This window comes from Amphiura filiformis, chromosome 16 (assembly GCF_039555335.1).
Source record: "Amphiura filiformis chromosome 16, Afil_fr2py, whole genome shotgun sequence".
Lineage (NCBI taxonomy): Eukaryota > Metazoa > Echinodermata > Ophiuroidea > Amphilepidida > Amphiuridae > Amphiura > Amphiura filiformis.
Genome location: NC_092643.1, coordinates 29,606,235 through 29,894,592, shown reverse-complemented (window position 1 = coordinate 29,894,592; position 288,358 = coordinate 29,606,235). Strand labels below are relative to the sequence as shown.

Sequence of the window (288,358 nt, the reverse complement as noted above, 5' to 3'; positions counted from 1 at the left end):
ATGATAAAATCAAAAAGAGAACACTGTCCTTGAATTATTGATAAAACGGGAACAGCCCAAGTCCGAAGGGTAATTAGTCCGAAAAAGGGTTAGTACGAAGGGTCGTTAGTCTAAAAAGGGTTAAAGTTAGGATTTAGGTCAGAATTAGGGTAAGGGATAAGGTTAGGGTTAGGTTTAGGTGTAGCGTTATGGTTAGGGTTAGTGCTACAGAGAGGAATAGTGTAAGTGTTAGGATTAGGATTAGAGTTGTGGTTTAGTGTGGGTTAGGGTTAAAGCTAGCGTTATTTTTAAGGAATGAATAGGCCATAGATTATAGGTTATGATTAGGGTGAAGTTTAGGGTTATGGTTTATAAGTTATTGGTATTTCGGACTAATGCCCCTACGTAGTATCAACCTGTTACCGGCACAACTCCGACTGGCGTGGGCAATGCATTCGAGCTATTGTTTTATTCATTTAATTATCGCCTAGGGCTGCTTAATCAAGTTTTTGTCATTCAAAAAATCTTACCCGATCCCGATATTGTGGTCTTCCAACGACAGAAGGAAATATGGCCCTCGGTTTGTCGGCTCCTGCAAACCCGGCTTTGAGTTCACTGGAACCATTATCTAGGACAACAGTTTCAGATTCGTCGTCGCACATGATGATAACTACATCAAAAGATAATAAACACGCCTGAATTGACAAACACAATTTTATATTGTTTTCTGACATACTATATGATTCTGAATAAAGGGAAGTTTTTTGTGGGAACATCATAAGTACCGCGTGTTCTCCCAAATCATAACAAAATATTTAAAAATAAAATCATTAGTGTTTTGAATTTTAATACCAGAAATATAATGGAATAATAAAAACTATTTATTCTGTTAATGTTATTGAGATATTTGCATTTTGTTTTGATGTGACATACTATTGGAAATCAATGGAACCTTGTTTTTATTATTGACAGCCCAAAAGATTATTTATAATCACATTTAATGTCCATCAAAGATAAATTATCTTTGTACCTTTATATCTATGTTTCATACTGCTTCATACACTTCTAGATAGTGAGAACCAATCGGATCAAACGTTAGTAAATTACTAGCCGTGCGGGTTGATGCATTTATATTTGCTTGTATTTCCAACATTTTTAGTGACAATTTTGTTATAGAAATAGCAAAAATCAAGAGATTTTTTTTCGTGTATGAAATAGTTTAATAAATGCGTATCACTTGTTGCTCGAGAAATTGTACAAAATAATGCACTTGTACTGAGAATTTGATGCGTCTAATGCACTCCCCCACGGGCTCGTGAACTAGACGTATCAACATCTCAGTGCGCGTGCATTATTTGTACAATTTCACTCTGAACCCATAAAAAGCGCCTTGTGATCCTTGGATGTATTGTGCTTTAAATAAATAAATACTTGAATTATTATTATAATAGCACTATATAAATTTGCCAAATTAATAATTAAAAACCTCACTTAAATTTGTAATTTTCTTTGCTTTGTTGTTTTCTTATGATTATCCTGGACCATATTTTTTTGGTGATTTTCACTTGGAGATAAAAAAAGTGTAAAATCATAAAAATTATCAACGGCTGATTGGCAATAAGTAAGCTTTTTAACGGGTTCGCCGTTGGACAAGTTTGGAACTGTCAAGCTTTCGTCAGGAGCAGCTCTGACTTCTTCTTCAGGACAAAGTACCTAAGAATGTGACATGTAGACCGCCCTTGCCTACTGATGACTTTGAAAAGAGTTGTTCACTGAATACAGCTCGGCATTGGCTGAACACGCTTGCAAGTGTAAAGAAAGCTAATGTAAAAGTTTTGGTGTCTCTGAAAAGGTCATTCACTGAAGACTGCCCCCTGTCAACAGAGAACAAGCAGACCTCGCCTATTTGCTAATGTAAGAGGTTTTGATGGCTCTGAAAAGAGCCGTTCACTGAAGACTGAAGTTGTTTGAAAATAATGATACGTCTGATGTCTTTGCCGTAATTTCTATTGATGTTAGAAGTTCCATTGACTCTGATTTCTAATGCTTCACGGGTCAACCTCATCCCGAAGTGGGAAACTTGTTCTAGTTTGGTGGTTTCATCCCAAAGAGGTTCATGGCCTTCTTTACAGACGTGTTCAGCTAATGCCGAGCTGTCTTCAGTGAACGGCTCTTTTCAGAGCCATCAGTAGGCAAGGGGTGGTCTACATGTCTCATTCTCAGGTACTTTGTCCTGAAGAAGTCAGAGCTACTCCTGACGTAAGCTTGACAGTATCAAACTTGTCCGACCGCAAACCTGCTAAAAACCTTTCTAATTGTTTTGAACTTCCGTCGTAAAAGCCTATCCCACAATTTGGCAAACACTAGAATGGAAAATATGGCTACTGCCTATGTTCAAACCATTTTTTGTGACCAACTATTACCTTTTCCACCAATAATCACACTCAAACAACGGCGTAGGAGCGTGTCCAAAGCGTTTGATAATGAATACTGATGGATGCTCTACCTATACTAGGCCTATAATATTACTAATAATTAGTATTATTTTGGTGAATGGATAAATGTCGTTGGCCTTCCTTCCGTTCGTGTATTAATTCCATAATAATTAGCATGAGGTTTTTAATCTTTATAATCTTTAATTATTAATTGTGTTTAAAAGTTAAATATTTTACCTTTGAGTTGAGAAGTAACTGCAAAAAGAAAATCCGAAAAAGAGTCTTGTTAAACGTCTAAGTCCAAACTTCCAAACTCGATTCAATATCACACCTATAGAGTCGTTGAACTGCACTTGCAAAGTAAAGGTGGTGGTCATATATTAATAAACTAATTGCACCAAAGGACTGGTATTTATAAGCAAAAATTACCTTTCACTTTCTATTTCTACTTTTTTTTCTTTCTCAGAAACTCCTTTTTAAAGCATGCTTACAAGCGTGACAAGCCAACTATAGTATTATCTGTTTTTGATTATTAATATGGTTATAATGCCGTTAGGTACTTTGTTACTCTCTAAATGTAAAGGAGTGAAATTTCACTACAAGGATCCAGGCTTATTATTAGATGGACAGAATGTCACTCTATAATCTACCGTAGAATTCCGTCTAGAAGCATATATGCCTCTAAACGAGGGTTTTTTAAACAAAATATATGAAAGGCCAATACCCTTCTCAAAAACATTGCAATATATTTGTCTTACAAATATACATGTTTGTTCAGCCGCCTTTATCAGTAATATAGTTGTTCAAACTCCAAATAACGTTTTTGCTGAGAGTGTCTGCCTCTTGTCTCTTGTGTCAAAAAAACCTCGTTTAGAGGCATATATAGCTTTACGGTATTTGTATTGAAGTAATCACTGCAGGCAATTTGCAAAGAGTAAATTTCACTTATTTATTGGAGTGATCAGCAATCCACATTTGTATACGTATTTATTTTTTATTACATGTAATCATGGTAATGTTCCCTGTATTGTATTGCATATTCCTTCCCTATTCCATATTCATTTCTCCCCTTGGTAGGCCTACTATATTTATCTCTGATATTATCACCTGCATCAATTGTCTTTTTTTCACACTTATCTGCTTATCTTAATACTAATTACGGCGTGTCCGTCCTCTGTCCGCGCGCTATCGCGTTCGCGTCCGAGCGGTTCGCGTTCACGCGGTGCACTATCGCGTGCTCGCGGTGCGTTATCGCGGAGTATCCACGGGAGTGTGTGCGGAGTACAGTGCGCGCAACGGAAAAGCATTACAGTGTGACTAACAGGTGCATCTCATCGGACCAATAATTATAGGCCTAATTTTCAACACATATTTCAATACCAAACACGTGCACACACCAAACACGTAATCAGCAGAACATGACTATTTCCTGAATCTTCCAGAATGGTTAACCTAAAAATTATCCGTTGTGGCAAGGCCTATAACCGTTTTTGCGTTCACGTTTCTCGCGATTGATTTCATTAGTTTAGTAACGGCCTATATCCACTTCCAGATACTAATTTCGGTTTCTCTAAATGTGGTAACAGGGCAGGGCTTGGAAGAGGCGAATGATGGGTTTACAGATTATGGGTAGGCCTACCGAATTACCGAAGTAAGCATCACACCTATAAAATTGTGTCAAGTTGGGTCTTGATCATTGAGAGACGCATTTCATAGTAGTTTAAAAAGTCAGGGTAGGTATATGGGTAACGGGTTTGGGTAATTAGAAATAGGCCTATCATATCACGAGAAGCGCCCGACCCGAGAACCGCGAAATCTAGTATATTATACGATCGTAGTATTAGGTTGTGGTAATTATCATATTATTTGATTAAAGAGTTTAACTTCAACACTACACTATTTTTCGCTCACCTCGTATATCATATTATTTGTTTATATAATTTATACATTCCCATCAATGTTAGTTTTGATTACTACTGTATTACCATGAATACTACTGTAATATTAGTATGATTGTTATAATAGTCTACCTATGTAATTTATTCTAGTTATTACATTTCCATGTACAATCCATCCATATCAACGACTTCAATATTAACAACAAATACTATTTTTAAAGAAAAATATCCGAATTCAGAAGTCGCAGTTTACAGCGATCAATGGTTACTCAAGCATTGTGGCATGTAAAACTTACCATTATTTTCGCGCTGAATTCAAAATCAATACAAGTAACTTATATATAACTATGTCACTAAGCCAATAACAGAAACAAAGCGGAAGAGTTTCCTGACATTCCTTTTAATATAAATATGGACAAAACGAAGTACACGAACATATAATGCACAATTTTTAAAGATATCATTTCAACAATAATTTCAGATGTGAAATAATTAGAAAAATCACCAGGGCATGACATTTAGCATCTTAATATAATTTGCAGGCTAATGTTGTGTGCAATATCCCTCATTTTGGAGTGCAAAAAGGTAAATTAATAAGAAGTTTACCTGCTTTACATGTATGCAACTGTGTTCCTTTTTTCTATCATGGCTTCCAATGGCATACACAACATATACGGAATACGTAATAAAGCACAATGTGGTTGATTGGATTTTTCTACACACCGATGAATCCCAGTGCAAAAGATTGTATTTCATTAATATGTAAAGGTCAGGGTCAGGTTCAGAGTGAAACTGGTGATCTCTACCATTTCTTTATGAATCATGGAATTACGAAATAGACATTACTGCAACGCAATGTGTATAAACCCGATTAAACCTCATTCCAGAAAAATACAGCACTAATTTTTTTTTGGATTAAAGAAATATTATCCTGTTTTGCCAAATGAAACATAGCTAAATGTTAATCCTTTAGTTAGTTCTAACTGGCAATAAAAGTTCTAACTGCCGCCCCTGTTTTTGCCGCCCTTCATTTTTGCCGCCCCTGCTTTTACCCCGGGGCTGGCGCCCCAAAGCCCCCAAAAAAAAAATACGCGCATGAGGAGACGAGCATATTTTCAGGCTATTTGATTGGGTCAGTTTTGCGTGCAAAATTTTACACTTTTACCTATTTGGGCCAGGACGATGAACAGGGCAATTATATTGCTTTACTTTTTCCTATTATTTTGTACCTGCATGGAATAAATTGCATAATTCTATAAATATCACAAAGATGGAAATGTTAAAATTGACGAGTATAATTTTGACGAATTGTATTGAACCCTAATAATTGCCTTATGGCGAATCTTAAAGGGGGCCCATCAAGATCTGGTACTGGACAAAACCGCTTTTGTGTTTAGTTTCGTTAATTAAGTAGTGAATATAATTGAGAATACACTGCACTTAATTAGAGTTACATGTTTGTTTGTTTTTTCTCTCTCTTTTCCCCTTATTTCATTTTTGCTTTTGCTCGGGGCCCCTAAACCCTCGGGGCCCATGGATTTCGTCCACCCTGTCCTCCCGCTTACTACGCCCCTGCTTGGCACAAGTCAAAGCATTAAAAATCTTGAGTATTCGCTGCCGTAGTGCACGTTAGTAACCATGGGTTACTGGTTCAAGCCTGGGCTCATACACCTGTTCCGAATTTTGATATACCATAGGCTTTGTGTTGTGATTATTTTGATCAGTGGTTCGTAACAAAGAAAGCGTGAGCCAGTTGACCTAGCAACGGTCATATTCTAACGTGCACTACGATAGCGAATAGGGTAAGAGTATAGAGGCCCTGCATTCTTTTATCGCTTGGCTCCAAACAAAGAATTTGAACCGGTGTCCTTCACCACCGTAATTATGGCGGAGTGCAGTCCATTCAAACAAATGTTGTCATCAACCTATTTGATCGTAGTGCAGGGTTATGTGTGTGAGACGTAACGCTCAGTCGCTTAACAACAAATTCGATGAATTCAGATCCATAACCATGATAACTCTTGATCACGGATTTGAAATTGCCGCTTTGTCTGAGACTTGGTTCTCCCCCGAGAAACCACGTGATTACTATGAAATTGAGGGCTACAATCTTTTCTCTCGAGCGCGTCCAAATCGCGGAGGGGGCGGAGTCGCTATGTACATCAAAGAAAATTTAAATGCCACTGTCATGTCAATTGACAATCCAGACAATTTAGAAGTACTTTGGATTGAAGTCAAACCAACAAGACTTCCACGCGAAGTATCTACATTGATATACTGTTGTGCATATTTTCCGGATAAAAAGCAAGCTTCCCAAATGCTTGATCATCTTCAGGCAGGACTAGATCAAACACGCATTAAACACCCTGATGCAGGTTTCTGCATTTTAGGAGATCTTAACCGCTTAGACATAAGTGCTTTTTGCAAGAACAATGATCTGAAACAAATTGTGGAGGTACCCACCAGAGGTCGTGCTACCCTTGATAAAATTCTGACTAATTTTTCGATTCACTATCGGAAACCTGCCGCCATTTCACCGCTTGGAAAGAGTGATCACTCAGGTGTTGTTTGGCCTCCCTTGCAAGTTCCAAATCTAGTCCCAACGCAACATCTAGACGCTGTGTTAGACCCATCAAGGACTCAGGAATTCGCGAGTTTTGACGTTGGGTTTCTAATCACTCGTGGACAGAGGTTACGGAGCCTGAAGGAACAGTTGAGAAGTGTAATGCTTTTTACAAGACTCTTCAGAAAGCATTAGATGAGTACTTTCCAACCAAAGTGATCAAACTTCACGTCAAGGATAAGCCTTGGATGACCCCCGCTGTTCAAGACCTCATTCGGAAGCGACAAGCAGCTTTTAACCCCAATAAACCCCCGCTGTGGAGATTCTACCGCAATAAAGTGACGAGAGCAATAATTAAGGCAAAACAAGAGTTCTATCATGGCCGAGTCCAAAGACTCAAGAAGTCAAATCCCTCTGCATGGTATCGTCAAATCAAAATCATGACTACACACAATAAGAATCAGCCAATGATTCAACCTCCCCCTGGTGTTGACGCGTCAAAACCTAAAATGGTTGCTGACAGTATTAATAGCCACTTTGTGTCGATAGGCAAGGATTTGACTCCTTTACAGTTTGAGACTCTTCCATCCTTCAGACCCACACCTCTATTGCCTACAATCAGTGAATGGGATGTGTTTAACAAGTTGCGTAAGATTGGTGCCAAGAAAGCTAGTGGTCCCGATGGTATACCGGCATCCATTATACGTGAATTCGCTTATGAGTTGAGCTCGCCCTTGGCCATCATCTTGAACTCCTCTTTTAAGTGCGGTATTGTGCCCCACCAGTGGAAGAAAGCTATAGTAGTCCCGATACCCAAGACTGCGCATCCAATCTGGGATAAACTGCGGCCAGTCTCGCTCACGGATCATTTTGCGAAAACCGCTGAATCATTCATAACTGACTGGCTCATGCAAGACATTGAGCCAATTCTTGACAGTAACCAGTTTGGCAACAGGAAAGGGCGCTCCACAACACATTATCTAGCAAAGTTACTTGATAACCTTCACAAACATGCAGATAAGCCCAAGAATTTGAGCCGAATTGTGATCACTGACTTCAGTAAGGCTTATGATAGGGTGGACCATAACGTTGTCAAAAAAAAAATGCTCCAAATGGGTGCGAGATCTGAACTGATTCCTTGGATTTGTGATTTTCTATCTTGTAGATCTCAATGTGTGAGGTACAAAATGTCACATCTGACTGGAAGCAATTAAACGGAGGTGTCCCACAGGGTACCCTTGTGGGTCCTGCAGCATTTCTATGTCTGGTAAATGATGCAGTTAATGCACAGGACTCTCATGTTACGGCGCTGAAATATGTTGATGACCTCACCATTGTAGAAAATTCACAAATAGGCAAAGAAAGTGTCATACAGGAGGACTTACACAGGTTTGTTACTTGGTCAGACAACAACAACATGTCTCTTAATGCAAAAAAATTTGTATGTCAATGACTGTTTGTTTTTCACAACAACAAGAGAGCCCATCTCCTCTTACTATAGCCAACCAACAACTGGCTGAAGTCAATGTTGTCAAAATCTTAGGTATCCAGATCAGCTCTGATCTCAAATGGGACACATACATAAGAGATGTAATAAAACGAGCATCTAGCAGGTTATATATGCTCACTACGCTTAAACGGTTCAACCTTCCCGTTAGAGACATGATTTCTGTTTATGTAGGTTATGTTAGGCCACTGTTGGAGTACGTCGTGCCAATATGGCACGGTGGTATCACAAGGGAGCAATCTCTTGCAATTGAACGCATCCAAAAACGAGCGTGTAGATTTTATTTTAGGTCTGACCAGACAGTCATCTTATGAGGAGGAGCTCCAAACTTGCGCACTTGAGAGACTTGCACAAAGAAGAGAAAAAAATTGTCTTGAATTTGCTCAAAAACTCATGGAATCCGATTATTTTCGTGAATGGCTCCCTGAAGAAAGGGTGAAAATGCATGGCCGTGAGCTTAGAAATGGACACAAACTTACTCTTCCTAGGTGGCGCACAAGTAGATACCGTGACAGCCCAATTCCTTACATGGTCAACCTGTTAAATAATGCTTAATAATTATATGCTATGGTATATGTCATTTGAACAATGTAATTTTAACTTATGTGCAATATTGCTCTTGTGTTTATTTATGCTTTAGATTGTATTAACAGCTCATTGGTTATGTTTTTTGTCCGGGGACTAGGCCCCTCTTTGCAAACCTTTCCTGGGGTCTTTTGTCCTCTCTTTTATAAGACTATGTGCTCTATTCCAGCTCCTCATATGGTCGGGGGGGCGGAGTTTGGCCCATTCGGTCTAATGTGTGTTATAATTTTGTTCTTTAATATCATATTTATTGCATGTTGTATATTGTATATTTTTATATGTGAGCAGCAATTCAGCTTTTAGCTGCGAGTGTGTTTGAATAAACCATGAATAATAATAATAACTGTCACGGTAGATTGCAATCATGCTTTTGTTGAATGCATTTGAGCAGTCCGCCATATTTACGGGATGATACGTCACATGCAAGGCCTTGCTGCACTCGGACTACTGCACTCCGCCATAACTACGGTGAAGGACACCGGTTCAAATCCTTTGTTTGGAGCCAATCGATAAAATAATGCAGGGCCTCTATAAGAATGCCGTATAAGAAAGATTGTGGCAAAACTACCATGGCTACAGTGTTGCCAGAACATGGCAAAGAAATCCCCAAGCCTGATAATGACATTGACCATGTTCATCACGTGAATGATAACTATTCATTTCATCATCACCGTAGGCCTAATCATCGGACCAATGTGTTCAAATTTGCCTCTCCTGAAAACTTTGCCCAACGGTTGGGAAAAAACCCAACAATCTTACACCCAATTGGGCAATATTTTAAACAAAACATTACACTGTAGAACTATGTTTTATCAAGCAAACTGTTTTGAACTCACTTCCAAATAACCTTCGTATCCTCAGACTTTTGTTATTTAAACGCCAGCTTAAAACCCATCTCTGTAAATTGATTGTTATTATATTTGTTTGTCATTTTCGTGTTTTTGTGGGTGAGGTGCCATTTGTTTTTGTCTGTTTGAAACTGCTTTTGAAAACCCACCGAAAGTCATGATGAAGCAGTCAAAACAATACAAGGTTTTTAAACATGGAAGTTTATAAAAAACCCTTAAACATGTGCTTGTTAAATAACCTAAAAGAAAAAACATTTGTGACAACAATGAGCCTTGCATTGAAAGACATGGTTAAAATGTGTTGAGTACCACCCCAAAGTTTCCCTGCATACACACCCCACTACCACCCCACACACCCCTGCACACCACCCGCACCCCAATAGGCGTATATATTTCATACCGATACATAATTATTAAATATTTATATGGCGCTAAATGATGACAAATGGGCCTACATGTCAAATTAAAAAAACAAACGAACACAAGTACCAAATCTGAATGGTGTAAGGAAAATGCCAACCTGCGATGTGGGGGTGGGGGTGGTCATACAAAATTCACCTGGAAAATTACAAAAAAATCCCAAATAATAACACGCTAATCTTGCTTTAGGTCTGGATCGTGGATTTTTCCATGGACCTCGTGCGACGTCTCTTACTAAAGACCGACCTAGGTAAACAAACAAACAAACAAACAAACAAACAAACAAACAAACAAACAAACAAACAAACAGACAAATGGTTGACATAATCATAGAAACCATATATTTTGCCATTGCATTCTATCACGGGAGCAGATATCCAAAATTCACCGAATTTTCCAGAGCACCCAAATGGGAGATTTGGGCTACAAAATCGCTGGTCGAGTAATCCTTGCTTTCAATGCAAAAGGGACCTGGATTACAACAATGGAATTATCGACTATTTCTGCTGCTTGCTTTCGAGATAAAGTACTGAGTTTGACATGTTAGGAGCATGATGTGAAAAACGGTAAAATCAAAACAGAAATTCTGACAAAACTATAATAGACAGACCCGCACGATGTGCCTTACAGAGGTGGGAAATATCTTTCTTTAGCGAACTATATTAGTTTGAAACGCTAAAAAAAGAATTCCGAAAAAACCTCGTGGACGAAGATCTTACACTAAAAGACACAATTTCATGCCTAATTTTAGCACCAGGATTAAAAATGTATATCCAAGTACTATGTTTTTAACTGACATTACTGAAGGAAAAAAATGTTGCTTTATATTTGACCGAGAAAATTAATTTTATAGCAAAAAGGTGTATCTCTGAATTGTGCTGATTTTAACATGTATCGATCGACCTTAAGCGCGACTATGCATAACAAACGAATTTTTGACCAGCGTTCAGAGTGATATAGGCAAACGTTCCTTAATCTATGTAGCTTTTTTATGAAGTTATTTGATCCATTAACCCAGAGGAATTGTTCATTTAATCCATTTATTTGGTTACATTTACCAACAAATTAATTTAACAAATTATGGACTTAAGCTTCATCTGTACAAGCTTCAGATACTATTTCTTCAATATAAATATTAGATTTGCAACATTATTTGCGGTTAAAATTGATATCAAACCCTCATTTGCTAGAATTCCAATCTTTAGTGGAGGATAAAATAACTGTAACATGTGCCTTTAGTCTTCAGTGAGTAACAAGATGCAAAAATGAAAGCTTGATGCTGATTTGAAAACACACCATGCAATTTATATACGCCCCAAAATGATTAAAATTGTTAAAAGCACTTCTTATGAACAATGTATGGACCATTTTCATCATATTCTTGCTTACTGATCCACATTTGCGGGAAAGTGGAGAGTGAAGCCATTGCAGACCCTCCGATCCACGCTGAATATTTACGCTCTGGTGGTGCAATTACTTTGATGCTGCTTATTGAGGTTGGCGCTAATGAAGTTATTTCTTTCTGCATTCGATCGGCCATTCCAGGGAACATAGTTGACCCTCCAGACATAATAATGTTCGCATATAAGTCATTGTGAAGATCAACATCGCATTTGTTGATACTTTCGTAAGTGATTTCATGAATACCGGTGGTGTATTTAGTTCCAACCAAAGATGGCTGAAACAAGGCTTCCGGGCAGCGAAATCTCTCATTATTCGCCTGGCGCTCTTTTTCAAAATCGAGAGAGACAAAGCAGAACTCCTCCTTCATTTCACGTAGCTGTATTTTTTCACCTGAAAAATGTAAAGTTATAAATAAACGTTTGAAGAAAAAGGATATTGAAATATAACACAATTCAATTGCAGAAGCCAAAGACCATTTTAATTACTTCTCCAGGCATTATAAGCACTTTACTTCAATCAACCCCTGCTATTTGTAGTTTCAATAGATATAGGTCTACTCTTTCCAAAAACTTTCCAAAAACCAAAAACAGGTACAAACATTTACAAATTGGCGTCACAAGGGCCTTTAATCGACCGAAACCTCGAAAATCAAATTTGCCCCCACATTAAATTTAAAAATCACGTAAACTACACCTTTTGTAGTATTTAAGAAATGTTAGGTAAATGTAGCCTACTTCATCCTACAAACCCTTTGACCTATCAATAAAAATGCATAATATATAATATACATGACAACTCGGGTCCCATTAAATTCACCATACTAACCTGCTGTTCTAAAATAGCGTCCTTGTTCCGTAAGAATTCTTTCGAGATATTCAGTTAAGTCACGACCAGCAAGTTCAATTTTAGTTGCTGCGTGAGGTAAAGAATATCCTTCGTAGACCGGAACAGCAGAAGTAGCCCCATCACCTGAGCTAACAACAATACCTGTTGAACGACCACCTGCGTAAAGTGACAGCACGGCTTCATTTGCGACGTAAACAGCTGGGCAGTTAAATGTTTCGAACATGGTCTGAAATTATTGAAAGAAAAGTTGCACTTAAAAGAACCACACAACCATGTTTGTCCATGAATTATTACATAGGCAAAGGACACAAGATGTTGCAAGTATACCTACTTCGACTTTTAATTAAATTTACAAAGTTTTGTTACTATGAAATGACCGTCATGTAAAAGCATCTATGCAATTGACGCTAATCTGGGAAATGGTGTCATTAGTATACTCAACAAAATAACTGGAAGTACTAGACACAATATCTGTGGCCTAAGCAACATCAATTTCCTTTTCATCACATAATCTATGTACCCTGTGAATGTCAGGCCCACAAATTTCGTACCCGAATTCCACGTATTCCTGAGCAATCTGCTGTGACATAACTCAACAGGTGGTACATTACCACCAGTGGCGGCAGAGGCATTACAATTTAGGAAATATATTTTTTGTTGGTATATAAGGAAAATTGCGCGAAAAAAACAAACAATTTCAGACTATTTTATACTGTAATATTATTGTATTTGTTTTTAAAGATTTGAACCATAGATGACATTTCATCGCGGATGATCCTCTGTGAAGCTTTGACATGCTACCCTCATATTGAGGATTATTTTTAAGTCAAATCAGCACCAACGTTAAAGTTTGACCCCTAAATCAGTTTTGACCTCGGATGACAATAAATTTTATTCTTTTCATGTTACCCTCATATCGAAGATTATTTTCTCCAAGTATTATAATTATAAGCCCGATCAGGCAAACTTGAATGTTTTGAAAAAATATTTTATGCTTCGGGTTTAATCGGAATGAATCATTAAATGTCGGTTTGAAAAGGTCTATAGACTAGGTTTAATAATCTTAACAAATGTACTTCCTTCAACAAACTTAACACTTTGATGAATCAATAAAGATGTATATAGTATACAATTCTGACAAATCGGGTCCCATTAAAATCAGATATTATTTTTTTCATGTTCCCCTTATTTTCACCATGTATTATAAGCCCAATCGGGCAAACTTTGTCCTCGGTTTGATATTTACAAATATTATTGTATTGTACAAACTGGACATTCCGAATTTAAGTAATATATATTATTAAAAAAGATTTTAACAACATTTGCCTCATTATTAATGATTTTAACTACATTTGCCTCGTTGCAATACCATTAGCTTTGAGGGTTTCAGCAGATATCTTGTCCATATACGTATTGTAAATGGCTGGCTGGCTGGACCTGCACTACCTTGAAGATGGGATATTGAATATGGAACAAATAAATCTCTTGGGAACTCAGTTTTCAGATATTTTGTCTAAATAGTCGTGCCAGCAATTCATGACACCTTTGGTGATGTAGTCTTTGTCAAAGACTACTCACGATCGAGGGGGTAAGCGGCGAAGCCCCGAGTTTTGATCGAGTGGGACAAGCGGTGAGGCCGCGAGTGGAGCGCCGATGACGCAACATAGCGCCGAAGCCGCGACAGAGGCGAGTATATCTCCCCTCCCCATGGGTAACATACAGTGTACTTCGGTTATATTTATAAATGCGCTTTTATAAATACGCACGGGACTCATGGGCAAGACATACCAAGACCAGCAAGCGTGACTTAATTCTCATGCATTGACCACTATACAGAAAAGGATAGGAACTCTTTAGATAAATATCATCAAATTTAAGTATAGAATAGCTAAATTATTACACATGGAGGAATTCAGAATCAAAAACAACATTTTGAAAGTATTTGACGATGGACAAAAATATTCAACGACAGAAACGTTTACAATATAAGCACAAAGTTGAACAAAACAGACAATTTTGCTGCATGTTGTCCCGCCTTTGCATTCAAATGGATAGAAAGAACATCCGCTATGTATATAGAAGGTCACTTTGAGACGTACTCCTCAAGCTGTTATAGCAGCGCGGAGGTGGTCACGTGCGAATTTATAAAAGCGCATTTATAAATATAACCGAAGTACACTGATATAGGTTACTGGGGATGGGGTTGTTTTGATAGTAGCGAGTTTGTCTTTGGAAGTAGATGGAATTCTCTTCTTATCATCGCCTAGTTTTTATTCTTTTAAAAAATCATGCAGGGGCAAATTTTGATGTATAATTGATATAATATTAGTTATTATGATTGGAGCTATCTGGATTGTAATATTAATTTTAAATATTGTTTAATATTCCTTACTCTTGTCATTTTTTCTCTATTATATTTAGGATTCTGTGGAATCTCTGTCAGCAATACAGGATGCTCTTCTGGAGCCACCCGGAGCTCGTTATAGAATGTGTGATGCCAGATTGTTTCCATGTCGTCCCAGTTGGTGACAATACCGTGTTCAATTGGGTACTTTAGAGTGACATGGACTCTACTGTTCTGAGCCGCATTCCCAACGTATACAAAATTATCTTGCCATTCATTTGATTTCTGTATCAAGGAAGACAAAAGAAGTAGAAGATAATTATTATTGCGAATAAGACCCACGTGAAATACTACGGTGACGCTTATATTGTAGGCCCTATCCATTAAAGAGTAAATATGGTAAGCATACACTTTTCTTATTATTGATATCAGGCTCATAGGTAGTCTTATGACTTATATTTACTAGTTATAGGAACTGCTAAATAACTATATTATTAAAAAATAATCTTACCCGGTGTCGGGGTTTTCCACTGACGACAGAAGGAAATACGGCCTTCGGATTCTTGTCTCCTGCAAACCCGGATTTTACCATACTGGAACCATTGTCTATTACAATAGCTTGAACTTCGTCGTCGCACATGATAATTACTGCAGTATAAATTAAACACAACAAAATGGATCCCAGCAAACACAAAACGTTTTCGACATCATTCGCAAAAGGTTATAAAAGGTTGTCAGAAAACGTTTAAATGTCGGGTTATATAAAGGGTATAAAAACGTTTTAATAACATTCCAAAAACATTTTTGAAAACTTGATACAAAACATTCTAAACAGAATGTTATTTTCGGTTGAAAAACATTTTGCGAAAAATGTTTGCCCAAAATATTTGCAATAACGTTTTAAAAACGTTTTCATGACCTTTATATAACCTGACATTTAAATGTTATTAAAACGTTTTGAAAAAACATTTTAAGAACATTTCTGTGTTTGCTGGGTGCAAATATTTTAACATAATGTTATTTAAGTGTTGACAAAATATTTGGCAAAAAATGTTTGCAAAAATAGTTTACAATAACATTTTTGAAACATTTTAAAAATATTGTTGTAGTGTGTTTTCATACAAAACGTTTTAAAACGTTTTCATGACCTTTATATAACCCGACATTTTAATGTTATTAAAACGTTTTTATGTAAACCAAAAGCCAAAATATAACTTATTAAAAACGTTTTTAAAACGTTTTTGTGTTTGCTGGGATGTTATATATTTTGTTTTGAATATGATATGATATGATATGATATGATATATATGATATCACATCATATCATATCATATCATTTCATACATAATCTGCCTATGAGTGATATTAGAAGTATAATCACGAGGTGAAAGATGAATTGCTCCATTCTATACCAGCCAGGACGGCGAGTGGAATACACCAATCTAAAACAGTAAATAAGTGTTTTAGAGCACAATTCAATAACATTTCAAAAATATTTAATTTTTACCACACAACGCCAAGTTCTGCCATGGCTTATTTAAATTTATCCAAATATACCCGTAACTTAATCGGCGAGCATGAGGTAACGTACGCACAAATAGCATCCCCAACCTTAACCATCGTCTGACTGAACTATTTTTTGTAACAATACATTTTCTTTAATGAACGTTTTAATACTAATGATTATACTTGGTAACAATGAATAGTAATGGGTCCCCTCTGTCCAGAACAAGTATAAACATTCATCATACGTCACTATGACGTCACAATGGGAGCGCGCCACCAGGGAAGTCGAAAGGAAATGATCAAACCAAAATACCAAGTTTTTGGTCCATGTAGTTTTTTTTTATAAGAACTTCAAACCCCCTAATCTCGACGTTCAATATGCCCTGCCTTACACAGGGATAAGATTTGTTTTCTCTAAAATTAGTCCAATATGGTGGCGGGTGGGACTCTATTAGTTTGCAAGTCTTTACTATCAAGGCCGCAATCCAGGCAGGATTGAGACTCGAGACTTTCATAGTAAAGACTTGCAACTAATGGAGTTCGAATTAGAAGAGCTCTGCAGGGCATGAAAGCAAGGTGAATCGTTGCAGCAGACAAGCAAGCGTGAGGAAGCGACAGCGATTAACATTATACTGATAGTATAGTATAGCTCTCTCTATATACGTGTATTATACTTTTTACCCCTGTACCTTTGTATATTGTGTACACATAATATTGATAGGAGACAGGGGTAAAAAATGGTAATATAGTATACTACCAACTTTCCCCCCTATTTTATCAAATTCGCTTCCCTCTTTTAAAAATACCCCTTTCTTTATAACTATGTATTCACTCCAAACCACTTCTATACCCCTTATAGCAAAAGTGACTGAATTGAGTTGAATAATGAACCATTTGGTCGGTGCTATTAACATGGGTAATTTTAAACAATGGGGCATTTGAAGTTTTATTGTAATTTATTTATTCTGAAATCTTTCATGATAGGCATAAAAGTTAATTTTATGCAGTACAAACTTGATGTGTGCGAACATGGCAAAAAGTGGCCTAACTCGGGCGATAAAGTAGATTCGGGCATAGCGTTTGAACCTGATCTAGTAAAGAAACCAAGTCAAGTTTTTCTGTTAGCTACGATGTTACTGAATCTACTACGTATAACATTGTTGCCATGATTTCTGTTATTTTTTTAAAGCGAAATTGCAATTGTATAATTTTTATTGTTGAAGTCTGTATAATGTTGGCAGGATCAGGCAGAATTCATGTAGAGGTATGCTTTTTGTTGAACTGTCAACACTTACATTATTTTTTTACCACACAGTGGTTAAAAGTGACAGATTGCCACATGTTGGAAGTAAAACATGGCAGATTTTCCCTGCGATGGACCTACTTTCTTTATATTCGAGAAAGTTCGGCTTAAGTTCATATTTTACGGTTTGTTAGGTTTTAGGGACGCACCATTAGATATTATCGGGGGGGATAGGGAGTTTTTTAAAAAAAAAAGTTTTGCATCAATGATGAGTAAAAAAAAATTTGCCTCACTGATGAGTAAAAAAAAAAAAATTTTGCCTCACTGATGAGCAAAAAAGAAAAATTTCCCTACCCAGCTCTGTATAAAGGTATACATAAAAATCGAAAAAAGACAACTTCGCCGCCAAAGGCGGCGAAAAAAAAATTTTTGCCTCCAAAGGCAGCGAAAAAAAAAAATTTCTCCAACTTCGGCGGCAAAAAAAAAAAAAATTCTGCCTGACCAAAACTCCCTAGCCCCCCCGATAATATCTAATGGTGCGTCCCTTAGATATTTTGCGTTGGTGTAAAATTCCATTGTTGTGTTTCAGTGGCACGTGCCAGAATAATATAACATTTACATATACCAGTATACAAGTCTCAGCACAAATTTAGAAGATAGAAATATCCCATTGACACAATAATGGAATGAAAATGACATGGATTGGTTTCAATTTCCATGCATAGGAATTTAAGTAATTTGATTGTGACTTTATATACATTTTATGTGTTTTTTTATGTCTTTTGATTTAATTAAATGTAAATGTACTATATGTCATGTAATTTGCACTACGGGCCAGGAATTGAAATAAATTAAATCTGAATCTGAAATCTGAATGAAACATACTTAACTGGTTTCTGAAGTTTCGCGCTATTTGGGAAAACAACAAATTCAAATTTTAAAATTGACGAAAATAACAGTAGTTTGAGTTATATATATTTATTGAGCCTCTTAATGAATAAAATAAAGCAACAGATTCAATACCCAGCCAAAGTCAAAAACGTTTTCATAATATTTTTTAAATGCGCGCACATGTTTCTCGAGTTATGTTAAGGTTATACATTTTTTTTTCATTTTTTCAAACAAACTTAGTTGTACCCTAACTGACAATAAAAGTCCAATGTTTATAAGTAAAAAGAATCTAACCTTTGAGTCCAACAAGAAGTAAGTGAAAAGTACGCACAGGAGATTTGGTAAACGTCTGATTCCAAACTTTCAAATTCGATTCAAAATCACGGAGTATCTGGACTGCACTTGTAAAGTAGACGCGATGCTCAACATAATGAACCAATTTTGCCAAAGGTCTGATATTTATAGGCAAAATTATCTTTCATTTTCCATATTAAAGTTTTTCTTTCTCAGAAACTCCTTTCAAAACATTCTTGCACGTAGACCATTGTCTTTACCAGTGAATGAATGCTTAACCTAGGTAGATGTCAGCCTCATCCCCACCTCATCCCTAGTTGCCTATTGTTAATGTTGATATTCACCCATCAATATTATTATCGGATTCTATATACATTTCGCATAATCATCATCACAATAATAGGTTAGAATAAAGATACTAATGGAAAAAATTCCTTTGTTGTTGCATCTCGCCTTTGGAATAGTCTCCCAAATGTGTGTGTGTGTGTGTGTGCATGTCTCAAGTTGATAAAACAGGCTTTAGCTGTCGATGTACACTTCTTTATCACCCACCTGACTTTAGGCGCTTCATTTAAATAAGTTGAATGCCCTTGCTGATTGAGTCTCCAATTTTGAAACCTTGTTTCATTCAGAATGGTTCCGCAATATTTTGTAAATAGGGAAAAATATCAGTTCAAACGTACAGTAAATTAGCAACAGATTTGATGAAAAATAGTATTCTCCTTTAAAAAGAAAGTAAATGTACTTCCTTCCATTACATTAGGTTACAATTACACTCGTAGATCTGGAAGTTACTTTCAATCAATACCGTAGAATTCCGTCTAGAAGCATATATGCCTCTAAACGAGGGTTTTTTTAAACGAAAGATATATGAAAGGCCAATACCCTTCTCAAAAACATTGCAATAGATTGGTCTTACAAATATACATGTGTGTACAGCCACCTTTATCAGTAGTATAGTTGTTCAAACTCCAAATAACGTTTTTGTTGAGAGTGTCTGCCTCTTGTCTCTTGTGTCAAAAAACCTCGTTTAGAGACATATATGTGACCCGGCAGCACAAACGAGCCGTAAATTCCCTAAATTGTATTCTGTGTTACGGTGTAAAATGTGTACGAAAGTCGTATTCATCGATAACTTAAGTTGGCCCGACATCCGTCTTATTTTGATAGTCAAAAACTAATCAATAATCCTATTTTTGAAGTGGATAATAAGCTTCTACCTTAGATGGCCGGCTATAGAACTTTTAATAGCTCTGGTCTTTGTTTGCTTTTGCTAAATCCTGTTCAAGTGGTGGGTTACCAGGCATTGTATTTTGTACAGGTATGCATAACCAACAATTAACAATGAGAGAACTTTCTTAAACCTCGTTGACTTGGGGATGATTTGAAATGACCGCCAATTATGACTGTTTGATATATATTGCCAGCAATGTGGAAAAAGAGACACATGTAAAAACGTAAAAGCTATAATTTTGTTGAAGGAGCAAAGTTTAACAAACCATAACCCCGCTTCTGGATATCGTTTGAAGTCAAATGATATACCATTTTTAAGTTTATGATGTTTATTTTTAAACACGAAATAAAACAAAATTGACCGGGGAGGAATTTACGGCTCATTCGCCGTGGACGGTCACATATATGCTTGTAGACGGAATTTTACGGTATAATGGGCTTAGCCTGTTACACTATTGAAGCAGTGCGCATGTATATTGTTCGCAATATTTTTGATGAAAGTGACTTTTTCAGTTATACAGGCAGCAGCCCTGATACTAGTAATTGAAAATGAAAGTTCTTCCCGACACTCCTTTCTACTTCTGTACACAAATATTCATGGAAATAATAATGTAGAGATTTCACAACATTACGCGATCATCTTGGCATCATGTCAAAAATATAAATGCTAATAATCAACTTAAAGTACTGCTCGACATTCCTCAATATGGACAGAACAAAGTGCATTTCAAGAAATCAGCATTCATTACTGATGTGAAATAATTAGAAACATCATATGTGGATTGTGAACTTTAACATTGTTGGCAGGTACCATACTTTTCAATTATGAAAAACAAGTTAATCATGCTCTGTTAAGTATTATAATTCTTATAATTACTAGTCTATACATTTCACATTAAATCTCGGTATTTAAAGCCATATTATAACATTTCTGTAAAAATAGATTAGTATTTATTTTCCATAAAATGTTAGCTTTTACTGTCAGATGTCCACTTTTAAATTTGAGCCGAACAAGTGAGGTAAAGCATAGAAAATTGGAATTTTCTACTAGCGCCAATGCAGGTTACTCCCGCGGTACAATCCTCGGGGTGTGTGTGTATGTGTATCCCGTACGCCGTGTACGTACTGTGCATACGTGTTCGACTAATATTTCCATCGTAATAATAAACCGCCGGTTCCATCGTTTTATTCAAAATCTTGGATTTTGACAAAACTACAGTACCTAAAGTCTTGATTTTTGCAGAGTATCTTTATTGACTAAAGTACATTACAATCGTGTAAAACCAGAATTTAAAATTTTTTGGGGCGTTCTCCTCAGCAAATGTTATAATATGGCTTTAAATGTTGATATGATATGAGGTGGTATAGAATGTATTATCTTTATCTTTTCAGATGTTTTCAGTGAGTACCAGAACGCATCCTATTCGCCGTAGAAGTAGTGATGTAACAGGATTAATTACAGCGATAGGTGAAAACAATTTTGAATGTATTGCCTTGCACTATAAGTAGGCTGCACTCATCACCTGCCATGTATGTGTATGTGTGCGATCACAGATTGAATACAATACCGCTCTTTTCAAAGACACTAATCGTACAGGTGCAAGTGCATGAAACATACATGTACATATTTGTACAGGCACATAATAACTCTTTGTTTTCAACCTTATTTGGTGTATGTTACAATGTATTATGCCTAGCTGCAAAGGCCATTTTGAAAAAGGTCAGGCCATTACTTTTGCGTGCACTCTCCATTTAGAGTGCATATCATAGAGCTTGTATGGAATTACGAAATTAAAAAGTGTCGACTTTCATTTTGGTTTCAAAGTATTTGGAAATTCTATTTCATCTGTGTTTGTGTCTTTTTTTTTCATTCATAAAGGAATTTAATTTAAATACGTGCATTTTTAAGGTATCCACGATACAAGTCGTAAGTCTAATTCGAAAGTGTGTTGCTTGGTATTAATAGAGAGCATAATAATTGCGTCAGATTTCGTAGCCATTTAAAGAACAACAACAACAACAAACAATAATCTAAATATTTTTCCTATTCACTAATGTCCTTCAAGTTTCCTTCGTAAAGAAGAAAGTGAATATAATCTACTTTGCTTACATACCATTGAACACAGGCGTGAATTTCATGAAAGGTCTCTTCGAAGAAGTAATTTGTGGAATGTTATCTTTCTGTTTTGCGAACTTTTTTTATTGCTAATTGAATACTTTTGGATAGTTTGACAAGAAAAATACGAAAATCACCTTTTTCACGGGAGACGAATAATCCCTTTGTGTAAATCGAAGAGCATTACAGAGTGGTAAGATACTCGTTAGCATGGTTCATGATGTCCAAGTTTAATTCCCGGCAGTACCGGCAAGAGAGTTCCTCAAAATAAAAGCATTTTGATACTAGGTGTTGTGTGACCTTATTATGTGACATGCGTTTTAAGATTTGACATGCGTTTTAAGATTTGGTGTATGGGTAATATGATGGGTGAGATACGATAAAAAGTCTTTACTCAACAATGAGTACTTTTTACTCTTTTTTTATTTGGAGTGTATAATGCAGCAGCGTGTTTGAGGTGTTTTAACAGATCCAATAGCCCACGTTACGCATATGTTATACGGTATGTAATAAATAGTAGTTCTTTACATGAATATACTGTATACCTTTCAAACTAATTGATAAATCTAGAAATGAAAAGGTGACTTGAACAGGAAACAGAATGAATTCATCTAATTAAGAGACGGTGATATGTAATCGCTTCTGCCTTAGTAACATACAGCTTCATATAATGGGCTAATCCAGAAAATATATGCACACCCCCTATAATATAGTTACTTCACTATAATAGTGAAGTAACTTTTCAATAAAAGCAATGTATGGATTCCCAAGTTTGTTTTCTGAAAACGGTCGGAATTCCAGTTACTAATGTTACTGGAAAAAGCTTGGAAATGCAATTAAATGAATGAAAAATCACGAAATTTTCAAAATTAACCAATTTAATTAATGCAGAGTTTTGCCGAAATTATCATTAAACTGTGAAGTAACCACGAATAGCCCTATGTATAACTTAGACGAAACTCAAGGCCAAACACAATTAAGTAAACTTCATGGTTGATTTACTTATTGTATTCAATTTTTATTTTATTTTTAGCACACAACCTGTATGGTGTGTAATTATTGGAGTCATTCCAGGTAAGCTGTTGATTTCGTTTTAGTTTAAAGGAATTGTTGCCGTTTGCAAGTTTTAATTTGTTTATAAACTTATAAATATCTTCAATCTTTTTACGAAAATGAATATAATATTTAAGAAGTGAAATACGATTTTGTTTTCAATGAAATTAATATGGCATAGCTATTCGACCTTCTGGCCATTCAGTTTTACGGAATATCATGAAAATATCAAAGTATAAAGATTATGAATATGAAAATGACTTGTATTTGGGCAACTTTAGACATTGACAAACACACGTTTCTTGTATGTACGTGTCTAGTAAAGCATTTGGTATGGTAAAAACACGAAAAGAGATGCAATGACTAAATTAACTAAATGTATGTTTCTATTCTAAGACCTAATGGATACGACTTAATAGTACAGACTTGACATTTAATATGGAATAATTTTTTGCAATTTTCCAAGACTGGTCTGGTAGAGGTCTGCATAACCGGCACGGGCTAAATATTAATTGGGGTGTGTCGGGAGATGGTGTAAAATAATTGTATGACAGAAAATGTGCTTTCCATTAGTTTACATTATGGCGCTCATAATGTAGTGAATTAGCCTAAAATGGCGGATTTAAGGAGACTGAATTTGTTTTTTGTGGGGGTAAAATTTCTGAATTTGAGCAACATTATTCTGATATTATCAAATTCATTGAGGTTTGAGGCGATTTTACTGAACCTGAATACCAATAAGTGTTCGTCGGAACTGAAATGCACCTGTGATCTACCAGTTTTGAAAGTGGGAGGAGCTTTAAGAAATACAGCTCTCAAAAGTTATATGCACTCAGAAAGTTTGAATGGTCCCCTGGGGCCAAATGTTATAAACTTACTGTACAAAAAGAAACAGCGTGAGTTCATTGGTCAACCAGGAATCCATACAGTTGTTTTTAGTACCGTATGTTTATGACATTTGACCCAAGGGGGCCATTCAAACTTTCTGAGTACGTACAGCTTCTAAGAGCCCCATTTTATGCTCCTCCCCTGTTCAAAAATTTGGTACATTGTAAGTGTATTTCAGCTGTGATGAATGCCAGTTGCTGACGAAGTTTAAGAAATATCACCTCAAACCCCTATAAATTTGACAATAACAGAACCATGTTGCATAAAGTCTGAAATTGTGTCCCCCACAAAGCTCAAATGCAGCCTCCCTAAATCCGCCATATTAGGCAAATTCGCTACATTATGAGCACCATAATGTAAACATATGGAAAGCACGTTTTCTATCAAATAATTATTTTACACCATCCCCCAAAACACCCCAATTAATATTTAGCCAGTGTGGTCTATGCAGACTCCGTCCAAACCAGTCTTGGAATTTTGCGAAAAATATTCCATATTAAATGTCAAGTCTGGTAATAGCATAATGGTTACCAATAGTGCTAGGATATCGTAGAAGACTCTCAGAATGACCACCTGAGTATGAGGCAAATTAAGGGTGCTCCAATTGCTCTCTAGACTGTCCCCACAGTCTCGGTTTGGTCCGGCCTGGATAATGGAACGATACATAATTACATAATAGCCTATCAAAATATGCCATAGTCCTTCCGCCCCCCGATTCTAAATACACAGCGCCCAAAACCAATTACCAGCGCCCAAAACCAATTCCTCTTTCTACACAAATAGATGCCACTACACTAATCACACCTCCTATATTGAACGCTAAAATTTAGTGACCGCTCCTTTTTAATGCTATGTAATCTACATTACCAGTCGTTCTCCATGGACCCGAGGGAGGGTCTAATTTCTCTCATAATTCGACACTAATCAACGCGTATGCCAGGTAAAGCAAATCAAATCAAGACCACTCTACAGAGACTGCAAAAATAAACGATTGCGTAAGATATCGCAACCTCCCCATTGTGTCCATTGTCTCCTCAGACATATCGATGCCATTTCATGATTTGCGTGTATACTGATCACAGGTTAATATACACAGGAGTTCGACTGCACTTTTCTCTCAAGAGGTTTCAGTGCCCAAACAGTGACCGTTTGTGAATTGTTCTGGCAAGTACTGTGCGAGTGTTAATCCAAGTAAAATGATTATCATATTGCTTATGACTTAGTTGGGATCCTCAACATTATTTTCTTTTATGGTTGCATGTTTCTGAAATTTGATGGATCAATCCAATAGCATCTGTAGCATCATCAAAATTGTTGGCAATAGTTCCATTATAAATACAGGTGTTTGTCATTTGTGCGTCATTTTGGTTAGTTTGATATTAAAGTATAAATTGCACTTTGGTGAACTTCTATATATCTGCTTGCTTTGCACTGAAATTCATATTAGAGATATTTAGAGGCCAGCCCTCCAAATGTGAATTTGGTTTGAATAATTCTGAGGACGCTGTTTATACAGATAGCTACTTTATGTACGCAGACTAAGAAAGAGAAAAGTCCGAAGCTTTACGTTGTGACTGTGTCCTCTAAGGTATTCCTCAAGCAGTTTCGATCTAAAGATAAGTTTTTCTTCAAAAGCTTAATTCAAATCAACTGAAAATCATTTGAGACCCCTTATAACTTATTGATTTGATGTTGCTTCAGAACGAAATGTTGCCTCTTCTTTTCCTGCGAGGTAATTATTGTAATGTATGATAGGTGTCGACAGGAACCGATAAACATCACGTCCTTTACATTTCACAGTCCACAGGTGTATTGTACAGTACAACAATTCTGAAAGTGCTTTTATGGCGAATGGTATCTCCGATTCATTCCAAGTTTCTATGGGTATTAAGAGATGTTTTAGTTCCCCTTTTATTGATTGTATTCTTTGACTACCTGATGATGAATGCTACGCGACCGATTGTGAAGTTATAACACAGCATCGTCAGTCCCGACTGCATCCTACCAATCATATCCCAGCAAACACAAAACGTTTTCGACATCATTCGCAAAAGGTTATAAAAGGTTGTCAGAAAACGTTTAAATGTCGGGTTATATAAAGGGTATATTAACAGTATAAAACGTTTTCATAACCTTAAAAAAAAATTGATAATCTACTGCTCAGCAAACAAAAATGTTTTACAGAAAACGTTTAAATGTCGGGTTATATAAAGGGTATAAAAACGTTTTAATAACATTCCAAAAACATTCTTGAAAACTTGATACAAAACATTCCAAACAGAATGTTATTTTGGGGTTGAAAAAATATTTTGCGAAAAAGTTTGCCCAAAATATTTTCAATAACGTTTTAAAAACGTTTTCATGACCTTTATATAATCCGACATTTAAATGTTATTAAAAGGTTTTGAAAAAAACATTTCAAGAACATTTCTGTGTTTGCTGGGTTCAAATATTTTAGCATAATGTTATTTAAGTATTGACACAATATTTGGCAAAAATGTTTGCAAAAATAGTTTACAATAACATTTTTTGAAAACATTTAAAAATATTGTTGTAGTGTGTTTTCATACAAAACGTTTTAAAACGTTATCATGACCTTTATGTAACCCGACATTTTAATGTTATTAAAACGTTTTTGCCTAAACCAAAAGCCAAAATTTAACTTATTTAAAAAGTTTTTAAAACGTTTTTGTGTTTGCTGGGATATTATTATTCATTTTAACTTTGGTCGCTTAACCAATGCAATGAGTAATTAACCAAATGTAAGTTTCTATTCGGAGAGTTAATGAACACGACTTAATAGTAATAGCCTAATTGTTGAGTTACCATTAAGTGCTAGGATATCGTACAGGACTCTCAGAATGACCAGCTAAGTATGCGACAAATTGAGGGGTGCTCCGGTTTATCTCATATTTCGACGGTAACTTTTTATACTCATATGCCAGGTAAAAATAAATCAAAATTACTCTATTGTGACTATAGCAGTAAACGATTACGATCTCCTCAGACATATCATTCCATTTACGTGTACATGTAATGGTCACGGGTTAATGTAAACAGAAGTTTGACTACACTTTTTTCTCAAGAGGTTTGCCCAAGCAGGGACCAAGTGCTTGGCCGTTTGTGAATTGTTTACGCAATTAATGATGTAGGCCATACCTGCGGTAATTAATGGCATGGTTTTATTTTAACTCTGTATGTGCGATTGTTAAACCAACTTCCAATTTCCATGTTGATGGCAAGCATCCGTAGCATTGTCAAATTAATTGGCAATAGTTTCATATTTAAACAAAGGCGCTTTTAATTTGTGCGTCAGTTTGGTTACAGTAGTTTGTTGTTGCACTTTGGTGAACTTCTATTATGACTGCTTGCTTTGTACCAAGCTTCATATCAGGCGGTATAGGACACGAGGCACGTGACGTACGAGGCTGACGAAGATACAGGCTGACAGACAGCCCATAGCACGGCCCTACACTTCTTATATCGCCTTGATAAGAGTTCGAAGCCCTGTCAACAACAGGGGGCAGTAATCCCGCGGTAAAGATGTTTGATGGACTTCGTTAATGAGCTGGTCAGTAACCGTAGAAAAGGCTTGTTTCCGGTAAAAATTTACAAGTAATTTTCACAAATTTGTAGATACAGTTACTAGAAGGTCGTGCGATGCCAATCCAATCATTTGTTAACCATTTTGTTCTTGAGGGAGCAATAATTACTCCTCATGAATATTACTGTCATGTTGATGACATCATAGTTACTAGCATTTTGTTCATTTTGAAATTTTGAAACATTTAATGATCAAAAAGCACACAAAGTCAATCAGAAATATATTTCTTCATTTCACCTAAGTTTCCTTGCCGAAATTCTAGCATCAGAGCAATTTCCTTTTCAAGATACAGCTTTTATAAGTGTTATATGTCACATCTGTATAATTCTTATAATAATTTGTATTATGCACACAAATAGTGATGTCCGTTTGTGCTGTATTTTTGATAGTTTTCCATATCCGATTTTAATGATAAAACATATTCCCTACAGAAAAAACCAAATAGCAAAACATACAGCAGTTTGTAACATTCGCCATGAATCTGACCATCTATTGTTTGGATTGTGATGTAATTAACGCGTCTAATGAAATTCTCTCTTTCTGAATGTGACTGGTAAAATATTATTTTTCATCACGATTGCGCATCAAATTCATACATTTCTGGGTCAAAGAGCATATAAAATATTTTGAAATATTGAAATATGGTTTATAAATAACGCTAATAAAATCATTTGAGTTCATCAACCAATTTCTTTTTATGATTTTCAAGGCAATATGCATAAATGATGATACTGCATGTACAAAATTTTTCACTTCAGTAAGCTCGTCTTTTGACCAGCGTTCATTATTGATCAAGGTTTCTATTGTTTGCAATTGACATCAAGAACCACATGTGTATGAGTTTGTGCATTGAATTGGATTACACATGGCCATGCGTTTTGAGTTGGGCCAGTAAATAGGTGGAGATGTTACATGCGCGCGACATTTTAGGGTTCATCTTTTTATTTTTCTCAGTTAATATGCAGCATATGTAGTTAAATTTGGTGTCAAATTAAAGCTTGTGATGAGACCAATACAGTAAACCTTAAAAAAGTTGTACAAAGTTATTAACATTTGAATAATTTGCATCTAATTAGCATAATATGCGGGGTGGAGGAGGATCAGGAGGAGGAGGATCAGGAGGAGCAAATTTAATAAAAGTGACCCCCAGGGGTCATATGATGCAAGAGGTCCATTTCTTTTTTCACATTTTTACAATTCACTTTAAACTGCATACTATAACACCATACAATCATATTCCAGGTAATTTAATTTGCTTTGAGAAGCAATTTTGCATATTATATTTTCCGTTCGGGTTACACATTGAAGTCAATGAGAAAATATGCCTTGAAAGAGGCTGGCGCAAAATCATTTTAATCTTATTGAACCCTATGATGTTATGTATTTAAAGCTCTGACTGAGAGGAATTCAAATATGGAACTTTTAAATATGTGGGGTGAAGCTAACTTTTTTTTTTAATTTGTAAAATTTTACCTTTTTTCCCTAAAATATTTGGTATTTTCAGTTTCATACCTCCTTAGTGTTACACCCTATGTCATTTTAAAGTGCATTTTTGGATTCCTTGGTTCATTTGCAGCCAGAAAATGTATACTTTTATTTATGTTAGGTATAATATGTGAAAGATATTCATATCTAAACGAAAAAACATGCAATTTTCATCTCGCGAAAACATGTAACGCATTACCGGCCCAACTCAAAACGCATGGCCACATGCGTTATTCAGCTTATTGATCGCTAGATGGGCGCGAACATGATACATATTACGTAGGATTCCATGCCTGCATGCGGGGAATTGAACCCAAGCGACCAGAACTATGAACACTTTGAAGTGTTAGCACCTTGCAGGGCCGTGATAGACGGTTAGCAGTTACAAATTGAAAAACAACTTACTAAGAGTGGGATACTTTGTCCTGCCCCAACGGTTTTAGAATAATATAATTTTTCTTTGACACCACATAACACATTTAGAATTGTTTGTGAAGAGTTCATGTTTATGTGTTAATCAAATGGCGACGTCAAAAATGACGATATCGCATCCGCCACTACATGCTTCATAATAGAGACAATTGGTGTTGTGCCCTCAATCTAAACAAATGTGAATTATGGTTTTAATAATTTTGAGGACGCTGCTTATAGTATTAGATACTTGCTAAAATTGTACGTGTAAATAATTATATACGCAAACTATAAGAAAGATAAAGAGAAATGTCAGGAGCTTTACGTTGTTGTGACTGTGGCTTGTAACGTATTGCTCAAACAGTTTCGATCTTCCGTTAAGTTTTTAGTGCCATGATATGGATACTGTAACCTTTTAAAAAAAGAACATTACTTCAATCATTTGAGACCCCTTATTATTTATTGATTTGTTTTTGAATCAGAACCTGCCGCTCCTTTTCCTTTAAATGTATTATTGCTGATTGTAATATATGGTAGTTATCGATGGGACTTGTTCTTTACCTATTGTAGTTCATAGGTGTACAGTACAATAATTCCAAAAGTACTTTAATGGCGAATGGTATCTTCGATTCATTCCAAGTGTCTACTGAAAAAGTGCAAGGAGATGTTTTAGCTCCCCTTTTATTGATTGTATTTATTGACTACCTAATGAAGAATGCCACTAAAGGGACTGATTGTGGAGATGTAACCACAACATCGGTAGAGTCCCAACTTTCGTTTTAACTTTTCAATGTATTGTTTCTATTTTGAGAGTGTTAGCTTAATGGTTGAGTCTGAGAGTACTAAAATAAGAGAGGCGTTACTTTGATCGCAAAAGTGAGGACAGTGTGAGCTCGGGACCTTGTGTAAGAGCTAGATGACTCTTGGCCTACGGCATTGATCTTGATCCATATTTGCACTCATTGCAGATGACGTCATTCACTCTTACGCTGCCTTTAGTTGGCAGACGACACCGATATAAAAAGTCTTTTCTTACCTTTTCTGAAGTTGTAAGTAATTATCTCTTTAATAGATTATCTACCTTTTAAAACAAAATGTATTGTATATTTACCTATTTAGAATTGTTTTATAATTTTATTACCGATTTAACCCAGTAATTCTCACTCGTTGTGTATGATGATTGACAGCTGCATATCGGTGGTACAAAAAGATGATTCTCAGACCTTTTTTTAACGAAGAGAAGAGGGCAGTGCATAGCCAACTGTCCTCCGACCCTGACTGAACTGCACTGTTTGTCACGTAGACAGACCGTAGCCTGGTCGCTGCGTACAAAGCAGGGGATCGCGACTATTATAAACACAGTTCTTGTTCCCAGATTCGTTATACGGTCAGTCCATGTCAAAACAGACTGAGTGTACACCCACCCTCTTGGATTTTGCTCTCCTTTGGCTCAGGGGTACCTTTCATGGACCCCTAGGTGAGGTCACAAGAACAAAATTCAAATTCAGTTTCGTTTCCGAATGGCGGGCCATCTAAGTTTGGCGACCTTGACCAAAATTGGGAATTTAAGGTGTCCAAATGACAAAGCGCTCTCTTTGAGAGGCATTTTCTTCTTAATTAAATCAGTTGTGACCCATGATAATGTCACAGTGCACTTATAAGTCCTAATTATGTTCAGAATGGATTAACCATGTGCCAATGTCTATGAGCAATTAAAAAAAAGAGAAATTTCTAGACCCCCTACAGAATTTTAGGCCCCCCTAAAGTGGTTCAGCCACAAATGGCGCTTAAAACTGGAGTTTGACTACACTTTTCTCTCATGAGGTTTCAGTGCCCAACCAGGGAGCAAGTGATTGACCGTTTGAGAATTGCTCAAGTAATTATTGAAATAGGCACTGTCTATGGTATGTATTTGCATGGTTTTATTCTACACTGCATCTTCGAGTATTAAACCGAGTGCAGTAGAACGTTCATCGTATTGTCCATGATTTAGTTAGGATCCTGGTCCGCAACATTTTTTTCTTTTATGGTGTTTCCGAAAGCTGATGGGTCAACTGATGTAGCATAGTCAAAAATGCTGCAATGAATAAAGGTGTTTTCTTTTGGTTAGTTTTTATCTTGGTCGTTACACTTGAAGGTTATTCTGTGACTGCTTGTTTATACCAAACTTCATATTAGAGACATTTGGAAATGTATACGTGTAATAATACAGTATACGCAAATTAAGAAAGAGAAATGTCCTGATACGTTGTGAATGTGGCTTGTGACGTATTGCTCAAACAGTTTCGATCTGGTAAGTTTTTAGGGCCGTGTTAAGGGCTGGGGTATGAGCGACCTTGAAGTACAGGTATCTGGAGAAGGGAAGCAACGAGTTACCCCAAATCACAGCGACAGGTAGTGACTGGGCCGCCGAGTGCTAATATATATTTATTTTGGAAGGTTCGTGTTTGTTTTAAATTTTGGGGCGTTTTTCCAAAATTTCATATTTTTGGCGATATTTCAAAAGGCGACATGCCAAAGACAAATCTTTTTGCACATACTTTGTTATTGCTAATACAACTCTTTTCTGCATACCTACGTTACAATTCGTTGTGGTGATTTAGTAATATTATAAATTTTGTAACTGCATTTTTGCGTTTTCGATGCGATTTTAGGCTTACCGTGATTTAACGTTGATATCTGGTCTTGCTCCTTTTATAATTTTACTTTGACCGTCGACGTTTGTAAATAACAGAATGTAGATTGGCTCTGAATAAGTATCGTAGTCCTCTTGGTGGGTTTTTTCATGATATAATTAGTTTGTATTTGCATGTAACAACCCAAAATCGACCTCTGAATTCGGGGTTGAATGCTGTTTCCGGAATACCTGTGGACTCAAACAAGTGCACGAGTGGCGACTATGGTTTTATACTTCCCGCATTCATGATTGCGTCAACGCCTAATAATATACTTCTTTGTATAGGTTGAGTGTAGCTGGTATACAAAAAAATTGGTTACATGTCAATGACCATTAACTTCAGGGATAGATCCTTTGCACGCCTTTCTATCATGCAGTATTTTTACCCACAGACATGTGCCCGTGTCATGTGCCAATATTGCGCAACGTTAAAGGTTAATATATATTTTTTGACATGGAGCAGACTGTGTGCTTCTATGGCCGAGTGGTCTAAGGCATTGTGGTTTCTTAGTTGCTGTTCTACATGTCGCTTGTTCGAATCCGAGCGTCTGTTTCTTTTTCTTATGCGCTGATTTATTTTTCCAGCGTAGGTCCTAGAAAAACTAATTTATAATTTCTTTTTGTATTATTTATTTATTTATTTATTTATTTATTTATTTATTTATTTATTTATTTATTTATTTATATTATATATTTATTTAATGATGTTTTGGGGCTCGAGAGAACGGACACATTAATTAATTAATTAATTAATTTATTTATTAATTTATTTATTTATTTGTTTATTTGTTTTATTTATTTATTTATTTATTTATTTATTTATTTATTTATTTATTTATTTATTTATTTATTTATTTACTTATTTATTTCTTTTATTTTATTTATTTATTTAATGACGTTTTGGGGCTCGAGGAACGGACACATTTATTTATTTATTTATTTATTTATTTATTTATTTATTTATTTATTTATTTATTTATTTATTTATTTATTTATTTATTTATTTATTTATCGATTGATTATTTGATGATTGAGTGAGCAGATTTATCGATTGCTACTTTAGTTGTGGGACTTCTACAGGGTGTCCCAGAATTTTTTTGTACCGTGTTTGCAAAAATAACTAAAAATAGAAGACGGGCAGTGTATCTATTTTTGATACCAGCATTATAATGTTGGGCATGTCTCCTACTTATTCTGTTAATTTCAGCACGCTACCTTTATTTGTTTTGGCGTGGCATGCAATAATGTAAAATCTATGAAAAACGACTCGCATACCTTTGAAAAATGGCACGATACGATTAAATGAAGAACGTGGGATGTTTGGCACAGCATTTCGACGACAACTATACTGTTGGGGTTGCGCTAAAGCTTGCCGGACAGCTGCAATGTTCGCTCTAGTTCTTACAGTCTTACGAGCACCTGAAGCTTCACTCTGCCGTTTCCTGGCAGTTTTAGTGCTCGTCAAACTTCTTTACGTTATACACTATCGTCTAATGAATCTTCTTTGAGTCTCAACATAGCTGCCGGTTTGCCAGTAAGTTTTTGAAAGAAATCCACGCTGTTGTACAGTAAATTGAGGGGCTGTGAGGAACCGTCTTTTCTATACCACAACCAGTTCGATCTCTGCAAGCATTTCAAATGACATGGACCTCACACCACAATAACTATATTTAAAACTACCGCCAAAGAGAGAATGGGATTAGGCCACAAATCCTTAATTCCATATAATGATTGCTTCGTAACGTCATAAATAATAGATAGATATCGGCTATTTAGTGGAAATATGAACAGGGCACAACTAAAATACCCGCATAACCTTTTCCAAATAACTTTGTGCTGAACGGTTAGTAATGTTACAGATTTTCAAAATAGGTTGCGTTGTCAAAACTTAGAATTCACCATTTTTACGCAATCTTCTATAACTTCTACTAGAAACGTCCAATTTTTAAAATCTAAAAAATCTGATCAAGCTAAATATATGTAGACCTTAAAATACAAAACAATATGACAATTTAACATGCCCTTCATACCTAAAAAATTCCATCTTTCCCGGTACAGATCATTCTGGGACACCCTGTATTAGAGTTTGTATGTCATCGTACATTAGTATTGATTTTTCCGTTAAACATTATCAAGAATTAATATCACAGGTTTTATTGCAGATAGGAAGTTGGCTTAGTGATACTATCTGTTGATTCAGAACCAGAAGGTGCCGGGTTCGATTCCCACCTATGTCTATTTTTTTAAAGACTTGGAAAATTACTGCAGTAAGTTTATTTGGCGCGCGATCTCAGTTATTCATTTTCTGATGGCTGTGCCTGTTACAGGCACCCTCCCTCTGGAATCCAAACCACGGTTCGCTCATAACACCTCCCTTAATGGTGTGTATACTGTTACCTGAAAACGAAACGCACTCCAAATCAACTGAAAATCATATAACAGCTCAATTATTGATTGATTTTAGTTTTGATTCAGAACCGAAAACATTATGAATGTTGCCTCCCCTTTTTCTGCGAAGTATCGTTTCCGATTGTAATGTATGGTAGCTGCTCGTTGTTAGATTTATTGACTCCAAGAAGGCCTTTGATTATATCAACAGGAAGGTCGTGTTCTTTTAGCTGGTATAATATGTCTTTGGTGTAGACATGATAGTTACACGCTCAATTATTGTCATCCCCTTGTGAAATATAAACGATTTCCCAAAATAGCGACAATATAATTCTGATTGGGGTAACCAGCAGGGGTGGGGAGACACCCCTGATTGGAACCATTGCTCTTGTTATGTCAGTATTCTTGTATACTCATAAATTGACCTTTGAATGAGTTAAGGGATGTGTAATGGGCAGGAAGCTGGTTTAGATTCTAGAGGGAGTGAGCCTGCAAGAGACACAGCCATCAGAAAAGGAATAGCTCAGATCGCGCGCCAAATAAGCAGTTCGAAATTGATATTTTCCCAGCCTTGAAAAAAAAAAAAGTAGGCAGAGCTGGGAATTAAACCCGGGACCGGTTCAAAAACTCAATGCATTACTTCTAAGCCAACTACTATTTGCTGCGAGAAGTTTGATAGTAGTCCTTGATATTGCTGAATAGAATAAATCAATACTGATATCTAATGTACGATGTTATTCAAATCTGGACGTTCTACATAAAACTTGAAATAATGTGAAATGGCTATCAATCGATCAATCAATCAAGTTTTCAGTTTTCAAGTTATCAACAATCAATAATAAACCGATGAATTGTGGAATATTACTAGTTACTTACTAATCTTCCAAATAAATAAATAAACAAATAAATAAACAAGTAAATAAACAAATAAATAAATAGGCATAGGACCCGTAAATAAAAAAAATAATGCAGAATGCAGTTAGTATTTTATTTACTAAATTCCAAACATTCTATTATTTATAATATCCGCGCCTAATCAATAATGTGTATTTCACTACATAATCAAACTGCTGTGTGCCCTGACGGATAATGTACTGACCAGCTGCTAAACCAATCAGTCTTTTATCAGTATGCCTTATAACCATGATAACAGATTAAGAGTCTGTAAGAGGCTTGCTGATAGGTTCTGGCATTATACAAAGAGATATCTCAAGCAGCGCCAAACACAGCTCATGTTTGATAATGGGCAACCAACGTATCCATATTAGTATAGTATAGGTGCTGTCGCAAGATTTCATGCGGGAAATATGAAGACACTCTCGCCAGTCGTGCCCTTGATACGGCGCTAAAGGCTACAGCTTTTCCAGACACAGCGACGAACCCTGTATACAGAGGTAAGTTATCATTTTGTTACAAGGAATTCGAAGTAATTGTAATATCAATAGACCCACATAGAGGAATTTGCATTCTGTTGCCTGCAAAAGCCGACGATCAGATCAAAAGTCTAAAAGGAGCATGACCAGAAATCCGTCTTAAAGACCGGGTAAGCTTAAAACGCATTGAAAACACCAAATTGCAGTCACAAAATATATAATATTAGTAAAATCATCAAAGCGCATGTTAACGTTGGTATGTGGAAAAGAACAGCATTAACTATAACAAAGTATGTGCCCAAAGATTTGTCTTTGGCATGTCGCTTTTTTGAAATGTCACCAAAAAATATCAAATTTTGGAAAAACGTCCCAAAATTTAAAACAAACACGAACCTTCCAAACTAAATACATATTCGCACTCGGCGACCCAGTCACTACCTGCCGCTGTGATTTGGGGTAACTCGTCGCTCCCCCTCTCTAGATACCTGTACTTCAAGTTCGCCCATACCCCATGGCTTAAGTACAAAGTCATACTCAACACCTTGAGGTGAACTTTTGTACTGAACTATGCCATTGGAAATCTCATAATGCTGACTCATTGTGTAGGCCTATAGTGATACATAGCAAAAGATCGTGGGTGGTCTAGTGCAAAAGAATGTATCATCATACCAGTCACATGTGGTCACTTCAATGTTCCCCCGAATGTTCCTATGGTAGGTAAAATGACTTCTGGAAAAGCGAGATGGCACAGCGGTTGTTCGCTCGCCTTGCACCACAGAGGTCCCAGGTTCAAGACCCAGCCGTGCCAAAGACCTGTACATGTATGTGCACTTGGTTTATCCCGATCCATGCTCGCTCTCGCAGGTTTTCTCCAGGATCTCCGGTTTCCTCCTGGTTTCAAAATCGGTGATTATTTGTTTGGTTAACAAAACTTCCTTCACCCAATGGAATTTGGGGATAACTGCAGAAAATGGGTAGATGTTACAATCTAAGTGCGGATAGGTTAGTTGATGCGATCTGATTGTGATGATTCACCACGCAGCGAAATTACAGCGCTTTGAATCCTCTGGAAGAATGCGCTATATAAAAGTCGAAATTCATTTATTTTATTTTATCTATTTATATTTTATTTATTTTATTTTGAATAATGAATACACCGGTAATCTCAGTGAGAGGAGATCATCATGAAATGGGCTTGGGGCAGGGCTGCCCAAAGTTTGGGTCACGACCCAAAAGTGGGGCGCGAGCACTTCATCAGTGTGTCTTAGTATAGACTTTTATTGAAAAGAAAACAAAAAAGTAATGAAAATAAATAAAAGAAGACAATTGACCGTTTCTAAGTATACAAAAATAGGTATTATTTCAAATTTTTCGAAACAAATACCCTAATTTCACCTAACTAGGACCCAAATTTCAAAATTCTTTCGGAATTTTATAAAACTTTCCCGAAATTGTGTTGGCCAAAAATCTGGGCATCAGGTGAAAATTGATCAAATTTTTTTGGAATATGGGTGCACATTCAGAATCAGATTCTCGGAAGCACTCAAAAAGAGGTACACATATCGCATTATAATGAAAGACAGAGATATCATGAAAAGACTAGTTCGCGTCTGAAATTCTGACAACTAGACAGAAAATGCCGTACTGCGCAGGTCGGCAACCAATCACGGCGCGCCTTTGCCCTGACGTCAGACGCGAAGTTTCACCAATCGCATGTTATCACACCCCATCACATTTTTATGCTATTCACCCACAGGGTCACACACCACGTCATAATCATCAGTCATTACACAACGGCATTACATCAAGACATACATCACATTATGAGCCTACTGCTGGTTTATCAGATTCATCACATAGAGGTTTATCACAGGCCACTTCAGTATCTATGCACAGTTACACAGTGTCATCGCCCCGATATATTCATGGCAGAAATCGCCATGATAGGTTGAATCCACAGCCACGCATGGCCATTTTGTTCCGACCTTTGAGACGCATAATGAGCCGAGGGACATCCGACTAAGGCTACTGACAATAGCCTGGTAATCGACCTCTCTGTGGGCGAGTGAGCATGTATACGCCATGATGAGGTCAATGGTCATCTGCTTTTAGACTGCTTCCACGAGTGAGTGGAGCTAGCCTATACGCTGCGCTACAGTTCGGCATATATAAAATCAGAATTTGTGTAAGTTTTTGAGTTCAAGACGCAAGCTTCTTTCTCAAGACGCAAGACCGGGCGATGTCGGTGTGAGTCACTACCTAGTGATCCTGTCAGTATACTTCAAAGTGCATTTTCCCTATATCCCATTTCCTGGGGAACTTCACTTGCTACATTCAACCTTGTGATTTAGTATGTCATGCCCTGGAATTGTACATAATGGGATATATAGGGGAAAATATCAATTGCCACCATTGACGGTGTAGCTTTGCTCTCTTGCTATTCGATTCCTATGCTAATTGGGTACATGCAGTCTGTATGATTAAAGTTTTGGCTTTGGTGCTTGATGATAAGCCAAAATCTAAGAGGGCCATTCAGGCCCTCAAGATTGAAATTTATTGGCCCTCATCAATTTTCATGGACCGAACTAAAATGGTAAAATTTGACTGTTACCACTGGCGGCGCTAGGGGTGCAAGGGGTGCCCACCAAATATTTAATTTTTCTTTCCCCCAGTTTGCCCTCCCCCGCACTTTTGAGGGGAAAATCACACAAATTTCCACTTTTGTGCAAAATTGGTTGATTTTGCCCCCCCCCCCCCGACGAAATTTCCTGACCCCTTCTATGGAGTATAATGGAGGTCCCAGCAGATCAGTGATAACCAGAGAGGATATCTTACACTTCCCATAATGCATTTCTTCCATTTCAATTTCCTGTACTGATTTGCTATCTAGTGCAGCTTGGGTCGATAGTGGTGAAATGTACCTCAATGAACAGAGCACATCCAGAGCTTCCAAAATATGTTTATTTCTTGACTATCGACCAATGTTTAACCAGTCTCTTCTCAAATTGATGAAACAAAGGGAACCTGTACAAAGTAATGGGAGTGTCATTTGATGAAATTCTGGGAAAGTTAAATATCTTCTATGATATGGAGAAGAAAGTTGTATCTTTTAGCAGCTTTGAATGTACATTAGCCAAATATTTCAAGACTGTTTAAAAGTACCCCAATTAAAATTGTTTTACTTTACACCCTTCAAATTTTTGTCAAGACCTCATTTGGCTCTTCCATTCAAAATCCACAATCCCCTGTTAGAGTATTTTGGAAATATCTTCCACAATCCACAGGAGTATGAATTTGAAATGGAATGAACACATCAGGCAGTTACATTTGAATTTCATACTCCCTCTGAAAAAGAGGTAAGATGAATGTCAATAGAGTTAATTCCATTTGAAATTAATACTTCCCCTGTGGCAAGATATTTCCAAAATCTTCCACAGGGGGAGTGTTGATTTTATATGGAATAAAGCTTTAGTCTTAACTGTATAAACATTGTCTTATAATTGAAGACAGAATTAAAAAGACTAGTTTGCGTATGACGTCCTGTCAACCAGACCAAAAATGCCGTACTACGCATGTCAGTAACCAATCACATCGCGCCTTTGCCATGACGTCAGACGCAAACTAGTCTTTTAATTCGGTCTTCAATTAAAATACTACTTACATTGCAGAAAAATACAGCACAATTATTTTCTATTAAAAAAACAAGGATTTTCTGGGGGTTCTCCCTACTCAATGCGCAACAAGAAAAAACATAATACATACAAAGCAAGAACATTAATATGGATAATAATGAGATTTTAGCATGTGTTTGAAAACAGCAACAGATGAAGCCACTCTCATGTGACAAGGAAGTTTGTTTTCCCACAAAACTGAACCGGCAATAGTGAGTGATTTTCCCCAATGTGGTTTTTTGGTATAATAAATGAGAAGAAGCGAAGTGTCATTTGCAGGACGATGTTAGTTCGGTGGAGGGTTTCTATTTCATGATTATGTCATTGCTCAGATACTGCAGTCCCACAATATGAAAGCATTTGTAGACATAAAGACAGATATCTGCGTTCTCTAACGGGCAACCAGTGCATACTATGTACGAGTGGAGATGCACTGTCATGTTTCAAAGCAGAAAAGGTCAGCTTGACATCCTGAACCAAGTCCCTCTGACTTGCTTCAGGCCTCTGTCCTGGACCACCAACAAGAGTCCTAAAGTGACTCCCATGGACTTCCACTTTATTAGTCAAAATCATTTCCAGGAATCAGCGCCTGTACGTGGGTTCTTATTCATGGACTTGCCTTGACATTATGATGCCTAACTAATTAATCCTTTGTTGAAGCTATGCCCTTGCATACAATGAAACAAAACAATGGACCTCCATTAGTCGGCGCTTGTACGCGGGTTCTTATTCATGGAATTGCCTGGACTTAATGATGCCTAATTAATTAAAACTTTGTTGAAGCTATGTTCATGCATACAATGAAACTAAACAATAGACCTCCATTAGTCGGCGCTTGTACGTGGCCTTGCCTTGACTTTATGATGCCTAATTAATTAAACCATTGTTGAAGCTATGTTCATGTATACAATGAATTAAAGCAACTACCACATAATGCCTTAAGGGCTGGGGTATGAACGTTTGGACAGTATTTATTTTGGGACATCAGAGCACATCAGACATATCGAATTGCATTCTGAATACGAAGAATGTCATTCTGATATCAAATAATTTTGATTTTTGAAATTCGCAATTTAATACACATTTTATGGCAAATCATTAAAATTGATATTTTTGATATTGAACAGTACTTGAAGTAAACTTTATAAATCTGATGATTTATACTTAAAGTGTATGTAGGTGGGATGAAAAGCCGACGATCAATTGAAAATTTTGACCTTTCGTATTGAAGATATGGATTTTTTCCCCCCAAAACACCAAAAAAAAAAAAAAAAGGTCTTTTTGGGAAAAAAATCCATATCTTCAATATGAAAGGTCAAAATTTTCAATTGACCGTCGGCTTTTCCTCCCTGCTACATACACTTTAAAAATATATCATTAGATTTATATAATTTACTTCGAGGACTGTTATATATCAAAATTTGAAAAATATCAAATTTTTATAATTTGTCATAAAATTTGTATTATATTGTGATTTTCAAAAATGAAAATTATTTGATATCAGAAAGACATGCTTCGTATTCAGAATGCAATTCGATAGGTCTGAGGTGCTCTCATGTCCTACAAAAAATACTGTCGAAACGCAATAAACGCTCATTTTAGATCCCTTAAATTATTTAAACCTTGACTCAACCTACATGTCCACGTCCATGTATGTAATAAATGTAATGAAACAAAGCAACTATCAACAATTAATCTGGGTAATGACAGAAGTAGGATGTCAAGCCTTGCTAACATGAAGCCTAATTACTGAAACCTTTGTTGAAGCTATATCCAATATACAGGCTTGACATTTAATATGGAATATTTCTCAGTTCACGAAGTGCCATGACTAATCTGAAAGGTGTCTGCACAAACCGCAGGGGTTAAATATTTATTGGGGTGTTTCGGGAGATGGTGTCAAATAATTTTTGAGAGAAAATGTGCTTTTCATGAGTTTTATACATTATGGTGCTCATAATGTAGTGCATTTGCCTAAAATGACGGTTTTAAGGAGGCTGAACTTAAGCTTCGTGGGGACCTGATTGCACCAAAGAAGCGCACACACTTAACATATTCAAAGGTCATCTGAAAGACATGAGCATAGCTACGCTTATTAGGGACTCCCATTATGACTATAGCTGCTGCTGTGAATTTCGTCCCTTTGCATAATAGCCTATGGAAGCGGTTGTAGAGAAACTTACCAGAACCAGAACCAGACACAATTTTGGGCTTTATGTGAAATTGTTCTGTTATTATCAAATTTATTGGGGTTTCAGGCTCATTGAGCGTGTTTATAGTGGGAGCAGATGTGCGGTACATTGCGGTACAATTTCTACCCGGTGAGAGATTATCCGGATACTTGCCCACTATAAACACTAGCAGTATAGATGAGGTGACATGTGTTTACATTTGATACGCCCTCTGTTGGTCTGTGATCAAAATTGTCAGGCAAAAAACACTATAGTTTACATGGAAGAAGTTGAGTTATATTCATTAACTTTGGTTTCAAAGCAAATAATACAAATAATGGTATCAATCTTGTTTATAAATGCATCAAGCTATGTACATAATATCACACAAAACTTCAAAGATATTTAAAAGTTGAGTTTTAAAGAGATTTATGTAGTCTGTCATAGACACTTCTGTGTTATTTTGCCTGCTTTGAAACAACAGAGGGCGGTCTGAATGTAAACATGTGACATCACAGGTCACCTCATCTATATGTATGTACGGTACATCGATATCCTTTTCAACCGAAGGATATTGTGGCGAGATATTCCCACTATGACTATAAACACACCAGTATAAATTGTGTGCGGTATTACCGGAATTAGGAGCTTTTTCATGATGCCTAGGATGCGCGCAGGACATTCGGAACGATTCTTACCCCAAGAGTTATCAAAACAGAAGCTACATGTTCACCGCCATGATCATATTGTTGAATGGGCTGTTTATAGCTCGCGCCACAGTCACCACACTCCCTCTGTTTGTTAGCTTCCCAAGTGGACTACTGACTTTGCCTTGCGGTTAAGATTTTTAACACGGGACTCTATGGAGAGTTAGGCCAATTTCTGGCGTAAGCCTTGTGATTGGTCGCCCATATCTCGCTATTGTTTAAATCTTCCGGGCCCGCGCCATTAACATTAACTACACCGTACACAACTATCTGTGGTATTTGCGGCGCTTTTGTGTTGACGCGAAAGTTAATCTCTCATCAAACATCTAGCGCGTCTTGTGGTTAATGGACTGTATAAACAAGTATAAACAAGTATGCTTGACTGTGTGTGTTTTTTTCTGCTTAAAATTGAAAGTCCATAGTCGGATTTTCGTGGTTCGCTATCAATAAACTGGTAGATTCCAAAATCAGAATTGTTCAGTATTAAAGTGAGCCATTATAATTATGCAAGATAATGTTGCATTCAATTACTTTTATTGTCACTAATCATCTGATATTCTTAATTCTTTATGACCATTTTACTATTGAATACTTTAATTTTAATAAACATCGGTATAATTTTGAGTTCAACGAAATGGGTTCATCATGACTAATAATAACATATATTTTAAATAAAATTCGACTATGGCATAGTCTACTACTTCGTGGTCTGATAGTTATATGATCAATGGTCTGATCTACTTGGGTTCGATCCTTTTAAGAAAAGAAAAAATAGCTGGTCATTTATAATGCATAAATGAATAAAGTAATGTAGTTACACAATTTGAAACATTGAGCGTGTTTATATAGTGGGAGCAGATGTGCGGTACATTGCGGTATAATTTCTATCCGGTCAGAAATTATCCTGATACTTGCCCACTATAAACACTAGCAGTATATGTATGTACGGTACATTGATATCCTACTAAACCGAAGGATATCATTGCGAGATATTTGCACTATAAACACATCAGTATAAATTGTGTGCGGTATTACCGGAAGTAGAAGCTTTTTTATGATGCGTAGGATGCGCGCAGGGCATTCGGAACGATTCTCACCCCAAGAGTTATTAAAACAGAAGCTACATGTTCACCGCCATGATCATATTATTGAATGGGCTGTTTATAGCTCGCGCCACAATATTTACACATTCCCCGTGTGACCTCGGGGTCATTGCAAATGTACGATAATGCTAGTTGGTTTATAATTTCTGCGGTAACTGTGTCTCACTATAAACAACAAGGGTATTGGTATATATACAAGGATTATCGTGTACGGTATACTCAAAATGCGGTATATTCACTATAAACACGCTCATTGAGGCCGTTCTATTTTTCAAAGGTCATTTAACTGTTAAATGTAGTGGAATATATCACGCATTGATAGGTAGCAGGTGGAGCAAATTTTGTCAGCGGTTTTTGTTGCCGTTTGTTCGCAGTGCCTATTTATCTAAAAAAAAAAGAAAATTAAAATTAAATTTAAAAAAAATCACAATATTCTTTCGTAAAATGGGGACAAAATCCAAAAACATTTCTTGGCCCTTCTTCACATAAAATTGGGGGCAGAAATCAAGATTCGAACAAGTACCATTCACCATTCAAGGAGCACCCTCTACCGACTGAGCTAACGGGTCAGACAATAGAAGGGTGTAATTTTGAACTGAAGAATATTAAAAAAATATGAAGAAATTACAATGTTATAAAAAGACTTACCAAAATGAGTTAGGTATAACGTATGAAGCGATTTACAAATTAAGTCCAATGGCACTTTGAGAAACAATACCTGAAGAAACCCCAAAACATTTGCTGCTCTAGCAACTAACCTAGTGACCTAAAGTATTGGGTCATGTCACGATATTTTTTTCTGAGGCATTATGTCCAGGTTGCTCAATTTAACATACACGTATCCTTAATGCTGTTGAGATTTTACAAGGATGGCGCTCTCACATTTCTAAGAATCCAAAAGCGCCATTAGGCGAACGTTTACGGTATTTGGCAAAACATGTTTGCAAAATACGCTTTGACAACTAGTGTGTTTTCAAGACGTTTTAAAAACGTTTTCATGATCTTTATATAACCTGACATTTAATGTTATTAAAACGTTTTTACCAAAACCAATACCAAAATATGACCCGTTTAAACCGTTTTAAAAATGTTTTGTATTTGCTGGGAATCTGTGTACTACTCCCCATTCCAGAAAAATACAGCACTAATTTTTTGGAATTAAAAAATATTATCAAATTCTGCCAAATAAAACATAGCTCAATCCTAATCATTCATTTAGTCTTAACTGGAGATAAAAGAAAAAAAATCACTATTTTACTAATTTCTTGAAAAAAGAGCCAAAAACATAACATGCATTTTCCGACAATCGAATCACAAAAATCACAGACTTGGAACAAGTCTAAGCATTCAAAATATTGAGTATATGCCGACATTTTGCTCTAATTTTCACTTTTTTGTGTTACTTTAATTAAATGGTTGGTTATAAGAATGAAACATGTCTTTTCCAAAAATTAAAATGCATGAACTGAAATTAGTCTTAGTAGGGCCTACGAGTCTTTGTTCTTGACTGTCACAGCATACGAAAAACACCCTAAAATCGCATGTTTTTGGAAAAAAAAAAAAAAAATTGGCCAAATATTAATATTTGACTTTTATTGCTAGTTTTTAGGACTAACTAAAGGATTAGGATTTAACTATGTTTCATTTGGCAAAACAGGATAATATTTTTTTAATCCAAAAAAAATTAGTGCTGTATTTTTCTGGAATGGGGAGTAGACACTAAAACAAGGCAAAACGTGAGAGAGATGTGCACCGGTTTGTAGAGACCGGCATGAACCTTTAAAATAGCGTTAATCATGTTAACAGATAATTGAAATTAATTACTTCGAACCACCTGTTCATATTTTCAAGCTTCGTGTTAAAGACCTCAATACATCAATTAACTGATTGTCCGTGCATAACTAAATAATTGGTGTTTATCTCCGATAGTCCGCTCCGAATCAGCAAAAAATTACACGATCTCCATAAAAGTATGAATGGTCTCATCAGTTGTTGTTTTTGTTTTTTGTTAAGTGTTGTTTTTTTCTATTTACCTTGACCTATCCCCGATTCCAGGAAAATACTAATCCTCTTACGCCGTCTCGGTAATGGATGCCTGGATCAGAGTGCAGAATTCTGATCGATTGGTTGTCAAGATTTATATTTAGAGGCCACCATTTTGTTAGTTTAGCCTATAAGGCCTAATTATTTACAGTTATTTTATAATTTTCAGTGGAGAAATATTTATTTCATTAAATTACTATTATTTAATGTCAAATATTATTTTATTATTATTAGTGTTATTATTATTATTTAAATTATTATTATTATAAATATTATTATATACTATTTATTATTAATATTAATTATCATTATTTTATTAGTTATTTATAAATTTGTACTTATACGATTAAAAAGTAGGCCTACACTGAATTCATTTTAGATTTTTTCTTTATCTCTTTTCTTTTTGTAGGCCTGTTCATTTATTTGTAGGCCTATAGATATATATTATTTGTTTACATTATTTTTTGATTTCTTCACTTAAACTTTCATTTAGTTTATATCATTCTTAGGGGCTGTGCAATATTTATGGTGATGAATTCTCACAATTCTTTGCCCCCCCCCCCAATTTTGACTTGTCAACAAACATTTGCTCCCCCCTAGTGACGTGCCAAAAATGAAAGATTCCATATTTTTGGGAACCCAAATTTAAAACCTTAAATTGTCTTATCATAATGCGAGCACAACAGCCCAAAACATATGAGCTAAAAATCGCTTGTCCACCTTTCGGCCTGCCAAACATCGCTCCCCCTTTCTACCTGCCAAAAAAACCCTTGCCCCCACCCTATAATTCTCATAGGAATGGTCTATCATAGTATACATTTCCACGTTTGGATGTTCAATCCAACCCCAAATGCGATGCCTTCTGAAAAGCATTTTGAAAAAGAGGACGCCGCCGTATAATGAAAATGACACCATTTTCACCACGTGGTGAGCTGAGACCCCGGGGATTTAGTTTCGCATTTCTTGTATAAGAGCTTATGAGACAGATAGAGAAACACACGAAGAAAATTCCTTCATATACGACGTACATCACGTTTGAAATTATCATTTTCTTACTGAATTCACCAGATATAAAAGATCTTTAAAACAATAAGTGTATAGCTTTCAGTAACTTACACTTTGCGCATGTTCGCAGTCTTTGTGCACATGTGCAAGATCGAGAATATGCTATTTATGCGTAGGCTGTACACAAGAATAACCTCACTGAATATTTGATTGATACGTAGCCTACTAAACAAAAGTGTGCACTTGGACGAACGTACTAACTTGCTTCTATTCGTCTCCCGGATTCGTCAGAACTGTAAGTAAAAGTATATTGTTGATTGAATTTAAATGTTCATTGAATTTATGTAAAGGTAGCCTATGTGAAAGAAGAATCTATCAATGTTTCATTCTCGCCTTCTTGGCTGCCCCCATCCCTGATTGCTTAATATTTAAATCAAGTATTGTTCTTATGTGCATATTTATATAAAATAACATCAATAAAATTAAAAAATCCGAAATATAATTCATATATTTAGCAATTTTTTAATTTGTATCAGCTTCTTCATTGTAACATTTCGTTATCCGGAATATTGAACATTTTTTTTTTTTTCTGAACTCGCGTCCAGCTAGAACGGGTGTTAGGCAATGTTTCTTTTTGGAATATTTTTATTTTTCCTTTTTTTTTTATTTTTTATTTTTTTTTTACATTGCTATCTTCTGAAGATAGCATAATTAGTGCCTAAGAAGAAAATGATTAATATCTTCAGGAGAAGTTGTTTACAGACTCTTTTGGTATATTTTTTTTCTTGCAGTCAGACAACAATTAAGGCGGGTTTATGCGATACAAAAGATAATTCATACATTTAGTATTTTGACAGGGCAATTATTATAGCCCCGAAGCGTTCAGAATCCTCATTTTTTAATATATCAGCCACGTTTCGCAATTTGGTTTCATTTTTTTCCCATAACGTTTTTGGTCTTCTGTGCAATATATAAGTCCCGTTTTTATTCTTTTGTTGATAAGTTTCGTCATTGTAGCATTTCTTTATTGCTTTGTATTTGGACTCTGAAATCGCGTACAGCTGACAAGTTAGTCCAGCTGTGTGTTTTTTGGAATATTTTCATTTCTCATGTGTTTTGCTTTTCTATCTTCTGAAGATTAGGGTATTCGAAGAAAAAATACCTTCAGCAGAAGCTGTTAAGAAACTATTTTGTTACATTTTTATGTTTGATGATATGTGTTTTCTTTCTGCTTAAAAGGGCATTTCGTGATCCACAGCCTCATCCCCCCACTTTTCTCAAAAAAATTTAGATTTTTAAACCTCTGGCTACATAATGTTTATGTGCCAAAAATTTCTTGCAGATTCGTTTAGCAAATATATCGTCATATTTGAATTTCATTCTGGTTTACCAGAATGAAATTACAAAAGTGGCCTATGGAGCAGTGTAATACACATAATCATACATACCTCACAACGCAAAATCGGAATCGACTGACATTTTGGAAATAAGCTTTTTTCGTGGACACCTACTGAAAAATAAAAATTCTCCTTTAAGATAGCAATTAAGCCTATAAAGACGGGTTTATAATTATAATACAAAAGATAATTCATACATTTAGTATTTTGAGTGCCTAATTATTATAGCCCGAAGCGTTCTGAATCATCATCTCTTTTTAGGATATCAGTCACGTTTTGCATTTTTGTTTCTATATTTTATTCCCATCACGTTCCTGTTTGCTGTAACGACGCTGATATTCTGATTAGGCTTTACAATACATTACGCCGCCCATTCTTGAATACGGGGCCAGCTTCAGTGGCGTACCGTGGCCGCCCCAACCCCGGGGGCTGAAGAAAATTCAATTTTGCCGCCCCTTCCTCAACAGCCCGAAAAGGTTGACCCAATTTTTTTCTCGGTCGTTTGAAAAAGTGAAGAGCAAAAAAACAAAAAACAAAAAACAAAAGGGTTTCAGGCGCTAGCGCCCTAAAAGCAGCACATTTTGATGTATAGTACCCATTTTTTCAAAAACATTTATGCTTTATCAAATTTTGTCCGCCCTTTTTTATTTACTAATTCATTTTTGCCGCCCCTTCGTTTTTGCCGCCCCTGTTTTTGCCGCCCCTTCTTCTTCCGCCGCCCTTCATTTTGGCCGCCCCGGCCCAAAGCTCTCCCCAAAAAAAAACGCGCATGAGCTTGGATTCGCATCAGTCTGGTCATCTTAAAAAACTTGAAAATATATACAGAAACGCTTAGCGCGCACTTGTATCCCTGCACATAGGGGCGAGTTGCTTTATAATGAGCGCCTCCAAAGAATTAGTCTCACCCCACTGGAGAACAGATATTAGTAGGCATGTCCACTAAAAATTGAAGTACTTTTAAACTGATTCAGACCTAACTTATTGGCTGGGAATCGATGAAAGAAACATTTTGGCGTTTAAATAATCTTAATCGGACGTTTCATTCCAGAGATATGGCCTTTTGAGTGTTACGGTTTTATATAGGGCTGCTAGAACATGTTAAAAAGTTAAACAGTCAGCTACCTGCACAACCGATTCTTTTGTTCTGCAAGGCTCACTCAGTCATTTAATGAGGCAATACAAACGATCGAAATTGGTGTTGAAATGAGCAAAATTTTGAGTTACACCTTTTCAGTGTAAAAATTTTTTTCTCAGCCAAATGAAAAGCAATAATTTTCATTTTTTCAGTAAATGGCTGGAAAAACTATAATGCTTGATACTGATTTTTTTTATAATCCTGGTGTTAAACTTAGGCCTGAAATTCAGTCATTTAGTGTAAGATATTCGATTTTTATAGGCTTCAGCTCGGCCCGCGAGCTTTTTCTTGATCAACCTTTTAGCTTTTCAAAGTAATATAGTTCGCTAATGAAGGATTTTCCCCAACTTTCTAAAGCACATCACCGTGAGCTATATATCATAGTTTTGTCAGAATTTCCGTTTTGATTTCACCATCTTTCACTGTCGGCTGAAAAACACGTGAAATCTAAAGGCAATAGCATTGTGGAATATCCCTGGGTTTAATAGGAATACCGGCATGGCTATAGTGTTGCCAGAACTTCAATATAGCAAAGAAATTCCCAGACCTATAGCGCTCCTACTGATCATGTTTAACCAGAACACCCAATTGGGGATTTAATCGCTGGTCGGGCAATTTGCTTTCAATGAAAAATTGACCTGGATAACAACAAAGGAAATATCGACTATTTCCGCTGGTTGCTCTCGAGATAAAAGTACTCACCATTGCCTACTTTTACTTAGTTTGACATTTTCGGATCATGAATGGAAAAAGGGTAAAACAAAAACGGAAATTCTGACAAAACTATAACATATAGACCCACACGATGTGCTTTACAGAGGTGGGAAATATCTTTCTTTAGCAAACTATGTTAGTTTGAGACGCTAAAACATGAATTCCGTAAAAAGCTCGCAGGCGAATTCAAGGCCTATAAAAATCAAAAATATCACACTAAAAGACACAATTTGATGCTTAATTTTAACACCAGGATTTTAAAAAAAATGTATATCCAAGCACCAAGTTTTTAACTGACATTACTGAAGAAAAAAAAAATATTGCTTTATATTTGACCGAGAAAATTAATTTCATAGCAAAAAGGTGTATCTCTGAATTGTGCTGATTTTTACATGTATCGATCGACTTTTAGCGCGACTAAGCATTTCTAAAGAATTGGTTGTCCAGGCGGCAGACTGTAAAGTCCAAAAAGGATTACTAACAGAAAGTGCAATTTTAAGGTAATTTTTCTTAATGTATTTATTAACTAGCGTTATCTGGAACATTATATTTGCTTATAACAACATGAAAATAAGATCATCCTGAAAATTTAATCGATTTTGTTGACATACAACAAAAAATATAAGACCTCAAAACCCATGGTTTGTTTGGTGAAACCGCAAGCATGATCATAGATGGCCGCCATGGAAAATATCTCCATGTAGAGGAGATGAACAATAAGTGCATTATTTCAAATGAATGGCGGTAGTCTTAAACATTGTTCAATCTTTTACGGTCAGCACATTTTATCTTCAAAAATTATTATATTTCATCATGACATAAGTTTGGTAATATTAATCACTACCAATTTTGAGAAATTTGCTCCAACTCAAAGGTTATCTTTAATACATTGAGCAATACACTGTGGAAGCCATGATCCCGGGGCCATGATGGATAGCATATGAAATGGACATGGTAGTGAGAAGTGCATGATTTGAGATGGGCCGCGGTAGGCTTAAACATTCTTAAATTTCTTAACATCCTGTACATTTTGTCTTCAAAAATAGTTACATTTTATGACTATGTAAGTTTGCTTGTCTGATTCACTCCAAATTCGGAAATAATTGCGTTTGAACACGTGATGCACGGAATGGTGTCACTTCAACCTGTTGTAGTTCTCATCTCATTAAATTTTTCATTAAAAAAAGTTGATCTCTGCATGGAGGAAGGTCCTCTCTATTTACTGACCAATCAGGAAAAAGTTTGGTTAATGTTTTCCGGTGGAATCAGGAATTTCTTGAAACACCCTGATATGGCCTACATTTGGATCAAAAACAAGTATGTACGCCATTTAACAGGCCTGGGATTTCTTGTATCGATCGGTTTCTCCATAGACAATACGTGTGTGAGTGCACGCACACAGTAAATGAAAAATCGTTCTAGTGGAAACTGTATGGACAGTGGGCATCCCTAATATTAGCAACTTGCACCGACCAAGTTCTGCCGTATATGTCCGACTATGAGCGCGTTTATAGTGAATATACCGCATTTTGAGTATACCGTACACGATAATCCTTGTATATGTACCGATACTCTTGCTGTTTATAGTGGACACAGTTACCGCACAAATTATATACCAACTAACATTATCGTACATTTGCAATGACCCCGAGGTCACACGGGGAATGTGTAAATATTGTGGCGCGAGCTATAAAGCTCTATAAACAGACCATTAAACAATATGATCATGGCGGTGAACATGTAGCTTCTGTTTTGATAACTATTGGGGTGAGAATCGTTCCGAATGTCCTGCGTGCATCCTACGCATCATGAAGAAGCTCCTACTTCCGGTAATACCGCACACAATTTATACTGGTGTGTTTATAGTGGGAATATCTCGCCACAATATCCTTCGGTTGAGAAGGATATCGATGTACCGTACATACATATACTGCTAGTGTTTATAGTGAGCAAGTATCCGGATAATCTCTAACCGGGTAGAAATTGTACCGCAATGTACCGCACATCTGCTCCCACTATAAACACGCTCTATGTGAATACAACTTGTTTATCTTGCATTGCATATGTTACCAAGTGTCTGTGTAGTGTGTATGATGTTGATCCTTTCAAATATATCAAGATTAATGTACGCCATGCAGACACTCTTAAAATTCACCATTCATATGCCAGAACTGACAGTTTTAAATTCACAGTTTTCAATAGATTTCCCGTTTATCTTGTTTATTTTGACAATTTACCATCTAGGACACCCTGGAGAAATTGATGAATAAATGCTATTATATTCTTGGATGTTCTATAAATAATATTTTTCTTGTTGTTCTTGTTGCAGATAAATTCCAGGATCGCGAGAGTTATACGACGTTCAAGCACATTAACGTTGTGCTGTCATGGCTGTGCAGACCGGTCATATTCAGTTATATCCAGTTTGATGCGAAGATGAGCAGAGCACGAAGCAGAGCAGTGTTATCTTCAACAAATAATGAACAAGAAGCTAGTATAGGGCTTTATACTATGAACAAGCACATGTTGGTTCAGAAAGAGAAGGCGCGTGTATTACATGCACGGAATGTTTGTTATGACTGCTAAAATAACGTCTCATCCTGTCAAAAAACGTTTAACGACAATAACTCGTGTAATGGACATAGACATTCATGATATAATGATCAAAATTCTCCTCAAAGTTTCAAAATTCTATATTTTCCATACATTGTAGCTATCGATGAATCTAAATGGATGCGAACATGCCAAGAATTGGCTCAGATGTTCTCGAGAAAGTACAAGTCACGTTGAGGGAAAAACAAACAAACTACTGATTTTAGACACATGCTATAGACTGTATTACTTTCACGTAGTTTCTTCTTTGGCTCTATGTTATCTAATATATCGATGTGACCACATGAACAGGTCCTCTCACGGGGCTCTCTGATGATAAATAGCGCCCGCATACAGCTTAGACTGCCAATTACGGAAAGAGTCTATAGGGTATAGACAGAGGAGTACATGGCCCAGATAGGTCAATGAGTTATATAATAACATTGTGCAGCAATGTTACTGCTAGGACGTATACCCGTCACCTGAAGTTGGTTGAGTTCATTACGTGGGGTACGCTAAATGCACTGTTTGACTAAATGAGTTATTGCCATCGATTTGACCAAAAAAACGACGGTGAAATACTATAAACAGATAGCGGGTTTTGTAACCTAATGAAAAATGCGCCTTAATCCACACGAAACCGTGTTTCTTGTCTACGATGCTTTGCTACTTACATTGGGAGTAGTAGGTAACACAATCGTCATACTCACGTTCGGCAGAAAGTCAGTACCCAAACCTCCTGCTGTCATCTTGGTTTTAGTCCTCGCTTTAGGTGATGTTTTAGCTTGTTTATTTGCCAGCCCGCTGGACGCAGCAACTATTATCTACTCAACAAATCTAAACTTCACCAATGATTCATCATTACCTGTACCTCCGTTCAACAACTTGTTGTGTAAATCAACATTAGGGACTTTGTTTTCTACCCAGTATTTGACGGTAATACTCCATGGCCTTATCGCTATTAATCGATACATCGCGGTTTCCAGACCGCCTGCGCGTCGAATGTCAAGGCGGGTAACACTAGGACTAGCTGTGGCAATGTTCGCCCTTAGTCTATGTATTGGTATTTCAATTGCATTTGTGAGTACGTTTACCAATGAAAGCACAACGGACCCTTGTGTGATACTTCATTGGATGCTCGGATTCAAGATTCTATGGTTGGTGTCCGTCCTAACCGTGCTCTTGCTAATAATCTGTTCTGGTATTTTGATGGTGTTGAGTGTCCGCAAACAACAAAACGCCGTTTTTGAGATGCCTGGTGTCCAACGGCAGCAGACAGAAGATTCCATGGTTACTTCCGATAAGTACACACAATCCATATCAGCTTCTTGTCCATGGGGACAACCATCTTCAACTGATCTCCAGCATCATGACGATATCGCGGTACGCATAGCAGATTCGTCCAGAGTATTTTACAGCAGACACGAAGATGGAAACTACCAGTTGCAGTTTGTAAGAGCAACAGGAGCATCTTACCATGGAAACGAGCCTATCTGGTACTGCTCCACTGGCGGATCTGCTGACCGGGCAAGAAATCTCCAACCATATGACCAACATTCTCTGTCTGTTCCTGCTTCTGCAAGTCGTGTGTCTTCAGAAACAGACAAATTACCAGCTCGTCCCTCAACAATGGTTCTACCACCTCGTCTCATAGGAAACAACGGCATCGATCATGTTGAAAACCAAAGCCAGTCACCTCCTCCACCATCTTCTGCAAACTACGACGCAACAAATTCTAGAGCATTGCACTCGCCCTATGAACATTCACAAGAAAATTACAATAGATTAGCGAGAGACCGTCCGCAAAACTTCCCAAACCACAAGCGAACAAAGGACCGCATGTCAAAGATCTTGCTCTTTACCATCGCTATCTTCGCATTGACTTGGATACCAGTTTTTGTCGTATTAATGATACCTCAAAGTGTCATTCAAGACCTCTCTGAAGACAATCCACGTCTCGTTGCATTCGTCATATTTATGAGAGACCTACCACGATTTAACCACATAATTAATCCAGTGATTTACGCATTTATGAGCTCAAAGTTTCGGAAGGAATTCATGAAACTGATAAGAAGAGACTAGATTGTAGATATAAACATCTCAAAAAAAGTACATTTAAATAATTGCCATTATTCAAAAACGAGCTATTGTGTTACAAATCTGAAAAATGCGTTTGATACAATAGCCCTAAAAATAATAAAACACCGGTCAATTTAATGCAGTAAGGTCCATATTTGAAAGTTGCACTTATATACAACAATACAAAAACACTCAGATATCATTGCACATATTTCCTTCCATTGTACTGAATACAAAATCAATACAATTGATTGCAACTTTCAAATATTGGGTTACATTGATTTAAATGTACGCTGTGACGTCAATGTTTAGTCATTTGCTACAAATGAGGTGTCAAAATGTGCGGAAATAAATTCTGCTTCTAACGCATTTTACAGAATGATTTGTAATACAATCGCCTGTTTTTGAATAATGGTCATTATTTAAGGAGGGTTAGTTACTTTTTTTGAAATGTTTACATAAACAACATTTAATAAGGTGCCTCTCCAACTTGATCAAAGCGCTATAAAAACAAATCAAAAGCAAAGACAGAGTCAAAAGGATGGAAAGGATACATGCGTCCCTGACGATTCTTGGGAAGCTGTTCCACGGTGTGGGAGCAGAAACATAAAACGAATTATCTTCAACGCGATTTTTCCCGACATGAGCAGTGAGAAGAACAAGTATCAGAAGATGAACCTGTCATGATTTACTTCAAATTGCTATTTAAATGCCATAATATGGGATTTTAAGGCATTTTGGCGGCCATTTTGAAGAAAAAGGCGCCCTCTATCATTGTTTTTAGTTTACAAAAGTAGGCTGAAGTCAATATTACACCATATTTGCAAATAAAATAAAATAAAAAAGCTCACAATGACTTCAAATTGCTATTAAAATGCCATTATATGGGATTCTGGCGGCCATTTTGAAAAAAGCGTCCTCACCGCTTAACCCAGGGTCGACAGTTTTGCAGACAACATGACCTCAATTCCCATATGGGTACGGTTTCCAAAAAAGTTGTCTCCAAGGGCCTACTAGTGTCTATTCAAGATAATGCTTTTGTAGGTATTTTTATACAGTACGCCAGGATTACTATTGTGTCGTATATTATCATGTATGTAGGAAGTATTTAAGGTGGTACTACACCCCTTGACAAATTTGTGACTATTTTTGCATTTTTCTCAAAAATTAATAAAACACTGGTAACAAAAGTTATGTATATTATAGGGGCAAGGAATCCAGTTACTATACTGGAATTTCAGTGACTCAAGACAAGTAGTTATTGATTTATTGATCAAATATTGGGTTTCCCTCATTTTTGACTGTAACTCCACAACTCTGTCGCGTTGGTTACCAAGTCATGGCTTTCATTTACTTGCAATGAGCAAACCTTTAAATCATGTGATATTTATATCCAAGAACACAAATGTGATGTGATCAAGCAAAATCAGTCGGAACTCGGAAATATTGATTTTGATATATAGCCAAACAAAGGCAATATTTCCTTTTGTTTCCTGTTGTTTTGGAAACTCTTTAATTGCTCATATCTTTGGAACTGGTTGTTCAATTTCAATAGAGTTTTATGCAAAATGCAGCTTTGTAAATGCCTTTTACTTTCCGATAAGAAACTGAAAATTTAATATTTTCGAGTTCCGACTGATTTTGCTTGATCGCATCACAAATGGTTAAGTTTCATCAGCTCATCAGGTTTATTGTTCTTGGAACAAAAACAGCAACATATGCAAACCTTACACAGCCGTTTCGCGCATCCAGTTGCCCACCGGATGTCACGACATCCGGTGGGCAACTAGGTGCACCACTAGATGCCCACCGGTTGTGGCAACATCTAGTGGGCAACTGGATGCAGCTGCACCAGGTGGACATGAGGATGTGGTGACATCTGGTGGCCTACCTGATGTGGACAACAGGTATGCTGAAAGATGTTTACACCTAGTTAGAATTCAGATGTAGACATCTGTTAGCATTATGATTGCATACATGCTATTGCACTGCAGATGTAGACATACATGTACCATGCACATCTACATGCAGTCATCAACACAATATTTTTGGCATGATTTTTATTTTTTCAGTTTTTGGCCGATTTAATTTCCAGATGGCTCCTGTGGTGGTTCCCATTTTCTTTTCTTTTCTAACTCTGTGTTGTTTGGATAGTACGTATATGCGTTGGTTGATCTTTGTTTTCATGGGTTTTGTTATTTTGAATTTTACCAATTATTTTTATAACAAAAACCTACTTTTTGATGGTTTCCACTTTCCATTCGTGGTTCGCGGTTTTATTGGCTCCAAGTTGTTTAGCTATTTACTAATGCATTGCTTGATCTTTGTTTTCATGGATTTTTGTTATTTTGGATGCTGCAAATTTTTTTTTGATCAAAAATTATACTTTTTGACGGTTTCCACGTTTCAGTAGCGGTTCCCGGTGTTATTGGCTCCGTGTTGTTTAGCTGGTACTAATGCGTTTCTCAAGATCTTTTTTCATGAATTTTGTTATTTTTGATGTTGCAACTTATTTTTGGAACAAAATCTACTTTTTGATGGTTTCCACTTTCCAGTGGTGGTTCCCGGTGTTATTGGCTCAAAGTTTTTATGTTGTTTAGCTGCTACTAATGCTTTGCTTGATCTTTGTTTTAATGGATTTTGTTATTTTGGATGTTGCAAATTATTTTTGGAACCAAAATCTTCTTTTGATGGTTTCCACGTTTCAGTAGCGGTTCCCAGTGTTATTGGCTCCATGTTGTTTAGCTGGTAGGCCTACTAATGCGTTGCTTCAAGATCTTTTTTCATGAATTTTGTTATTTTTGACGTTGCAACTTAATTTTGGAACAAAAATCTTCTTTTTGATGGTTTCCACGTTCCAATGGTGGTTCCCGGTGTTATTGGCTCCAAGTTGTCATGTTGTTTAGCTGGTCAGTACTAATGCTTTGCTTGATCTTTGTTTTCATGGATTTTGTTCATTTTGGATGTTGCAAATTATTTTTTGAACAAATAATGATAATTTTTTATGGTTTCCACTCTCCAGAGGTGGTTCCCAGTGTTATTGGCTCCATTTTTTTCAGCTGGTAGGCCTACTAATACATTGATTGATCATTGTTTTCATGGCTTTTGTTATTTTGGATGTTGCAAATTATTGTTTGAATTGTAAATAATTTTTTATTGTTTCCACTCTCCAGATTGGCTCCATGTTTTTCAGCTGGTACTAAATGCATTGATTAATTGATCTTTGTTTTCATGGATTGTTATTTTGGATGTTGCAAATTATTTTTGTGAACAAATATTACAGGTAATAATATTTGATGGTTTCCGCTCTCTAGGTTATAAAAGCTACATGTTGTTTAGCTAGTACTACTTGGGGGCTATCATTTTCTTCGAAAGGAGGTCCCAAATATAGGGGTCATACATTTTTGGAAAGAAAAATAGGGGCGTCATAAAATTTTTAATGACCAAAATGTAGGGAGTCACAAAATAACTACAGATAGTTTACATGCATAGGCTTATCAGGGGCGTCGCCAGACCTATTTCATTAAGGGGGTAAGAGTCAATGATTGCAGGCGAGCCATCTGTGTGCCGACATACCAAATACTAGAGCGGTTATCGCATGATAACTGAACCATGTGATCAGCCGGGGGGGGACTTTGTTATATTTCATTTGACACCTTGGGGATCATAGGTATACCTTCTTGGCATTTCGAAATGGACCAAAATATGAATACTGATCCAGCTTGTGAGGAGTGTCACCCCGGTAGGAAATAAATTTTAATATATTATGGGCCATTTATTTACTTTTACAAAGATTTGCAGATATGATTATTAGGGGCGTGATTATTAATTGATTAATAATTAATTAGTTAATTAAGTTCAAACAGGCAGTTATTGTATCTAAAAAGTTACCAAACCTGTGTTAGGAGCCCAATTGTGCGACTTCAGATTTAATAATTATATGCCTAGTAATTGCCTACAATTTAACCCATAAAACTATATAACAAGACAAAGAAAATAGCTGAATAAAACAGTATAATGTGGTCAAATCGGTATACATATGAATACATACTACAATGTGTACCAAGAAATTTTATCTATAGCCTATATACGATTAGAAACGTACGGAGCCCCTGAAGTGACATGGTAAAAATATTTTTTGGGATGTTAAAATATTTTTCGGAAATTATCTCGATAATTTTATTATCTCGAGATAATTTCCAAAAAAAATATTTTAACATCAAAAAAAAATTTTTAACATGTCACTTCAGGGGCTCTGTAGAAACGTCCGTTAAATGGGAAAATCATTATAAAATTAGGTTAAAAAATCGCATCGCGCTTGCGCGACAAGGGGGGTCTTTGAATTTTGTGGACAAGTTTTCCCTATTATCGTAGCCCTATAAATTGTGTTACACATAAATATTATTGAGAAATGTCGAAAGCAGAAGCAAAATGGCCATTTGTTTGACCACAACGCATGGGGGGGTCTGAAGTTTGAAGGAAGACCTAATTGAAGCGATTTAGTGGACCATTTTGACACTATTAGAGTGAAAATTTGTGAAATGAGCGGTCCATGAAACCTTTCGCACGAATTTCGTGGACAAGTTTTCCTATTATTGTAGGCCTATAAATTGTGTTTAACATAAATTGGCAAATGTCGAAAGCAGAAGCGAAAATGGCTACTCGTTTGTGCACTACGCAGGAAACTTGCAAAATGAAGACCTAATTGAAGCGATTTGGTGGACCATTTTGGCACTATTAGTGTGTAAAATGTTAGTTTGAAGCCTTTCGTGGACAAGCTTTCCCTATTATTGTAAGTGTATAAATTCTGTCACACATAAGGCCTAAACTGCCAAATTTTGAAAGCAGAAGCAAAAATGGCCATTTGTTTATGTGCATCATTTTTACAGTATTTAAATCATTGTTTTACAACTGAGACTTGAGACTCACAATTAAAGCATGCATGTATCGATGTTGAAGTCAGCACGGAGTCCCTCTTTACACAGCCGTGACGTTAGTCACGGCTGTGTCTTTTTTCTTACAGGTTCTTTCTTCTTTCTTTCTTCTTTCTTTCTTCTTTCTTTCTTCTTTCTGCCGACCACTTCATTTGCTCTAGCACTTACATGCTTACACCGATTTTGACCTAACTTGGTCACAACCATCATTGACCATGCCCCTACATGTCATATGAAACTCGTGGGGTCAAAGGTCAAGCAGGGGTCATAGGGGTCAAAAACGTGATTTCAACTAAAATGCTTCTTCTCTCACAGATTACGTAGGACAGTGACACCACTGGCACACATGCATTGTTATTATCCAGTGTCTATGGGGTCCTCACAGATTTGGGGTCAAAGGTCATTAAGGGGTCACTTCCGGTATAAAACGAAAAACTTTCAAATTTTTTTATTTGCTAAGACAAACATAGGACAGTAACGGTATGTTCACACATAAATTGTAGTTATCCTGTGTATATGTGGTATTTTTATATTTAGGGTCAAAGGTCATTAAGGGGCCACTTCCGGTATAATACGAAATACGTTTAAAATGCTTCTTCTCCCACAAATTACGTAGGACAGTGACACCACTTGCACACATGCATTGTTATTACCCAGTGTCTATGGGGTCCTCACAGATTTGGGATCAAAGGTCATTAAGGGGTCACTTCCGGTATAAAACGAAAAACCTTCAAATTTTTTTTTATTTGCTAAGAAAAACATAGGACAGTAACGGTATGTTCACACATGAATTGTGGGTACCCAATTCATATGTGGTATTTTTTATTTGGGGTCAAATGTCATTAAGGGGTCACTTCCGGTATAAAACGAAAAACCGTCAAATTTTTTTATTTGCTAAGAAAACATTGGACAGTAACGAGTATGTTCACACATGAATTGTGGGTACCCAATTCATATGTGGTATTTTTTTATTTAGGGTCAAATGTCATTAAGGGGTCACTTCCGGTCTGAGACGAAAAACCTTCAAAATGCCCCTTCTGCCACAAGTAACATAGCAAAGTGGTGCCACATGCACCCATGCATTGACATTAGCCAATGTCTATGGCCGTTTTCATATATTTTGGGGTCAAAGGTCATCAGGGGTAACAACACGGCTGTGTTCGTGGGTTAGACCACAGCTTAGTCTAGTTAATACTCTCCTCTCATCCTCTCCCCTCTCCTCTCCTCTCATACCCTCCCCTCCCCTACCCTCCCTCTCCTCTCCTCTTCTCTCCTCTCCTCTCCTCTCACCCCCTCCCATATCCCCCACCCCTCCCATATCCCCCCTCTAGCTGCGGCCCTGAGGCCTATTGTTAAACAATTTTAGTTTTAGTAAATTAATTATTTCTAATCCTCGAAAAGCTACACAGAGTGCATAATGTGGCTTAATGCATGGATGCTGTTGCCCTGTTCCCTCAAAATGAGAATGCTGCTATGTGTATCATGTTGAAAATAGGTCAAGATTGGAAATGTCACACTTTTAACTCACATTCCACGACAATAATAATGTACACTTTACTACACTTTTCTACCCAATTTCATAGGTTGATTTCTCTGAAAAAATCTGTTTCAAGTTTTTGCTGTGTTATATCTAGGTAACAAAGCATCCTATCCTTATTCTAAGCTCCCTTGGCCCAGTGGTTAAGGCACAGGTCCCATAAACCTAAGGTCGTGGGTTCGATCCCGGCCGGTATCACTTTTTCTATATACCTGGTCAAAAATTACGTTTATTTTATGAATCGGGCATTCTCATCAAAATTACCAGGGGGGGGGGGGACATAACAGAATCTTGGAAAATTGAAATCTCGTCAAGTAATAATCTTGTTAATTTGAATATTACTTGTTGAAATAAAACGGACATTATAATAAGATTGTTTTTTGGTTTTTTTTGTTGGCATCCGTCAGTCTTCGCAGACTATAGAGTAGCGCTGTCTGAGGTGGTTGAAAAGCATCGTCTTGTGTGGCTGAATAGACCAATGCGAGACTTGCAGATTTTATTGCAGACCTGCGCTGCATAGGCGTAGATCGGGGGGGGGGGGGGAAAATCCCCAATATTTTACCAGGGGGATGGTGAATACAATCATCCCCCCTAATGTTGACTCCTGATAATGAGTTTCGTGACCAAATTAACCTCATATTTGCCCATTTTAGCCCCAAAAGTGCAAATTTTCGCGCGCTTCGCACGCATTTACATATTCTATTTTTACACCATATTTCATCAGTTTAGCTTCAAAATAGTAAAATTGCACAATTGAACCATAAATACTTATTCTGTCGCCAAAAGGTGCTGGATTGACTATACTTGAAGAATTTTTTTTCCAACTCCATCCCCCAATGTCAAAAAGAAATCTACGCCACTGCAGACCTGGCATTTGAAGACTGGTGCAACTGGTAGGGTTGGTTTGAATGTTCTCACTGACTGGCTTTGCGCCTTGCTCATTTGTCATCAGCAGCATTCTGGATGAGGTCTTCTCCCTTTTCAGGCCATCAGAGAGATGTTGCTTCAAAGTTTTTCCGTCACTAGCAGTAGATTCTCAGGTGCCCCAGATCATGTCAAGTGCTTTCATGTCACGCTTACAGACATCCTTGACGCCGAGTAGCGGTCGACCCTTTCTTCTGTGTCCTGATGGCACTTCTCTGCAGAGGAGATCCTTGGAATTGCGACCATCTTCCATTCGACTCGCATGTCCTATGTCCTAGCCATCGAAGGCGACGTTGACGTAGTAGCGAAGATGGGATACCCGCATTGATGGGACACCCGCCTTGGACATGACTTCATTGTTTGTGACATTGTCTTTCCAGGAGATTCCAAGAATGCGGCGTATAGGGACATCTCAAGTGAAATACTTGCAGCTTCCGTTCTTCTAAGTCGTCCATGATTCACTACCATAGATGAGCATGCTGATTACACTTACCTTGTAGATCGCCAGTTTTGTTGTATTGGTGAGCTGCTTACAAGTTCTCCTATACTTTCTTAGATAAGCTGGAGAGAGTAGAGGCCGCCTTGCCGATCCTTTCGTTGAGCTCAGCATCCAGAGATAGATTGTCTGTGGCAGTAGAGGTGAATTGATTAACTACCTCAAGTTATACTGATCACTGATGATGTGCATGGATTGATGGTGGAGCTATTATAGTGCCCTGTCCCATGACTTAAGTCTTCTTTAGACTCAAGATTAGGCTGAAGAGGTCGCAGGCTGATGCGAAATAATAATCCATCAGTTTCTGTAGCTCAACGTCAAGAGTGGAAAGCTATCGCAGCATCATCAGCGTATAGCATGTCTCTAATCAGCACTCCCTTATTTTGGTCTTGGCCTTCAGGCGTGCAATGTTAAAGTGTTTACCGTCAGATCGTGAGTGAAGGTACACTCCTCTGTGCATGACTTGAAGGCGTGCTTGAGTAGTTGGAAAGAAATTGCCAAACAGTATTGGTGCGAGTACGCAGCCTTGCTTTACTCCATTTTTGACACCAAATTCTTCAGACATTGAGCCATCAAACTGGACAGTATACTCTAACTCATCATCCCATCATGGAAAGAACGAGTTATGCTGAGTAGTTTGGGTGGACAGCCAATCTGAGGAAGCATCTTGAAAAGACCGACCCTGCTAACTAGAACAAACGCTTAAGTCAAATCAATGAATGCCAAATGGGTTGTTGCTGCTCTCTGCATTTTTCTTGCAGTTGCCGTAGCGAGAAGATCATGTCAATTGTTGATCTCTTGGAGCGGAACCCGCACTGTGATTGTTGGTTCACAGCAAAATTCCAATTGAGGAAATATGATGCAAAGAGCCACCAAATGTTCATTTAGGGAGCGGTAAAGTCCAATTTTTACACCGAATTTGAGCTGTTTTTTGTTGTTTTGTTTTGGGTTTTTTTTGTCACGTACATGACTGTATTTGGGGGGGCTTTAGGGGCGCGAGCAGGGGCGGTAAAAAGAAGGGGCGTCGAAAGAAGAAGCGGTAAATAGGAATCATTAAACAAAACAAGATGTAGAAATTTTGAAAAATGTTTTAAAAGTTTGAACTATACATACAATTTTGTGGTTTTTTTTTTGCTTGTCAATTTTTCAAACCATCGAAAAAAATGGGTCAATCTTTTCGGGCTGTTGATGACGGGGCGGCAAAGTTTACCTTTTCCGCAGCCCCCTGGATATGAGCGGCCGCGGAACGCCACTGCATTACTCGTTGACTGCCGATAAAACACCCAATAAAGACTTAGTCACCGGACCGCGCCGGCCAGTTAAAGTACATGCCCTATCACACCACTCCACACCATACATATATTCTCCCAGTCACATTTCCCAGATATGAAATTAAAAAAAGTCAAATTTTAATTTATTTCTTTTAAAGTTCGGCAGAGGCGGGGTTCGAACTCACGGCGCAACGCTTAGTACTCTATGAGCCTAGCGCCTTAGACCACTCGGCCAGTCGGCCACTTGTCTTGTTGTTATTCATTTGAAACTTATTTAAAAATATAATCGCTACCACGTGACAAGCAAAGACAGAAAACGTATTATATTTTGGAATTTTATCATTAATGTGTATTATAATAGAGCTACCATTATTTATATTGTTGAATTCTCAAGCGCATCATTTCTAATTGGGTTTTATTCCTAAAGCCCGATACTGACTCCACCTGTACATTTTAATTTCATCGCGGGATGCTGAGATGTTTGAAAAGCATCGCAGCATCGCATACCGCTGCGAAGTGGAGTCAGGATCGGGCTTAATTCGAACCACCAGCATCCATGGTTCGATGTAGAGAGTCTTTCCTATTCAGCATCGAAGTGGTTACGTAATTCTCTTGGTTACCGGATCACGCTACTTTGGTATGCCTTCGTGTGCCATATACTTTATGTGGTGATCATTTCGATCGTGGTTCATTACTCTAGCGCGTGATCCCGTTGACATAGTAACATTACGTAACTTCGATACTGAATTCAGAGGAAATATTGCAATTACACACCTTATTGCCTTTTAACAATAACCAATGACACTAGCACGTAATTCCAGTCAAGCACCAATCTTTAATCCTATTGTTGAAGAGGATAATAAGCTTATACTTATGTATAGCATTCGTAAAAAGCTTAAGTCTTTGTTTGCTTTGGTTAAGTCCTGTTCAAGTGGTGGATTAACCAACAATTAACAATGAGAGTACATTCCTGAACCTCGTTCAGTTGGCGATGATTTGAAGTGACCGCCAATTATGACCATTTGATATTTAATAGGGCCTACCAGCAATGTGGAAAAAGAAATAATGTAGTGCCAAAATAATGTACCCTTTTACGGAAGGAGCAAAGTTTAACAAGTTAAAACTCCGCTTCTGCAGTACGAATGTCAGCGGCGAATGTCAGGTTATTATTTCCCAGTCTTGAAAAAAATTGCAGGCAGAGGTGGGAATCGATCTCGGTACCTCCCGGTTAAAAAAGCACTGTGCAAAACCACTAAGCCAACTAAATATCTGTCGTGAGATGCTTGACATTAATCTTTGAGATTGCTGAATGGAACAAATCGCGGAATTAAATCAGTAATAAAAGAAGTAGATTCGTATTTAGCGGCCAAATTGGATAAAAGGGGAAATATTTGTCCCTGCTCTAAAGAAAATATAGGTTAGAAAATTATCAAATAAATTTAAATTAAAAATTGAGACTTTATATTTATTTATTTCACAAGGCGGCATTTTCACAGACAAACACTGTATACGCTAAAAACTTGACCCTCATTACTAGATGATGGCATAGCTCAGTGTTAGAGCATCAGACTGGTAATGTCAATATCGTTGGTTCGAATCCGCCTGCCAGCAAAGGTTATTATGATTTTAATGCTACGCTACAATTTGTTCAATTTTTTTTCATTTATTTATTTATTTATTTATTCATTCATTCATTCATTCATTCATTCATTCATTCATTCATTCATTCATTCATTCATTCATTCATTCATTCATTCATTCATTCATTCATTTATTTATTTATTTAAATAATTTGATATATTTGAAAGGGGTATTTGAGCAATTTGAAATTTTTACCCCGTATAATCCTATGGGGTCATTTTGAACCCACCCTCCCAAATTGCCAAAACCTATGAGTTTAAATCATACATAATGATCAGTACGTCAATCATGAGTGAACACCACCGGTTGGTCACTGCATTTATTTGGGAATGGGTAGGCACTGCAGCTTGATTCACCATCCACAACATGATAATGTGTGCACATGCTACCAGGGCCATGACACTCTATTCACGTGGTTTCTTTTCCAACGCTAAAAGATTACGAATTTTGGTGGTTTGTAAATGAAAAGTGTCCGCACTATCGATTGATTACGTAACTGTTATGAATAATTTATTAGTTTTTCAATGCAATCGCCTCGACCCATTAATACATATTATCTGTATTTATCAAAGTACTTGGAATAGCAATCTGGTGAGTTCACTGAACTACGCCCAAATACTGATGGAGTTGTAATGGCGCTAATCCTCTCCATACACAGATGAACAAATACAATAGGAGAAGGTCAACACATATGACCTCCTATATGACATGTTATATGAGATGTACAACAACCTGAATATCATAAAGATCAGTGTTCGTTTGTGCATATGAACTGCATATTTACAATACTAAATATTACTCGTTATATATTATGTCAAATATTGGTATTATGACAACACGGTATATACATTGTATATAAAACGACTAATAGATCCTACTATCATGGCGTCAGGTCATTGGTTCATCATATCCCGTATGTTTCTTAAAATTCATTCATATTTGAGACAAATTTCTGTGCCCATTTTATAGGCGTATAGGTGGATCCGGTTTTTTTTTCATTTTTTATTTCTTTTTGATGAAAGAATTAAGGTTTTCCACTGCACGGAGGCCACTATGTGATACTAATTTAATGCTATTTGTAAATGAATGCGGATTCCCGGTTGTTGTTTTTCCACAGTGTGACAACTGTCCACCCATCCAGACAACATCATCACATAATAAAACGTCTGTATTTGTACGATGAGTAAATATTAAACTGAACTTTGCCTTGGAACATTGTGTAAGACGGTGTAAGATTTTGTGGGCGCCCTCAACATTATTATCCTCTTTGTATCCGTAAATGACATGGCATAGACTGTGTGAATTCTATGAAGACTACTTATACATGGGGTCATATCCATGGATACAAGTAACGATAATTGACAACACGATACGCGACTGTATTTAGGGAGGCTAATCACTAATAATTAATAATGCCGGGTAGGGCCTACTCCTGGGCGACTCGTGTGGGCAAGGACGCTTAGGACGGTGACCAAATGAGTCTCAAATTTCACCGGGTAGGGGGGGGGGGCACTCAAGTATGATAATGTAGGCCTATACGCATGTGTGGCCAACTTTTTTAAACACCCCCCTAAAACGAGTTTTACCCTACCAGAAAATGAGAAAACGGACATTTTGATGAGAAACGGCCAAAATGATGAGAATTTAAATTTTCTCATTCTTTGGATGAGAAACTTCCTGGTGTGTGTGTCAATCATTATTGTCTTATTAAAATCCGGGACTTTGGTTGACCTGTGCTAGACTCCAGCACATGTTAATGACGCAAAGACAGTTGTGGTAACACCATGGTCGCAGACCTGCAAAAAAGCTCAAAAACAGATAGTAATGAAACCAGTTTTTATTTTCCTTGCTCTAGCGAGTTCACAGAGAAGGTGTTTCTAGTACAATGCAGCGTCGGACTCTAGCTGAGAGCGTAGCCTGAGTCCAAACGGACTCCAAGAAGGGCTCTCCATACACAAATGAACAAACACAAGGAAAGTAGTCTCCTCCGTGACCAGCTTGATTTCGATGGAGCGAAACCAAATTGGCTGCAGAGGAGACGGGTAATTTTGCCATGCAAATGAGGTGAGTGCCCTCTCAAGAATAACTACTCTCTGATGCTACATTATATACACTTGTAGGCCTATGTTGTTGTTGGTGTATAAGTAATGGGCCTTGCAATTGAAATGCCTCAAGCTTTTAATCCGATATGCAGATTATCTATTTGTTTTCATGAATTGGAAGACATTCTTTGATGTATTAATGTACTGAGCTCAATGATCTGAAATTACTGGAGTGTGAGGTCAGCATAGTATTTTATTAACAGAAAGTATAGAGGCCCTGCATGAAATTATCGATTGGCTCCAAACAAAGGATTTGAGCCGGTGTCCTTCACCGTAGTTATGGCGGAGTGCAGTCCATTCAATCAAATGTTGTCATCAACCTATTTGATTGCAATCATGCTTTTGTTGAATGCATTTGAGTAGTCCGCCATATTTACGGGATGATATGTCAGATCACATGCAAGGCCTTTATTCTCCAAATTCATTTCCTAATGTATGTGAGAATGATACAATAATGACATGATGAACATAGTCATTGATGCATCAGTTTTAAAATAGACTAGGCGGTTACCATATTTGGCGGTTCTCGGCTGGGCGCGATTACCAGGCTGATGGTGACATGTCCATATGTCAGTTTTTTTTATTTTGACCTCAGATGACCCCTGGCGACCCCAAAATGACCTTCCAAAAATTTGGCTCTAAATGTTGACTGTACCCACCAAGTTTCATGCCCATACGACAGTTTTGAGTAATTTGACCTCAGATGACCCCTGGGTGACCTTGGATGACCCCAAAATGATCTAAACTTATAACTCTAAATGTTGACTGTACCCACCAAGTTTCATGCCCATATATGAGTTTTTACTTATTTGACTTCAGATGACCTGTGGTGACCTTGGATGACCCCAAAATGACCTTCAAAAATGTTGTTTTAAATGTTGACTGTACCTACCAAGTTTCATGCCCATACGACACTTTTTAGTAATTTGACCTCAGATGACCCCTGGGAGCTGACCCCGGTGTCAGATTACTTTAAAACGAACATAAACATCTTCTTGACAGGACAGAACTACACCCACCCACCGAGTTTGAGCCCCGTACGACCTACTTTCATGCCCATATGACAGTCTTTAGTCATTTTACCTCAAATGACCCCTTGGAGGGGGCCCCGGGGTCGGATGACTTAACGAACATAAACTTCTTCTTGCCAGGACAGAACTACACCCACCCACCGAGTTTGAGCCCCGTACGACCTACGACGGCCTCACATCAGTCACAGACAAAACCTAAATCTACAGAATACATCCATTACTCGTCTCGAAAGAGCTCAAAATAAATAACTTAGAAAATTTTCTTGATGTCCTTTAACATGTTTCCATAGTTAACCATCGTTAGCCATGGATATCTATGCTGTAGAACTGACCGGTGACTAAGTCCGATTTATTGGGACGTTTATCGACCATCAACGAGTAATGGAATAGGCCTACGTCTATATTTCCGAAAATTCAAACGTATGGATGCCATTAATTACAGCTGCTCACCCAGCAAATTCTTTTCCCTGACTTGAGGGCAAAAATAACAAAAATCGCCCACCCAATAAATTATCCTTACTTACCTATTTACCTCCCTGCTTGCCCCCCCCCCCCGCCCCTTTAACCTGCTAAAAATCGCTTGTCCCTCCATCTGTACCTACCGACCGGCCAAAAATGCTGCCCCCCCCCCCATTTGGCCTGCCAAAATATCTTGACCCCTCCCATAGTTCACCACCCCGGGGTAGGCCTACACATGATTATTGCACTAATACATGCATTTAATACTTAAAGGCCCATTCAGTGATTTGCTCATCCGGACGATCGTAAAAATGATCAAAATTCAAATCTTGGTATATACCTTTGTCATTGCCATATAGATGTACTAACATAGCCTGCTAGTGGTTCAGCCGAAAGCCGTGTAGGCCTATTTAAAAAATATAGCTACATGTATTTGAATGAGGCTTCAATTTCGTCAATCACTACTGGTCGATAATGATAAGATTTCGGTTCTAAGAACTTGGAAGCTTTTCTGATGAGCGTTTTAGCTTGTTTGAGCCCTCTCTTTTAGACTTATTTTTTACCAAATCTGGATTTTAAACACGTTACCATGGCATCAGAAGGTAGCGAAAATATATGTTTCACTATATTTTTAACTATATATGTATAGCTTTTATCAACCTAATTGCACCTGCAAGGTTTCAGGTTCGAATTCCGAGTTAAACTCGTTTTTTACCAAATCTGTGGATTTTAAACACGTTTCCATGGCAACAGAAGATCACGAAAACATGTGTTTCACTTTATTCTACTGTTTATAGTTAGCTTTTATCAACCTTGACATATTTGCAAACTTTCAGGTTCGAGTTTCTAAATAACGGAGTTAGACTAATTTTTTACCAAATCTGTGGATTTGAAACATGTTACCATGGTAACAGAAGGTAGCGAAAATATATGTTTCATTTTATTCTACTGTTGATGGTTAGCATTTATTAACCTTGACATATCTGCAAAGTTTCAGGTTCGAATTCATAAAAATAACGGAGTTAGACTCATTTTTACCAAATCTGTGGATTTTAAACACGTTACCATGGCAACAGAAGATAGCGAAAATATATGTTTCACATTATCTTACTATATATGGTTAGCTTTATCAACCTTGACACACCTGCAAAGTTTCAGGTTCGAGTTTCTTAAAATAACGAAGTTAGACTCATTTTTTACCAAATCTGTGGATTTTAAACACGTTACCATGGCAACAGAAGATCACGAAAACATGTGTTTCACTTTATTCTACTGTTTATGGTTAGATTTTATCAGCCTTGACATATTTGCAAACTTTCAGATTTGAATTCCTAAAAATAACGGAGTTAGACTAATTTTTTACCAAATATGTGGATTTTAAACACGTTACCATGGCAACAGAAGATCACGAAAACATGTGTTCCACTTTATTCTACTGTTTATGGTTAGATTTTATCAACCTTGACATATTTGCAAACTTTCAGGTTCGAGTTTCTAAAAATAATGGAGTTAGACTCATTTTTTACCAAATCTGTGGATTTGAAACATGTTACCATGGCAACAGAAGGTAGCGAAAATATATGTTTCATTTTATTCTACTGTTGATGGTTAGCATTTATTAACCTTGACATATCTGCAAAGTTTCAGGTTCGAATTCATAAAAATAACGGAGTTAGACTCATTTTTTACCAAATCTGTGGATTTTAAACACGTTACCATGGCAACAGAAGATAGCGAAAATATATGTTTCACATTATCTTACTATATATGGTTAGCTTTATCAACCTTGACACACCTGCAAAGTTTCAGGTTCGAGTTTCTTAAAATAACGAAGTTAGACTCATTTTTTACCAAATCTGTGGATTTTAAACACGTTACCATGGCAACAGAAGATCACGAAAACATGTGTTTCACTTTATTCTACTGTTTATGGTTAGATTTTATCAGCCTTGACATATTTGCAAACTTTCAGATTTGAATTCCTAAAAATAACGGAGTTAGACTAATTTTTACCAAATATGTGGATTTTAAACACGTTACCATGGCAACAGAAGATCACGAAAACATGTGTTCCACTTTATTCTACTGTTTATGGTTAGATTTTATCAACCTTGACATATTTGCAAACTTTCAGGTTCGAGTTTCTAAAAATAATGGAGTTAGACTCATTTTTTACCAAATCTGTGGATTTGAAACATGTTACCATGGCAACAGAAGGTAGCGAAAATATATGTTTCATTTTATTCTACTGTTGATGGTTAGCATTTATTAACCTTGACATATCTGCAAAGTTTCAGGTTCGAATTCATAAAAATAACGGAGTTAGACTCATTTTTACCAAATCTGTGGATTTTAAACACGTTACCATGGCAACAGAAGATAGCGAAAATATATGTTTCACATTATCTTACTATATATGGTTAGCTTTATCAACCTTGACACACCTGCAAAGTTTCAGGTTCGAGTTTCTTAAAATAACGAAGTTAGACTCATTTTTTACCAAATCTGTGGATTTTAAACACGTTACCATGGCAACAGAAGATCACGAAAACATGTGTTTCACTTTATTCTACTGTTTATGGTTAGATTTTATCAGCCTTGACATATTTGCAAACTTTCAGATTTGAATTCCTAAAAATAACGGAGTTAGACTAATTTTTTACCAAATATGTGGATTTTAAACACGTTACCATGGCAACAGAAGATCACGAAAACATGTGTTCCACTTTATTCTACTGTTTATGGTTAGATTTTATCAACCTTGACATATTTGCAAACTTTCAGGTTCGAGTTTCTAAAAATAATGGAGTTAGACTCATTTTTTACCAAATCTGTGGATTTGAAACATGTTACCATGGCAACAGAAGGTAGCGAAAATATATGTTTCATTTTATTCTACTGTTGATGGTTAGCATTTATTAACCTTGACATATCTGCAAAGTTTCAGGTTCGAATTCATAAAAATAACGGAGTTAGACTCATTTTTTACCAAATCTGTGGATTTTAAACATGTTACCATGGCAACAGAAGGTAACGAAAACATATGTTTCATTTTATTCTACTGTTGATGGTTAGCTTTTATCAACCTTGGCACACCTGCAAAGATTCAGATTTGAATTCCTAAAAATAACGGAGTTAGACTAATTTTTTACCAAATCTGTGGCTTTTAAACGCGTTACCATGACAACAGAAGATAGTGAAAATATAATATTCACTTTATGTTACTATATATGGGAAGTTTTTATCAACCTTAACATATTTGCAAAGTTTCAGATCAAGATTCAAAAAGTAACGGAGTTAGCTCATTTAAAACCTTTTTTCCCTTGATTTTCATCAAAATCACAAAAATCATGTTTTTGACGTTTTAGCTAAGATTTTGGTGACTTGTACTTGTAAATGACTTGTAAATGAGAATTGGTATGCCCAAATATGGAATCATTATTGTGTTAGCTTTCCAAATAACCACAACAAGTAGGCCGCCTAATGTATGCAAACAGCAGACAACATGATGCACACTTTTGGTGGTCCGCTTGATTTCCAATACTAGCAGTCCACCACATATTGACATCCAGTGTCACACCAGATGTCAACATCTGGTTGTCAACTGGATGTGCCTAAACCGGAGTGACACTGGATGTCACATCCAGTGGACCACCAGTGGGCACCCGGTGTCCACCGGATGCGCGAAATGCCTGTGTACGCCAATACAATCTACCAAAACACGTTTCAAAACGTAAAAAGGGGCCAAGTTTAAAAAATCTTTCCTGTGTGGCTTTTCACCCTTTTTTAAACTTGGTCCCATTCAGTAAAGTGGTACCGTAATAACATGAAGAATGAGTCCTAATTTCTACATGCAACAATTAGGTTTAAGACAGTTCGAAAGCGGTGCAATATGACGTAGGCTATGTATTATCATAAACATTTGAAGGTTTATGTTTCATTATATTGCGTGTTCATAAAGAGTAGTAGAGTATTATATATACTTAGCAAATTGACTGTCTGTCAACCTGTTACATATTATAGGCCCTACATTTGTACATAAGGCGCAGGATCGCACAAGACGATGAAGAATTTAACAAAGTGAGTATTTGCTACTTTTGCTTAAATCAAAATACATTATAACGTCTTTACGGAAAAACTTCAATCAAGCACGAACATTAATTAATTTACTCTACAAAATGAACACTGACAACTAAGAAAACAAACAAGTAGCCTAAAGATGACTTCGTATGGGTCTTTAGAAACTTTCATAAATGGGACCAAGTTTAAAAAGGGTGAAAAGCCACACAGGAAAGATTTTTAAACTTGGCCCCTTTTTACGTTTTGAAACGTGTTTTGGTAGATATTAATTCTTTTTTTGTTGTAAAAAGATATTGCGCGGTAAGTGGTTCTTTGTAGCCATGCGAGGCGAAGTAGTTGGATATCCATATTTCGCGGTTAATGGTTCTTTGTAGCCCTGCGGGGCAAACTAGTTGGATATCCATATTTCGCGATGAGTGGTTTTTTGAAGCTTCGAGGGGCAAACTAGTTGGATATCCATATTTCGCGGTTAGCAGTTCTTTGTAGCCCTGCGGGGCAAACTTGTTGGATATCCATATTTCGCGGTTTGTGGTTCTTTGTAGCCCTGCGGGGTAAACTAGTTGGATATCCATATTTCGCGATGAGTGGTTTTTTACAGCTTCGAGGGGCAAACTAGTTGGATATCCATATTTTGCGGTTAGCAGTTTTTGTAGATTTGCGGGGCCTATGTTCGATATCCTCATTTCGCGGTTAGTGGTTTTTAAACGACCCGTAACCACCCCAATCAGCTGCATGGGGTAAAAGAATTATTAAAAAAATAATAGATGAACCCTATAGTTTATATATGTATTTTCCTGTCATTTCCTGCAAACCTAATAAAGATATTTTGATAATTGAAAATAGTCTTTATCATAAATCGTATTGAAAGAGTCAACAAGCGTCAGAAATTATAATTTGCCATGGAACTTCGGTCATATTTTATTTGAAATATAACTGGATGTTAGGGTCTGCATGCATGGTATGCATAGTATGATGATATACAGACACTGACCTTTCCCTAAAACTATTAAGCAGCAAGTTGTGTATCACACTCATCATGGGTTCGAACCCCTTTATTGTATTTTATTGTTAAACCTGAATAGCGTGATTACTTTTGAATGAGCGGCAGCACACATATTTTGTTTGAGGATAGCTGGATCTATCTCCTTTTCCTCACATCTTCTCTGTAGTACAAAGCTGTCTTTTTATCTAGTGTTTAGACAATGTTTACTCAACCATTGCTATCAATGGATGTTGCCATTTTTGACGACTTCTAACTTTTGAAATGCCCAAAATGAATCAATAAAACCGTGTATAAGATATTTGCGGGGATATTTGGGCGCGATTACAAAAAATTAGAAAATAAATGGGCACTTCTGGGTTGGGTATCTATAGATGCCCTGCATGAAATTATTGATTGGCTCCAAACAAAGAATTTGAACCGGTGTCCTTCACCGTAGTTATGGCGGAGTACAGTCCATTCAATCAAATGTTGTCATCAACCTATTTGATCGTAGTGCAGGGTTATGTGTGTGAGACGAACTGTCACGGTAGATTGCAATCATGCTTTTGTTGAATGCATTTGAGTAGTCTGCCATATTTACGGGATGATACGTCACATGCAATGCCTCTATAGATTCTATAGAATTTAAGTATGATATATTTTCGATGGTAATATATTTTCACTTTCAAAGTTTGTAGTTTTCATAATTGCAATTTCTGAATATTATATAAAAGGTGGGAATAAGTCTATAAATGAAAGAGTATCTGATCATTTTGAATGTTAATAAATACGAAACGCCGGCGGTAGACACCAGCAATATCAGGGATTGCCGCGATTCTTGCAGTAGCTTTTATGAATAGAATACAATAGTGGATACAATAGCGGATACAATAGCGGAACAATAGAGCTCTCTTACGGGCAAATAAACCTCGTCGCGTTTTGCTAAATTTCACTTCTTCTTTTTCATGAACTAACCGTTATTTCATTAAGTAACCGTTATTTTTAAAACTTGGCAAAACCTCGACGCGAGGTTTTTAATATTTTTTAGAACTTGATGTGATTGTGATGAGATCTATATATATAGCAAAATTATTTTCTTCTTCCAATGAATAACCTGACCTGATCCAGCATAGCTTGGAAAGTGTATCGAGGTGAAAATCGAAGGACTAGACATTGTAAAGCAGATAACATAAAAATCCTAAACAATTTTGAGACATACATTGGCTTAGGAAAATGTTCAACATATGGGTGGGGGAGGGGGCGCTGACAATTAATTAACAAAAAAATGGTGGGCCACCCTGGGGGTGGGGCTTTCCCCATTGGAGTCAGAAAATTTGTTCATTATTATGGTTTCAGAATTTTGCTTCCTATACCTCTCCACACAGTTTAAAATGCCAAAAAAATACCATCTTGGACGCATTTTACATCCAATTTTTCTAATCCAATTTTGCCGCCAATTTTAACGTATTGTAAATCGACCGATCGTATGTGATTAAGAGGGAACATAAACGAACTGTATGAGACTGTGCATTGCATGAACTCGATTTTGCTGTCAACCGGGAGATTTTGATTTCCCTTCGGGGCTCGTGCATTAGACCAGAGAAAATTATCTTCTCTGATTAGACGCATCAACATCTCAGTACGCATACATTATTTTGTACAATTTCACTCCCAACAAATGAAACGTATTCATTAAGGGAAGGGGTATGAACGTTTGGACAGTATTAATTGTGGGACATTAGAGCACATCAGACATATCGAATTGCATTCTGAATACGAAGAATGTCCTTCTGATGTCAAATAATTTTGATTTTTTAAAATTCGCAATGTAATACACATTTTTATGGCAAATCATTAAAATTGATATTTTTGATATTTAACAGTACTTGAAGTAAACTTTATAAATCTGATGATTTATACTTAAAGTGTGTGTAGGTGGGATGAAAAGCCGACGATCAATTGAAAATTTTGACCTTTCGTATTGAAGATATGGATATTTTTCCCAAAACACCAAAAAAATAGGTCTTTTGGGAAAAAAATCCATATCTTCAATATAAAAGGTCAAAATTTTCAATTGAATGTCGGCTTTTACTCCCAGCTACATACACTTTCAGAATATATCATTAGATTTATAAAATTTAGTTCAAGGACTGTTATATATCAAAAATATCAAATCTTAATAATTTGTCATAAATTTTGTATTATATCGTGAATTTCAAAAAATGAACATTATTTGATATCAGAAAGACATGCTTCGTATTCAGAATGCAATTCGATACGTCTGAGGTGCTCTCATGTCCCACAAAAAATACTGTCGAAACGCCATAAACGCTCATTCTAGATCCCTTAACCTGAATGGTTTTATATATATTTTAACACTGCATCTGTGAGTAGTAAACCGAGTGCAGTAGAACGTTCATCGTATTGTTCATAATTTAGTTAGGATCCTGTGACTTAAAGTATTTTCTTTAATGGTGCATGTTTCCGAAAGTTGATGGGTCAACTGTAGTGTTGTGACGATAATTCAGTCAATAATTGATTATTAATCATAGTGCAGAAAACCCATGTTAACCATTCATCAAGTGAACGTTTTATATAGGTAATACGTGCATCAATTGCACTGAGTGAAGCGATGATTTGTTTCTCCGTTAATAAATTCGTCACTCCTTGCTAGCCCTGCGACTGATGCAAATCTACTCAACTTTGGTTCATGATGAATAGTTAGACTGGTAACATGATGACGATTATAATGTCATCATGTCTTGCACGTGAATCATATTCAATTATACTTATGCGATGTAACTCTGGTAAGACTCATTATTAAAACACACACACCTTGTATTTTGATCAGTTTAACGTAATTCATAATAAATTGTTATACTTAATTTCTGTTTCATCTTGTTTATTTCGAGATAGTCATTCCCGTTCCCGTTCATTCCCTCATCCCTTGGGACTCAAAATCTGGTACCTCGCTCTTCTTCCCCATGACTAATTCCCCAATTAAAATTCATACTAGTAGCATCGTCAAAAATGTCGCAATGAATAAAGGCGTTTATCATTGGTATTTTTTTTTATCTTGGTCGTTACACTTTGAAGGTGAACTTCTATGACTGCTTGTTTATTCCAAACGTCATATTAGAGACATTTGGAGGTGCGCCCTCCAAATGTGACTTTGGTTTTTATAATTCTGAGGACGCTGCTTACACAGATAGATAGTTGCTAAATGTATACGGTGTGATAATACGGTATACGCAAATTAAGAAAGAGAAAATGTCCGGAGCTTTACCATGTTTACGTTATGACTGTGGCTTGTGACGTATTGCTTAAACAGTTTTGATCTGATAAGTTTTAAGTGCCGTTATACTGTTACCTGAAACAGTTAGCAACCTGGACAACCGATTCTTTTGTTAAGCAAGGCTCACTCAGTCATTTAATGTGGCAATACAAACGATCGAATTTGGTGTTGAAACGAGCTAAATTTTGAGTTACACCTTTTCAATGTAAAATTAATTTTCTCGGCCAAATGAAATGCAATCATTTTCATTTTTTCAGTAAATGTCAGGTCAAATTGTAGTGCTTGATACTTATTTTTTTTTAAATCCTAGTGTTAAACTTAGGCGTGAAATTCAGTCATTTCGTGTAAGATTTTCGATTTTGATAGGCTTAAACTCTGCCCGCGAGCCTTTTCTTGGATCAACCTTTTAGCTTTTCAAAGTAATATAGTTCGCTAATGAAGGATTTTTCCCAACTTTCTAACGCACATCACCGTGAGCGATATATCATAGTTTTGTCAGAATTTACGTTTTGATTTCACCATTTTTTCACCGGCTGAAATTTTTTCAAAATCAACGCGTGAAATATAAGGCATTGTGGATCGATATCCCTGGGTTTAATAGGAATACCGGCATGATACAGTGTTGCCAGAACTTCAATATAGCAACGAAATTCCCTGGGCTAATAGCGCTCCTATACTGATCATGTTTATAGCACGATGAGGATATTTCATCATCACGTGAGTGATTCGGACCAATGTGTTGAAATTTGCTTCTCCTCAAAACAACTTTGCCCGAAGGCTTACATGCAATTGGGCAATATTTTAAACAAAACTTTCTATTACAAAACATTATATTACGCTGTATGTTTTTTATGATCAAGCAAACTGTTTGGAACACACTTCCAAAGAAATAACCTTCGTAACGCCCCGTAACACCGCACACACCTCTGCACCCACCCCACCCTATAGGCCTACATGTACTTGATATTACATAATAATATATAGCATAGCTATACATTTAGGTATAGCGCTTAATTATGACAAATATGGTTAGGCCTATATATAGGCCTACATGTCAGATTAAAAACAAACCCGAACACTGATGAATCTCTACAGAAACCCGAACACAAGTCTGAAGGGTGTAATGAAAATGGCAACCCGCGATGGGGGGGGGGGTAGGTCATACAAAATTCACATGGAGATAGGAGGGACAGAAGATTAACATCCCCTATAATAACACGCTAATTTTTCTAGGTTTGGACCGTGGATTTTCATGAACCTCAAGCGTGCGTCTCTTAATACGGACTAACCTAGGTAAACAAACACACAGACAGACAAAATGGTTTTCATAATCATGGAATCCATATAAATTGAAATTGCAGGCTATCACGGGAGCAAATTTTTAAAATTCACCTCATTTACCAGAAAACCCAATTGGGGATTTGGGCTACCAAATCGCTAGTCGGGCAATCTTCATGATCTTTGCTTTTCTATGGAAAATTGCCCTGGATGACAACAATGAAAATATCGACTATTTCTGCTGGTTACGCACGAGATAAAAGCACCGAGTTTGACATTTTCAGAGCATGAAGGGAAAAAGGGTAAAATAAAAACGGAAATTCTGACAAAACTATAATATATAGACCCACACGATGTGCTTTACAGAGGTGGGAAATATCTTTCTTTAGCAAACTATATTAGTTTGAGACGCTAAAAATCAATTCCGTAAAAAGCTCGCAGGCGAACTGAAGGCCTATAAAAATCAAAAATATCACACTAAGATACAATTTGATGCTTAATTTTAACACCAGGATTTAAAAAAAAATGTATATCCAAGCACCAAGTTTTTAACTGACATTACTGAAAAAAAAAAAAATTGCTTTATATTTGACCGAGAAAATCAATTTCATAGCAAAAAGGTGTATCTCTGAATTGTGCTGATTTTAACATGTATCGATCGACTTTTAGCGCGACTAAGCATTTCTAAAGAATCGGTTGTCCAGGTAGGTGACTGGAAAACGAAACGCACTCCAAATCAACTGAAAATCATTTAACAGCCCAATTATTGATTGATTTTAACTTTGGTTTAGAAACGAAAACATAATGAATGTTGCCTCCCATTTTCCTGCGAAGTATCGTTTCCGATTGTAATGTATGGTAGCTGCTCGTTGTTAGATTTATTGACTCCAAGAAGGCCTTTGATTATATCAACAGGAAGGTCGTGTTCTTTTAGCTGGTATCTCATTGCAGTACAGTAGAACAATGCTGTTATATGAAGAATGGCAACATATGCGATCTATTCCATGTATATACTGGGGTATTGCAAGGAGATGTTTTAGCTCCCCTTTTATTGATTGTATTCATTGACTATCTGATGAAGAATGCTATTAAGGGACGGACTGCTGATGGAATTGCTCCGCTCGAATCGTCCATCTCATGGACATAGGCACAGTTGATTGGAGCAGCAGGTGCAGCAGAAGGTCTTGGTCTTATCATCGGTGTACCTACATACGAGTACTTGACAACCTACAGCGACGACTCCAAGTGTATGGAGATAACATCAATCATGTAACCCGTGTCTTCAATACGTTGGTTCAATGCTGGCTTCCAATATTAGTATTCTAATCAGAAAGAATCAGAGAGTGTCAACTCACTGTTACCTAGGATTCCCATCTCAAACGTTATAATGGTTATAGAAAAATTAGACAACATCGAACAAAACAACCTTGTTTAAGCCGTTTTCTTAATTACTTTGATATACGGTGCCACGTGGGAAAAAATACTATTAACCGAAAGGAAGACACTTAATTGTGTGTCTGTAGTTTGTGTATTTTGGGAAATTGGAACAAATACAGAGAAGTCCAACAACCTGTATTAAAGCAAATTAAGTAGGCCACAATACCTTTTCAACAAAGACTGTGCTAAATAGTATAAGGCTGTGGAATATATGTGATATGATATCTAGTGATATAAACTGAGCTCAAAAAGAAACTTTTTTTTTTTACAACTTGTGAATCACAAGGCACATTCTCCGATAAAGTGTCCAAAAAGCCAAATCTGTGTCGCCCATAGTTACAAGTCGTATTCAGACTTGTTTCGTCAGAAAGAAATGACTTTTATTAATATAACTGATACTTAGGAGTTGCTTTCTAAAGTGTGTGGGGCTAGAGGTTGTAACATGCCTAGAAAGTATAAAACAATAAAGCTGATTATACATATCCATTGTTTTCCTCCATGTCGCCAGCCAAGGTGCGTTCCGTATAATGTGTCCCTGTTCGCTATACATGCGCGCATAATAATGGATTATATGTACTTTTCATTAGCTGGTATCATGCCCTAATTATAAAGTATAAAACACCACAACGCAGGTTATTAAATTTTTCCAACAGGGCTTTGAGACTATGTCGCCAATATTGTTCACATATACGTTACCATATTTCTAATGGATAGCAATCTGTCAAAATAACTAGCTATATGAATGTTTTCATGTCTGATGGATCAAGCAGGCTCCATAGTTATATTATATATGTGGTACATAACACAATGGTTTCAAAGTAAAACAAATCAGGTCTATTAATGGCAAAAAATCCTGACGTTACGTTCATGTCGTCACAGATACGTTACCTAAATTCTACTCCCCTCGGAAAAAACGCTGTGATAAATGAAGCCAAATACCATACCAGACTTTAGTACATTGGGTGATGACTGATCAAGTATTAGTATTAAGTCGGTAAGTTTTTACACTTGCACGATTAAGACAAAAGTGTGAAAGGGCTTCACAGATACGTTACCACTGATACGTTACCACCAATGCGTACAAGTAATATTGCTCAAAAATGAAGTATTGTTGAAAAATCACCCATGCATTGTTTTGTGCTCTGAAACTATTAAAGTTTACGATTCTGAATGATTTTCATGAATTCTTCGTGGTTGGAATTTTGCAATTACCGAGACCAAACTTGGACGCTTTATCGGAGAATGAGCCACAAGGTCATATCTTAAAATACTGTCCATCAAAATGAACCAAAATTACACACAGGATTACTTCAATACTCTACTCAAAACACATGTCAATGACCAAGCAATTGTCCAACTGACACAACAGCAAACTGCACTGACATGGGACAGCTTCCTGGTTCACCTTCCCATCCCATCTTGGCACCCAGCACAAAACTGTGAGAATGCACAAAAGATCCACAGATGATAAAGCGGTGCTGCTTTCTGCTTTTCATGCACCTTTTTCATGAAACAGGTCTTGTTCCACACTAGTCCACTTTAATACTCTATGGTGTTATCATGTGTGCAATGATCTTGTAATCATTCTCACATATTTCTTGTGCTGGGTGCCAATTATTGGGCTGTAAATGTGGTCCAGGAAGCTGTTCCACGTCAGTGCAGTTTGCTGTTATGTCAGTTGGATAACTGCTTGGTTACTGACATGTGTTAAGAGTAGAGTATTGAAGTGAACGTGTGTGTAATTTTGGTCCATTTTGATGGACAGGATTTTAAGATATGACCTTGTGAAAAATTATAAGTTTCTTTTTGAGCTCAGTTTAGAATATAATGAAGCCAATGTTTACCTTGAATTCCTTTATAATGAGCATGTGGGACTCCTCATCACTGCATGTGTTGTTTGGAGTTGCCATGCCAAGTTCAAGACATCCACAATATCAAATCTAGATGCCATCTCAATATGCTCTTTGTAACAACTGTAAAAGAAATATATACAATCATCTAAGACCTGTTGTGACATTAGCCTGTAATCCTAAGCAATAGCAAAAACAGCAAACCAACGTCATGGGGATTGCTTCGCTGTGCTACCCTTCTCGACCAATGATATACAAGCCTGGGAACATGCGTGCTCAGCATAGATTGGTAGAGCAGTAGGAGCTTCTAATCCATAGGATGTTCTATAACGAAGCACCTTACCGGATCTGTTATGCCAGCTAGTCCCAGCGTCGCCTGTTGTTGATGCACACTTTTGGCGCTCCGTCAGATCACATGACTCTGCTGTGAAAGTTCCCAGATCTAACTTGGTCAGCCACAAAAGAAAATTCTTCCCCTTTCACCCTGCGTATGGAATGTCTTTCCTAAGCATATTGCATCTAACCAGGAAATGCAGACCTTCAAATGTGAGGTAAATTGCTATCATGGCGCCAATCCGTCGACACTACCTAACTGCTGTTTATGCCTTGACATGTAAAAAAATTGATAATAAGCATATGTGCCTATTAACGAGTTGCTCCGACAAGGACAAATTTTAGGCTAGTTTGAAAAATTATTTTGCTTTTAATTGACAAATATCTGTGTTACAGATATTTTAGTGCAGGGCGATCTATTCAAAGTATAGCAATAGATGAATACAAACTTTATATAGCTCGCCCTGCACACTACAACATTCACGTGGTACCTATGCATTGAACCATAACTGACCCATTCCATGTCAACTCCAGGGATGTGCACCGCAGCACCTCTTCAATGTTCAATTTTTTTTGCTGTGTAGTGGTAGATATTGATGAGAAAGTAAAATCCTGAAAATTTGAGCTTCATACTCCATTTCGTTTTCCCGTGGCATCAATTTGAAACGCGAAAGACGACGTTTGGAGGTCCATAAATGTATAAAGGGAACCCCCTACCACTTTGAAAAGTATGTATCCTGTGGTACTTTTTTGTGTATAATTCAAATCTGGCATCAGAAAACTTGTAACTCCTTTATTTTAAAAGATATAGGGCCCTCAAAATGCAACTTCGTCCATCCAGGACCAACTTCGGGGGGTCAGAACTCCAAAAGTAAAAATAATTTTATTGTCCATTTTTTGCCAGTCATAGCCGTTTGGTAGGATACTCTTATCCAATATTGAGCCTATTAGAATACTTAGAACTAGCTGAGATATTACCCATGCAAAACCCCAATTGTACATTTTTGTACATTTTGACCCCCCCCCCTGAAAACCAATGTCAGACATTTTGACCCACCGTCAACTTCAGGTATGTTGAAAATATGTCCTTGGACAACATTTCTGAGAGATATTGGCTTGGGGTCTTGATGGCATCAACACATCAGTTAGGTTTTATCTCACCTAAAAGAGGTGCTGCGGTGCACACACATCCCCGGAGTTGACATAAAATGGGTCAACTGATTATGATGATATTTTAGTGCAGGGCGATCTATTCAAAGTATAGCAATGATGAATACAAACTTTGAATAGATGGCCCTGCACTACAATATTCACGTGGTACCTATGCATTGAACCATAGATCTCAAAGAACTACTAATCACTCGCAGCTGTAAGATTAGTATCATTGAAAAGAGCGGTATTGTGTTCAATCTATGATTGCCGACATACACAGGTGATGAGTGCATCCTGCTTTTAGTGCAGGGCGATCTATTCAAAAATTGTACTCATCTATTTCTATGGTAGTTAATCCGATTATTACAAAACTGATTATGATGATTGTTGCTGAGATTTTGTATATTATTTTGTCTCAGTAAGCGTTATGTTATTGGACATTCTATTTGTTTGTGACTATAATTATATAAATACTAGCGAAATATTAATAATATTTAAACTAATATGAAATAAGTAATATCAAGATTTCTATATAAGAGGACCCATTTGAGGATTCCCAAATATTGGATTGTCAATTTGAAACGCCTTTAAACAAAGCATGTCCAGCCCTTGCTGCGAGGGACACCTATAAAATAATTTCACTACGCCTCCAGCGTTTGGCTTTCAACGTCCTTTGCTGCGACCTGTTAGCTCTAAATTTATCGCAATCAGTCAAGCCAACTAAGCAACGCAATCTACGCCTGCGCAGAGATAATTGCATTTTATTTTTACCAGGCCAATGAGTAATATTGGTGAGCACCTTGCGCAGTATATCATCAATTCATTGATATACACAACCTTACTGGATAAATACATACTCGTTTTATACTGCACTAGATATCTGTCCACAACAGCCTCGTTTTATATATTTTGTTTCTGTGTTGTTGCTAAGAACCACATCACCAGAATGTCTTCTTTGTTTCATAAAGTCGGATCAGGATCGCGAAAGGGACGCAGAAAAAGCTCATATGATAATTTTTTGGAGAAATACCCGTCGACAAATAAGCTTACAGCTGATGCCTTTGCCAAGATCTGGGGCAACTACGATACAAACGGTAAGGCATTGTGTGCATGAAATTGTTATGATGTTTAACGTGGTGGTGTTTTTGTTTGATTTTCATGCTGTTACTTAATGTTAGAGTATTTTACAAATATTGTACTTGTAAAATACTGTATGACACCATGTTCCTTCGAATAATGTGTTATTTCAAAACAAATTTGACACCATATCATCCTTTTCATATTTGAATCCTCAGAAAAATATAAAAAATAAATATAATGACACTGCAGCATATGCAAACACTTCATACATACAGATATTCAATTTGCAATTATACCGATACAATTAACGGCGGGATTATTAATTTCTAATTTAGTCCCTTGATTACGTAATCAAAGTAATTGGTACATCTTTTAAATTACCATCTTTATGAATAACGATGGTCAATAAGCAATTTAAAGTTAAGATGTCTGACAAATTAATTAGATCAACTGCATCAACGTTGTATCATAATAAAGTAATAATTCTCTAAAGGTACTCAAGTCCGTGTATGTAAACACGAATGACAACGTTGTAAGGCAGATTGGTAAGGCAGTAACATACCTTTTCAGTTAATAATGTTAGTGTCCATGTTCACTTTGCCTTCATATGGCCTAATAAATCATAGGAACATTTTTGCATGTTTCAACACGCGAAATTCAAAATTGCACAGTTCTCTGCATGCGATATACTGATGAATACTATACCTTGATATTCAAACTACTGAATTCTTAGGCAATTATCTTGTAAACACAAGAATATAGAACAATAATAAGTCCCTTATACATAAAACATTACTGACGTTTACTTGATTAACTATATACAGTATCAGATCATCCGCATGATTGAGTTTGTTTGATATGATATACTACACAGTTGTTTATGTTGTTGAATAGTCTAGGTCATTCACGTAGTTTATCAACAGCATCCGGATTCGTGTGTAAAACGCTATACACAATTCTCGTCAGTAGAAGCTTATAGCGATACACGTCTTTATACATTACATTACAAGCGCATGTACATACATTGGAAATTCACGAATGTACCATATTTTAAAGAAAAAATTTAATTCATGATTATTACTATTTTCATACATTTATTTACTATCGTTGTTATTGTTGTTCATGGTTTTTGTTTTGAAAGTGTGCTGGTTATTGCTTCGTTTAGTTTTAATTGATGTTTGTTTCGAATTGTTTTTATTACTTTTCATTCTGGATATAAACCCAGTGCAAACAAAGACAAGAGATTCGCGACTTTCACATGTTTGTTTATTTATTTATTTATTTATTTATTTATTTATTTATTTATTTATTTATTTATTTATTTATTTATTTATTTATTTATTTATTTATTTATTTATTTATTTATTTATTTATTTATTTATTATTTATTTAACCTGGGGTGACAATCAATGTACTGGTACTGTTCTCGCTTGGTTCTAAGACAGGAGTATGGACGGAAGTGTTCCAAACTAGCAATTTATAATGTTTTATATCAAGAGTCAATATTTTTGTATATAATTAAAATATTCTCGGAATTGAATGGACATGGTAATGAACAATAACAATAGCCAGGCCATTAAAAGCCACGAATTTATTGTACACAGAAGCCAAGTTATTAATTAGTATCCAAGAAAACAATGATTTCTCCATTAACATCTACGGATCAGTGATCTGCAAGACAACAGGTGAATACGGTATTGGTTTTATTATATTAATTAAGGGTAATAATTTAAGTTAAGTATTAATCTAGAGGAAGGCAGTATATTATTACAATGTGTATCAAAATAATATGATCATATCAGTCTTGATTCTTATTGCAAAATTGCTTCTTCCAAATTTAAAATTGGGATCCTCTGGAAATTTCCTGAGATTGACCAGATATTTTTAACATTAAGCAATGCAATAAATAAGCTTGATCTTATGTTGCATTTTGAATCATTTTATGTTGGATAAGCAGTACCAAAATGATACTTTCAATAGCCAAGCCTCTTGGCTTTCTGGTTAACACAGCTTTAACACAAATAGATGTATATAGTTGGAAGTTGCATAATCTCTACCAAAATGATCCTTTCAATACAGCTTATCTCATGACTTTCTGGTTAACATAGCTCAAACACAAACATAAATATATATCTATGATTTTAGATCTAGTAAGGAAAATAATTATAAATATACACAGATACGACTTCAAAAACCGAAATATTTCAATAGAAGTTGCATAATCACTACCAAAATGATCCTTTCAATATAGCTTATCTCACGGCTTTCTGGTTAACATAGCTCAAATACAAACAGAAAATATGTATTTATGATGTTAGATCTAGTAAGAAAAATGATTATAAATATACACATATACGATTTCAATAACCGAAATATTATTTACTGTTAACACTGTGGTCATAATTCAGTACTGAATAAACTATAGCAAAAGTGTATTATTATTATTAGTCCAGCAAATGTAATAGATCGTGACCAGCAAGCACGTGAGCCCAATATAGCTGATTATTTTTTTTTTTTTTTTATCAATTTATGTGATTAATAAAGATAGGCAGCGCTTTATCTATCCCACATGCCTAAGTTATTTTACTTAATTTTCTGTTTTCCTGTTTTCGCATTTCAAAGGTCATTACTACTAGCTTACATCTTACCTATTTGTAGAATAGCCAAATCTATATTTTGAACTGGTACTATTTTCTATTAATATGGGATTTTATGAGAGGATTCAAAAAATAATGTTGTTGAAAATATCAACATCTCGAAGTTCTTGAATTTGCAAACAAAATACATTTGACTCTGCAAAAAAGAAATTGTATACACAATTGCTGTTCAGCCATTTTGTTGTCGAACGTTGCTATATAAATAATAGGAAATTTGGCTACAATGGTCTATTTCGTTTTAAATCCACACTCCCTCTGTGGAGGGTTTAGTAACAGTCTTTAGCTGGGGGAATATGGTTTTCAAATTATGGAAATACTCACTTCAGTTTTGGAAGATATAAATTTAGGTAAAGTCATGAACAAGGAAAGTATGAGTTTCAAAATTATTTACCGTAGCCAATTCCATTTGAAACACATACTCCTATAGAAGATTTCAAATGGAATAATGCAATTAGGAGCCGATTATTATTATAGGGCAGAAACCATTACACACATGTTCCAAATACATGAAAACAGGGACATTTTAGGCATATACCAAGTGAGGAGATAAGACCATGCACATTTTGAGCTCCTAATTACAATTATAATGTACTCTCTTACACCGAGTGGTACATAGATTATTAAAATAAGAAGCACCATTCCATTACTTGTTGTGAACAGGTAGTTCATCAATTGCTCGAGATTCAACGCACAAACTGTCATTGACAATACTCGTCAGATAGACGTTAGTCCGGTGCAAACAATAATTGGACCCAATGGTGTCCTGTCAAATGGTCTGAGGTTAGAGTGTTTATGCCTGCGTAGTGCACTATAAATCATTGCGCTTTTTTTTAAAAATATATATAATAATTTTGTTTTACATACACTGAGTAAAGTCTTTCTTCCTTGTTGATGAAGGTGTTAAGGAAAGAATGGATTTCAAACGCTTCGGATGTACTTGTGAATTAATTCTTGAAATCATATTCGAATTGTTGGGAAAATCACAATATTTTGTTGGAACGCTATAATTTGGATTTTAGATAGTAAATACTCATTATGCATATGAATCATAAAAAAGTTTCAAAATGCATTTATGAATTCAATTTTGTAACAAACAGAAAATGAAATTATGCATAGTTAAGTGGTAAATGTCTGTGATACAGCATCAAAGTCGATTATTATTCTAGGCGTTCATAAATTGACCGTAGAAATTAATTCCAATGAGACGCAAATTGCCTCGTACTCACACAGAGACACGTTTTTGCTTTACTCCATAAATAGAAACACGTATTTGAGCGTATACGTGAGTATAAATAAGGGATAGTCTTATCTCCGAATATTTTACGTACATGTTCTCCAAAGTACGGTGATGTACATGTACATCACATCACATGGGAGTATTTGGCGTATATATGATGTATTATGTGGAATTAATAATGTTTAGTTATGTAAATACGACGTGTTATCTTATCGCTCTAACGGTACCTGTTTACACACCTAGATATAGAGAGACAACATGCTTAAGTGTGCACTGACAGGGATCGAACCCGAAACCCTGCAAGCATCATCAGTCAGATCCCGATCCGCTAGCACCACTGTGTCACCGCACGTACCCTCGTTTTAGAGATGTTCATAGAATTCATTTTGTATACAGCTCAACTTACCGTACTTTTCCTGACCAGACAGTCCATGCCAAAATTGTTACTACACCTTTACATTTCATCGAATCTCTTTTTGATGTCTGTCATTTTGAACATCACACTTGAAAGATGTATGCTATGTAGAAACTTTATTTTGCAATTTCATAATTTGCATATTATTAGCATATTTGCAAGAAAAAACATGAAAATCAATAAATACCTATATTTTTCACAATTTCAATATTTTATTAGAAATTAAGCATGTAGGCCGTTTGTTATGACTTGATGAATGAAGCTGTTAAACAGATTTTGAAATTTTTGCTTATTTTTCCTTTTTTGCCCCAAAATGTGTAAAAATCACAATTTTTGGATGACCTATATTTTCTTTGAATATTTATAAAAATTCTTAATTTAGGTATAATACAGTGCAGAAAAGATGTCAAAATCTGTTAAACAGATTTCCAATAAATTGTTCCATTTTCCATTTTGGGTTAAATACTCAATTTTCATGCGCGGGATATTTGAAACATAAAATGAAAACATGTCCATTGCACTTTTTCCTCGAGATATACTATAATATCAAGGTTACAGATATATTATAATCCCTTCTTATCTTCACTGATCCATCAGATACCTATTGTTATGAATGATCAATGTAAAGGTTCAGAACTGGGCTACTAATGGTCTGTCAAGTATCTATAGTTATTTTCATGACTGTGTCAACTCAAAAATCATGAAAGGTCGAATGTAGGAAAAGTATGATCAGTTGAGCTGTACCACCCAAATAAAAACATGGTACACTTTGGTCACAAATAAATTGAATGTATGGTATGTGTAACACTACATTTTGATGCATCATTGATGCAACCTACTTGTTGTTATTAACATAAAATAGAAGTACATCAATAATGCATCATGTCAAGATCTATAAAATGAAGGTTAGGTTAATGATACGGCAATAATCCGGTATAATTATTATCATTGGTCTTTCGAGACAACCTCGTCAGATAAGCATAATAAATGGCTTCACTCTAATGACATTGCCCGGTAAATTGTCTATCATATCGAAGTATTATATCGATTGCACTTTTTCATTTACCAAACGCTGCTATAGAGACATCCACCTGCTTAAAGTCAGGTGTTTGACATAAATGATTGACCCGCATGCATTTATAATTAATTAAAGGCCATTGGTTACCTGCCTATAATTGTGTGGTATTATTTTGATATATGCAGTTTATTTTTGTGGGCTGGCAATGCAAGTACGTGGGTTTGTCCAATGGAAATAATCACTGTAAATGGAAAACGAATTGGAAAATATTTGACAATAAGACAAATCAAACCAAACAGAAATATGGTATGGTATAGATTACGATGATGAACGGCGTTTATCAACTTGCTTTCATTTAGAAACTACACTTTTAATAAACTATATACCGCTGCTTAAAACCTCAGTTTGCTACGGTGAAATTAACATAATATATTTAAAATATTCTGTAAAAATTATCATTTAATATTGAATTCATCACAACCCATAATGTTTAGTGCATCTCTATTGCTAATGCAATATATTACGTAAAGTTGACCTAATACCGCAAACCTAGGTCACCCATCGCTTTGTTATTACATACATTGGATTAGACAGCTGTGGTAGAATGGGCTATTCCAGTTGAAATCCACACTACCCCTGTGGAAGATTTAGCAAATGTCTTCCGCAAAGGGAGTATTAGTTTTGAATAGAATAGATAATTGGGTAACTTCCATTTGAAATACTCACTCCAGTTATGGAATAGGTAAAGCCATAATACAGGGGGAGTATGATTGACTCTGGCCAATTACATTTGAAAAACATACTCCCCCTGCGGAAGATATTTCCAAAATCTTTCACAGGGTTAGTGTGGATTTCAACTGGAATAGCCCAATACTCGATTATACAAAAAAAACATCGTGTTCGTATTTCACTCCAATGTTCAGCACAATTACATTCTACTCTAGCTATTTACCTTCAACCGAGAACCGGTAAAATAATAACAATGTAAATTTTCAATTTAATTAGTAATATTATTTTAATAATATAAATTTTCAATTTCAGTAACATTTTCCTTATTGTAACCAAAAAAGCAAGAATTCTTTATTAATAAAGTCTACAAGTTTAAATCTTCAGTCTTAAATGAAGGTAATAGTCCGGTTTGTCGTAGCACCTTTTGTTTTGCTGTCACCATCGCCTCTCAAAATAAATGGCAGTTATTGGGTTATAGTTTGAAAATAGGTTAAAACAAACGATTAGCACAGAATTTGATCATAAAATATATTTGTACGATATCCTAAATGGCAAAGTTTCAATGCACCTGCTAGCTGCTACACTCAGTGATATATATATAATATCAAAATCATAAACACTTCAACGTTTCCGCTCTAATTTATTCTCCCTGTTGCTCGTACATGTAGCATATCCTTTCCCTTATTGAAGTTATACTTTAAATAGTTTTTCTATTAACTTAATTGTTTGAAGGTTTTAACAAAAAACTCCGTAATGTGATATTATAATCACAAGAAGTCGTTGACCCCCGTAAAGGAGATGCGTAATGATATGATATATAAATAGTATTGTTGAAAATATCAGCATCTCGAAGTTCTTGAATTTGCAAACAAAATATATTTGACTATGCAAAAAGAGATTGTATTCACAATTGGTGTTCAGCCATTTTGTTGTCGCACGTTGCTCTGTAAATAATAGGAAATTTGGCTACAATGGTCTATTTCGTTTGAAATTCACACTCCCCCTGTGAAGGGTTTAGCTAACTTTAAGGTCTTCAACAGGGAGGATATGGTTTTCAAATGACATAGAAATATGGAAATACTCACTTCAGTTTAGGAAGATATAGGTTAAGTCATGTACAATGGGAATATGGGTTTCACAATTATTAACCGTAGCCAATTTCATTTGAAACACATACTCCTACTATTGGAGTATTATCAGATTTCAAATGGAATAACCCAATTAGGAGCAGATTATTATTATAGGACAGTACCCTACACACACTGTCATATTTCAATACATGAAAAAAACATTTTTAGGCACATACCAAAATAACCAATAGGGAGATATAAGAACTGCCAAGCACATTTTGAGCTCCCAATTACAACTATATTGTACTCTCTACACCGAGTGGTACATAGATTATTAAAATAACATTACTTGTTGTGAAAAGGTAGTTCATCAATTGCTCGAGATTCAACGCACAAACTGTCATTCCCTCATTTCAAATATATAGTTTTGGTTTCTCTTTTGTTCAGAAACCAAAAATCAAGGGATTAAAAAGTAGAGCTGATCTGATCTGCAATCATAACACTATTATGCTGGGAGGACACAGTATAGGGTATATAACCAGAAGTATACAATAGCCTATTGTGCTAACATAATTATTATCATGATTGATATCGGAAATCTATCCCGCGGACGACAGTTGATGCTCTCTGTCGAAGGTAGGTGGCATATTACACTCACGAGTTATAGGCCTAGAAATCATATACATGCGCGTATACTGAAGGATGGGGTGGGGTGAGGGAATTTGTTTGTTTGTATGAAACATAAACGATGCATGGAGATGATTTGATTATGAATTAGTTTATTATCCCCGGGAAGCACAACCCATACCTCTTTAAGAGGGGGCTCCCCTCCCTATATAACCACCTCTTTCCTAAATTACCCCTTCCCCCCTCCTCCCTTACATTCGATATCTTCATCTCGAGCTCTCCTCCCCCTTCTCTTTCACTTCCAATGCTCTCTCTCTCATATGTTTCTCTCTCTCCCGGCCCATATCCCCCTCCCCCCACACACACACCAATCTTCTCCCCTCTATCTTCTACTTTTTGCAGTAAAAATTGCTTCAGTAAACTAAAAGTCATTAGGTTATTAGAGGTCATATAATGGCCTTCCATCGATTCTGGTATGGATTAAGGACATGAATCGATTTTGTAAGGACATGAATCGATTTTGTTTATAGCACCTATACAATTACAGTAGTTGCCCTTTTGTAATGTCGAATGCAAATATTTCGATGGTCTATATATTTTCACAGTGAAATCAGCTTAGGCTATTTCGTAGTCTCAAGCCAATGCTTTCAAACTAAATCAATGCTTTCAAATGTAGACTGTTTTGTTCGACTTCTCTGCTCGTGAATATTGCACTGCGAAATTTAAACATTTCTTTTGTATACTTAGATCAGGGAACTCGAAAATCCTGTAATTTTATTCGTCACACCACTTATAAGAAACTGAAACCAAAACCGAAACTACCTGTCACAAATGTTTAGTTTTAAACAAAAGGTAGAAACAAAGAGTCCGATATCTTGTGATTCAAGTGGTTAGGCAGGACAATAGGAAACCACGTGACCAAAACCAAAACCAAAACTAAAACTATATATTTGAAATGAGGCATTGACAATACTCGTCATATAGACGATAGTCCGGTGCAAACAATAATTGGACAAGACGGTGCCCTGTCAAGTGATCTGAGGTTAGAGTGTTTATGCCTGCGTAGTGCACTATAAATCATTGCGCTTTAAAAAAATATATATATAATAATTTTGTTTTACATACACTGAGTAGAGGGTTTCACTTGGCTGATTTGTTGCTCTTTCTTTCTTGTTGATGAAGGTGTTAAGAACAGAATGGATTTCAAACGCTTCGGTTGTACTTGTAAATTAATTCATATTCGAATTGTTGGGAAATCACAATATTTTGTTGGACCGCTATAATTTGGATTTTAGATAGCAAATGTTCATCATGCTCATTATCCATATGCATCCTGAAAAAGTTTCAAATTACATTTACGAATTCATTTTTGTAACAATCAGAAAACGAAATTATCCATAGTTAAGTGGCAAATGTCTGTGATACAGCATCAAAGTCGATTATTATTCTAGGCGTTCATAAATTGACCGTAGAAATTAATTCCAATGAGACGCAAATTGCCTCGTACTCACACACAGACACGTTTTTGCTTTGCTCCATAAATAGAAACACGTATTTGAGCGCATACGTGAGTATAAATAAGGGATAGTCTTCTCTCCGAATATGTTATGTACATGTTCCCCGTAGTACGGTGATGTACATGTACATCACATCACATCATGCGATCATGGGAGTATTTGGCGTATATATGATGTATTATGTGAAATTAATGTTGAGCTATGTTAACACAACGTGTTGTCTTATCGCTCTAACGGTACCTATTTATACACCTGGATAGACAATAGCTTAAGTGTGCACTGACAGGGTTCGAACCCCCAACCCTGGGATCATCAGTCAAATCCCGATCCGCTAGCGCCACTGATAAGTGCATAGAATACATTTTATATACCACCAAAATACCAGCACGGTACAATCTGGTCACAAATAAATTGAATGGTATGTGTAGCACTACATTTTGATGCATCATTGATGCAGCCTATTTGTTGTTATTAACATAAAATAGAACTACATCAATAATGCATCATGTCATGATCTATCAAATGAAGGTTAGGTTAATGATACGGCAATAATCCGGTATAATTATTATCATTGGTCCTGCGAGACAACCTCGTCAGATAAGCATAATAAATGGCTTCACTCTAATGACATTGCCCGGTAAATTGTCTATCATATCGAAGTAATATATTGATTGCACTTTTTCATTTACCAAACGCTGCCATAGAGATACCCACCTGCTTAAAGTCAGGTGTTTGACATAAATGATTGACCCGCATGCATTTATAATTAATTAAAGGCCATCGGCTACCTGCCTATAATTGTGTGCTATTATTTGATATATACAGTTTATGTTTGTGGGCTGGCAGTGTAAGTACGTGGGGTTGTACAATGGAAATATTCACTATGGAATACGAATTAGAAACTATCTGACAATCTAACAATAAGACAGATCAAACCAAACGGAAAAATGATATGGTATTGATTATGATGAGGAACACCTGTAATCAACTTGCTTTCATTTAGAAACTACACTTTTAACTAAAGCTATATACTGCTGCCTAAAACCTCAGTTTGCGACGGTGAAATTAACATGATATATTTAAAATGGTCTGTAAACATTATGTATGGGATAATGGCCAAGATTAGAACGTGAGTGGATAAGAATGGCTGAGCCGCGGAGCGGCGAAGCCATTCTTATCCACTCACGTTCTAACCGCGGCCATAACCGACTTAATACACACCTATGACGTCGCGCTATTGTTTTACCGCTCCATTATTTTTCACGAATGGAGTGTTATTGAAATAGGCTGCTCTTTACAAATTGATCAATTACTCATTGATGCCGGACGATACACTAATATAATGATCGTACTAAATTTTAGGTGCGAGTGCAAAAATAGTCCAACTCAGCTTTATGTAAAATTTCTATAGAAATACCCATCATATCACGATCCAGGTGTTTAGTTCAAATCATCCGTAACCACCTTCTTGAATTATAAAGATTTAAAATGTTTGTTACACAAATTGAATAAACGTAGATTCGTAAAATCATCCAAGTGTAAGACAATCAATAGTTCTTTATGCCCACTTCTAATGCGTTAACTGTTGAAGTAGTTGCGTTTAGGTCTCTATTTTGCATAATAAGGAAAATGGGCAAAAAGGTCATATAGGTTCATATGAAATGGTCATTACAGTTGTGTACATCAAGAAAGCTACACCTATCGCTATACCTGAGCAATGATACTCTTCTCTGTGAATCGAGTGTTCGATTTTGGAACAACCATGCAATTATGGACACTATTGTTTATCTTGGATAATATTGTGATGGAATCATTCCGAGGATATATATCGTTGATTCGCGGCAGAAGGACCAAAATCAGGTACGAAAAGGTACGACAATTTTAAATGTACTACAACACATTTTACCTAGGCCTATTATGTCCCTGAACTTTGTCGGCAAAAAACATAACAAACTTCGCCGCCTTCGACGCGAAATAAAAGCCACCTCAACTTCCAGTCCCCCTTTCGAAATCAAATGGATCGTCCCTAACATTGTAACATTTAATTACCGTTAAATGGGGGTAACTTCGGTAAGCGGGGTAACTTTGGTCGTTCAAATATATTTTTTCCGTGCAGCAATATTGTTTTTAGTCGTATTTGGTCTCAATTTGTTAAGAAATATATTTGGAAGAAATAAAACTCGCTCATGTCCAATTTCGTTGAAAGTTACGAAAATATTGGCAATAATGAAAAAAAATGAGCATTTGTTTACATTTTTTCAGACAAAATAAAAATCGATATTTGTGAGCAAGGATGCGTGCTTGCTTAATTTTGCAAGGGGTCAAATGTCACAAAAAACAAAACCTTGCCCATATACAGCGAAGATCAATTTTTTTCATTTTTTTTTCTTCATGGAATGTAATAGTCTGACCAAAGTTGCCCCAAATGCGGGGTAACTTTGGTCAGGCTATTTTCAACCCCTAGGGCACCCTTTCAAAATTATTCAAAATCTTTTTCAACTTCAAGGTGTAGAAGGAACCCTAATGTCATAAAAAGAGATAATTAGAAATATATTTGGTTTTGTTTGGAAGCAGTGGTTTAAAAACTCTGAAAAGTGCCCAAAGTTACCCCATTTTACGGTATCGGATAGGCCTACTGATCGATGTATGTAAATATTCAAGCATGCCAAAATACCATCAGATGAAACATCAGATATACTAATGACAAATAAAAATTATACAGAAAATAGACCTACTGTGGCTTTTATCATTATTAAAAATAAACAGATTCATAGGCCTAAATACATTGATACAGAATGTGTATTACGTATATGTAGCAATGTTGCCCAAAATATGACAAATTATACGTAGGGCCTAAGCCACTGAAAACGTATAAAAATATAAAGAAGAAAAAAAAATGTTATAAAAACAGTAAGCGTAGAAAGAAAGGTCCAAATAAATAAATAAAGGGCCTACGAAGTAAAGCCTAAATAAGCATTTTCCAAAGTGAGGGTAAAAATACATCTTGCATAATAACAACTTAGCCAACAATTTAACCTGTCCGTTTTGATCTTGACTTGCTTTTCACAGATTGCATTGTAAGGGCTCGGATAGCGACGTTTTTACGTATTTTTTTTGTGGCACCTGAGAGCAAATCAGACACATCCTTCTGATATCAAATAATTTAGATTTTTATTAAATTCGCGATACTATACACATTTTATGGCAAATTATTAAAAATTGATATTTTTGAAATTTAACAGTCCTCAAAGTAAATTGTATAAATCTAACGATATGCAGTAAAAAGTAGGAAGTTGGGTTGAACAGCCGTCAATCATATGAAAATTGTGACCTTCCTTATTAAAGATATAGATTTTTTCCTCAAAACACTAAAAAATGTAGGTCTTTTTGGAAAAAAATGTTTAAGTTCAATATGAAAGGTCAAATTTTCAATTGAGTCGGCTTTTCATCCCAGCTACATAGGCCTATAGTTTAATTACATATCATTAGATTTATAAAGTTTACTTCGAGGACTGTTAAATTTGGAAAAATATAAAAAATATGAAATTTTAATAATTTGTATTATATCGCGAATTTCACAAAATCAAAATTATTATTATTATTAGATATAGGGACAATCCTCGTATTCAGCATGTAATTCGATATGTCTGATGTGCTCTCAGGTCCCATAACAATACTGTGCAAATGTTGCTATCCGCTTCCTCAATTTATTGTATTAATGAAAATCATTTTCTTCTTGTTTTTTCGTATCATTGTTTTGCATGAATGAAGTGATGATAACAATACCGCACTTTTCGCAAATACTTGCTTTTCAAAAGTGCAATTGATATTAACACTACATTCGTAAATGCCAGTACTTTTTCCCTGAAAAGTATTTGCTTTTCAGAGAAAAGAGAAAGGCATTTACGAATGGCGTGTTATTGTGATCATCGCTCCATTCGTGGAAAATAATGGAGCGGTAAAACAATAGCGCGACGTCATAGGTGTGTATTAACATTTAATATTGAATTCATCACAACCCATAACGTTTAGTGCATCTCTATTGCTAATGCAATATATTACGTGAAGTTGACCTCATCCGTAAACCTAGGTCACCTTGAGTATCGTTTTGTTATTACATAAATTGGATGAGACAGCTGTTGTAAAATACTTAATTATACAAAAAACATCGTGTTCGTATTTCACTGCAATGTTCAGCACAATTACATTCTACCTTCAACCGACAACTAATCAAATAATAAATAATGTAAATTTTCAATTTAGTAATATGTTTTAATAGTATAAATTTAAAATTTTTGATTTTTAAGTTTAAATCTTCAATCTTTAAATGAAGGTAATAGTCCGCTTTGTAGTAGCACCTTTTTTCGCTGTCACTATCGCCTCTTTTTAACTGCCATTTTGTGAAATTTAAAAATTTCACAAAATGGCAGTTATTGGGCTACAGTCTGAAAATAGGTTAAAACAAACGATTAGCACAGAATTTGATCATAAAATATATTTGTACGACATCCTAAATGGCAAAACTTCAATGCACCTGCTACACTAAGTGATATATATAATATCAAAATCATAAACACTGCTCCGTTTCCGCTCGAATTTATTCTCCCTGTTGCCCATGGCATATCCTTTCCCTTTTTAACGTTACACTTTTTAGTTTTTCATTAATTTAATTGTTTGCAGGATTTTTTACACAAATCTATTAAATATTACTTAACTTGGTAAAGTGATATTAAAATATTTTATAAGGTGACTTTATAATATACCGGTGTATATATCTATCTATATATATATCACTAGAAGTCGTTGACCCTTGTACAGTAGATGTGTAACGATAGGGGTGGTTTGCCTTCAGCAATGGAAACCGAGTAACAATATTATAGATATTGACGATAAAATTTTGATATTATTCTCTACTACTAAAAATGCTAAGACACAATTAAATTCATAGTTCCCTTTGTTATTACTTTTAAAAATGTTTGAATATGTTTCAAATGAAAAAAATTATATAGATCAGAGGTCAAATTATTTGTCGATTCGCAAATCTATTCTAGAATAACAAAATTGTGATATACACCACTGGACACTTAATTTTCATTTAGAAATTATTATGCTTTTAACATTTTGACAATCACATATTTACAAATATGTTTGGCTAAATTCGGACATAAGACGTGAAACTCATTCTGTTAAAATAATATTATGAGCTACCCAAGAGTGACCGAATAGTGCTAGTGTTTGATCACAAACCCTAAATCTAGGGTTTGTGGTTTGAATATAGTTTTGCTTTTCCTGTCTTTGATTTGACGTGGATTATTCATACTAACATCGATATCTTTAAACATTACAAGTCTGTTTGACAACTTTGCTTTGTCCGGAACCTATACAAACATCTTAAAAATGGCTAAAATTTTCAGGTCATTGTGCAAACTGAAGAGAATGCAGGAGCATTTGGACTGCCGCATCCTCATGCCCAGCCCAAACACGGGAAGCGAGAAAGGCCCCACCCCCTAAAAAGAGTTACATCAAGATGTTGGAAGAGGATACAGGACTAACAGGACCCGACATCTAGAAATTATATGCTTAATAGAGCTGCTTGGAGATTACAGAGTCCGACTATAAGAGTCGACATTGAGTGCTTGTGAATCCTCTTTGGATCGAGTATAAATTAGATTAGATTTTGTAACGAATAATTTATAGGCTTGTAATTATCGCACCCTTCGTAACAACTCGGAACCATGATGATCCATATTTTACCTGCTTAAGTGGATGTGGTACAGAGTGATAATTATCTTCACGCAAATCTGCGGGGCCTTCTAAAGCATATTTGGATTTATTATATTGCATATTCAAAGAGAAGCAACAAGCAGGAATAGACGTGCATTTTGACCCTCCTTTTGTAGAGAAGGATAAAATAATAATACTTGATGCTTAAACTCTAATGAACGCGGTGTCGTCTTTCCTACTCGTACTCAATCACGGAGAATAAAGTGATAAGCAATATTGTTGTCTAGGACATCACATGACTAATTCATATATAGTCTTTTGGTTGTTTTCCTTTGAAGCAGAAATGCATCGACTGCATTTTAAAGATGATGTTTGATTGATCAAGTCGAATCTTTAAATGGTTGATTATTTATTTCATCTTTTATACACTCCTAGATAGCGAGAACCAATTAGAGCAAATGTTAGTAAAATGGAACTTACCACTACAAAATGAAGTCTATTAATCCATTATATTGTTGTCATCTTATTATTATGTTCACCAATATTGTCAATGACTTGACCTTGTCGATAATTAGTACGTACTTGTCGACAATCAGAAAATTGTTTCGTTTTATCGGCAATATTGTCGACAACAGCCCTAATTAATTCTGTATAATGCAAGTGCTCATTATTTTGTACAATAATAATAAAAATAGCAAAAATCATGGGATTTTTTTTCTCGTGTATTTATTGCGAAGAAAATTTGTACAAAATAATACACTTGTATTGAGATGTTGGTGAGTCCAATCCACTCCCCCTGTGGAGCTCGTACATCAACATCTTAGTACGCCTGCATTATTTTGTACAATTTCACTCCCAATAAGTGATTAGGCATTCATTTACCAATAATACATATACCATTCTTCTACTTGTCATGATTTTGTCGTAGATGGGGCAAATATAGTTTTGAAATCTACAATTATGTAAAAAATGGTAAAATAAAAACGAAACGGATGATAATATTTCATAATTACGTGATAAAATATTAATTTCGAGTTCGTTTTTATAATTATTATTGATGTCGAGACTATTTACTGCATCTACGGCTGAATGGTGCCAATTAGAATAATAGTCTATAGAGTATTGGGATTTGAAACTAAGGGAAATACACCCACCTAATATGAAACGTTGATACTATATTTTTTCTCTTAATTTTGTTACTATATGCTGGTATGAATCATACATGAGAAATTGTCAAATATATATTTCTATAGGTATAATCACGTGAGTTTGTGTGATTGCATCGCCATATGTGACCATGCCATATCATTTTGAACATAATAAATTTGGTATGCTTCAATTGCAATAATAAGAAATGCGTGTATATATACGCTCGTATGTCCAGAATGATAATTATGTATATGCGAGCACTGCAAGACTGTATATTGCGCTATGTAAACTAGGTCGAAAGTTGCTTGAAGAACACGTATCATGTCACAGCCAAATCGATGGAAATAACTAATTTGTTGCCTGTATGTAGCACACCACATGAGGCGTCCTCAGGCGTACGTCACTTCCTCGAATGACATGACTACACAAGGTTATCTGATCTGGGTCAAGAAGGATTAGTATATATGACAACCTGGTTTTCCGATCACATCAATAACTGATTGTGATGTGAAACTGCAAACTTTGTTAAGGCAGAAACAACGTAAAATGTGCGTGTTTGGAAAAATAATGAAATCAAGCGAATTACTTTATTGTGTTTACGCCGTTTGAACGTTGTAAGAGTAATATACTTAAAATATACTTAAGAATATTACATAGTAATATATTATTTTGACCACTTGTTGAATTGCACTTTTGATAATAAGAGGGTATCTTAGTACACGATCAAACATATTGCAAGATAGTAGCTTTCACCGCAATCTATTAGTTATGTTGTCGGTATCCCTATCACTACCAATGTTGATCACATATAACTCCCTACTGTATGTGCTTTATTTCCACTCGCATTACAGTTCCAATTGTTTCCATAAAGTCTCATTATATGCATCGTTGCCTGAGGCTTACACAAAAAATGGAAATAATGAATTTTTGAAGAGCATAATAAGTGTAACCTGTAATTATTAATGGACGAGATATAATACATATTTTGCTGCCACATAATGCCTAATCTATAAACAAAGAGTGTGCTACTTCTAGCTGTGATTATCATTTATTCAAAAAGCCCTAGAGGATGATTACACAAAACATGAAAGTATATGAAAACATCATTAGATCTATTACGTTAAAGCTACACCACATTTCGCCATAATATATTCTAGAAACGCTTGCTGTTAGAATAAGAAAAATTTTAATTGTAATTATTGCACAGGTCACGGCGACCTTGTGACCTTTCCGGAAAAAGCCGAGTGGCAGGTTTTTCAAATAAATATTTTCTGTGTAAAAAAACTGTACCATCAGATAGGTAATGGATAATATGAATATTAACTGTACATCTATCACAACAATTTTTGATAACAACTTGCGTTACAATTGATCTAGTATAGAAGGTAGAGAATTTATTTCAATCTTATATACGCCATTTTTTTATGGAATTAAGTGAAAATTAATTCTGTAAAAACTGCATTTTTTTAATGTAATTTTCACATTAGACCCGACAAAAGATTACCGTTTTGTTGTTATGATAATCTAATCTTTTGATTTTGTAAATAAAATTAGGGGTCTAATGTGGATTTAGGATGCAAACTGGAACAATCCAATGCCTTGTCAAAATCATTTGCTTCAAAATGGAGTTCGGATGCACTTCGTAATACAACTTCCGCCACTGCGGGAAACCACATGCACAGCATGCAGAGCACATGGCCGATATCAAAATCGATTTTATGTATTGTGTATGTAGGCCTATTCATAGGACCCTCGTATTAATTGTCTCTATGCGCTTGAGAATTCAACAATATAAATAATGGTAGCTTTATTATAATACACATTAATGTTTTAAGCAGATAAAATTCCAAAATATGATGCAGTAATGAAGTTGCGATTTATTAATATTATATAGGTATAAATTTTCACGATGACACTATCAAGTTCTTCGTGGTCGAGCGGTCTAAGGCGCTGGACGTATGGTATACGTGATACTAGCCAAAGCGGTGAGCCGTGAGTTCGAACCCCGCCTCTGCCAAACTTTAAAAGAATTAAAATTAAAATTAAAATTTTACTTTTTAAAAATTTCATATTGGGGAAATGTGACTGGGAGAATTTATGTATGGCGTGGAGTGGTGTGCGTTAAAGCGAATCATAATATAAAGGTGAGACCAGTCAGCTTAATGTAAATCTTGGTTATTAGTTTAACTGGTGATAGTACATTAGCCTCCATTAGACTAATCCCTCTCTTTTTACTTGATGAGTTAGTCATTTTAGCCTCCCAATAGAGGTTATCCGTGTTCTATAAGCTGCATATCCTATCAGCGACTGCTATACCTTGTTTAGTACTTTCAAAAGAAGTGCCTGCATCTGCAACCATGACTGTTTCAAAATAGCCCGCCAAAGTCATGCAGGTAACTCCGAGGTTGTGCATTGAATACGCGGATTTAGGGGTTCTCTACCGGAAGTCAATCTGTGCCGAAATTCCTTCCGAACTGTATCTATTGTTATGCAAAACGCTTATTGCATTGTGGGAAGCAAATTTCGGCACAAATTGACTTCCGGTAGAGAAACCCTAAATCCACGTATTGGTTTGAATGAGGAATACTACGGGAACCTGCGCCTTTTGTTAGAAGTCACGCATGAGTAAAGTGGATATATCTTTACTGTCAGTGTATTTTTGTGTTACTTTTGAATTCAAACACTCCGCATTCCTTTTAGTTCCCTGGGAAATATATTAATGACAATGGGGATGATTTCATCTGTGATCTTGAAACAATGACAAAACCTATATTTCTAATTGTTATTCACCTATGGATAGTGCAAATATTATTTCATATTTTAGAGGCGTGTTTTGGGTGTGTTTTATGGTCTGCGATTGAAGTGCATGTGTCATGGCGTCATTCTAATTACCTTATCTAAGCTGTCCTTCACAACGGTAAAGCGGGAAATGGATAACCACATTGTGTATATATTTTTGAATCATTTTGTAGTTTCTTTTTGGTTCGGGTGGTTTCGTGGGTATGGGATATGAGGATTTTTAGTTGCATATTAGTATCATGTACTGTTTCATGATTTGTTGGCTGCTTGCCTGCATACTTGGTTCGGTTGATTATGTGTGTGTATGTTTGCCTTTTGGGGTGTCTGTGTGGCGTGTGCTGCTGACATAACAATAATGGCGGCTTAAAACTCTTAGTGGAGGTATTAATTATTTGATACACTATAAATACTTACAATGGAAAACCTTCCGGTACTGAAACTAATTTCAAGACAAGACCAAATCACGAGGGCTTTAATAAACTGTATCAATTACCATGAGAGTCACGAATCAATCAAGTCATTCGAATAAATCTTAAAAGCAGAAGACAGGCGATGCATTTATGTTCAGTCATGCTTAGTTTTTAGTCATATTTCCACTTAATGTTAAACAGGCATTTGACAAGTTATGCCAAAAATTGTATCCGAAGTTGAGGATGAGATCTATAACCAATAATATTCGTCCTTTCATTTTACGTTGAAATTACCGCTTCATTTCATAAGGTAATATAAATCGCTTCAATCGCTGTATGAAGTATAAACACAGCTGTATTTATGACGAATGGAACAATTTTCAAGAGAATATTCAAAGCAGATGGTTTTGTTATATTATCAAAATACTCAGAATGTTACATTTGGTATTATTAGCATTTCCATTTAAAAAAGTACATTAGCCTGGGTTTGAGATTCAAAGTGGTGTTGTGCTATACATATATGGTAGGGAGTAGTTAAAGTTGTATACTCGGATTTTATAATGGGTTTTAGATTAGCGTATCTAGGAAACAATTCGTGAGTCAAAGCACTATTGTTACACTAAAGCAGATACCATTGTAAACGAGCTTTGTATTGAATAAAATATTCACACTTGAGAATTTATCATCTATTTAAGCTTTTACCAAAGTGTGTTGTGTCATGAAAATATGCCAATAATTTCAAAAATGTTGTACACACCTGGGCATTCTGTGAGATTTTCTGCCCTCGTCCCACGATGATATGCTCCTACAGTAAATATTTATTACTTCCGTGGTCAAATGTCAATTTGTACTGTATCCAATGCTTATAAAGGGCAGTCCTACAATTACTTAGAAGCCTTTGGTAACTTTCGTTTTACTGCAACAGGGGTTGAACCGCTGGCTGTATGACGTTGTATAAAGAGCAGTGCGTTGTCTAACCGGAACGAGTTCATAAAGATGAAATGATAAATGATATACAGTAGGTCGAAACCCATTAAATACTTTTTGAAACATCAAATTAATAAATGCGTCGCAGTTTAAGTGAATGTGGAAATTAATAAATGTTTTGTTATTTCCTGATTCTTATTATTAATTCATGTGCGGACTATGTGACATTCTGTTACTGTGACAAAATGGCATGCATAAGTACCATATTTGAATTGGGTCAATTATCTGTATTTGTTAAATGTTTACAAATGCTGACGTAATTCATTTCACCAAGTTAATTAGCTTCCTTCAGATTTGCAATAGCTGCCTTCAGTGATTTGTATTATCTTTGTTGTATTTTACATATTGTTACTTAATATTTCACCATCTTTCTATCTTTATGAATGCACAAGCGATTGTAATATTGTGACAAGACTTTAACAGTAATATTCAACATTTACAGTGTTTCTCATCACAATATTAGATGACAATAATAAAAGGCTACACAAGGCAGCCATTGCAAATACGTCAGTATGTGATACAGGCGACGCGTCAACTAATTTCCATGTACCATTACAGTTTTTTTAAATTTAGATGTCTCCTTCCAAGTGTTCCGTTCCAAAATGAGCGTCATATTTTACGAAGATTTGGTAAACCGCCTCGGAAATAACTACCACGCATATTCTTTGAAAGCGACACTTTAGCATGCTTGGGTTAGAAACTACTTACTTTTACCAAATGTCACCATGTCAGCCTAAGAAAATAGCATTTTATGCTCTGATACGTTTCTGATCTCTATGCCCCAGCTTGTCCAGAATATTGCCAAATCGCAGACACGAGCTCTCCTTAAAGTCGCATTATTATTTCATACTTTTCCTCAGTTTAAAGCAACTCAGGATGATAATTGAGGGGCTCAATATAAAAACGGCCTATCCCACATTTGGGTAAAAATAGAGAGCGATGCTGAAAAATGTAAAGGTCACCAAAGGTCATTATTACAAACATGAAAGTAACTTTGTAAAATCAACGTTTTAAGATATGAAATTGTTATGTATTGTATTGAAAATTCGCACACAAAAGTCCAGTTTTCTCAAAATAACATAAATGTGGGATAGGCCGTTTTTATATTGAGCCCCTTAATTAGATTCTATGAACGTGATGTGCAAGAGCAGTACGAATCAGTATCTCAAGAACCACACATTCCAACTTTATAAACAAGTCTCTTTGTGTTCATAAAAATGTATGGACACACCTGTAATGAATGTTGAAATTATTGTTTTTGAGTTTTTGAATGTAATATTAAGAGCACATGTGGTTTTGTTATAATGTTAAAAAACGCTACACTTATAGCGAATTAGTCAATGTAATAATGTGTGTTCGGATTCTATTGCTATACATAATGTGTGAAAGCATTAATGCTGCACATAGCATTTAGTGTTTGTGGCTCAAGGTTGAAAAGTTGGTAAATTGTATCAAAAGCTATACAATTGTTTATTCCAACTCCCGTCACACCTCATAAATTTCTCTGGACCTTTGAATGTATTGAAATAGGTATTACCATTTTGCTTTTTTGAAATTTTGGATTAAAAAAATATTTACCGCCACTTTTCATGTCGTATATATATTCTCATTTGGAAAACTTTCCAAGAATGTGTTCCTCAATTACGCAATTTTCCAGGCATGTGCGTATAAATCGATTATTGACAAATCTACATTTTTAACAATCTTGTCAACGAGGCACTGTAAGGTATAAGGACTTATTTATATGCGCTCTGTAAAATATGAAACTAAATATGCTTAAGGAATACTCTCGTGTCAGATTCAAAGTGTTTATTCTGTTCTTCTCATAACAGAGCATCCATAATATACACTCACAAGTGGGTTCATAAAGCACAGCTGATAACAGAATGATCCGTAGTGTAGTTGGAGATGGATCACTGATCTGAATGGGAAGGACGTTATTCTTATGGAGGACCCCGCACAAGAAAAAATACACTATCTAGTAGTGTTTACTTTCACTTTTTTTAAAACAAAATTCTCAGTAGCAGAGAAACGTGTAGTGTGCTGTATTCCACTTTGAGTTGTATAATCTGGTTTGTTTAGAAAAAAATGGTAAGACTTTTACCTTAAATTAATCCTTATAATCAAAGTAGTTCAATGTCACTGATTATTGGATAGAGAAGAGACTGTCATTCTAAATTACTCAGAACTCTTCTGGGCGTTTATCATTTTGTATTACGTTGTATTTGTTTTTTATCCTTCTGATAGAATCCAATATCCAATGGTACTTTTAATGTTAGACGCTAACATCTGTTTTAAGGTAATTTATACTCAGCCGCAGACAATAGGTAACTTAATTCTGATCATTTACTATACTGACCCACTTTGTATGTTGATTTCATGTAGTTAACCCATCAGACCTTGCACTTGGTGGTGCATGGTCCTTAAACTCAATATTTCTCATTATTTTGAAACGGCAAAATTTTTTATAGCGTTGACCACGTGGGACTTTAGTTGGTTTGGTTATAGTGTAATGGTTTACTTATTTTCATGTGCATTATACAATAGTTATAATAGCTTAATTGCGTTCATTATTTCATTTTCAAAAACGAAGTTTTTACGGCCAGTTGGAGTAGCTAGCTGTTGTGAATGGATCAATTGTGGTATCCTGTGAAAAGCTTTGTACGAGAGTAGCAATTTTGCTGCCACAGAATGCCTAATCTGTAAGCAAAGGGTATGCTACTTCAAGCTTTGTTTACCATTAATTAATGAAGTCCTAGAGCATTATTATACTGAACATGAAAGTATATGAAAATCTCATTAGATCTATCATAATATATAGGTGATGCTTAGTTTTAAGTCATGTTTCCACTTTATTTCATATTCGTATTTGACGAGTTATACCAAAATTGCATCTAAAGTTGTGACTGAGAGAGATCGTTACCGCTCCGGTTCATTAATTTAAATTAAGTAATATAAATCGCTTCACTCTGTATGAAGTATAAATACAGCATTGCATGACAAAGCTGTATTTATAACGAATTGAACAATTTTCAGAGAATATTCAAAGCAGATGGTTTATTATTAGAATTCCCATTAAAAAAGTGCAGCAGCCTGTGGTTTGAGTTTCAAAGTGGTGTTGTGCTACACATATATGGTAGGTAGTAGTTAAGGTTGTATACTCCGATTTTATAATGGGTTTTGGATTAGCGTATCTAGGAAACAATTCGTGATACCGGAGTTAATGCACTATTGTTACACTAAAGCAGATATCATTGTAACCATCTTTGTATTGCATGAAATATTCACACTTGAGCATTTTTATATTTTCTATTTAAGCTTTAACCAAATAAGTTGTGTCATGATAAATAATGCTTATATTTTCAAAATATAATGTCGTACACACCTGAGCATTTTGTGATGTTAAGAATAGGACAATTCTTGATGGAATTATTGCCAACTCGCAGACCTGAGTACTTCCAAATGTCGCATTATTATTTCATACTTTTCCTCCGTTTAAAGCAACTAAGGCTGGTTCTATAAGAATGTGATGCAGTACCATTTAGTATCTCAAAAACCACAAAACCCAAAATGAATGTTGAAAATATTGTTTTTGAGACTGTGAATGTAATATTAAGAGCACATGTGTTGTTCTTTACAATGTAAAACAATGCTACACTTAAAGTCAATCAGTGAATGTAATAGTGTGTTCGGATTCTATTGCTATATCAAATGTGTGAAAACATTAATGTTGCACATGTTAGCATATGGCGTTTGTGACTCAAGGTTGAATGTAAAGTTGCAGGTGGTAATTTTGATTAAAAGCTATACTAATTATCATTAATAACAAAAAAATGACTTAAACTCAATAATTTAACGTCATATCATAGATGCAGCGTACGTAATAATAAATACGTAAAAAACAAGAGGTCCGGCTGCAGAAAAAGAATAATTTCACTTATGCTTTGTAAATATTGTGTTTCAAGCAGATCAATATTTACTTCTAAATGGCCGTTGATTTTAATTCGTCATTTTAATCGATTTATTGCGGGTTGTGTATTGCTTAATTAATAAAACTAAATAGACAATTTTAGTAAATCACAAAAGATTTGCGATTTGATTCGAACTTTACGTCATAGTCAATGCGCACATCGGTACTGCGCACATTCAACTGCGCAATAATCACCATTCAACGATGTGCGCATGACGTAGTTAAGGATAGATCGCAAACGATTCGGGATGACCAAAATGATCTATTACAATACAGGCTTTTATCTCCACAGTTGAAGCAATCAATTAATGCTTGACGTTCTCAGTCAGTGTCCCAGGACAGGTGTGAATACCAATTCATCAATTTGTATTATTGTTTCATTTTGCTTATCTATTTGAAATCAAATTTGGTTTTTAAATGAAATTGATTTCTATTCATTTCTCCATATTAGGTCACCTTTTTTCATTTATTATTTCTAATTAATTGTCCTTGACTGCGACACTCTATTGTAAGCTGAAATAACTATCCGAGTTTAATGACCAGATATAGTATTTAATGGTTTTAGAAACGTCTGCAAAAAGTCAATTAACCCTCTGAGCACTACCTGCCGATCTAACATTGCCTCTGATTGGTCAATTGCATGATATAATCTCCAATCAGAATGGAGCTTTGCAAATAAACAGGTAGTTCTCACGGGGTTTTATTCTTTTTGTACGTTTGCAATCTATAGGTATTCATACTGATGAAATCAATAATTACATTTGCTGATGCCTTAATGTCAGAGTATATTTATGCTCCAAAGTTAAACAAACATATTTGCAGTCATCGTCTTGATATTATTGTCATTTGAAACCAACTTAAGAAGAAGGGGTTTTGTAAAAACAAGCAAATGCAAAATAGCAACGTGGCAACGTTTCCTAACCTTGAATATTATGTCACATGGGACCTTTTAAAGCAATAATATTGATCAATCAGATGAAGACAGAACCAAAGCATCTTAAGAGAATTAATAAAGCAATACTTACAATAAATTACTGCTTAAGTTGAAACAAATATGTTTACTTTTAACCAATTTGAATTTGATTGCGTGATCATTAATGTGAATTACTTTGGTACTTTTCGTGCACTTATCATGATTCGCAAGTTTTCTCCGCGAGCTCCGGATTCCTCTTGCTTTCAAAATCGGTGATGGTTGTTTGGTTAACTAACTTCACCCAATGGAATTTTGAAAGCTAAGATAATAATGGTGGATGTTACAATCTGCAACAGGCTGCAACCGACCTAGTTGATGCGATGTGATTATGATGATTCACCAGTGGCAGTGAAATTACATCGTTTTGAATCCTCTGGGAAAATACGCTATATAAATCCAAAATTTATCTTATTTATTTATAATGAATGAATTGTTAATTATTAGCGACATAGATTATGACAAAGATAATCTAATTTTTAAGATCTTTACCTGATGCTTTGTGAAGGCTTCTTGGAAATACTTTGCAATAACTCTGGTTATATAAAATGCATTATACATGGGATAAAAACCCAGTTATATTACGGTCAAAGTTCAATTCACAAATTACAGAATGGGCCAGTTGCGTTACCTGATTGACCAGTAAAATTATTACACATCTTGACCCAATTTAATTAGCCAATCACAGCCCACAGGCCATTTATCGGCAAAGCAGTGAATCATTGATACCTCGCTCTAATTAGCGAGTGGTGCTTAATAAGCATCGTAATCAAAACAATAATTAACTAGCGTTGACTTTAATTAAGCATTACATGGTAGTAATCACTTTAATCATACGTGTTATTACATTGCCTTAGTAAAAACCGATTTGAATGACAGTTTGATAATTTCTAATACTTGAACATTGCAATAGAATGTTCATACTTGAACATTGCAATTGGATTTTCATTATGAACAAACTAATAAAGTTAATTTACTTTAAGGCAAGATTTAACTATATATAGCAAACTATAACGTACTCATGAAGTAACTCTGTAGTGTAATTAGTTTCCATTTTTCAGTAACAAGATATATACAGTAAGCCAAAGAATTAAGGTACCAGTTATGTTGGCCACCTGTATATCCTAACCAATGACAAATATGTCAGAATTTGGAACCAGAAGCCAACAGCTGAATCTTTTAGCTCGAATTTAAGACCGCATTTCTTGATTCTTGAAATTGTTCACAAAATAAAGACACGACGATCCAAATACCCAAGGAAGATTCTAATTTAAAAGTTGCAGTTTACTCCACTGCATGCTAAATTGATTTGTACACAACGCGTTCGCTAACAAGAGAACTAGCGCCGCTTTCATTGATTAGCACGATAAAACTAGCGTCGTGCTTTCATTGATTAGAACTTTTGATTTCGTTTCTTCATTAAGTTTTAGATCACCGTTTCTTTCATTCTCAACCAATTTCAACAAATAAGGTCTTAAACCAGAGCTAACGAGTACAGGTATTGGCTGTTTGTTTTAACTTTGGCATATTTGTCTTTATTTAGGATATACAGGGGTAAATATACGTATACATTACGGTATTTATATAACGCCTTACCACAGATCGCGGAGTGTTCAAAGCGCTGTAATTTGATTTGGGTAAACACAACTGATACCTTAATATTTTTTGGCGTCCTGTATTTCCCGCATCAAATGTATCTTTTCATTTGGATATTCAAATCGTCCAAGAATAATGTTCCTCAATTACTCAATTTTCCAGGCACGTGCGCGTAAATCGTAAGGTATGTAGACTTATTTGTATGCGCTCTGTAAAATATGAAACTAAAAGAACACTCTCGTGGCACATTCAAAGTGTTTATTCTGCTCTTCTCATAACAGAACACCCATAATATACACACAAGTGGGTTCGTGAAGCACAGGTATTAATAGAACATCCGTAGTGTAGTTTAGTATGGATCTGAATGGGAAGGAAGTTATTCTCCATGGAGGACCCCGCGCAGGAAAAACGACACAAGCTTTTAAGCAGTGTTTTCTTTTACTTTAAAAAATCAAAAATTTTACTAGTAGCAAAACGTGTAGTGTGCTGCATTCCACTTTAATGTGTATGATTGGGCTTGTTTAGTTTTTCACCGAAAGGGGAAATATTTGATAAAATAAAAAAAGGAAATGTAGGAGGCATACATATAGTGCCTTTTACTTATAATTACCTATAATTCAAGACCTGAGCGCAAGAAGACCGTAAGTCCACTTGGCCCCTCAAAATCAATACACTAAAGTTACGTATAGTTTCGTAGTTTCTTAGGGTTTTATAATGTAAAATACATGTTCCAGGGTGAAAACATCATGAAAGGTTGAGAAAGATTTGTTTTGGCCCCTGAACATGTATTCAAAACTATGCGAAACTATACGCAACTTTAGTGTATACAAAGTCATGTTGAGGGGCCAAGTGGACTTGACGGTCTTCTTGCGCTCAGGTCTTTAATTTGATACTCAAAGTTTGCATATAAATGCAATTTCAAACTTCAACTTCTGTTTTGAGCTAAATTTATACGCAGTCGCAGGTAATGAGTCATTTATTTCCCGCCATTTACCGATATACCACTGGTATAATCATGCTGCGCTTATCGGTCCATCGCGTGTCGTAAGTGTACAAGTAAACACCCCTGCTTTACATTAAAATAATCATTGCCGAGCTAATAACCAAAATGTCATTGCCGATTAGGCACAACATGTTTTTTGGTCCAAAAGCGCTATCGGTACCCGAAGAGGTACCGATGGCATTTTTTTATCGTACCCTGAACATTTGTACAGTGCATTCGTTTGTTATTTAAATGAAAAACAATAACACTATGCAAATGTTCATTATTATATTTGATACAATATATTACATCCCCAGGGAGCGATGTTAACTAACTTCAGGGAGCGATGTTAACTAACTCCAGGGAGCGATGGTACCTAACCGGGCACCGATAGTTCTATAGGACCAAATTGGATGTGGTGCCTTACCAGCAATATAACCTATAGAGATTGACAAACTGATGTTGATATTTAATGTTGCAATAATTGATTTCGTGGTACTTCTCTTATGAAGACTACCTTTTGCCTTTCGGCATTGCTCTTAAATTGGCTATGATCCTCATGATATGTGCAAATCAAGGAACTAGTATCAAAGAAGTAAAAAATACCCAGGGTTGAAGCATCGAATCTAACTCTCAAGAGCGAGAACATGGGCATTAAAGAGAGCAGCATTATATTTACTTATCGGCAATGCTCTATAGACCAAAAGTGGCTACGTGCAAATCACACCCGGGCTACCAGGTTATAATGTGTGTGTGAAGACAACCGACACAATATGTCATTATCAATAAAGTGACGAAGTCATAAGCTATCACAAGTGCACACAAAACTATTTACTGGAAATTTTGTTTCCTTGTTACCAAGAAGAAGCTCCCTTACAGCTATTATAATCATTTTGGAAAGTGTTATTTTAGTCACGCTTTTAAAAACTCAATATTTTAATGCAATGGTAAATTATTAACCAGAATTTTCCAAATTGATTTCATATACTTATCCCATCAGACCTTGGTGGTGCATATTCCTTAAATTCAATATTTCCCATTATTTTCAAACGGTAACAAATATCTATAGCATTGAACATATTTGGGAATTAGTTGGTTTGGGTAGTTCACTTAATATTATGTACATTAAACAATTATATAATTGTATTCTTTATTTCATTTTCAAAATGTGGGTTTTAGGGCCAGTTGTAGTAGCTAGCTGTTGTGAATTGGTGAATCGTGGTATCAAGTAAATAGCAATGATCTCCGGCGAAAAAATAGAGTTATTATATAAAGAGTGTCAAAACGAAAAATCTTCATAACACATATCTCAAGAACCACTATACATTAAAGCAATATTTGAAAATGGATGGCTTGCATTCCGTACTCATTCAACTTTTCAAGGGGTAACATTTCTTAATCCCCTAATCCAGACTATGAAAATTGATTTGATTTTGTGGAATTGAACGATCATGCATATTGCATTATGGCCCTTGTGTTGGACATGTTTACAATCAAAAGAGTAATAATTTACTCCAAACATCTTCCTGTGATTTAGGTGATAGATCGACCTCCCTGCAGTGGCGTAGCGTCATAGGGGTACGGGGATAGCAAAATTTAGAAATTTCCATTGGAAAATTGCCGAAAATAGCCTGTGCCCCCCGCCCCCATAAGATCCAGTTCCCCATCATGGTTGGCGCCCGCAACTGCCTCCTTGCAAGGAAGAAAACTTCATATAACACCATCGGTTCATCCAATATAGGTAATATCACATAATGGGGTGATGGTTATTCTGTCTTATGGAATGCAACTTCCGATGCCGACAAGGCTGCTTATTCCGTCGAGAATACGATATCTCGCATGATTCTAAACAGTGTACTTCGGTTATATCTGTAAATGCGTTTTTATAAATACGCACGTGACCCATGGGCACAACATACCAAGACCAGCAGGCGTGACCAAATTCTCATGCATTGAACACCATACAGAAAGGATAGGAACTCTGAAGATAAATATCATCAAATTTAAGTATTAATTGAATTGCAAATTTTTTACACATTTTGCGATTCCGAATTAATTGTATTATGTTATCAAAAACAACATTTTGAAAGTATTTGACGACGGAAAAAAATATTCAACGACGGAAACGTTTACAATATAATCACAAAGTTGAACAAAATAGACAATTTTGCTGCACAGCAGTCTCATGTTGTTCCGCCTTTGCATTCAAATGTATAGAAAGACCACTCGCTATGTAGAAGGTCACTTCGAGACTTACTGTCTATAAGTTGTTATGGCAGCGTGGCGGTGGTCACGTGCGCATTTATAAAAGCGCATATAACCGAAGTACACTGCTAAAGATGAGATGCTCTAAGAACAAACTAATCAATCTACTCCCTATACATTTTGCTTGATAGGTCTCCTAATTGAATAAAGTATATGAACAGCATTAACCAAGCCCGGCCTGTCTCAAGTGTGTTCCCTCTAACCTGGGCAAGAACATACATGTATATTAATTCTCACGAATAGAAACAGCCTCGAGTATACTCTTGTCATAGTGTAGTTCAATGATTGATGCTTTTGACACGACTATATAAAAAGCTATCAGTTTCTATAGACGTAAGATGGCCGTGTTACTGTTATTGTATTTGCATCTGCCGACAAGTTAGGATCCTTGTTATCTGGTTACAAATAGTGCTATTAGATACATGTGGTAAATACATTGGTATTGTATTAGTCTTGTTAGCATGTTGCAATAACGGTAGATTTGTAGACAACGCCCATTTTCTACAGCCTGCAACTTGCACAAGGAATTTTTTATTGTGCTCATTTGGTGTTTTCTTTTGCAAATTAACCACCAGCATGCCTGCTATTTCAAATGTAAGGTGTAAACCAGTGAATTGGCAGCATTTCAGTTCTTCTACCAAACTAATTTAAACACGATTTCATTTTCCGTCCCCTTCAAATGTTTCGTTTAACAGTTTAATCGAGTTCAAACCTGGTAAGAACGTACAGTATTTAGGCATACGGGGATGTATTAGGCACCTACATTTATAACACTTTACCAGAAATGACCTAATCAAACAATCTTGGCAAAAATGCAATACATAAGAGGCCAGTTTGAGGGATAAAAACGATATTTATACGCGCCACCAATCAAATGCCGCCACCAGCATATTTCGTTAGATCAAGTTACATTATTTAATATACTATAGGCCCTATGTTTTAACACTTTACTGGAACTGACCTTATGAAAACAATCTAGGAAAAGATGATATACACAAGAGATTTGGCCAAATTGTCCCGGGGTTACAGTCACTATTGCGGGGCCGTTTGGGAGTCGAATCTCTTGTATAGAAAATAGTCCACTGAAATATAAAGTTGTCAAATGGTTTTGTGGAACGTCATTAACTATGGCACTTTGACTAAATGACTTTGATTATATAATTCATGTCTACAAATTAGGTTATTTTACACAAAGAGAGAGAAATATATAGCATATTCCAAAAAGCTTTAAAAGTTCTTTGATTTTTTAAGGCTAAATAAACAGCTATTGCTCTAAGCAGACGTTTCTAAAACAACATATGCGACCTAAGCTGAACGCTATTGTGGCAACTAGCAGGAAATCCAACTTGAATCTAATGTGGTTATTAATGAAAGACCTAATCACAAAGATGAACAATAATGTTTTATAATTAGCAATGCAACACCGACAACGATAGCACTGCATCGTTCGTATTGATATCCAATAGCCAATAGTTGATTAGTGCAGCACATGTACTTCCATTGTGTAAAATATTTAGTTAGCTTTCTAATGACATGGAGACAGTGGTCACAACAGCTGCAAAAAGCATTATACAGACTCACTTAAAAGCCACGAGATGTGTTTGAATGCTGCATATCGAGGGTTGAGAGCCAGAAAGCCTCAACTCACAATCAACTACACCCACAAAATGAGCATAAAGTCGCCAGAGCACTATAGAAGATACAGTCTATTAACCATGGCAAAATTCAATAGAAAACAAAAGACATAGAGAAAATGTTGATTTTTGAAGATCAAAACTAGTCATAGTGACTTACGGCTTTGTGTCTGGTGTTGAATCCTCGATATGTTGTGTTCTTGTTAACTTCACATGGAAATTGTCCTCTGAAGCATCGATATCGATTCTCATCTATGTCGTATCAATGGACGTCAACATTCAAACATGGCGTTGTTGCTCATTGACATAAAAATGCTCTGTTAAATACACAGCATCGTAGCTCTATGAGTTTTTGCAATAACACTCAATTCAGTGAGTACCAAAACATATTTGGAGTGTTCGGTGTTTTGTGAGACTTTGAATATGTGCAATATACTCAAGTGCATTCAGTACAAATACATTTTAACTATACATAGTAGTTCAATGGTTCTTGAAAAAGACGCGGTGCGATAAATACACAGTAAAACATACAAGTCTCGAAGTTGGTCAGTTGTTCTTGAGAATTCTTGAGACTCGAATACAAAGCAATACATTAACAACATTAACAACGATATCACAGGGTTTGACGAAACTATATAGCTTTTAAACAAGTCGTAAAACAATTCTATAATTCATGACCATGTTCTTCATTCCGTACAGATGTAATTGCAAATGTTTCGCAATAGCAAAACTGCATGTCAACATATGATTTACAACCAGATTTGATATGGGATTTATAGGTGAATGACTGGATTGAAACAATATTATTGTAATGCACACTTTCCCCTCCACGGATACAGGTGTGCCAAAAAACCAGAAGCCATACACGTATTCTTGTTACATATAAATCATAACAACGCTTTCAGAATCAAAGTTTAATTGTGCACAAAATACCAAGAGCACTCTAAAAATCTCAAAATTTCAAATTTTAAAACAATTAGCCCACAATCATACAACAAAACACAGACAATAGAAATCTATCATGGTTGCATTCTCTATTTGCTCTCGCAAACTAAATAAATGTCTTATTTATATCTTCTTCTTTGTGGTCAACATCTGCCGAAATGTGATATGCTTCTTTTAAAGCCGGAACCCGATGCTCCGTAACATTATCTTTTCTCATCACAAAGATTGAGCAAAGGCTGTTAAATTTTTAATTGAAATATAGCCAAACAAAACAAAAATGTTCATCTTGATGTCTGCAATGCCGCTTACAGATATTTGATATTGTAAGAATTATTTGCACAAACTGAGTCTTGAAATTTTGCGATGCTATTGTATAATGTCTGTTTTACCGACACTTTGTGCACATTCATGTCTTTAGCCTGTAGTGACAAGCGCATGAATAGGGTTACAGATTAAAGATGTAGCATACATTTCGTTACTCAACAACCAGAGGAGCCATTGATCATCGTATCAAATTGACATGAAAAACACATCACATTATCTTTATTATAAATCGGTCACAGGGTTCACGGTCGCTGACATAAATAGCTGCTTCGTTATAAACGTCGCGCACACTGTACTTACAGTATGTCCAGCACCTCCTGTGAGATACTGATGGGATGCTGTCCAGCCAAACAAACTGGTTTCGCTTGCCCAAGATCACAATAGTTCGAGAATGCTTGTACTCGCAGCCGATGATGATGACGTTATAAACTAAACTTGAGAACAAAACGATATTTACAAACAAGTATTAGTCAAAGAAAATTGTAAAAGATACATTTGTCCACCAATATACATTACATTATGTTACATTATGATACATTATGAATACGTTTGGCTTCCTCGAGAGAAACACGTTGAATGTACAGATTTACCGCATTTGATCGGGCGTGTGAACACTCCAGTTCCTCGAGTCAATGCGGGCGATTTAATTCTACACGCACTGGAGCACACACTGAAGTCATTCCCTAGAGGAGGCGAAAATGTAACAAAAAAGACATAGTTCTTGAAACGCTGGTTATTTTTTCCTCTGGAGTACTGCATCCCATGATAGAAACTGAGACGATCATCTACGTACTCTATTGAACACATTGGTTGGTTTATGAATGCCACTTTTCTATGCGTCGTTTGCCAGTATGTATATTAATATTTGTCCATGTTCTCAAAGTGTCTTCCAGATTAATGGTGTAAGAGAAAACGGTGCTAAATTGCAATTTATTAATGCGAGTTTTAACACTTAACCGTTCTATTGTAGTGACTGTTAGGGTTTCGTCTTTTTATTAGGATCTTGTAATCGTTTCACCCCCCTTGTTTTGTGGTTTAGACAGTAAGCTCTAACCCTTCGCATTTGGATATAAAAGTACATAATCTACCGAATAACAAGCGATGGACCAATAAACAATAATTGTATTTCATTTCGAACCTGCATTTCCCTTTTAAGATCAACCACGTTTCTAACCAAAAGCTGTAAAAACACGGTTTAGATAAGCATGATAAGAGACGTTGGTTTCAAGGGAGCTATAAAGATGATTAAAAGAAAATACAGGTGAATGAAATGAACCTGCAACATACTAGACAGTATCCATCCATCAATGGATGGTCGCTGTATACCAGCTACATCCAGCATTGATAACGTTAACGTGGTGATGTGGATTATGCACATTTTTTGAAAAGGTTATTTTTTGTGTAAATTTAAATTTTGCAAATATAATTCAAAGTTATCAAGGCCATGACAAACGGATGAAAAGAAAACTACAAAAACAGTGATTTATAGTGCGATATACATAATGCATAACCCACAAGCCTCAGCACACTTTACAGGAATTCGGAGATATCGCCGTTAAAAGTGACAATATTTTGTTGATCAGTTCTGATATTGTCATTTCTATGTATAGATCACGTGATTACACAATATCCTGAGTTGTGAATACTCTCAATTATCTGGGAATCGTATTTACGAGAGATAAGCTTCAATCTAGTCAACCAGATTTTCCAACATACCTTGGAGCAACCAACGTTGCGGCCAGTACCACTGACACATACTGGTAAGGTGTCTGACATCACAACCCAGCTGAAGGTCAGTGGTACACTGGTACTGGCCGCAACGTTGGTTGCTCTAAGGTATGTTGGAAAATCTGGTTGACTAGATTGATTCTTTTCTCTCGACAATATCCTGAACTTATCTTTCCCTTTATTTAGTGAATGTTGAGAATGTGATGGCATTTGAAATCGCAAAAAATTAGATGGTATTTGAAATCACAAAGAAAACTTGATGGCATTTGTAATCACAAATACAATTTGATGGATTTTTATATCGCCGAAGAGAATTCAAACAACGGACCAAAGGAATATCTCCAACGCAAATGTGCACCTTCTCGTGTTGAGTACAAGTATGCATTGCTCTTGTTGCATTTGTACGAGTAATTGCTACATTTTATATTTAGCTCTACTGCTACAACTGCCAGTAGCTCTTATTTGTTTTGTTAATTATTACTATATCACTTTACTTAGATTTCAAAATCTTATTTTAGCAAATACTTTTCAAATCACCTTAAAAAATAAATTGCTTAATCTTGTTAAAGAACTGATCGTTCTGACCATTGTAGCAAATATGTAGTAAAACGGAATTACTAGTAATGTTTCTCAGTGTACGTACGCTCATTAAGTTAAATTAAAGACATTTTGGGTCTGTTTTGTTCAGGAAACTTCAATCACTTCATTTCCTAACATTTTAGCACTGTCCTATACATTGATCACCCTTATTAGTTAAAAAGGCCTCGGAAATGTCAAGGAATCTATAGTCATTGTAATTTAATCACATACTTCTTTTTATATCGATTTATAGAGAGCAATAACGGTTGATATGTGAAGTCGTATGCTGCTAAAAGTAACACAACAGGCGAAGATAATTGGAAAGACATTCTGTAGGTGTTGTGTAAACACCGCTATATATTCCTTCCAATACAACGTCTACGTTATATGCGCTTTAGGTCTAGTTTTCATGTTGGTACTTGTTCTGAGTACAGAAAACTGCATGTTCATGCTATTGGTATATAGTAATAGTATACACATCAGGAGTTTGAGTGTGTGGGTGTGTCTAAGTTAACTGTCATGACGAGCCGCGCGTGTTAATATCATTTTCAGCATCAAAACCATTATATGTCTCGAAATGAATGCGGTTGTCAACACTTATATTGACTATAATATCCTAAAAGGGGTTAATTTGTCTTTAGTTTTGGGGACCTGGGGTCAACACCAGACAAGTGAAAAATACGCAAGTGCGTCAATACGAAGTTGATCGTGGGGGGGCATGTTCCATCTGTGTAGACGTGTATGGTATATATGCCACAAAGGTGGTAAGATATACAATGGTATTGCAAGAAATGGTACATTGCTCGTACTTTTGTTGTACCAGAGGAGATAATTACGGTATATAATATAGCTTATAACTAGCTATTAGTTATTGTCCATGTCAGAATTGACTATGTACAACGTATTGGCGGTGGATAGTGGGATGAAAATGATTGTATGACGTTCAATGCGATTGGCCTCGACTCTTGGGAAGGGCTTATATATCAATGCGATTGGCTCCGGCTCTCGGAAGGGCTCAAATTGTTCAACATTTGGTATTCAGTAACATATCGCCTAACGTAAACATAGTTCTTATTATTAATACAACAGCTCATAGCGCTAATTACCAGTCGCAGGCAATGAGTTATATATTTCTGACCACTGATCAATGACCCACTTTGTGTGCTGTTGTTACAGAAACAGTATGATCATGCTTAAATAAGTTATTGGTCTATCGCTTGTCGTGAGTGTTCAAGTAAAAAGCCCTGCTTTATATTCAGCCATCATTGCCGAGCCGATAACCAAAGTGTCATGCCCGATTACCAGACTAAGTAATAAAATATACAATGATTGATAAACGGATGATGATATTATATGATACAATCGTTGTAGTCGCGGTACTCCGACTACTTTTTGCTATAGGCATTGCATAGATTAGTACTGATTCAGGCACATCACTGAACTGGAGTCCTAAATGACTGGTAGGAAATAGAAAAGATTGGATAAGCGCTATATCAAATACATTATCTTGAAGCAGCGTGCTCGTATTATTTTGCAACGATATTAGCATGTCGATTTGCTCAGGTATCTGGCTATTGTCCCAACCATCATTAGTTTCCCATCTTGTATATGTTTTCTTCATCTTTAATTATTGCATTATTCAGCTCCGCTTGTATTATATGTGTTGTATAATACAGTGGTTATTTATGCAATAAAAGATATGAATATGTATGTATCCTCGAGATATGAGAAAATCAGGAAACTATATAGTATCAAAGAAAATGCAATAGCAAGCGTCGACGTATCGAATGTAACTCTCAAGAGCGAGAACATTGAGATTGAAGAGAGCAGATTTTTAGATCTATTATTGGTGACTGCAATAATCTTATAAACAAAAGTATCTACGTCGCGCCCGGGACATCACATGTATATCAAGGGTTCAGAACCAGAAAGTCTTAACTCACTATGACCAGCTCTCACAAAATGAGCATCAAGTTGGCTCCTTGCTTTATTCTTCAAAATCAATATTTCCTCCACAATGTCTTTTGTTTTCTATTGAAGTTTGTCATGATTAATGGACTGTATCTTCTATAGTGCCCTGGCGAATTTATGCTCATTTTGTGGGAGCGGGTGATTGTGAGTTGAGGCTTTCTGGCTCTCAACCCTCGCTATAATAAGTAAAACGACAGCTGACACAATGTGGCATTCTCTATAAAGTCATGTAAAACAAAAGATTAACGTTCTTATTAACGCACTCTTTGTTTTTATTTAGGAATATAAAACATTTTAAACGACACAACTATTTCCAAAGTTGTAAATTATTGATGACATCTGAAATCCATGTAGATTTGTTTTGATTGAATAAATGCTAGTTCAGTATATTTGCACATAAGTACTTATCTACCTGTTGCCAAACTATACCCTGGAGCGGGTAATACCGATGATAACGAAAATTGGCCTATTGTATCTGATCAGCTTTTGGGAGAAGCTCCTGGAGATTTGTTTGAACTGCTCTAGCTTATGTTTAAGCTTTTCAGTGTGATGTTTAACTCACTACCGACATCGATACTTTATAACGTAGGCGTGAATTTTATATGTTACGATTGTAAATGAGTTATTTCTTGTCGTATGATAGAAGTATTTAAAAATTCACGCTTAAGGTGGTACTACACCCCTTGATAAATGTGTGACTATTTTTGCATTTTCTCATAAAATAAAAACACACTGGTAACAAAAGTTATGTATATTATAGGGGCAAGGAATCCAGTTATTACACTGGAATTTCAGCGACTCAAGATAAGCGGTACGTTATTTATGAAAAGAAAAGAGATACCGCTAGAATGTACCTCATTTCTTTACATATAGGCTATAATGAACCACTTGTCTTGAATCACCGAACTTTCAGTGAAGTAATTGTATTCCAAGCCCCTATAATATACATAACTTTTGTTACCAGTGCGTAGTTATTTTTTGAGAAAAATGCAAAATTAGTCAAAAAATTTATCAGGGGTGTAGTACCACCTTAACGCGGATGAGAAGATTAATCTACAATTCAAATATGTACACAATAATCCGCTCTACTTAATACATTTTGAATAAACATCACTGGATTAAGTATCTTCCTTCACCGGTACAAGGATTTTATACCCTTTATGGTCATGTTTTTTGAGGTGGGACCCAATTGCGTCACATCTTGCAATTTGCCAAAAATCAACTTCTTTTTTGTATTTCTTATTATATTTTAAAAAGTTTTCACCCAAACTATGTAAAATTATACATTTTTAGAAAGCATATATTGTCAGGATTGCAAATCTGTAAAGTTTGAGTGGATATACAGGGTGTGCCAAAAAATATACAGGGTGATTCCACTGAAAAATACATACAAAATTACATTTCTTTACCACTCCAATATTTCTACATGGTATATTAAATTTGAAAATAAACTTGATATTTGGAATGAACACAATTAGTGTTTTCATTAAATATAAAGTTTGCACTAATTTTGTTAAGCCCATTGTGTAATACAGGGTGTGAAAAAAGTTAAATTTTAAATTGTTTAATTTAATGAAAAATTTCACTAAGTGCCATTAATTTGGAAAATATATTCAAAATAGTTTAAAGAATTGCTATAATATCACATAAATATTCAATTCCCATATAGGGTGTTCCAAAAATCAATATACAGTGAATAATTTGTAACAATGGTACATGTACAATAGGCATATAGGCCTACATGCACAATTAGCCTACATCAATAAACTATTTAACAATAGCCAGAGATCAATATGTCATCAGATTAAATCCTTAACTGTAATAATCTCCTTTGAGAAGATTTATTTTATAGATATTTCAAAGATAAAACAATTTAAAAGATCTATTTATGACAGATGAAATGCATGCAAAATTTAAAGCCCATTATATTGCATGACACACATTCCACTGCATTAATTAAAAGCTTGTTAAATCCTTAATTACTAAATTTATTAAGATTAACTAGCTAATTATAGTTATAGAAAGTTAAATAATAAAATTAACATCATGCAAATGCATTTTTACTCCTACTGAGGCAACAAAAGTGCATAAATTTTAAAATGAACACCAACTTCCCATTGGAATTACACAGAGCTCCTCCGCTTCCGGCTCCTCCGCTTCCGGCTCCACCCCTGACTAATTAACTTAATTAAGCTGTTGAAATTAATTAATTGATTTGTTCAACTGTATTTGTTATTATTTCATTTAATTAATAATTTATCTTCAAAATAAGACCAAAACCATTTCTTCATGATGGATTTTAGCAAAAATATAAGAATAAGAAGAGAAAATAGTTTGGAAAATGTGACAGCTCCACCTTTTTTGGGTGCCCACCTCAAAAAACATGACCTTATGCGATATCGTGTGTGATGTTATCTCAATAATCCGTGAGGAAAATTCTAGAGTGCGTATTTAACTAAGGCATGAAAATATTGTCACACGTGCACAGAAAACATTTACTGTAAATATTTTGCTTCATTTCATTTCCTTTTTACCCAGAGGAAGCTTCCTTGCAGTTATTTACCTTTTTCAATACAAAATCAATCGAATCAATTTACAAAGCTAAATTATTAACCAAAATTGGCAAAATTGATTTCAAAGAGTCATATGAAATCCAGCAGACCTTGAACTTGGTGATGCATATTCAGGAATTCAATATTTTCTATTATCTTTCAATGGCAAAATATATCCATAGTATTGATCGTAATTTAGACTTCATCAGTTTTGTTGTAGTGTTATGTATTAGTTTACTTACTAATTAACACAAAGTTGTGCTGAATTCAAATCTTACTTCTTGTTAACAGGAGTTCGTGTTATCTAGTTCTAATAACATGTGAAATGTATGCTTGGGAATGTAAAACCACCCATAGTGGGTAGGAGAACATGAAAACTAATATGAGATACTGTATTAGGATCACATATTAAGTATCATGTGAGAGTATACTCTTGTACTCCAGAAGACAGGATCACATATTAAAGAAAAAGCGCCCTCTGTTGTTATTAATCGTATTTGATGCGTATTTACAACGTTTTGAATAAAAATTTGACACCATAGAATATAAAAACTAGTAATTTGATAAGTTAAAAATTGAAATGAGGTATGGGGCTGGCTGGGGGTGGCTACGGGGTGTTATCTCAAGGACAATATTACAAAGGCTTACAAAGAAACAATAGCAATCAAGCTTAAACTTTAAATTAGCACCCGATAGAGGGCAGGGCCTGAAGAATGAGGGAAATTATGGGGTAAATATTTAACGGAATAAACTGCATAATCATATTATTTAGATTTATTCCGTTAAAAATCTTATTTTAACTTATCAAATTACTAGTTTTTATATTCTATGGTGTCAAATTTTTATTTAATATGTGATCCTGTCTTCTGGAGTACAAGAGTATACTCTCACATGATACTTAATATGTGATCCTAATACAGTATCTCATATTAGTTTTCATGTTCTCCTACCCACTATGGGTGGTAAAACATACTTCTTGTTATCAGGAACTTCATGTTAAGAGGGTTCGTGTTAACGAGTTGCCACTGTAATTAGTTAGTTAAAGGGGGGTAACCCTATCGGTTTAGGATATGGATTCTCTTCAAACTTACATACAATGTCAAATATTGTCCCCTTTATCAATCTATGTAAGAAAACGGGAACAATTTCAGCATAAATGTGAATAATTAGCATATTAGCAAGCCAATACACTGGTACGCGTGAATTGCATTCTGGTCAGGCATCCCGAAACAACGGCCGAGCGCATGTCCCGGTGGAAACAGGAAGTGTTCGCCTTGGCACTGAAAACCGGCTCGCCCTGTACACTTTTATACCCTCTATTCATACTGATTAATCTTAAAAACATTACATATCACTGCGCTCATTATCATTCTTGACAAGATAGCCCATGCTGTATTTACTTCGCTTAATTATTTCTTTATTTTTAGCTATATGATGCACATTTTCACATATTTATGATTTTTATTTGTTTTATTTTTTAAGTAATTTTTTAATTGGGGGGGGGGGGTGCTCTCATAATTTTTCTCATATTCCTCGTATCATGCTTGACAATATAGGTCATGTTTCCTTATTTATTTCGCCTCTTATGTATTTCTTTATTTTTGTTTTTGTTTTATATCATTATAGCGCCATCTATAGTTTGACATTAGGGGCCTATTTGATGTATTTTGCTGACGAATTGGTACTGGGGTGAAGTCTTCCGAATCTATTCCGATTTCATTCTATGACTACCCAAAACTCCCGTGTCGTGTAAAATGCGAACAACTGGTAACCTGTAAAACCGCTGTGTTTCATGATTTCTCCGGAAATACATCGACTTGGAGCGTCAAATTTCAGGATAGTAATGAGAAAAATAGTATCTATTATGTGATACCAAAACCTCATCAACAATGAAAAAAAATCGGGGGATGATGCTATCGATCGGGTTACGGACCTTTAATGGAACAAAACTACGATAGATGTAATTACGTTTTTATTTTATATTCAGAAAACAAAGTTTTTAAAACGAATTATGAGGAATTTCCTGTTGTCCCCTATGTGCCATAAGCCTTTTTAAAAATATGGCAGGCACAAAAGGAGTGGGCGTACTTTGAAGTGAGTAATCTTTTGTGTGCTTCTCGGCTGACAAAAGATTACTCATTTCAAAGTACGCCCTCTCCTTCTGTGCCCGCCATATTTAAAAAAGGTTTATTGTGTTACACGTGGTGTTTTTACCCAAAATATGCACTATGTGCACATTAACTTTAAAACTTGTAGTAAAAGTGTTAAGGTGATGACCTCCCTGCAAGTACTAAATTTTATATGACAATATCGGACCACCAAATTTAGGTAATATCACATAATAGTAACATGATTATTCTGTCTTATGGTGTACAGCATCCGATGCCAACAATACTGTTTATTTCGTGGAGAATACGAGATCTCACGAGATGCTCTAAGCAAAAAATGATTAATATGCCACCTACATGTGTATGGCTTGATAGCTGTACTAATTAAAAACATATTACTGCTGAAGAACCTATTTAAATGAATAACATTTAAACCAAGTCTGATCGACGTGTCACAGGTGTGCTCCTTCAATCCTGGATAACATATCATATATCATTTTCAAGAACAGAAACAGTCTCGAGTATACTCTTGTCATAATGTAGTTCAATGATTGATGCTTTTGACACGACTATATAAAAAGCTATCAGTTGCTATAGACAGGAAAATGTCCGTGTTTACTGTTATTGAATTTGCATCTGTCGCTGAGTTTATATCCTTGTTCTCTGGTTACAAATAAAGCTTTCAGGTTCATGTGGTAAAGACATTGGTGTTGTATCTTAGTATTGTACAATAAGGGTGGATTTCAAGACAACGCCCATTTTCTACGGCCTGCAATTTGCAAAAGGAATATTTATTGTGCTCATTTGAGCGGTTTTTTTAGTGCAAATTAATCATCAAAACCTATTTCCTTTAAGAAAATAGTCGGTCCATTTTGAATGCACTGTATCCCATACCATATGTATAGCAATTGAAATTGAATTGTAAGATGTAAACAAGTGAATTGTCACCATTCCAGATCTTCTAACAAACGATACTTACACACGTCGCCATTCAAATTCCGGCATATATAAATGATTCGTTTGATCGAGTTACATTATTCATATAAGGGCCCCTATGTTTAAACACTTAACCAGAACTGACCCCGAAAGCTGACCTAATCAAAACAATCTTGGCAAAAATGCAATACGCAAGAGATTTGGCCAAATTGGCCCGGGGTTGACTGTCGCTATTATTTATATTGCAGAGCCGTTTGGGAAAAATCTCTTGTACTAGTAGCGAAAAAAGTTCACTGAAATATTAAGTGGTCAAATTGTTTCGTAAAGACGCAATTAACAATTTAATAAACTATGCCCTACACATTATCTTTTACATTTACTTTCTGTCTTTATGGCTTTCTGTTTCGTAAACAAATGCACAAAAGCTATAATTATTCTAACAAAACTCGTGTTTGATGTCTTCATAAAGTTGCAGGAGTATATCACGCAAAATCATTATGCTATTACCGTGACAATATTAGCAACACATATAATATGGCAATTTTCAGTAAATCCATAATCACAAACATGAAGGATTATTCTTTATAATTGGCAATACAACACCGACAATAGTTAACGATATAGCACAGTATCGTTCGTATTGATATCAAATAGCTAATAGTTGATTAGTGCAGCACATGTACATCGATTTTTAAAGAATATTTAGTTGTCCTTCTAACGGTATGGCGACGATGGTCATAACAGCTGCAAAAAGCATTACACCGAGAAAGATTCGCGTAAAAGCCACGGAATGTGCTCAGATGCTGCTTGTGTTGTGTTCTTTTCCCTCTGAAGCATCTTTGAGATCTACCCCTTCTGTTGTATCAAGGGAAATCGACATTCAACAATTTTAAACAAGACATTAATACTCTGCATGCTCGCCATATGTTTCAACATAAAAAGTCCAAGTTTTGAGATATTTTCTCAAAATATCACATGCTGTCTTCAGAACCACTGAACCAATACTAGGCTTGTTTGTACTCATTGTAATGCATTTTTCATGCTGATTTCAAATTTGGTCATGAACGTTTACAATTCTGAAATTTTGATTTTTTTAAAAAGTTGTCGTCTGCAGTCGACAACCGTATGGAGAGAGTTAAACATTAATTAAAATTCTAGATTTCATGACATGATAACCAGCCCATATTTATCATTCCCTGAAGAAGAGCCTGTAATTATTTGCAAGATAATATACATGTACTTTAATCGTAGGTTTCAAGATCATATAATTTTGGGTGATTATTTCCTTTTAGAGCAATTGTATCACTGGTAATCAATACACGTTGTGCATCTAAGTTGTGCTCAAACTACAATACTTGGGTCAATTTCACTAACCCTTCGTAACTTAATTCACCATTCGTAAAGTTACGAATACCCAATACTAGACGTAACTTTACGAAGGGTCCCTGTAGTAAATCCCTATTACTTACTATGGGTACAGTTCATAAGTAAGTTTAGTGAACTGGAACTTACGACGAGATGTAATTTGCGAACGATTTACAGACACAGAAGAAGCTTCCTTGCAGTTATTTACCATTTTCAATATAAAATCAATCGAATCATTTTACAAAGCTAAATTATTAACCAGAATTGGTAAAATTGATTTCAAAGAGTCATATGAAATCCAGCAGACCTTCGTTAAGTTTAGTGAAATTACAAACTTCAAAACAATGCCGGATGAATGGCCCACAACGTATCAGATAACAAAACACAGACAATCAAAACCCACTTAACCTATCATGATCGCATCTCTGGGTTTTTTTTCGCTAACTAAGTGAATGCCTTATTATTTTATCTTCTTTGTGGTCAACATCTGCCGAAATGTGATATGTTTCTATTACAGACGGAACCAGATGCTCCGTAACATTATCATTCCTCGTAACACATTTTGAGCAAATGTTTTTTTTAAATGAAATATAGCTCCGTGTCAATGTCCATCTTCATATCTGTAATGCTGGTTTACAGAAATTTAATATTTTAAAGGCCCATTCAGTGATTTGCTCATCCGGACGATCGTAAAAATCATCAAAATTCAGATTTTGGTACCTTTGTAATTGGCATAGCTGTGCTAACATAGCCTGCTAGTGGTTCGGTCGAAAGCCGTGTATTTTAGACAAAATGAAGCATTTGCATGATTCTGGACTTTTGATACTGACAGTACAAAAAGTCCGACTCGAGATCGAGAAGCTCACTCTCCACCGTACCAACACGCGTTGCGTATTGTTTCTACTACTTATTACATCAGTCGCTGCTATTTTAAACAAAATACACAATTTTAACTGTTTTTCATATTTGAATTGACCGTTAGTTTGCCTCGGTGACCTTTAATTGCTTATTTTGTTTTCTACTACAAAATTAAGCGTCTGTTTTAAATCAATTTAGAGTCTACTTCCCCCGTGTTAGGAACACTGGACTAGGAAGTTTTTCCAGTCGATTGGTGGCGCACTGTACGACAATCTCGATTTTCTCGAGTCGATCTGAGTTGAAGTAGAAAACCTTTCTAAAACTTCTGTTTTTTGACTAATTTGTCGATGTATTCAGGGAAAAGTGGTTTAATGAAATTCTGTAGACTTATTCTTTATTTCTAAGCAACTCTGACAAATTTCCATTTTTTTAATGTTCCTGTGAAATCACTGAAAGGGCCTTTAATCTTACATGGGACAAATTGAGCCTCGAAATGCTGCGATGTTGTATGTATTTTTCACCACAGTCTACATATTTACAGTTTTTGCCTGTAGTGATACATGCATGAAGCTGTCTAAACGTTAGGATGAGCACGATCAGTTGGTTTTAAGGGAGCTATATGAAGATGATAACGAACATACATGTGAATGATATGAACCTGCAACATTCTAGACAGCATCCATCTATCAACGAATGCATGGCCGCTGTATATCAGATCAAGTATTGATAGCGTCATGAGGAATATGTACATTTCTTTGAAAGGCAAATGTTGGTGTAAAATTTCAAACATTCCTGATCCGAAATAATATTGAATTTAACAACGCCATAAAACAGTTACAAAAACAGTGATTTTTAGTGCGATATGAACAGGCATTAATCCACAACCATCAGGAAGTACCCATAACCATCAATCAGGTTTTAGACCATTTCACTCCACTGAAACTTCTCTCACTGATATGATTGATGGTTGGCTTGATAATATGAACTCAGGTAAACTGACTGGAGTCGCCTTTATAGATCTTCGTAAGGCTTTCGACACGGTCAATCACGATATTTTGTTAAATAAATTCCACGGCATTGGTTCTACCGAGAACACTGTTAAGTGGTTTAGGTCCTATTTAACGGATAGGACGCAACAAGTTTCTTCTTAAAGGGTCCATTTCTGAGTCACTCGCTGTCAATACTGGTGTTCCTCAGGGCAGTACACTCGGTCCTTTGTTGTCTATAATTTTTATCAATAATATGTGTGATGTAATTAAGCATGTTAGCATTTCTATGTACGCTGATGACACCACTTTGTCTGTTGATGGTGATAATGTCAGTGACATTTCTAACAAATTAAGTTCTGATGTTGACGCCCTTATGGTGTGGTTGCACAATAATAAATTAATTCTCAACACTGACAAAACTAAGATTATGTTACTCGGTACAGGTGCTAAACTTAAGAATGTGCAAAGAAATGATCTTTCTGTTATGATTAATGGTTGTGAACTTGAAAGTGTACATAATATGAAATGTTTGGGTGTTTTAATTGACAAAGAATTGAATTGGCATAAGCAAGTTAAGAACGTTATCCAAAAGGTTTTTTGTAAGATTGCTCTTTTACGTCGTGTAAAACCTTACTTGGATGTAAACACTCTTAATGTTCTTTACAAAGCTTTAGTCCAGCCACATTTTGATTACTGTAACATAGCTTGGTATGGTCGCTTTAAAAATGACACTGCTAAACTTGATATATTACAGAAACGGTGTGCGCGAATTATTTTAGGTGTTGACTTTTCACTCCTTCGGATTACATGTTTAATGAACTTAGATGGGAGCGGCTTTCAGTCCGCAATCAGTATTTTAAAGCACTTATGGTATATAAATCTCTGCATAATCTAGCACCGCAGTACTTATCTAAGAAGTTCAATTTTGTAAGTGATAACCATGATCGTAATACTAGACAAGCTACTTCTGGTCAGCTAGCTCTTCCACCACTCAATAATGGTTATGATATCGAGTGTTTTAAACATTCTTTTAGTTATAGTAGTGTTAAAGTATGGAACCATATTGATCTATATGTTAGAAATTCTCTAAATTTGCTTTCTTTTAAGGAGATGTATAAGAGACATCACTTTAAACAGCACTAATTAATATTTTGTGTGGTGCTTATGCAGGTTGCCTCACTGTATTGAGTTTATTATATTGTTGTTATAATATGAGTTGATATGTTATGTTGATATGGTGGTTGAAGTTAAATATTTTATGCTACGTTGTTTTAAATTTGTATATATGTATTATTGCAGGGCCCCGGTAAGACCAGCGGTTAGCTGATTCGGGCCTACCCTGAATAAAGATTATAAGTAATAAAGTAATAACGAACATTTCAAACCCTCATAATGCACGTTGTAATATGATTTTCGTGTTTACTACGAGTAGGCATTGTATTCGAATAAAATTTAAGGGTAATTGCCGCAAAAAGGTTATGACGACAACGAGTAGAATACATTTTATATTCACCTCTGCTGCCACAACTACCAGTAGCTCCTATTTGTTTTGTTAATACCACTTAACTTTAATGGTTTGGGTATCTAATTGAAGCAATTACTTTTCAAATCAAGTTAAATTTGGAAAGAACTTAATCGTATTAAAAGAACTGATCTGTCTGGCTAATGTAGCAGTTTAGGTTGCACTCGACAGATTGTCAAAGGAACATAATATTTATCATTGTATAATACAAAATGTATGACATCCATCAAGCTTTTGGTTCAAATTAATTTTCAAACACATTGGGAATGTTTTGTTCAGAAGCTCCAATCACCTCATTTCCTGACATTTCAGCACTGTCCAAATACGGTCACTTAATTACTCTCATTATGCAACCAATGTTATAATGTTACCGTCATTAGCTAAAAAGGCTACAGAAATGTCAAGAAAATGCAGAGTCATTGCAGTTGAATCGCATACCTCTTTTAATATCGATTTATATAGCAATAAAGATTGAAATATGTTGTTCTACGTTGTTTAAAGTAAACAATGATATAAATAGGACTACATTAAGCTCAGATAATTTCGAAAGACATTCGGTAGGGGTTGAGTAAAATGGTTCCTTCCAATAAAACGTCTATGTTATAATGTGCTTTAGGTCTAGTTTTCATGTTGGTACTTGTTCTGAACACAACATGTCATGCTATTGGTATATATAGTCATATTTTATACGTCAGGAGTGGGAGTAGCTGGGTGTGTCTTCAGTTAACTGTCATGACGAATCGTCTATGTCATTTTCAGCTTGTAAATCATTATCTGTCCCACAATGTAATGTGTTTCGCAATGCAACTTGGACTGTATCGTAATGATGGGGTCTCCTATTTTTAGGGTTTGGGTTAGGGTTCGGGTTAGGTGTAGGGCTAGGGTTAGGTTTAGGGTTAGGGTTAGGGTTAGGTATAGGTTAAGGTTTAAGGTTAGGTATAGGTTAAGGTTTAGGGTTAGTGTTATGTAAGCTTAAAATTCGGGCTAGCGGTGGTTCGGACTGACGGGGTTTCTGACTGACGGGGTGTACCCCAACACACCCCAACAGGTCTCGTCCCACCCAAGCACCCCCACATGTCATGCATAATAGCTGCGTGGTTATAGATACAAATACCTACAGAATTGGCATTTTGATTCTCATTCTACGTATGTCACACACTTCAAAACGTATGCTTTTCTGGTGATGACCCCGGTATGGTCACCATTACGGGTACTTGTGTGGATCGAGACATGTTTGGGTGTGGGGTATGGGGGTGTGTGTGGGAGTGTGCGTCGTCTGTTTAGGATGTATAGGTATGTACGCAAAAGTGAGGAGATACAATGGTGATGCGAGAATTGGTAAGAGTACATTGCTCGTATGTTTATTATTCCAGAGAGATATTAAATCGCTTTAAAGTTTATTGTACATTGTCTGAGTTGTCTTTCGACAACAAAAATATGGATCTTGTGACAGACATAGGTGGGTGGTCGTGGTTATATTGTGTTAAGTATGTTCTTGTGTGTAGGCAGTCTTCGCCATGATATGACTGTGTCTAGACTATGACCTATGTAAGTGCAGTGTGAATGGCTCTTGCTCTAGGGACAGGCTCACATTGTTCAACATTACGTGATGTTATTAGTTATCCCCTGTTTGTTCATGCAATACGACAGCATTAATCTACACACATTGTGTGGGAGATTAAGGTCATGTCTTCCATAGGGAGTGTAATTTCAACTAGAAGAGCCTATTCAATTCGTATCTTGTTCAGTCCAGGAATGAAGTAGGCCCTTATGTAAAAGCAACCACCGTAAACATGGTTATGTTATTAATATGGATGTGCCTGCCATAAGCTAAATCCATTATAGAATAATATATGCATTATCCATCATCAATAATAACACTTGGTTAAACATGATACACTGCTGTGGCATATCAATGTACCACATTTAATAATGTCCGTGTTTTGTTGAACTGTACAGGTAGGGAAAACTCAAAAATGCAATTATATATATTCACACAAATATTTCTAAATCCTATTATGTTATTACATTTTTGGTATTATTATTATTATTATTATTATTATTATTATTATTATTATTATTATTATTATTATTATTATTATTATTATAAGTGTTATTATTATTATTATGATTTGATTAGGAGGAATCTATACTGACCAAGTACCATTGTAAGAGTATGCTACGCACCAAATAATATCGTATCATGACTTGTTTTGTTCGTCATATAGATAAACTCAATTCTACAAGACTAGTAATCATCACTTTTGGCTTATGAGGAGTTGTCGGCTCTCTCATAATACTTACACCGCCATATTACGAATAACAACAGGTTGCCATTTACTGCTATTACATCAGCTTTAAGCTAAGATGTATGTTACAGCCAATATTAGAATATTTGAAAATTAATCAAACTATGCAGTTGTCTATGCTTAGCAACTTGAAATTATAGGGATAGCATACTCAATATGTGTTGCCCTTTAAGGGTATCAAACTCATGAAAATGTCATTATTCCCGTCAGCATAACGACTTGTATTCTCTAAATGTAAAAAAGTGAAAAAGTCACTCCCAAAAGAGTGATTCAAGGAGTTAGATGAGCGACAACACGTTTTTAGAGTTGTCCTTTATTTAACTCCTTGAAATAATTAAAATCCACTTTTTAGAGTGATTTTCACTCTTTGTTAGTGGTTTTAAAGTTAAAAACACATTTCACTCTTTTATGAGTGATTTTATAAGTGAATCACTCTTTTGGGAGGGGGATTTCACGCTTAACATTTAGAGAGTAGGTTTTGAACAAAATCAGAATAAAAAAATCTCATTTTAGAAATACCTTTCTAGCAATGACGTAATGAAAATGCAACACTTAAAGATTAAGGTTTTTTAATGTCAACTATGAAATGTGGACTAATCGTTATGAACACCGCAAATTGCCGATTAGGGATACCCCGAATCGCTTTGTATTATTATGTTTATAGGGGGCGACGTTACCAATTTTTCAGTGAAAAACCGTTTTAGCCTTAGTAGCATATCACGTGTTAGATAAATGAACCCTTCACTCTTGTTGTTCCTAAGCTGCTGAACCACTGATTGGCCCATTTGGTTGTCTTTAATAGTGCCTAGGTGCCTATACCGTAAAACCCCTTCTACAAGCATATAGTGTGTTTCTGACCAAAGCTACATTAATCCAGTCGCCATTATGGAGTTTGAGCAAATAAATTACGGATCCAAGCATATACAAACAAGTATTATTTTAAGACCGATCAATTGTATTGGTATATTAACGCTTGCTTCGAATTAATTAAGCTTTTATAAAAAGCACTATATATGCTTGTAGACGGGGTTTTACGGTATAAGTTCTTGACTTGTGTCACTCCACATGGGCTATTATTCACTCTAGCAATTTATAAAAAAGAAAAAAAGATAGGAGCGGTTATTCTCGCAAAATTCACGATGTTTAGTAAACCACAGATCATCGATGTGTTTCGATAGACCATCGATATCTTTCGATGTTATATGATGTGATAAGTAAATATGGTAAAGTTTCCTACACCCAGTGAACGACCTTCCAAGACCATTGATCGTTCATGCCTCAAAGAGGCTCAAATAAAGTAATTCCAGCGTCTATAGTAAAGAGAATTGATAAAAATAGCTTCAAGAAGGCTTGAGTTGAATGTGGTAAAAGTAAAATAAGGAAAATGCCAGAGACAGTATTGATTACGGTAGAGCAGCAAAAGCTGGCAGAAATCGTGGATTCTATGAAGGGAAAGCATCGACGTTTCAGAATTTGAAAGACATTTGACGTGTTCGATAATGTGCCTGAGGAAATATTGTTGGCGTCTGTGAGCTGTGTTGCCTTCGGTTTCATGGATGTAATGATATTATAATGGAGTGCATTAAACTTCTGTATGGCTATAATATTTTATTTTTTATCCAAAATCTTCTAAATTTTACAATACTTTGTGAGGAAAAAGCCATAAACCCTGGAAGCAAGTAAAGAATTGATTTGGGCTTTTTGTATGTCACCTTCAAACAAATTCCTGAGTGAGCTATAAAGAATTAACCTAAGTTAGACATGATCTCAAACATGTAACTCGAGTAAAGGATTAACCTAAGTTAGACATGTTCTCAAACATGTAACTCGAGTAAAGGATTAACCTAAGTTAGACATGATCTCAAACATGTAACTCGAGTAAAGGATTAACCTAAGTTAGACATGATCTCAAACATGCTCATCTGTCCAGCCACAGTTTTGTAACCTCAATAAGTTTGTACGCTTAAAGAATGACCTTTGAATAAGTTGGGTTTACAAACTCACGCTCTATTTATCTACAAGTTGCAGAGGTCAACTATGAAATATGACTGTGTAGGGGTTGTTGAACTATGAAAGGTGCAAAAAACTTTGTGGCAACTCAGCAGCCATATACGTATTGACACCCGTAAAATGAAATTCCCTAGGAGACCGTCATATAATGCGTTAAGATCGACATCTGACTGGCGAAAACTGTACGTGAAGTAGCCACTAAAGACGTGAAATGCCAGGACGAGTTTGTATCAATCCAACCTACCTAGCGAAAGAAGCATTATGAAACTCCAGCTACTGGAGATAAAGTTGCGCACAAAACTTTGGGGGCATGTAACTACTATTTGAGTAATATTTATTCGGCACAAAGATACTATATATTATCTAAAAAATATGATATGAGTATAATACTTAGGATGCATAGATTATTGGACGTTGTTGGGTCCTATAGAAATTATTATTAACTAAATTAGAATACTAAGGGATGAGGATTCTATTTATTTTACTTTTATTTATTTAACTAATTACTTATTTACTTTATCAACTAAATTAGAACATTGAAGGTGCTATTTATTTTACAAATAATTATTTACATGATTAACTAAATTAGAACATTGAGGGTGCTATTTATTTTACGACTAATTATATATTTACATTATTAACTAAAATTAGAACATTGAGGGTGCTATTTATTTTACAAATAATTGCACATCGACATTGCCTGGCGAAAACTATACGTGAAGTAGCCACTAAAGACGTTCTATTTATTTTACAACTGATTGCATATCTACATTATTTACAAAATTAGAACATTGAGGGTGCTATTTATTTTACAAATAATTGCATATTTACATTATTAACTAAATTAGAACATTGATGGTGCTATTTATTTTACACCTACAATTGCATATTTACATTATTAACTAAATTAGAACAGTGAATGTGTTATTTATTTTATTAATTGCATTTTTACAGATGATAAAGACTTATAAACTTTCCATTTACTAATGAACAGGATCATTAATGAGATGAAGAACACAAACAATTGGGTGAATCAATTGAACAACAATAATAACAATTCATGTTTTAATCAAAATAATTAGCGCCCTCAATTTCTACATAATGTGTGAATAAATATATAAATAAGTAGCTTAATATGTAAATGGAGCAAAATTAGCACCATAAATATTTCAAAAATATCAGATGACATGAATTTGATAACTATTTATAATCACCTAAGACTGGCATTTTAAATTAAACAGTGTTTTGCTTGTCAAATTAGATAGGCAAATTAGAAGCAGACAACTATCTGAACATTGTCCGATCATACCAGAATATCAAAATACAGTTGTCAACAGTGTCCATCATCTAGTTAAGAAGAATGTTCCTTGTATCAATCAGGTAATATACCCTATAGCGATTTCCTTGACAGTTTGATTGTACAGCACTTTCTGTGTACACTAAGTTTGGTCCTATCCTATTGGGTCTTATGTCAATTTGCAGCATTAGGACATGGAATGGTGTTCCAATCATACGATGATTAACATCCATTTTTTTTTTCGACAAAAATTATTGTTCACACGGGATGCTATACTCCATAGTATGGAATATCCTACCTAAGTATTTGAATTTACTCAATAGAAAAACACCAATTCAGGTATTATTTACTTCTTGGCATGTCTTGTATTCGAAAAGTAAATTAAAAACAAAACGTAATAGCATGCATGGCAGTGTTTTGAACACTAGTGAAGATATAGAGCATAGGATAATGTCAAACATGACGTCCTTCGAAGTAACAAGAATATGAAATTTGATATGTAATGGATTTGATAAAACCATCACACGTGACATGCTACCAATGCAAAGATTCAGTGATCAATTCATGTGCAAATTAAGAGATGAGTTACTTGTTGATTCTGTGTTCTCTCTATGATATTAAATCGTCAGCAAATACAATTTCCTGTGGAAAACAAGAAAGGGAGTGAAGCGTACACCGTTAATATCGTCATGAAGATTTTTTTCACAGTCCATATTAACGATTTCATAATGGACCAAGATATGAAAGATAATGAACAACACGTTGTAATGCTTAATTCAATATCAAGATAATAACAATAGCATGCGGCATATTTCTAACATAATACAATGCCTTGCGTGTGTGTTTTAATTTGTTTGTTTTCCCTATTTTCATCTTCACAAAACCCGACTCAACATCCTTTTCATAGCCAGACTAAAATTTAGACAATTTTCATGTCAGAAATTAACATAACTCAACAAACCGAAAACAAAAATTAAGTTCCATTAAGGGATCCAAAATGAGCGTTTATTGCGTTTCGGCAGTATTTTTTGTGGGACATGAGAGCACCTCAGACCTATCGAATTGCATTCTGAATACGAAGCATGTCTTTCTGATATAAAATAATTTTCATTTTTTTTAAATCACAATATAATACAAATTTTATGACAAATTATAATTTTTTTTGGTGTTTTGGGAAAAAAATCCATATCTTTAATACGAAAGGTCAAAATTTTCAATTGATCGTCGGCTTTTCATCCCATCTACATACACTTTAAGTATAAATCATCAGATTTATAAAGTTTACTTCAAGTACTGTTAAATATCAAAATATCAATTTTAATGATTTGCCATAAAATGTGTATTAAATTGCGAATTTCAAAAATCAAAATTATTTGATATCGGAATGACATTCTTCATATTCAGAATGCAATTCGATATGTCTGATTTGCTCCACTGTCCCAAAATAAATACTGTCCAAACGTTCATACCCCAGCCCTTAACTTTTTAGTGAGCAACAAAGTACTAGAATAAAAGGATTGTTCACACGTATCATGCTAACACTTGAAAATAAGAATGACATCTGAAACAGAGAACGAAAACTTAAAAGATAAAAAAAAAAACCCTTATTAGTATTGAAGTTCAGGGTTCAGTGGCGCTTTATTTAATTTTAAGAAATTAAATATCACACATGTTCGACGCAGATGCAAAATTATAGGTGTAGTATCATAATATGAAATCGCTAAAAAGTCGAATTAGATGTGGTCAATATAATCATAACTTAAAATTGCATATTTAATATACATAAATACGTAGCGGTAAATCATAAAAGCAACTTATCGGCAAATCATAAAAGCAACTTAGCCTCGTATGATTCCAATATTAGATTATTAATCAGGAGTACCTTTTCTACCCTAAGGCGTCAAAAGCTGTTGGTCTTTTTACACTGACCCATATTCTCCATGTTCTTGTGTCTACTTTGCTGTTGCTGATAGCGTCACGTAACCAGAAAATGTTTTATGGGACGATACTTGTGAACAGGAAATTCATAGCAGAAGAAAGTTTTTTTCTAGGCTGCATTTTAAAATAGAACGTCTTTCCATAAGCCTCAGCTGTCCGCGTCTCATCTGGTTCTCATTGTGTTGTAGCTATATTAAACAATCATGTTAAAGTGCGCTCGACAAAAGTTTGCACAGTATTGTTTGTAGGGCATTAGACTGTCCCACAGTCTCGGTTCCATCTCTGGGTAAATAATTATTATTTTAATTATTTATTATTATTTATTATTAATTAGAGCTAAAACCACCTTCTCCTTTACTCCAAAGATTAAAACCAACACACCACTAAGCTCTAATGGCAACAAAGTTATAGTGCTCCTGGAGCACTGTGCGTCGACGAAAATGCAATTAATCTACAAACCAACTTGTTTATTTTTTTTTATAATAGCTCTCCTAATCCAAGACTGTTCCGCTTTGATAGTAAACTGACTTCCAAATAATTATCAAGCTATGTAACGTGATTGTGGCGTCAATTATGATTATGCATCACCCAGTTCTATTGTCATTTTGCTCGCGCGTTGGTTATGATCAACAGACTATCAATGAAAACTCATTTCAAATATCGCCTTGCTTGCTGAGCTCTACATTGATTGGGTAGGCTGAGTAGCCGCTTACACAAGTCTTACACAAACGGCAAGACAGTGAGACCACGGACGTGATATATATAGAAAACTCGTCTGACCCAGGATGTAAAAGTGAATTCCCACGAAATGCTGGGAGCTGGAAGTTAATTTGCCTACAGATTGGAAGGGTCCATGTATCAGGTTTATTTAATGTTATATAATCTACATTACCAGTCGTTCTCCATGGACCCGAGGGAGGGTCTAGTAGGGCATGAGAACACATCGAATTGCATTCTGAATACGAAGAATGTCCTTCCGATATCAAATAATTTTGATTTTTTGATATTCGCGATATAATACAAATTTTATGGTAAATTATCAAAAATTTCCATATGTTTTCGTTCCTTTTCATGTGCTTTTGGGCAATATAAGAGGTATATCTTACAAATCTGTGCCTCAAATTATTATTATTATCTTACGTTCACAACGCTCTTACAGGTGTTTAGTGTTAGTCGTCTAGAATTTCTGACTACTTCAAACAATTAGCCATAGGGACACGGATCATTTAGTGTAAATCTAGGGTGACCGGGAGGTGATTTTTTAAGACAGTGTACATGTAATTATATATATATACTTTCGATATTGCACTAGTTATTTTAGTATGTCAAATTGACGCGTAAATTTCGTATAGTGTAGGTCAATCAAGTTATTTTGTTCATTTTGAAAAACAAAGTGAAGATTAAAGTGATTTTCACGAATTTCGTTCTTCACGTTATTCCTATATTTTGTGTATGCTCACTCAGTATTGATCCATAATCTGGTTATGGGTAGATGAATTAATCAATTCGTATTGATTCTGTGTATTGACTGAATGGCTGACAATGTAAACAAAATCTAGGAGCGGTTTTTTTTCTTCTTTTTTTAAATTTTGACCAACTTCCCAAAAATATTTGAAATTGGGCGAAAATCTGGCTTTTTCAGCATTTTTTGACCATTTTTGGTGCAAATTTCTCGAAGAATTCAAAAAAATGAAAGAAAAAAAAAAAACGGCTCCTAGATATTTTAAAAAACATTTTTGGCCCAAGAATTTTTTTGTTACGTTGCACGAAAAAGAAGTAGGCCAAAAAACGTTACTTTTGGGATTTTGGGCCAAAAATGGCATTTTGGCCCAAATTTGACCTCACAGATGAACCTATCAAGTCTTTACCATTCTAAATATGTATACTTTTATATACTTTACACCAACAATTTAGCAATTATAAGGCCCGAAAGTTTCCATAATTCCAGGGTTCAGACCAACCTTAATTACAGATTTTTGTCTGATGGTAACCTCGTCTAAATGTTCAATCGGTCAAAATAAGGCAATGTTTTCAAGCTTAATTATTTTTTCGAAACCTTAGAGCCTTTAAAACTGCCCATCCCTTGTTTGTGATTTCATATTGACCTCAATAATTTAGTTTCTGCTAAAATATTTTGATTTGTTCTGCTGTCTACCGGTGAAATCTCACCAACAATTGGTCATTTCACAAACCAATAATAGACTTTAACATAAAAGTTAACTCGACAACATGTTTTTTGTGCTGTCTATTCGAATTTGATTTGACAAGTAACAATCGATATCGGCCATCTTCCTCTGGGAGATGTACCCTTTCTTTGTCCGTCTATCTAATATCTGTAGGCGAAAGAGAACATTTTGAGCAGACATTGTCCAAACAAGTCCTATTTGCCATTAAGAACCATCATGTTCAAATACATAAAGACAAATTAAAGCAAATACAAGACAGAATAATATCAGCAAAATACAATAACCTAAGGCTAAATTCTAAAGTTTTATGCGGTAGTCCTCCTGAGATTATACAACTGATTCTAACAAATGAGGACTAATGAGGATATATACAAGTTGTTGATGTTTGATGTGAATTGAAGTAATTGGTAATCTCATTTAACAGTTCTTTACCTGTTGGCCCGATTTTATACCAGAATTGTAAGTCACTTAATTGTTATTTCTACGAAGATATAACTGTATCACCGATGTTCAATCGAAGACGGCTCTGACGTTTGCAAAATAAAACACCCCTCCCCTAAAAAAAAACCAAAAAAACAAAAACACTTTGTTTGTGTTATAAGTACCTTACAGAATATGTCATATTTCACACGCGTTTTGACAAAGGCCTTTACAGAATATGTCATATTTCACACGCGTTTTGACAAGTGCTTTACAGAATACGTCATATTTCACACGCGTTTTGACAAGTGCCTTACAAAATATGTCATATTTCACACGCGTTTTGGCCGAGTTGAAGGTCAATAAAGTTTTTATTACTTACCAGGTACGCGCTGGTGATCGGCGATCGCGTAGAAGTGGCAAGGTCTCCTCCCTTTCTACGCGTCAGTGTGATTGTTTATCATCTCTGTGTTTACGCTCGTGTACGTATACATAACTGGACAAGGCTATCTTATGTAACGCATTGACCCACCATGCATTGCCTCTGGCTATATCCTATATCAACTTGTTCTGTGGTCACAAATGATAACCTACGGAGAAACTGAAGTGGTGATGTAAAAATGCAAACTTTGCAGGCACAGGTAGCGTAATGTTAAATATTGCCACGACAGGCGAAATTATGTGGTACTTGACAGTGTGAATTTTCCTCATAGCGTTAGTTAACGCATTTTTGCAAGATATTTTGCAAGCATTGTCTTACGCAGTGTACTCGAGCATAAATGGTCCAGTTTGCTTGCCCCACTTAGCTTACCTTTGCTTTCAGACATAACATATCGATTTGCAGACGATGGTCCGGAAGCTTGCTGTAACAATACCGTCTGCTGACATTCAATAAAAAAATACATGTCTACTCATTTATTTGTAAATTTGTTTCTTCATTTGTTTCTTTTAATGTTATGTACACGCTCTCCTTCACAGGATCGAGCACTCTATTTAATGAAAGAAGAAACACAACTTTATGTCTACTCATTTATATAGGCTATAAATGCATGTAATGTACGGATGTTGTGAATGTTGTTTGTTCCATAGAGAGAATAATGTGCTCTCAAAAGAAGTAAGAATTCCTAATACTTATTTCTCGACCCAAGGACTAAGAGTAAAATTATACATTTGAGTTGTTTGGAGTGGTCTTTCTTTTCCTTGCTCTTTTCTTCAATGCTTTCTTCTTCTTTCTTTTTCCTTCATAGTCCATACAGGCAGCATGCTTATAGAACATTTTGCTTGAGCCTGGCCCCATCCCCAACCTGACGTGTGTCCGCCCGGAACGACTGGTTATACAAACCTAAGCGATGTGCATTACAATACTATAATAATGTATTACTATGTAAATCTATTAAAATCTGTATTGTTTTTGCTGTTGTTGTTCAACTTCGTTTTGATCTGCCCTTTTTGAATTTTACTTTCATTTCAAAACAACTGCAGCAAACATATTATATTTAACATTGTTTTGGAAAACAATGTGATAGATGTGAGGACCATTTGTAAGTAAATTTTAGATCGGTGTCTTTTACTAATTAAATGTGACTACGTTTATGAGTGTGAGTTTGCAGACAGCAAACTGCGTATCTCTTGCTTCGATGTAACTCAAGGCTTTACACGAGTGCAAACAAAGAATGGTAAATAAATACATTGCAGTATCTCCAGGCTGTGATCTTTTATTATCATCACAAGCATATCGGAAAACTGTTTGACTTACTCTGACTTATCTACTTAGGACAGGATGTCCCTTTGCCTTCTGCCAGGTAACGTAATCCTCCTCCCTTTCGGTTTGCACGTTGTCTGGTAATCAGCCTGTTGGAGATCGATGCCTTTGTCATTTGAGATCTGTTCCTTCCATCTTGTTGGATTACCTGACTGCCTACGCATTCTAAAAGTCTTACATATAGGCTAGTGTGTGTGGTTGTATCCTAAAAATATGCCCAAACCACTTCAGAAGAAGCCACTTCTGTGGTAGTGATTGAGATGTTAAGACAATGTTAAATTTCACCATTTCAGATTTTGTCCAGAAGGTTAACTCTTAGGATGTCTCATTTCAGATGATTAAAGTTTTTGGCTGTACGATTTACGTATTACCCATGATGCAATTCCCCAGTTGGCAATGGGAGTATAAGATACTGGTATGGTATAGTCTGACTTTGAGGGATCTTGTGATGCCACGATTGGTGCCTGGACCTCATGGAAAAACATCCGCTGAATGAGTAACACAGGCATTGGCATCTTGGTACGGCATTGAGTTTGACTTCGCGCACATTTTCAGCCACACTGGTTCGTCAAAATCTTTTAACAGAATTAACTCAGTGAGTACCTCCATTGGTGACTGAGTTTGGTATTTCAAGAAGACATTCATTATTTCTGGCAGGTTCCGGACGATTCACGCCACCTCTATTCACTAGGCATCAAAGAAATGATCAATTCGACAAGTTCTCTCAATGGGACAAGAAAAGATACGTTAATGTGATTAGAAGCTTATATGAACAGGCAATCAATACCAAACTGAGACGTGGATGCTAACCCTAACTCTAACACAAATTTTGCTAGACCGTGATTCTTACACCCCTGCCCCTTAAACAACCTTTTATCCCAAACATTAACAATGAAACTTGTAATCCTACAAAAACATGCGATATAATGGGTAGTCTGCTTAGAGTTCCACCACCGTTAAGGGTATTTTATTTATTTTCTTAGTGAGTACCGAATACCTAGGGCTACACCCCCTTAACCGAGTTGCCCAGTTTCGCACTCGTCGAGGTTGCCAAGTGGTGAGTTGCCGTTTAAGTACCTTTGTATTTGCGCTCTTCGCTCTGTATGCTTCGCACGTGAGTCTCCAAGGTTACATTTGCAATGAGTATTGCTTAAAGGTTGTGTTGCAAATAAATTATAAAACACAAAAATCGTGCGTTGCGCACCTTGAAATTATTGGTTTATTCTCGATAGATAATGACAATGCTCTTGAATACAATTGATGTAATTGACCTTCATATAAGTGTTATTTAGATTAATCGATGTCAAGGCTATTTCCACACGGTGGACATGTAATTTGCTTCGGAATTGTTGCTGGGACATTAAGCCAATATTGGCACACATACATTGGAGCACTAAACACGTCTGTGTCATGTGTATTCCCCACGATCAAATGGACGATGTCGGTCAACGTTTGCCAAAGTTAAACCGGTAGCTCAATTTGACATACTTTTCACGCTATTTGGGAATGTAATTCAAACAAATTACGATCGCAATGTGTATTTATATTGTCTGATTCTGATGCCATGCTGACGATCATGCTAACAACATGCCAACTTTATTTACTTACTTGAATTGTAAGTCGACTGAGTGACCGAATCAGAGTTGGTGTCTTTTAATATGTCAAATTGAAGTATTGCGTGTCTTTTCTTGTTGATCACTATTTTCATAAAAATTGCAATTTCGAATGACATTGACATAAATTTTGCACAAATGCACCTGAGGATTCAAATGAGAGAGATTGCGTCAAAATACACATTTGAGGATTGCACGTATGAAGAAAAATGGTACTTATCAGAACTATCAAAGCCTGACGCTCACATGTCTGTACTAACATGACAGGTTTGAAAAATCAAACAAAAACGCCTTGTCATGAAATCCTATGAATAGACCGAAAGAACGTGGAGAACTCAGGCTAGTATATTAAGAGAGAAGCTACACAATGAGAAAAAGGATGAAATAAATATTTTATGTGTCGTGGTCACTTTCATCCCTTTGTTCATCATTGTTCATTATTGCAAAATCTTTTAACAGAACTAACTCAGTGAGTACCTCCATTGGTGACCCGAGTTTGGTATTTCTAGAAGACATTAATTATTTTTGGCAGGTTCCGGACGATTCACAGCATCTTTATTCACTAAGCATAATAATCAATTCGACAGGTTCTCTCAATAGGACAAGAAAAGGATACATTAATGTGATTAGAAGCTATTATAATGGACAGGCAATCAATACCAAACTGAGACGTACCCTAACTCCAACGCTCACATAAATTTCGCTAAACCATGTTTGTTACACCCTGCACCTTAAACAACTCTTTATCCCAAACATTAACACTGCAACTTGGGGACCTACAAAACATGCGATTTAAAGGGTATTCTACATAGAGTTCCACCACCGTCAAGGGTATTTATTTATTTTCTTAGTGAGTACCGAATAGCTGGAGCTACACCTTAACCGAGTTGACCAGTTTCGCTCTCGTCGAGCTTGTCAAGTAGTGAGTTGCCGTTTAAGTACCTTTGTTTTTTACGCTCTTTGCTCTGTATGCTTCGCACGTGAGTCTCCAAGGTTACATTTGCAATAAGTATTGCTCAAAGGTTGCGTTGTAAGTAAATTATAAAACACAGTATTGGTTTATTTTTGGTAAATAATGACAATGCTCTTGAATACAATTGATGTAATTGACCTTCATATAGGTGTTATTTAGATTAATCGATGTCAAGGCTATTTTCACACGGTGGAAATGTAATTGGCTCCGGAATTGTTGCTGGGACATTTAGCCAATATTGGCATACACACATTGGAGCACTAAACACGTCTGTGTCATGGGTTTCCTCACGAACAAATGGACGATATCGGTCAACGTTTGCCGAAGTTAAACCGGTAGCTCAATGTGACATACTTTTCATGCTATTTGGGAATGTAATTTAAACAAATTACGAGCTCAATGTCTATTTATATTGTCGAACTGTCTGATGCCATGCTGACTACCATATTTACAACCTGCCAACTGTATAATTATACTTACTTGAATTATAAGTCGAATGAGTGACCAAATCAGAGTTGGCGTCTTTTAAAATTGAAGTTTTACGTGGCTTTTCTTGTTGATCACTATTTTCATAACAAATTGCAATTTCGAATGACAGTGACATAATATTTGCACACATGCACATGAGAATTCAAATGAGAGAGATTGCGTCAAAATGCACATTTGAGGATTGCACGTGTGAAGAAGAATGGTTCTTATCAGGACTATCAAAGCCTGGCGCTCACATGTCTATACTAACATGACAGGTTCAGTGTGGTGACCCACTATCTGAACAATTAAATAATAAACGCCTTGTCATGAATATGAATATACCGAATGAACGTGAAGAACTCAGGAGAGTAGATTTAGAAAGAAGCTACACAATGAGCAAAAGGATGAAATAAATATTTGATGGCAAGTGTCGTGGTCACTTTCATCCCTTTGTTAATCATTTAAACTCATCTCGCAGGATATAACACTACTTGCCTACTGACGGGTAGACCTATTATACGCCTTGGCATTGCAGCATCTAATATTTATGGAATAGAATTCCCATGACTGACGTCTTGGACATCCAGATAAGAAGGGTTGATGCATATAACAATGTCACCAAATATTGGGAGCTATCCCTAGGATATTTGGCATGACATCTTGGTACGGCATTGAGATTGACTTCGCACACATTTTCAGCCACACTGGTTCGTTAAAATCTTTTAACAGAAGTACTCAGTGAGTACCTCCATTGGTGACCGAGTTAGGTATTTCATGAAGACATTCATTATCTTTGGCAGGTTCCGGACGATTCACGCCACCTCTATTCACAAGGCATCAAAGAAATAATCAATTCGACAAGTTCTTTCAATGGGACAAGAAAAGATACGTTAATGTGATTAGAAGCTATTATAATGGACAGGCAATCAATACCAAACTGAGCGGTGGATGCTAACCCTACATGTAGCTCTAACGCTCGCACAAATTTCAAGAAACCTTGATTCTTACACCCTGCCCTTAAACAACCTTTTATCGCAAACATTAACACTGCAACTTTTAAACCTACAAAACATGCGATTTAAAGGGTATTCTGCATAGAGTTCCATCACTGTCAGGGGTACTTTTTTTCTTAGTGAGTAACGAATACCTAGGGCTAGACCCCCTTAACCGAGTTGCCTAGTTTCGCTCTCGTCGAGCTTGTCAAGTAGTGACTTGCCGTTTAAGTACCTTTGTTTTTTACGCTCTTCGCTCTGTATGCTTCGCACGTGAGTCTCCAAGGTTACATTTGCAATGAGTATTGGTTACATTGTTTAAAGGTCGAGTTGCAAGTAAATTATAAAACACAAAAAATCGAGCGTTGCGCACCTTGAAATTATTGGTTTATTCTCGGTAGATAATGACAATGCTCTTGAATACAATTGATGTAATTGACCTTCATCTAGGTGTTATTTAGATTAATCGATGTCAAGGCTATTTTCACACGGTGGAAATGTAATTGGCTCCGGAATTGTCGCTGGGACATTAAGCCAATATTGGCACACATACATTGGAGCGCTAAACACGTCTGTGTCATGTGTTTTCTCCAAGATCAAATGGACGATGTCGGTCAACGTTTACCAAAGTTAAACCGGTAGCTCAATTTGACATGCGTTTCATGCTATTTGGGAATGTAATTTAAACAAATTACGAGCTCAATGTCTATTTATATTGTCTGATTCTGACGCCATGCTGACTATCATGTTTAACAACATGCCAACTGTATTTACTTACTTGAATTGTAAGTCGAATGATTGACCGAATCAAAGTTGGTGTCTTTTAATATGTCAAATTGAAGTATTGCATGTCTTTTCCTGTTGATCACTATTTTCCTAACAGATTGCAATTTCGAATGACATAATATTTGCACACGTATGCACTTGAGGATTCAAATGAGAGAGATTGCGTCAAAATACACATTTTAGGATTGCACGTGTGAAGAAAATGGTACTTATCAAGACTATCAAAGCCTGACGCTGACATGTCTGTACTAACATGACAGGTTCAGTGTAGTGACCCACTATCTGAAAAATTAAACAATAAACGCCTTGTCATGAACTCATATGAATAGACCGAATGAACGTGAAGAACTCAGGAGAGTAGATTTAGAAAGAAGCTACACAATGAGCAAAAGGATGAAATAAATATTTAATGACAAGTGTCGTGGTCACTTTCATCCCTTTGTTCATCATTTAAACTCATCTCGCAGGATATAACACTACTTACCTACTGACGGGTAGACCTATTATACGCCTTGGCATTTCAGCATCTAATATTTATGGAATTGAATTCCCATGACTGACGTCTTGGACATCCAGATAAGAAGGGTTGATGCATATAACAATGTTATCAAAATTGGGAGCCATCCCTTGGATATTGGTATGACATCTTGATACGGCATTGAGTTTGACTTCGCACACATTTTCAGCCACACTGAATCGTCAAAATCTTTTAATAGAAGTAAGTCATTGAGTACCTCCATTGGTACCTGAGTTTGGTATTTCAAGAAGACATTCATTATCTTTGGCAGGTTCCGGACGATTCACGCCACCTCTATTCACTAGGTATCAAAGAAATAATTAATTCGACAAGTTCTCTCAATGGGACAAGATAAGATATGTTAATGTGATTAGAAGCTATTATAATGGACAGGCAATCAATACCAAACTGAGACGTAGATGCTAACCCTAACTCTAACACAAATGTTGCTAGACCGTGATTCTTACACCCCTGCCCCTTAAACAACCTTTTATCGCAAACATTAACACTGCAACTTTTAAACCTACAAAACATGCGATTTAAAGGGTATTCTGCATAGAGTTCCATCACTGTCAGGGGTACTTTTTTTCTTAGTGAGTAACGAATACCTTGGGCTAGACCCCCCTTAACCGAGTTGCCTAGTTTCGCTCTCGTCGAGCTTGTCAAGTACTAAGTTGCCGTTTTAGTAACATTGTTTTTACGCTTTTCGCTCTGTATGCTTCGCACGTGAGTCTCCAAGGTTACATATGCAATGAGTATTGGTTACATTACTTAAAGGTCGAGTTGCAATTAAATTATAAAACACAAAACTGCGTTGTGCACCTTGAAATTATTGGTTTATTCTCGGTAGATAATGACAATGCTCTTGAATACAATTGATGTAATTGACCTTCATAAACGTGTTATTTAGATTAATCGATGTCAAGGGTATTTTCACACGGTGGAAATGTAATTGGCTCCGGAATTGTTGCTGGGACATTGGCACAAACACATTAGAGCACTAAACACGTCTGTGTCATGGGTTTTCTCCAAGAACAAATGGACGATGTCGGTCAACGTTTACCAACGTCAAACCGGTAGCTCAATTTGACATGCTTTTCACGCTATTTGGGAATGTAATTTAAACAAATTACGAGCTCAATGTCTATTTATATTGTCGAACTGTCTGATTCTAATGCCATGCTGACTATCATGCTACCAACATGCCAACTGACTATCATGCTAACAACATGCCAACTGTATTTGCTTACTTGAATTATAAGTTTAATGATTGACCGAATCAGAGTTGGTGTCTTTTATAATGTCAAATTGAAGTATTGTGTGTCTTTTCTAGTTAATTACTATTTTCATAACAGATTGCAATTTCGAATGACAGTGACATAATATTTGCACACATACACTTGAGGATTCATTCAAATGAGAGAGATTGCGTCAAAATACATATTTGAGGATTGTACGTGTGAAGAAAAATTGTACTTATAAACAGCAGGACAAAAACCTGGGCATGAATGTCTATACTAAGATGACAGGTTCAGTGTGGTGACCCACTGTTTAAAAAATAAAATAATAAACGCCTTTACTTATCACGAACTCATATGAGTAGACCTAAGGTGACGAATGAACGTAAAGAGCTCACGAGGGTAGATTCAAAAAGAAGCTACACAATGAGCAAAAGGATAAAATAAATATTCTTTGTCACTTTCATCCCTTTGTTCACCATCAACTTATCTCGCAGGATGTAACACTACTTGCCTACTTATACACCTTGACATTGCAGCATCTAATATTTATGGAATAGAATTCCCATGACTGACATCTTGGACATCCAGATAAGAAGGGTTGATGCATATAAGAATGTCCCCAAAAATTAGGAGCTATCCCCTTGGTTATTGGCATGAAACGGACTACCAGCCGTAAGGGAATTGAACTTTTCAAATGAGCGAACTTGAATCGCAACTCAAATAAATTATTCAGGACTCTAATATTTCAAACGTGATTCCTATGCGTGAACGTGAGACGAACACCCTTCTTTGATTATTTCTTTTACACTACATTTTAAATGAGTAATCAATCATTCAAAGTTAACATATCCAACTTCCGGCGCCATGAATTTTTTGGCATTGGAGCATGGGGCAAATATCAACAATTTTGCCAAAAATTGCCGCAAAAGGTGGATTTTTTTAAAATTATTTTTTTGCCTTAAAATAATAAAAGTGGCGGGAGAAGGGGTGGGGTGGAAGGCGCTATAATGCATTTGTTATGAAACATGTCAAAAACATAAAATGAAACATTATGAAAAAAGTTACCCGATGAGTCCTTGTGCGTAGCCATACATTTCACCCGCATAACAAATACACAAACAGCAACAACAACAACATAACAACAACCAACAACAGCAACAACAACCAATATTCAAACAAACAGTAGACAGTCCAGTTTAATATTATCATTTATGTGTATATAAAATACAATCACATATTCTGAAGAAGATAAAAAAAAAATAAACACATTCTTTGCTCAAATTAAATAGGCCTAGGGAAAGTAAGAATGCTTTTAAAGTACGAGCTATCGGATATTTTTAATGTGCGGGAAAAGTGATTGCATATTGCATATAATCCATCACTTAGGTCTATATTTTGAATTACTCAGGAAACTATTTGAATCATATTCAGTTTATTAACACTAGAAAGAGATATCAGTTACGAGTACCTGCTCAGAAAATCAGATTGAATAAAATCAAATAATGGATCCATTTTATGAAACATGAGATTTTAATGGGTATTTTGCTGAAGCTTGATATCTCTTAAATTGACGATGGAATAAAAACTTTGATGAAAAGCGTCACTCTTGAACGATAAATATTTACATTACCGTATGTATTAAGCAACTTTTTATTGTAATTTTTTCAACGCAGACTTGAACACAAATGTTTAAAAAAGTAATACCAATTGCAAGGATAGAAAGTAGTAATTTTATTTTACAAATATTCAGAGTATTAAAATTAATTACAAACCTTCTAAAATTAAAGTGGTTATTATCAATTTAGGAACAAAAAGGAATTTTATAGGAACTCGATCAAAATTCGTTTGTTGTCGTTCATATAGCGTATTGTTGTGAATTATCAGGGACTTGGTGATAATTCGATTATGCCATGTGTATTTTTTATTTACAAAAATGAAGTAAAGTTATGATAATTTATTTGATGAGAAATGTCATCTTTGTCGACCTGAAGCAAACAAATGCTAAACTCAATACGTAATTAAGTAAACCACTAGGATATAAAAGCCTGTTTAATAAGGGTATAATTAGATGTTATTAAATCTAATAAATTAAAAATGTTGGCGACAATCTATAGTCTAGACAATAACGAGCAATTATGAACACGATAATGACGGTGCATACGAAGAAGGAAAACAGGGTAATCTCTTCAGATACTGTCTGTGCTCCGTGTTTATGATTAGCTTATGATGTTACAGTTCAACACAGAATTGGAGACAGTTCACCCTATTAATGGATACGGGCAAATGAATCATGCGAATGCTCGGTCCTTCGGAGATAAACTTTCGGTTACACCAGAACACTAATTTGGCCATATTTGGTTTACATTCACAGCCCAATAATTGGCACCCAACACAAGAAATCTGTGAGTAAGTGGAATAGTGTGGAACAAGACCTTTTCTAGGATTTTGTACGCATTCTCACAGATTTCTCTTGCTGGGTGCCAATTATTCGCCTGTGAATGTGGTCCAGGAAGCTGTTCCGTATCAGTGCATATTTTTTTGTGTCAGTTGGACAACTGTTTGGTTACAGAAATGCGTTTAGAGCAGAGTATTGAAGTTATCATATGTGTAATTTTGTTTCATTTTTATGAAGAGGATTTTAAGATATGACTTTGTGAAAAATTATAAGTTTCTCTTTGATCCCAGTTTATAAGGTTGTATAATATAGGTAACCGTCGATATACAGAAAGACCATTCGCTAGAGTGATGCGATTCACTACATGTTTCTAAATATGCACCTACAAAGATAGAAATATAATCCAATAAATGGTAGAAATAAGACCCAACGCCATCGAAGCGTATTAATAGACTAGCAAAGTGCTTTACCTTATGTAATAGCGTTCCAATCTCTCCTAAAACACATTTTAACTTCCTGCTTTTAAGCTTCAACACGTTTCGCCTCTCGGCAGGAAATGTTTCAACACTTACATAATATTAAAAAGAAAGAGCATTCTAATATTATATCAAATGAATGTCTGTAGTATACGCATATGCAGGTTACAGAGGGTTGTATAGTTAAGTCCATGTTCTATTGCTACGGAAAATGACCAACTACGGCCATTCTAGTATTCTTATTTCTTTCTTCTTTCTTTCATTTTTTCAAAGAATGAACACCATAAGAGCATTCTAAAGTTACATCAAATGAATGTCTGTAGTATACGCATATGCAGGTTACAAAGGGCTATATAGTTAAATCTATGTTCTATTGATATACGGAAGCTGACCATCAACGACCATTCTCGCGTTCCTACTTTCTTTCTTCTTTCTTTCATTCTTTCAAAGAATGAAAACCATATTTCATATACAACCTTGAGAATGTACCTTAGGGAGACATACCCATTTTTATTTAATTACGTCAAACTACACAATACATACTTGTATTATTTCTCATTATTAAAGGAATACAAAAGATGTTATGAAGCAAGGATAATAGTTTTGTCTTCCTTAATTTAATTAAAGTTGCGTAACCCCGAAGTTGTATAAGAAAATTAAACACAATCGACATTCCATGACCTGTTCTTTATCCTTGTGAACTCTTCTTCTTTTTTATTAGTGTCTGGAATCATGTCCAATTATAAAATTGTACTCGTTATTTCGCCGTTTGCCATTTCCAGGTAGACCTCTGTGGAAACCAAAATTCTATTTTGAAGGCAATATCTTTATGCGCACTTGAATTTGACCCGTATGCTGGACATCCACTTATAAAAGCAATTTCCAAACGTATTGTTGTAGTGAATAGACAAATATTCCTTTAAAATATTTCTTTAATTAAACTTCAAGCTAGAGATTTTCTACATCCATATAACATCTACGCGAGGGATAAAATGAGTAATTAAAAACCCTTGCAAAAGTTTACGAGATATAAAAACGAGCGTATGCATACTTCTTAGTCAACTCCAGGAAGTAAAATCAGCATATCTGCTATTTTTATTTACCAAAGATACTGCATTTTATAATTTTAGAGAAACCAAAGGAACCTATGATGTTTCTCATGACTATTTTGAAATTGATAGATAGATAGATATTGACCATTTCGGTAATTTCCGAAACGTTTTGCCACGAAACTACGTCAATGCGCACAACGTCAATGCACAAGTTCGACGGGTTGAACATGTTCAACTAAAGATTTGCCAAAGATACAACGTTTTTACTTTAAGAAAAACCAAAGAAACCTATGATGTTTGGTCATGACTCTTTAAACATTATAAGAAACCAGTAAATTTGTGAGTTCAGGCGAATAATTGATATTGACCATTTTGGTGATTTCCGAAAAACTACGTCAATGCGCACAACGTCAATGCGCATGTGCAACTAATGATTTGCTAAAGATACGGTGTTTTTTACTTTGAGAGAAACCAAAAGGAAGCTATGATGTTTGGTCATGACTCTTTAAACATTATAAAAAACCAGTAAATTTGTGAGTTCATGCAAATGATAGATATTGACCATTTTGGTGATTTCCGAAACCCATTGCCACAAAATTACGTCAATGCGCACAACATCAATGCACAAGTTCGACGAGTCGAGCGTACGTGTTGAAGATGTGATAACATAGCATGTGTTTCTTGGCAAAAGATTTCGGGATTTCCAACTTACCCAACAATCCCTAGAATGATGCATAACGGGAAGATGTAAATAACGTTTAAGGTGTGCGTAAAATGGCACTCTCTGATGGATTTAATGATATCCAATGACTGACACCCTCATTAAGTAGGTGGCACTTCCTGTCATCCCTTTTGACTTCACTCCACGTCATATAATTTCTTTGCTCCTTATGACAGTAATGGTGACCATTTGAAGTCACGGTCATTGATGTTTAATAGATCGAAGGCTCTAAATTCTGCATAAACAGGAAGGAACAATGGCCACGGTTCTAATAAGAAATTTAGTGCTAACGCTACATGTTTTCGATATTTGCAAAATAAGTAAAGAGAAAAATGGAAGAGGCGCTAGGGTCAGAACATAAGGTTATCTACGATTGACAATGAATGGACACCGCTTAATTTGGCTGAAAGAAACATAGAACGATGATAGGGGTAAGGGTAAAGACGCATAGAAAGTAAAGATGATAATAAGAGTGTTAGAATCGTCTGTGATTAACTTGCTGCACTATACTTTTGTATTTGAAGTTCCTAAAGTAACTCGTGTTAATAATATGCAGATATCCATATACATGCATGTCATTGCAATCTATATTTTCTGATGGTTCCAGATCACGTTTACAGAAATCTGCTGCAATACCATCTGGTAATGCAATTCTATCTTCAAAACATCTCGCCTTCCTTAATATATTCTAATAAGCACTGACCATTGCACTATTCAAATTCAAATGCCTTACGGCCAACGATTGATCATGAACATATAATTTGTAAAGCGATACTCGGAAATTTACCTTGCTTAATAGGTACCACTGCATAGATACTTTCACCTGACGTTAGTTCGACAATCTGTTATGAACTGAGTGGCTGATGTTTTACACCCGGTTGTACACTTGTGGTATCAAAATACCGTGATCACGATGGCACTAATTAATTGAATTCCCTTGTGAATGAATGTCGTGGATTGTGTAAAAGTTGACTTTGCATTGATAAGAAAAACAATTCTCGCGTTTCACAATACGATGCGCCGCCAGCGGTTGCTTTTGGCAGTCAAAACTCCAGAGTCGACATTGCCGTTCTAGCTGCTATTGAATTTTCACGCGAGTTTGATAATAAATATGTTGAAAACAGCTCCACGAAGGATTCCCTGTAATCAATAGATAGAAAATGGATCTACTACTGTTGTTAATGTGCAGGAAGAGTGATTGCATATTGCATATAATCCATCACTTAGGCCTATATTTTGAATTACTCAGGAAACTATTTGAATCTTATTCAGTTTATTAACACTAGAAAGATATATCAGTTACGAGTACCTGCTCAGAAAATCAGATTGAATAAAATCAATAATGGATCCATTTTATGAAACATGAGCTTTTAATGGGTATTTTGCTGAAGCTTGATATATCTTAAATTGACGATGGAATAAAAACTTTGATAAAAAGCGTCTTTCTTGAACGATATTTTTGAACGGTGTTTTTTACTTTGAGAGAAACCAAAGGAAGCTATAATGTTTGGTCATGACTCTTTAAACATTATAAGAAACCAGTAAATTTGTGAGTTCAGGCGAATGATAGATATTGACCATTTTGGTGATTTCCGAAACCCATTGCCACAAAATTACGTCAATGCGCACAACATCAATGCACAAGTTCGACGAGTCGAGCGTACGCGTTGAAGATGCTATAACGTAGTATGTGTTTCTTGGCAAAAGATTTCGGGATTCCCAACTTACCCAACAATCCCTAGAATGATGCATGACGGGAAGATGTAAATAAGGTTTAAGGTGTGCGTAAAATGGCACTCTCTGATGGATTTAATGATATCCAATGACTGACACCCTCATTAAGGAGGTGGCACTGCCTGTCATCCCTTTTGACTTCACTCCACGTCAAATAATTTCTTTGCTCCTTGTGACAATAATGGTGACCATTTGAAGTCACGGTCATTGATGTTTAATAGATCGAAGGCTCTAAATTCTGCATGAACAGGAAGGAACAATGGCCACGGTTCTAATAAGAAATTAAGTGCTAACGCTACATGTTTTCGATATTTGCAAAATAAGTAAAGAGAAAATGGAAGAGGCGCTAGGGCCAGAACATAAGGTTATCTACGATTGACAATGAATGGACACCGCTTAATTTGGCTGAAAGAAACATAGAACGATGATAAGGGTAAGGGTAAAGGGGGATAGAAAGTAAAGATGATAATAAGAGTGTTAGAATCGTCTATGATTAACTTGCTGCACTATAGTTTTGTATTTTAAGTTCCTAAAGTAAGTCGTGTTTGTAATATGCAGATATCCATATACAAGCATGTTATTGCAATCTATATTTCCAGAGCATGTTTTCAGAAATCTCCTGCAAAACCATTTGGTAATATAATTCTATCTGCAAGACATCTTGCCTTAATATATTCTAATAAGCACTGACCATTGCACTATTCAAATTCAAATGCCTTACGGCCAACGATTAATCATGAACATATAATTTGTAAAGCGATACTCAGAAATGTACCTTGCTTAATAGGTACTACTGCATAGATACTTTCACCTAACGTTAGTTCGTCAATCTGTTGTGGACCATGAACTGAGTGGCTGATGTTGTACACTTGTGGTATCAAAATACCGTGATCACGATGGCACTAATTAATTAAAGTCCCTTGTGAATGAATGTCGTGGATTGTGTAAAAGTTGACATCGCATTGATAAGAAAAACAATTACACTAACACAGCTGAATTCTAGATGGAATCACAAAACTACACACATCAAAGGGACGTCATAATTGACCGAAACCTCGCAAATCGCTGATTTTCAGTCAATTTTGTCCAACAAGTTGATTTCAGTCAAAAATCATAATTTATTTATCACTGGAAATGATAGGAAACATGTAAAGGTCGACAATTAATTTAGTTTTAATAGTACTACAATATCTTTTTAGGCACAACATCTTTTTTGGTCCTATAGAAGTATCGGTGCCCGAAGAAGTACCGATGGCACTTCTTTTTATCGTACCCTGAACATTTGTACAGTGCATTCGTTTTTTATTTAAATGAAAAACAATAACACTATGCAAATATTCATTATTATGCTTGATACAATGTATTACATCTCCAGGGAGCGATGTTAAGAGTTATCAGTACCTTAACGGGCACCGATAGTTCTATAGGACCAAATTGGATGTGGTGCCTTATAAAAAAATGGATGAACGTGTTTTTACTATATCTCAATAATCTCCTACCATCGCAGTTGGACGACAAAGGATGGTCGGATAGTAATTACGTGGAGCCGTTTGGTGGTTTGTTAGAGCGTTTTACAGCGTTAGTGTCCGTTCATACTACGCCGCAATTGCTTAGCGATGCGGTGCGTTACCGCTTCGCATCATACTGCAAACTACTGCATTGCGGTATCGCAATAAAGTTAAAAACATTTTAACATGGAAATGCAACGAGTTGCGGTTGCGGCAAAAAGTAATCGTTGTATCGGTAACGCATCGCATCGCACCGCAAATTGCGGCGTAGTATGAATGGACCTTTAGGGAAATAATCCGTTTACAAAGTGCTAAAGAAATGAATCTGTTTCTTAATATACCGTATATTCGCTTCAATTATTTAGGGGCAGATTAACACCTGTACCTCGAGCTGTAGAACAATTATGCGAAACATCTGGCGTACTACAGCTCCAATGGAAATTTGTGTTTGCTTAAATCGATTTGACACATATTCCGTGAAAGAACGTCTTCACTATCAAACTTGCAAATTCCAATAAAATCACGATAAGCCTTGGCTGAAAGGTCGGTTAGTTCAACTATCGCGAGACATGTTTAGATAATCGAAAGTTAACCATACTGTCGCCACATTTCTGATATTGTATCCTGTTTAGAAACCTTAGAGGTAAATCCAAATGGAATCAGCTTTAATAGAGATGTACGTGACCAGACATTGATACGTTGATAAGTTAATCTAAAAGAAAGAGGGTGGTTGCATCTTGAGCGTCGACATCTGCAATCAAATTGATATCATTTTTGATTGGAGAATACATGCGCGTGCAAGTAGTATTCTGGCGTATAATCTGTTTACTACCTGCTGGTGTTTGCCCTTTTTAATTTTCCTTGAGCCTGTTGACTTCGTTCTGTTGTTTTAGGCTTCACTATTTCATCACCTGCTCCTCTTGAGTCTCATTTTCTCTTTTTCTTCTCTTCATGTTTCCATTAAGTATCTTCTCGAAGTGTAATCTGAGCTTCAAAGTAGTACAAATATTTAATAATAACACTTTAAAAACAGAAGCAACATGAATTGTAAATGAGTTGTCACTAGTAAGTATCTGGTTATGACACTTCACACACATTACACACCGCTGTTAAAGGGAATGTGTATCTAGGTTGGGTATTATCGGGATTTCATAATGTTACCTATTTTTAAGCATTTGCCACCACAAACACACGGACCAGCAACTTCGCAACCACCCCTTCACAGACACACATAATACTTTCCTCTAATAAAATACATGCAGGCAGTTGCATTTGTCGGGAAAAAAGTTCGACGACAAGTCCAGTATCAGTGTAGTTTTACTGGATCCAGGCATGACATTGTGAATAAATTGGATTGAACCAATAACAAGTTGTTTGCGGGAACTGGAGATGGATATTGATGTTTCGAAGCATCAAAAAGCAATGGTTTCGGTTTGTGTTCCTTTTTGTTTTGTTCTTTCGCTTAAATAATTGATTAAAAAATAAACAAATTAAAGAAAAAAATATTTACATTGTGTGACGATTAGTTCTCAAGACACTCCAACACGCACGCAATTCAAAATCATTTTTAATTTAAATTAATTAAAATAAATACTGAAGGATCAGTTCTCATAATTTTTACTCTCCTCATATCAAAACGCAGAGATTTACCATCACCAATGATATATTAGACCAGTGTAAACAACTAATTCTGAGAAAATCAATGCAATTCGCTTATGTCAACATATGGGACTGTGGCTCCGGAATCGGGGGCAGGGGGGCCCGCACCCAATAATTTTGGTGGCTATAGAAAAGTACCATTGCCCGCTCAATAATATGAGCCAGGTACCATTTCCCCCACCCCACCCCCAATATTTAACATCTTCCGGAGCCACTATGGGAAATTAACAATCTCAGTAACGTTAATTTACTAGTATTGTAGCCGTTTCATTTGAGTACCCCATATTATTGGGACCACCTTTATTTATATTTCGATACGTTTAGAAGTAACAAATACCGTTTAGCTATGAAGTATTACTTTAATTTATCTCCCTGAAGACTGCAAAGTAAAGCAACACCATCTCACGGACCAACCTGGGTAAACAAACAGACAAACAAAATCATATTTAGGTTAATCCAAAAGTTAATCTAAAAGAAAGAGGGTGGTTTCATCTTGATTGGAGAATACATGCGCGTGCTAGTATTCTGGCGTATAATCTGTTTACTATCTGCTGCTCTTTGCCTTTTTATTTTTTTGAGCCTGTTCTCTTGTTTTAGGCTTCACTATTTCATCACCTGCCCCTACTGAGTCTCATTTGCTCTTTTTCTTCTCTTCATCTTTCCATCAAGTATCTTCTCAAAGTGTAATTTGAGCTTCAAAGTCGTGCGGATATTTTAAAAAACGAAGCAATATGAATTGTAAATGAGTTGTCACTAGCAAGTATCTGGTTATGACATTTCACACACATTACACGCCGCTGCTAAAGGGAATGTGTTTCTAGGTTGGTCAAATCTGATTATTATCGGGATTTCAACATTAAACCTATTTTTAAGTGAATGACACAACAAACATACGGACCACTAACCATACAAACACCTCTTCACTGACACAGGCAAACCTAATACTTTCCCATAACGAAATACTTTTAAAATCGTTTTTAATTCAAATCAATTAAAATAGATACTGAAGGATCGGTTCTCATAATGTTTATTCTTCCTCATATCGAAACGCAGAGATTCACATCAGCAATGATATTATAAGACCAGTGTAAACAATTATGAGAAAATCAATGCAATTCGTTTATGTCAACATATGGAAAATAAACAATATCAGTAACCAAAACAAGTACAAAATAACGTTAATTTACTAGTATTATAGCCGTGTCATTTGATTACCCCATATCATTGTGACCACCTTTATCTATTTTTCGATACGTATAGAAGTAACAAATACCGTTTAGCGATCAAGTATTACTTTAATTTATCTCCCTGAAGACATTGCAAAGTACAGCAACACCGTCATATTTAGGTTAATCTGAAATATATCATTACCCCGAGCAAATAATTATAAGATTGTCCGTGTAACTGAATAGTCTCAAGTATCTCATGTGGTGTTATGCTTACAAGTTAAATACCAAGAATACATAAACTTATAATCATTGCCTTTAGAAACAGTTTAGGGAAATATTCTTATGTACTTTTAAATATACTGTTTGACTAAATTTAATTTTAAATTGTAATCATATACATCTACAAAATTACTCAAAAAGTTGCATGAAAGCAATATCTAGTTTAGGTGATTAAAGGCGCCAGTTGAAATCAACATGGCTATATTTGTTGCCAAAAAACTGTATTTATCCGGACGATATCATCCATGTTGTTATTCAACAGGCGCCATTAATCTGCATTCTCCAGAGTCACTGTTATATCTGTTACATATTTGAATATCTGCAGTGAATTAAGGCTAATTCGTTCCGATAATTCTGTAAACAAAGATTCATTTTGAAACTGCTTATATAAATATTACCAGCTTATCCTTCCACATATCCCTTGTCACACATACCACTGTCTCATTTTGGCTATGAATTTAGTGTTTCGAGCATGGAGAACACTGTCAACAGTCACTGTACTCCCTGATGATGGTAACAGGTCGTTGTCGAAGTATTAAGTTGACAACTCTCCTTCAATAGTTTTAAATGACAGTTTTAAAATTTAACTTGCATATGTGTATACCTATGATCTCTTGTTCTATATCTGTCAAATATAAAGACTCGACATGACATTTCTGTCATCTCCAGAGGTGCTAACCTTTCCTAAAGTGCAAAGAAGAAAAATGACTAGTGACTTGTTGAAGAAACTTTGATCCGTTTTGTACAGTACGTCCAGAGCTAGAGCTAGCTTAACCCGTCAAGCAACGCTTTCGCGTATAACTCCGGTCTTTGGCCCTCCTGGACGGACGACTATTGTACTATTACAAAAATACATAATATATAACACCAGAATATATTGACATTAACGTTGACAACAGGAGATCTGTTTAAGATGCATACAGCTTTCTATCATGAAATGGAAAATAACTTCTCCTTTCCAATACATAAGATAATTACGCAGTCGATGATGATGCCTTCCATCGATTAAATCTATTCCACTCTTGAACAAAAATCCCTTGTCATTAGGTTATATGACCTTTTTTTCATTCTACTTAACACTTCTAATACGTACATTTTGTATGCACAGTGAGATATATCTCGACGTGTAAGGATTATGTAATAGAAACTTATATTTGCAGATGTTATAGCACAAAATTGCGCCATAACTTGATTATCTTTGGATAGTATCTACATATAAACATATTTGACCTTGCTCTACTGCCTGTCAGTCCTGATATGGAGTTTGTTTGGTTTAAAATCACATATCTTATTACGGTAAACGTTCATTTGCATAAGCAAACGCATTAGTTACGCTTTTTATCTTATAACTCTGTCTGCAATAAATGATAATGGAATCATTGAATTGAAACAGAACCCACATTACGTATATTATTATGTAAACTTAACCTTTATCAATTTCATTTGTTGCATAATAGAAAATATTGTTTGAATTTTAATTTCGCTTATTGCTGGTCATTTAAAAAAAATTATATTACTCCGGAGTTCCGATCAATATTTCAAATTGCAGGTTTGACCTAAGAGCGATGTGAGAGTACCTAGTATAATTTACCCCTCGGAGGCATGGTAAGCTTCAATGGGCTATTCCATTTAAAATCCACACTACCCTTGTGGAAGATTTAGCTAAAGTGTTCCAAAGAGGGAGTATGAGTTTTAAATAAAATAGACAATTGGGTAACTTCCATTTGAAATACTTACTCCAGTTGTGGAAGATACAGGTAAAGTCATAATACAGGGTGAGTATGGGTTTCAAAATGAATAACATATGACCAATTACATTTGAAAAACATACTCCCCTTGTGGAAGACATTTCCAAAATCTTCCACAGGGGTAGTGTGTATTTCAAGTGGAATAGCCCAATAGATGCGTGAAACTATCTGGTAATTATGCGAAAAAAAAAGAAAAAAAAGAAAAAGCGCAGTGATTTATAGTGCGCTACGCACAGGCACAACGCCTAGACGTTGATCCACAAGCCTCAGCACACTTTACAGGTTGTCGCTGACCACTACGGCCCACATCATTCCACAAACCATTAAACAACAAATCAGGGACTTTGCTGCTTGAAGAGCGCACACCCTCGACAATCCACAAATAACCATCGCAACCAGGATCAGCTCCCCGAGTTTCGTACGGGTTACAACGAGACAAATTAGCAGTGAGTTCCTTGTCCAGGGGAATCTCAAGCTAACTCAATTTTTCCACGTGAGCATACTAGGCAGTAGGCACCGCCAGGGTTCGAACCCGCAACCTCTCGCACCAGAGTCGAACGCCTTATCGATTGAGCTAACTTGACTGCTCACGTGTTTGCTTACATTGATTTGACATACATATATTCCCCGAAAAGAGTTCTGCACTTATATCTAACTTTCAAATTCCAATAAAATCACGATAAGCCTTGACTGAAAGGTCGGTTAGTTAAACTATCGTGAGACATGTTTAGATAATCGAAAGTTAACCATACTGTCGCCACATTTCTGATATTGTATCCTGTTTAGAAACCTTAGAGGCAAATCCAAATGGAATCAGCTTTAAATGAAGACCTGAGTGCAAGCAGACCGTAAGTCCACTTGCCCCTCAACATGTATACACTAAAGTTGCGTATAGTTTCGTTGAGGGGTCAAGTGGACTTACGGTGTTCTTGCGCTCAGATCAAATAGAGATGTATGTGACCGGACATTGATACGTAAAGTTAATCTAAAAAGAAAGAGGGTGGTTGTATCGTGAACATCGACATCTACAATCAAATTGATATTATTTTTGATTGGAAAGTACATGCGCGTGCAAGTCGTATTCTTGCACATAGGAGGTATTTCCAGTTTGTCTTTGCCTCTTTCGTCTTGAGACCATTAGCCTCACTCGGCTTTATGGTTCCCTCTTTCTTCACTTTTTTCTTTTTGTATTTGTTCTTTTTGTCTTTTCCTTTGTTTGTACTTTCTTCTCTTCGTCTTTTTTCTTTTCTTCTTCATTTATATTTGCAGTATGAATTGCAAATGAGCTGGTCATGGTATATCTGCAATATTAACTTCACACACATTACACACCTGTGCTAAACGCTGTTCTGTTATTGGTGCTATTCATCAATTTTTGCTTGTTTCACCATCAATACTTTTACTTTGATAGAACCACTTTATTTAGAATCAATTATTTCAACCACTTCATTTTAAAGGCCAGTTCTGCTGTTGCTTCTGAAATTGGTAAGCAACAGTGACAGTGCAGGGGAGGAAGGGGCTTTCCCCCATATGTTCCTTTCCCCAACCCAAATTACAACAATTTTCAGGTTGCGGAAATTTTGCACAAAATTTGTTGATTCATCCCTAAAATTCACTTTGCCCCCAATCCCCTCTCCAAAAAAATAATTTTTAAAGCAATATTTTTTACAAGATATATTCACTGTTAACCCAAACAGAGGTGTGAAAGACATTTTTGTGATATTTATTTATATTGCTGATCAGGCATATTATCTCCTTCTATTCATGCTTTCATCACTAAGTGCACAAATGTACCAGCTTTGGGAGCTTAACAGCTGTATAATTTACTTCATTTCTTTCTTTCTTGATTCTAAAATACAATGCAACACTTTATTGTTCGTGTGTATTGCCCCATTGGAAAGGCCCTAAATTAAGTCTATTTGTACAATCCTAATTATAGGCATGTCCACTAAAAATTGAAGTACTTTTAAATTGATTCAGACCTAACTTATTGGCTGGGAATTGATGAAAGAAACATTTTGGCGTTTAAATAATCTTAATCGGACGTTTCATTTCAGAGATATGGCCTTTTGAGTGTCACGGTTTTATATAGGGCTGCTAGAACATGTTAAAAAGTTAAAGTCCAAAAAGGAATACTGACTGAAAGTGCAATTTTAAGGTACTTTTTCTTAATGTATTTATTAACTAGCGTTATCTGGAACATTATATTTGCTTATAACAACATGAAAATAAGATTATCCTGAAAATTAAATCGATTTTGTTGACATACAACAAAAAATATAAGACCTCAAAACCCATAGTTTGTTTGGTGAAACCGCAAGCATGATCATAGATGGCCGCCATGGAAAATATGTCCATAGAGGAGATGAACAATAAGTGCATTATTTCAAATGAATAACGGTAGTCTTAAACATTGTTCAATCTTTAAGGTCAGCACATTTTATCTTCAAAAATTATTATATTTCATCATGGCATAAGTTTGGTAACATTAATCACTACCAATTTTGAGAAATTTGCTCCAACTCAAAGGTTATCTTTACTACCATGACTACATTGAGCAATACACTGTGTGTGCATGGAAGCCATGATGGATAGCATATGAAATGGACATGGTAGTGAGAAGTGTATTGATTTGAGATGGGCCGCGGTAGGCTTAAACATTCTTAAATTTCTTAACATCCTGTACATTTTGTCTTCTTTTTCTTCTTTTCTTACATTTTATGACTATGTAAGTTTGCTTGTCTGATTCACTCCAAATTCGGAGATAATTGCGTTTGAACACCTGATGCACGGAATGGTGTCACTTCAACCTGTTGTAGTTCTCATCTCATTAAATTTTTCATTAAAAAAGTTGATCTCTTCATGAAGGAATGTCCTCTCTATTTGCTGACCAATCAGGAAAAAGTTTGGTTAATGTTTTCTGGTGGAATCAGGAATTTCTTGAAACACCCTGATATAGGCCTACATTTGGATCAAAACAAGTATGTACGCCATTTAAGAGGCCTGGGATTTCTTGTATCGATCAGTTTCTCCATAGACAATACGTGTGTGAGTGCACGCACACAGTAAATGAAAAATCGTTCTAGTGGAAACTGTATTGACAGTGTGCATCCCTACTAATTATCTCAATGATGAGCGAACGGAATTGGATGATTTTTGCACCATTTAAAAGAAGACACTTCGTGGTTTTGTAATCTTTAAGAAAAGTTTTAACGTTACTGCTGATATTTTAAGTTAATTCCCCAAATCCACAGGGCCAATATTTTATTGAGACACCGTGTATAATACAAAATATGTTGACATTGATAACAGGAGATCCAGCTGCATATAGCTTATGATCATGTTAGGCCAAATAAGATCTCATTTCCAATACGTTAGATAATTACGCAGTCGATGATGATGCTTCCATCGATTAAAGCTATTCCATTGTTGAACACAAATCCAGCTGGCAAAAATCACTCCCTCTTGATTGAGTTATAAATGACCTTTTTGGATTTAACTTTACGCTTCTAATCACGTACATTTTGTATGTATATCGCGATATAGTACGGGGGTGTGTTCGGACTCGGTAATCATCAAGATTTGTGGTTACAGATATTATGGTACAAAATTTGTGTACGTTGAGGAAAACATGACACGTATAAGATCGTTGTGAGAGTAAGTATACGTTACCCCTTGGAGGCATGGTTGGTAATAGATGCATGGTTATCATGCGAAACAAACATCTGGCGTAGTACAGGTCCAATGCAAATTTGAGGTTGCTAAAATCGATTTGACATATATTCCTAACTCTAGTATAGAGCCTCTGCAAATACACCAGCAATTGTGACGTCTGATCACAGATCCACAAGCAATCTCACTTCTCTGATGCATTGGCGCTAACGCGCCTCGATGTCGGCGATACGCGACTACTTCACGTCTCGGCGCTGCGAGCGTCGGTGTCGACGCTACGCGCCTCACCTGTTTGGACATCGCGATCCGAGAGAACTGATCAAGTTCTAATATATTCCCCGAAAGGAAGTCTTCACTATCGAGCTTGCAAATCACGATAAGCCTTGAAAGGTCGGATAGTTAAACAATCGTGAGACAATCGTTACATAATCGAAATTGACCATACAGTCGCCACATTTCTGATGTATCCTGTTCAAAAACTACAAGCAAATAAATCTAAAAGAAAGAGGGTGGTTTAATACCTATTATTTATACCTTCCGCTCTTCTCCAGCGTCACTTTGTTGTTCAGTTTGTTCAGTTGGTTAGAGTATTACGAGTTGCTAGTATTACGAAGGTCGCCGGTTCGATTCCGTTCAGATGCACTGGTTGTTTTTTCAACGTTTATGTGCGCTGGCTACTGTGGCGAAAGATTATAATTTGTTCAAAGAGGGTCGTTGCATCATGAACATCGACATCTGCAATCGAATTGATATTGTTTTGATTTGAGAGTACATCATGGCATGCAATTGGTATTCTGGTTTATTGTAAGGAGGTGGATTCCTAGCTGATCTTTCGATTTTTAATTCTTCTTGAGCCCATTGGCATCATTCTGCTTCCCGCTTTCTTCACCTTTCTAATTTTGAATTTTCTTACTCTTCTTCATCTTTCCTTTTGTATTTGTTCTATTTTGCTTCTCCTTCTTTTCTTCTTTTCCTTGTTTGTAATTCTTTCTTCTCGTCATCGTTCATGTCTTTCTTCTTCTCCTTTGTTTATAATTCTTTCTTCTCGTCATCTTTCTTATTTCCCTTTGTAATTCTTTCTTCTCGTCATCTTTCTTCTTCGTCATCGTCCTCTGCCACAGCTGTCTCTTTGCTTTACTTATGCCCTTCTTTCATCTTATAACTCCAAAGCATTCTCAACTTCCTTTAAAAATCAAAATTAACCTTCACAAACGTAACCTACAGTTAACGTCACGTTAGTATAATTTTCTATGCATAATTGATGCGGTATGATTCATAAACATGACAGGCATAAATATACAAAATGCTACTCATAGTACTTCAGTGTTTTGAAAACAGAATAACATAGATAAATCTTGAAGTGTAATTTGAGCTTCATAATGGCGTGGATGTATATATGCCTTTCAAAATAGAAGCAATATGAATTTCAAATGAGTTGTCACTAGTAGGTATCTGGTTATGACACTTCACACATATTACACACCTGTGCTAAACACAACGTGTTTCTAGGTCATATCTGATACTGAAGTATTATCTGGATTTCAAAACTTTACCTATTTTTCCAAAAACATGCGGTAATATTTGAATACATGTGTCAAAAATCATAAGTAGATTTCGTGGGTGTTGGTTCCATGAAGATCATACAATTTTATCTGTACTTGGACTTTGTTTTGATTAGACTTAATCTTGAAATGGTTCTGTTGAAGCCCACTCGTATTTTTGCAGTAGATTCAAATTTTGTGTGCTTAATTATTGATATGTAAAAAGAAAAAGAAGAAGCTAAGTTCATTGTGCACAACGACACTGTAGTCTTACACTCACTTGCACCGCGCACCTCAGACACACCAACAACATACAACGACCACCCCCTACCAAACACAGGCACATACACTCTTACTCTTTCAGACATAAATACCTACTTATAGGTACCCCCTTAATGAATAGCTAATCATTATTCCAAAACGGTCAATCTTATGCCAAATTGGGGATGTGCAATCGAGAATTTATTTCTGCACACTATGACACCTCATTTGTTGCAATGGTCCCAATATTGATGCCACAGCATACACTTGAATAAACGTAAGCCAAGATTTGAAAGTTACAGCAAAATACTATTGCTTTTGTATTCAGTTGCAGCAAAATCCTATTGCTTTGTATTTCAGTATCCATGGAAGGAAATGATTTCGGCTCATTGGATTATTCTCCTTGTTTCGTGAATTTGGAGGAGGTCAAAACTTTGACTGCATAGGTCTAACCTTTTAAAACCTTGACACCTTTACTGGATCCAGGCATTGTGAAATAATTTGATAAAACCTACAAAGTTGTTGTGGGAACTGAGGATATACCTTGATACTGTTTGTGTTTGTTCGCTTGTTCTTTAGATATTGAAAAAGGTGAAGGACTTTTGGATTGGGTCTCATAATGTTTACTCTCCTCAAATCGAAATGCTAAGATTCACCATCACCAGAAGATATATTAGTCCAATGTAAACAATTAATTCTAATCACAGTATCCGTAGACTACGAATGTAATTCATTTATGTACATATTTGATATTGACAAGCATAGCAAGTCAAAACCAAGTTTAATTTACTTCAATCGCGTTATTTTATTTACTTTGAATACGTATACAAGTAATTTCTGAAGACTTGAAAAATCAAATGCAGAGTTATAGCCGAGTATTTTACCTATCGAGGTAATTATTTCTAAGAAGCATTAGCTCACTTTCAATCCCTGAAGACACTCCTATTTAGGTTAATCTGCAAATCTATCATCACAATAAGTAAATAATTACAGAGAGGAGTGCCCATGTAACTGAATAGTCTGTAAGTATCAGATGTGGTGTTATGCTTACAACTTAAATGTGAAACAAGTATAAACTTGTGCGTTGCCTCTGGAAACAGTTTAGGGAAAATATTCTAATTTACTTTGCAATTTCAATAAAAAATATTGAGTTTGACTCAATTTAATTTTACATAGTAATCTATATGAGGTGTAATATCTGTTGAATATTATGCAATGAATAAAGGCTAACCCGTTCTGATAAATTGTAAATTGTCAACGAAACATATTCAAGGAATATGTCCAACTTATCTTTGCAAATATCTATTGTCACACATGTCATGTTTTTGCCACTCATGAACGCTTTGGGTGAATTTAGTGTTGGAGAATACTATCAACCACTCACTATTTCCTGATGATTGTAACAGGTCGTTGTCGAAAAATATTAAGTTTAAGTTGGCAAGTTTCCGTCAATAGTTGTCAATGACAGTTTTGAATCAATAAGATGCGTATAACTAAGATCTTTTGTTCTACATGTGTCATATAAAATGACTCGACATGACATAGGCCTGACTTACTGCCTCCCGGGATGTTAAACTTTGCCTCCAGAGCTGTTAACATTTTCCTGAAGTGTAAAGGAGAAAAGTTACTAGTGACTTATTACTAGTGACGCTATTGTATATAGAACGATCAATGATCTGAGTTAAGTGAGCAACGACATCGCGCTAAACTACGATAGTTGAACCTTCTGGATGGACTACTGTCACTGACTGTTGTATTGTTACAAGACTGATAAAGTACATTAAGATAATGTTGATGTGTTTTCAAATGAAAATATGATACGCATGGAAATATGACACTAGTATAGATATGTAATAAATGGTAATGAATTGAAAGAAAATCTCCATTACATAATATTATGTAGATTTAAGCTTACCTTTAATAATATCAATTTCACTTGCTGCATAGACAATATTGTGAAAACTTGACTCGCGCTTCGTATCATGTGTCACTTCAATAATTTTAATTTCATACGTGGTTATTCTTGATCGTTATGATATTGGCTGCAATATATTAGAAATAATTATCGCAACGAAGCAATTTAAGAGAAGCTATACTTTCCCAAAAACTAAGGTTATGTTTACACAGAGAACTTGAGTTGAGTAAATTGAGAACATTTTGTATGTAATTAATCGGGGTGTTTTTTAAACATGATCCAAAAACAGATAAAAAAAAACCAGAACAGTAAGTTTCACAACTTTAATATTACTCGTACCGTTACAATATTACGTTTGATTTACCCAACCCAGTCTCTTTACAATAGTGCTAATATGAAGCACTGTAAAGCAGTCTTTAAGTGCAAATATTAAGCACATAAGTACATAATACTTTAGTACAGTGATAGCGCCCTCTGTTTGTCAAAATTCACTTTAGTACGTATTTTGAGTTACCTGGAGTAATCTTGAGTAACCTCAATGTAATGACCTTGCAAATACGTTCTAAAGTGAAGTTTGACAAACAGAGGGCGCTATCACTGTACCGAAGTACTGTGCACTTAAGTGCTCAATATTAGCACTTGAAGACTGTTGTACAATGCTTAATATTAGCACTGTAGTGAAGAGACTGTTGGACTTACCACACCGAACAAATGTAAGATCAAACGAACATATATAGTACTCGCTTTGTATCGGGTCAATAGGTCATTTCTGTAATTCTCAAAAGCCTTTGCGAATTTAACCGAGAATACGCCATCGCTGATTCGCACATCGTTACTTCGCATTTTAATGTGCGCAGTGACAATGTGCGCACCGACGAAGATGCACTTTGCAATATATTCTGGGTATCATCGCAAAGGTAAATGTAAAAAAAAATATGCTATTATGGTTAATGTTTCCCGCCAAACTACTACGACAAAAAATAAGCAAAACAAAAAACACAAGGCTAATACTGTTGTAATACAACGTCGAAATACAAAGCATTAACGGCCCGACAGGTATATGAATCCAAGTGTTCTGGAAATTGCATCAAACGTTGAAGTTGTTTTATTTGCACATCAATCAAAAAAATATTATGACATTTGAACTTGTATATAAAATGAGTCATCTTTAATATTCTATGAACAACGGATTATGATATAGGTTCTTAGAGTATCAAATAGGGGAATGCAAAAGCATCTTTTCCAATTATGACTTTGCCAGCTAATTATAGATCTAATATCCATACTTCAGGGTCTTGATAGCAATATGTCATGATCATACGGTTATAGGATTGTGACAAGTGCACACAAATAGTCACTAATTGAATCTAAAACGTTTTATTAGCCTTAATGTCAATATACTATCCAAATAACATATTTGTACAACACGATTACACCAATAGTACACTACGCTAAATGTGTACTCTGAAGGCATCTCATTGAAAAGAAAGACAAAGTGGAGAAAGAAGAGAAAGGAGAGAGAGGGAGTGGTAGTGTAAACATGTAAACAAAAGGGACGGAGAGAGACAGAGAAATGAGCAGAAAACTAAAGAGAGAATAGGGGAAGTTGAGATATGTCACCGGTATTACAACATGTATAAAATGTTTGTTCAATACACATACTCTGTTTTTCATTGAGAGAGGTGGAGAGATGAGCAGGAAAAACTAACGTGACACAATTGGTTTAGGGATGAAATCAAAACGGTTGACCGCCGGTTCCGTCCGGTTACCATTGTTTAGAACAAAAGCAGCCGGACGGAACCGGACGAGTTTTGATTTCGTCCCTTAAGTTGTCATTTGGTATTTATAGGACATTAGATAACACTTAAAATAGTTAACAAAAGACAACTATGTTTTCTCTAGTATCCACCCATAATCCCTTTAATACTTAGACTGCACAACAAGGTAATTACTTAGAAACGTATAGTATCTTGCAGTTGGTTGTAGGTGAACTTGCTGAACTTACACACGGAACGTACAGGTAAACAACGCCATTTTGCAAAACACGTCTGGTGATCATCTCCATTAACTACCACGAGCTTCGTCGTGATATAAGGGATGAATTCAAAACGTGCTTGGGTAGTGAGCGTTGGTTGATTTTAATCCAGTGATTGAAAGATATATATAATTATAACCAGGTGGTTAATGTATATCCCAAAAAGGAGTAGGTATAAAGCTACACGGAAATTATGTAAATACCCTTTCAGCATTTGGAACAGCTTTTTCATCATTAATGTAATTTTACATGTCAAGTTTGTCAAGTCAAGTTTGAATCAAATTGCATGTTAATTCTTTTAATTTATCATGATTTAACTATATTCACAAAAACTGAACTAGGTTATGCTTTCAAAGGTAAAGTTCACGAAACAAAATACGTGTTTTATGATTTTATCACACTATGGTATTCAACCGGGCATATAGTAATCATGTTCATGCATATATTTATATAATATTGAATGGCTTTGAGTGTGATACAAGAATATATTGCACGAGATAGAAAAATATTGCACGAGTCGTAGACGAGTGCAATGTTTTTCTATTGAGTGCAATATATTCTTGTATCACACAAAAATAAGCCATTCAATATTATTATTATTATTATTATTTATATCAGGCTTTCTCTCTGCGGTAAAATAAAAAGTTAAGCTTACCTAGCCACCGGGCCAACCAATGCGTATTGTAATTATGTAGGCCTAAGCTTACCTTTTGACCTTCTTGTTTTCTGCTCTTTCCATCCCCAAAGACAAATTCGGAAAATATACAGGTTTCTTTGTAGACATGGATTACATTCTAGGTTATTCATCATCCAGAATTGCCGTAAATTAGGCCTAAGTGTGTGGTTTTACTTGTTTATAAAATCTCCTGTGAGCCGGTACGGTGGCCGTGTTGTAGTTTTGTTGTATTGTGATGCATGTTGGTGCTGTCAGGTGCCGTGACCATGGTGACACGCGATGGCGTACGCGATACGCGTACAATATTTATATAATATTGAATGGCTTTGAGTGTGATACAAGACTATATTGCACGAGATAGAAAAATATTGCACGAGTCGAAGACGAGTGCAATATTTTTCTATCGAGTGCAATATATCTTGTATCACACGAAAATAAGCCATTCAATATTATTATTATTATTTATATCAGGCTTTTGCTATGCGGTAAAATGAAAATTTAAGCTTACCTAGCCACCACCGGGTTTAACCAATGTGTATTGTAATGTAAGCTTACCTTTTGACCTTCTTGTTTTCTGCTCTTTACTCTCCAAAGACACTTTCGGAATAATTATATATAGGTTTATTTGTAGATGTGGATTATATTTCCTAAGGTTATCATCATCCAGAATTGACGCGAATTAAGTTTGTGATTTTACTTGTTTATACAGTAGGCCTACGAAATCTCCTGTGAGCCGTTACGATGTCTGTAGTGTATTGTTGTGCTGTTGTATCATGACGCGTGTTGGTGCCGTCACCATGGTAACGCGCGACGCATACGCGATACGCGTACAATATTCAAGAAATATTGTATTGCATCCGGGTATTTTGAAAATATTGTACAATATACAGTTTTATTGTATCGCTCAAAAGCCTGATATAAATAATAATGTACTTTATCCGGGTATTTTGCAAAGAAACTATACAATATCTAATTTTGTTGTATCGCTCAAAAGCCTAATATAAATACTACTACTATATATTACTATATATTATATCTCGTATATTATATTGGTAAAGAAAATTAGTCCTAAATATTTAAAGTGTCATTAACGACATGCCTGGTCATGCAAATATAATATCACTCTCTATTCGTTACTGTTCCTGGCTAGCATATTGTTTATAAGTTCCAAGTCCATAACCGTAACGCTCGTTGCATCTCATACACAATTCAGTAAAGATAATTTCGTCTGCAATCGGTCACCTAAACAATTTCTCTAAATATAAATGAAGCCGTGTAGCTATTCAACCAAGCGCAAGAAAACTAATATTAAATTAATCATAAGGATTCTGCTGATCACGACCCAGCCTAAAGCAAAATACTAATTATATATAGGAGATGGTGACTATACGAGCAACAACTTGAATTATGGCTATCTCTCCCTTGTATTTAATAATCAGTGGCCTGAACAATTTTGTGAATTATAAATAAATTATGTACAACTAAGCGGAAATGGCCTGATATCGAATTAATGGTGAATATTCATACCATTACAGCGACCTTCAACTAAGCAATATTCTGACCCCTTTATACTCGCAAGTGAAATGATAACAACATTAATTTAATCATCTATTAATAGCAATGATAAAGAAGCACTCGTTAATATTTTATTGGTAAATCAAGACTGAAATATTAACCTTAGCAGCCATAACTGAGATAACTGTGTGACTCTATAAGCAAAATCGATCTAAAACGATGTATTGATGATAAACATTGAAACAATCCCAACGGGCAATATGCATGGTATCCAATGTTGACCTTGCAAAAACAAGACCTGTATCTATATCTATGGTAATATATACATGTAGGGGCAAGATGGTCGTTCCGTTTTGCCAACAGCCGCCTAAATAGTCTTGATTAAGCGAAATATAACATCTTAATGAACGGAATATAATATCAATAATGGTTTAAGATCCGAGCACCTTATTGTTGAAATCTTAGTTTGACTTCACCAAATGCATACAGTGTTAACAAATAAGTAGCAATAGAGCCCATTTTTCACCTTTTTAAACTTAAAATGATCTCTTCATATTGATCAAAATTAGTAAGCTCAGCTTCGCATGCAATCTCGTATTATGATTCATTAATATTGAGAATTCCAATTGCCACTCTTCAATAAGCTTCTTATATTTCATAAAAGAGACAAAATGACCTAGTTTCCTGTCTTCTTTATTTCGCTCTCTATCAACAGTATGCTTCGACTATATTTATAAATACGTTAAAATTCGCACGTGACCACCTCCGCGCTAAAATAACAGCTTGTAGACAGGCTCGATGTGGCTTTCTAGGTGGTCTTCCTATAAATTTGAATGCAAAGGCGTAACAACATGATACTACTGTTCAGCAAAGTTGTCTATTTTGTTCAACTTTTGTAAACGTTTCCGTCGTTGAATATTTTGTCCTTCGTCAACATATTACAAATTCGGAATCCCCCTTGTGTAAAAATTTTGCTATTCAATTAATACTTAAATTTGATATTTATCTACAGAGTTCCTATCCTTTTCTGTATAGTGGTCAATGCGTGAGGATTTGGTCACGCTTGCTGATCTTGGTATGTCGTGCCCATGGGTCACGTGCGTATTTATAAATACGTATTTATAAATATAGTCGAAGCATACTGATCAAACTGCGGAAAAAAAAAACATAATGTATTTGGTGTTCACAAATGCTCAAAAGTTCATTCAGCAAACCTAAAAATATTTACATTGCAATGGATGCAAAGACCACCTTAGGCCTGGTTCGGTAGCTTTTAAAATACGTTATTCATAAAAGCCCAGTGTCGTTCCGTTTTACCAACATTTGCCTAAATCGTCTTGATTGAGCAAAACGTAACATCTTACTTCGTGAACGCAATCTAATTTCAAATTAATGGTGTAAGGTCTGGTCAACTTTATTTTGAAAGCTTAATTTGACTTCGCCAGATGCATACATTTTTAACAAAGCAGCAAGAAAACTCCTTTTATCACCTTCTAACAAAACTTGAAACTCAAAATGATCTCTTTATTTTCATCAAAATTAGTAAGCTCATCTGCTCATATCATGGCTTATTAATAATGAGAATTCCAATTGCCACGCTTCAATAAGGTTCTTAGATTTCATGAAAGAGAAAAAGACGACCTAGTTTCCTGTTGTCTTTATTCCGCTCCGCCGAGGCAAAATACCGCTTCTGAACTATAAATTGTTAATTCAAGACATATATATTTGGTACAAAATGCGTAAATTTCGCAAACATAAAAACATATGCATTACTTTGGATGCGCTCCCTTTCGGCCTGGTTCGGTAGCTCGTGAAATACATTATTCATAAAAGCCCACAATCGACCTTCTTTCGGTATACAGGGTATAGAAGTGGGATAATTTAGCTGAGTGAAAGATATTATTCTGATTTCATATTTATGTCTGCTACAATGAGTGCTTCTTGACCAATATATTATCAGAACTTTCTGACTGAACAAGCCGATTTATCAGCAGTTAATCGCTCATCGCGAAAGAGTATGAAGTCACGTATAAGCAACCCTCAATAATAATTTATTTGGCGACAACGTGTACAATGTATACAGAACGTGAGCTCATAATAAAATTATTAAAATCTATTTTCACTTGTCAGGATCAATTATCTGCTTTTTAGATGGCGATGTCATTTCAAAGGCAAATACAAATTTCTTTTGATCAACAGAATACACCGTCAACAAATGTAGTTTACATGTCTACTTCATATTATTGTGATCACCTCTTGCTTATTGCCGAATAGAATCCAAGTACAAACCTTTCACTGCTAAACATCAGTTAATTATCATCTAATAATAAAAAATAATGAAGAATCACTGTAAACTGAAACTGAAATATTAACCTTCGCAGTCATAACTGAGTGAACTGGGCGACACCACAGGCAAAATCAATCTAAACGATGCATTGATGATAATATAGATTTAGGAACAAGGCCTGCAACCTATAGTGTTTAATGGTAATACCTATTGGCTGTTCCGTTTTGCAAACAGTCGCCTAAACCGTCTTGATTCAGCAAAACATAACATCTTACTTTGTGAATGCAATCTAATTTCAAAATAACGGTGTAAGGTCGGAGCACCTTAATCTTGAAACCTTAGTTTCACTTCGCCAAATTAATACAAACAGTTGTAACAAACAAGCAGCAAAATGGCCTAGTTCCCTGTCTTTTGAACTAATGGTTAATTCAGGACATATGTATTTGGTATACAAAAATGCCTAAACGTTCATTCAGCAAACTTAAAAACATATACACTGCAATGGATTCAAAGACCCCATTAGGCCTGGTTCGCTTTTGAAAATACATTATTCATAAAAGCCCAAGGTCGTTTCGTTTTGCCAACATTCGCCTAAATCGTCTTGATTGAGCAAAACAGAACAGCTTACTTCGTGAACGCATCTAATTTCAAATTAATGGTGTAAGGTCTGATCAACTTCATTTTGAAAGCTTAGTTTGTTTAAACCAAATGTATATACAGTTTTACGCAGCACTTTTGTAAAGCTCAAAATGATCCCTTATTTTGATCAGAATTAGTAATTTCAGCTTTCCCGTGTAATGAAGCGTGTTTTCTTCTATTGTGATTCATTATTAATGAGAATTCCCATTGCCACTCTTCGATAAGGTCTTACATTTCACGGAAGAGAGACAATGACCTACTTTTCTGCCTTCTTTATTCCGCTCTCTATCAAGCCACAGCAGATAGCGAGGGCAAGTACCCTCTCCAGAACTATAAATGGTTAATTCAAGACATATGTTATATGTACAAAAATGCCTAAACGTTCACTCAGCAACCCTAAATTATGCATTACTTTTTGTGAATATCTAAATGCTGTTTGTTGTAAAAATACAAAATGGATGCAAAGACCCCTTTAGGTCTGCTTCAGAGGAGGCTTAAAGGCATTCCTACAATGCACTATGATTGTGAAATTTGATCAATATAACCTAATCCTAAAGGCAAAGTCCCCATTACCACACACACAATATGGTAATTTTAAAATTGCAGCCAACGAGCTAATATAGTTGAGACTTATCAAAGTAATTAGATTTTCTTATAGAAAACATTCTTAATGTCCCACTACATTAATTTTATTCATAAGTCTCAATGTTTTGAATATTAAATAAAAGGATGAAAACACCAGATATTTGCACACAATCCCAATGCAAGGTATGGTCAACTGTGCCACATGTATACAAAAGCCAGACGTACTCTCTAAATGTGAAAGAGTGAAAAATCACTCAAAAAGAGTGAAATCTCACTCTTTCTAAGAGCCATCTGAGTGACAACTCTTTTAGAGTGAAGCTCACTCTCAAGAAAGAGTGAAAAAATTCACTCCGGAAAAGAGTGAATCAGAAAAGAGCATTTATTTATTTATTTATTCATTTAGGCCTATTTTATATACAAGAATATCACAGCAGTTCATAACAGCTACTATGTGCTTTAAATTGTTGTGAGGCTAGGCCCCAGGTTACGGTAGGGCCCCATCTAGGAATATTGAACTGGTCTAAAGCTTAAGCACATACACAATGTGTCGAACTTCAGTGTGGGATGAATGATGAAAAACTATGGATTTAGTGAAGCTAATAGTCAAACTGTACAATGGGCTATTCCAGAAAATAGATGCACACCCCCCATAGAGGAGTTCGGATATCCGGACTTTTTGTCCAGTCGTGACTGTTGGAAATCCAGACTTTCAAAGTGTTCAAAGGCAAAAAAATCCTGCAGAAAAATAGTTTTAAATCAGAAATCCTCAATTTGAGAGCTCATTTTCAACATTTCCGTGATTTTTCCTTCATTTGATTGGATTTCCAAGCTTTTTCCAGTAACATTGGCAACTGGAAATCCAGTCGTTTTCAGAAAGCAGACGTGGAAATCCGGACATTTCTTTGTTTGAAAATTTACTCCTCTATAGGGGGTGTGCACCTATTTTCTGGAATAGCCCAATGGTGAGTACACTTAGGTGTTGGACATAACACTTGGCAAATACCATTTTTACAGACCACAGTCTGGAGAAGCGTGATGCGGCGTAACCTACATAAGCTTACATATGCGTACATGTAAACCGGCAACTGGGCCGGTAACAAACTGCTCACATATATGACTTAAGCTTACTGCCGCCGTTGTCTCCAGACCAAGTGTACTTGCTACGAGTTATGACCTACACATAAATGTAATCACTATTTAGTATGCTGTCTATTTCTTCATCAAATCCGCTTTCTTTTCGCCATTCATTCACGTACACTGTTCGCCATCTTGTTACACAAGTTCAACAAACATCGGCCGATTTTCGGCGCTTCTGATTGGCTGACAGTTCACTCCAAGAAAGAGTGAGATTTTGCGCCACTTTTGAGCGAGTGAGGCTCACTCGAAAATCACGAGTGAAATATGTGTACTGTTTTCACTCTTTTAGAGCTAAACCCCACTCTTTTAGAGCTAACTTAAATTCACTCTGAAATTCAGAGTGGTTTTTCACTCTTTTACATTTAGAGAGTATGGTTATGGGAATGTCTTTATACATCCTCTGGGCATGGAGGTAGTAGGGTCTGGTTCGGTGGCTCATGAAATACATCTTTTACAAAGGCTCACAATCGACCTCCTTTCGTACAGAAGTGGCATAACTTACCTGAGTTGTGTGACAAAATTCTGATTTTATATTCATGCATGCAGCGATGAGCGTCCTTGACCAATATTGTTTTCGTAATTTTTGACTCAGCAAGAAACGAACAAGCCGATTTAACAGCAGCTAATCGGTTATCGCTAAAGAGTTACCGGTGAAATGTGTGTGTATATTCTTGGTCAATAATGTTGTTTCAGTTTGCTTCATATGCATATTTTGTGATTGTTGTTGTTTGCAGTCTGTTATATCTTATTAATTAAGTAGCGTGTTTATGTTTATATTTCTTTCTATGGCAAGCTCGGGACACTCTGGACAGATGTTAGAAACGAGCTTCATACTTATAACACGTAAAACAACAAAATAATTATATCTTGAAGCATCTGGCTCAAAATATATCAAATTGTATCGACAAAATATGACAAGAATGCATTTAACCATTTTTGAACAGTGAGTCAATCGCCAACTTCTTGAAATGTATTTGTTAACTGCTTTCATGAGTTGCCAAATTCGGCCCCTTCGTCATAAATATTTGCCGTGCTGTCAAGTATCCTTGGCTCTCCATCATCAACAACGCCAAACAGAAAGATTTCTCCTTTTCTTTTTTCAAGGATAGCGATGCTTCAAATAACACATTGTTTCATTGTTTGTTTCCTCCATTGATACAGGAAGTGGCTTCATTGACGAAGAAGGACTGGACAAATTCTTCAAGGACCTCCTTCAAACAATGACGAAAGATGTAAGTACCCTTAAAGTGGGTTTCAGATTTCAAATACTTGCATAGTTCCGTACCGTATGCAAACACAATCTCGAATTGTAATACATTCACAGGTGTTTGGTTACGTTAAAGTGGTACTTGGTCAAGATTCTGTTCTATATTGACATCAAAATAGCACGAAAAGGATACTTTATCTCCATTTATAGTAACTCACTACTTTCATCTTGATGAAAATCGATAAATAAGATTTGAAGAAAAAATCAAAAGCAATAGAGTTTTGCAAGTTTTTTAAGACTGTTAGCTGCTGTTTTAGTGTAAAAGTAAATGCATAATTTTCTTATTTTACCCGACGGTCAAATTTGGTACAATTGACCTTTAACCTATGCCGGAAGTTGGTAATATCAACATCAGTTATTGACCATTTCGATAATTCCAATAATCTGAATTGAGTTAACGACATACCGTAAAACCTCGTCTACAAGCATGTAGAGTGCTTTTGATGAAAGCTAAATTAATCCAGGCTCCCTCCATCCAGAATATTATAACATTATGGAGATCGAGTGAATACATTATTGATACAAGCGTATACAAACATAGATCGATCCATCGTATTGGCATTTTACGGCAGTTTCGTATCAATTTAGCTTTCATAAAAAACACTCTATATATGCTTGTAGACGAAGTTTTACGGTATTGTGTAAAATTTACATTGCTACATCGAGCACATCATTGCTAGCATTTATTAGGTTATATTCAGGATGCAATCGGTATTTGACGTGATTACGAGCAAGTGTTTTCACGCGAATCACCTGAAGTGGGTCTCAGTGTCGGCAGTGTTTTTATTTACTTGATTGCATGTGTTACGTTGAAATTGTGTAATCATACTACATTATATTCCATTCCGTGAGTGAGATATGGATTTTATATTTTTGGATATTTTTTACTGCGATCTTTTCCCCAGTGTCAAGAGAAAAATTACATTAAAAAAAATTATGTTTATGGATGACAAAATTTTGCAAACATTGTAATAGTTTTCTTCATACGTAGTCCAATACACAATACACAATGCACATTTCAAATGATATAAGGACATTGGCTCTTATGTAAGTTGTTCTTTGTTATGCAAATGAGACAGTTTACGCTCCATCGCTTTTACACTGTGATTTCGGGGCTTGCGCTTTGTTATTAGCCTTTTTCACGTGATTAAGACCGTTTCTACACAGGTGAATGAGCATGAAAAAAAGTCTATCGCACGACTATTTGGTGCGGAGTAAATGTCACATTAAATTACTTAGGAAATGACCTCGTCTTCTTCAGCTAGAGAAAGTATACAGAAAAGTATCCTTTGATCTATAAATTTACGAGTGGAACTGCTGCATGGTTTGTGAGAGAACACACATGAATCTGGTTGTATTAAAGTTAAATTAAAAACCAAAAAACCAAAAGTCAGAATCCTTATAATGCCATTGTATTTAAAAACCCGTAGAGTGACACTGTCGGAGTATCGATGCAGTGCCCCCCTTGTGAGCGATTCTTGCACGGATAGTCCTACTCAACACGGGTACTCAATCAAACTCTTTCAATAAACAAACTGTCCATTTTCCCGGTGACGGCCTGCTTATAGCCTACATGTTATATTGAATCACTTTGCATGGAATCCGGAGGCGGGTCCGCGTTAAAACGCATATCTAGGATGCTTTCAATGCGATCTCCTCTTGAGAGCTCAGACGGCATTGTGTCACGAGCACCCAAAGATCGCCCTATTGTCCTTTTCACCGTGACGTCAAGAAAAAAGAGTGACACCAATAACCACCTTTAAAAAATATATCTGCCCATAAGGGAGTGGGAGTGTTCATAAATACTTTGGTGGGGGGGTGGAAAAGTTGGAACCTCGGACGTCAAAAATATTTTGATCCCCCTAAAAAAGGTGGATTTTTTTGATCCCCCCTTTTATCGTCTAAATTTTTTGACACCCCCCCTTCATGTCCTAAAAAAGAAACCAAAAATATACATCATTAACAGTGGTATAGATTTCTTTTTTACATTTTTGGAGAAAATTTCTTGAAGTCCAGTGAATACAGCACCTTTTGCAGACAAAATAAGTTTATGGTACAAATGCGCGGAAAAAATTGCCATATTGAAGCTAAACTGGTGAAATATAGTACGAAACTGGAATTAATTTGCGCGAAGCGTCAAAAAAAATGACACCTTTTATTGTAAAATGACCAAATATGGGGTTAATTTTGGTTAGAAACCCATATACAGGCGTCAACATTGGGGGATGATTGTATGGACCATCCCCCCTATCAAAATATTTATTGGGGGGATGTATCCCCCCATCTCCCCGGGAACTATCCCTGTGGTCATTAACTCATTAGGTAAAAATTACCGTTTGGAGTTATTACTCATTGGAGTCATAGTGTTACACCCAAATTGTAAAGTGCGCACATTTTGTTGATTTGTAGCTTGAGATTACAAAATCGAATACTTGACATTAATTTTGGAATGTACATGCCTTCTCGTACATTTTACCCCGGAATTTTACCCTCAATTTTTTTATCCCTTTTTAAGGACTGATATGATTTTTTTATCCCCCTTTTTAGGACCCAACAATTTTTTGGTCCCCCCTACCACCAAAGTATTTATGAACAAACTTATTCGCAGCATAAATCTGTTTACGATTCCACCGGATTTGTATACAAAAAGATGGTGCATACACAATCCATGTTTGTCTGATAATTTTCCTTTTTTCCTTTGCCAGTGGTGTCGTCTACTAGCAATTCCTTCCTGCATTCTTTTAGTTGATTAAACCACATGTTTAACAACCATACACCATGACCAAGAATGCTTATTACACTGCGCTAGAGTAGGCTTTCTGATGTAATTACCCTGATTACATAACGCCATGTAGTTTTGTTTATTAAAATACTTGTGCTTCACAATATTACGAAGAACCTAAGTGAGGCTAGCCAAAAGGTAACCCACGGTCCACTGCCACATTGGATGCGAAGATGCAGCATGAGCATATGCAGACATGATTCATGCGGTGGTTTAGACGTTTTGAAAGGAACTGGAGCTTGGTGGCCAAATGGTTAGGGCGTTCGACTCGTGATCACAAGGTTCAAACCCCAACAGGTCGAAAGTGATATACCCTTGGGCAACACACTATATCTTGTTTGTTCTTTTCCACCAAAATAGGGGGCTGCTATAGGGGTAGTCATACTGGCGCCGTTATTGTTGGCAGCTAAATGGTGGTGGCAGTAGAATAAATGTAAAGCGCGTTGGTAACTGTTCTAAAGACGCTATATTAAATTGCATTTTCTGAAACTTTTTATTACGTAAAGAGATTCTAAATGAATTAGAATCTTCTACTTTTTAAATACAGTTATAGATTCTAATTAAATACAAATCAATTAACTAGTCGATTGCAAAACAACACTAGTATCTGTCTGTCAAAAATTTAAGTGATTGAAAAAGCTCTTAATCCAAAAGCTTTAACTGAATAAATTTGAACAAAGACAAATATGACGTACTATTATTTGTAATTTTAAAAAAAATGACCTTCAGAGTTATGATGTCTATGTGATCAAAGTTCAAATACGTCCCAGATGATTGGGAACCTTAAACAAGTTAAGCTCGAGATTATATTCAATTTGTACTACCCATCTATCTATTAAAGTTTATTCTAATATAGAAAGAAAAATTTTCCTTTGATCAAAATTGGTGATTACATTCTACAGGGATTTGTTTCTTGTACGATCTGAACTTAAAGCCCTTCATTTTTATTAAGACACTCGAATTACGTTTCCCTTCCAATAAAAATACAATTATTTCTAGTCTTTCAAAAGACAGTATGTTTTGTTTATTGTCAATCCGGTACTACGTTTTACTTTCGAAGAAAACCAATTAAAAAAAATAAAAATATCTACCTCCTAGTTAAACATTTAGTATATGCTACTAGTATGTTACTTAAACTACAAGATTCCTATTTACACCGTCGCCAAGGTACTTGACTGGTACACACAGATTACCAACACAGTACCAATGCTGCTAATACACACAGATCCCACCATATACTGGTACACCGCTGGTACTGTGACAGTGTGCCTGCGCAGGTGGCCGCAATAGGAATCTGGTAGTGCACTTGTAGATGATATATTTTAACTTTGGCAACACACAAAAACACGTGTCTACTGTGTAAAAAGACAGTAACTATTTTGTCATTTGTTTCCATATAGTGCTTTTTTTCCTCAGGATAAATAAATTAATCTTAGCTGTTGTTTTTCATTTTGTCTCTTTCAAGGAAATCAATCCAGAAATGGAGAAAGATTTACGCGATTGTATGATGAGTGCCTACGACCGTGCCGGCGATGGTCGCATTGCCATGAGCGAGGTAAGGTATATCGTAAATATTGCACCTTGCAATCTTGTTCACCTTTTTCAATGTAAGCAATACCTTGATGTGTAAAGACAGCTTTACAAATTAACTTTGTACAACGCTATAAGTAATTTCAGATCAGAACTATTGAGATTTTCACGCAGTTAAATGTTAATTGCTATGCTTAGTTTAAAACAGGTTATGGTTTAACATGTTTAAAGCTAGGCTAGACTTGGTGAATTATTTGATATATTCTTATCAAAAATAACACCATCTGCGTTTACCTGGTTCAAGTTGACAAGAATTTCCGTCAAAGACTACATTTGGGTTTTTTTACCCTGTTTGGTATCAAGTTCGGCATCACGAAAACACTTTAAAAATAGCAATGATCAAACGCTTTTAAAAATAAAAATGGCAATCGTTTACTTTTAGTATATACTACGTTTAATTTCTGCTTCATACTATTTTACGTGCGACAAACTGTAGTATCAGCAATTTGTCATAATTGATACATCATCCTGTTGCATTTATAGCTTTCTGTTTGGTCTTCCAAGTTCTAACATCAGTGCAATTCTATATGCATTAAGCTGATAGAATGTTGCACCTCGAGGTGTTGTTGTTCGATCTATATTCGTCTACATTTACACAACTGAACAGCTTCAAAATCCTTGAAGCTCAATGCTTTCGTGCATAATACAATTACTTTTCTGTGCCTTCGTGCTTTAATGAGGAGAGGAGCATCTTAAATTGCTTTGTAAAGGAAATAAGGCAAGATATGGAACAGACTTAGATTTCATTCAGGAAACACGACCCACTTTTCCCTATTTGGATAATCTGATTATTACGCTAACCATATTACTGACCTGTATGTTGATACAAGTGACTGGCCATGTTCCTTGCTGCGTGAATTTGCGTGACATTTTCTAGAGCATAAAGCTAAATTCAAAATACACGTGTGTCTGGATTTTAATTAAAACTAGAGGTTTTGTTGGTTTCGTAGAATAAATCTATTGAATTGTACATTAGAGTAATCGATAGTATACATGTGTAAACCTGACCCGCCATGCAACATATCGATATTGAAGCGAAATATGTCGGAATTTTAAAACAAGATCTGGTGCCACTGTGCCTGGATTTTCTTTACAACATGCTAAATTGAACAGCCGCGAGTTCTGTATGAACTTGAGAGTAGTTTTAGGTTCGACACCCTCATATGATAACATTACGTAAATCTAAATATGCTTTAGCAGTCTCATATCTCAAAGATAATATTTCGTTCACTTAATTATGAGCTGCACTCCGATTTCAAGGTCATATCAACATTTTTACCGAAAATACCAGCGGCATGTAGGAGATTGTCAAAAAAGTTTAAAATGCCCACTGCAAAACGAAGTATGTCTCTTTCTTCATTTGATTCTATTCACGTATATATTTCTTCCAAATGTTTTCCCTACTCCAAATCAATTTTAATCGTCATTATTGCCTCAGGTGCAATATAGAAAATACAAGGTATTGAGTACGTTTTATCACCCTATTTTAAAAGAAACTAGGTAATTTATTATAGCTATGAGCGAAGGATTTATACCGCATAAGGTTTTCTTGATGCGCACAATAAGCCCAATCGGCATTGGAAGTTTGCAATGCATTGTAGGACAGTTTTTGCAGTTTTGGGACACTTTGTCCTTTGAACTGTCAGAAAATTCAGAAATATTGGGTTTTTGTACGTACAAAATATAATCTAAAATGTTTTACAATATTTAAAACAAATATAAAAAATATTAGTATTTTATAAATTAATTGTTTGGTATTTTTAATGATCAAAATTGTGACAATAATAAGAAAATTAATACTAATTAATTCAATTTTTCCGATATGTCAGAGGTCAAAGTGTCCCAAAACTGCTCTCAAAAACCGGAAGTTAGAATAGCGATTGGGCTTATTAGACGGTTTCGTCTAACTCGTCGTATATTGAGTGTAGAATCAATGCCGTAGTGATGGACCAAGTTTTACGCGTCTACTGAGTATAATTTAGGGTGCCAAATGGACATTTAAAAGTGGTTGCAAGCCACTGTTAAATGAGGCTTTATGTATTTGATTATTCCGTAGGCAGTAAATGTGATAGGATCGTAAGTAATGAAAGGGATTCGAATAAATTCTGCCTCAATTTTCAAGATCACATTTCTTCAGGTGCAATATGGCAAATATAAGATATTGTAAAACTACGTTTAACGATTTGGTTGAATTAACTATTTGTGTAGACTACGGCGCATATTTGAGTCCTTGATAATGCACACATACACTCACACCCATAAAACACACCCAACATAATTGACAAATAAATGCACACACAAATAATTTTTTTAAAGCTAACTCAAACGGTAAGGCCAAGTAAAAATAAAAATATGTTTCTCGTCCGGGTTTTTAAAAATTAGGAGGATGGCTTTTTATTTTCTATTTTTTATTGGAAAACGACGCTAAATACCAGTATTTGGCACCATATTTTGGGTATTCGACATACAGATAATATCTCAGAAAAAGGAAGAGGCCCTTTTTATTTTATTGTTTTGAGTGGTAGGCCCCTATAGTGGTCACAAAACTCTTTCTTAAATGATGTATTATGCATTTACAAAGCTGTATAAAAAGTTTTAACTTCTGAAACATCTTTTTCCACAAGTTATAACTGAAAGTTTACAAAATAAAAAGAAATTTGAAAAATCTTCAAAAAAGGAGGAGGGCGCGGACGAGAAACATGTATTTTTTTTTACTCGGCCTAACTACTCGACAAATAAAGGTAAAAACCTTGCCATTGAGATGGGTCACACTTAACGCGTACACCGGTTATAATTCGCTGTGACAAATTGCCACTTATATCAAGTTGCAGGTCACCATTAAATGGGGCTTTAAGGTATACTAGTTTGCCTATTTGGAAAGAGCCAATTGATCACCGCCAAATTGAAGTGTATTTATTTTATTATAAAGAGTCGGTCAATATGGACTTCCATCAGTGCTGTGTATACCTATTCTGTAGCTAGTGAATCTGGAAAGGGCGCCAGGAAAAGAGAATGAGAGCAAATTTTGAGTTCTGTTGCTAGGTTTCGATCATTCCACAGATTATGAAATTCAATCATTCTTCCTTTGGCCATTCCAATCCGGACTTTAATGTCTGCCGTGCAATTTGCATTGAATGTTTTCACCGAGCCCAGATATTTGAAGTGGTTGACTTAGAACTTCTTCTCCACCTATTGTGATGTTGTACTCTTTTCTTTCTGTCTCTGCTCTGCAATCAGAGCTTTTGTTTTCTTCACATTGAGTTTGAGATCATATCTTTGCCAGTTACATATATCGCTGTTGCCAATCTTTCTATGTCCTCTACTGATGTTTCAAGAAGTGCGGTGTCGTCTGCATATCGGAGGTTTGAGATTGATAAGCTTCCCACTTTGATACCATAAGATTCCTCTTATCTTCACAAATTTCTAATGTCATAAAGTCTATCTACTTTTATAGATTTATAGGCTACCAACCATTACCTTATCTTGGCCTCTTAAGATTGTTTTTTTTATGGATATCAATTTTGGTTTTCCATACCTTTACTTTGAAAGACAATGTTATCATGGAAATTACAAAATGCTACCTTCCACGCGTTCAAAAGACAAAATAGGATCTATTGAAAGTGGTATTTTTCCAAGAATAATGAATTGTACTGGCATCAGCTATCAATGAAAGATGCGGCTTTTGAGTGATTACAGTGCATCAAATTGCAAAGACATTAATGTCACTCAGGGGTAAGATTACTGAAGACTCAAGAGATATGTATTATTAAGATAACTGTATTAAAGGGCGTATTATATTACGTGCGTCAACATTTGATTCAACATTCATATACCTTTAAGGTACGGAATGCTAGCATGAAAATTATAGCATGTTGCACCTCGAGGTATTGTTCTATATTCCGGGAATTTAATTACCATCTCCGTCTAAATGTACACAACCAAACAGCTTCCTATTCCTGCAAGCTCAATGCTTTCGTGCGTACAATGAATTTTCTGTACCTTCATGTTTGATGAGGAGTAGAGCATCTTAAAATTTACTTTCTAATAAAGTAAGGCAAGATCTGCAGCAGACTTGCATTTCAGGAAACATGCTTCACGTTTCATGTGGATAATCTGATTATTCGAGCGAACGCTACCCTTATTACTGACCTGTACTGATGTGAGTCATTGGCCATGTTCCTTGTCGCATCATTTCCTTAAGATTTTATAGAGCATGAAGCTAAATTCAAACAACATGTGGTGTACTCTGATTTTAATTAAAACATTTAGTTTCGTAGAAGGAACCTATTGACTTTGTCTGAGTAATGACTAATGAACTCATGATATCAATACTAATAATAGTCGATATGTAGAATGTTTGTCCATATGTATTACCATAGTTAATGTATCACCTTGTTGCATTATACCTATCAAACTCAACATTGATACCTTTAGACACGGAAGCTAGAATGAAAATTATAGCATGTTCCACCTGGATGTGTTGTTCTTCCGGGAATTTACCAACTCAGTCTACATTTACACAACTAAATAGCTTCAAAATCCTTCAAGCTTAAGGATTTCGTGCAGAGTACAATTACTTTTCTGTACCTTTGTGCTTTGATGAGGAGTGGAGCATCTTTGATTACTTACTCAAGGAAATAAGGCAACATCTGGAATAGATTTACATTTCATTCAGGAAACACGACCCACTTTTCCTTATTTGGATAATCTCATTATCACGATAATCGTATTAACCGACATGTATGTTGTTACAAGTGACTGGCTATGTTCCTTGTTGTGTGAATTTCCGTGACATTTTCTAGAGCATAAAGCTAAATTCAAGCTACATGTGTTTGATCAGATATCAATCAAAGCATTCAGTTTCGTAGAAAGAACCTATCGACTTTAACTGTTTAATGACTAATAAACACTTAGCACTGTAACCAATAGAAGAAAGCACATCAATAATAATTTAATAGTCAATATGTTGAATGTTAGTCCATAAATATATTGCCATGGTTGATGCAACCCTGTTGCATTTGTACTTTGATGGTTCGGAATGCGAGTAGGAAACTTATAGCATGTTGAATGTTAGTCCATAAATATATTGCCATAGTTGATGCATCACCCTGTTGCATTTGTACCTTGAAGGTACGGAATGCGAGCAGGAAACTTATAGCATATTGCTTTCTGAAGGAAATGGGGTAAAAAACCTTTGTCATAGAGATGGGTCACACTTAACGCGTACACCGATTACAATTCACTGTGACAAATTGCCACTTATATCAAGTTGCAGGCCACCATTAAATGGGGCTTTAAGGTATACTATGTAGGTTGCCTAGATTTGAAATAGTCCATTCAATCAAATTGGAATATATTTATTTTAAAGAGGCGGTCAACATGGACTTCCATCAGTGCAGTGTAAACCTATTCTGTAGCTAGAGAATTTGAACAAGACATCAGGAAAAGGATATGTGAGCGAAGAAGGGAGAACGCTGACTGATTCTAGAGTCTTACGTGGTTCAATTGCGGCAAATGTAAAGAATATGCTTTTAGCCCAAAAGACATCAGATACGAAATAGTCACGTAATGTAGAGTTTCGAATTAGTTTGTCGGCTTACCTTTTGAAAAAGAAATACTAGTACCAACTTAAAGGGATGCTGTAAATTTAAGCTTCATTTCGTACCTTACCAAACATTTATTTGTTACACAAAATATCAGTTCCAAGACCAATCCAGATTCGTTCCTTATATCTTTACCAAATAAGTTATTCTCATCTTTGGGGATATCAAAGAAGAAGATACGTATTTTAACTTTCTAACGTCATAAGTTCATCTTTTACATGTATAGGCTACCAACCATGTTTTCCTTATTTTGGCCTTTTGGCTTTATTTTTTGATGGATATCAATTTTAGTTCTCAAGACCTTTACTTTGAAAGACAATCTTACCATGGAACCAACAAATGCTATCTTCCACTCTTCCAAAAGGCAAAACAGAATATATTGAAAATGATATATTTCCAGGAATAATGATTTGTGCTAGCATCAGGTATCGATGAAAGATGCGGTTTTTGAGTGATTATAGTGTACCAGATTTAGGGGTAAGATTACTGAAGACTCAAGAGATATGTATCCATAAATGTATTGCTCTAGTTGATGCATCACACTGTTGCATCTATACCTTTCTGACTAAACATTGTACCTTTAAGGTACGGAATGCTAGCATGAAAATTATAGCATGTTGCACCTCGAGGTATTGTTCTATATTCCGGGAATTTAATTACCATCTCCGTCTAAATGTACACAACCAAACAGCTTCCAAATCCTGCAAGCTCAATGCTTTCGTGCATACAATGAATTTTCTGTACCTTCATGCTCTCATGAGGAGTAGAGCATCTTAAAATTTACTTTCTAATTTAAGTAAGGCGGAAAGTAAGGCAAGATCTGCAACAGAATTACATTTCAGGAAATATACTTCACTTTTTCCTATGTGGATAATCTGATTATTACGCTAACCATATTACTGACCTGTATATTGATACGAGTCATTGGCCATGTTCCTTGTCGCATCATTTCCTTAACATTTTATAGAGCATGAAGCTAAATTCAAACAACATGTGTTGTACTCTGATTTTAATTAAAACATTTAGTTTCGTAGAAGGAACCTATTGACTTTGTCTGAGTAATGACTAATGAACTCATGATAGCAATAATAATTAATAGTCGATATGTAGAATGTAGTCCATATGTATTACCATAGTTGATGCATCACCTTGTTGCATTATACCTATCAAACTCAACATTGATACCTTTAGACACGGAAGCTAGAATGAAAATTATAGCATGTTGCACCTGGATGTGTTGTTCTTCCGGGAATTTACCAACTCAGTCTACATTTACACAACTAAATAGCTTCAAAATCCTTCAAGCTTAAGGATTTCGTGCAGAGTACAATTACTTTTCTGTACCTTCGTGCTTTGATGAGGAGTGGAGCATCTTTGATTACTTACTTTCGTCCATGCAATACTAAAGGAAATAAGGCAAGATCTGGAATAGACTTACATTTCATTCAGGAAGCACGACCCACTTTTCCTTATTTGGATAATCTCATTATCACGATAATCGTATTAACTGATATGTATGTTGATACGAGTGGTTGAATATATGTTCTTTCTTGTGTAAATTTCCGTGACATTTTCTAGAGCATAAAGCTAAATTCAAACTACATGTGGTTTGAACTGATTTTAATCAAAGGAAGCATTCAGTTTCGTAGAAAGGACCTATCGACTTTAACTGTTTAATGACTAATAAACACGTAACACTGTAACCAATAGAAGAAATCACATCAATAATAATTAGTCGATATGTTGAATGTTAGTCCATAAATATATTGCCATAGTTGATACATCACCCTGTTGCATTTGTACCTTGAAGGTACGGAATTCGAGCAGGAAACTTATCCAGCATGTTGAATGTTAGTCCACAAATATATTGCCATAGTTGATGCATTACCCTTTTGCATTTGTATCTTGAAGGTACGGAATAGGAGCAGGAAACTTATATATCATGTTGAATGTTAGTCCATAAATATATTGCCATAGTTGATGCATTACCCTGTTGCATTTGTACCTTGAAGGTACGGAATGCGAGCAGGAAACTTATATAGCATGCTGCTCCTCAAGGTGTTGTTCTTTATTCCGTGAATTTACCAACTCCGTCTAGCTACATTTACACAATTAAACAGATTCAGAATCCTTCAAGCTCAAGGCTTTCGTGTATGCAATGACGTTTCTGTACCTTCGTGCTTGGATGAAGATTAGAGCATCTTAAATTACATTCTAAAGGAAGTAAGGCATGATCTGGAACAAACTTACATTTCAGGAAATACGACCCACTTTTCCCTATGTGGATAATTTCATTGTCACGCTACTCGTTGTAACTGACATGTATGCTGATACGAGTGATTGACCACTTTCATTGTTGCGTGAATTTCCATGACATTTTCTAGAGCATAAAGCTAAATTCAAACTACATGTGGTCTGATTTTAATCAAAGGAAGCATTCAGTTTTGTATAATGAACCTTTGCCTGTTTAATGACTAATAAACACGTAACAAACCAATAGAAGACATGACATCAATAATAATTATTTTAATAGTCAATATGTTGAATGTTGGCCCATAAATATATTGCCATGATAGTTGATGCATCACCCTGTTGCATTTGTACCTTGATGGTACGGAATGCGAGCAGGAAACCTATAACATACTGCACCTCAATGTGTTGGTCTTTATTCCGGAAATTTACCAACTCCGTCTACATTTACACAACTAAACAGCTTCACAATCCTTCAACCTCCCGGCTTTCGTGCATAATACAATGACTTCCCCGTACCGTCTTGCTTCAATGAGGAGTGGATCATCTTAATTTTTTTTATAGGAAATAAGGCAAGATCTGGAACAAACTTACATTTCAGGAAACACGACCCACTTTTCCCTATGTGGATAATTTCATTGTCACGCTACTCGTTGTAACTGACATGTATGCTGATACGAGTGATTGACCATGTTCCTTGTTGTGTGAATTACCGTGACATTTTATAGAGCATAAAGCTAAATTCAAACTACATGTGGTTTGATCAGATTTTGATCAAAGGGGGCATTCAGTTTCGTAGAAAGAACCTTTGACTGTTTAATGACTAATAAACACATAGCACAGTAGCCAATTAGAAGACATCACATCAACAATAATTTAATAGTCGGTATGTTGAATGTTAGACCAGAAATATAATTGCCATAGTTGTTGCACCACCCTTTTGAATTTGTACCTTAATGCAGGAAACTTATAGCATATTGCTTTCTAAAGGAAATGAGGTCAAAAACCTTTGTCATAGAGATGGGTCACACTTAACGCGTACACCGATTACAATTCACTGTGACAAATTGCCACTGTTATAAAGTTGCAGGTCACCATTAAATGGGGCTTTAAGGTATACTATGTAGGTTGCCTAGATTTGAAATATTCCATTCAATCAAATTGGAATATATTTATTTTAAAGAGTCGGTCAACATGGACTTCCATCAGTGCAGTGTAAACCTATTCTGTAGCTAGAGAATTTGAACAGGACATCAGGAAAGGGATATGTGAGCGAAGAAGAGAGAAAGCTGACTGATTGTAGAGTCTTACGTGGTTCAATTTCGGTAAATGTAAAGAATATGCTTTCAGCCCAAAATACATCAGATACGAAATAGTCACGTAATGTAGAGTTTCGAATTAGTTTGTCGGCTTACCTTTTGAAAAAGAAATACTACATAGTCGATATCTTGAATGTTAGTCCATAAATATATTACCCTAGTTGATGCATCGCCCTGTTGCATTTGTACCTTGAAGGTACGGAATGCGAGCAGGAAACTTATAGCATATTACTTTCTGAAGGAAATGAGGTAAAAAAACCTTTGTCATAGAGATGGGTCACACTTAACGCGTACACCGATTACAATTCACTGTGACAAATTGCCACTTATATCAAGTTGCAGGTCACCATTAAATGGGGCTTTAAGGTATACTATGTAGGTTGCCTATATTTGAAATAGTCCTTTCAATCAAATTGGAATATATTTATTTTAAAGAGTCGGTCAACATGGACTTCCATCAGTGCAGTGTAAACCTATTCTGTAGCTAGAGAATTTGAACAGGACATCAGGAAAAGGATATGTGAGCGAAGAAAGGAGGAAGCGGACTGATTTTAGAGTCTTACGTGGTTAAATTTCGGTAAATGTAAAAATATGCTTTCAGCCCAAGAGACATCGGATACGAAATAGTCAAGTAATGTAGAGTTTCGAATTAGTTTGTCGGCTTACCTTTTGAAAAAGAAATACTAGTACTAACTGAGACGGATGCTGTAAATTTAAGCTTCATTTCGTACCTTACCAAACATTTATTTGTTACACAAAATATCGGTTCCAAGACCAATCCAGATTCGTTCCTTATATCTTAACCAAATAAGTTATTCCCATCTTTGGGGATATCAGAGAAGATACATATTTTAACTTTCTAACGTCATAAGTTCTATCTTCTTTTACATGTATAGGCTACCAACCATGTCTACCTTATTTTGGCCTTTTAATATTTTTTGATGAATATCAATTTTGGTTCTCCAAACCTTTACTTTGAAAGACAATCTTATAGAAATTACAAATGCAACCTTCCACTCTTTCAAAAGGCAAAACAGGATCTATTGAAAGAATAACGAATTGTGCTAGCATCAGGTATTGATGAAAGATGCGGCTTTTGAGTGGTTACAGTGCATCAAATTGCAAAGACATAAATGTCACTCAGGGTTAAGATTACTGAAGACTCAAAAGAGGTGTATTTTTGTGAGTATGTATTAAAATAACTGTATTAAAGGGCTTATTATATTACATGCGTCAAAGTTTGCTTTTGACTAAACTGCAGTTTTGTCCCATCCATTAATATATTGCCATAATTGATGCATCACCCTGTTGCATTTATACCTTTCTGTCTCCACATTTTTGATACCTTAAAGGTACGGAATGCTAGCATTGAAACTTATAGCATGTTGCACCTGGAGGTATTGTTCTTTATTCCGGGAATTTTATTACCAACTCCGTCTAAATTTACACAACTAAACGGCTCCCAAATCATGTAAGCTCAATGCTTCCGTGTATAATACAATGACTTTCTGTGTACCTTTATGCTTTGATGTGGAGTAGAGCATCTTAAAATTTACTTTCTAAAGTAAGGCAAGATCTGCAACAGACTTACATTTCAGGAAACACGACCCACTTTTCCCTATGTGGATAATCTAATTATTACGCTGTGTATATTGATACAAGTGATTAGTTATATTCCTTGTCGCATGAATTCCTTAACATTTTCTAGAGCATGAAGCTAAGTTCAAACAACATATTTGTGCTCTGATTTTAATTAAAACATTAGGTTCCGTAGAAGGAACATATTTACTTTGTCTAAGTAACGACTAATAAACACGTAGTACAGTAACCAGTAGCATACATGATATCAATAATAATAACAGTCGATATATACAATGTTAGTCCATAAATGTATTGTCATAGTTGACGCATCTACTTGTTGCATTATACCTTTCTAACCCAACATTCACGGAAGCTAGCACGAAAATTATGGCATGTTGCACCTGGAGGTGTTGTTCTTTATTCCGTGAATTTACCAACTCCGTCTACATTTACACAACTAAATAGCTTCAAAATCATTCAAGCTCAAGACTCTCATGCATAATACAATTACTTGTACCTTCGTGCTTTGATGAGGAGTGGAGCATCTTAAATTACTTTCTGAAGGAAACGATGCAATATCTGGAACAAACTTACATTTCATTCAGGAAACACGACCCACTTGTCCCTATGTGGATAATCTCATTATCACGCTAATCGTATTAACCGACATGTATGTTGATACGAGTGACTGGCCATGTTCCTTGTTGTGTGAATTTCCGTGACATTTTCTAGAGCATAAAGCTAAATTCAAGCTACATGTGGTTTGATCAGATTTTAATCAAAGCATTCAGTTTCGTAGAAAGCACCTATTGACTTTGACTGTTCAATGACTAATAAACACGTAGCACTGTAAGCAATAGAAGAAATCATATCAATACTAATTAGTCGATATGTTGAATGTTAGTCCATAAATATATTGCCATAGTTGATGCTTCACCCTCTTGCATTTGTACCTTGAAGGTACGGAATGCGAGCAGGAAACTTACAGCATGTTGAATGTTAGTCCATAATATATTGCCATAGTTGATGCTTCACCATGTCGCATTTATACCTTAAAAGTACGGAATGCGAGCAGGAAACTTATAGCATGTTGTACCTCAAGGTGTTGTTCTTTATTCCGGAAATTTACCAAATCCGTCTACGTTTACACAACTAAAGAGCTTCAGAATCCTTCAACCTCACGGCTTTCATGCATAATAAAATGACATGCCTGTACCTTCGTGCCTTGATGAGGAGTAGAGCATCTTAAATTACCTTCTATAGGAAGTAAGGCATGATCTGGAACAAACCTACATTTCAGGAAACATGACCCACTTTTCCCTATGTGGATAATCTCAGTGTCACCCTAATCGTAGTAACTGACATGCATGCTGATACGAGTGATTGACCACGTTCATTGTTGCGTGAATTTCCGTGACATTTTCTAGAGCATAAAGCAAATTCAATATGCACACGGTGTGCTTAGTTTTTAACATGAGGTCTTCTTGGTTTCGTAAGGGTTATCTATCGACTTTGTCTGGGTAATGAACACGTGGCACAGGAATCGATAGTATACATGTAAAAACTGTACCAGCCATACATCATAGCAATAATAACAGTCGATATGTTGAATGTTTGCCAATTCCAAAATATTTATTCTTTGTCTTATTTGTAACGGGTTGTGTCCATGCAACCACCATATTGGTTATACAGAATCTGGTGTTCCAATTTGTATCGGTTGTGTTTTCTTTACAAGATACTAAATTGATTGGCCTCAAGTTCCGTATGAACTTGAGAGTGGTTTGAGGTTCGACACCCTCGAAAGATAACATTACGTCAATCTGCTCAAAGAAAATTTGCTTTAGCAGTCTCATTCCTCAAGGATAATATTTCATTCACTTAATTATGAGCTGCACTCAAATTTCAAGGTCATCAACATTTTTATCGAAATATTTCAGGGATTCCAAAAATTAGTAACATTCCCTCTGCAAGACAAAGGTCAAAACGAAATGTACCTCTTTATCATAAAATTCAAAGCAATTTCCGTGACATTTTCTAGAACATAAAGCAAATTCAGTATGCACACGATGTGCTTAGCTTTTAACATGAGTCTTGTTGGTTTCGTAGAATGGATCTATCGACTTCGTCTGGGTAATGAACACATTGTACATTTATTTTATGCAACCGTCATATACAGAATCTGGTGTTCTAATTTGTATCGGTTGTGTTTTCTTTACAAGATACTAAATTGAATGGCCTCAAGTTCTGCATGAACTTGAGAGTGGTTTGAGGTTCGACACCCTCGAAAGATAACAGTACGTCAATCTACTCAAAGCAAATATGCTTTAGCAGTCTCATTCCTCAAGGATAATATTTCGTTCACTTAATTGTGAGTGGACGCGGCGAATCAGCCGTAAACTCGGCAAATTGTATTCTGAGTTAAAGTGTAAAATGTATGTGAAGGTCGTATTCATAGGTGTATCAATTCGTTGCGACAAGTATCTTATCAAACGCTGTTTCAATCAATCAATAATACTAATGCTGAAGAGGATAATAAGCTTCTACCTATTTCTATAGAATAGTTCTTGTCTTTGTTTGCTTTGGCTAAATCCTGTTCATGTGGTAGATAACAAAGCATTGTATTATGTCTAGGTATGTATAATCAACAATGAACAATGAGAGGATATTTCTGAACCTCGTTGACTTGGGGATGATTTGAAATGACCGCCAATTATGACAGTTGGATATTTATTACCAGAAATATAGAAAAAGAGACACATGTAGAACTGATAAAAATACAATTTTGTCGAAGGAACAGAGTTCAACAAATCATAGCCCCGCTTTTGGATATCGTTTGAAGTCAAATGATATACCATTTTAAAGCTTATGGTATATATTTTCTAAACACGAAATAAAACAAAATTGACTGGGGCCGACTTTACGGCTGATTCGCCGCGTCCAGTCACAATTATGAGCTGCACTCAAAGTTCAAGGTCATCAGCATTTTTACCGAAATATTCCAGAGGCATCTGGGAGATAGTGAAAAGTGTTTAAAATGACCAATGCAACTACAAGACAATTGTCAAAACGAAACGTACCTCTTATTCATTTGATCCAAAGCAATTGTATAACCTTTCTAAATGTGTTCTGTACTCGGAATCAATTTTCAATGTCATATTGCTTTAGGTAAAATATAGGAAATACAAGATATGATATGTTTTATCATTGCATTTTATAGAAATTAGATAAAAGGTTATGATACAGAATTGATGGTACAGAATCTGCTGTAGTATTACTAGTATAGGTATAAAGGCAGGATATGCGTAGATATTTGACGGCTTCGTTTAACTCGTCACATAATTAGGGTAGACTCATTGCCGTAGTCATGTGATGAGCCACGTTTAACGCGTCATTTAACTCAAGGTGACAAATGACCAATTAAAGGCCGGTCTTAAATGAGGCTTTAAAGTATTTGGTTATTGAGACTGGTCAACCTAATCACCATCAACTTGGAGTTCATAACCACACAGTCAAGTACAGTTGATACATATTCCGAAGGCTAGTAAATGTGGAAGGATAATAATAATGAAAGTGATTCGTATGAAATACACGAATTTTTCAAATTGATCCCCAATCGAAATTAATTTTCTAGACACCTTTATTTCAAGTGGAGTATAGCAAAAGCATATTTTTGTCAGAAATGCCCGCGAACACCCCACAAAACCATATCGAACATCTGCCCACACACACGTTAAAAACAAGAACAACAACAACAAAACTCACACAAAAAACACGTACACATAAAGAAACCTAAAACAGGCAAATACAAACGGTTTCGATTGGACACATGAGGGGTAAAAGTTCCCCATAGACAAAGAGATGGGTCACATTTAACGCGTACACTGATATCATTATAATTCAGTGTGACAAATTGCCACTTATATCATTAAATGGGCCTTAAATTGTATATGCCTATTTTGAAATTTAATCACCGTAAAATTGCAATAAATTTTATTTAGATTATCAAGGGTCTTTTAGAATGGTTTTCCACATAAGTGCAGTATATACCTATTCTGAAGTTAAGAAATCGGAAGCGGACGACAGGAAAAAGATGGTAGGAAGAAGGTTCATTTTCTTAATGTAAAAAATAAAATGTGCTCCAAAGAAACATCAGAAACGTAATATAGTCACGTAATGTAGAGTTTTGAATTAATTTGTCGGTTTGCCTTTTAAAAAAGAATATTAGTCTCAATTTAAAGGAAATCGTACCCCATTATAATTGTAAGCATGGGATGCAGCTGGGACGTTATCTTGTCTTGTTCTCGAAGCGCGCCATTATTTCTTTTACTTTTTCCCACCTTGCCATTTTGTATAATATATGTTTTATCTTGTGCTTTTTTGTTTGTATTTTTATTTAGTTGATCACAGCTCGCCTGTTCATTTATTATTTTCCTTTAATTAGATAGTTAGCTAGTTAGTTACCGTAAAAATTCGATGATAAGCATATGTGCCTGTTAACGAGTTACTCGGACAAGAACGAATTTTTACAGCAGTTTTTAAACTTTTTTTTAAATTTAAAAATAAGAAAAAATTAAAAAAAGTTTAACAAACAGTTGCTCGGACAAGAAGGAATTTTTCCTTTACTTAGATAGTTAACTAGTAATTTAGTTAGCTAGATAGTTGCCGTAAAAAAATTAATAATAATTCTAACGAGTTGCTACGGACAAGAACGAAGTTTTAGGGTAGTTTGTTTAACTTTTTCAACTACCCTATTTTTTTTTTTTTTTTTCAACTCGATAATAGGCACATATGTTTATGATCGATTTTTTACGGTAGTTAGTTAGCTAGAGAGGCAAGAGATGCTGTTTATTTGTCATTAAGTTTCATTTCCTATCGTACCAAACATATATTTGTTCCACAAAATATCAGCTGAAAACCCAAACCAGAGTAGTGTCTCACATCTTGACCAATTCAATTCTCCCCGTCTTTGGTACTTCCCGGCTTTGGTAATATGAGGAAAAATTGTTTATTTGTAAACATCTAAGTACCATAATGTCTGCAACCTGTTTTTATAATGGAAATAGCAAATGCTACCTTTCATCTTTATAAAAGACAAAACAGGATATATTGAACATGCTGAAAGTGATATGTTTCCCTGAATAATGACCTGTGCTAGCATCAGGTATCGATGAAAGATGCGGCTTTTGAGTGATTAGTCTGTATCAGCTTCCACAGACATCGATGTCACCTAGGGGTACGATTACTGGAGACCCACGGGAGATGTATCCTTTGTTTGTATGTATTAGTATAACGTCTGTATTAAAGGGTGGGTCCTCATTGATATAACGTTTGAAAAATTGGAGGCTCTATGTACATACATGTACAAGGAAAATTTCTGATTTGAATACCTGGAGATCAAAACAGGATACTCAGAATTTCAAGCCGCTAGCAGGAGGTAACCCGCTATATTGGCGACAACTCGTCAGCGCTACCTAGTAATACTGTTGTTAATGCATTAATTAGTCTTGACATTAAAAAAGGAAATCATGATTGCGCAAAGTTATAGTGGTTCGCCTGGATGTGCCTGAATGTTTTCCTTTAGATTCTCGTGTATTTCTCCACGGGGCGTTCTATATCTTTATATCGTCATCCATATCCCGGTTGTGTGTAACCCCCGGGGTGTAACCATACTGTACACCTGCGACTGAGGCCACCCGGCAGATGCGAATACATCGATTAAAGTTTAAGCTAATACCTGTCGTAGATATACAAGAATTACAAGCAGTGTAGCTAGGGGGTAGTCAACACCATCCCAGGAGATCGCGGCCCCGACCCTATGGGTCTACAACGCGGCAGGGAGGTTGGTTCAGCCGTTTTAAGATTTATTAAGGACGAGTTAATAGTGTAGTGGGCTCTCCACTCACGTCTCACCACTGTGGCCCAGGTTCAATTCCCCGAATTGCCACCTGTGAGTTCGGTTGCCGATCCTTGCTCGTCCTCGCAGGGTTTTCTCCAGGTGCTCCAGTTTTCCTCCTGCTTTACAAATCAGACCTTTTCCATATTCCTGCCACATCAGCAAACACAAAACGTTTTCGACATCATTCGCAAAAGGTTATAAAAGGTTTTCAGAAAACGTTTAAATGTCGGGTTATATAAAGGGTATATTAAGAGTTTAAATGTTATTAAAAGGTTTTGAAAAAACATTTTAAGAACATTTCTGTGTTTGCTGGGTTCAAATATTTTAACATAATGTTATTTAAGTATTGACACAATATTTGGCAAAAATGTTTGCAAAAATAGTTTACAATAACATTTTTTGAAAACATTTAAAAATATTGTTGTAGTGTGTTTTCATACAAAACGTTTTAAAACGTTATCATGACCTTTATATAACCCGACATTTAAAATGTTTTTAAAACGTTTTTGTGTTTGCTGGGACGTTATATTCGGTTGACACCCCTTTAATTTAGCACTATCGGGCTTTGCCAGGCGGCGGTCGAATGTTATAAATAAATAAATATATCTTAGATCGAATTTGATACATCTCGCCTCTAGAGTGCAAATTTAGCAATTTAGATCTTCATATTTAGTTCTAGAAACTAAATAATTTTTGTCTATATTAAAGTAATCTTGATCATCAGGATATGTTCTCCTTTTACTGTACGATGATATACAAGTGACGCAAAATATAGGGAACATCATACCGCAAAAACACTACTTTTTGACAGTATGGGGTGTACATTTTCCATTGCCTGGATGCCGCTTTAATGGTTGGATTGACATGTTTTACCTATGCACGGATAGAATGTTTAAAAGATCCGATGGCCTTGGATACTATGCTCTGCATACAGATTAATGTTGTTTTTACCATACCAGAGGCGGTAGAATATATTTTCAGAGGGAAAAAATGGTGCTAAAGCGATTATAGAGTATTATCACAAAGTGGATACTTCTCTACTTTCTAGGATATTCAATGTCGGCTAGATAAACAAGCGGCATCGGTTTATGCTCCAAAAATGCAGAAAGCTTAATATTGTTTTCACTGTTAATTGATAAACATTAAATACATAGACATCCTGGATGTACACCATGTACTATATTAATATACAAACTTACAGGTAATGACGTCGTTCCTTTTTCCGGATACCCACGCAATATGCACAGTGTTAACATCAAAGTCTTGTGTTGTATTGAATTGTATTGTATTGTATTGTATTGTATTGTATTGTATCGTGTTGCATCGTATTGTATCGTATTGTATTGTATTGTATTGTATTGTATTGTATTGTATTGTATTGTATTGTATTGTAATACTATTATACTAGATACTGTCATTCATTTTATTAATCTATGTAAAGTAGATCCCAAGCCAAAGGATGTCATTTCCCTCAGATGTGCATGAGGGGGAAAACGTCTAAAACATTTGATATATCTTTGGCATTCAAGAATATGCGATTATTGGCTTCACTGACTCATCCGAAACGATAAATGTATTAATTATAAGTAAGAAGTTCACTGCAAGTTAACATGGCTGAAATTGGAAGCTCACCATATTAATGTACTATATATATATATATATCTCCTACGGCTACAATTAGCACTCACCATCAAACCATACTTGGATGAACGTTCCGCTCCAACTTACAATAACAAACATAATACTTAAGAGTACCACTTTGAGATAGGACACCATAAAATCGCAAACAGACTGCATCTTTGAACCCTTAGCTCAATAAACTTGTCAGATATGATTATGAATCTCACAAGGATGGTGTCCACTGGATAACTGGAGGAACCAGAAACGTTGAGAGTTCCTAGCATTAAGCTCAACTATAATTTATTTACTAGCAGTAACGAGCTTTGAATCCGACTAGTGGGCTTGATCATTAATTATTTTTGATGTGTGATATCTCAGAATCTCATGTCGTTAGTAGTAGAAAGTTAGGATGCGGTAACAACGGAAATATTATACAAATATTGAATGTTTATGAGTACTATGGTAAGAATATTTTCATGAGGTGAAATATGGACTGTTCCATTCAGCGAGGCTTTGAACGGAACAGTTCATATTTCAGCGAATGAAGATATTCTTTCCATTGAACGAAAACAAACATTCAATATTTGTTTAATATAACTCATATAAAATTCTTTATCTTCCACTTAATTTTATAAATCACCCGGAAAACAAAATAAATTACAAAAATATTACAAACTGTATTTATTTTAGAAGCGACACCCACACCTATAATTGTCGAGTCGAGGTGGTTACCGTTCGCGATATACGCCCGCGTCTGTCAGCGTTGCTAGGGTAGCCGCGTGCCAGTGCAATGAAAAATGGACTATTGCACCGGTGCGGAATGCAATAGTATTTTTTTATAAATAGAAAAAATATTCAATAGTAATTGACCAATCAAATGATAAGAATCTTTGTATGAGTTATATAACATATATTATAAACTACTAACCATTCTCCAAAGCGTTTTATATGGGTTTGAAGTAAAATGCATTATAAGAAGGTTTTTTGGTCGTAAAAAATGTTTAGCACTTTTGACAGTGGAGAGTGGAGAGGATAAGAGACATACTCTTAAAGTTCACGTACTTTTGCACAATACAGCCTGTCTCAAAAAAAAGTTGTACACGTGAAAAGTGCCCTCTTGGGCAATTAGATAATACCGTTGTGACATGATGTTTGCATCAACGTCAAGGGCGTAGTCTTAGCTCTTAAATGCCATTTATTCTGTTCAATTTGCTTGTTTCAATCTCGAGATATGTTTAGTTAACAACGAAAGGGTATAATTTCTAATTGCCAAAGAGGGCGCTTTTCACTTGCACAATTTTTTTTTAGACAGGCTGTATGTTGACACTACCGAAAAGTCTTTTAAGAAGGAATATTGCATGTGCAAATCAAATGACGCATTGTTGAATGCGTTTTAAATGTCTTTGAACTTGTAGAATTCTACAAGTACAGATAAATTCGACGAGGAACAGAGCTTTCAGAATATGAAGATTTTGTATGTTATCGATATGTTTTTCCGGTGGATACATGAACTCTAAAAACGTAGGCTGTTAGGCTTTTTCCTATAAAGCTGAAACGTAATACATTTTAATAAAGTAACATTCTTTTTAATCTCATTTTATGACTTTAGTCTCACCCTTTTACGTTTAACGAGTGGACATGTTGCTGTTGACGTTGTTGTTAGGTCAAAAAAAGTTCGTCTCTCAATTATTAAGCACAAAAGTAATATGTAATATGCTTTGTTTTAGTAAATTACAAACTACAAAACGCGATATCTCTTTTGTGGGTGGGGTGGGGTGGTAGGGACGTTGTGGGTATGTGTGCATATTTTGAGGTAATTTTGTCTGTTCATTTTTTTATTTTCACAACTCAAGAAATCCCAAATTGGGCTGGTCACAAAACTGATTTCACATAATAAAGCTAAGCGCGTGAGTTTGAGAGACAAACCCCCCGTTTTGCCTAGTTAAAGGTTATCTTAATTGTTGCTGTTGTTTCCTATATGTAGTCATTATTATGTTCTTTTACCATTATGACGATTTGAAACCGTTTGCAATACAAATAATCCATTGCATTAAAGCCATAATGTGTGATTTGCTTCACAGCGACGTCCTAATTTTATCTCGAATTTCTACTTACTTTTTACATGATTGTAATGCCCAGTGGTCTACTAAAATACCACGTGAAAGACTAAGCCTGAAGTGCTTTAATTACAGTAAAATTTATTTTTTTATAATAAATCCGGAGTCTCCGGTTTTATTCAGAGCTCACCTATCGAGTGATGGCTAAATACATCTAGTGCATACTCGTGCATACAGTCGCTGAATCAGTGACGTATAAACTGCGTGCATATCGCCTTTCGTCATACGTCTTGTTCATATATCCCAGCTACGTGAAGCTCCGCCAATCATCATGATAATAATACACGCATTGTAGACGCTGGAATGAAATAGCAATTTTCTTCACTTTACCTCATTTGTTTGGCACGAAATTAAACGAGGACAATGTGATCAGTAAAACTATCATTTAAACAGGAATCTATTATTTATGCAAATCACACGTTGTTATGGCTTTAATATTAACATTGAATTCTACGTGGGCATCCAGGAAGTGGAAAAACCACATTACTTTTAGGTTTGTATGTAATTGTATACATATATTTAAATCGGCTCAGTGTACATACGGCTAACCTTCTATTGTGTGTGTGTGTATCAATTTCCTAATGGGAAAAACATTTTGGTAAATTAGTATACATCACAACAAAATTGACAAGTGTTGAACTCTCCCTTTATGTTGGTAATTTACCTTTTTGAACACACAGCGAATGATCTACTGACGCATACATTTTTTTTGGAATTAGAAAGATATTATTCTGTTTTCCCTAATCCTTCAGTTTAACGTAAACAAAATAACAGTCAGTAAATTAACAGACTTGTAGGAGACTTGGTAGGAGAATATTATACGCACACAAAAGTACTATGCCTGTGGTTTTAAATTGTGCAGTTTCAGTGTACACAACCATACATGGTTTACATACTGCATTAGTTTTGATCTTGTCTTTGTCTTGTTCCCCATATCAAGTTGGCATACCTTGCTGGAATCTTTCTAAAAAAGGTTTATTTTAGTTCTTTTTTGAAAATAAATATTGGTTTGAATATGGAGTCTTAACTTTTAATACCGACTCAGGCAAAACAGAAAAATTGTTTTTGTTAATTCGAAAACAAAGCTATTGTATATTTTTCTGAAATCTGGAGTAAGTAACACTGATACGTCTGGTTTTGTGGCTGATTTAGTACCACAATAAATTGTGACTATAGTGTCTCAGGCTGAGTTATTGTGTGCTCATACATAAATTCTCGCCTGTCTCGGTTTGAGCTATTGTGTGCCCATACATAAATTCGTTCGGGATAATCTATCTTGTCAGTAATTGGCGGTATTTCGTATGACTTTGTCTGCCTTCTATCCTGTTGCTCGCTCAAGTGGGTGTTTCTATAATGTATATTACTTCCTCGTCTTTCGTATTTCTCTCTGAAGTGGGTGTTTCTATATTAATGTGAATTATGTTATTGACAAGTCGCGCTATTCGCTTTTAAAACCTATGCTAGGATTCGGGCATATGACTTTGTCTGCCTTCTATCCTGTTGCTCGCTCAAGTGGGTGTTTCTATATTGCGTATTACTTCCATGTCTTTCAAATTGCTCTCTCAAGTGGGTGTTTCTATATTAATGTGAATTATGTTATTGACAAGTCGCGCTATTCCCTTTTCAAAGCTATGCTAGGATTCAGGCAGAACCGCAGGGCAAAATGAATCATTACTGGCCAACCATTTTAAATATTTTATCCTGATAATAAATCGCTAGTTGCGCCTTTCACATTATTGAAACATTAATTCACCTAAAAGTGTTTTCACACGGTTGTTTGATGTGAACATTTTTTTTTTTTTTCAATTCCAGACCTGGACAATACCAGCAGCTGTCATACTAATATACACATTTTTAACAGAGATTGTTCTGTCTTTATCAAATATTTCATCTGTTTCTGCCTTTTTGTGGTAATTTTTATTCTACGAGTTGCATATTTGTGTGCAAATTGAGGGCGCTATTTACATATAGTTTATGTTTAATTTAGCCCAATAATATGAGTTATTCCTTTCATTTAATGATAAAAAAATTCCTTGCTATTTGTTACTTATTTTTCTGATGTTTTTATGTCATTATACAAATGTCTACCCCTTCAAAACATGTACAAAAGATTTAAGATAAACAGCGCCATCAGTGTTCAACTTTGCTTAAAAATTAATACAGTTCTATATGCCATTAAAAAACCGTGTTTATACATTAACATTTAAATTCAGATACACGTGAATCAATCATCATTGTTAACCCCACAATCCCTCAAATGTTTTAACTAGTGTTACTAAGCAAGTTTTTTTTTCATTCCAACGAACCTATCAACTTGTCGTCTGATATTGACTGTCACTCATAAATGCCTAAAACTAGAGCCAATTTCTTTTCCTTTTCCACGTTAGTGTATGCAACAGGGTTACTTCCCTTTTAACGCACATGACCTTTAAATGTCAGCATTTTATCATGTTCATGCGGAATTTATACTCTGGTCGCTAGCTGCGACTGAAATTCAACAATTGAGATTTATCAATTTATTGTTGTTATATACACTAAGAGTCGAATGCTTTTTGACGAAACAATTTATTTCTTAAAAATAAAATGTCATTCCCTTTAGCTATTAAAAGTGTCATAATAAAGGAACTGAGGAACTAAGGCGAGGCTGTGCTGATGTTGGTTCGCATAAGAAATACATAGGTAACAAAAGGTAACATAGCATAGAAAAAGTAGTAGTATACGCTGGCGAAGTTACGTAATAATCGGATTAACTACCATAGCAATAGGTGAAAACAATTTTTGAATATACCGCGCTGCACTGATACTTTCACGCGGTACCTCTGCATTGAACCATATCATGTTGATCACTTGCACCTGTAAGATTAGTATCTTTGAAAAGACCAGTATTGTGTTCAATCTATGATTGCAGATATACACAGGTGATTAGTTCAATCTGCTTGTAGTGCAGCGCGATATGTTCAAAATTGTTTTCACCTATTGCTATGGTAGTTAATCGGATTTATTACGTAACTTCGCCAGCGTATAGGGTCCACAACTTATAAGTTCCCCCCCCCCCAAATACTTTTTAAAATAAATCGAAAAATATTTGACGAAATGCAAATTTGTAAAAAGATATGGGTAACCTTATTTGTTTTACACATGTGGACCAAATTTCAGCGTCACACGTCATTGCGTTCAGTCATAATGGTTCATTATGTAAAATAAAGAGACCGTTTTAAACAGTGTTAAAAGTTGCATCTGAGTCCATAGGACTGAATTCTCAAACAATACAGTAGGCCAGGGATATTCATGTGTTTGTAAAAGAAAACTTAATCTTTGGTATTCTTCTTCTTCTTTTTCAAAAGCAAAGCAGGTGTTTAATTCTTTTCTTTTTAATGATAAATGGAAGGGATATGTTATCAATGAAAACACAACAATGCCAGAGCTAACCCGAGCAGTCCAACATGTATGTAACAACATGGACCAGCAACATGAGCAACGGGTCCGGAATTTAATAAACAGCATGCGGCGACGTTGCAATGCACTTGTCAATAGTGCAGGAGGACAAATAGTTTATTTCCATTACAAACACATGGACAGGCCTAACATACTGTATTGTTTGACAATTGACTCCTATGGACTCAGGTGCAACTTTTAAAACTCAACTCAAACGCAATGATGTGTGACAAATAAGGTTACTCATAACTTTTTACAATTTTACATTTCGTTAAATAATTTTCGATTTTTTTAAAAAGCATTAGAGGGAACTTAGAAGTTGTGCACCCTATACATTCCTCAAGTCTCTAAATTAGGGCTCTTCTTTCACCATAAAGCTAATTTATTTTATTTTATTTATCTACGTTTGTTTCATTTATTCTGTTTCATTATAATTTGTTTTTAAAAGGAGCTTGCAGAAATGTTGCCACGCAAGAGTTTTATTTAATTTATTCTCATGGTAACTCGTTGAAGTCTTTTTGGTAAAGTCTAACTGATATGTACGTGAAAGAAACAGTTGACATTTAGCGCTAAGCGCTACTTATCGCTAAATATAAACAAATCTTCAATCGATTTGCAGAGATTTACTGAGATGACACACGACATCCGTGTGTGAGGAACGGTTAATCATAAATCTACGAGAACCAATCGGTGACGGAGATGGTGTCATTAGATAAGAGATAAATCGTCATCTGTAAAAAGATTATGGAGTTGGGATATATCTGCAAACGAGATCGGATACAATTGACTGTTGTCGAAATTTTTAGCATGAGATATTAATGCTCAATTTGCGTTCATGTGCTCAAAATTAAAATCACTTCTCTGTGAACCAAAGTCAATATATAAACGAGGTGACACTTTTTGCAACACATGATAAACCATTGTCATGGCATTCGACAATATGTAACCAAGCTTTCGGTTCAGATTAGAATGTATTGAAACATTGTCCTTGAGACCAAAAGCTCATTTTAATTGAAACCAACAAGTAGCAGTGCTTAATGTTAAAATACATTCCATTAGTTGAGAACATTATTTGAATCTGAACTCCGGAAGACTGAGAGATCCCAAGATTAAGGGATTTGGTAAAAGCTCAACCGATCGCGTCGAGTTAATCGCTCAAAAGCTTATGCTGCTAGAAACGTTTACGAATAATTACAGTCATCATGTTTTATGCAAAATATATCAAGTTTATCTAAAATTCATCATTTATGTCGGTTTGAATAATGTATAATCCTAGTATCAAGAACGGTTTCATACTATACCAATAGTGATTCTATTGAACACAAATTTGTTTCAAAGAACTTATTTTAAGCGCATGTTGGTAACTTTCTGCCAACAACTCGCTTTACTTATTCAGCTCGAAAGAGCACGCTAGTGAATATATTAAATTTCGAAATAAGATGAACGATCAGATCTAAAAACGACGACAGATATATATCACCAGCAAGACAGCTTCAAGCTATTGACAGTTTATGTTGACTATTGTCGTTTCATTATACTTAGAGGAAACACTTCATCGTATAATGTTTCCTCTCGCTACTAGCATTCGTTTGCAGCGTACAATGCTTATACATGTATAGCGCAATTATTAGGTTTGATTTACTATGATATAACAAGAAACCGTATTACTTGCGACAACCATGATTTCTTGAATATAGCAGCCATTTCTTCAATTGTGTTATTCCCACGTGAACATTTTTGTTTTTCACTCCAAGATGTGCACGCAATCAGTTTTAGTTTCCTCTTTAGTGCGTGTCTTTCGTCATCTAATTCAAAGGCTATATTCCCATGAGCATATTTTCCTTCACTGTCCTTATTGTTATATCACCTCGGCAGTTATTTTGTATTTTAAAGCTTGGCATGCTTTGAACACCTTGACTTAAATTTGACAGCTATGCCGGCCTCAATAAATGCAATGCCAATTTTGATCCATCACTGGATCGCTCTCTGTTGGTTTTTGATGTTAAGGGTCATTGTTGACAGCTACACATATAGTAGTTTAAACTGGACATATGCAGCACATAGGAATAACCTAAGGGCTGTAATGCTCTACCCTGGACAGTACATTATAATCATAACGTACCTGTCCCACGGCTAGTGTATATTGTGGAGACGTGGTCATACTGATGGATACACAGATTTTCTTCAATGTTGGCATCGCAAACAGCCTGAACGTATTGTGTTGACAAAAACGTGCGTCATTTTGCTTGTAGTGCTACTGCTGGTGTAGAATGTTTGTTTTTGGTGGCACCAGTACGTGTAGTACTTTATTTTTCTAGATTTCAAGGAGAATGTAAATACGTTTTTGGTTGTGGTGCCTTTGTGTCGTACTAAGATTAAAGCGTGATTTCTGCCCTCTCTGACCAAGCGAAAACGTGGAATCTGTAAAATAAAAAACAGCAGATATTGTGCTTAATCTTCGGAGGCAGGTGGTTTTGAATGTGCTACAGAAAACAGACATCATCTCCAGAGCTTGAAATTATTTGTATCCACAAAAGTTAGTAAAAAAAACCCTTGGGAAGGAAATGATAATGTCTGTAGTAAATACAGTTAAAATGCTCAATAAAATGTTATTGAATTCCCCGTGACATACTTACGATATATAACGCCATATACATAATATGATGATAATTATACATAATAAAATACTGATGCCTTACCAGGTGATTGCTACAAAATGTAGTCAAAAGTACAAAATTAAATCAAAATACTGGAACTTACGCTTCATTGATATCCATCGGATATCCATCGGATATCATCAGGTGACTGAATCAGGTCGACGAGTCTTAAAAAGATAATTGAGTTGGGATTTATCTGCAAAAGAAATCTTAGACAATTTACTATTGTCGAAGTTTTCGACAAAAAAGAGAAGATAATTATTGTCGCACACAAGCATTACCCATGTACGATTGAACAAAAAATTTTGTTAACACTCTGCCTTTGATTTTATCCAGCTTTAACACACGAAATATTATACCAAATTGGTGGGAACAAGTTGGTGTTGATAATAGCTGGTGACGGTATGAAAGAAGAAGAATATGACATTTTCTAAAAATAAAATCATATTTCTAAGCGCGATTTAACTTAGTATTTTATCCCCGGGTGTGTTATGCTGCAAGGTTTAATCAATATTTATGCTACAGCGAATGGGGACATCTTTGCTTTGGTTTCCGTCGCTCTCATTCTTTTTTATAATGTTCCTCACTTTATTTATATATATAAAAAAAGCATTAAAGTCTCTTCCTTTCTTCAACAAATATTATAACACTTTTGTGTAACACGGGCTAAACATTGTGAACGCAGTCGACAATAATGGTGATGGCAATACTTTGGGTTAAAATTAGAATATAATTTAATACACGCTGAGTAGAGAGCAAAAGCTACTTTTAATTGAACCAACAAGTAGCAGTGATTTAAATGCATCACATTTGTTGAGGAGATTATTTGAAACTTATTTCCAAAAGTCTGGGAGTTATCAAGATTAAGAGATTTGGGAAAAACTCAGCCGATCGCGTCGAATTAATCGTTCAAAAGCTTAGGCTGTTATTGCTACAAATGCTTACGAATAATTACATTCATCATGTTTTATGCAAATAAATCAAGTTTATCCAAAAATCATCGCTTATTTCAGTTTGAATAATGTATTATATAATCCTAGTATCAAGAACGGTTTCATACTATCAAACTTAGTGACTTATTGTTTTTCAAAGAACTTATTTTTAAGCGGCTTTTGGTAACTTTCTTCCAGCAACTCGCTTAGCTTATTCAGCCCTCAGTGAATATGTTAAATTTTGAAATAAGATGAGAGATCAGAACTAAAAACGACGACAGATATATATCACCAGCAAGAGACAGCTTCAAGCTATTGATAGTTGTGATGAATATTGTCGTTATCATTATACTCTACCCAGCTTTGAGGAAACATTTCATCGTGTAATGTTTCCTCTCGCTACTAGCATTCGTTTTCAGCGTACAATGTTGCTACACGGATTGCGCAATATTAGTAGGTTGGATTTTATTTTTAATGCTAGAAACCGTGTGACTCTCAACAACCATGATTTCTTGAATATATTAGACATTTCCACAATTCGTCGTCCGTATTCCATAGTGGCGTATAGTGGGGCGCCGCGAATAAACAACTTTTCGAGAAAATCGGGTTTGAAGAAATGCCAATTTCAAATCGAGTTGTGTAAATCAGACATTCATTATATTTTGTAAATGATGTGAAATTTCTGTAGTAAACTAAATAGATTTTATTGTTATATATTTTTCAAAAGAAATAAATACATACTATTGCTGGCAAACTGGAAATAAAACTATACGTCACTATGGAAAACGAACAAAACGCAATACCCTAACCTAACGTTAACCGTACGCCACCTCGGTCGCCGTGTAATCCCTATGGCGTTACTTTTCGTCGTTCGTATTCCATAGTGGCGTATAGGTCCGATACGTGTACGCCACTATGACATACGATGTTTTTCATTTTGCCGATATTTCATAATTATAAAATGTGTATAAAAAGTGGCGTATGGTCGATACGCCACTATGGAATACAAAAATGTCACTTTGTAACTATACGCCACATTTAATTAATTAATTACTAATTAATTAGCTAATTATGACTGATGAGACTTAGAAAAAACGAAAGAGAACATCATTAAAAACATATGTGCCAATTTTCAAAAAAATGACCAAAAATCACTATACGCCACTATGGAATACAGCCGACGAATTCCTTTATTAAAGTTATTCCCTAGCGAATATATTTCTTTTTTATTCCAAAGATGTGCACGCAATCAGTTTTACTTTCCTCTTTGGTGCGTGTCTTTCGCTAGCCATTTCAAAGGCTATATTCCCACGAGCACTTTCTTCCTCTTCTACTGTCCTTATTGTTATATCATATCCCATCGCCACTTGTTTTGTGGTTTAAACCTTGGCATGCTTTGAGCACCTTTTTACAGCTATGCATGCCTCAATCGTTCTTTGATTTCGTAAAATACGTGGATAATTTTCAATGGCAATTTTGTCCCATCAGAAGACACCAAGAAGACACTCTTTGTTGGTTTTTGATATTAGGGGTTATTGATGACAGGTAGTACTTTAGACTGGAAATATGCACTACATCTCAAATGGAAACCACTAAGGGCTGCAGTGCTCTATCCTGGATATTACATGAGACGTGGTTCCTTGATAGATACACAGGTTTTCGTCAATGTTGGCATCGCAAACAGCCTGAACGTATTGTGTTGACGAAAACGCACTTCATTCTGTTTGTAGTGCTACTGCTGGTATTAAATGTTTGTTTTCGGTTATGAAGTGGCACCAGTACGTGTAGTATTTTTAGATTTCCAAGGAGAATATAAATACGTTTTTGATTGTGGTGCTTTTGTGGTATAATAACATTATAAAGCGTGATTTCTGTCCTCCCGGACCAAATAAAAACGCGACAGCTCTGGAATGAAAAACATAGCAGATATAGTGCTTTATCTTACGAGGCATGTGGTTTTGAAGAAGCTACAATTTGAAATCTATACCCCTTCTATGGAAGACGTAATCGTAAGTTTTCTCGCAGGGAGTGTGAATTTCAATTTGGGTTACCTGAATGGGTGACTCCATTTCAAATCTACATCCTCTGTGTGGAAGATTAGGGCCAAGTCTTCCATATAGGGAGTGTATGGATTCCAACTGGAATATCCCAATTTATTTGCTAAAAATGTTGTATCTACCAGTTAATAAGAAAGCATATACTTTTATTCGGGAAGCAGATGTTTTGATCCCAAAGTAAAATGAAGTATCCAAGAAATTATCAAAGAAGATACTGTGGTTTTACTCTGAAGGACAGATTTAGGACGATATTTGTCGCTAGCCATTTCAAAAGCTAAGGTAAAATAAACATCTTCTTTACACACCTAACACTAAAACCTTTTAGTAGACGGATTTGTAAGCAGATGTTTTTTGAATGATTTTATGCCAGATTGGTTCGAAAGTAAAATGCAGAATCCAGTACAAATCATTCAAGAAGATACTGTGGTTTTACTCTACTCGGGAGGACATATTTAGGATGATATGCGTCGAGAAGATGGAATAAGTATCTTCTTTAAACACTGTGAAAACCTTTTAGTAGATGGACTTCCCTGGGCCTCAAGGACGAACGCGATTAATTGTGTTTTCAACTGATTGAGTGTCCGGTGTATCCCAGGTTAAAGAAGAAATAAAACAAACAAACAAACAAACAAACAAAACAAACAAACATATTGGTAAGTAGATATTTTTGAACGGTTTTGAGCCAGATTCGTCCGAAAGTAAAATGCAGTAACCGGTACAAATTATCAAAGAAGATATGTGTTTTTACTTAAGAGACAGATTTAGGACGAATGGACGAAGTGTGTCAAGTAGCAAGTATAGGCAAGATAAACATTCTCTTTACATACACCAACATTATTTACCAGCATCTGTCATTTAACACTGTTAAGTATTCGTTAAAATGTGTTACCAAGTTCTTTTTAAGTATTATTTCTCGTGTATACTCACGCGACTTCAAGCGTGTGAATATGACCTTGTGCAAAATAATACGGGCAAGGACGGTAAGTCGTACGCTTCATTCGTAAAAAGATACTTGTAAAACACTTTAGACAAATAAGAAAACTATCTGTACTTCTGTTTGCCTCTTAGTATAGAGCTTAAGAAATTATAGATGGTAATAAAATACATGTAAGCACGCGCGATAAGATTACGTGTACTTTCACTTACATCCAGTATCTTGGAAATATTTGTTTAGAGGCAGTGTACAATATTCATCACAAATACGAATAAATGGAAGTGATATGGGAATGTTACACCAGCAGTTGAAGGTACTGTCAGTGTTCCCAGCAAAAGTGTAAAAATAATAATAAAATTGGTAGGTTAAGGAATTTGAAGACCTTATGTAATATTTCTGTGAAGGTCATTCAACCCCAATTTAATCTAGCCCACGCTTCATCCTCGTAATGCGTGATTGATAGTCCAAAAAGATAAACGAATGTGCTGAACTAAACTGGAATTACAGTCCAGATTGGTAGGAGTTAACTTTATTTCACAAGAAATGTCAAAAGCATAATGTTTGTAAATATGGTTGATTTTAGTATTAAAATAGCGTACAATAAGGTTGCCAAATAAATGCTAAACCCAAGCCTTTATCAGTCCAGTCGTACCTTTCCCTTACGCTGACAATAATTATATGGATAATTGAATCATCATTGCACAGCTCGTGCTCGTACATCGCTCCTTTTTCCGGATGCTTACGTGAGTTAAAGCACATTCCAAAAATTGTGTCTACATGATTCCTGGTTCCATTTGAACAACATAACAAATGATTTACGCTTGGTTGGTAAACCTAATTTAGATTAACAATTCATCTACAAATTATTGTTTTATTAGAATGTCAAGTATTCTTCACTTATGTAAAAATACAATAATATTTCAGAAAGTAGACATCATCATCACTATAGAGCTTGAAGCTATTAGAAAACACAAACATAAGTAAAAACCCTCAGGAAAGAAATGATTATGTCCGTAGAAATACAGTTAAAAATGCTTACAAAAATAAATGTTATTGAATCCAACACATAATTACAATATACACGCCATAATAGGCATGATGGTAATTATACGTAATACGTAAACACTGCATGTCTTACCAGGTTGCCTTTAGTTGTTTAGATTCAAAATAAAAGCATTAATTTAAACTGATTGTTATTTCAAACAATCAAGTTAAATCAAGTTTAACTTGATTTCAAGTGATTGCTAGTGAAAAGTACCAAATTAAATCAAATAGAGCTTAATTGACACGACGTTTTGTCCGGTACATCATCAGGTTTACTGATTAAGGTTGACGAGTCTTTGAAAATATAATTGAGTTTGAATATATCTGCAAAAGACATCAGATACAATTTACTAAGGGTTCGGCAAAAAATCGGAGGTCATTATTGTCGCACACAATAGCATTACACAAGTACGATCGAAAAATATTATGTTAACACTCTGCCTTTGATTCTATCCAGCTTTAATGAGGTAAACAAAGATTGGTGTTGTACCAAAAGATATCAGATACAATTTACTATTGTCGAAGTTTTCGACAAAAATGAGGAGCTAATTATTGTCGCACACAATAGCATTACCCAAGTACGATTGAAAAATATTATGTTAAGACTCTGCCTTTAATGTTATCCAGCTTTATTGAGGCAAACAGAGTTAACACACGAAATATTATACCGAATTGGTGAGAACAAGTTGGTGTTGATAATAGCCATGGACCAGAATGGCCTCATCCCAATGGCATAGTTCAATAACCTCAATTAAACAATCATTGTGCAAAATTTGACCTCAAGTTGCAGAGTATGAGTTTTAGTACCCAAATTTTTAAAGGTCATTCAATGAATGTACAAATGTATTGGGGTTAAAGAACTGTGCCCTTGATAGATGAGCATGTTGTGGATCCTAGTGTATGAAAGAAGAAGAATATGAAATTTTCTACAAATAAAATCATATTGTGCGATTTAACTTAACATTTTATCCCCCGGGTGTGTTATGCTGCAAGGATTAATCAATGTTTATGCTATAGCGAATGAGGACATCTTTGCTTTGGTTTCCGTCGCTCTCATTCTTTTTTTAATTTTATACGTTCCTCACTTTATTTGTATAAAAAAGCATTAAAGTCTCTTCCTTTCTTCAACAAATATTATAACACTTTTTGTAACACGGCTAAACATTGTGAACGCAGTCGACAATATGAGGTGATGGCAATACTTTGGGTTAAAATTAGAATATAATTTAATACACGCTGAGTAGAGAGCAAAAGCTACTTTTAATTGAACCAACAAGTAGCAGTGATTTAAATCCATCACATTTGTTGAGGAGATTATTTGAATCTTATTTCCAAAAGACTGGGAGTTATCAAGATTAAGAGATTTGGGAAAAACTCAGCCGATCGCGTCGAATTAATCGCTCAAAAGCTTAGGCTGCTATTACTACAAACGCTTACGAATAATTACATTCATCATGTTTTATGCAAATATATCAAGTTTATCCAAAAATCGTCGTTTATTTCGGTTTGAATAATGTATTATATAATCCTAGTACCAAGAACGGTTTCACACTATCAAACTTAGTGACTTGTTTTTCAAAGAACTTATTTTTAAGCGGCTTTTGGTAACTTTCTACCAGCAACTCGCTTAGCTTATTCAGCCCTCAGTGAATATGTTAAATTTTGAAATAATAGATGAGAGATCAGAACTAAAAACGACGACAGATATATATCACCAGCAAGACAGCTTCAAGCTATTGATAGTTGTGATGAATATTGTCGTTATCATTATACTCTTCCCATCTTGGAGGAAACATTTCATCGTGTAATGTTTCCTCTCGCTACTAGCATTCGTTTTCAGTGTACAAGGATTGCGCAATTATTAAGGTTTGATATACTATGCTAGAAACCGTGTAACTCTCGACAACCATGATTTCTTGAATATATCAGACATTTCCTCTCAATTCTTTTATTAAAGTTATTCCAACGCGAACATTTTTGTTTTTTATTCCAAAGATGTACACGCAATCAGTTTGACTTTCCTCTTTACTGCGTGTCTTTCGCTAGCCATTTCAAAGGTTATATTCCCATGAGCATTTTCTTCTTCTTTTACTGTCCTTATTGTTATATCATATCCCATCGCCACTTGTTTTGTGGTTTAAATCTTGGCATGCTTTAAGCACCTTTTTACAGCTATGCATGCCTCAATCGTTCTTTGATTTCGTAAAATACGTGGATAATTTTAAATGGCAATTTTGTCCCATCAGAAGACACCAAGAAGACACTCTTTGTTGGTTTTTGATATTAGGGGTTATTGATGACAGGTAGTACTTTAGAAAATATGCACTACATCTCAAATGGAAACCACTAAGGGTTGCAGTGCTCTATCCTGGATATTACATTATAATCATAATGTACATGTCTCACGGCTAATGCAGATTGTGGAGAAGTGGTTCCTTGATATATAGATACACATGTTTTCCTCTATGTTGGCATCGCAAACAGCCTGAACGTATTGTATTGACAAAAACGCGCGTCATTCTGTTTGTAGTGCTACTGTTGGTATTAAATGTTTGTTTTCGGTTACGAAGTGGCACCAGTACGTGTAGTATTTTTAGATTTCCAAGGAGAATATAAATACGTTTTTGATTGTGGTGCTTTTGAGGCATAATAACATTATAAGCGTGATTTCTGTCCTCCCGGACCAAATAAAAACGCGACAGCTCTAGAATGAAAAAACATAGCAGACATTTCGCCTTCCCTTACCAGTTCTAAAAATAAAATCATATTTCTGCGCACGATTTAACTTAATGTTCTGCAAGGTTTAATCAATATTTATGCTATGGGGACATAATTTCTTTGACAAAACAGAGGGTTTTGGTTCCCGTGGCCCTACTCACTATATTTTATGTAAGAAAAAAACATGAACATTTCTTCAACAAATATTCTAACCTTTTTGTAACAAGGGCCAAACATTGTAAACACAGTCGACAATATGAGGTGATGACAATACTTAGGATTAAAATTAGAATATAATTTAATACACCCTGGGAGCAAAAGCTACTTTTAATTTGACCAACAAGTAACAGTGCTTTAAATACATCACATTTGTTGAGGAGATAATTTGAATATGAATTCCGTAGGACTGGGATATATGAAGATTAAGGCAATTATTTGGCAATAATTAGCCGATCGCGTCGAATTAATCGCTTGAAAGCTTAGGCTGCTTTACCAATAATTACATTCATCATGTTTTATGCAAATATATCAAGTTTATCCAAAAATCATCGTTTATGTCGGATTGAATAATGTATAATATAATCCTAGTATCAAGAACGGTTTCATACTTTCATACTATACCAGTAGTGAATCTTTGTGACTTATTGTTTCTCAAAGAACGTATTTTAAGCGGCTTTTAGTAACTTTCTGTCAGCAACTCGCTTAGCTTATTCAGCCCTCGGTGAAAATGTTAAATTTTGAAATAAGATGAGAGATCAGAACTAAAAACGACTACAGATATATATCACCAGCAAGACAGCTTCAAGCTATTGATAGTTTATGATGAATATATGATTATACTTGGAGCTGGAAAGAGTTTACTTTTCCCAGCTTGGAGGAAACATTTCATCGTGTGACGTTTCCTCTCGCTACTAGCATTCGTTTTCAACGTACAATGTTGCTACACGGATTGCGCAATATTAGGAGGTTTGATTTATAATGCTAGAAACCATGTAACTCTCGACAACCTTGATTTCTTGAATATATCAGACATTTCCTCAATTCTTTTATTAAAGTTATTCCCACGCGCACATTTTTCTTTTTTATTACAAAGATGTGTACGCAATCAGTTTTAGTTTCCACTTTACCGCGTGTCTTTCGTAGTCAAATTCAAATATTATATTCCGGTGAGTATTTTCAGCAGTTATTTTAGGATTTAAACTTTGGCATGCTTTGAGCGTCTTTTTACAGCTATGCAGGCTTCAATCGTTCTTTGTCATGACTTCTTCAAATAAACTAAATACATGAATAAATTTAATGACAAAATTGACCCATCAGAAGACACACTTTGTTACTAAATAGATTCATCAGGTTTGTTGGTAAACATTATAAATGATTTCATTTGAACAAAACCAAAATATAACTCACGATTGACGGTTTCGCCTATCATGGTCGATAGGCATCATCAGAATGATGGTAGTTGATCCTTACTTCCGGTTGGACGAAGAGATATGTCGATGACATATTAGAGATTGTTAAAAAAGACCAGGTAGACAATCTCACCGACCACCTCAATCAAAGCGACCCCACAGGAAGCATACAGTTCACTTATGAGAAAGAACATGAAGGCACAATTCCATTTTTGACACTTTAATTGTTCGGAAAGCGGATGGCTCGGTTAAGTTGTTAGTATACAGGAAGGTCACCCACACCGACCAGTACCTTAACTTTGAGTCCCACCACCCCATCCACCATAAACTGGGTGTTATCCGCACGCTCCTTGATAGAATGAATAGTATAGTTACAGAAGAGGAGGATAAGAAGCAGGAAGAAGAAGAGATCAAGCAGGCGCTCGGGCGCTGTGGCTACCCTGGTTGGACTTTCAAACAAGTCAAAGATAAAATGGTGAAAAAACAGAGTCAGAGCAAGTCTAACACCAAGAAAGACAGTGCAAATCAGACAAAGGGACTTGTTGTGATCCCGTACGTAGAGGGACTCGCAGAGAAAGCCAATCGAATCTTCAGAAAGCATGGTATAGCGACAGCCATGAAACCGAACACCACTCTCCGTAAAATGCTAGTGCATCCTAAAGACAAAGTTGACCCACTCAGTACCACCGACTGCGTATATGAGATCCCATGCACTAACTGTAAACACTCCTACGTGGGGGAGACGGGCCGCAAATTTGAAACTAGACTGAATGAGCACCAAAAAGAAACGGCTAGGGTGTCAAAGACAAAAACCAACTATACTCGACAATCGCGCAAGCAATCAGCGAGTGAACAGTCTAAGTCCGCTATTGCGGACCATGCGGTCCAACAAAACCATGTCATCAATTGGGACAATGCTAAGATCTTGTGCAAAGAGTGCGATGCAAATACAAGAAGAATCAAAGAATCCATTTGGATCAGGAGACGAGGCCCGAACGTCATGAACAGAGACGAGGGGGCCCACTTCCTTAGTCACGTGTATGATCCTCTCCTGGCTGATAAAACACCCTCGTCGGCCGGGATTCGTCCAACCGGAAGTAAGGATCAACTACCATCATTCTGATGATGCCTATCGACCATGATAGGCGAAACCGTCAATCGTGAGTTATATTTTGGTTTTGTTCAAATGAAATCATTTATAAAGACACACTTTGTTGGTTGTTGATATTAAGGGCCAATGTTGACAGGTAGTAGCTTAAAGCGTGGACATATGTACCACATCATTTTTACAGGACGGGTGCCCATCTCTCATTTCCCAGCAAGCACAAAACGTTTTCGACATCATTCGCAAAAGGTTATAAAAGGTCGTCAGAAAACGTTTAAATGTCGGGTTATATAAAGGGTATATTAAGAGTATAAAACGTTTTCATAACCTTAAAAAACATTTTTGATAATCTACCGCTCAGCAAACAAAAATGTTTTACAGAAAACCTTTAAATGTCGGGTTATATAATGGGTATAAAAACGTTTTAATAACATTCCAAAAACATTCTTGAAAACTTGATACAAAACATTCTAAACAAAATGTTATTTTGGGGTTGAAAAAATATTTTGCGAAAAATGTTTGCCCAAAATATTTTCAATAACGTTTTAAAAACGTTTTCATGACCTTTATATAACCCGACATTTAAATGTTATTAAAAGGTTTGAAAAAAAACATTTTAAGAACATTTCTGTGTTTGCTGAGTTCAAATATTTTAACATAATGTTATTTAAGTATTGGCACAATATTTGGCAAAAATGTTTGCAAAAATAGTTTACAATAACATTTTTGAAAACATTTAAAAATATTGTTGTAGTGTGTTTTCATACAAAACGTTTTAAAACGTTATCATGACCTTTATATAACCCGACATTTTAATCTTATTAAAACGTTTTTACCTAAACCAAAAGCCAAAATATAACTTATTTAAAACGTTTTTAAAACGTTTTTGTGTTTGCTGGGTTAAAGCGTGGATATATGTACCACATCTCAAATCAAATAACCATAGGGCTGCAATTCTCTATTCTGGACAATACATTATATTACCATACACTTCTAGTGCCCGTTTCTATTCATCGTTATGTATTCTTCTCCCGTGCATTATTTTCGCGAACTACCCTTCACAGCCCAAATTATATAAACCTGCACGCTAAACAATGCATTATCTAAAACCTGCACGCTAAACAATAGATTCTAGATAATACGTGCACGCTCAAATACTAGAAATACTACTTTCACATAACCATAAAGTAGAGTTAGGTGGCGCTTTAGACACAGAGATCACATAACTATATAATTGTCTGTTCGATATATATACCAACAAAAAGTACGAATATACATTCTGTGGTGTTAAAATGGTATAGTTACAAACGGTGTTCTATAATAGTGTACAATTACCGAATAAGGTGCAACTCGCTAGACTTGAGTCCAGTCCTCGTTTACGGAGTTTAGGATTAGGGTTTAGGGTTGGGATAGGGCAGTCTTGTAATAAGACTAGTAGAGTTGCACCCTTGCAAATATCATTGTCATAAATTATGATTAATGACCTCAAATAAATCAAACATCAAATGAGAATAATCGAGCTTCTATTAATTAAAAAGGGCCAAAAACAGGTGGATCATAATTATACAAGATGACACCATTGCAAAATATTCAGCATTTTACAAATGAAATACATGTAGGCCTATATCTAAAATAACATAGCCGGGCCCAGGAAACACACACTAGCGCATAATATCATGATCATGCTTTATAATACCATAGGCCTTCAAACACATGTGTTTGAAGGCCTATGATAATACTGAACAAATTGTTAAATCTCAATGTCGTGTGTTTTAATATAAGTAGTTCAAATTATAGAGCTACAAAGTCCAGTTGATATTCACCGTAGTAGGCCTACTAGTCTGACATCTAAATCGATCGTTTCCAACTGGTTCAGTGCTCTCTGTGTTCGAAACCACGATATTAAATGATCACAACATAAAGTCAAGTCAATTAAACCATGCGTGAATAAGTTACCTAAGTATGACGTATGGCGCAATCGATACCATTGATTACAGGGATTGATTTTCTTTACCAGTTAAATGCTACGTAGCTGGTCAATGTCCTGACGGTGTTTTTAAAATGTAAGATATTTTCCCTAATATTAAAACTAATATAATGAATGCAGCAATTAATATTGCCTATTGTTTTAATAGGCCTACACTCAAAGTGTATGACGGATAATGTACTCGTGCAAATGCATTCGTCAAGATAATTGCACTTGCCATGGAGTTATTGCATTTAGCTTTCGAGCCTATCGGCTCTCAAGCTAAATGCAATAACTCCACGGCGCGTGCGATTATCATGACGAATGCATTGCACTCAGTTCATTATCCTTATCATAATGTACCTGTCCCACGGCTAATGCTGATCGTGGAGACGTGGTTCCTTGATAGATACACAGGTTTTCGTCAATGTTGGCATCGCAAACAGCCTGAACGTATTGTGTTGACAAAAACGTGCGTCATTTGGTTTGTAATTCTACTGCTGGTGTAAAATGTTTGTTTTCGGTGGCACGTACCAGTACGTGTAGTATTTTTAGAATTCCAAGGAGAATATAAATACTTTTTTGATTGTGGTGCTTTTGTGGTATAATAACATTATAAAGCGTGATCTCTGCTCTCCCGGACCAAGTAAACGTGACAGCTCTAGAATGAAAAAACATAGCTGATATTGTGTCTTAATTTACGAGGCAGATGGTTTTTGGATACTCCATTTGAATCCAAACACCTCTATGGAAGACATAACCATACTTTTTCTCACAGGGAGTGTGATTTCAAATAGGGTTGCCTAAATGGGTGACTCCATTTGAAATCTACACACCCTGTGTGGAAGATTAAGGTCAAATCTTCCTAGGGGGTGTGAGGATTTCAACTGGACGCGGTATTTACCAGTTAATAAGAAACCCTGTGTTGTATTTTTATTCGGGAAGCAGACGTTTTGATCCCAAAGTCAAATGATGTATCCTTTACAAATTTAGGATACTGTGGTTTTGCTCGGAAGAACAGATTTAGGACGATGTGCGTCGAGTAGGTGAACGTCCTTTTCACACCTAACACTGTGAAACCTTTTAGTGGACGGATTTGTAAGTAGATATTTTTTGAATGATTTTAAGCCAGATTGATTTAAATGCAGTGTCCGGTACAAATTATTAAAGAAGATACTGTGATTTTACTCTACTCGGGAGGACATATTTTGGACAGTGTTGGATGATATGCGTCGAGAAAGTGAAATAAAATCACCTTCTTTTAACACCTAACACTGTGAAACCTTTTAGTAGATGGATTTCTCTGGGCCTCAAGGAAGAATACGATTAATTGTGTTTTCAATTGATTGAGTGTCCTAGGTTAAAGAAGAAATATAACAAACAAACAAATTGGTAAGCAGATATTTTTGAACCTTTTGAGCCAGATCGGTCCGAAAGTAAAATGCAGTAACCGGTACAAACGATCAAAGAAGTTTTAGGACGATAGATTTAGGACGATGTACATCAAGCAGCAAGTTGTAATAGGTGAGATAAACATCCTCTTTACACATGCACCAACATCACTTACCACCATCTGTCATTTAACACTGTTTTAAAATATTCGTTACAATGTTTACCAAGTTCGTTTTAAGCATTATTTCTCGCGTATACGCGCGCGACGTCAAGCGCATTAGAGAATGAATTTGGAGAAAACCTTCTGATAATTACAAACACTCGCTGAGCAGCAAGACCTTTCCTCTAAGCTTTTAATCCGATAAGCTGATTATCTATTTGTTTTCATGAATTGGAAGACATTCTTTGATGTATTACTGAGCTCAATCATCTGAAATTACTGGAGCGTGAGCCACCCAGGCTGTATGGTTGCTCAGCATAGTATTTTATTAACAGAAGGTTTTCTCCAAATTCGTTTCCTAATGGTATATGACCTTGAGCAAAATAATATGCGCTGGATGGTAAGTCGTACGCTTCATTCGTAAAAGGAAAACATTTTAGTAGATGGATAAGAAAACTATATATCTGTACTTTCGTCTGCCTCTTAGTATAGAGCTTAAGAAATTATACGTAGATGGCAATACAATACAATACATGTAAGCACGCGCGATAAGATTACGTGTACTTTCCTTTATAGCCAGCATCTTGGAAATATTTGTTTAGAGGCAATATTCATCATAAATAAGAATAAATGGAAGTGATATGGAAATGTTACACCAGCAGTTAAAGGCACTATCATTATTCCCAGCAAAAGCGTAAAAATAATAATAAAATATAGGTTAAGAAATGGAAGACCTTTTGAAATATTTCTGTGAAGGTCATCCAACCCCCATTTCATCTAGCCCACGCTTCATCACCGTAAAGACTAATGGAAGATTAATACACAAAATGCAGGGCTTGTTGTGTCGCACCGAGTGAGTCGCCTACGTTTAGTCTTGCGGGATGTCGAATTGTCTTGACATGTCCAGAATCAGCAACAATGTCTCGATTCAATTTTATATTGAATTACCATGATTGAAAGGCTACTTTGTTATAGATGCTTTTAACAGAAATTCATCATCCAATGATAAATTAGGTATTAGAACATTGTATACAGTGGACTTCGGTTGTATATATAAATGCGCATATATAAATGCGCACGTGACATCTACAAGTCGCCATACCGTATTAAACGATATAAGGTACCCGGATGTACATAAACTCCCCGTGCAAAAGTATAGGGGAAAATGACAGGTCGCAAGGAAAATTGCTTTTGCAAAATAGTGGCATTGATTGCAAAGGGTAAAATAACTTGACCCGAAAGATAAACTCTTTATTAACGTTTTCCATCACGGAAAAAAAAATTAACTACGGAAAAGCTAGATATAGCTGATTTACAAACTTATATTTCATAATTTCCGTGCTAAATGGGCGTGCCAATTGGCCATATCTATGACGTAGTGCTGGTTTCATACTATCATGCTGCTTGCCGCCGAGCGGCGTGACACACGCGCATTGTAGACAAACAGACACAATCAAGACTTGTGAATGGCTGATAAGTCATGCCTCTTGTCGCAACGGCATGAAAGTATGAAAGGGGACAAGGCCAGAACTGTGCAGGCGGCGGATGACATGATCGAGCCGGCAACTTGTGTAGAGGGTATTCATTACTACGTCATTGGTGTGATTGCTCATGCATACAATTCCTCCACATAGGCTGTTTAGCTTATTCATGAAAGTGGCCTCTTGACATGATATAACAGTAACCTTTATGTCATTAGTGAGGCCCACTTACAATGTTCAACACAAAGTGAACAATGCTATAACTTGGAGGACAAACAAACGAACACCGCCAAATTCGACTGACGTGTGTACAACGTGGGAAGCTATGGGGAAATTGAAGACTCGCTCTCTGATCATGCATGTGTTTATGGTTCGGTTAGCGGGTACTTAGTAACTCTCGTTCCGCTTGGGTTTATTGCATACACTCTATAGTCGGTTAATTTTGTGGGGTTCATTATCGAACCCCAACGGTTTTAGCTTGTATTTATATTATTTATCAACATAGGCCTATTTGTTTGTGATATTTCAAGCGTTTTAAAATTTCAAAATAATCCCATTCAATTACACGGTTGACGATGAAAATTTACTGAATTTAGAGAATGCAATGCGGCCACCACCTGGAACTGTGGTCGCAATTTCAGTGATTGACAGTGAGGTAACACGAACATGGCACTGGCCATCTGGTCACGTGCGCATTTATATATGCGCATTTATATATACGACCGAAGTCCACTGGTATATATAGTAGTAGAACACGTAAATAACGTAAAAATGTGATTTTGTAATTCTCTACGAATTGATATAATAATATTATATTATAATATTGATAAAATAGGGCTGATGTACTCCAGATGACAGGATAAACCAAATGTCTTATTATCATTTGACACTTACTACTTTTTATTAATAGTTAATAAATGGTTGATTCAAAAACGTAAAATAAGGTGGCCAATGAAATTTTAAACCCAAAACTTTATCAGTTGTACCTTTGCCTTACGCTGCCAATAATTTTATTGCTAATGTAATCATCAATACCCTGAGCATTAATTGCTCGTAGCCTCGCTCCGTTTTCCTTTTGCTTACGTGAGTTGAAGCACATTCCTACAATTGTGTCTACACGATTTCTGGTTCCATTTGAAACTGATTTACGCTTGGTTGGTAAACTGATATTAGATTAATAATTCATCTCCAAATGATTGCTTTATCAGAATGTCAAGTATTCTTGCCTTATGTAAAAATGCAATAATGTTTCAGAAAGCAGACTTCATCACTAAAGCTTGAACCTATTTGATTGCACAAAAGAAGGTAGAAAACGCCGGGGGAAGGAGAACATTACCCTTTAAGATAACTATTGTGTTTTGAATGTTTATGTTTACAGTAAAAACAATTAACAAATGCTCAATAACACACATTGTTATCGAATTCAACATTGTTATAATACAATAAACAACGCCATATGCCCAAGATACAATAAAATACTGCATGCCGGATTGCCTTTAGTAGATAAAATACGGAATAAATAGCATTGATTTAAACTGATCGTTATTCCAAGCAATCAACTTGATCAAATTTAAATTGATTTCAAATGATTGCTTTATCATCTCAAGAAAGTAATCGTTCACTTCAGCTATATTCCATGGCTTTTTCTATCGATCCTTGATGTTATTTAATGTAAGAAGAAATGCAATTATAGTGTTCTAAGAAACACAATAATATTGATTTTATTTGCTTATATTTGAATCTAACAAAAATAATTATTCTTGTAATCTATGATTGCTTGTTTTGTTTTGTTGTTGATAAAATGATATTGAATTTAATAAGTCGTTGCCTTTAAAAAAATTCTCTGTTAATCGAATTTGGTCGTTTTATCTAAACAAGTAATACTATAGACTCCCTTTAATTTCTTTTTAGATCAAGAAATATCAATCATTTACATTCTTTCTCTCAACCCCATAAAACTGCACATTGAACGCAAAATGTGACATTTCTTAATCATGTATGTACGCCTGCGGCCACTTGTCAATTGGAAAGGCGGCAGACATAACAACATTGATAAATCTGATTAGATGTTAAGATGAATTTTTCATGAGTTCAAAAAATAAAGATTAATGATTTGCGAAAGGCTGTTTTGTAGAATACACTGTTGATTCTCGTTAGATCGTACACTTTAATAACATCTTTAGATATGTAAAAGAGTTATAAACGTATTCTCATTATTGCTCAAGATTTATCAGGACGATCATAATATTCAATTTTTAATCTCTATTTTAATGCTGAAGTGTATGGTTCTTCATGGATAGTATGATAGTATCAAAATTTAATACTTGTCGTCTTACCTTTACTTTTGTATAATGTTGCTGTTTATTTCTTCTTTTATAATCATTTGTGGCGTTGGCGTCAGAAAAAGTAGCAAATACAAATTCTGGTTGAATCAGTTTTAATTGTATTATGGTGTACATGTATAGGTCTAATGAAATTAGTTGATAGCTAGGGAAAGCATTAAACAGAATTGAACGAATTGCTCGCTTAATAAAATAATTCGAATTTCACTCTTTGCCCTGCAAAAAAACTGTTTAGAAAGCTGGGACAGACTGGTGTTTAGACCATCTAAACACATTTCATATGTTTATGTGTTGAAATGTTAAGGATCTAAACATTACGATGTTTAAATGCTAAACATTGAACTTTCTAAGCAACACTTTGTCCCCGATATCTAAATACTGTTTTTGCAGTGTGACCCTTGAACTTTAGGATCTCGAGAAAAAAAAAATTTGAACAAATGTATGTAGTCTTAACCAGTGAGGTACATCGTGATATAATCAGGCAACCCGATCAGCGTTTACACAGATTACGTCTGGAGCAGCAAATATAATTTGAGCCTCATCTAGAAAGAGGAGTTAATTGTCACGGAACAGTCCAAAAATATGCCCAAGCGATCTCTTACCTTAAAGGGACAGATAAAAAAAACCAATATGTCACGTATCTGTACTTTTGAACTAACACACTTACATCAATTTGTATTAGGCTATGATTTGCAACATCTAAAGGCCTGTTCCCTTTACATATGTCTGTGGACATTATTCCGGTTTTTGTGGGGTTGTTTTCTGCTATTTCTGCTTGGCCATGGAAGAACAAAGGGTAGCTTAATATCTCTCTGAATATGGACCAAGGGAGAATAAATTAACAAACAAAGGGATCATGTATAATTATGAGAACAATCAGGGACTTCAATACTTATAGAACAGTATCATAGTTTGCAGAATAAAGATGTTAAGCTGTCAGTGGATTAATTAAATATGGCATTTTACCTACTTTAGCTTAGGGATCAATTCGTGCTGCAAAAATCAGCCTAGTTTTCACAGTAAAGCTACGAACACGATCATTACTTCCGGCAGTGATAACGATAAGATGGTTCTTTCAGCCATTTGCGCACACGCGCAAAAGAGGGACATTGCATCGGGCATTCAACTAATCAAATTTACGCCTAATATCTCACATACATGAAATAGAATTTTGGTCGTTTCAAATTATGAGTATTAGGATTGGTTTTGGTTTTGGCCACGTGGTTTCCGGTTATCCTGCCTAAACTCTTTGTTAGAAACTTAAAACTTGAAGAAAGAAGTTTCAGTTTTCATTTCAGTTTGTGATATAATTGTGTGACCGCAGAATCAATTGTTTTGAAGTACTTTGATCAAAGTATGCAAAAGAAGTGTTTAAATTTTGGAGTGCAGTATTCACGAGCACATAAATCGATCAAGTCAATCTACGTGGTGTAGATGTTCAAAATCCTTGGATTATGTTCCTGTGAAAAATATAGATCAACGAAATACTTCATCCCAAGATTACAAATGAATAGACACTTGAGTGATGTATACATCTAATTCATATGCATATCGCTTGCGGGAGGATCGATTGAAGCTATATGACTTTTAAAAATATTTAACAGTGTTAATATAGCTAGTTGACCTTTATTCAAGTTATTTATTGCACGGAAAAAATAAGAAGCGGGAGGGGAAGAGGGGTGGGGTGTAGGGGTGAGTGTGTGGGGGTAGGGGAGAGAGAAAGAGAAATAGAATGGGAGAGCGGATTCAAAGAAGGAAGGGCAGGAAGGGGATGGGAGAGCTCGAGAGGGAAGTGGAGTAGGGTGTAGGGGGAATGGTACAGTGTAGGGGAGAGGTGAGAGAGAGAGTGAGAGAGAGAGAGAGAGAGAGAGAGAGAGAGAGAGAGAGAGAGAGAGAGAGAGAGAGAGAGAGAGAGAGAGAGAGAGAGAGAGAGAGAAGAAGAAGAAGAAGAAGAAGAAGAAGGAGAAACTGAGGAGAGTAGGAAAGGGCATAGGGGAAGAGGAGTTAATATAGGTGAGGGGATAGGGGAGCCTAGGTAAGATGTGTGTGTTTTGCTTTCCGGGAACAAGAAAACTGAGAACTTTGAAACGAGGGAATCAGACTGCAATCTTGTATGTGCTAAAACAGCACCTCTTGAAATTGTTTACGTGGACAAACACCTCGAAGCTTGAAAGCAATTTAAGCTGCTTTAAGAAGAATAAAACTAGGAAATTCTGACGACTAATTGTACTAATGTGCCACTTAGGCTAAATACATAGGTCTGCATGTGCAATTACCTTAGGGCAATCTTATCTAGAGCACGTCTCCTCCAGACATAAGGTCGTACACTCTTAAATTTCGTTGATGAAAAAAAATTAAAAAGTATTGTTCCTCTTTTCATTACACTTTTAAACCAGATTTCTTTTTATATCCTACCATTATTGATGAAAAATATTTATCTTTAAATATCTTTATGGGATCTTTTAACGCCAACAGTGTGGTAGCAAAAAGATAGAAGCGTTCAAACGAATGCACTCTTTGAATATCTACTCAGGTTACAATACCACTTTAGAAAATTGTTTGGTGATTGAAGACATCCCGACGTCGACCTGGATTCCTCAACAAATTTTCAAACGCACTACCACAAACATACACCAATTCACCCACACATTAATAAGCTAACAAACAAACAAACACCCAAATGTACCTACTTGCAAAAACTTACTTATACATATTCTTTGTAAATCAAATTTCATTTCCATCTTAGTATGGCAATTATTGTATAGGTGAGCAACTTTTTTTATTTCGGTCTACGTGCAGAAACGAATGAGCCAACCCTAATAAACAAACAAACAAACAACTGCTTGCACAAAGTTACTTTAACACAATCATATTCTTTGTAAATACTATTTCATTTTGATCTTATAGTACGGCAACAAACAAACACCCAAACGTACGTACTTGCACAAACTCACTTAAACACATAATATTCTTTGTAAATAAAATTTCATTTTGATCTTAACGTATGGCAATTATTGTATAGGTGAACAACTTGTTTATTTCGGTCTACGTGCAGAAACGAACGAGCCAACCCATATTCCATTTTGTAATTCCACGTCCACGGTATATTGTAATTATTTCATCATTTCACATGGTGACATTTTGATTAAAGTTTAATCGTTTTGTATTCAAAAGTGGCGGCTGTCTCTTACCTTTATGGGCCCTACATAAGTACATTTCCTCCTGATTTTGTTATCATTACTGATGATCAAACGCAGAATTAGGGCGTCATTTCAAAATTGGATTTTTGATTATAAAGCTATTATTGTATCTTGTTCTTATAATGTGGTTTTAATGTCGCCATTTGTGACATCTTTATCAAATAATATGCTCATAACACGTCATAGCAAGTCATTACGTTCCACTGCCTGAAGAGAATTATTCACAACTTCAATTCCCTCCTGAGGTTAGTATCTGTCAATGAGTTGACCAGATCACCAAGCTGTCAGTATAACTACAGGCAGTATATGACATAAATGGGTCAGAGTTACATAAAAATGACCTTGTGTGGTAATTAGTTCCCAGGAAGTGAGTTTTACCTGAGACAATTTGTGGTTAAATGTTGAGTTTTTACCATCGATTTGGTTGAAAAAGGAGGTGAGACATGATCAATTTTGTTCAGGCAGTGAAACCTAATGTGTTAATGCGGTACAGTTTTACAGTACAATTTCACGGCAGAATGTATGCTTAAAATTTAATTTGGTAAAATAACATAGACTCCGTCATTGCCCACTATGAATTGAATTAAAATTGAAGTTGTGTTTTTCTTACCCTAAAATATCATTCATAATTATAGAAGTCTTAAAGGGTATGTGGTGTTACTCGTACAGAAACTGCTTAGTATATTTTCTCCAACAAAGGAAACTATAACAAATAATATTTGATGGCTATTTGAGTAAATATATGCATTAGTAGGATTGTATATAAATATTTTTGTTTGACAATTCCATTAAATGAGTACTCACGACTTTAGCTTTCGCCATCAAGGCTGATGGCTTTATCACAAGTGACTTGGTCCACTGCTTTTCCCGCGAATATTGACATTTTCTGGAAGTGATGATGTTTTTGTTTTGAGCAGTGGATCGTAATTGTGATCAAGAGAAACAATACCTTCATCACAGTTAATTGCTTTGGCTAGAGAAAGAAGCGGTAGCCACAGCGCCTCTAGACTGCCAACCGAAGATATGGAGAAGATACATCGATGATGTTTTGGATATAATACTAAATACAAAAAGACAGTACTCAAAACCTCACAGACCACCTGAATTATGTTGATCCTACTGTACTGGAAATATCAAATTTAAGAAGAATATCAGGGCAAGATCCATTTCGTGGATACGTTAATCGTCTGCAAAGAAGATGGGTCCGCGAAGCTGCTGGTATACCGTCAAAAACACACACGGACAAGTATTTTTGAATTTCCTGTCACAACATCCCTTGCATAAAAAAAACTTGGGGACATTCGGACCCTGATGGAAACCATACAGAGGAAAACGACAAGAAAGAGGACAAGATCAGGAGAGCTCTAACAGAATGTGGTTACCCTAAATGATCGTTGGATATAGCAAATAAATGAGTGGACAAGCAACCGAGAGCGAGACAGAAAAAGAAGGAAGACACACCATGCAAAGGTATGGTAGTCATTGCTGAAGGCTTGTCAGAGAAACTTCAATGAGTTTTCAGGAATATAACATCTCCACAGCCACGAGACCTATACCAATACGCTTAAAAGTCTGCTGGCTTAAAAGTCTGCTGATCCACATAAACACACAACGAAAAAAAAACCCATCATATACCTTGATAAACACTACTGTGCAACCTTAGTTTTGCCTTATTACCATCAATATTTAAATTACATACATGCAAATAACGCTGTCTTCATTCGAGTCCTACTTTTATTAATAAAATGTAGATAAATGTATGTGACCCGATTGACAGTCTGATACCCCAGTTTTAACAGTTTGCTTCGTGAAAGATGACATTTTGGCGCCGAAAGAAAGCACGTTTTTCTATAAACCTAAATTGTAATCCTTCTGTAGTGTTTCACAGGTGTACCACTCCAAGTGTCATATTGATTTATGGACTCTTTTGCTGTTAATATCCAAACCGCTGAAGTGATGGAATGCAAATCTTCAAACAATCCCCTACGAAAAGTAGAAGATATCTTTTGATAAAATCGTACCATCTACCTTTAACCACGTATCTCTCTTTATTGTTACAGTTAGCTGAAATTCTTCCAACCGATGAGAATTTCATCATGGTATTCCGAAGCATGGAGGAGCACAAACTAGACAGCGTAGAATTTATGGAGGTAAGCCGTCCTACATATCAAATAACACGTCTCAATCCTTTGTCCAAATGGAAATCTCTCTTGATGAGATAAAATCGTGAGAACAACTCCATTTTATGGTCGTCTTATATTCAGTATAATAATTCTGCTTCGATTCTGGCGTGACATCAAAAATATCAAATTTAACTTATTCATATACCGTCATACCAGTAATCTCTTAAGTGGTTTATAATCCGGTTTTAACATTTCAAAACTTTGTGTAAATCTCGAACTTTTTTACAGATGTGGAAAAAATACGACAAAGACAAGAGTGGCTACATCAATGCGAAAGAGTTAAAAGTAAGTCAAAACTACACATATTTGTTTATTTTTCGTTTTTTGTTTCTTTGTTCAGGTGTTTATTTTTCTGATTACATATTGAATTTTTTATAGTGTTTACATCATTCTGAATGTACTTGATACTATTGTTAAAGTATTAATTACATCCCACCCTAATTAAGCGCACATTCCAAACAGGAGAACACCCTGCACACAAACAAACCTCAAAACACCTAAACACAAATCTGCAAGGTCTGCTTGTGTTCACAAGGGACAGTATTCAGTAAACGGCTCTTTTCAGAGCCACCAAACCTTTTACATTAGCAGATTGGCGGGGTCTGCTTGTTCTCTGTTGACAAGGGGCAGTCTTCGGTGAACGGCTCTTTTCAGAGCCACCAATAGGCAAGGAGAGGCCTACATGTCTCATTCTTAGGTACTTTGTCCTGAAGAAGTCAGAGCTACTCCTGACAAAAAAAGCTTCTAAACTTGTCCGACGGCGAACCCACTAAAATCCTACCAATTGGTATGTCTATCCAACAATTTATTCATCTGAAATTTGCGAGGTAGGAATAAACTCTTCGTAAGTTCTTAAACATCAATCTTTACAGGTACTATATTAGTAAGTTTTGTTGTCACATGGTCGTCTAGTAATTCTTGTTACTTTAATGCTTTTGAAGTATAATATTGCCCAGGGTACTCTCATAAAATTTACAATACAGGCTTTCCGGTTCCTGGACGTGTTTTTCTGCTAACTGTTTACCTCAATAGATTTACCCAGAGGATGATTTAAGGAAGCCCCATCATGCACTGTAAAAGTGTTATCACTAGAGTTTCAACTGCCACTTTACTTTTCAAATCCCATTGAACTCTGTGCAAAAGATGTTGTTTTAGAATTGCCCGTGTGTCATTATTACTTGGTCGATTTCATATCTAAAGTGATGTATGCATGAAGGATAATTCACACCTTCTGTAGATAACATAAAATGTGAAATCGACCAACTTTTAGAAGGTGTTTTTATTGTAAATATATCTGTCCAAATTCAAATTTAACCATGCACGTGTGTATGCAGTGGGCGGGCAGTGGTGTCATGTTCACTCACACAGCTGTGCTAACCGCAAGACTTGCTGGGAAGTGCTTAAATCATCCTCTGGATTTACCTTGATGCAAGGATTGATAAATCGATATAAAGTGCTTTTGCCGTTAAGGTTGTTATTGAAACCCATTTCTCGGTAATGACTTATGATGGTGAATCGTTTAACCGCTGGCAATCATGGCAATGTCAATGTTCTGTGGTGTCTGTAATAGTTAAATCTGGCATGTTTGTTTCCAAGGACAAATTTGACAAGATCGGTAGTTACATTTCCGTCAATCAAAGGGATAGTGTGCCGTGGTTGGTCAATATGTGCGGGTAGGCGGGGCAATGGCAATTACAACGCTTTGTTACGCAATGAATATCTATGAATATGTTTCTTATAAGTGACAGTTTGAATTGGAAAGAATAAAAAAGTAAAGTGTTTAAACAAAGGTATTGCGAGAAGTGGTAAAGCAACTTTGCTTGCAATTTTGCAATTCCTGTTTTATTGATATTTTCTAAATGTGTGGGTTTTTTTAATAAGCTTGTCGTACTTGGGTAGGAATCGGGGGCAGGAAAATCCTACGTGTATTTTCAATGTGCTCTATTTGGCTAATGTGTACGTTATTCTTTCTCAAGTTTTAAGTTTCTAACAAAGAATACAGACAAAGGTATCGGTAATGACGTCAGTCAAGAGCTTAGGCAGGATATAGAAAATCACGTAGCCAAAACCAAAACCAATCCTAATACTCATAATATGAAACGACCGAGTGTTTTCTATTTGCCAAATCGGTCACAGTGAAAATGCACATACATGTAGGAGATGTTGCATGCCCATGGACGTTGTGTTGATTTGTGATTACGTGTTTGCGGGGGATAGGAGGGGGGGGGGTAAGTGTTGTGGTGTTTGTGTGGTGTGTATTTGGATATGGGGTGGGTGCAGGGGTCGGTGTGTGGGGGTGTGTGACTGTGTGTGTGTAGTGGGGTGACTGTATTCGTTCGCAAGAAGTATATCTGTTATTATTTTTCCTTTTTCAGCGTTTTATTAGAGATGTTCTTAAAGCTGCTGGAAATCACACAATCAGAACCGAGAAGCTAGACGAATACGTCCAAGCAATTGTGAGTTCATTTTTTTTGCAAATCTTAAGCTTATATAACTTACCTCTCCATAAGTATATCCCGATGGGTGTTAAAGATAATAGTGAAAGCGGCTAACGTTGTTGGTCTCGCTGTGCGATCTATACGTTATCCATCTATCATCCATTTTCGTTTTTGTTTACTCTTAGGACGTCTCCTCCTATTTTCCTGCCATTTGGCTGTCGAATTTCTTGATGTAGTTTGATTATGAAACAATAAGCTAAATCGATTGAAATTCCCAATGCATTTTGGGACATTTTTTGCAGTTTTGGTACACATTGAACTCGTTTTTGTGCGTAAAAAAATGTTGTTTAAAATGTTTTACTAGAATAAGAAAAAGGCTACTTCACACATTTTTAATATTTCAATTATCCAAATATTTTAATAACATTATTACAATAATAAATGAATGAATAATAATTAAAGCAATTTTTCCGATAGGTCGGAGTTCATCGTGTCTCAAAACTGCTAAAACCACGGTCTCACAATGCTTTAGCAATTTGTAATGCCGATGGCGCTTATTGTAGAAGATCAGTGACCAGATCTTGTTTCATGAGGAAAGTTTCATGGACGTGGTGCTCCTGTATAACCATTATAACATAGGATCCACAACTTATAACAATGACGCTTTTTGAAATAAATTGCAAAAATACTTCACGAAATGTAAAATGGTATGTGTAGGGTTATTTGGCTTACACATCTGGACGAATTTATAGAGTCACAAATCATTGCGTTCGGCCACAATGATTCATTACGTAAAAAGAGGTCGCTTTAAAGTTCTTTAAATTTGAGACTTCTTAAAACAAGTGAAGAGTATTTATCAGTTACAATTTTATCAAGGATTTGGCTAAGGGGAAGGTGCGGTACTAAGAAATTCAAATATTGTATTCGCAGTCCCATAGGTCGTGTGTTGTACAAACACCTTCCCCCAAGCCGTTAATAAACTGATGGACTCATTGACGTCATCTTATTTCTTAAGTATAATTAGTATACTTGTGAAAAAAGACACAACAGTACCCGTCCTGGTGCTGCTTGTCTTTAATGGAAGTAAACCAACCTTTGGCGACTTTCGTGGGTTATCTAGGGTTGTCCAAGCAATCTAAATAATCAAAAAACAAATCAGTTCATATAATCTTAACGCTGATAACTCTTATGGGAATTTTGGACGCTGGTATACTTTACTAATAAGTATTTTAATTTTTAGTGTTATTTAACCTTTTGTAATTTACTCCATTGGATGTTGTGTCATATTCGCCCTGTTTGTAAACTTTTATCCTTTGTTAATGTTACACAGTTGTGTCGTCTTGCCTCCATCTTGCTGACACACATAACTAATACCCATCGCTGATACACTTTACTAATAAGTATTTTACTTTTTAGTGTTATTTAACCTTTTGTGTTTTACGCCATTAGATGTTGTGTCATATTCGCCCTGTTTATATACATTTATCCTTTGTTAATGCGACACGGTTGTATCTTCTTTCCCCTTTCATTTAGTTCCCTCGTAGACTGGTAGTCAGTTGCAACAAATACATGTATTCCCTGTTTTTATATTGCCTACAGTATGTGATTGTAACATTCATTCCGCCAATTTTGATGAACAATGTACACCAGTAAATAGCCCCATTGACTTTCTGTACAAACAGGGTCCGGGAAAACGTCATTTTCATAACTGTTCAGTTCTTAACACTTACCCTTTCTGCAAGTTGAAGGTCAGATGAAGACATCCATTGTAGAAATTATATACGGAGTCCGGCATTTTTTTCCAGTAAAATGCCGACTATAGGGTGACCTATAGGTCACCCTATAGCGCATACAGCTTACGCCATATCACAAATAGCTCGGTGTTTCTGAAATGTAACACATTTTGAAAGCTTAGCCAAATCTTCATAAAAAGCGGATCCTGCTCATTTTTCACAGACCTAAATGAGGATTAAATATGAATCATGACCTAACAATTGGGGTTTAAGCTTTTTCTAATGTATTGTATTAAGTCCAGTGTCACTTTTTTACTGATCTTTTCCTCCCAGGGTGTGCACTCATAACATCAAGAGGTACCTGACATGTCATGACGCAAGTTTTTTAGTCACCTATCCGGGAAACCTGATCTTTCTCGCTAAATGAATAGGAATCTTAAAATGTCAAATACAATTATTATTTCCAATTTAATATCTAATAGTTCTAATATCTCATTGCAGGTTTCTATTCTTGACAAAGATGGCAATGGCAAATTAGGAATGAAAGAAATGTCAAGGTCAGTATATGGGGCTATTCCAGTCAAAATCCATACACCCCCTATGGAAGACATGGCCTTAATCTTCCACACAGGGAGTGTGAGTTTCAAATGGGTTCACCTGAATGGGTGACTCCATTTGAAATCTACACCCCTGTATGGGAGATAAGGTCATGTCTTCCACAGGGGTGTATGGATTTCAATAGGAATACCTCATTATGGTAGTTAGTAACTGTGATGAATTAATTCATTCTCTTTGATTATTACTTTCATTTATCATATTATAATAGACTATAATGATGGCAATGACCAGAAGCTATTCTACTACTTTGCCTTAACGCTATGGGTTTGCACAGGTTTTGTATTTCAAGGTTCCTGACGCGCAAGTTTTGTTTAAATCGGTTTAAAGATCTGCGTAGCGCGTAGGTCTACTATTTGCGAACTACTTTATTATTATTTGTTTGTCGAAGACTTTGTCCTGATGGAAGAATGGTAAAGTGAGAATCTAACCGAGAGAAATACTCACTTAAGGAGACCTTTTGTTCGTAAGGTCTGCAGCACAGATTCTATGTATAAATTAGTTTTTTCCCAAGGGCATCTATATAATTGTTTAACTTCTTTACGTTTGTTTTACAAGTATTATGACATCTTTCCCCACTACTATGGTCTTCCTATCTTCATAAAATAAACTGAAAACACTGAATTTAAATCGCCAAATGTAAGAGCAATAGAGGTTATCCACTTTACTCATGTGTGACTTCTAACAATAGGCGCTGGTTCCCGTAGTATTCCTCATTCAAACCAATTCAATGCACGACCTGTGTTTTGAAACAATCATGGTTGCACATATAGGTACTTCTTTTGAAAGTCCTAAACAAGGTATAGCAGTCGTTGATAGGATATGCAGCTTATAGAACACGGATAACCTCTATGCGCTTGTGTTTTTTATTGTCTTCAAGACTGAAATAGTCTTTTATTGATATCAAAAACCAAGTGCCAACAAGAAATATGCAGTCAAAATGCAAGTATGGCAAAATTGACACTTGTCACAAGAAATAAATAAATAAATAAAAGACTGGGAATGACTTTAGCTTCTACTAAAATGCAGAAATTTATTTGAAAGGCGCCGTCCTATGTAATTAAAAAAATCGCTGTGTAAATTCGTGTACTTCTTAGATGAGCTTAAAAGTGGCACTGCAATTAGCTCAAGCCATTTATCGCATCAACAGATAAAAGCTTACAATATAGCTATACATTTATTAAAATCAGACTTACATATTATGGAATACACTGAGTATGATTTTCAAATACATTGACTTTTTTGTCTACCTAACTGTGCAAACATCACTTGAACATGCAAACGTGACTAAAATAAGCTGATTCGGTTTTCAAGTAGAAATCAAAGCCGTGAATCAAAGTCTATAAATATTGGATTAAATTTTTTTTAAACTTTTATTGCGGCGTCGGAAGAGGAACGTTTGATGTGGGAACATGCAGAATTTTAAATATCTTTCTTGGCTACTTCAGTCACGCACATATTCTATGCAACATGTATCAATGAAACATTGAAACATTATCGTCTTGAGATGTTAATACATCGTATCAATTCCAATCCCTGAAAACGTGAGAGAACTTTGCCTACTCTTATTCAGCCAATGTTGCCTTCAACCTTATTAAAGTGGAAATTGTAGAATTGAAGCAACTTCTCTTATTTTAACAAAGTAAAGATATTTATTATACTCATTGTATTATATATGTCAAAGACATTCAACTTGTACAAATGTGACAAGTCTATAGTTCGTGTGTATGTTACATTTGATGCAATAGTCATTCACACGGATTCATTAATCATTAGTAGTGTACTACGTGCGCTTAGGGTCGGGTTTTTGTGTGGAGAAACAGGTTGGGGGTATTATTACAATACTACAGATGAGGTTTTTCAGAAGGCTATTCAACAGGTAGTTCTAATTTGCTTCATAAATAAAACATGTATTTGCAGGGGCGTAGCAAGAGCCTGGGCATGGACAAGGAGCAGTGCGGGCCCTTTTAACATCTTGATCAGCAGTCTTATTTCATTTTTAACTTTTCCTTGAAACCTTACTACGCCTATGTGTATTTGCAATAACTTTTAATATTGTCAAATGATATTGACATCTGCACAAAAGACTGAAAAGGACTTAAGCACCTATTATAGATGAGAGATTCAAACGGTGGTTCCATCTCAGGGGGAGGTACATGGATGTTTTTGTTTGATTGTTTGTTTGCCCATCAAAATAATTAGCTTAGAAGTTGCCCCACAATTAGCTCAAATCATTTATCGCATCAGCAGATAAAAGATTATAATACAGCTTTTTCTTTTTCTTTGTTAAAAATCAGACTGAAATATTATGTGATATACTGAATATAATTTATGTCTAGGGAACCTGTGCAAACACCACCTGAAACCGTGACTATAATAAGCTGCCTCTGTTTACATTCAAGTAGATATCAGAGCCATGCATCCGATGTCGAGACAAACATTTTTATTATGTCGCCGGGAAATTAATGTTTGATTTAAGTAGGAACATGAAGAATTTAAATATCCTACTTGGCTACTTCAGTCACGCACATCTTCTATGCAACATGTATCCATGACACAAGTCAAATAAACCTCTGCATATATGAGTTAAAACATCGTATCAATTACAATGACAGAAAACGTGAGGAAAATTTGCCTAGTTTTATTCAGCCAAAGTTGCCTTAAACATTATTAAAGTGGAAATTGTAGATTTAAAGTATTTTCTATTATTTTGGTTTTACAAAAGTGGAGATATTTATTACTTATCGCATTACATCAGTCCCTAATCTAGTTCGTGTGTGTTTCGCATTTGATGTAATAGTCATTCAAATGGATTAATTAGTAGTGTACTACGTGCGTTTAGGGTCGGGTTGCTGAGAGGAGAAAGCACATTGGGGCTATTACCCAGCAAACACAAAACGTTTTCGACATTATTAGCAAAAAAGTTAGAAAAGGTTGTCAGAAAACGTTTAAATGTCGGGTTATATTTGAGACTAGTATACCTGTCTCAGGGTTACTAGTCTCAGGGTTATATAAAGGGTAAAAAACGTTTTCATAACATTCAAAAATATTTTTTGAAAACTTACTGCAAAATATGCTCGCATAATGTTATTTAAGTGTTGGCGAAATATTTGGCAAAAATGTGTGCAAAAAATATTTTACAATTACATTTTGACAACATTTTAAAAATGTTGTTGTACAGTCGTATGTTTTCATACAAATCGTTTTAAAAACGTTGTTATGATCTTTATATAACCAGACATTAATTTAATGTTATTAAAACTTTCTCACCCAAAATATAACCCGTTTAAAACGTTTTGTGTTTGTTGGGTATGATACTACCGGCCAGATGTTAGTAATATTCTAGAAAATTATTCAACAGATATATTCGAGACTGCTTCATACGTATATATAATGTAAAGTATACTATAGCAAACAGATAGTTTATAATGTCATAAGATACTCTTGATTCCTTATATATTAATATTGCATTTGAAGTGGTTAATAATATCGTACGATACATCGTGTCTTTTTGCAGACTTCTGTCCGTGTCACAAAGCAATGTTCTTACACAATTCGAGGCCAAATTTGAGGTAAGTTGCACAACGGAAACATTTTACGAATAACATAATGTCTTGGCCTATCTTAGCATGTTGTATTCTTCTTTATGGAATCATGGGCTATTATAAAATAAACACATCCCAAAAAGAAAGTATTCAGTTTTATTTTGGTCCATAAATCAAAGAAGGGGTGTCAAATCAAGGCCTACCAAAGGTATGTTGCAGATAAATCTATTCCGCAAAGTTTGATACCTCATTTGTTCCAAATCAATGTAAAACTGATGAGACAATGACCTTTTCAAAGCAATCCCCTCAATTTTAAAGGTTGCAGTAATTGCTATTGATTTGGTCCTGCTAGTGATTCATTTTATTTCACTGAGAGCCTGCGCCGCAGATGTCTGGCAGTCATTGGTGCAGCAGGAGGACATAGTTACCAGATATTGAGTGTGAAGAGTGAAGGGTTAAACATTGAGAAAAGAGTAAAAGACCATCTATATTCAATAAAACACATAAAGTGAAGTCAAACAGTCTCTGTTATTGTGTACCTTTATGAAGAAACTTGAGAAGCAGGAAAACCACATCAATATGAATTACTGCAACTTTAAAATCCTGGGTAGGTGCATTTAAAAGGTCATTGTGTCATCAATTCTGCATCGATTTAGACAGATGAGGTATCAAACTGTGCAGAATAAATTTATCTTTAACATACTTTTGGTAGGTCTTGATTTAAGACTCCGTCTTTGATTTATGGACCAAAATCAAACTGGATACTTTCTTTTTGGGATGGGTTTAGATATATCCAATGTACGGCTAGTAACTCATTTGTATTTTAAAAGGAAAAGAAAGATTTATCATAAGTTTTTAAGAAACAAATCAAATCCATAACTGTCAATATGTTTCTTTTGAAGCTTTATTACTCTACTTAAATATAATAACTCAATGAATTAAATGTTTCTTCAAACTAACAATACATTTTCCTGACTAAATGATATCTTCAGTATTTCTTGTATATCATACTCTTCTCTTAAAACTCTTTAAAAACAATCATATACTTAATGTTATTTCCATAACCAGTTAACAATATTTTCCTACTCCTCTTTTGAATTTTTTCTTGCCTCCAACAGAAAGGTGTACGTGGATAGTAAAGTACCAAATATATAATCAAACATAACATTACTGTCATTTTATCCAACTAACCCGCAACTGTCATGACATTAATGCATGGGATTTTATTTCATTTTATGTTATTGTTAATTTTGAAATATTGAGTATTTCAAAACAAACCTTCATTCTAAATTACCAGCTCCGATTTAAGGATGACTTGGGCTAATTATCTCGGGATTTATCTAGGGATGACAAAATGGCGCCCTTTATATTGTCATTAAATGATAATCAATATAATAATAATAACAGACTACTGTGGTATTACCTTGAGATGGTAAATATACATTTGGCTCAGTCTCGAATAACGAGCGCGAAGCTCTATATATCACCTAAGCTTGTTTTAGATGTAAATTGGTCTGTTGTCAGGAGACAAGCATCTCGCGATACCATTATGTTGCTTATTACAAAAAAATTACGGTAATATTCCTATAAATTGTGGAATAGGCTTTTACGATAGGCTTTTCAATGCCACCAAACCTTTTACATAGGCGGATAGGTGATGTCTCCTTGTTCTCTGTTGACAAGGGGCAGTCTTCAGTGAACGGCTCTTTTCAGAGCCATCAAACCTGTTACATTAGCAGATAGGCGAGGTCTGATTGTTCTCTGTTGATAATGGGCAGTCTTTGGTGAACGGCTCTTTTCAGAGCCACCAGTAGGCAAGGGGTGGCCTACTACATGTCTCATTCTTAAGTACTGTGTCCTGAAGAAGTCAGAGCTACTCCTGACGAAACCTTGACAGTCATAAACCCGCTAAAAAAACTTACCAATTGAATATGCCTATACTCTGTCATTATAGTGTTATGCTGATCCACCATGCCATTCAAATACTATGTCGAATTTGTTAATTTGGGAATAAAAGTATAAAACTTATCCAGGGTTTGTTATTTCTTCCCAATTCCCCTTCACCGGGCTATTCGATTTGATATCATACACCCCTATGGAAGACATGACATTAATCCTCCACACAGGGAGTGTTCATTTCAAACGGTGTTACCTGAATACATGACTCCATTTTAAATCTACTCCCCCTGTGTGGGAAATTAAGGTCATGTCTTCCATGGGTGTATTGATGGATTTCAACTGGAATCGCTCATTTCACATGTTATTCATTTTAATCCGTTTTTAAGTTCGTCTATTTCCGCTGCTGCATTATATAATGATATTTTACATCACATTTGCACAGCAGCATAAGTACACCTTGTCTTGGTTTTTTTGAAATTGATTCGTTTATGATGAAAAAGTGAAAGTGGTCTACCCGTTAGGATCGTCAATCAAACTGTTTCCACTTGTCTACCACAATTTTATAACTATACTACGGACACACATTAAACAACGCATGTCTTTTTGGGATTGCATAGTCACGCAGATCTGGCACTTGAATGATTGAATCTTCTCATAAAAGTAACACAGGAAAGAATTCTTATCAATTTTAAAGTTTGTTTAGCTGTTTGATGTGTGTCACACTAAGCCTCACGTATTTGTTATTAAGGTATACTTTGTCAAGCGCTGCCAACTATAATATTTCACAATCCTGTTTGGTCATCTTAGTATAATCACTAAATAGACTGTGACATCATATCAGAGAATATTATTAACATAATTGAATGATAATAACGATAGGATGTGAGGTCACAAGTACTATTTGCTCCCCCCTGACATCAATTCATTCAGTGCAGTGCTGCATGAAAGAAAAGTGCATTGTATTTTATATTATGTATCCAAATTTGAAAAAAAAACCCATAAAAGTAACACAGTTTTATGGTGAATCCATGTAGTTGGTATAACTTGGTTTATTCTGTTTTTTACATTCCTGTAAGTTATTCGTTTTTGCTATGTGTTTCTTACGCCACAACTCTTATTTTTCCCTACAGGGGATGTCACTACGGGATAAAGTGAAACACTTCAATGATACATTCAATTACTATGACAAGGTACTGTGAAAACTGCCAAAAAAGTTGACTACGAAATTGACTGATCGTGATCGTTGCTTGGTATTTAGTGATACGTAAAGTAAATCATTAGTGTGAGTTTGTTAGGAGAGTGAGTTAACAAGTGAGGAAATTTCTATTGGGTAGTCTCTGGGTTACAACTAAAGATGTTTACATTGAACTTGTCGTCAAGCTATAAGTTAATGTCACACGAAAGAAACAGCAGTCTGTTATATTAATAATAAAAACAAAAATAATATTCCCGGATGATATTATTAAATTATTTTTATTAGTATTAATAATTATTATATAATATTATTGTTATTACTATTATTATTTTGTTGTTGTTGTTGTGTTGAGTTGAAAAAGTAAAAAAGACCCAACTTTATATCATTATTGAATCAAAATACCTAACATACATGTATACTAAATGACATTGAAATCACAACGCTCCTTCGCCTCCGAAAGAGATATAAAAAGCGCCCTCAACGGTAAAAAGGGCATCGGCTGGTATTATTATTATTTTTATTATTATTGTTAATGTTGTTGTTCTTGTGTTGTGCTAAAAATGTAAAAATAGACCCAACTTAATATCAATACCGAATCGAAATACCTACCATACATGTATACTAAATGATATAAAAAGCGCCCTCAACGGTGAGAAGGGCATCGGCTGGTAAATTCAACAGATTGTCTTAATATTATGTTTGCTATATTTTTGCAACCACACGCTAAGCAACTATATGAGACATACAAAGATTTTCATCATTTCTATTGTTGAATCAAAAGTAAGATTTCCTTGTTTTTCCTCCCATTTCTTTTTTCTTTCTTTCTTGTTTATTTATTTATTTGGCACTTTTAGAGTAGAACAGGTTATCTGGACGGTAGTGAATTGGATGCCTTTATCAAAGATCTTATGGAACCCGATGTAGTGAGTATAAAAAAATCATGTTTTGTGAAAATCGTTCGTGTTTACATGCTAAAATAAGGAATGGCTGTGAATTTAAATATTACATATTAACAGGCTTATTCACCAAATTGTGCATTCATAACATGTTTGGAATATCATTCGTGCTCAATGTGATATTAGTATACTTTTTTGATGTTGGTGTGTGATAGTGCATATTGTATTAGATGTTGCAGTGCTTATGCAATGATATTGCAAATAAACTTGCAAACTGCACCAGATTGCCGGATATAGTAGATGGTGTGGTACGATAGCTTCGTATGTGTTTAGTTAAAAGTTTTATAGACAATTGAGAGTCGTATATTTCAGCTTTGGGAAAGCTAACATGGCCGTAAAAGCGCCATTAAATGATGTATGCCGGGGATGTATATTATAAAAGTTTCATTATTACATGTTAAAACTTTCGGTTAATAATTAGATTCATCTTGTTTGTATTCTTATCTACTTTCTTACTTGACCATCAGTCATTAAGTGTTGTATCATCAATCCCAATCCGACCTTCCTGTTCCCCCTTTGTATTCCATTTGCAAAATAGTAAATACTATGATTCATCCTCCATATTATATTAAAAGAAATTTGGTTCAAATGTTATCAATAATCCAAAATTAATTCTGTTCAACATATCGCCATAAAACCTATATTTAAATCGGTAAGATTTAGTTTACTTTAATCCTCTTAAATTCCATACCTCCACGCCTAGATTTCACTTGGACCTAACTGCAACAGGATGTTTTTACTACACTAAGCCAAAAAAGAAACGTATATTTTTTCATTTTTCACATCATAAATCCTGTCCATCAAAATTAACCAAATTTTAACACAGGATTGCCTCAATACTCTACTCTAAACACATGTTAGTAACCAAGAAGTTGTCCAACTGAAACAACAGCAAAATGCACTGATATGGAACAGATTCCTGGACCACATTCACAGCCCAATAATTGGCACCCAGCAAAAGAAATCTGTGAGAATCATTGAACAAATGATAATTTACTAAGCGGTGCTGCTTTCTGCTTTTCACGCACTTACTCATCGTCTGTGCAAGGACCTTGTTCATATCAGTTCATTTTGCTGTTGCGTCAGTTGGACAACTGCTTGGTTACTGACATGTGTTTAGAGTAGAGTATTGAGGCAATCTTGTGTGTGATTTTGATTAATTTTGATGCACAGGATTTTAAGATATGACCTTGTGAAAAATTATAAGTTTCTTTTTTGGCTTAGTGTATTTACGTTTCTATGAGGTCCCCACTTATGGAGGTCATAAAAAGTCACTGTAGGGGAAAGATGCCCAAGATAGTCAATTCTGGTTCAACTGTACCGATATAAAATATGTAGTTTGGTCGACATACAGTTCTCGAGTTATAGACATGAAGGTGAAATATCACTATTGAATCCTCATATTTTTATAAGAGGAATACATTAGTATTAGTATTGTTCCGTTCAAAGTTCAAAATTTGCCTCCTGCATTTTGGTTTCATGTAAATTAGATCTTTTTAGACTTTTAATATAATGTTCTGGTGACCTCATAGATATGCATTGTGTTGAAAACAAATTATATTGCAATTAGTTGAAAGTAAAAAAATCCTAGAATGCCTGGATTAATAGAGTAAAACTCCCATCCTACATGTCCTACATGCTATATATTATTTTTATGATTTTTGAACAGGACGACTTATCTGCCGTACAAATCGACGCATTTAAGAAGCAAATTGTACTAATGTGTGATTCGAATGATGATGGTAGGATAGACAAAGAGGACTTTAAGCTGATTCTCAACCTTCACACTGATGTTGAGTTGCTGTAATAAACAACAAGAGAACAGCCAGTTGAATGATCAGATGAACTATGTAGATTAATTATTATAACTTTAGCTCTTTGTAAGATGAATTTTTCACTTTTTATTAACTTTTGTGATCCACCTGGACGATGTTGAGTCTTTGAATTATAAATATTTGTATTTTATAAAATTGGAAATATCGGTATATTTAAAGTTGCAAAAGTGGCTCGGTGGAATTGTGTTGTCTTTCATATGGAGAAAAATCTAATATTCGCAATGTACGGCTTTATGACAAGAATACAAAAGTGTAACGCAGTGGCGGGTAATCAATCAATCAATCAATCAATCAATCAATCAATCAATCAATAGGACGGCAAAACTGAAAAGATGCTACACTAAGCCGGTAAAAACTAGCCAAAGCCATTTGGTGATTTCAAGGTGCATACCAAATATCAGCGCATTAATCTTTGAACCTTAATCAGTTATATGCAGCTCGTATGCATTGATGAAAAATCAAAAGCTAAAAACTAGCCACAAAAAGCAAGAACAACAAAAAATATAGAGCTACTTTAACAGTAGCATATGACAGTGTTTTACATTTGGTGATTACTTGAACTTTAATCGGTGATGTGCAGCTCGTATGCATTGACAACCCGCCAACTGGAAACGCACTATACCACCAAAAACGATAGAGATAATTGAGAGGCTTTCCAAAACTTAAGGTTAGGTTAGGTTTGAAACAAACCGATAAAATTATGAATCATTTTGGTAAGAACAGCAACCGATGTAATTAAAACTAGTGACTTTTTATTTTATTTTAGTACTTTAATTCAATTAAAATTGGTAAACAAATTGGAGTGCGCATTAAAGCGCGCAGGGCATGAAACTGCTTAAAGCAATTGGCAGCGCAGTTTGCTAGAAAATTCTTTATCATATTAAAAAATATTAAAATTACGAGTCTCTTAGTCTCCTTATAAATGTCCAGTCTGTCACCGAAGCCACTTTGAAATTTCTTTAAGTAAGGTTTATACTTCATATCGCCAGATATCTGGCTAAAAGGGATTAGTATGTTGCATGCTGGGAATTGATAAAATAAGCATGAATCAGCTGTACTGCCATATGAAACCAAATTAAGTGTAAAATAATATATTGCACAGCACTATTACTTAGTAGTAGCATGATAAGACTACACGGAATAAAACTCAGCACAGATATACTAGTATTTAATTAGAATAAACAATACTAGATTTTATACACAATATTTGTCCACTGATTTTATATTTAAATTCCATCAGAGTCAACATAATTAGCTGTTAATCGATCTCTTGCCTTGTCTGTTGAAAACTCGTTTAAATTGAATTTATCAAGAATACCCAAAAGTAACAGAATCGTAGTCCCGGAACATTTGCAATCAATCAATAATCATTCAAATGAGAGTTTAAATTGCATACAACTGACGCAATTCGGTAAATTGAAATCGATTCTAAATGGTAAATAGATAATCATTATCATAATTGTGTTCACGCGTTTAAAAGCGGCTAATTGATTTCAAGCCGGTAGAAATAACGTAACAGCAATGTAAAGCAATGTAGTTAATTAGGAACGAATTTTGCAATCAATGGTGTTCTTTATATATAGCCATGAAGAGAACGTTGCATTGACTACAATCACTTTCCCACGATAATTGGAAAACATAAGTTTATTCTCATTGATTTTTCCACCGAAATAGAACATTAGAACAAATTGACTAATTGCAAAATTACACGTTTCTGTTTCTTTGTCTTCTTGGGTACAAGAAATAAAGCAATGTGTTAAAGGGGCATTTCTTGATTCTCATCATACATCAATTTCAATTGATTCGGATATTAAATTAGGGAGTTGCGCACGTATTACAGTGTCCCATATGCCACAGTGTTGTAATTTCTGTCTAGCGACAGACAGAAAATGCAAATTGGAAGGCGTCTTTTTCAAACGACTGAATCTGGAAAAAAACGTTACACACAAGCATATTATTATATCCTAGGTTTTTGACGGTATAAAAATCTCAACTTTTTTAGCAGTAAGTGAGGTGATGAGACTGTAGATCACGAAGTGCCCCTTTAAGCAAAATTGATATTATACATTAGTTAGAGTTAGCTTAACAATACGTTTCTCTGTGACAATAGTAACATCAAACTGTTTGCTGTAAAATGGTAATATGGTAGTCGTAAGAATTGTTTAACATTCGTGTCACATCTGAAGTAAGTAATGTGTGTGTAATAAAATACATATAGTAAAACCAAGAACTCTAGAATGAACTTTGTGAGTATCTTCTTTATATTCCGTTAATAAAATATTTTGGATAAATGATTGAGACATTACCTGTCCTTACAAATACGACTCTAATCACCATTCAAAAGATAATTGAAATTAAACTTAATGATTTCAGAAATCATATTTATTCCTTTAAAAACGGCCCTTATCATAAAACACAAAACAAAACCCGTCTATAACTATTCTCTGATCATTTTTGTTGTGCGAGTGGGGGCGGTATTACAGAAATAGCCTACATCAGGGCATCAAAGTGTATAATTATCATCAGCAATACTTCCGGACAACGGGCAGATTACTGAAGTCCGTTAAGTTAATGAAATCGGTGACTAATGTCACTTGATAGATGAACATGATCAAAATATAATTTGATTATGAATTCACCAGTTAAACAAGTGAATTTAAAACACAAAGTATACAGTTAATAAAAACGTGTTTAGCTACTAATTTACGATAAATTTGAAAGTCAATGGGTTTACCATCAGATCACAGATATCCTTAAACCTGAAGAAATAAAGCAGAATATAAAAGCGACTGATTATAATTATACACGTTTCTTGCAAAACTTGAACAGTCTTTAAGTCTTGAACAGGAAAAAGAATAGCATATGTTTTGCTGTAATCTTGTTTGGTTCATTTATGTTGTATAACTTGAGTGTACACACTCACTGTCCCACAATTCGCACAATAAGAGGGCTTAATGCAAAAAAGCCTCATTAGCTCTCTTGTGTAATGCTGTGTATAAATACAATTGTGCTTATAGTGACATTACCTAGGGCAGCTATTTGAGATGAGGCTTGTTGCACTGTGCCCTCAGATATCTAGAATTCTTGGTTTAGTTGTTGTTTTCACACTGTGCACTTTCTCTTACATTGTGTCTTCACGCTTTCTCTCGGCTGTTGCTGCAATGTCTGCACATAGCACTAAAGCTGTTGGTATTCTGTACTTTGCCTATACTGTATCCAGTTAATTCTAACCTTTTGACCTTTAGGTCAGAGTTCAGAATTAATCTTGATCTTGCATCTTTTTGTGCAAAAAAACAAACAAAACATAATGTATCGTAACTATATGGTATTTAAAGTAGTTTTATGAATATCAAAGTTGTCGATATAATGAAATTGTGTTGGTGTTTTGTACTGGTATATTTGTAAACTTTATTGTCAGTATTAAGTAGGCTATATAATACCATCAGATTCATGATTAATGATTATTAAATATGTGGTTCTGAATATATAAACAATATTTATCTACGACCCAATACAAACAGTGAATCTGTTTGGTGTGCTTGTCTATGATGGCGTCTAAGGAAGCCGTTGACCAAAGTGGTGAGTTCGCCAATGGCAGCTGTTTTTTCAGAAGGTTAGTACCATACAATTTGAACCCACCCACAATTTGTGACATTGTCCTTAAATCCCCGAGTACTACCTGCCGATTTAACATTGCCTCTGATTGGTCAATTACATGATATCCTCTCTTTAATCACCAATCAGAATGGAGTCTTGCAAATAATTCACCCCAATTTTTTTGTGTGGTGAAATTATTCTAATAATGTTGCTGATTGGTCCAATTGATAATGATAACTTCTTTTTGGCCAATCGGCAGGTAGTTCTCATGGGGATAAATCCCATCCCATATATAGATATGAGACTCTTACTCTCCACCAATATTCAATTTCCTTGCATGCAGGACTCGTCGCATCAGATAGACATTTACAGAGATCAAATTGTGAAGATGTGTGATTCTAATTCAGATGGAAAAATTGGCAAAGACGAATTCAAACTTATACTCAATTTATATGGGCGAATGGGCGCTGGAGACCTTTTCTGGTGAAACCAATGTTTGCTGGTACCCTTAGAAGAGATTTGACTTCAAGGCTTTTGTTTTGTGTATTTTTGTGTGAGATATACAACAACGGCTCGTTATAAACGCCGGGTGCCAGCTGCTGTACATGGAATGTTGGGAAATGCGGAGAAAATTGATCATCCCGATTATACAAACATAGTCTGTTCAATATTTTCTTACCAAGGTAACAAATCGGACCCTTTCATCGTCAACATCACTTCGCATATTTGTTTTAATCGGGAAATCCAAGGTTCTACATGCCTTATAGCCTGGACTAATTGACTAGACGGTTGATTGAAATGGGACATTCCATTTAAAATATACACTACCCCTGTTGAAGATTTAGCTGAAGTCTTCCACAGAGGGAGTTTGCATTTTGATTAGAATAGACAAATTGGACAAATTCCATTTGAAATACGCACTCCAGTTGTGGAAGATTAAGCCATAATACAGGGTTCAAAATGATTGACCCTGACCAATTACATTTGAAAAACATACTCCCCATGTGGAAGATATTTCCTAATCTCCCACAGCGGTAGTGTGGATTTTAAACGGAATAGCCCAATACACGCCTGGGAATGTTAAATCAACATTGGGTTTTCGTTAATTGTTGTCTGTTTAAATAATACTGAAATCTTCCAATTGGAAAGGTATAAAGTGTGCGAAATATTAGAGATGAGTGATAAACTGCGGTTTGCCTTTATTATAATAATGATAATAACAATCTTAATATAGCGCCTTATTAATGTCTCACGTCAATCCCTGCGGCTTACGGTTACGAAATGCCTTGGAAAAAAAGGTCAGGACAGATTCAATTTGCAAAATATTGATTGGGTTATCCCATTTGAAACCGACACCACAATTGAGGAAGATTTTGGAATTCAAACCATTCTATATCCAAAAATTTCATCCATAGTGGGTTGTAGATATCTAGGCGCAGCAAGGACACTTGCAAATCGCAATATAACTTAGATTAAAAATTTACCTATAGTCCATTTGGCTTCATCGAGTAGCATCGCCGTTTTATAAACACCCGCATCAAAGGCAGTGCATCGCTAGATCTGTAGCGCGTGATATAGCGCGAAGTGACTGCGCTCTACAGATACATCGCCTTTGATCGCGCGTGTAACACACGGAAGCTAGTGTATCGAGGAAGCCAGATAGACTATGATAAGAACATGCGATCAAGCAAGATGTGTCAATTGCCAGACAATACAAGAAAATTGTATTTCTTAATAATTGCTTATGCTTTGCTGCCCAATCAGAATCAGACGCGTGACTCCCACAGAATAGAGAGATTGCGATTTCTAAACGTAGCATCGAACGTACGTGGAATCTATTCAAAACCACTCTCCTGTGACGGGATTTTGAATAGATTCCACGTACGTTCGATGCTATGTTTGGAAATCAAAATCTCTCTAATGAAACCAAATGTTTCTTTTCTGCGGTCGGTGAATCCCGAGATATGACAATTTTAGTTTATTAAACATGCTGAAAAAACCTAAATAAGTTAAGCATAGAAATCATACCTATTACTTTGTTACAGACACCTAACTCATTTTGATTGATCACATATACTCGTATGTGACCTAATACCACGAATTTATGAGCGTAAAGTCACAAGTTGGTAGTTTCGAGACATCCGACTGCTGCGTTGGTGTTCTTTGTTTCACACGCACCTGTTCAAGCGAATAGTATGTCGATCTGTCCTTTATGAGTGGTTTGTGCAGGTGCGTGGCAAGCAAAGAACATCAACTCAGCAGGGTGTCTCAAAACTACCAACTTGCGACTTTACGCTCATTTTGTGGTAGCAGGTCACATTTATGGTGGTTATACTAACATCACATTTTAAACGAATAAATCATGGCGCAAAAGACAAACGGGTATTGATGTACAGAAATTATAAGACGTCATATTGTCTGTAAGATAAGAGATTGTATGGGTGTAATTTTTTAATAGTGTAATGTACAAAATATATTGAATAATGAGATACTTGCTGAAGTCTTTGAATAATTAACCAGTCACTTGTTTATCTGGTGGCAAATCTCTAACAAAGGTCCCATCGCATGAATAAATTCAAATGAATCTTTTGCCAAATAATATGTTAAAACGATTGGAACTAATGTCCGGGATCAGAAACAAAACGGACGTTTTTTGACAACAAATGGCATCACATTTTCACATGTAAACAAAATACCATGCTTCCTTTCAATTCACTATTTATGTAATTCATGTAAAATTCCTGTAATTGCAATTAAGATAAACACAAGCATTACAAAATGCAGTTTAATTTGCTTGTCAAATAAAACATACAATTATCCCGGCGACTGAAATGGCCTTCCGTAGTGAAGTCACGTGATAGTTTCGCGGGCAGGCCCTCAGCGCTAGTTTGTCGCTAAGGACTCATTCCATGTCAGTCGAGCATACAGAGTGGACGTAACATTTTTTACAAATAAACAATGGGTTATTCCAGTTGAAATCCACATCCCTTATGGAAGATATGATACATTGGTTGAGTGGATTTGGCATACAAAAATCTATTAGTAATAGAAGTCAGAAAATGGAAGTTATTAAGTCAAGAAAAGTATGACTGAGTCGAAAGAAAGCAAAGCTTGTGAAAACCGTGATACAAAAACATTGTCATAAAGGTTCGACTTATCTTTGTACAAAAGTTGCTCTTGTTGTACGTATGTGCCTTTGTCATTTGTATAGGCCTGTGAGACATGTGCATTCATTTGATTGAATTCACTTTTTCGGTAAATCCCATAATCCTTTGCGAGTACACCTGAGAACTCGTCATTTGACGTCACGCCGATCTGCGCCGATGCGCACATCGTTTATGGAACATCGTTACTGCGCATTGCAAGTCGGTGTGACGTCAAATGACGCGTTCTCAGGTGTACTCGCAAAGGGTTGTGGGATTTACCGAAAAGGTGAATTATCACTATCAGGAGATTAAAGAATTATATCTATATTTCAGATACAGCACTTTTTCAAATATGTATTTTATATTGCACCAACAAAACACGATTTAAGCAACACTATTTGAATGCATTTTGCAAACAAGTAGCCACGTAACGTAGATATATATGATTATAATGTACTTTGCATTGATAACCAGAAGTAATAATATAAAGCATTGTGATTTTAAAAATAAAGCGCCATTTTATCCAGCTTGTGTAACTTTGAACATGTATGCAATCTCTAATTTTAGAAATGAATGTTCATTTTGCATTTATCAAAAGAACATTCATTATTATTGATAGTCACGTATGTGTTATGAAGAATAATTCAAATAATGGTCACATTATTGTAACATATTGCACTATTGCGTACAATTGTTATTACACGCTAACATCAATTATTCTTGGAAACAATGGTTTTTCTTTTACCCGTTTCAAGCACAGACTGCCATTATCGGCAATTCAACTATTACATATTCATCACTGTGTGTTTGGTGTGCGTGTTTCATGATCAACTATAAAGTCTTGCATGCTTTCGTCACACAACTTTTTATCCATTAGGTTGCGATCACATAGAAGTATACGGTATTCGCTATACGAAATACGCTCATTCGATCAGGCTGCGTTCATATAGGAGTATACTATGTGAACTCAGCCTGATCGAATGAGCGTATTTCGTATAGCGAATAGTGAGTATAGGTCAGTTTACCAATTTCCTTCGTCTAATCAAGTGCTTGGAACTTTACTTCTTGAGGTCACATTGCATTCAATGAGGTGTCATAATGTGCAAAATTAGAACACGCACGATTCCCACTATACTATACTATACTATACTATACTATACTATACTATACTATACTATACGCAGGTATACGGCCTTTTCGAATAGCCCTCTTATGTGACCCGGTACTATGAAATTACCCGTGCTCGATTTAAGCTATACGCGTGCACCTGCAAAACGTGCACCGTATACCCGAATAGTATACTTAGATGTGATCGTAGCCTTATGTGACCCGGTACTATGAAATTGCCTTGCTCGATTTAAGCTACACGCGTGCACCTGCAAAACGTGCACCGTATACCCGAATAGTATACTTCTATGTGATCGCAGCCTAACACACGCAGACAATCAATTGGTCACATTAAGAGAATCACCCATGCTCTCATCTATACCAGGGGTGCCATCAAAGTTGATTGTAACTTCATACATTCTATTCAACTATGCTATCAATGTACGTTTTCCCTTTCCGGCGTGCCCGCTGATAAAACGTGTCCGTTCACCTGTGCTTTCAATGCAGATGACTGTTTCGGTGTGCCCACTTTTTCTACACATTCCTCCCGGGTGTTCCATCAAAGCACATTTTTACTGTTCGAGGAGCCCGTTGATTAGACCTTTGAATTCCACAATACCCTTCAAACCCTGTGTGTTGTCCTGCACTTACATACAAACCTTTTTTGTGCACTTACTTCAAATGAGCTATCAATGTAGATTTTCCATTACCGGGCTGTTGATTAGCAATTTTGTATGCATATGTCAATTGACCTATAATGCAGGTTTTCTATTCTTTGTGGACCCGGTATTGTAAATTCGTTTAACATTCCTAATAAGTTGAGACCGCGTGAACATTTTACAATCATTCTGGTGATGTGATTTTACCAACAAAATTTGTTTCAATACCATGCATTTAAATTGTTAAATTAAGAGCAAATACACGCTTGTCATGTATGAAAGGACGTTACCAGAGTAAAGTCTGCTCTTATAAGATAATACGTTAGTTGGCAACATGATATTAAGTTAGAAACCATGTAGAACATAGGAACATTGGCGACATGGGCTATTAATGGAGGCATTAAATCTTCTCCATGCTTAAATGCGTGGTTTTATATATGAGGGAAAGGGACTTAAAGCTTAATTTGAAACATTTCCGCAAAACGATACTGTATAAAATAGTCTGTATACTTTTCTCGAGTCAGTAATATTATTTAGATATTGTTTTTATTGTACTTCTAAATGTAATGATGAGAAGTATATAAATGTAGGCCTGTACATTTTCATAAAGGAAAGGAATCCAACCAGCATAACAGATTAACAGATTCTTGCAAAAAAATCTCAAACTTTAATTTTACTTTACTGACTCGAGGAAGGTATAAAGACTATAATAGCCAAGAGTGTTTATTTTGTAGTGTAAATTTGAATTTATGTTTCCCAGATGATTTATCTGAAGACGGCAACAAATGTATTCTTAGTAGTGTTCATTTTGACGCGTTGTGGTTTTCCGTTTATAGATACTGGAGTAGTCTATATTTGGTCTTCAATCTTGTCAAAATTAACAAGAAAGACTTCACACATTTTTAAAATGCCAGACAACCACGTAATTAATTCTGCGCAGACAACCATAAGCCACATCGTTTGTGACAAAATCAGCTTTAGAACGGGAACATGAATGTTATGAAACTTTAACTCCTTTGGTGCCCCATTTTTAGTATGATATAACTTAAATGCAAAATTGGAAAAAAAAATCATGACGTACAATTAATTTAATCGGGTTTAGTGCAATATAGATTGTAATTATATATTAAATGGATTTACACAAGGTATGTTCACTGCGTATGATGAATGTGTTATGTAGTTAGAAGCCATTCAAATTAAAGTTGCTTGTAAGACATTGTAACATTCAAAAGTTATATGTGTTGCTTACTATAATTAATACAATTATTGTTATAATCACATTATTTCCATTTTTAAATGTCACATGGTTTACTTCTAGAATCACTACAAAGAGTCTTTCAAGAGCATGTTAATTTTTGTCATAAATAAATATAAATAATGTGAAATCATATGTGTAAGACATTATCGTTTCTCAAGAAATTATTATTATTTCTTTTGCATCATACTTTGCACCAGATTTTGCATCTTTGTTTTATTTTCTTTGCTTTATAAAATGTAATCTTCCTTACACACAATACCAGGTTGGCAGATTACCGCGAAATACCTGTTTTTGATGTTGTTTCTTTTGTGTTTTGTTTGTTTGCTTTTTTGGCTCAGATATCCGTCTATATAGCGAGAAATACTTGGAAATACCGGACTGGTTCAAAATTATCATTATAACCAAGAATCATTTTGTTTGTAAATATCATTACAACACCCCCTTCTCACCAATGGAGTGACCCTTTTGAATTGATATGTATATTAATGGTTTTTTGTTGGTTTCTTGATATTCCAACTTGCAAAATACACGGATAACATGGCTCACGTGATCTCCTCGTGTGCACGCAGATTGAATCGTACCATTGCCTTGACGGTCTTTATCAGTGGGCCTAAAGGCCTAGGTTTAGGCCCTATACCTATTTTCTCAGCCGGTATTTCCTGCCCCAGTCAGTATTTATAGCCAACCCAATATAGCCCACCTTTAATGTGTAGAACATACATCAGTGTGCACAGATACCTTAGTCACCAGCTATTAGGTAGGTTCGAATCCTCCCGATGAAAGTGTGGGAGTGTTGTATGGGTGTTGTGTGGGGGAGTGCAGGTAGGTGTTGGTTGTGAAAGAGCACATGCGTGAATGTTTGTGGATGATGCGTATGCATCACTATATTTACATACGAGGGCTTGCTCATGATGTCCTCGATGCGTTGGCCTAATATATTGTGAGATTTTTTTTCTGTATTACCGAAATTGTTAGCCATTCGGTATTTCAGATTTTGTGAGCCTTGGCATTACAAAACGACACACATAGGATTTTTATAACAAAATTATTCATCATTTTTCAAGTCCTCGAAAATATATATAGGCCTTCGTACAATTATGCAAGGAGGTGTGTAGGGGTGTGTGTGGTGTAAGGGATGAAGTAGGGGTGTGTAGGGGGTGTGCGATAGGTAGGGGTGTGTGAGTGTGTGTGGGGGTTGATCCAATCTTTGGTCTCTGGAAACATAACGGAAGCAGCATTTATACTCTAGACGCTACATAAAAAGCGACTGTAATCTGACATCCCACAGCAAACACAAAAGGTTTACAGAAAACTTTAAGTGTATAGTTATATAAAGGGTATGAAACATTTTCATAACATTCATAAAAACATTGTTGCAAACGTGGTGCAAAAATTCTAACATAATGTTATTTCAGAGTTGACAAATTACTTTTGCAACCGCGTTAGAGTATTTTATATACTCTAACATTTGATAACATTTTAAAATATTGTTGTAGGTTATTTTCACTATAAAACGTTTGAAAGACGTTTTTATGACCTTTATATAACCCGACATTTAAATGTTATTAAAACGTTTTGAATGTTATTTTCATAACATTCATAAAAACATTGTTGCAAACGTGGTGCAAAAATTCTAACATAATGTTATTTCAGAGTTGACAAATTACTTTGCAACCGCGTTAGAGTATTTTATATACTCTAACATTTGATAACATTTTAAAATATTGTTGTAGGTTATTTTCACTATAAAACGTTTGAAAGACGTTTTTATGACCTTTATATAACCCGACATTTAAATGTTATTAAAACGTTTTGAATAAATCTTAAACGCGTTTATAGCACATTATAGCGTGTTAAGAACATTTTTGTGTTTGCTGGGATATATGGAGCGACTCGTATAATAGTACCAGATACTGTTCTATTGAAAATATAAAAATCACTTTATTGATAAAAGGTTTATCGCTCGATGAGAGTGTAAATTTACATACAAATTTAAACAGCAAACCTACCACGGATATTGTGAATACTACACAGTAAACTATGAAATAATAGAGAGATTGCGATTTCCAAACGTACGTATCGAACGTACGTGACGTGGAATCTATTCAAAATCACTCTACTGTGACGAGATTTTGAATAGATTCCACGTCGGCCTATACGTTCGATGCTACGTTTGGAAATCGCAATCTCTCTACTATATTAAAAGCTGATTAGGGCGTAAGCAGATGAATTCAAATTTATACCAAATAGGAGAGTAAACACTACAATGACTATAGAAATGCATTTTCTCACCGCTCTATTGTTAAATCCATTGTTTCTTATTTCATACATTTTTGAATATTTCTGCACAATTTGTGATTTGCTATATTGTATTTGGAAATATTTATATCTGATATGATTTATTGTAAAAAAAGCTTAAAGCTGTATAAAAAAAATGTGTCATGCAGTGTTAACATGTGTTTTTATGTCGACTGAAATAAATTGTCGGTATGCATGACGCACTGCTGCATTAAAATTGAGTTGTCCTGAGTCGATTATTATGTCTCTAATCTTTCCATTAAAAAATACTGCCGCTCTACGGCATTAAAATGAATTTGTCATGAGTTTATAATTGGTCTTTAATCTTTCCATTTAGAAGAATAATCTACAACCAAGATGAACTTAAAAATTGTTACGGCAGTTTTATTTTAAAGAAATAGTTGGCATTACACAAACAAATGTGACGTGGTATATATATATCAAAAGAGACGCTTTTGGGCAGATTATCAATTATCCCCAGACACTGAAATGACGAAAGCACTTACACCAAAATTTGGGCCTCTTGTCAGCCATTCAGAAAGAACGCATAATTTATTCAAGCAATGTTTTTTAGAAAATTCCCTGGAATCAGCCAAATAATAATGATTTCTGGACAACTTTTTCGCCCGAAGTAAATACCCGACCGAGCATCCCAACAATTACTGGGAAGCTAGTTGCGCCTATAACCCAAGAGTTCCCCTTAACACACTGGGAACTATTTCGCTAGGCACTCATCTAGCGATCAACTCCTTATCGAGGAGGAAAAGCTCCATATACCAATGGACAAATATTTCGCTAGGCAATCCTCTACACGATCATCTCCTCGGAGGAGGAAATAAAAAGCTCCATAATACCAATGGAGAGAATATAAAATGCCGCGGACTTACATGAATTCGCTAGGCAGTCATCTAGCGCGTCAAAAGAAATTAAATGGCTGATACCTTTCTCATTTTCCTATTATATTCATATTCAGATTACATAGTGGACATCGGTAAATATACCCATGCCAAATACCCAGTAGGTAGATGCCTACGGATATTGGAAGTACTAAATAGAATTTATTAATGTAGTACATGTATAATTCTGTACATTAAATCGATCATTTTAGAAAAATGATCCAAAAACTGCCACCCAAGTTCCTTGTCATAACATGCAAGGAAATTGCCAAACCACCCCCCCCCCTCGAGATTTGTATGCTTTACAAATAAGGCGAGCTCTTGACTGTCTTTCCCTTCCTTGTTTATAATCTCCCTTATAGTGTTCTTAAAATAGTTTGTCCCAACTTATAAACCTGCCATTGTTGGTGGTGACGAATGTTGGTGCTAACAAGTTTAGGATTTAACTTGACTGATTGGATCAACAGTCCTACCTAGTGAGCATTCTTATGCAGTACAAGTGGGAAAGAATGCCTGCCAATGCTTTGTTTTGGCCATCTGGTACATTCACGTACGAGAAAACCCAGAAAAGAAAACAACAAAACCCACTGACTATTATAACTTCACAAGGATTGTTTTGAATTATTTGAATTTCCATCCTTCTGAACATGTGAGATGAGATAATTATGCTACTGTCGAGTGAGTGTCTACTTCTTCTCATCTTTTGACCACTGTCAATTATCATGAATGAGTGTTTTAGAAGCTTAATAGGCCTACTATTACTTATTAACGAGTTACCATTGTAAAAATTGTGAATTTCCATCTGCTTCAGGAGTAACAACTAGGTGATAACCTATTTAAAACACTGACATACATTACTATAATCTATGAATTTCCGTCTGTTTCGGACTACACATAGCCTATTTGTACATACCAACTAGGACAAATGTTTTAGTGTCCAATTTACCGATAAATGAAACTATAAGGTCAATTTGCCATACATGGTGAACGAATCTGTCCTACAGTACGTTTAAAATCATAACTTTGATTTACCAAAGTCTAAGTTAATAATAATATTGTTCTTTGTTTGATAGGTACAAAAAGAAAACCATTTGTTTTACCAAACTTGATAACACTCGTATAGCAATGTACATTAATTATGTTATATGAAATTCTTTTTGCTTCTTTAAATGACTACCCCTGGTCTATCATATCAGTGAATATCTAATAGGACAAAAGGTGCTTAATTTAACTGCAATTTAATAATAATACATGGGATTTATAAAGCGCCCCACGATGTAAAAACATCCTCAAGGCGCGGCACTGCACAGAATCTTAAAAATACACCCACTAAATAAAAAAAATAAAAATTAGGGCCTACATGCTGAACAAAATAGTATACATAAAAAAATACGCATGATAGAACTCATATACACACCTTAATATACTAAAACCATGAAAACATAATAATAATGTACAAGAGTTCCGGACTTCGTTTGATAGATACGAATAAGAAATCATTTACCATGGATTTGTTTTGATAATTTCATAATAATCACTCTACTCAATGTAGCCATTAACTATATGTAATATGTTATATGCATATCCTTATGCCTCTGTTAGTAACTACCTATAGTCTATAAGCGAAACTTACGAGGCGGTGAAATTATAAGTATGCCATAATTATACTGTAATTCAATTAATGACAAATTATTCTCTTTGTTTGATAGATACAATTATTACAACATTTAATCACACACATGCTTAACTTGATGATAATGAAGATCCAGTCTTTGTTTGATAGATACAGAAAAGAAAAAAAAATATTTGCCTTATACAATGCAGGTTTGTTTTACCAAATTTGGTAATAACCGCTCGACTAGCCATTAACAATAGGTAATATATTATATGCATTTCCTTCTGCCTATGTTAACAGGCTACCCCCAACCTGCGTCGGAGAATAGTTAGGTGACAAAAAGTATAGTGTAAAAGGTAATTTGATTGAAAACATTGGCAATTTGCAATAATTTAATTGATGAATAATTTTTCCCCCAGTAAATAATTTTTTTTCGGACTCTGCACCTGCGCACCCCTATCTGCAAATACACAAATTTCCCTTGTTTTATTAATATGAACATCTATATAAGTTTGATATGATGAGCAGTATTTCACTTTGAAATATTTCAATTTGAATTCTACCCCATAGAATTTGGGGTTATTTCTCCAACTAGCAAAAGTTTGCCGTTATTTCTCCAACTAGCAAAAGTCAATTTGTCTGATGTGCTATGACACCTAAAAGATAATTCATGCAGCAACGAGTTTGGTTAATTAGCTACTCCGAGATAAATCCACTCACTTCAATTGCCTTTAGATCGCTTCAGCATTTAATCACTAAAATGATCCATTGATGACACCAAGATAATTCTGCAGTTTCCTGCAACCGCTTCCTTCATCTGTTTCTTGTATTATTTGACATGGACATATTGCCCAAGAATAATATAAGCCCAATCAGTGGCACAAAATAAATTTTGGCATTTCCATCAAGCTATGGAACGATCTTCCTCTATCCTTTCTTGCAACTGCTTCCTTCATCTGTTTCTTGTATTATTTGACATGGACATATTGCCCAAGAATAATATAAGCCCAATCAGTGGTACAAAATAAATTTTGGCATTTCCATCAAGCTATGGAATGATCTTCCTCTATCCTTTATTGCAGCTCCATTCGTAGAAGCATTTTTGACATGGACTTGTTAGCATACAGCTTCCATAATTGCTTATGCTATTTTTTACTCGCATGAAGAACTGTATAATATATAATCTTCCCGTTCACCACTAGCATTTTGGTTCGCCTCCTCGCCATATTAAGGTGCAACAATACTCCATTTGAAGAATACACTGTATCTAATGTAGATGAAGATTCTTCGTTATCTGTACATGCTCTAAATGTAGTTAGCTGTTATACACAATAAAATTTTTCACCATTAGAGAAGTTACCGTTTCCATCATGCTTGTGCTCTAACAAAGATCGTTCCTCCCCATAGAGCCAGGTTACGATTCAAAATATACTCCATCCACTGTCATAGGCATGGTAATTACGGGCTTTCTGTTGCAGATCCCGCAAGATGTCCTCCTTCTACCACCTGTCTCGAAGTAACCACATGACCTGCAGTGAATTAAAAGACAGAAAAAAGAGAAGCAAATTCTGCAAGCAAAGCCCTTTTACTTTGTGTATAATTCATGCCTGTCTATAAATGACATCCAATATATTCAACAATTCAACTCCTTTATTAATCTATTTGAACTCCGACAACCTTGGATTGAACTTGTAATAAATGTCAAAAAACACATAATTAAACCCATTTTTTATTCATATTTTAAAATTTATTTATTTATCTATTTATTTTTAAAGGCCGTTTTGTTTTTCATAGACGACATAGACGATAGCGTTGAAGTTACTCTTTTTTGTTGTGATTCGTTTTATCCAAATAGAAACCCGGATGGCTTCCAAAATTAGAGCATCATGTGTCCACGTCATGATGCTTGCGTATAAAAAGTTTGAAATTGACAATTGCGTCTACGGCCATATGATGATTGCGATAAATTGACCATGAAATTCACTCATATTATGACTATTATTATAATTTTACCCAGAGAGGGCATCACGTGTCTGCGCCCATCATGATTGCGCTAAACGGATTGAAATTAAAATCACTCATATGGTTATTATATACAAAGACAGATTTTCCAATTCAGAACAAAATGTTTGAACCATGTTGCCAAAAGATTGAAATTGACAATTAAATTCACTCATATGGCTTTTATATACCAAGAGTGAGCATCACGTGTCCAATGCCATGATGATTGCGATACAAATTTTGAAAATGACGATTAAATTCACTCATATGACTAGGCCTATTATAATTTTACCAAGACAAAGCATCACGTGTCCATCCCATGATGATAACATGTGCTAAATTCACTCATATGGCTATTATATACCAAGAGAGATTTTCCAATTCAGAACAAAAATTTTGAACCGTGTTGTTATACAACTTTCAATTTCAAACCAGAACAGAAATAGATTGTGTTCCTTCAGACTGCATGCCTAATATAATTATGATGAACATAGAAATGGTTCAAAACTTTGCTTTCCCTTAATTTCAAGCATTTTCCATTCTCCTACCTGCATGATTTATAATTATTTATGAGGTCAAAAACCCCTGATAACCCAGTAACCCCCCCCCCTGCTATATACTGCTGTGATTCAGTAGTCTATGTTAGTAATGTACATACATGTAGGCCTATACATGTAGACGACAACGTTTGACAATTTTGAAAGCCAATTTCTCACCGTGTTATTCACTGTTGACGCAAAATGCAAATACTCTATTTGGCCATCGGCTGTTGCCACCGCTTACAAGCATAGGATGAATATAGTCTCTCTTCTGACAAATGTAATAGCGCTAAGATCTCGCCTACAATATTTCAACACATTAGAATTATTCCATACCACCAGTCCTGCAATCCCAATCAATAGTACTCGTACATGCATGACTTCCTCAGATCACTGTTTAGACAATCGACCACGAAAGTTTTATCGAGTTATACCAGGGATCGATATAATGGGATAGGCATCGTAGTATTACGTAACACACCGAAAGATGTAGTTTAACTCTAGACAATAGGCGCCATATTGCAGGAGGGTTAGAGTTCATAGAGGAAACGTTAAAGGTTAGTAGATTAGGTCACCCAGGCACATGTAATACCGACAGGTAAAAACATTGATTTTGTAAAATTCTCCCGATTTTTTAAAATTACTAAATAAGGTTAGTACTTCAAACCATTCTTTGATGAATCTATGCAATATGACGTTAATTTTTGAAACATCTAAGAATCAATCTTAAACATCTTCATGATATACATTTTTTTGCGCATGGTCAAAGCATGCTCTTGCGCTATCCACAGACTATCCGGTGGAAACTTCAAAGCAACGATCATGCGTTAATATTTACAAAATGGCGAATGATGTAGTTTAAGTCGAACAATAGCGTGACCGGCGTGACGTAGTTTTTGGCATTGTTCCTATATGCACTTTCACCCTCCTGGTTATACAAACAACTCCGGACTGTTCATTGTACCGTCACAATTCATTTCATGGGATGTGATGTGGTGTAAACTGTAAGCTTACTTGGTTTTTTTCTTTCCATTTGTTCATATTCGAGGTATCCTTGATGTGTTTTGTGTCCACATCCGTTGGATTCACCACTACCCACTTTTTTGTAAGCTGTGACGGCCTATTCATTGTCTTATAGTTGAATAAAAACTTTCTGCATCCGTTCTTGCTGAAAAACTGACAGAGAATGGCCTTAGCCAACAAAATGGCCACCGACGGCTCCGAGCAAGGCTGCCCGTGATTGGCCCGCCTGATACCAAACAAGGCACCCAATTGGCTTCCCATGGAAACATCGCGTGACATCACGAGGGCGATTCCATTTCAGCAGCAGGGATAATTTTAGGTTTCATTTGATGTACAAATTAAACTGCATTTTGAGTGGTTTACATATCTTAAATAAAGAGATATTTTGCTCCACAACGCCGTTTTCCCCAAAGAAATCGGACATTCCTAAGCGAAGATATTGAATTCGTAAGTTATGGTATTATAAAATTGGAAATTGAGATACCGGCCTTGAAAAATAATATTCACAATGTTGAGAGTAGGAATGACCTTGAAAATATCTGAAAAAATACAACATGCCAGTTAGGGACCGTTCACAAACACTTGTTCATCGCGAAAAATTTTCGGGGCCCCCCTTTACAGATCTCAAAAATTTCAGGCCCCCTCCCCCTCTTTTTGACATGAAAATTATGGGTCAACCCCATAGAAAAGCATATAAACTCAATTTTCCCAGAAAAATTTGTGGTCATTTTTTTCAGCCCCCCCCCCCCCTTAGGAGGGTCCAAAGTGTTTGTGAACGGTCCCTTATATTCCGGTCTGAACCTATCAGACAATATTTTAAACAATAAATATAGGAATGTAGATTTCAACTGTAAATTTTGTTCATTTTGAACAATTCCTAAGAAGTTTAGGAATTGTTCAAAATGAACAAAATTTACAGAATAAATATTAAACATCACAAATTTGCAACAAACCCAAATTATGAAAAATTCACCCCGGGCAGATGTTTTGAGAGTTCTCCATTTACGATCCTGCCCAAAAGTGTCTCCTTTCGATATACCACACGTCACAAATATCGCTGGAATACCTCATAAGTGCGTATATTTTTGTAACAAACTCTTTTTCATTTGTGAACTATTGACAAACATTCATATGATGGCGAATGCGCTCTGCAATCACTAGTGGAAATATAAAATGAGAATTATTTAAAAGCGATGAGAATTGAACAAAACTATGAGAATTGAAAATTTTCTCATTTTCATGAATGAGAATTGAAAATTTCCTGCTATAATTATCGTGTTGGTTGTTTTTCGTTTAAAACAATGTGACAGGTTGCTTACACGTTAATTGGTATTTCTCATTTGAATTAATGAGAAAGCATACCCACAAGGTCGAAAGTTTCATAGAAATGAGAAAATTGTCAATTCTCATAGTTTAGTCCAATTCTCACCACTTTTGAAAGAATTCTCATTATAAATTTCCACCAGTGAGTTTTTACAGGGTGTATCAAAATGATTGGTACCAATCAATATCAAGTGAGTGGGCCAAGACTACCACATCACAATACAGTAAGATAGCCACCTTATTTGTAGATTAATGTTATGAAAGGTCATAAAACTATAAATTGTAGTCATTTTATGTTGAATTTGGAATTAGAAGCAGTCGTTTCATTAGACAACAAAACTGATGGGTACCAATCATATTGATACACCATGTACATTCAGCATGCTTAGGCACAAACAGGGATCTTATGATCAAGGTGTCAGCCGAAGCACCGAAGGATTTTGATAACAACGAAATCTGTACTAGGCTTCCTGAATGCAATGAATATTGTTTGCTGTTTGTAACAAAAATTTACATCAGATTGCCTTCCTAAACAATAAGCATCATGGAAAAGACAAATCCGTTGGCGATAAAGCAACCTTTTACTTGGCTTTTGTGATCAAAGGTATCAAACGAAACTCAAGATTTTGATCCATCTACTCTATTTTTCCCCCGAGCAACCTGTTACTGTTTAGTAAATCATCAGATCCTAAATTTGCTTCCTCGACTTAACAACAACGTATATTGCATATTGCCGAATACAGATGTATAATATTCACTCTAAGAAATAAAGGTTCTAAATAGAACCTTTTTGTCCTCTCAGGAAACCCCTCCCTCTTGAACCTCTCAAAAAGGTTCTTTAATTTTGGAGAACCCTTAAAAGTTCTTTAAAGAACCGAAAACGGTTCTGTACCACATTTTTGTGCCATTTTCGGTTCTTTAGAAAGCCTCCAAGGGTTCTCCCGAGTGGACACCTTTTTAGAACCTTTGATAATGCAAGTCATAACCTCAGACCTCATAACCACCTATACTGCAATGTGAATCTACTGTGAACGTATCTTTTCAGAGCTATTAATTCTTAATAGTACTGCAGATTAGTAAATCAATTGGCCCAAAAAGTGACACAAGCCACAGAACACTTAGTAGGAAATAAACGTTCAGTATAATAGCGTAAAAATATAGAGTCGTTGGACGTTTTTTAAATGGATCATAATATCAAAATGTTTAGAAGAAACTGAGAATCCTTTCTGCCAGTTGTCAAATTTGTTATCCGTTTCCATGGCAACGATTACGCTATTTAAGGATCTTTGTCATTTTTTACCCTAAAATGTCACATTTTTTAAACTAGTTATTTCTTTAAAACTAAATGGAGTAGAAACTTTATATTTGGTGCTCAGAACACGTGACACATGGATATTCAAATATATATGAACAAAATCATCACGGGACACAGAATAGAACGCGCGGGTCACAAATTTCATAACATATAAGAAAAGATTCTCCTGACTCTTCTGAAAATTTCAATGATTATATGATTTGTCCATTTGACACATTCTGTCCTATGATCCCGTCAGCGCTCTTGGCTGCATGACCTCTTTACTGGTTAGCCAATTAAAACCCTTTGTGTAATCCCAGGTCAAACATCATCATCACCAGTCCGCTGCGGAGCAGGTCAATACAGGGTTCAAAATTCCAAATTGCTCAATTTTGTTAAACCAATTATTCCACTATTTCTCTGGTCACGACATAAAGATTCAGAAAATAAATATAGACGTAGCTACGACGTATCAATGAACATGATCTCAAATATTATCGTCATGTAAAATGAACTCTTTTTCGTTAAGAGAATTATATTCCTTGCATCTAAATCTTCTTGTGTGTAATGGTTATTTCCTGAGGCGATTGTCAAACAAACTGCTTCCCTCCATATTGATCAGTGATGTGATTCAAATAATCATGGCTGTCCATAACCCCATTCCACTGTCCATTCTCTCCTTGCATTTAAAACAAATAGCTTGTTTTGTTTCACTCTTTCTATCATTTTTCATGTTTGACTCTTCTTTCATTTGCCCATAGTTGAATGGCGCCAAAAGGTAACCAATATAGCAAAAACATTACATGAATGTCGCAAACTCAATTCGCGATACCTCTATAGCATGAAAACTACGACGGCTCGAGCTTTGATGGCAAAAACGTATTATACATTTATACCCAAGTCTTATTTTAAACTTGATGCAAACGTATGAAGTTTCAAAACCATATCCATCATATAAAGGAGTAAAGTGATTATATATCAGTCGATACACTACGGAAAGCTACAGCGGACCCCCGACACGAGTACACAGATCTCATTTCCGTTTGCCACAGTAATCCAATACGAGGGAGGGTATACTTTTCGTTTTATTCACCTATCATCAATTCATCATAGAATGCAAATGAAGACTAGCATAGGGTGTCCCAAAATATGTCCGTTTAGGGTTTACCACAATTCTTAAAATATATTAAAAAGTATACCAAATTCGCTTACATAAATGGTGAGCCCATTTCTTTATCTGCCTTGTGTAATGTTTTCATTGGACGCGCCCATGATGCAGCTAATATTGCTATTTTCGCCACTTTACACTCATGGCATGATGTCAATTTTGAAGAAAAAAAAATATCTGTTCGCAAAATTAATGAACCGATTCCAATGCAAGTTTCTGCATGTTTTAAAGAAAATTCACCATCAACATTTTGTCGTAAGTAACTCTAAAGATATAAAGATATGAATGCGATTAATGTTCATATCAAATGTATACCAAATTCGCTTACATAAATGGTGAGCCCATTTCTTTATCTGCCTTGTGTAATGTTTTCATTGGACGCGCCCATGATGCAGCATTATTGCTATTTTCGCCACTTTACACTCATGGCATGATGTCAATTTTGAAGAAAAAAAAAATCTGTTCGCAAAATTAATGAACCGATTCCAATGCAAGTTTCTGCATGTTTTAAAGAAAATTCACCATCAACATTTTGTCGTAAGTAACTCTAAAGATATAAAGATATGAATGCGATTAATGTTATGCAAGAGCCTTTACAAAATCAGTGAAGCACCGCTCCCTGACTATAATATCAAAATTGAGCAAATGATGCATGTACGTGGGAGAAAAAAAGGAATATGCAGAAAAAGAACATATAGATAAACGTTGGTATCGAGACATCCCTTCCTATACATCCCTGAGCCCATGTGCCTTGGTGTGATCAAGAGGGTATCAGACTATCACTTGGAAGCCATTAAATTGTCTCTCAACGATATGTGATGTGCCTTTCAATGATGTCAGTGCATACATCTTGGACATTACTTTTTCCTATGTCAATATTAACAAATCACAGTACCACTAAGCTTGTCGAGAACAGACACTTTGCGTTCCGATCCACAAATGGTACTTGAAGTTACGGCGGGAAAAAAACCCTGTCAGGTTTGATGAGGTGATGACTGTTTTTGTTTGAAATGCATCTGATGTTTCAAGTGATGTTATACCCACCCTACCCAGGGTGGTTCAATAAAACTGGTGGGTCAAAATTGTACGGGGATGTGCAATGCCGACTCAGCAGTTCCAATTTCTCAATGCTTTCTATTCCATTCATTAATACACCTATTCGTCACAATATAAATCTTAATCTCAAATGAAAGCTTTATACATAGCTAAGGAGTTTTATACGCATTTGTCAAGTTGCAGTTAATAAACTTAATGCTAGGTAATAGACAGGCCCGTACGCAGGGGGGGGGGGGGGGGCGCACATCAAATTTGGAAAAGTATACAAAAAGTCCCAAATTTCAGAATCAGGGTTTTTACGCTTTTTTTGGACAAAAGGGTCCAAATTTTAGTCCACTTTTCACAAAATCGCCCCTTAGAAAAAAGTCCACCTTTTCAAAATCAGCACCCCCCAAATGAAATCCTGCGTACGGACCTGGTAGTAGGCCCATACCCATACCCTGTCAATTAGCTCGTGAGCAGTCAATTTTTTATGATCCCTCTTTCGCGGGCTACAATTTTTATGACCCCCCTATCTCGGGTTAAAAATGAAAATAATTGATGTGATTTTACATGGACGAATTTTCTCGCTATTCTCACTATAGGTCTATCATATACTGTGATTTACACAGTTTCACAAATATTTCTCCAGTGTCTGTGATACAGGCTTAACTTTTAAGTTAAAAATGTGTCTCAAACCTACATGCACTTAAACAAATTGAAATAACATTGGTTTACCTCAAAACTCTTGGTTTACTTCAACTTGATATCGCAATTTTCGTGACACAATAAAGCCGACGCGGTAATGGAAACGTATTTTTGTCAAAAGATCATAATTTGATGCCATCAGCTAGACAGCCGATGGTGTCTACTCTGCAGTATTCCTAGTTATTTAGTTCAGTTGCAAAGTGCATGGTTTTCAAATGTCAAGCAGTTTTTGGCCCCAAGTCATAACTTTGCCGAAAACCTTGAAATAAATTTACCAGAAAAAAATTAGTAGCAAAAATGCACCTTGTTCTAAAAAGGACAGCTGTGAATATAGCCAGTGATTCCTATTCTTGGATTCTTGTAGATACGTTAGATTATAGTGGATGTTCCAGTTCCAATTGACCTTTTCGGTAAATCCCATAAGCCTTTGCGAGTACACCTAAGAACTCGTCATTCTGCGTCACGCCGCACCGAACATCGTTACTGCGCATTGCAAGTCGGCGTGACGTCAAATGACGAGTTCTCAGGTGTACTCTCGCAAAGGGTTATGGATTTACCGAAAAGGTCAATTGCTGCAAATGTTGGTGCCGAGGAATTTGATTATTTGACAGACTAAACATACTAAACCCGTTCGATTTAAACCTGGTTAATTCATGGTGAGCTGTACAAAACATATCATTTTTGGTGGTATGATCATAATTAATTTGTTCTGGTTAGCATTGGCCGTCAGATGATTACTCCCCATTCCAGAAAAATACAGAACTAATTTTTTAGGATTAAAAAATATTATCCTGTTTTGCCAAATGAAACATAGCTAAATCCTAATCCTTTAGTTAGTCCTAACTAGCAATAAAAGTTAGATTTTAATATTTGGCCAATTTTTGGAAATAAGGGCCAAAAACATACATTATTAGGGTGTTTTTCGTATGCTGTGACAATCAAGCCCTAAGACCTGCACTAAGACTATTTCAGTTAATGCATTCTAATTTTTGGAAAAGACATGTTTCATTCTTATAATTACATTTTTAGGTCAAAAATGGCCAAAATAGCACAAAAAGATGATTTTTGCCATTTTTTTAATATTTTAGAGTTATGCTGTGACATTTTTATTCACCAGTGTTGGAAATCCATATGACATGTAACATCTACAATAGAATTTTCTACTCAATTTATTTTATAAGTTACAGATATTTTAATATTTAACATTTTTGGACATTTTTAACCCTAAATAACTCCTAAATGGGAAAAGTAAAACGTGGGAACTTTTTGGATATTAATTCAGACATATCTTAACTTATGTTATTGTATATCGGTATACCGATGTTGTGTATCGGTATACCGATGCATTTGACAATTTTATATTTGAACGGGGATCATTCAATTTATGCTATCTACTGAAGATATCATTTGACCATTCTATATTTGAATGTAAATCAAGATATTCATGCTTACTACTGAAGATAGCATTTGAACATTCTATATTAAGGGGATCATACAATTCATGCTATCTGCTGAAGATAGCATTGACAGTTCTGTTGAAAGTGGATCAATCAATTCCTGCTATCTGCTGAAGATAGCATTTGACAATTCTATATTTGAACGGGGATAAATCAGTGCATGCTGTCTACTGAAGATAGCATTGAGAGTTATATTGAATGGGGATATCATTCAATTCCTGCTATATACTGAAGATAGCATTTGACCACTCTATATTTGATCGTGTATCAATCAATAATGCTATCTACTGAAGATAGCATTTAACCATTCTATTGAACGTGAATCAATAAATTCATGCTATCTACTGAAGATAGCATTTGACCATTTTATATTTGAACGGGGATCATTCAATTCGTGCTATCTACTGAAGATACCATTGACCGTTCTGTTGAACGTGGATCAATAAATTCCTGCTATCTACTGAAGATAGCATTTGACCATTCATTTGAACGGGGATCTATTAATTCATGCTATCTACTGAAGATAGCATTTGACCATTCTATATTTGAAATAGCATTGACCCTTCTGTTGAACGTGGATCAATGAATTCCTGCTATATACTGAAGAGACCATTCTATATTTTAAAGGAGATCATTCAATTCATGCTATCTATTGAAGATCACATTCACCGTTCTATTGAACGTGCATTTGATCATTCTATATTTAAACGGGGATAATTCAATTCATGCTATCTACTGAAGATATCATTTGACTATCGGTATACCGATATTGTCTATACCGATATTTCATATTGGTATACCGATGTTGTATATCGGTATACCGATGTTGAATATCGGTATACCGATGTTGTATATCGGTATACCGATGTTGAATTATGTTGAACTGCAGATAGCATTGGACAATTCTATATTTGAATAGGGATAAATCAATTCATGCTGTCTACTGAAGAGAGCATTTGACCATTCTATTGAACGGGGGTCAATCAATTCATGCTATCTACTGAAGATTCACCGTTCTATTGAACGTGCTATCTGCTGAAGATATCATATGTGAACGGGTATAACATTTGACCATTCTATGGAACGTGGAATAATCAATTTATGATATCTGCTGAAGATAGCATTTGACCATTATATTTAAACGGGGATTATTCAATTCATGCTATCTACTGAAGATAGCATTTGAACATTCTATATTTGAACGGGGATCAAATAATTCATGCTATCTACTGAAGATAGCATTGACAGTTCTATTGAACCTGGATCAATCAGTTCCTGCTATCTACTGAAGATAGCATTTGACAATTCTATTGTACGGGGATCAAGCAATTCGTGCTATCTGCTGAAGATGTGAACGGGTTTAGCATTTGACCATTCTATTGAACATGGACCAATCAATTTATGCTATCTACTGAAGATAGCATTTGACCATTCTATATTTAAAGTAACGGGGATAATTCAATTCATGCTATCTATTGAAGATAGCATTTGACTTGTGTTTTCATGTTCTGCCCAAGAGGGGACTACAAAAGTGGAAAACCAAGGGCCGTAGAGACGCATGGCTTATAGTCTAATATATTAATTAGATACAAGATTTCGATCCACAGACTAGAGTTTCCAAGCAAATATTATTGCGAAAACAATGAGAAATCAATGATTTTATCACCGATCAGATAATATCAGGGATATGTGCGTCACAATAGCGCCACGCGCCATGCGTATGCATTGTCAAATCGCGCATCCCGCGCGCAATTATATTGAAGCTAAGCAACAGTGACAAACATTGCGTGACCTAGGCTTTAGTTGTGTTGATGAATTTGTAGAGATTGGTTTGCGGTGCGAAGAATCTGTAGTATTTCCAAGAAATAAACTATTTTCGAAGATATTTTTCAGAAATTGAATAGCATGGACTCATCGAAGGTAAGTAGACTATATGCTAATTTACCTTTGTAGGCCTACCACTGTTCGCCTATAATACGATCAGCTTTTAATATGAGATCGTGGGTTTGAGTATCTCGGCAGGATCGAATGAAGATAAAAGCATGACGCAGGTTACTTCGCTGAATGATTCAACGACAGGGAGTCAAACTATCAGTGTATTGTGACAATGTGACCTGATAAAGTGATACCGGCCTATACCTCGCTGACCTGAAAGATTTCAAGAGTGTTTTCTCAGAATTTTTTCTTTCATATAAATTTGACTTCATTTGATTGCCAAGATAGATCGGGCATGTTCTGAACATGAGCAAAGCAAGCCTGCTTGTGATTAATTATATAAAATTACCTTACCAAATTTTGGACGAGAAGAGCGGGGAGAAGAGTTGGAAAGAGATTTCGCAATAAATTGTCGAAACGAAGTGTTGTGGAATCACATTGGCAGCGGAATCATGGGAATACTGATCCACCCGAAATAAGTAGGCCTATAATTTTGTGGAATCAGAGTTGTGCACTAGGCCTACATAATAATAATATTTTCGGCATGCCTCACCAACTGTTACAACTTTGAAAGGTTGTGTTAAATTGAAGTATTTTTTCTACTATTTGCCTACTCTAAATCTCAAGAGTATAATTATTCACTTGAAAAATCTGTAAAATGTTAACGGAGAGACCGCTTTGACAGCGCGCTGTTGATGCGTCAAATGCGTGTAACAATACGCGTCGCCCCTTGCGTGAACGCTTTGGTTACCCGTGCCAATACGCGTGTATAAAACTCATAGCAACAAACACAAACATTGCGCGAAGTTTATTGTAGATAGCTGTATGCTGTAAAGATAGGTTTGCGTTCATAATATTCAGCGGTATTTCATAGAAATAAGTAATTTCCAACCTTCTTTTTGAGAAATTGTTTCATGATGGATTCATCGAAGGTAAGTACTATTTGCTTATTTAACTATTTCAGTCACTCGTCTTTAGTATCATCTTTTATATCCGTTTTCCCTTTTCTTCCCTCCACTCCCTTCCCTGTTTTGTATCCTCGTAATCGTATCTTCGGCGATCCTGACTTTTAGACCACCCGAGCTATATAAGGTACACATTGCAAATTTATCATATTAAACTTTCGCAACAAGGTTAAACATGTTTTCAACTGTACAAACATACCTTTTATTCCATCAAACAAGCTTTATTTTGTTCCAAAATTCACATTTTTATAGCTATTTTTGACGTAAAAGAGCTGGTTACAAAACCGGTGATGCCAGCTCCGAAGTTTTCGCGTAGCACAAGCGCTTGATGTACGCTCATTTTGACGGTAATTTACGCTCGCGTATCATGCATTTTCAAGCGCGTTTGACATTGTTTTACTGCATGACGCAATTCTGCATTTAAAAAGATGGCGAATTTCTCGAAAAACGTGATGTATTTTACCCCGTAATTTCCCTCATTACTCAAAACCCTGCCCTCTTTCACAATATTTTAGCTTCTTGGATATCATCGGAAACATAGATTAGTAATATTAGGTAGGTCACTGTATTTTTAAAGATTGTTTAGATGGTTGTGAAAAATGAAAAAATTGATGTTAAAGCTTCTTTTCAAAAATTGGTTTTAGCTTGTTAAAAACGGGTAAAAATCGTTTTTAGCTTGTTGGATATTGTTGCTTAATAGTTTAAAGCTGGACTCCTTAGATGAAACTTTTAGTTTAAGCTTGTTACAATATTAAATCTTGATGAAATAGTAATATTTGAGCCCTATATAGCGAGGGTGGTCTAAAAGTCAGGATCGCCGTATCTTCTAAGAGAAGATTCGAGCTTGGATGGAGGCCATATCGGAGGGCAGCCGTCACTCAGAAGACCCGTTACTATACTCAGAAGGCCCACTATTCAGAATTCTGAATAGAGGGCTGATTTTCATTTAAAATGACCCGCTAATCAGAAACCCCTTTAAGCAGAAGGTCCGCTTCACAGAAAATATTTTATGAGTAGCGGGCCTTCTGATTAACGGGCCCTTTGCAGAATCACACCCTCTATTCAGACAACCCGCCACTCAGAAAACCCAGTTAACAGGTTTAGAGTTAGGGGTTAGGAGTTAGGGTTAGGGCTAACTCAGTTCTTTCAAATGATTAAAACAGCCGACTAGTCAGAATTCTAAATAGTGGGCATTCTGAGTAGTGGGACTATGCAGCCCGCTATTAAACCAGAACCGGGACCTTTACATAAAATACAACAAAAAGCCCGCTATTCAGAAAAGTCCGTTATTCAGAAGGCCCTCTACTCAGAAAATTCTGACTAGTGTAGGCCCTATAGCGGGCTTTCTGAATAAATGGTTTTCTGAATAGCCTGTCTTTTGACTACCGAGTCTTCTGAGTGACGGGCTGCTCCCAAACTATTACCTAGGCCTAATGGTCATGGGGCTGAATCAGGGACGTTTTCAGCCAAAAATGAATTGGAAGCTTCTATAGGCCTACATGGCTGATGATAATGATGATGATAATGATAATGACGATGGTGATGATTTTTATGTTTTTCCTTACATTTTGCTTGTATTGGTTTCAATCACAGAGTGGTCGTTGCAGTAGCTTTGTCACGAGATGTCTCTCGAGGCGTCGTGTCTCTCACACCAAAGTTGAGGTAAGCACCTATCACATATAGGTCTATATCAGGGCGGTCAGACCATTTAACTCGGCTTAAAAATTGACAAATTATGATATGTCCCTTAAGTTGTACATAATTATGCCAAGACCGCGAGAATTCTGATCGCAAAAATTGTAATGATAAAATTCATTTCATACGGTACGTGAACAAACCCCAATTCATTTTTTGTATGTATTGCATTTCATAAGGTGCTGAATGGCTCATGCAAAGTTGGGCATGCAGACTGGTGTGAGGAGAGGTCATACGGAGTTTGTCCCCTCAACTGTCTCAAGAAATCCGGAGCTGGGACACCTTTAGTTTATGAGGTAAGTGAAGCATAAGAAGGATAAAGAAAAACGTTCGCATAGACCTACATTTATCATCTCAGGATGAAGTAATTAAGTAACATGCTTTTTACCCCCCATAAAAAATCACGCTGCCATCACCAGTCATCCAAATGGGATGAATGTAATGAATGCTAAGCAGTGTATGGGGGTGAGAAGAAATTCTTCAATTAAATTCTGAAATTAATTAACTGAACTTAATTGTTCAGTTAATTAATTTCAGAATTTAATTTCAGAATTTCTTAAGTTCACGTTAAGTGTGAGAGCTATTCGAAAAGAGAAGGGGGACCATCCCCGGTTCTGATATCTGCAATCAATCCTAGGTTCCCCAATTTTTTTCTTGCCCCCCCCCTTCAGTTTGCCCCCCCCCCCACACACACTTTTGAGGCAAAACCCTTAAGTAAATTTCCACTTTTTGCGGCAATTTTGCGCAAAATTTCTCGACCCCCAAAAAAATACCCCCCGAAAAAAAAATTCTTGGTGCAGCCACTGTTGAATGTTTTTATGTTCCATGCCTACGGCCCCTTTTGCCTTGTTTTGACTGTAAATGAATTTATTCCTGTCAAGCATAGGAGTTGAATAATACCAGGCTTTGATAAACAACAAGTCTCCTCAAGTGTTTTATTGCTTGCTTATTACAGAATTTTAAAGGCAAGAGTATCCCAATTGCGTGGGGTAACAAGCGGCCAAGTCGGCTTCATAGAATTGTGGCTTATCTGAGGCGCAAGGTTGCTGGTTGCTTCAAGAAAAGACCAACTAACCCAGCGCAAGAGGTATGTGTAAAGTGGGTCTATGTTTGGCGTCTAGAAAGCGTAGATAGCAAAGGCATGAAAGGGTAAAAAGACACTAAGAAACCGAACACAATTATTACAAACTGTATTTTGTATGCAGATTTAATTCAATGCTCTAACAAACCAGTGGCCGGGGGGGCAAATTCCCCAGTCAGAACTCTTGACCCCCTGTTGCGTTGCCCACAGTAAAAAGTCACGAAAAATTTCACTTTTTGCAGCAATTTTGCGCAAAATTGGTTGATTTTGCCCTCCCCGGAATTCACCTCCCCGGCCCCATGCCACCCCGAAACAAAATCCTGGCGCCGCCACTGTAACAAACACCAAATCGTTTAATGTCATTTCTCTCATTTAACTTCCAACAGGAAAAATTGACCAAAAACAATATGGTGATTCCGAATCAAGGTCAAACTCAAAGGAGATCCAACGAATGCACGACGACTCCACGTGAAATTTACGCTTTGGGTGAAACAAGATCATTGCATAAGTCACATGTTACATTCTGGGATGACGGGACACGAGTAGAAGTTTCGCCAGTAGATTCAGGCGAGGACATCGTTGGTGGTCAGGATCTTGATTGCGAACGCGATGACAGTCATACTCCTGTCAACGTTAACAGAGATACTACAGAAGGTACAGCCAATGACAATCGTGGCTTATGCTCACAAGGTGTGGATCAAACTCCAGATTTAAGCATCGATCACCAGCCCATCAGCTCGATTCCATCTTGTACTGATGAATCGGATCCTGCAATCAAGATAGTGAGAAGCAGAGGTGATGCAGGTAATGCTCTCCGTCATGAACGAGAGGCAGACGGTGACGTTTTCAAAGACCAGGATAACATCGTCTTCTCCATAGAAGAAGAAGAAAACAGCACCCCTGATCGATTTGATGCTGTTGAAAGCCCAGAAGATGGACGGAATCTCACACGTTGGTTAACTGACACCCCAGTTCCTGTTCTTCTTCCATTCGATGCAGAGGACGACGAAGACCCAAAACCTTCGTCCGTTTGGTATGACCCTGAAGTTAAGCGACCTATGGAAGTAAAGCTTTTTGAAGACTCAGATGATAAAGATGACATCTTTGATGTGGTAAACCGCACACCAAGAACACAAATCCTCACCAATCTTCAGACTATCATCTCATTCAGTAAAATCACCATCAGCAAGACGGATAATGTGCTAAGAAGGTGGGAGAAGATCAACTTAAATCCGCTTAGTGTACCCACAATGTACGGTACCAGAGAAGAATACATTGAAGACTTGACGCTGCCTTTAGATTTTCAGACATCCTTGCATCTGCAAGAATCCTCCAGACTTTTGATGCAATATGACACCATCACGGAGGCGCTGGATGATGTGGAGAAAGAACAGAGTGATGTCATCAAGGACATTAAACGAAGGTACATAAGAGCAAAGCCAGCACCAACGAACGCCAAAGAACTTGCCGCTCATTACACACATTTCAGGAATACAAAAGCAGGCCGTACCATTGCTGGACGAAGAGAAGAAATGAAAAGACTTACTGTCGTCATGGATGTTATTAGTGAAGAGGTGGTTTAGAGGGAGGGTGGGACAATTTTACAGATACCTATAGAAGGCTAAAACTTATGTCTCAAAGCACCTGCGCGCGTTCATTTTTCTTAGCGCGTCCATTTCAACTGAAACGGCAAATTCATATTCTATTTCCTATTTTGTATTAGCTTCTTTTCGTAAAATCATGAAATCCTGAGAAATATTTTGAAACAAATTTACTTGATTCTATATAAAACAATTGATATTTGTACTTAAAATTGTGTAAATGAACCACAATGTTATGCTGTTTACTTTTGAACACTCGAAAATGACATCTTAATTCAAAATTAAGTTATAAAAATATATCTAAAAAAAAAGGCATTCGTTTTTGAAAAACTGCCATGGGCTTTGAGACATAACAATTAAAATTTTGTTAGCCTAATACTTCAAAATAATTTCTTGTATCAAGATCGATGGTTTCGTTTTTTAGAGCCTTGTTCAATATAAAGAGCTCTTATATCACGTTATCATAATACTTCACAATAATTTCTTGTATCAAGATGTAAGAGCCGTGTTTTCTATTTCAATCATATAGAGAGTGATTTTAATCATGATATAATGTGAACAACTGTTTTGGAGACCGATCAATATTTACGCCAGGGGAAGAATGGGAGATTTTAAGGGATTCTGAAAATGGGGCCTTGATGGGAGAAATCGGGAACACCAGGGGATCCAGAAAATTATGAACGGACGCTAGGGGGAGGGGACGGGACGGGGGAGGAGGGGACGGGAGGTGAGGTGAGGGAACACAAAATTGTTTGATTTTTTTTCGTTTCTCCCATTCCCACCATCCGGTGTAATATTGAACGGTCCCTTTATGCTATGAATCTTGGTTTATATAATTAAATACATAGGGTGGGTTATAAAATGTATGTACAAAATAAACTACAAACAGAAACCACAATTGTCTCCCCGATTGTCTCTAACTATTAAATGACGCAATAGCAGTTGTATTATAGTGCGCTAGATTTCCCCCCTTTTGCCGTATCCCCTTTTAAAGTATTTCCTTTGTTGATCAAATAGCTCATGGGATGGATCAAAATAAGATGTGAACTTGACATCCTTGCAAGGATGGGCAATCGTAGGCCTATATAATTCAGAAAAAGTATCATAGTTTGAAGTGCTGGTACAATGCTTTTTATAGAGTACTGAAGTGTGACGTCATAAAATTTTCTTTTTTGCATTTCAGCATTTTCATGACCATATTTCAGTAGAACATGATAAAAAACATCCACAGTCCAAATTTGGTGGGAATCTGATCATGAGAGCCCGAGATATGGCCGCATGATATAGCCCCATTGAAATGTAAATTGGCCTGGTTCATAACTGTTTGGAACCAGGCCAATTCACACTGATTTCATTGGGTCTAATTAGATATTCATGCGGTCATATCTCGGGCCCTCATGATCCGATTCCCACCAAATTTGACTGTCGATGTTTTCATCATGCTCCACCGATACATGGTATTCAAAACACTGAAATGCAAAAAAAAAGTTTTCTGTGACGTCATCACTTAGGTACTCTATGACATAACATAATGAACATGATAGGTTTCATAAAAGTTACAACACAAACGACTTGGGAGCATTACTTCAACAAGGTCAGAACATTTGTCAAGTCATAGAAACATTTAAGGGGAAGCCCCGCCAGAGCAGTTCTTCTGCATGGGGTTAACCAAACCTGCCTGCTTATCAAATTAATCAGTAACTAGGTTATCTCAGATTGGACAGGTGCTAATTGATGTTTTATGTTATTGCATCAATAAGCACCTGTCAAATTCAGAGATATCCTTTTGACTGATTAATTTGATAATCAGTCAGGTTTTGTTCACCCCTGAAAAACTGCTCTGACGGGGCTTCCTCTTAAAGTCAACATATCCTTAGCTTGAGGAAAAATCTTACAATAACGGATAAGAATTTTTTCCATCGCCATACCCACATTGCGGACAAATTGTCGCAACAAATTTCCTCTTTTCGTATCAGCCCTGCCCATAGCTATTCCTGTTATCGATGGGAAACGAAATTGGTTAATACACAGCCTGGTATGTCAAAGGTTTGCTAAGTCACAAAATCAACCCCTTTAGAAATAAGTCCACTTTTTCAAAATCAGCACCCGCCCCCAAATGAAATCCTACGTACGGGCCTGGTAGTAGGTCCATACCCATACGTCTATCGCGGGCTACAATTTTTATGACCCCTCGGGTTGAAAATGAAAATAATTGATGTGATTTTACATGTACGATTTTTCTCACTATTCTCACTATAATAGGTCTATTATATACTGTGATTTACACAGTTTCCCAAATATTTCTCCAGTGTATGTGATACAAGCTTAATTTTTAACTTAAAAATGTGTCTCAAACTATGCACTTAGACAAATTGAAATAATATTCGGTTACCTCAAAACTCTTGCTTTACATCAACATGATATTGCAATCTTTGTGACACAATAAAGCCGACTCAGTAATGGAAACGTATTTTTGTCAAAAGATCATAATTTGATGCCAGATACCCGATGGTGTCTACTCTGCAGTATAAGCCCAATCGCCATTCTAACTTCCGGTTTTTGAGAGAAGTTTTGGGACACTTTGACCTCTGACATATCGGGAAAATTGATGTAATTATTATTAATTTTCTTATTATTGTCATAATGTTGATCATAAAAAATACTAAATAATTAATTTATAAAAAGTTTGTTTTAATCATTGTAAAACATTTTAGATTATATTTTGTACGTACAAAAACCCAATATTTCCGAATTTTCAAAAAGGTCAAAGTGTCCCAAAACTGCAAAAACTGTCCTACGATGCATTCCAATGCCGATTTGGCTTATTCCTAGTTATTTAGTTCAGTTGCAAAGTGCATGGTTTTCAAATGTCATGCAGTTTTTGTGATTAAGACTTGGAACCAAGTCATAACTTTGCCAAAGACCTAAATTTACCAGAAAAAACATAGTATCAAAAATGCACCTTGTTCTAAAAAGAGTTATGGTCTTAAAAGGACAGCTGTCATTAGGAAACGAATTTGGAGAATCCTTCTGTTAATAAAATACTATGCTGAGCCACCAGCCTGGGTGGCTCACACTCCAGTGATTTCAGATGATTGAGCTCAGTAATACATCAAAGAATGTCTTCCAATTCATGAAAACAAATAGATAATCAGCTTATCGGATTAAAAGCTTAGAGGGAAGGTCTTGCTGTTCAGCGAGTGTTTGTAATTATTAGAAGGTTTTCTCCAAATTCATTCTCTAATGGAATATAGCCAGTGATTACGCTTCTGGGTTTCTTGTAGATTATCGAGGATATGCTGGTGCCGAGGAATTTGATTATTTGACAGACTAAACATGCTAAATCCGTTCGATTTAAACCTGGTTACATGTAATTCATGGTGAGCTGTACATTTTTCAAAACATATCATTTTTTGGTGGAAATGATCATAATTTGTTTTGGTTAGCATTAACCGTCAGATGATTAGGCCTACTAACTGACAAACCAGTTATATATTTGTGTCTAGGCTGTATCAGATGGAAAAAAGTATATATATCATCATTGCTAGTCAAGGGTTGCATCTTCTGCGCAAAGCACCCGGGTAGGCCTACTATTCTGTGACAAATTAGACAAAAGTTATTCCCATAATGTGAATGTAAAGATTAAGGTCCCAGAGCAGAGCACTGGGGTACACCAGATACAACAGGACTTGATTGGATGAAACACCATGGGCAGAGCCGGATTGGGCTCTGATAGAAAGTAGTTTTAGTAGCAGCGGACCATGTGCACCTTATCAAAAGCCTTGGTCAGCTTAAAGGGTTAGCAGCACATCTGTTGTACATCAAATCCTAGTACATTTTATAAACATTTAGTAATTGTTGGTATAGTTCCTGCAGAAACCTGCCAGTTGACCACCAGGCCAACGCTTTTAATGTCACTGTCACGCTGCTATACGATTTTCCTGGAACTGTTTATAGGCCTACCAGTCAAAAAAGAGCATTAAGTGCCTCAGGTTTGCTGATGACTTGTGAGAATGTTGAAGTGATTCAGGTGAAGAAGAACATAGGCCTACTTGTAATTTGACCCTCTCCAAAATCTTGGAGATAATTGCTCGAATGGTTGAAGAGAAATCGGTCAAGGCCTATATAATTATATTAGACACAAGATTTCGATCTGCAGAAAATATAAAGTTTCCAAGAAAAATTATTGCGAAAACAATGAGAAATCAATGATTTTATCATAGCCACCGATCAGATGATATTAGGGATATATGTGCGTCACAATAGCGCCACGCGCCATGCGTATGCAATGTCAAATCGCGCATCCCGCGCTCACTATTGAAGCTAAGCAACAGTGACAAACATTGCGTGACCTAGGCTTTAGTTGTGTTGATGAAGTTGTAGAGATTGGTTTGCGTTGCGAAGAATCTGTAGTATTTCCAAGAAATAAACTATTTTCGAAGATATTTTCCAGAAATTGAATAGCATTATGGACTCATCTAAGGTAAGTAGAGTATAATTATGCTAATTTACCTTTGTAGGCCTACCACTGTTCGCCTATATAATACGATCGGCTTTTAACATGAGATCGTGGGTTCGAGTCTCGGCAGGATCGAATGAATATAAAAGCATGACGCAGGTTACTTCGCTGTTCATGATTCAACGACAGGGAGTCAAACTACCATTCATTAGGAAATGAATTTGGAGAAAACCTGTTAATAAAATACTATGCTGAGCCACCAGCCTGGGTGGCTCACGCTCCAGTAATTTCAGATGATTGAACTCAGTAGGCCTAATACATCAAAGAATGTCGTTCAATTCATGAAAACAAAGAGAACAAACTTATCGGATTAAAAGCTTAGAGGGAAGGTCTTGCTGTTCAGCGAGTGTTTGTAATTATCAGGGTTTTCTCCAAATTCATTCTCTAATGTGTATTGTGACAATGTGACCTGATAAAGTGATGTAGGCATACACTGCAAAAACAGCAGAGCAACACTTAATAAACACTTTAACACTATATAAACACTTGTTTGTACAGTGAAGGTATAGGTGTTAATTTATAAACACCAAAACACGTTTAGAAATATGAAGATGTTTATGTTTTTAACACAAGACAGTGTTTAAAATATGTATTTAAACACTATCTTGTGTTAAAAAACATAAACATCTTCATATTTTTCTAAACGTGTTTTGGTGTTTATAAATTAACACCCCTATACCTTCACTGTACAAACAAGTGTTTATGAAGTGTTAAAGTGTTTATTAAGTGTTGCTCTGCTGTTTTTGCAGTGTATACCTCGCTGACCTAGTGAAAGACTTAGTGTTTTCTCAGAATTTTTTCATTTGATTGCCAAGATAAATCGGGCGTGTTCTGAACATGAGCAAAGCAAGCCTGCTTGTGATTAATATGAAAAAGTAGAATTACCTTACCAAGAAGAGCGGGGAGAAGAATTGAAAAGAGATTTCGCAATAAATTGTTGAAGCGAAGTGTTGTGGAATCACATTGCCAGTGGAATCATGGGAATACTGATTCACTCAAAATAAGTATAATTTTGTGGAATCAGAGTTGTGCACTATATAATAATAATATTTTCGACATGTCTCACCAACTGTTACAACTTTGAAAGTTTGCGTTAAATTTGTCCGCTCCCAAAAAATACTCTAAATCTCAACAACATAATAATTATTCACTTGAATTAATCTGTAAAAATGTTAACGGAGAGACCGCTTTGACAGCGCGCTGTTGATGCGTCAAATGCGTGTAACAATACGCGTCGCCCCTTGCGAGAACGCTTTGGTTACCCGTGCCAATACGCGCGTATAAAACTCATAGCAACAAACACAAACATTGCGCGAAGTAGGTTGTAGATGTTGTAAAGATAGCTTTGCGTTCATAATGTCCAGCGGTATTTCACGCAGAATTAAGTGATTTCTAACCTTCTTAGAGAAATTATTGTAGGCCTATTGTATATTTCATGATGGATTCATCGAAGGTAAGTACCATAATACTTATTTAACTATTTTAGTCACAGTTCTTAAGGATCATCTTTTTTTAATTTTTTCCTTCTCTTCCGCCTTCACTCCACTCTCTTCCCTATTTTGTACTCTCGTATCTCGGAGCTTGGATATGGAGACCATATCGGGGGGCAACCGTCACTCAGAAGACCCGTTACTCATCAGAAGGCCCACTATGTACTATTTAGAATTCTGAATAGAGGGCTGGTTTTCATTTAAAATGACCCGCTATAACCAGAAGACCCGCTAATCAGAAAACCCTTCAATCAGAAGGCCCGCTTCACAGAAAATATTTTCTGAGTAACGGGCCTTCTGATTAACGGGCCCTTTGCAGAATCACACCCTCTATTCAGACAACCCGCCACTCAGAAAACCCAGTTCTCAGGTTTAGGGTTAGGGCCAACTCAGTTCTTTCAAATGATTAAAACAGCCGACTAGTCAGAATTCTGAATAGTGGGCATTCTGAGTAGCAGATCTTTTGTAACGGATGCAGCCCGCTATTCTGAGTAGCGGGACTTTTACATGAAATACAACAAAAAGCCCGCTATTCAGAATGTCCTTTATTCCGACAGAAAATTCTGACTAGCGTATATAGCGGGCTTTCTAAATAAATGGTTTTCTGAGTGAATAGAGTGTCTACTGACTACCGGGTCTTCTGAGTGACGGGCTGCACCCAAACTTTTACATAAATGGTCATGGGGCTGAATCAGGGACGTTTTCAGCAAAAAATGAATTGGAAGCTTCTATACATGGCTGATGATAATGATGATAATGATAATGACGATGGTGATGATTTTTATGTTTTTCCTTACATTTTGCTTGTATTGGTTTAATTCACAGAGTGGTCGTTGCAGTAGCTTTGTCACGAGATGTCTCTCGAGGCGTCGTGTCTCTCACACCAAAGTTGAGGTAAGCACCTATCACATATAGGTCTATATCAGGGCGGTGAGACCATTTAACTCGGCTTAAAAATTGACAAATTATGATATGTCCCTTAAGTTGTACATAATTATGCCAAGACCGCGAGAATTCTGATCGCAAAAAATTATAATGATAAAATTCATT

At 35.8% G+C, this 288,358-nt stretch overlaps 3 protein-coding genes across 4 annotated transcripts in view; 1 reads left to right on the top strand and 2 right to left on the bottom strand.

The window, feature by feature from the left end:
• LOC140135853 (actin, cytoplasmic-like) overlaps positions 1-2,755 on the bottom strand; it is a 7,566-nt gene extending 4,811 nt beyond the window's left edge. Inside the window, exons 1-2 of the mRNA XM_072157494.1 lie at positions 2,652-2,755; positions 510-649 (exon numbers count right to left, since the gene is read on the bottom strand). Coding sequence (XP_072013595.1) covers positions 510-641 — 132 coding nt within the window. The 5' untranslated portion in view covers positions 642-649; positions 2,652-2,755. The remainder of the gene's footprint in view (positions 1-509; positions 650-2,651) is intronic.
• Positions 2,756-11,326: 8,571 nt separating this feature from the next.
• LOC140136557 (actin, cytoplasmic-like) lies at positions 11,327-18,879 on the bottom strand. Its single transcript, XM_072158256.1, has 5 exons — positions 18,764-18,879; positions 15,341-15,477; positions 14,878-15,114; positions 12,465-12,711; positions 11,327-12,029 (listed from the first exon to the last, which is right to left on the bottom strand). The coding sequence occupies exons 2-5, from the start codon at positions 15,467-15,469 to the stop codon at positions 11,569-11,571; spliced, it is 1,074 nt and encodes a 357-aa protein (XP_072014357.1). The 5' UTR covers positions 15,470-15,477; positions 18,764-18,879; the 3' UTR covers positions 11,327-11,568.
• Positions 18,880-84,201: 65,322 nt separating this feature from the next.
• On the top strand, positions 84,202-261,180 carry LOC140135852 (calretinin-like). 2 transcript variants are annotated; one of them, XM_072157491.1, is made up of 11 exons: positions 84,202-84,504; positions 180,804-180,874; positions 185,157-185,246; positions 234,560-234,649; positions 234,911-234,967; positions 237,058-237,138; positions 239,355-239,410; positions 242,986-243,040; positions 246,043-246,102; positions 246,962-247,030; positions 252,839-261,180. In XM_072157491.1, the coding sequence occupies exons 1-11, from the start codon at positions 84,357-84,359 to the stop codon at positions 252,980-252,982; spliced, it is 921 nt and encodes a 306-aa protein (XP_072013592.1). In that variant the 5' UTR covers positions 84,202-84,356; the 3' UTR covers positions 252,983-261,180. The 2 variants fall into 2 exon arrangements, with proteins under 2 accessions (XP_072013592.1, XP_072013593.1); XM_072157492.1 differs by lacking the exon at positions 252,839-261,180 and adding an exon at positions 248,733-251,136 and having other exon boundaries at positions 84,208-84,504.
• The last annotated feature ends 27,178 nt before the right edge of the window (positions 261,181-288,358 follow it).

Coding starts and splice junctions, on each gene's coding strand:
- LOC140136557 (XM_072158256.1), bottom strand. CDS start 15,469: ATGTGCGACGACGAAGTTCAAGCTATTGTAATAGACAATGGTTCCAGT. Junction 15,115..15,340: donor GTGGAAAACCCCGACACCGG/GTAAGATTATTT, acceptor TCCTTGATACAG/AAATCAAATGAATGGCAAGA. Junction 12,712..14,877: donor ATAGAGAAAAAATGACAAGA/GTAAGGAATATT, acceptor CAATAATTTCAG/ACCATGTTCGAAACATTTAA.
- LOC140135852 (XM_072157491.1), top strand. CDS start 84,357: ATGTCTTCTTTGTTTCATAAAGTCGGATCAGGATCGCGAAAGGGACGC. Junction 185,247..234,559: donor GTCGCATTGCCATGAGCGAG/GTAAGGTATATC, acceptor TTATTGTTACAG/TTAGCTGAAATTCTTCCAAC. Junction 234,968..237,057: donor TCAATGCGAAAGAGTTAAAA/GTAAGTCAAAAC, acceptor TTCCTTTTTCAG/CGTTTTATTAGAGATGTTCT.